This window comes from Salvia splendens, chromosome 13 (genome assembly GCF_004379255.2).
Source record: "Salvia splendens isolate huo1 chromosome 13, SspV2, whole genome shotgun sequence".
Lineage (NCBI taxonomy): Eukaryota > Viridiplantae > Streptophyta > Magnoliopsida > Lamiales > Lamiaceae > Salvia > Salvia splendens.
In genome coordinates this window covers 14173193-14414616 of record NC_056044.1, presented here as the reverse complement: position 1 = coordinate 14414616, position 241424 = coordinate 14173193, and the positions used below count along the sequence as shown (strand labels likewise).

At 39.0% G+C, this 241424-nt stretch overlaps 22 protein-coding genes, 5 long non-coding RNA genes and 10 pseudogenes across 36 annotated transcripts; 27 read left to right on the top strand and 10 right to left on the bottom strand.

The window, feature by feature from the left end:
* Window positions 1-4848: 4848 nt before the first annotated feature.
* On the top strand, window positions 4849-9082 carry LOC121760555 (annotated as a pseudogene).
* A 106-nt stretch (window positions 9083-9188) lies between these two features.
* On the top strand, window positions 9189-10383 carry LOC121760554 (annotated as a pseudogene).
* An 8498-nt stretch (window positions 10384-18881) lies between these two features.
* On the top strand, window positions 18882-19988 carry LOC121761859 (ribosome-binding factor PSRP1, chloroplastic-like). Its single transcript, XM_042157543.1, has 4 exons — window positions 18882-19031; window positions 19121-19363; window positions 19546-19654; window positions 19737-19988. Exons 1-4 carry the CDS (start codon window positions 18882-18884, stop codon window positions 19850-19852), a joined length of 618 nt encoding a protein of 205 aa, XP_042013477.1. The 3' UTR covers window positions 19853-19988.
* A 2939-nt stretch (window positions 19989-22927) lies between these two features.
* On the top strand, window positions 22928-24034 carry LOC121761858 (ribosome-binding factor PSRP1, chloroplastic-like). Its single transcript, XM_042157542.1, has 4 exons — window positions 22928-23077; window positions 23167-23460; window positions 23592-23700; window positions 23783-24034. The coding sequence occupies exons 1-4, from the start codon at window positions 22928-22930 to the stop codon at window positions 23896-23898; spliced, it is 669 nt and encodes a 222-aa protein (XP_042013476.1). The 3' UTR covers window positions 23899-24034.
* A 1508-nt stretch (window positions 24035-25542) lies between these two features.
* LOC121761860 lies at window positions 25543-26456 on the bottom strand. Its single transcript, XR_006042114.1, has 3 exons — window positions 26351-26456; window positions 26022-26139; window positions 25543-25893 (listed from the first exon to the last, which is right to left on the bottom strand). It is a non-coding gene; the product is annotated as an uncharacterized LOC121761860 (long non-coding RNA).
* Window positions 26457-26972: 516 nt separating this feature from the next.
* On the top strand, window positions 26973-28058 carry LOC121761857 (ribosome-binding factor PSRP1, chloroplastic-like). Its single transcript, XM_042157541.1, has 4 exons — window positions 26973-27122; window positions 27212-27508; window positions 27638-27746; window positions 27829-28058. Exons 1-4 carry the CDS (start codon window positions 26973-26975, stop codon window positions 27942-27944), a joined length of 672 nt encoding a protein of 223 aa, XP_042013475.1. The 3' UTR covers window positions 27945-28058.
* A 268-nt stretch (window positions 28059-28326) lies between these two features.
* LOC121760553 lies at window positions 28327-29852 on the bottom strand. Its single transcript, XM_042156202.1, has 4 exons — window positions 29750-29852; window positions 28880-28950; window positions 28757-28795; window positions 28327-28608 (listed from the first exon to the last, which is right to left on the bottom strand). The coding sequence occupies exons 1-4, from the start codon at window positions 29850-29852 to the stop codon at window positions 28327-28329; spliced, it is 495 nt and encodes a 164-aa protein (XP_042012136.1).
* An 849-nt stretch (window positions 29853-30701) lies between these two features.
* On the top strand, window positions 30702-31680 carry LOC121761856 (ribosome-binding factor PSRP1, chloroplastic-like). The gene is made up of 4 exons (XM_042157540.1): window positions 30702-30851; window positions 30941-31234; window positions 31366-31474; window positions 31557-31680. Exons 1-4 carry the CDS (start codon window positions 30702-30704, stop codon window positions 31670-31672), a joined length of 669 nt encoding a protein of 222 aa, XP_042013474.1. The 3' UTR covers window positions 31673-31680.
* A 349-nt stretch (window positions 31681-32029) lies between these two features.
* Window positions 32030-33558, bottom strand: LOC121760552. The gene is made up of 3 exons (XM_042156201.1): window positions 33456-33558; window positions 32586-32656; window positions 32030-32314 (listed from the first exon to the last, which is right to left on the bottom strand). The coding sequence occupies exons 1-3, from the start codon at window positions 33556-33558 to the stop codon at window positions 32030-32032; spliced, it is 459 nt and encodes a 152-aa protein (XP_042012135.1).
* A 332-nt stretch (window positions 33559-33890) lies between these two features.
* LOC121760551 (ribosome-binding factor PSRP1, chloroplastic-like) lies at window positions 33891-34810 on the top strand. The gene is made up of 3 exons (XM_042156199.1): window positions 33891-33905; window positions 34413-34556; window positions 34646-34810. The coding sequence occupies exons 1-3, from the start codon at window positions 33891-33893 to the stop codon at window positions 34808-34810; spliced, it is 324 nt and encodes a 107-aa protein (XP_042012133.1).
* A 510-nt stretch (window positions 34811-35320) lies between these two features.
* On the bottom strand, window positions 35321-36124 carry LOC121760550. Its single transcript, XM_042156198.1, has one exon. The coding sequence runs from the start codon at window positions 36122-36124 to the stop codon at window positions 35321-35323; it is 804 nt and encodes a 267-aa protein (XP_042012132.1).
* Window positions 36125-40570: 4446 nt separating this feature from the next.
* LOC121762433 (ribosome-binding factor PSRP1, chloroplastic-like) lies at window positions 40571-47905 on the bottom strand. 4 transcript variants are annotated; one of them, XM_042158312.1, is made up of 4 exons: window positions 47744-47905; window positions 47451-47675; window positions 46856-46964; window positions 40571-40874 (listed from the first exon to the last, which is right to left on the bottom strand). In XM_042158312.1, exons 1-4 carry the CDS (start codon window positions 47858-47860, stop codon window positions 40759-40761), a joined length of 567 nt encoding a protein of 188 aa, XP_042014246.1. In that variant the 5' UTR covers window positions 47861-47905; the 3' UTR covers window positions 40571-40758. The 4 variants fall into 4 exon arrangements, 3 of the variants coding, with proteins under 3 accessions (XP_042014246.1, XP_042014248.1, XP_042014247.1); XM_042158314.1 differs by lacking the exon at window positions 40571-40874 and adding an exon at window positions 41139-41176; XM_042158313.1 differs by lacking the exon at window positions 40571-40874 and adding an exon at window positions 45191-45248.
* A 7683-nt stretch (window positions 47906-55588) lies between these two features.
* On the top strand, window positions 55589-56779 carry LOC121760548 (annotated as a pseudogene).
* Window positions 56780-61456: 4677 nt separating this feature from the next.
* Window positions 61457-61955, bottom strand: LOC121760547. Its single transcript, XM_042156197.1, has 2 exons — window positions 61842-61955; window positions 61457-61741 (listed from the first exon to the last, which is right to left on the bottom strand). Exons 1-2 carry the CDS (start codon window positions 61953-61955, stop codon window positions 61457-61459), a joined length of 399 nt encoding a protein of 132 aa, XP_042012131.1.
* Window positions 61956-63800: 1845 nt separating this feature from the next.
* Window positions 63801-64796, top strand: LOC121762432 (annotated as a pseudogene).
* Window positions 64797-72491: 7695 nt separating this feature from the next.
* On the top strand, window positions 72492-73818 carry LOC121762428 (annotated as a pseudogene).
* LOC121762429 (arginase 1, mitochondrial-like) lies at window positions 73410-77195 on the top strand. 4 transcript variants are annotated; one of them, XM_042158306.1, is made up of 6 exons: window positions 73421-74100; window positions 74385-74552; window positions 74946-75105; window positions 75556-75689; window positions 75790-75999; window positions 76162-77195. In XM_042158306.1, the coding sequence occupies exons 2-6, from the start codon at window positions 74412-74414 to the stop codon at window positions 76393-76395; spliced, it is 879 nt and encodes a 292-aa protein (XP_042014240.1). In that variant the 5' UTR covers window positions 73421-74100; window positions 74385-74411; the 3' UTR covers window positions 76396-77195. The 4 variants fall into 4 exon arrangements, with proteins under 4 accessions (XP_042014242.1, XP_042014240.1, XP_042014239.1 ...); XM_042158307.1 differs by having other exon boundaries at window positions 73653-73789; XM_042158308.1 differs by having other exon boundaries at window positions 73410-74552; window positions 75607-75689.
* A 20-nt stretch (window positions 77196-77215) lies between these two features.
* LOC121762425 (protein NRT1/ PTR FAMILY 7.3-like) lies at window positions 77216-79521 on the bottom strand. Its single transcript, XM_042158303.1, has 4 exons — window positions 79401-79521; window positions 78970-79187; window positions 78328-78893; window positions 77216-78259 (listed from the first exon to the last, which is right to left on the bottom strand). Exons 1-4 carry the CDS (start codon window positions 79519-79521, stop codon window positions 77404-77406), a joined length of 1761 nt encoding a protein of 586 aa, XP_042014237.1. The 3' UTR covers window positions 77216-77403.
* Window positions 79063-80525, top strand: LOC121762435. 2 transcript variants are annotated; one of them, XR_006042213.1, is made up of 4 exons: window positions 79063-79204; window positions 79358-79560; window positions 80087-80170; window positions 80277-80525. It is a non-coding gene; the product is annotated as an uncharacterized LOC121762435 (long non-coding RNA). The 2 variants fall into 2 exon arrangements; XR_006042212.1 differs by having other exon boundaries at window positions 80087-80525.
* A 3941-nt stretch (window positions 80526-84466) lies between these two features.
* On the top strand, window positions 84467-85057 carry LOC121762436. Its single transcript, XR_006042214.1, has 2 exons — window positions 84467-84586; window positions 84702-85057. It is a non-coding gene; the product is annotated as an uncharacterized LOC121762436 (long non-coding RNA).
* Window positions 85058-86756: 1699 nt separating this feature from the next.
* LOC121762424 lies at window positions 86757-90252 on the top strand (annotated as a pseudogene).
* Window positions 90253-91588: 1336 nt separating this feature from the next.
* LOC121762426 lies at window positions 91589-95592 on the top strand (annotated as a pseudogene).
* A 5667-nt stretch (window positions 95593-101259) lies between these two features.
* LOC121762427 (UDP-glucuronate 4-epimerase 3-like) lies at window positions 101260-103320 on the top strand. Its single transcript, XM_042158304.1, has one exon. The coding sequence runs from the start codon at window positions 101563-101565 to the stop codon at window positions 102859-102861; it is 1299 nt and encodes a 432-aa protein (XP_042014238.1). The 5' UTR covers window positions 101260-101562; the 3' UTR covers window positions 102862-103320.
* Window positions 103321-119413: 16093 nt separating this feature from the next.
* Window positions 119414-125522, top strand: LOC121762431 (40S ribosomal protein S13-like). Of its 2 annotated transcripts, none has more exons than XM_042158310.1 (6): window positions 119414-119542; window positions 119627-119699; window positions 120553-120670; window positions 121473-121543; window positions 121628-121714; window positions 125214-125522. In XM_042158310.1, the coding sequence occupies exons 1-6, from the start codon at window positions 119520-119522 to the stop codon at window positions 125472-125474; spliced, it is 633 nt and encodes a 210-aa protein (XP_042014244.1). In that variant the 5' UTR covers window positions 119414-119519; the 3' UTR covers window positions 125475-125522. The 2 variants fall into 2 exon arrangements, with proteins under 2 accessions (XP_042014244.1, XP_042014243.1); XM_042158309.1 differs by lacking the exon at window positions 125214-125522 and adding an exon at window positions 121815-122295.
* LOC121762434 (ribosome-binding factor PSRP1, chloroplastic-like) lies at window positions 122440-123468 on the bottom strand. 2 transcript variants are annotated; one of them, XR_006042211.1, is made up of 3 exons: window positions 123264-123468; window positions 122642-123174; window positions 122548-122559 (listed from the first exon to the last, which is right to left on the bottom strand). XR_006042211.1 is itself a non-coding variant. In XM_042158315.1 (2 exons), the coding sequence occupies exons 1-2, from the start codon at window positions 123411-123413 to the stop codon at window positions 122788-122790; spliced, it is 537 nt and encodes a 178-aa protein (XP_042014249.1). In that variant the 5' UTR covers window positions 123414-123468; the 3' UTR covers window positions 122440-122787. The 2 variants fall into 2 exon arrangements, 1 of the variants encoding a protein (XP_042014249.1); XM_042158315.1 differs by having other exon boundaries at window positions 122440-123174.
* Window positions 125523-128788: 3266 nt separating the features above from the next.
* Window positions 128789-130792, bottom strand: LOC121760546. The gene is made up of 7 exons (XM_042156196.1): window positions 130722-130792; window positions 130100-130443; window positions 129853-130025; window positions 129697-129777; window positions 129267-129342; window positions 129097-129189; window positions 128789-128934 (listed from the first exon to the last, which is right to left on the bottom strand). Exons 1-7 carry the CDS (start codon window positions 130790-130792, stop codon window positions 128789-128791), a joined length of 984 nt encoding a protein of 327 aa, XP_042012130.1.
* Window positions 130793-132277: 1485 nt separating this feature from the next.
* LOC121761677 (protein BRI1-5 ENHANCED 1-like) lies at window positions 132278-132820 on the top strand. Its single transcript, XM_042157311.1, has 2 exons — window positions 132278-132420; window positions 132503-132820. The coding sequence occupies exons 1-2, from the start codon at window positions 132338-132340 to the stop codon at window positions 132645-132647; spliced, it is 228 nt and encodes a 75-aa protein (XP_042013245.1). The 5' UTR covers window positions 132278-132337; the 3' UTR covers window positions 132648-132820.
* Window positions 132821-140990: 8170 nt separating this feature from the next.
* On the top strand, window positions 140991-145837 carry LOC121762122 (annotated as a pseudogene).
* Window positions 145838-146772: 935 nt separating this feature from the next.
* On the top strand, window positions 146773-149513 carry LOC121760545 (annotated as a pseudogene).
* Window positions 149514-163442: 13929 nt separating this feature from the next.
* On the top strand, window positions 163443-173323 carry LOC121761034 (uncharacterized WD repeat-containing protein all2124-like). The gene is made up of 10 exons (XM_042156614.1): window positions 163443-163796; window positions 164578-164683; window positions 164855-164915; window positions 165008-165303; window positions 165858-165997; window positions 166815-166889; window positions 167243-167333; window positions 167522-167721; window positions 172985-173045; window positions 173142-173323. The coding sequence occupies exons 1-10, from the start codon at window positions 163581-163583 to the stop codon at window positions 173225-173227; spliced, it is 1332 nt and encodes a 443-aa protein (XP_042012548.1). The 5' UTR covers window positions 163443-163580; the 3' UTR covers window positions 173228-173323.
* A 7324-nt stretch (window positions 173324-180647) lies between these two features.
* LOC121761732 lies at window positions 180648-185538 on the top strand. The gene is made up of 13 exons (XM_042157356.1): window positions 180648-180721; window positions 180867-180940; window positions 181166-181398; window positions 181628-181773; window positions 182034-182310; window positions 182847-182912; window positions 183004-183132; window positions 183312-183839; window positions 184098-184485; window positions 184611-184698; window positions 184828-184869; window positions 184982-185030; window positions 185152-185538. Exons 1-13 carry the CDS (start codon window positions 180709-180711, stop codon window positions 185234-185236), a joined length of 2118 nt encoding a protein of 705 aa, XP_042013290.1. The 5' UTR covers window positions 180648-180708; the 3' UTR covers window positions 185237-185538.
* A 121-nt stretch (window positions 185539-185659) lies between these two features.
* LOC121761730 lies at window positions 185660-197695 on the bottom strand (annotated as a pseudogene).
* Window positions 190684-193782, top strand: LOC121761733 (protein MAIN-LIKE 1-like). Its single transcript, XM_042157357.1, has 5 exons — window positions 190684-190962; window positions 191404-192265; window positions 192333-192420; window positions 192501-192947; window positions 193028-193782. The coding sequence occupies exons 2-5, from the start codon at window positions 191409-191411 to the stop codon at window positions 193739-193741; spliced, it is 2106 nt and encodes a 701-aa protein (XP_042013291.1). The 5' UTR covers window positions 190684-190962; window positions 191404-191408; the 3' UTR covers window positions 193742-193782.
* A 2808-nt stretch (window positions 197696-200503) lies between the features above and the next one.
* Window positions 200504-201525, top strand: LOC121761444. The gene is made up of 2 exons (XR_006041987.1): window positions 200504-200977; window positions 201258-201525. It is a non-coding gene; the product is annotated as an uncharacterized LOC121761444 (long non-coding RNA).
* A 2469-nt stretch (window positions 201526-203994) lies between these two features.
* On the top strand, window positions 203995-214363 carry LOC121761148 (protein cornichon homolog 4-like). The gene is made up of 4 exons (XM_042156748.1): window positions 203995-204072; window positions 213026-213207; window positions 214022-214132; window positions 214223-214363. Exons 1-4 carry the CDS (start codon window positions 204001-204003, stop codon window positions 214248-214250), a joined length of 393 nt encoding a protein of 130 aa, XP_042012682.1. The 5' UTR covers window positions 203995-204000; the 3' UTR covers window positions 214251-214363.
* Window positions 214364-217957: 3594 nt separating this feature from the next.
* Window positions 217958-218365, top strand: LOC121761854. Its single transcript, XR_006042113.1, has 2 exons — window positions 217958-218158; window positions 218315-218365. It is a non-coding gene; the product is annotated as an uncharacterized LOC121761854 (long non-coding RNA).
* Window positions 218366-237278: 18913 nt separating this feature from the next.
* Window positions 237279-240974, top strand: LOC121761386 (protein DOWNY MILDEW RESISTANCE 6-like). The gene is made up of 6 exons (XM_042157041.1): window positions 237279-237463; window positions 237555-237632; window positions 238819-239177; window positions 239273-239520; window positions 239596-239920; window positions 240441-240974. Exons 3-6 carry the CDS (start codon window positions 238983-238985, stop codon window positions 240681-240683), a joined length of 1011 nt encoding a protein of 336 aa, XP_042012975.1. The 5' UTR covers window positions 237279-237463; window positions 237555-237632; window positions 238819-238982; the 3' UTR covers window positions 240684-240974.
* The last annotated feature ends 450 nt before the right edge of the window (window positions 240975-241424 follow it).

The following is a 241424-nucleotide window of genomic DNA, read 5'->3' as shown; positions in this document are numbered from 1 at the left end:
CTAATTTCATAAATTGAATATATTTTGTATCTGTCATTGTGACAACGACATTAAATTATCTGGGTCCATGTTACTCTCTCCGTCCCGCACTACTCGCACGTATTTCCTTTTTGGGCGTCCCAAGTTACTTGCACTCTTTCCATTTTTAGTAAAAATTTTCACCTATAGCCGTCATTTTTTACTTTTCTATACACTCATTCCTTAATCTCCGTGCCGAAAAGGAAATGAGAGAGTAGCTCGGGACAGATGGAGTACTATTTTTGGCAATCATTAAACGCTTCATAGAACTGTATCTTTAAACGCTTCATAGAACTGTATCTAGCTGTATCCACTAGCTACTCAATAGTACTACTTATTAGTTAAAAGTTAAAACTCAGTCTATAATACTTATTTATTTATGAGTCTCATTTTATTTATATCATGAGTATTTATAAAATATTAAGAAGAGTTTGTAAAAAATAGACTCCCTCCAGTTCATTAAAAATGACGCACTTAGATAATGACATAAGATTTTAGGAGATGTTGTTTTGTGTGTCAAGTGAAGAGAGAAAATAGTACTCCCTCCGTCCAGTAATAAGAGTCCCGTTTTTCCGTTTTGGGACGTCCGGGAATAGGAGTCCCGGTTCTACTTACCATATTTGGACAATCTAATTACCCTACTTATTCACTTCAATTTCAAAAATGCCATTAAAAAACCCCAAATTGATTCCCTAATTTCCACCCCAACCCCCATTCTCTACCCTCATTTGCGAGAATTCCCATTCTCTCTCATTCTCACTCTCCCATTCTCTCTCGGGAAGCCTAATCCCTCGCCGCCTCCATCGCCTCCACCGCGCCGCGGCCATTGCCCACACTGCCTCTATCACGCCGCCTCCACCGTCTCCTTATCGCCCACCGCCTCCACCGCGCCGCCTCCACCATCCCATATCAAACCCGAATCGGTCGTCTCCTTCTCTCTCTGAAATGGAATACAGTCCAAAACATTGTCCCTTATCTCTCTCTCTCAGCGAACCCTAATCCTCTTTCTCTTCTTGAAATTAATTGATGTGTTAAGTGTAATTAGGGTTTTTCGACTGGTTGTGTGTCTGATTTGGACTATGGTCCAAAACATTGTTGTATTGGAGTATTAATTTCATAAAATTTCGATTCACATCGGGTTTGAATTAAAGTTTGGATTTTGCAGTGTGTATTGACTTGAGCTGGTTCTGTTCTTGGTGTTTAAATCTTCATATTGTGATTGTGACTGCAATTAGCGTGGTTTGTTTACTTTAAATCTTTGATTGTTGGATATATAATTTGGAATAAAAAATAGTGATAAAAAAACTAAAATCAGAAAATTATAAATTAAACATTTTAAGTGGACCCAAAATTCCACTATTATACACCATTTATTACACACTCCAATGCTTTCTTAAAACCCGTACCTTTTAGAAATGAGACCACTATTGCTGGACGGAGGGAGTATTATATTTACTTTAATATGTGAGAACTTTTTCCAGAAAATTAAATATATTACTATCTTTTATGAGATAAATTAAAAAGAAAAGTGTGACATCTATTAGCGGAGGAAGTATACGGATCAAACTTGTAAATATATACTAACTACTAAATGAAATTTGAGTAAAATGTGAGTATTATTAATATTTATAATAAAAAAAGGAATTAGGATTCTTATTCGCATATAGAGGGTGGATAGAGGGTGGAGTATTTAATTTGAATTACACATGCATGCGCATACTTGAGACATCTAACTAAGTGCATATATTTTTAATACTAATATTCTTGACTTCATCCATCATCTTCACAATTTCACAATTCCAATTGGCAATTTCCATTTAGTCAACACACACAGCTAATCTTCATTTTCGTTTGCAGACTTAAGAAATGTCATGACCCTAAAAGATTTAGTTAAATTATGAGATTTTTTATACTTTCTTCGTCTTATATTACTCGCACTTTTTCTATTTAGGCCATAAATATAAGATTGATTTTTTAGTATAATTGAATTATTAGTATTTTAAGTGTAATGAGATATCAGTAATACTTAATTAACTATAATATATAAATTAAAAACTATAACTCTTATTAAAATAGAAATAGTGTAAGTAGTTTGGGACGAGCCGAAATAGAAAAATATGAGTAAAATGAGACGGAAGGAGTATATTAATTTTATTATAAAATATAAATAGAATGAGTTAAATAAAATGTGAAGCTTAATTGTGGAGTTAATATTTACTAACCCATCAAAATTAGAAAATAGAACTTTAATTGCCAGATGTTGATAGTAGTATTTCTTATGATCAGTCGCATTGATTCGCACAAAAATATTAGTAGTACTATGTACTCCATATTGTTTATTTGAGGAATATAATGAAAATAAGTCAAATATGGCTGCGAACATTTGTTGTAGGTCCACCCATTAAGAACAAAGAACAAAGAACAAGAACAATCAAAATATGATTTGCAATAAAAAAAAGAGGAGATTATACGAGTATATCTCAATGAATATTCCCTCTACCCTATTATTTAGTTAGTTATTGATTTGTATATCTTTCCCATATAATTAGTTTCTTATTCCCTAAGTTAGAGTATTTAGCATTATAAATAGGGACTTTGTTATTCATTTCCTTCATTCAAGAAATATCAAATTATCTTATTTTCCTTTTATCGTGTTTTACTTTCTTTTGCAATCCTAAATTTTGGTTTGATCGACGGGCAAAGCTCCCGCGACTACCGTTTATCGTGTTGGGAATTTCACCCTTAACAATTGGTGCTTTCATTTGGTTCTTATCCTTCGAATTACTGCCCCCATGTCACGTTATGTGAGTAATCACGAATTAGGCATGCCGGCTTTGGACACCGATCGCACGGCGGAGTTCCAACATGATTATCATCTGCAACACTCAAATTGGAATGACTATGAACGTAGTGGTCAGCCATGGTCATCTCAAATTGAGTATTATCATTGGCAGCCATGCCAACCACCCTCGCAATTGGAGTCGCACGTGTGGGAACTTCGGGCGCAGCCGCGACGTCCACCAGACCCACCCAACGGACAGCTGCCGTATGCGCCGTCATACCAGGCCCGACAACCCACTTCCTGGGACCCGCCATGGCTGCGCCAGACCACCGTATATCAGCCATCGTTGTCCTACGATCCAGATATGTACTCGCCACCACCGCCCAGGCGCCATCCTACCTGCTGGGACTTGCCTAATTACTGGGAGACACCGGGACAACGCCCCTTCCATGAGGTCTCATCGTATGATCAGCCACTGCCCTATTCCACTAGACAGCCCACCTGTTGGTAGCCTTGTCCAGCTACTACCACGGCAAATCCGATTCTCGCACAGCTTCAACAATTATTGGAAGTGTGCTACAGGATGGAATCTCGCCTTGATGCAGCCGACCGACGCATCGACAACATGCTTCCTCCCGAGCTGTCCGAACCTGCACAGCCGTACGGCTCCCAAATTTTTGGGTCTGGGGACCTCGTTCAGTACCTTCCTCCATCAGGAAATAGCAAGGCTTCGCTGGTGCCGTCGGGTTTAGTCCCCTACAACTCATTGGCTCCGCTGCAGCAGTCGAGTACAACACCACCACCCTTTGCGCTGCTTCCCGATACCGCCCTCGAGCTGCCGACGCCGTCGCCGTACATTGCGTTGCAAAATACGCGATCAGAAGTTATTCCTTGGCAAGTGGAATATCGCTCGTCGGCTTATGCTCTGTCCAAGACTTCAACTGGGGATGTTTTGGAGTGTAATAAGAAAGAGATTTTGATTCATGACTGTGATCGAGTTGAGGAAGGATTTGATGATTCTTTGGAGAATATTCTACATTCTTCTTCTCGTTTTTGTTGCGTTGAAAATGTTGATATTGATGGGAATTTGGAAGTACAGGAAGATGATGTTGCGAGAGAATCGAAATTTGTAGAGGAAGAGAAGTCAATTTTGATTATAAAAGATAAATCTGTGCATATGTGTGTTGAAGAAGATGAAGCTCCGCCTGATCATGGAGATTTGACTCCCATGTAGAATTGGCTCAAGCTACTACCTGATGGGAGTTTGCCATGCATCAACGTTCGTGCTGCAATTCTGAGGATTTCTTTGATCCTCCAATTAGTTTGGATCAGTTTGGTCAAAGGGAACAACTGAAGAAAAAATGACCTTGGAAAGGACATTATGATTTTGTCTAAGCCGGATGAGGAGACCAGGAGCAACCAGAAAAATGCTCAAGAATTGGTTAACAAATGGTGCCATCTAATTTTCAATTAGAGTCATCACTCGGTGTATTTTTATGGGAATAATGAAGGGAGACCTTCAACTATTCGGTATGCGTTTGATCCAGGAGGAGATATCTTGCCGAACTTGTTGTTTTCAACTCTCTTCGTTGTGTCGTGGTTTCCACCTTGAGGACAAGGTGGATTTCAACCGTGGGGGAGTTGATATGAGCATATCTCTATGAATATTCCCTCTACCCTATTATTTAGTTAGTTATTGATTTGCATATCTTTCCCATATAATTAGTTTCTTATTCCCTAAGTTAGGGTATTTAGCATTATAAATAGGGACTTTGTTATTCATTTCCTTCATTCAAGAAATATCAAATTATCTTATTTTCCTTTTATCATGTTTTACTTTCTTTTGCAATCCTAAATTTTGGTTTGATCGACGGGCAAAGCTCCCGCGACTACCGTTTTATCGTGTTAAGGGAACTTCACCCTTAACCGGAGATAATTCTAGAGCTTGAATTTATGTCCTCCTCCAACAAACAATAAGAAAGGTATCTAGGTAGGTAGGGGGTTGGAAACTGAATACATATACATATATATACATATGCATATGATCGATGGATGGTACAACCGGGCATGGCGGAGAAGAGCGGCCCGGCAACATCACCACCAGTGACTTCTGCTATGTCGATGCGGCTGTGCACTCCGCCGGCGTTTGGGGCTCCGCCGGAAGCAGACCCTTCCTTGGCTTTGCTCTGCCCCGCCTACAGCTTCAGCTCGCCATCATTTTCCTCATCACCCAATCTCTTCATCTATTGCTCCGTCGCTTCCATTTGCCCCGCCTCGTCTCCGAGATCCTCGTCTCTCTCTAATCCCAGTCTCCTCCATTTTCTTTTCTTTGCTTATTTTAATTAAAAGCTGTTCAATTAAGCCCACCATTTTTTTTTTGTTTCCACAAACGGAGATATATGACTAAATTGCAACATAATAATGTATTGATATATGTGATCAGGCTGGAATCATACTTGGGCCAACCATTCTAGGACGATATGCATATGTAGACGAAGCATTATTCCCACAAGAAGGAGATGTCTACTTAGACTTACTCTCCAAAATCGGCTACATCTTCTTCATCTTCCTTAGCGGCGTCAAGATGGATCCCCTAACCGTGCTCCGAACCGGCATCAAGGCGTGGACCATCGGAGTCCTTGCCGTCACCCTCCCCCTAGGCGGATCCCTAATCATGACCGTCCTCCAACAAACCGAAATCCACAAGTACCGAATCCCAGCTTACAAAACCATCATCTCCATCCAAAACCTCTTCCCCTTCCCCGTCATCGCTTCCATGCTCGTCGACCTCAAGATCATGAACACCGAGCTAGGCCGACTCTCCCTAGCCTCGGCCCTAATCAGTGACATGGTTAGCAACCTCTCTTCCACTCTCATCACCTATGGCCGGGTCGGGATCATGAGCTTTGCGAATGTCATCATGATCCACTCCACCTTCATGACAATGTGCTTGATCCTCTTCATCTTGTCCGTTGGGCGCCCGCTGAGTCTCTGGATCATCCAGAACACGCCTGAGGGGAAGCCGGCTAGTCGCTTTCATGTGGTCATCATGGCTTTCTTGGTGTTTGTGGTGGTGTTGCTTACTGATAACGTCGGGTTGAACTATCAGTACAGCCCCTTTTTGCTAGGGTTGGCTGTGCCCGAAGGGGCGACCCTGGTGGACAGGCTTGAAACCCTAGTGGATTGTTGGCGCCGTTGTTGGTTACTTTTTGTGGGATGAATGTGAATTTGGTTGAGCTTTTTGATTTGGAGTTTGTTGGGATGGTTTGGGTGGTAGTGGGGTTGTGTTTGGGGATGAAGCTGGTGTCTGTGTTCGTGCCGGCAGTGGTTTGTAAAGTGCCAAAGAAAGATGCGGTGGCGCTTTCCTTCATCATGAGTGCTCAAGGAGTTGTGCAGATGGCTTTTTACTACTACAATTATGTTAATCAGGTGCTCTTTTATCTCTCATTTAGTTGTTGCTTAGCTTTTATACTATTAGAAACTGTTTAATTTAAACTCCCTCCATCCTCGATTAATTGTCACTCTTTGACCGGGCACGAGTTTTAAGAAATATAAAGAAAAGTAGGGTGAAAAAGTTAGTGGAATGTGGAACCCACTTTTTTATATTGGTTTTATAATAAAATGTGAGTGAAGTGAGTTAGTAGAATATGGGACCTACTTACCATTTATGGTAAAAATGAAATGTGACAATTGTTGATGGACAGACCGAAATGAAAAATAGTGACAATTAATCGGGGATGGAGGGAGGAAGTAGGAACAATACCAGTCATAAACTTGAAGGGTTGCTGCTAGTTATAATTAAATAATTTCTCATTGACTAAATATTTTTTGTTGTGGTGAAGCATAGACGTATGATCGAGAGACATTCTCGATGCTTACCACATCAGTACTAATACAAGTGGCGGCATCAAGTGTAATCGTGAAATCATTATACGACTACTCAAGAATGTACACCGGCTACCAGAAAAGAGACATCCAACACACCTCCATCAACTCAGAGCTCCGCATGCTCGTCTGCACCCACCCACCGTGTCGATGACGCCGTGGCCGTCCAGAAAGTTCTCGAAGCTTCCTACCCCAGCGAGGAAAGCCCCATGGCGGTGTACGCCCTCCATCTTTTGGAGCTCACGGGCCGGGCCAACCCCCAGCTGATCGACCACCAGCTCGGCCAGAAATCCACCGGCGAAGGCCGCGCCCAGAAAATGATCGACATCCTCACCTCCTTCGAGCAGCAGTACGCCGGCGACCTCACCATCCAGCAGTTCACCGCCATATCCCTCACAAAGTTCATGCACCACGACATCTGCACGTTGGCGTTCAACAAGCTCGCGTCCATGGTCATCCTCCTGTTCCACCGGAAGTGGAACCAGCAAGGGAAGGTGAAGATTCATCACACTTATATACTCCCTCCGTCCCAACTTAAGAGTCCTAATTAGTTAGGACATGGATTTTAAGAAATGTAAAGAAAATTGGGTTGAATAAGTTAATGAAATATGAGTTTCACTTATATATATTTATTTAATAATAAAGTGTGAGTGGAACAAGTTGGTGGAATGTAGGGCCTACTTACCATTTATGGTAAAAGTGAAATACGACTTTTAAGTTGGAAAGGACGGAAATGGCAAAACAGGACTCTTAAGTTGGGACAAGGGGAAAAATGGTCCGCACTTATTTAGGCAATTTCAATTCTCGGTCGTCGTCGTCTATTCCTGCGGGGATGAAGCCGGAGCCATGGATGTGGTTTTGCAGTCCTGCGGATGCAATTTTGACTAAGCAGCTCCGCCGTTACTTCAGTTCTCCGCCATCGTGGTCTGCTGAAACCGATGGGAAATCACTCCATTGATGTGCTGAGTGTTGTTCAATTTTGTTTTATTTCTTCTGATGATACAATAAATACAGAGTTTTGTTGTTGAGTTTTCATAGAAATTGTATTTTTGCTTCATTCTTTTTACCTATATTTTCCCTTTAATACCATTAATTAATTACTATATGTTTAGATGATTGTTACAATAGCCATACTTAATTTATAGTATGTCATTCAAACTCATAATGAAACAGATTTTCAAAATCAAAATTAAACTACAGTAGTATGCAAAATTGGGGGACGACAATAGAGTTGATTAAATGTTTATAGTTTTAAATTTTGATGCAAATCCTTAATTATGGAGTATCTCTCTACAATCTATATATGATTGATTAAATAGTTAAACTCTATTAAATCACAAAAATAATAAATTTTAGGTTTATTTCATTCATTGTAAATTTTGAATAACAAATCATAAAATTTCTGCATTACATGCAATTTGCATGTAAATTTTATAATTTTCACCAATTTCTAATTTTGCATATTGACTTAAAATCCGTTTATAATAAAATAAATTTATTCTGATTTTATAGTCTGACTATTGATATATTCTTCAAATTCTTGAAATTTTTTTATTGTTAATGATGACTAGTAACTAGTCAATCGAAATGTAATTTTAATGCAAATAAATTTAAACTTACTGATTTAAATAGTTTCATTTTAATTTTTTTCTTATAATTTATATAATTTCATTGTAAATAAATGACTCTTTGATATACTCCTATAGAACTTGAAAATAATTTCAAACTTCATAATTTTTCAATAAATTTAAATTTCTTGATTAATTTTATGACAGGAAAAAATATTTGAATAATAAAAGTATTTAAATAAAATCAATTTCTTCTGTTGTGCATATGCCGCCGCCATCTTAAGTCTTCATCTCCACAAGCCCTGATTCCTGCGCAGAAATACTGAATAAGCGAAAGTAAAGCAGATTCTGCAGTTGCCATCCACAGATTGTTTCAGCCACGCGGTAATCCTTTACCCTTATTACATCTTGCGTTTTTTACTTTTTCAAATTTTCCAATGCTAACTGCAGGAACTTATAACCTAGTTATAAATTTTTGAACTATTTGTTTTTATAAGAGGAGGCAATCGTTTATCCACTGCGAAATTCAATTTATCTGGTTGGGTTTGTTTCATGTATTTTGTTGGATTGAAGATCTTGCTTGTTTTTCGGTTAGGAAAAAGGTATGACTATGAAGGGGAAAGGAACGAAAAGGGAATCTTCATCCTCCAATTTGGATTCCCAGGAACCTAGAATGGACATCAAGTCCATCCTGAAAGATATTGAATTTTTGGGTAAGATTAAGTCTCTTTACATTTACTACTATTATAATCCAATTTGTTGGATCTTTGGTTAAGTATGTCAATTTCTTGGAGCTGTTGTTGTAGGGAGAAAAATATTGACAATTTGATTCATACCTATTGCTGTCATCATTCTAGTATATTTGATCTTATTCTTTGCTGTAATATTTTTCTAGTGAAGAAGTGCATCAATGTTTTGAAATATTTCTCTGAACTATGAAGGCAAAGGAATTCGATATCTTTTTCAATGAATCCGTTCACATGGTTTATCAGAAATTGCTCCATGAAGGTTCAAGGGTTTGTTGTTGGTTGGGTAGAATAAGGTCTGGAAAAGATCACTGTCATAATAGGTTTGAGATTTTGGTTGAAGATCACTAACGTGTAATCTTTTGTTGATGCTTTGCACCCATGGCTGAATTGCTCCTTCCTCTTACTATGAACTCTTTCCTTTGTGTGTGTATGTGTGTGTTGGATTTGAAAATGAATTTGATTAACCTTTTGAATTAATCCTTTCACCGAACTAGTTGTATTCATCAGAAAGTGCTCCATGTGGGTTCGAAGGGTTTGTTGTTGGTTGTGTAGAATAATGCAGAATAAGGTTTGGAAAACATCACTGTCCAATCAGGTTGAGATTTTAGTTGAGGATCACTAACTTTGCACCCATGGCTAGAATTGCTCCTCCCTCTTACTGCGAACTCTTTCTTTTGTGTGTGTTTGTGTTTGATGAGATGAACATATGAGATATGGGTGTACTACAATATCTTGGAATGTGTATAATTTCTGGTTAATTCAGGTTCCTCACATATGACATGGAAACAGATAAAGGACTTGGAGAATAAGAAGGTAGTGTCACTCGGTGGAAAGGTGTGTTCATTTACGCCATTACTTTTGCTGCACATATTAAGCTCTCAAGTACCATGTATAAACTTTGTCTTTCTTGTTAAACAGCCTCCAAAGAAACAGAGGTTACCTCTTAGTGTTGCTAGAGTTTCAATGAAGAATCAAAATGATAGAGAAGAGAAATGACTTCCAGAAGTTACTTAACATTCTCAGCGTCATCATTTCATTCAGTCACTCTAAAGCTGTATGTCGATTAAGATTAGAAATGATGTGTAAATAATTGGTCTCTATACAGAGAGCTATACTTGGAAGGTTTGGAGCCTACAATAGCAATAGTTCCAAGAAGGTGCCAGAGAGGAAACCAGCAGAGGACAGAATTCTAAAGTCGATGCAAGGCGATTTCAGAAAGGGGGTTCTCAACGTCGGACATCTGTTGAAGCCCTCAGCCCCTGAAGCCTCTAACTACAAGGGCAGGCACCCTACGGGTAAAGGGAAGAAGAAGAAAGAAGGCAAGAAAAGTCATGGCAAGAGAAAGGGTGGTGGTGGTGGTGGTGGTAAGAGGCGTCACTAGAAATATATCTCAAAGTGACTACTCTTCTTTTAAGTTTCTTCGCCTTTCTGAACCCGGCTATAACTGTAACTGCAGAACCAAGCTTGTAGAACATACATACATTCATGCCTTGTATATGTTGGCATGCTCAGATTTGTTTTGTTGCTCAATGTAGAATGAAATTTTGTGTTGCTAATTTCTAATATATAGTTTTCAGTTTATTCTATTTGGTAGCGCAAAATTGCATAATATATCTAGCAACAAGGGAATGTTTGCAAAGGAACTGAACACCATTTACAAGAGATCTCATAATTTTCGACTCTCTACAAACTTCATTTTTTACTCATTTTCATCTCAAAACACCTTCTTGAGCAGGAATCAGCTCGATGTCGACTCAACGACCACAGGCTCCAATTTCTCTGTTTCACCGTTTTGTTTAGGGATGATGAGACCGTATCCCCCGGCTCTCCGTTTGTAGACTATGTTGATCTCACCTGCAACATGGCACTCTCTAGCGTAAGCGTCCGTGAGGAGCCCTGTCATATATAAAGATGAAAAGACGTGAAGTCAGCTTACCAGTTTCTTCGTTGCGAAAGCCATAGAAGTCATGATCGAGGTTTTCCAGTTGCTCGACTGTAACATCCCAAATTTTTGTGACTCTTCTTATATGTTATTCGAATTTTGGATTCTTGGAATTATGAAACTTTCGTTTCTATGTGATTAAGTGTTTTGCGTGAAATAAATTTTCGTGGTTAATGTGGAATGATGAGCTTGATGTTTTATATTTTCCAATGTGGGGAAATAATTAATAGGATCATGCATTTATTTTTTTCGAGCCAATTCATTGGAATTTTCGGCCCCTCCACTAAATTTTGGAGGATATTTTATTTGTTTCCTAATTTGTGGAATCCCTTTTTATTCAAATAAATTCCTATGTCTAATTAATTGGGGATGTGAATATTTTTTTCTCCTACTTTTCTCTCATATCACACGCCCCCTATGCAATATTTTCCTTGTGGGAATTTAATTAATTGTTGCCTATTTTATGGGAGCCTTTTTCCTATAAATAAATTGCCTAATTTAAATCCTATTCTTTTAATTGGGTATTTAAATAATTTCCTTGTGCAAATTCCTTATGGAAATTTTCGGCCCCCACCATTATTTTCATACTTGGAGATTTAATTTATTTTGTTCCCTTGTTTATGAAATATTCACTTTTATTTCCTAAGTTGTGAATATATTCTCTCCAAGTAAATACCAAATAAATTCCTTGCTATTCCTACATGGAATTTTCGAAAATTTCCTCCCCTTCCCACATGCTTATTTTATTCTTTTAATTGTGGGATTTATTTAATTGTATTTTTCCCCACAATTAATTAATTAATTGATTTTAAACCTAACCCTAATCCTATAAAAACACCTAAACTAAACCCTAGCCCCCATTCTCCCTCAATTTTCATGCCTCCCTCCTCCCTCTCCACATTCTCTCCAAAAAAACTTCTTCCACCATTGTTTCTTGCATCCATTGAAGTTTATTTTCAAGAATCTCCGACGAATCACCTCGTTTCTTGGTTCTACCGATTCGTTTTTTCAAAGAAGGTATATTGGCTTCACTTTTCCTCATTCTTTTCATTTGAACCATGTTCTTGAATCCTACATGCATGTAGTGGGTGTAGGAATCGTAGATCGCAAGTTTAATCGGGGAGGGAAAGTGAGTTTGCTTGAAAACCTTGATAAATATGCGTTTCAATTGAATTGTGTGAAGTTTGATTGGAATCTTTGGTGAATGATGTAAGTTTATGTGCAAACATGATTAAGAGAGTCTTATCAAGCATGATTGTGTGTTATAAGCATGAGAATTGGTGTTTGGATGATTGAGAAGGAAACCCTAATTTAGAAATTGTGTAACTGTTATCTGTGATGTTCAACCAGTAGCTTCTGATGAGTAATTGACCTATCAAACAGCCGAATTTTGATATGAAAATTTTACTGAGTAAACTTCAAGGTGTTACGTATGTCTCGTGTGAATTTCAGCCCTTTTTATTGAAAAATGAATTTTTAATAAATTTTTAAAGTTGACTGCGCAAATCTGCCAGAAACTCGTGTTCTCGCCAAGAATGTTTCGTTTTCTGTTTGACTGACCAAATGACCTCCGATTGATGTGATTCTTGAACTAGATGAAAATTTGAAGTGTCTTCTGAGACGTGTTAAATTTTCAGCCTTTTTGTTTAGGGATGGTGGGGCCCTTGAGCTTTCCCCTTCATAGTCATACCTTTTTCCTAACCGAAAAACAAGCAAGATCTTCAATCCAACAAAATACATGAAACAAACCCAACTAGATCAATTGAATTTCACAGTGGATAAACGATTGCGTCCTCTTATAATAACAAATAGTTCAAAAATTGGTCTCTCGTATGCCGAATCACTGTCTCGTGCTTTGGATGTGGAGGAAGCAATGCCACGAGAAAAGACAACAACGCCTACTACCCCAACACCACCTACACCACAACAGAATTTCCGTGAGAAGAGGAAGTGGGATGGGAACCGAGGATCCTTTGACAACAAAAGGTTCCAAGGTACCCCAAACTCTGCACGGGGCAAAGGAAAACAAGCTACTCCCTACCAAGGTGGAGAGTACCGTCAGAGAACGCCTCCCTGCACCAATTGCTAAAAGAATCGTTTGGGTGAATGCAGAATTGGGACTAATGCATGCTACAAATGTGGTGGAGTTGGACATTTTGCCAAAGAGTGCCCGAGCAACAACAATGCTGGTTATGAGGAGGCTACATGAGAACTCGAGGATAAAAAGAAAGAGAAGTACCCAGAGTTGTTTGTTAGAGTTGAGCAAATTTTGGGACGAAATTTCTATTAAGGTGGATAGAATGTAACGCCCGTACTTTTTAAGTACTAATTTTAAATTGTCGTGAATTAGTTATTAAAAAAAAAATTCGTCATGCTTTGCTTCTAGTTGTTTTTATAAAATGGCTTTGGGCCATGACAATCATAAAGGTCCAACAAATAAATAATCATACAAATTTGGGCTTACAACTAAATGAGCCCAAAACAAATTTAATTAAAGTGTGGGAGCCCAATTCAATTCCAAAAAATGTGGGAGCAAGCCCAACACGTTTTTTTTTTCTTTCTTCCCTCTTGGCCGATTCCTCCCTACATGAGGCTCCCCATCTTTCAACTTCTCCACTCTCCATCTTCTACAATAAATCGTACAAATCAAGGGTCACGCATTAATCCATAAAGCTCCTTCATGTATCCCCTCCCCTAACTCCTCACAATACACTTTACATCTTCAAACAAAAAAAATTGAGAGAGAGTGCTGAGAGAAAGAGCCGAGAGGAGAAGAAGTGGAAGAAGTTGCTACCATTCTTTTGTTTTCTCCACAACGAAGTTAAATTCATTGAGGTATAATCTCTACCCATCTCCAAAACATGAAATTTTAGCATATATCTCATCACACATCTCATACTTTACAACCCACACATAAGTCTCCCACAAGTAATTCAAACAAGTAACCCAATCATCAATCGAACACTGCCGTGGTTAATCGAAAACACGAATGAATATAACTTTGTTTTAGAACTTATCTTGCGGGTTGAATCGGGGTGGTTTGGAGTTGTTCCGGGCAGGTTCGGAGTGGTTTCGGGGAGGGGGGGGGAGAAAGTCAGCCGGTAGTGGCTGGGAACAGAACAGCAGCGGCACCGCTGACCCTGCGACGGCCAACCGGCGACGGTGGCAGCAGCCGCGGCGAACAGCAGGGACGGCGACTCCGGCGAGCAGTAGCGGTGGCCGGCGACAGCACGGAGGCAGCAACGACAGCGTGGCAACGGCTGAATCTCCTCACTCCGACGGCGTGCGACGTCGTGAGGAAGGAGGGCGCGACGGAGAGGCGACAGAAGTTGAGAGAGAGATAGAGCTTCCGGATTTTGGTGACTGATTTTGCGGCGAGAGAAAGAAAAAATGAGTGAGAAAGGAGAAAGAAGGAAAGGGGGAAGAGAAGAGAGAGAGAGACGTCGAGTATGGTGGGAGAGGAAGAATTTGGGCCACTTTTGTTTTGATTTACAATTGGGCCGGTAATTAATCGTGACGAATTATATCGGAATATTTCGAAGGATGAATAATTTTACCTAAGTCTATATAATTGCAAAGGGAACTAATTACGATAATTAACGTATGCGCTTGAATAATTTTAAGGTTCTATAATTCGATATCGTAGAGAAAATACGAGGAGCCAACGGAGGAGGTATTGGTGTAAGCGGCCGATCGGCGTCGCACGTGACGCCTTGGGCGATCGCCGAATAATCGAAATTTCATGAAAACCGAGAAAATGAACTAAAAGAATTTAATTAGAGTACATGCATTCTAAATGTTTTCTTTCTTGAGATTGATGTGTACTTTAATTTTCTCAAAAAGGTTGTTCGCACGCTCGTTAAAGTCGGATCGAGAAGTTTGTTAAGGAAACTACTAAGCTTTTGAGGTGGGCTTTATTCCTTAAACTCTTTATTTGCAATGATATTTATATGGTGAGATAAGGGTGGTTTAAATGTTATGTCATGCCGTATTTGTTTTGAATTGCCTATCTGATTGTCTACTAGGATAATATCCTACTAGACTTTGATGGTTAACGAATTCGTGTCTATCTAGGGAGTGAGTCCCTACTTAGGCTAGTGCACTGATGGGGATCGTGAGCCGTCCTTTGGGTTGGCCGGTCCAGTGATCGAGTTTGTGGTCACATTCTCGTTTCACATGATGGTTCAGATATGGTACATGATGGGGGATAATGATGATGATAGTTGCCTGCAGGCACCTTTTTATGGAAATGATTTTAGTGTTTCTCGGCATTTTTTTTAAGTAAAACCCGAGTTTCACTCAACGATGGCTTGACATAACTTTAATGATAAAATGTATTTTGGGCATGAGTTCACTGGGTGCATCAAGTACTCAGCCCCTGCATATGTTTTCACTAGTGCAGGTTGAGCGTTGACGAGGACGGAGGATGTTGAGCATTTGGACAAAGACGACATTCAATAAATGCTCCGGCTGCTATTGTGTCTTCATACATAGTAGTAGCCAACTCTCAAATGCTTCCGCTATGCCAAGTTTTACAACTCTTATGTTTTCTTAAATCTGATGGATTATTTTCCTACGAACTTGGCTGCTTTGTGTTTCAGACTACAATTTGGTAATAAAATTTCATCCTTTGATTTATATGTCACACCTTTTGATTATTTCCCCTTCTTCCCCGCTTCTTAAATCCCCCATTAGTCGCGACCGACCGTATTCTCTATCCTTAGGAAGTGCGGTCGTGACATGCATGTGAGATCAACATAGTCTACAAACGGAGAGCCGGGGGATACGGCCTCATCATCCCTAAACAAAACGGTGAAACAGAGAAATTGGAGCCTGTGGTCGTTGAGTCGACATCGAGCTGATTCCTGCTCAAGAAGGTGTTTTGAGATGAAAATGAGTAAAAAATGAAGTTTGTAGAGAGTCGAAAATTATGAGATCTCTTGTAAATGGTGTTCAGTTCCTTTGCAAACATTCCCTTGTTGCTAGATGTATTATGCAATTTTGTGCTACCAAATAGAATAAACTGAAAACTATATATCAGAAATTAGAAACACAAAATTTCATTCTACATTGAGCAACAAAACAAATCTGAGCATGCCAACAGATACAAGGCATGAATGTATAAATGTTCTACACGCTTGGTTCTGCAGTTACAGTCATAGCCGGGTTCAGAAAAGGCGAAGAAATTTAAAAGAAGAGTAGTCACTTTGAGATATGTTCCTAGTGACGCCTCTTACCACCACCACCACCACCACCCTTTCTCTTGCTATGACTTTAATTATGTACTTTTTAAATTTAGGATTTTAATTATGTACTTTTTAATTTTTATGATTTTAATTATGTAATTTTTAATTTTTTTGTAATTTGTAATATTATTTCGGATATTTTTAATGCATTTTAATTTTGTGGAAATGTTTTTATTCAAATTGAATAATAGAATGGTGGGGCCCTTGAGCTTGTCCTTGCGGAAGAGCGCGGATGTGGGTGTTGTGCTCTTGCTTAAGAGCAGGTAGAAAAAGTGGGGCCAGGCCCACAACCGTGCTCGTTGGCAAGAGCACGGTTGTGGATGCTCTTAACGATTTAGGGTAGCTCTATACTTATTTTAAATTGATATTATACTTGTCATCCATAAAATAAAGTCTAGAATTGAAATCTAGCATAACACTCTTAATTCACAATGTTTAAGATTGCTTTTGGTCCGCCTTTTAAGCTTACGATGTTTTATTACCACTGCTATATTTTAAGAGCATGTTTGATAGTTGGGGTTAGGAGCAATCTTATCTAAGAGTGTGTTTGATAATTATGATATGATAAACTAAATAAGTTAATATCATGTTACATTATTTAGTTTTAAAAGTCGCATCAAGGGTGAGCTTCACAATTGTGAGAGACGGGGTTTGCTCTATTATCATAAAGTTGAGATATTTCTTGTGGATACGTGTAAATAATGATGCTTAAATCAAACCGGACCGATGATACAAAACCATATTTCTCAAGTTAAAATTTTAGCCGGTCATCAACAGTTGAACTATGACCGCGATCTCTATTACGCTGGGCCGATTGGAACCAAAACTTATGTTGGTTTGTACCAACTATGAGCATAATCCAAGTTGTGTTGCAATATGTTAATCAACATATGCATAAGATGCATACTAATCATATGTATTCGATAAAGATCGATTTTGTAGTGAGTGAATATGAATCAAGTGTATTTCATAATCTCAATATTAGCTATGCTTTTTACATATATATTAATTCATATTGTACAAATATGGTATCTGTACTATATGAAGTATATTTTATTTCAAAAAAATTAACAGAATGCTAGGTTCATAATGAATGGTTCAATACTCATTATGTTGGCCACTCTAAAATCATTAATCTTATGGTGGCAATTTATTTGACTTATTCGTATTCAGATTCATATATTTTGAGTATCATGATTCATGAATGAGCCAAATGCGACTTATATATGTGATTTAAAAAAAATACTACTACTTGTGATTTTAATATTCTTAAGAATTTTAAATTGCACATACATCCAACACAAGGCTTAACCATTTCATTAAAGAGTGGGCCTCAAATCTTCTTAAAGAGTGGGCCTCAAATCTTCGGCCCATTACACTGCCCGCCAAAATCCAATACCACGTGTCACCCATCACTCCACTTTGGATAATCATCACACACACTCTCTCTCTCATCGTCACTGCAACTGTTTCTTTCTTGAATTCCATTTCCCTCTGCAATCTTCTAGAACAATCATCATCTGCAACAAAAAACTGAGAGAAGCTCAATCTCTAAAGCACTAGAAAAATGGCTACGCGACTTGCAGCTCCAGCGATTCAGAAGAGCTTCACCTATCAAATTCAACACCATGTTAATATTTTTCTCCCTATAACAACAGCTCTAAGAAATTGACATACTTAACCAAAGATCCAACAAATTGGATTATAATAGTAGTAAATGTAAAGAGACTTAATCTTACCCAAAAATTCAACATCTTTCAGGATTGGACTTGATGTTTATTCTGGGTTCCTGAGAATCCAAATTGGAGGATGAAGATTCCCTTTTCGTTCCTTTCCCCTTCATAGTCATACATTTTTCCTAACCGAAAAACAAGCAAGATCTTCAATCCAACAAAATACATGAAACAAACCCAACCAGATCAATTGAATTTCGCAGTGGATAAACGATTGCGTCCTCTTATAATAACAAATAGTTCAAAAATTTATAACAAGGTTATAAGTTCCCGCAGTTAGCATTGGAAAATTTGAAAAAGTAAAAAACGCAAGATGTAATAAGGGTAAAGGATTACTGCGTGGCTGAAACAATCTGTGGATGGCAATTGCGGAATCTGCTTTACTTTCCCTTATTCAGTATTTCTGCGCAAGAATCAGGGCTTGTGGAGATGAAGACTTAAGATGGCGGCGGCACAGGCACATCAGAAGAAATTGATTTTATTTAAATACATTTATTATTCAAATATTTTTCCCTGTCATAATTGTAGTGGTCATACTTGAATTAGTGTTCAATGTGTAGTTTGATGATTAGATAGTTAGTTAGTAAATTCACATTTTTTAGAATATATGATTGAACTTTCTTGATTTTAGAGGTATAATTAGTTGGAGTTTTTGTGTGGGATATAGAAAGAAATGATCTTTATTTGTTGCTAAAGAGGTAAAGCTTGAACTAGTGTTCAATATGTAGTTAGTCAGTTCTCACTTCTGATATTGAAGAGGTGTAGCGGTAATCGATTTGATGGGAGGTGAGTAAATTGGAAATTGGTGTTTCTTAAGAGAACTCTTGCATTTATGTTCTGTTGATTTTATCATACATTTACATTTGAGTAAACACACATACACACGTGTAATGTTAAGGGGAAACTGTGGTGAGCTTATTCTCTGATGCTCTTTCATTGATCTTCTCATGGATTGAAAATGCAGCTGCATCCCTCTGTGAAGAGTTACGTGGAAGAGAAGTTAGGTAAGGCAGTGCAAAAGCATAGCCATTTAGTGAGGGAAGTCGATGTCAGGTTGTCCATCCGTGGTGGAGAGGTAGGGAAAGGCCCAAAAGTGCGAAGGTGTGAGGTGCGTGTGTCTTACTACCGTGTTGTATTTATCCTACTGGGGTCGTGTTTGTTAGTATGCTATCTAATTAGTTGTGGTAATGTATGTAGGTTACTTTGTTCACCAAGAAACATGGAGTGGTTCGAGCAGAAGAAGATGCTGAGTGGCTCTATGGGAGCATAGATTTGGTTTCTTCCATTATCCAGAGAAGGTTGAGGAAGATCAAGGAGAAAAACTCGGACCATGGTCGACATATGAAGGGCTTCGACAGGCTCAAGGTTAGGTATCCCGGTGCACTCTTGGTTGCTAAGGATATTGAAGCGGTACCCGATGAAGCAGATGAGGCCGATGCAGTGGGAATTCAGGGTGAAGCAGTTGAAGAGGAAGAAATCGTCATTAATGAGGTTGTCATTCCTCATCTCTTTCTTCATTTTAATGTTTTTTTTCCACTTTCTTGTGTGCCTTGTGTGCTTTTCTGTGCATTATATTCATGCTAACTTAGCAATCTCCCGATATATACACGTTTGTTTTGCAGATTGTTCGCACAAAGTACTTCGATATGCCCCCTCTGACTGTTAGTGAGGCAGTCGAGCAGCTGAAAAACCTCGATCATGACTTCTATGGATTTCGCAACGAAGAAACTGGTAAGCTGACTTCATGTCTTTTCATCTTTATATATGACAGGGCTCCTCACGGACGCTTACGCTAGAGAGTGCCATGTTGCAGGTGAGATCAACATAGTCTACAAACGGAGAGCCGGGGGATACGGCCTCATCATCCCTAAACAAAACGGTGAAACAGAGAAATTGGAGCCTGTGGTCGTTGAGTCGACATCGAGCTGATTCCTGCTCAAGAAGGTGTTTTGAGATGAAAATGAGTAAAAAATGAAGTTTGTAGAGAGTCGAAAATTATGAGATCTCTTGTAAATGGTGTTCAGTTCCTTTGCAAACATTCCCTTGTTGCTAGATGTATTATGCAATTTTGTGCTACCAAATAGAATAAACTGAAAACTATATATCAGAAATTAGAAACACAAAATTTCATTCTACATTGAGCAACAAAACAAATCTGAGCATGCCAACAGATACAAGGCATGAATGTATAAATGTTCTACACGCTTGGTTCTGCAGTTACAGTCATAGCCGGGTTCAGAAAAGGCGAAGAAATTTAAAAGAAGAGTAGTCACTTTGAGATATGTTCCTAGTGACGCCTCTTACCACCACCACCACCACCACCCTTTCTCTTGCTATGACTTTAATTATGTACTTTTTAAATTTAGGATTTTAATTATGTACTTTTTAATTTTTATGATTTTAATTATGTAATTTTTAATTTTTTTGTAATTTGTAATATTATTTCGGATATTTTTAATGCATTTTAATTTTGTGGAAATGTTTTTATTCAAATTGAATAATAGAATGGTGGGGCCCTTGAGCTTGTCCTTGCGGAAGAGCGCGGATGTGGGTGTTGTGCTCTTGCTTAAGAGCAGGTAGAAAAAGTGGGGCCAGGCCCACAACCGTGCTCGTTGGCAAGAGCACGGTTGTGGATGCTCTTAACGATTTAGGGTAGCTCTATACTTATTTTAAATTGATATTATACTTGTCATCCATAAAATAAAGTCTAGAATTGAAATCTAGCATAACACTCTTAATTCACAATGTTTAAGATTGCTTTTGGTCCGCCTTTTAAGCTTACGATGTTTTATTACCACTGCTATATTTTAAGAGCATGTTTGATAGTTGGGGTTAGGAGCAATCTTATCTAAGAGTGTGTTTGATAATTATGATATGATAAACTAAATAAGTTAATATCATGTTACATTATTTAGTTTTAAAAGTCGCATCAAGGGTGAGCTTCACAATTGTGAGAGACGGGGTTTGCTCTATTATCATAAAGTTGAGATATTTCTTGTGGATACGTGTAAATAATGATGCTTAAATCAAACCGGACCGATGATACAAAACCATATTTCTCAAGTTAAAATTTTAGCCGGTCATCAACAGTTGAACTATGACCGCGATCTCTATTACGCTGGGCCGATTGGAACCAAAACTTATGTTGGTTTGTACCAACTATGAGCATAATCCAAGTTGTGTTGCAATATGTTAATCAACATATGCATAAGATGCATACTAATCATATGTATTCGATAAAGATCGATTTTGTAGTGAGTGAATATGAATCAAGTGTATTTCATAATCTCAATATTAGCTATGCTTTTTACATATATATTAATTCATATTGTACAAATATGGTATCTGTACTATATGAAGTATATTTTATTTCAAAAAAATTAACAGAATGCTAGGTTCATAATGAATGGTTCAATACTCATTATGTTGGCCACTCTAAAATCATTAATCTTATGGTGGCAATTTATTTGACTTATTCGTATTCAGATTCATATATTTTGAGTATCATGATTCATGAATGAGCCAAATGCGACTTATATATGTGATTTAAAAAAAATACTACTACTTGTGATTTTAATATTCTTAAGAATTTTAAATTGCACATACATCCAACACAAGGCTTAACCATTTCATTAAAGAGTGGGCCTCAAATCTTCTTAAAGAGTGGGCCTCAAATCTTCGGCCCATTACACTGCCCGCCAAAATCCAATACCACGTGTCACCCATCACTCCACTTTGGATAATCATCACACACACTCTCTCTCTCATCGTCACTGCAACTGTTTCTTTCTTGAATTCCATTTCCCTCTGCAATCTTCTAGAACAATCATCATCTGCAACAAAAAACTGAGAGAAGCTCAATCTCTAAAGCACTAGAAAAATGGCTACGCGACTTGCAGCTCCAGCGATTCAGAAGAGCTTCACCTATCAAATTCAACACCATGTTAATATTTTTCTCCCTATAACAACAGCTCTAAGAAATTGACATACTTAACCGAAGATCCAACAAATTGGATTATAATAGTAGTAAATGTAAAGAGACTTAATCTTACCCAAAAATTCAACATCTTTCAGGATTGGACTTGATGTTTATTCTGGGTTCCTGAGAATCCAAATTGGAGGATGAAGATTCCCTTTTCGTTCCTTTCCCCTTCATAGTCATACATTTTTCCTAACCGAAAAACAAGCAAGATCTTCAATCCAACAAAATACATGAAACAAACCCAACCAGATCAATTGAATTTCGCAGTGGATAAACGATTGCGTCCTCTTATAATAACAAATAGTTCAAAAATTTATAACAAGGTTATAAGTTCCCGCAGTTAGCATTGGAAAATTTGAAAAAGTAAAAAACGCAAGATGTAATAAGGGTAAAGGATTACTGCGTGGCTGAAACAATCTGTGGATGGCAATTGCGGAATCTGCTTTACTTTCCCTTATTCAGTATTTCTGCGCAAGAATCAGGGCTTGTGGAGATGAAGACTTAAGATGGCGGCGGCACAGGCACATCAGAAGAAATTGATTTTATTTAAATACATTTATTATTCAAATATTTTTCCCTGTCATAATTGTAGTGGTCATACTTGAATTAGTGTTCAATGTGTAGTTTGATGATTAGATAGTTAGTTAGTAAATTCACATTTTTTAGAATATATGATTGAACTTTCTTGATTTTAGAGGTATAATTAGTTGGAGTTTTTGTGTGGGATATAGAAAGAAATGATCTTTATTTGTTGCTAAAGAGGTAAAGCTTGAACTAGTGTTCAATATGTAGTTAGTCAGTTCTCACTTCTGATATTGAAGAGGTGTAGCGGTAATCGATTTGATGGGAGGTGAGTAAATTGGAAATTGGTGTTTCTTAAGAGAACTCTTGCATTTATGTTCTGTTGATTTTATCATACATTTACATTTGAGTAAACACACATACACACGTGTAATGTTAAGGGGAAACTGTGGTGAGCTTATTCTCTGATGCTCTTTCATTGATCTTCTCATGGATTGAAAATGCAGCTGCATCCCTCTGTGAAGAGTTACGTGGAAGAGAAGTTAGGTAAGGCAGTGCAAAAGCATAGCCATTTAGTGAGGGAAGTCGATGTCAGGTTGTCCATCCGTGGTGGAGAGGTAGGGAAAGGCCCAAAAGTGCGAAGGTGTGAGGTGCGTGTGTCTTACTACCGTGTTGTATTTATCCTACTGGGGTCGTGTTTGTTAGTATGCTATCTAATTAGTTGTGGTAATGTATGTAGGTTACTTTGTTCACCAAGAAACATGGAGTGGTTCGAGCAGAAGAAGATGCTGAGTGGCTCTATGGGAGCATAGATTTGGTTTCTTCCATTATCCAGAGAAGGTTGAGGAAGATCAAGGAGAAAAACTCGGACCATGGTCGACATATGAAGGGCTTCGACAGGCTCAAGGTTAGGTATCCCGGTGCACTCTTGGTTGCTAAGGATATTGAAGCGGTACCCGATGAAGCAGATGAGGCCGATGCAGTGGGAATTCAGGGTGAAGCAGTTGAAGAGGAAGAAATCGTCATTAATGAGGTTGTCATTCCTCATCTCTTTCTTCATTTTAATGTTTTTTTTCCACTTTCTTGTGTGCCTTGTGTGCTTTTCTGTGCATTATATTCATGCTAACTTAGCAATCTCCCGATATATACACGTTTGTTTTGCAGATTGTTCGCACAAAGTACTTCGATATGCCCCCTCTGACTGTTAGTGAGGCAGTCGAGCAGCTGAAAAACCTCGATCATGACTTCTATGGATTTCGCAACGAAGAAACTGGTAAGCTGACTTCATGTCTTTTCATCTTTATATATGACAGGGCTCCTCACGGACGCTTACGCTAGAGAGTGCCATGTTGCAGGTGAGATCAACATAGTCTACAAACGGAGAGCCGGGGGATACGGCCTCATCATCCCTAAACAAAACGGTGAAACAGAGAAATTGGAGCCTGTGGTCGTTGAGTCGACATCGAGCTGATTCCTGCTCAAGAAGGTGTTTTGAGATGAAAATGAGTAAAAAATGAAGTTTGTAGAGAGTCGAAAATTATGAGATCTCTTGTAAATGGTGTTCAGTTCCTTTGCAAACATTCCCTTGTTGCTAGATGTATTATGCAATTTTGTGCTACCAAATAGAATAAACTGAAAACTATATATCAGAAATTAGAAACACAAAATTTCATTCTACATTGAGCAACAAAACAAATCTGAGCATGCCAACAGATACAAGGCATGAATGTATAAATGTTCTACACGCTTGGTTCTGCAGTTACAGTCATAGCCGGGTTCAGAAAAGGCGAAGAAATTTAAAAGAAGAGTAGTCACTTTGAGATATGTTCCTAGTGACGCCTCTTACCACCACCACCACCACCACCCTTTCTCTTGCTATGACTTTAATTATGTACTTTTTAAATTTAGGATTTTAATTATGTACTTTTTAATTTTTATGATTTTAATTATGTAATTTTTAATTTTTTTGTAATTTGTAATATTATTTCGGATATTTTTAATGCATTTTAATTTTGTGGAAATGTTTTTATTCAAATTGAATAATAGAATGGTGGGGCCCTTGAGCTTGTCCTTGCGGAAGAGCGCGGATGTGGGTGTTGTGCTCTTGCTTAAGAGCAGGTAGAAAAAGTGGGGCCAGGCCCACAACCGTGCTCGTTGGCAAGAGCACGGTTGTGGATGCTCTTAACGATTTAGGGTAGCTCTATACTTATTTTAAATTGATATTATACTTGTCATCCATAAAATAAAGTCTAGAATTGAAATCTAGCATAACACTCTTAATTCACAATGTTTAAGATTGCTTTTGGTCCGCCTTTTAAGCTTACGATGTTTTATTACCACTGCTATATTTTAAGAGCATGTTTGATAGTTGGGGTTAGGAGCAATCTTATCTAAGAGTGTGTTTGATAATTATGATATGATAAACTAAATAAGTTAATATCATGTTACATTATTTAGTTTTAAAAGTCGCATCAAGGGTGAGCTTCACAATTGTGAGAGACGGGGTTTGCTCTATTATCATAAAGTTGAGATATTTCTTGTGGATACGTGTAAATAATGATGCTTAAATCAAACCGGACCGATGATACAAAACCATATTTCTCAAGTTAAAATTTTAGCCGGTCATCAACAGTTGAACTATGACCGCGATCTCTATTACGCTGGGCCGATTGGAACCAAAACTTATGTTGGTTTGTACCAACTATGAGCATAATCCAAGTTGTGTTGCAATATGTTAATCAACATATGCATAAGATGCATACTAATCATATGTATTCGATAAAGATCGATTTTGTAGTGAGTGAATATGAATCAAGTGTATTTCATAATCTCAATATTAGCTATGCTTTTTACATATATATTAATTCATATTGTACAAATATGGTATCTGTACTATATGAAGTATATTTTATTTCAAAAAAATTAACAGAATGCTAGGTTCATAATGAATGGTTCAATACTCATTATGTTGGCCACTCTAAAATCATTAATCTTATGGTGGCAATTTATTTGACTTATTCGTATTCAGATTCATATATTTTGAGTATCATGATTCATGAATGAGCCAAATGCGACTTATATATGTGATTTAAAAAAAATACTACTACTTGTGATTTTAATATTCTTAAGAATTTTAAATTGCACATACATCCAACACAAGGCTTAACCATTTCATTAAAGAGTGGGCCTCAAATCTTCTTAAAGAGTGGGCCTCAAATCTTCGGCCCATTACACTGCCCGCCAAAATCCAATACCACGTGTCACCCATCACTCCACTTTGGATAATCATCACACACACTCTCTCTCTCATCGTCACTGCAACTGTTTCTTTCTTGAATTCCATTTCCCTCTGCAATCTTCTAGAACAATCATCATCTGCAACAAAAAACTGAGAGAAGCTCAATCTCTAAAGCACTAGAAAAATGGCTACGCGACTTGCAGCTCCAGCGATTCAGAAGAGCTTCACCTATCAAATTCAACACCATGTTAATATTTTTCTCCCTATAACAACAGCTCTAAGAAATTGACATACTTAACCGAAGATCCAACAAATTGGATTATAATAGTAGTAAATGTAAAGAGACTTAATCTTACCCAAAAATTCAACATCTTTCAGGATGGACTTGATGTTTATTCTGGGTTCCTGAGAATCCAAATTGGAGGATGAAGATTCCCTTTTCGTTCCTTTCCCCTTCATAGTCATACATTTTTCCTAACCGAAAAACAAGCAAGATCTTCAATCCAACAAAATACATGAAACAAACCCAACCAGATCAATTGAATTTCGCAGTGGATAAACGATTGCGTCCTCTTATAATAACAAATAGTTCAAAAATTTATAACAAGGTTATAAGTTCCCGCAGTTAGCATTGGAAAATTTGAAAAAGTAAAAAACGCAAGATGTAATAAGGGTAAAGGATTACTGCGTGGCTGAAACAATCTGTGGATGGCAATTGCGGAATCTGCTTTACTTTCCCTTATTCAGTATTTCTGCGCAAGAATCAGGGCTTGTGGAGATGAAGACTTAAGATGGCGGCGGCACAGGCACATCAGAAGAAATTGATTTTATTTAAATACATTTATTATTCAAATATTTTTCCCTGTCATAATTGTAGTGGTCATACTTGAATTAGTGTTCAATGTGTAGTTTGATGATTAGATAGTTAGTTAGTAAATTCACATTTTTTAGAATATATGATTGAACTTTCTTGATTTTAGAGGTATAATTAGTTGGAGTTTTTGTGTGGGATATAGAAAGAAATGATCTTTATTTGTTGCTAAAGAGGTAAAGCTTGAACTAGTGTTCAATATGTAGTTAGTCAGTTCTCACTTCTGATATTGAAGAGGTGTAGCGGTAATCGATTTGATGGGAGGTGAGTAAATTGGAAATTGGTGTTTCTTAAGAGAACTCTTGCATTTATGTTCTGTTGATTTTATCATACATTTACATTTGAGTAAACACACATACACACGTGTAATGTTAAGGGGAAACTGTGGTGAGCTTATTCTCTGATGCTCTTTCATTGATCTTCTCATGGATTGAAAATGCAGCTGCATCCCTCTGTGAAGAGTTACGTGGAAGAGAAGTTAGGTAAGGCAGTGCAAAAGCATAGCCATTTAGTGAGGGAAGTCGATGTCAGGTTGTCCATCCGTGGTGGAGAGGTAGGGAAAGGCCCAAAAGTGCGAAGGTGTGAGGTGCGTGTGTCTTACTACCGTGTTGTATTTATCCTACTGGGGTCGTGTTTGTTAGTATGCTATCTAATTAGTTGTGGTAATGTATGTAGGTTACTTTGTTCACCAAGAAACATGGAGTGGTTCGAGCAGAAGAAGATGCTGAGTGGCTCTATGGGAGCATAGATTTGGTTTCTTCCATTATCCAGAGAAGGTTGAGGAAGATCAAGGAGAAAAACTCGGACCATGGTCGACATATGAAGGGCTTCGACAGGCTCAAGGTTAGGTATCCCGGTGCACTCTTGGTTGCTAAGGATATTGAAGCGGTACCCGATGAAGCAGATGAGGCCGATGCAGTGGGAATTCAGGGTGAAGCAGTTGAAGAGGAAGAAATCGTCATTAATGAGGCTGTCATTCCTCATCTCTTTCTTCATTTTAATGTTTTTTTTTCCACTTTCTTGTGTGCCTTGTGTGCTTTTCTGTGCATTATATTCATGTTAACTTAGCAATCTCCCGATATATACACGTTTGTTTTGCAGATTGTTCGCACAAAGTACTTCGATATGCCCCCTCTGACTGTTAGTGAGGCAGTCGAGCAGCTGGAATACCTCGATCATGACTTCTATGGCTTTCGCAACGAAGAAACTGGTAAGCTGACTTCATGTCTTTTCATCTTTATATATGACAGGGCTCCTCACGGACGCTTACGCTAGAGAGTGCCATGTTGCAGGTGAGATCAACATAGTCTACAAACGGAGAACCGGGGGATACGGTCTCATCATCCCTAAACAAAACGGTGAAACAGAGAAATTGGAGCCTGTGGTCGTTGAGTCGACATCGAGCTGATTCCTGCTCAAGAAGGTGTTTTGAGATGAAAATGAGTAAAAAATGAAGTTTGTAGAGAGTCGAAAATTATGAGATCTCTTGTAAATGGTGTTCAGTTCCTTTGCAAACATTCCCTTGTTGCTAGATGTATTATCTAATTTTGCGCTACCAAATAGAATAAACTGAAAACTATATATCAGAAATTAGCAACACAAAATTTCATTCTACATTGAGCAACAAAACAAATCTGAGCATGCCAACAGATACAAGGCATGAATGTATATATGTTCTACAAGCTTGGTTCTGCAGTTACAGTCATAGCCGGGTTCAGAAAGACGAAGAAATTTAAAAGAAGAGTAGTCACTTTGAGATATATTCCTAGTGACGCCTCTTACGACAACCACTAACGACAACCACTACCACCACCACCCTTTCTCTTGCCATGACTTTTCTTGCCATCTTTCTTCTTCTTCTTCTTCTTCTTCTTCCCTTTACCTGTAGGGTGCCTGCCCTTGTAGTTAGAGGCTTCAGGGGCTGAGGGCTTCAACAGATGCCCGACGTTGAGAACTCCCTTTCTGAAATCGTCTTGCATCGAATTTAGAATTCTGTCTTCTGCTGGTTTCCTCTCTGGCACCTTCTTGGAACTACTGCTATTGTAGGCTCCAAACCTTCCAAGTATAGCTCTCTGTATAGAGACCAATTATTTACACATCATTTCTAATCTTAATCGACATACAGCTTTAGAGTGACTGAATGAAATGATGACGCTGAGAATGTTAAGTAACTTCTGGAAGTCATTTCTCTTCTCTATCCTTTTGATTCTTCATTGAAACTCTAGCAACACTAAGAGGTAACCTCTGTTTCTTTGGAGGCTGTTTAACAAGAAAGACAAAGTTTATACATGGTACTTGAGAGCTTAATATGTGCAGCAAAAGTAATGGCGTAAATGAACACACCTTTCCACCGAGTGACACTACCTTCTTATTCTCCAAGTCCTTTATCTGTTTCCATGTCATATGTGAGGAACCTGAATTAACAAGAAATTATACACATTCCAAGATATTGTAGTACACCCATATCTCATATGTTCATCTCATCAAACACAAACACACACAAAAGAAAGAGTTCGCAGTAAGAGGGAGGAGCAATTCCAGCCATGGGTGCAAAGTTAGTGATCCTCAACTAAAATCTCAACCTGATTGGACAGTGATGTTTTCCAAACCTTATTCTGCATTATTCTACACAACCAACAACAAACCCTTCGAACCCACGTGGAGCACTTTCTGATGAATACAACTAGTTCGGTGAAAGGATTAATTCAAAAGGTTAATCAAATTCATTTTCAAATCCAACACAAACATACACACACAAATGAAAGAGTTCATAGTAAGAGGAAGGAGCAATTCAGCCATGGGTGCAAAGCATCAACAAAAGATTACACGGTAGTGATCTTCAACCAAAATCTCAAACCTATTATGACAGTGATCTTTTCCAGACCTTATTCTACACAACCAACAAAAAACCCTTGAACCTTCATGGAGCAATTTCTGATAAACCATGTGAACGGATTCATTGAAAAAGATATCGAATTCCTTTGCCTTCATAGTTCAGAGAAATATTTCAAAACATTGATGCACTTCTTCACTCGAAAAATATTACAGCAAAGAATAAGATCAAATATACTAGAATGATGACAGCAATAGGTATGAATCAAATTGTCAATATTTTTCTCCCTATAACAACAGCTCCAAGAAATTGACATACTTAACCAAAGATCTAACAAATTGGATTATAATAGTAGTAAATGTAAAGAGACTTAATCTTACCCAAAAATTCAATATCTTTCAGGATGGACTTGATGTCCATTCTAGGTTCCTGGGAATCCAAATTGGAGGATGAAGATTCCCTTTTCGTTCCTTTCCCCTTCATAGTCATACCTTTTTCCTAACCGAAAAACAAGCAAGATCTTCAATCCAACAAAATACATGAAACAAACCCAACTAGATCAATTCAATTTAACAGTGGATAAACGATTGTGTCCTCTTATAATAACAAATAGTTCAAAAATTTATAACTAGGTTATAAGTTCCCGCAGTTAGCATTGGAAAATTTGAAAAAGAAAAAAAACGCAAGATGTAATAAGGGTAAAGGATTACCGCGTAACTGAAACAATCTGTGGATGGCAACTACGGAATCTGCTTTACTTTCACTTATTCAGTATTTCTGCGCAGGAATCAGGGCTTGTGGAGATGAAGACTTAAGATGGCGGCGGCACAGGCACAACAGAAGAAATTGATTTTATTTAAATACTTTTATTATTCAAATATTTTTCCCTGTTATAATTGCGGTGGTTATACTTGAATTAGTGTTCAATGTGTAGTTTGATGATTAGATAGTTAGTTAGTAAATTCACATTTTTTATAATATGTGATTGAACTTTCTTGATTTTAGAGGTATAATTAAGTGGAGTGTTTGTCTGAGATATAGAAAGAAATGATCTTTATTTGTTGCTAAAGAGGTAAAGCTTGAACTAGTGTTCAATATGTAGTTAGTCAGTTCTCACTTCTGATATTGAAAAGGTATAGCGGTAATCGATTTGATGGGAGGTGAGTAGATTGGAAATTGGTGTTTCTTAAGAGAACTCTTGCATTTATGTTCTGTTGATTTTATCATACATTTATATTTGAGTAAACACACATACACAGGTGTAATATTGAGGGGAAACTGTGGTGAGCTTATTCTCTGATGCTCTTTCATTGATCTTCTCATGGATTGAAAATGCAGCTGCATCCCTCTGTGAAGAGTTACGTGGAAGAGAAGTTAGGTAAGGCAGTGCAAAAGCATAGCCATTTAGTGAGGGAAGTCGATGTCAGGTTGTCCATCCGTGGTGGAGAGGTAGGGAAAGGCCCAAAAGTGCGAAGGTGTGAGGTGCGTGTGTCTTACTACCGTGTTGTATTTATCCTACTGGGGTCGTGTTTTTTAGTATGCTATCTAATTAGTTGTGCTAATGTATGTAGGTTACTTTGTTCACCAAGAAACATGGAGTGGTTCGAGCAGAAGAAGATGCTGAGTGGCTCTATGGGAGCATAGATTTGGTTTCTTCCATTATCCAGAGAAGGTTGAGGAAGATCAAGGAGAAAAACTCGGACCATGGTCGACATATGAAGGGCTTCGACAGGCTCAAGGTTAGGTATCCCGGTGCACTCTTGGTTGCTAAGGATATTGAAGCGGTACCCGATGAAGCAGATGAGGCCGATGCAGTGGGAATTCAGGGTGTAGCAGTTGAAGAGGAAGAAATCGTCATTAATGAGGTTGTCATTCCTCATCTCTTTCTTCATTTTAATGTTTTTTTTCCACTTTCTTGTGTGCCTTGTGTGCTTTTCTGTGCATTATATTCATGTTAACTTAGCAATCTCCCGATATATACACGTTTATTTTGCAGATTGTTCGCACAAAGTACTTCGATATGCCCCCTCTGACTGTTAGTGAGACAGTCGAGCAGCTGGAAAACCTCGATCATGACTTCTATGGCTTTCGCAACGAAGAAACTGGTAAGCTGACTTCACGTCTTTTCATCTTTATATATGACAGGGCTCCTCACGGACGCTTACGCTAGAGAGTGCCATGTTGCAGGTGAGATCAACATAGTCTACAAACGGAGAGCCGGGGGATACGGTCTCATCATCCCTAAACAAAACGGTGAAACAGAGAAATTGGAGCATGTGGTCGTTGAGTCGACATCGAGCTGATTCCTGCTCAAGAAGGTGTTTTGAGATGAAAATGAGTAAAAACTGAAGTTTGTAGAGAGTCGAAAATTATGAGATCTCTTGTAAATGGTGTTCAGTTCCTTTGCAAACATTCCCTTGTTGCTAGATGTATTATCTAATTTTGCGCTACCAAATAGAATAAACTGAAAACTATATATCAGAAATTAGCAACACAAAATTTCATTCTACATTGAGCAACAAAACAAATCTGAGCATGCCAACAGATACAAGGCATGAATGTATATATGTTCTACAAGCTTGGTTCTGCAGTTACAGTCATAGCCGGGTTCAGAAAGACGAAGAAATTTAAAAGAAGAGTAGTCACTTTGAGATATATTCCTAGTGACGCCTCTTACGACAACCACTACCACCACCACCCTTTCTCTTGCCATGACTTTTCTTGCCATCTTTCTTCTTCTTCTTCTTCCCTTTACCTGTAGGGTGCCTGCCCTTGTAGTTAGAGGCTTCAGGGGCTGAGGGCTTCAACAGATACCCGACGTTGAGAACTCCCTTTCTGAAATCGTCTTGCATCGAATTTAGAACTCTGTCTTCTGCTGGTTTCCTCTCTGGCACCTTCTTGGAACTACTGCTACTGTAGGCTCCAAACCTTCCAAGTATAGCTCTCTGTATAGAGACCAATTATTTACACATCATTTCTAATCTTAATCGACATACAGCTTTAGAGTGACTGAATGAAATGATGACGCTGAGAATGTTAAGTAACTTCTGGAAGTCATTTCTCTTCTCTATCCTTTTGATTCTTCATTGAAACTCTAGCATCACTAAGAGGTAACCTCTGTTTCTTTGGAGGCTATTTAACAAGAAAGACAAAGTTTATACATGGTACTTGAGAGCTTAATATGTGCAGCAAAAGTAATGGCGTAAATGAACACACCTTTCCACTGAGTGACACTACCTTCTTATTCTCCAAGTCCTTTATCTGTTTCCATGTCATATGTGAGGAACCTGAATTAACAAGAAATTATACACATTCCAAGATATTGTAGTACACCCATATCTCATATGTTCATCTCATCAAACACAAACACACACAAAAGAAAGAGTTCGCAGTAAGAGGGAGGAGCAATTCCAACCATGGGTGCAAAGTTAGTGATCCTCAACTAAAATCTCAACCTGATTGGACAGTGATGTTTTCCAAACCTTATTCTGCATTATTCTACACAACCAACAACAAACCCTTCGAACCCACATGGAGCACTTTCTGATGAATACAACTAGTTCGGTGAAAGGATTAATTCAAAAGGTTAATCAAATTCATTTTCAAATCCAACACAAACATACACACACAAAGGAAAGAGTTCATAGTAAGAGGAAGGAGCAATTCAGCCATGGGTGCAAAGCATCAACAAAAGATTACACGGTAGTGATCTTCAACCAAAATCTCAAACCTATTATGACAGTGATCTTTTCCAGACCTTATTCTACACAACCAACAAAAAACCCTTGAACCTTCATGGAGCAATTTCTGATAAACCATGTGAACGGATTCATTGAAAAAGATATCGAATTCCTTTGCCTTCATAGTTCAAAGAAATATTTCAAAACATTGATGCACTTCTTCACTAGAAAAATATTACAGCAAAGAATAAGATCAAATATACTAGAATGATGACAGCAATAGGTATGAATCAAATTGTCAATATTTTTCTTCCTACAACAACAGCTCCAAGAAATTGACATACTTAACCAAAGATCCAACAAATTGGATTATAATAGTAGTAAATGTAAAGAGACTTAATCTTACCCAAAAATTCAATATCTTTCAGGATGGACTTGATGTCCATTCTAGGTTCCTGGGAATCCAAATTGGAGGATGAAGATTCCCTTTTCGTTCCTTTCCCCTTCATAGTCATACCTTTTTCCTAACCGAAAAACAAGCAAGATCTTCAATCCAATAAAATACATGAAACAAACCCAACTAGATCAATTGAATTTCACAGTGGATAAACGATTGCGTCCTCTTATAATAACAAATAGTTCAAAAATTTATAACTAGGTTATAAGTTCCCGCAGTTAGCATTGGAAAATTTGAAAAAGTAAAAAACGCAAGATGTAATAAGGGTAAAGGATTACCGCGTAGCTGAAACAATCTGTGGATGGCAACTGTGGAATCTGGTTTACTTTCACTTATTCAGTATTTTTGCGCAGGAATCAGGGCTTGTGGAGATGAAGACTTAAGATGGCGGCGGCACAGGCACAACAGAAGAAATTGATTTTATTTAAATACTTTTATTATTCAAATATTTTTCCCTGTTACAATTGCAGTGGTCATACTTGAATTAGTGTTCAATGTGTAGTTTGATGATTAGATAGTTAGTTAGTAAATTCACATTTTTTATAATATGTGATTGAACTTTCTTGATTTTAGAGGTATAATTAGTTGGAGTTTTTGTCTGAGATATAGAAAGAAATGATCTTTATTTGTTGCTAAAGAGGTAAAGCTTGAACTAGTGTTCAATATGTAGTTAGTCAGTTCTCACTTCTGATATTGAAGAGGTGTAGCGGTAATCGATTTGATGGGAGGTGAGTAGATTGGAAATTGGTGTTTCTTAAGAGAACTCTTGCATTTATGTTCTGTTGATTTTATCATACATTTACATTTGAGTAAACACACATACACAGGTGTATTGTTGAGGGGAAACTGTGGTGAGCTTATTCTCTGATGCTCTTTCATTGATCTTCTCATGGATTGAAAATGCAGCTGCATCCCTCTGTGAAGAATTACGTGGAAGAGAAGTTAGGTAAGGCAGTGCAAAAGCATAGCCATTTAGTGAGGGAAGTCGATGTCAGGTTGTCCATCCATGGTGGAGAGGTAGGGAAAGGCCCAAAAGTGCGAAGGTGTGAGGTGTGTGTGTCTTACTACCGTGTTGTATTTATCCTACTGGGGTCGTGTTTGTTAGTATGCTATCTAATTAGTTGTGCTAATGTATGTAGGTTACTTTGTTCACCAAGAAACATGGAGTGGTTAGAGCAGAAGAAGATGCTGAGTGGCTCTATGGGAGCATAGATTTGGTTTCTTCCATTATCCAGAGAAGGTTGAGGAAGATCATGGAGAAAAACTCGGACCATGGTCGACATATGAAGAGCTTCGACAGATGAGGATATTGAGGCGGTACCCGATGAAGCAGATGAGGCTGATGCAGTGGGAATTCAGGGTGAAGCAGTTGAAGAGGAAGAAATCGTCATTAATGAGATTGTCATTCCTCATCTCTTTCTTCATTTTAATGTTTTTTTTTACTTTCTTGTGTGCCTTGTGTGCTTTTCTATGCATTATATTCGTGTTAACTTAGCAATCTCCCGATATATACACTTTTGTTTGCAGATTGTTCGCACAAAGTACTTCGATATGCCCCCTCTGACTGTTAGTGAGGTAGTCGATGTCACGACCGCCCATACCAGGGGTATCACAAACGCGGCGATCGTGACCGACATGCATGGACAACAGTTTAAAAGAACAACTTAAGACTTAAAATTCACGACAATTTAAAATTAGTACTTAAAAAGTACGGGCGTTACATTCTATCCACCTTAATAGAAATTTCGTCCCAAAATTTGCTCAACTCTAACAAACAACTCTGGGTACTTCTCTTTCTTTTTATCCTCGAGTTCTCATGTAGCCTCCTTATAACCAGCATTGTTGTTGCTCGGGCACACTTTGGCAAAGTGTCCAACTCCACCACATTTGTAGCATGCATTAGTCCCAATTCTGCATTCACCCAAACGATTCTTTTGGCAATTGGTGCAGGGAGGCGCTCTCTGACGGTACTCTCCACCTTGGTAGGGAGTAGCTTGTTTTCCTTTGCCCCGTGCAAAGTTTGGGGTACCTTGGAACCTTTTGTTGTCAAAGGATCCTCGGTTCCCATCCCACTTCCTCTTCTCACGGAAATTCTGTTGTGGTGTAGGTGGTGTTGGGGTAGTAGGCGTTGTTGTCTTTTCTCGTGGCATTGCTTCCTCCACATCCAAAGCACGAGACAGTGATTCGGCATACGAGAGCCTTCCACGGGCTGCCAAAGCCATTCTTATTTCGTGCCTCAAACCAACACAAATTTTCTCCGCCATTTTCTCATCAGTATTCACTTGATCTGGTGCATAACGAGACATATCGCATAGGGCACGGTCATATTCAGTCATCTTCATCCGCCCTTGATTTAGATTATAAAATTCGGCCTCTTTAGCTTTACGGTAACTCCTCGGAATGTACTTATCATATAATTCCTCCTTGAAGGTTTCCCAAGTTAGGGCGTCCAGTTGTTCACGCGATATCGTTCGCTGCTTGGACTCCCACCAAAATTCTGCGGACCCAGTGAGCTGGTAGATCACGCAAGATAGACGCTCTTGATCGGTGCACCTTAGGAATTTAAATATGCGCTCTATGGCACGTATCCATGTTTCAGCCTTGGCCGGATCTCCCATTCCATCAAACACCGGAGGGCATTCTATTCAAAATTCCTTTTCAATGTTTCGTGCTGGTTGCGGTGGTGGTGGTGGTTGTCCCTCGGGTCCCACGCTACTCTGGGTGTCATTGCTGGCCTCGTTTTCGTTACGAACTGGTGCGCGTCTGGGAGGCATTCTGATTAACACACACGTTAGTGCAATCGCCCAAATCTTGCTCATCACCTCTCAAAATATGCTTTTGCATATTTTCCTTACACATATCAAAGTAAACATGAACACAACGATAAAACAACGACAATTTCATAACTTAAAACAAGTACGTGCTTCACAGGGTCGTTGTTGTCTTGTCGTCTCATCACCCCTGGGAATTTGCTCTTTTCTATGCCTCATTCGTTCCATCAATAAATATATTGCCTTGATAGAAAGTATAGTCCGCGCGTATACAATTAGCCTACATCTAAGGCCTTTGAAGTCTACATCTCAATCAAACTCCATTCATTATCACGTCCAATCATCAATTGCATAAACATTCCTCGTTTCAAAACATCTTACCTTCTCTTTTGTTGAGTGCGGCGAGACGGAATGTTGAGCCTTCAATGAATACTATTTTAGTCTAGCGAAACGAGTCTAGACTAGATTGAATAAAAGACTCTCGGTCCAGAGCGGAAGGATAAGTTGCTCTGATACCATTCTGTCACGACCGCACTTCCTAAGGATAGAAAGTACGATGGGTCGCGACTAATGGGGGATTTAAGAAGCGGGGAAGAAGGGGAAACAATCAAAAGGTGCGACATATAAATCAAAGGATGAAACTTTATTACCAAATTGTAGTCTGAAACACAAAGCAGCAAAGTTCGTAGGAAAATAATCCATCAGATTTAAGAAAACATAAGAGTTGTAAAACTTAGCATAGCAGAAGCATTTGAGAGTTGGCTACTACTATGTATGGAGACACAATAGCAGCCGGAGCATTTATTGAATGTCGTCTTTGTCCAAATGCTCAACATCCTCCGTCCTCGTCAACGCTCAACCTGCACTAGGGAAAACATATGCAGGGGCTGAGTACTTGATGTACCCAGTGAACTCATGCCCAAAATACATTTTATCATTAAAGTTATGTCAATCCATCGTTGAGTGAAACTCGGGTTTTACTTTAAAAAAAATGCCGAGAAACACTAAAATCATTTCCATAAAAAGGTGGCTGCAGGCAACTATCATCATCATCATCCCCCATCATGTACCATATATGAACCATCATGTGAAACGAGAATGTGACCACAAACTCGATCACTGGACCGGCTGACCCAAAGGACGGCTCACGATCCCCATCAGTGCACTAGCCTAAGTAGGGACTCACTCCCTAGATAGACCCGAATTCGTTAACCATCAAAATCTAGTAGGATATTATCCTAGTAGACAATCAGATAGGCAATTCGAAACAAATACGGCATGACATAACATTTAAACCACCCTTATCTCACCATATACATATCATTGCAAATAAAGAGTTTAAGGAATAAAGCCCACCTCAAAAGTGTTCCTTAAATAAAGAGTTTAAAGAATAAAAGTATTTAAATAAAATCAATTTCTTCTGTTGTGCCTGTGCCGCCGCCATCTTAAGTCTTCATCTCCACAAGCCCTGATTCCTGCGCAGAAATACTGAATAAGTGAAAGTAAAGCAGATTCCGCAGTTGCCATCCACAGATTGTTTCAGCTACGCGGTAATCCTTTACCCTTATTACATCTTGCGTTTTTTTACTTTTTCAAATTTTCCAATGCTAACTGCGGTAACTTATAACCTAGTTATAAATTTTTGAACTATTTGTTATTATAAGAGGACGCAATCGTTTATCCACTGTGAAATTCAATTGATCTAGTTGGGTTTGTTTCATGTATTTTGTTGGATTGAAGATCTTGCTTGTTTTTCGGTTAGGAAAAAGGTATGACTATGAAGGGGAAAGGAACGAAAAGGGAATCTTCATCCTCCAATTTGGATTCCCAGGAACCTAGAATGGACATCAAGTTCATCCTGAAAGATATTGAATTTTTGGGTAAGATTAAGTCTCTTTACATTTACTACGATTATAATCCAATTTGTTGGATCTTTGGTTAAGTATGTCAATTTCTTGGAGCTGTTCTTGTAGGAAGAAAAATATTGACAATTTGATTCATACCTATTGCTGTCATCATTCTAGTATATTTGATCTTATTCTTTGCTGTAATATTTTTCTAGTGAAGAAGTGCATCAATGTTTTGAAATATTTCTTTGAAATATTTAAATTGTCGTGAATTAGTTATTAAAAAAAATTCGTCATGCTTTGCTTCTAGTTGTTTTTATAAAATGGCTTTGGGCCATGACAATCATAAAGGTCCAACAAATAAATAATCATACAAATTTGGGCTTACAACTAAATGAGCCCAAAACAAATTTAATTACAGTGTGGGAGCCCAATTCAATTCCAAAAAATGTGGGAGCAAGCCCAACACGTTTTTTTTTTCTTTCTTCCCTCTTGGCCGATTCCTCCCTACATGAGACTCCCCATCTTTCAACTTCTCCACTCTCCATCTTCTACAATAAATCGTACAAATCAAGGGTCACGCATTAATCCTTAAAGCTCCTTCATGTATCCCCTCCCCTAACTCCTCACAATACACTTTACGTCTTCAAACAAAAAAAATTGAGAGAGACTGCTGAGAGAAAGAGCCGAGAGGAGAAGAAGTGGAAGAAGTTGCTACCATTCTTTTGTTTTCTCCACAACGAAGTTAAATTCATTGAGGTATAATCTCTACCCATCTCCAAAACATGAAATTTTAGCATATATCTCATCACACATCTCATACTTTACAACCCACACTAAGTCTCCCACAAGTAATTCAAACAAGTAACCCAATCATCAATCGAACACCGCCGTGGTTAATCGAAAACACGAATGAATATAACTTTGTTTTAGAACTTATCTTGCGGGTTGAATCGGGGTGGTTTGGAGTTGTTCCGGGCAGGTTCGGAGTGGTTTCGGGGGGGGAGAAAGTCAGCCGGCAGTGGCTGGGAACAGAACAGCAGCGGCGCCGCTGACCCCTGCGACGGCCAACCGGCGACGGTGGCAGCAGCCGCGGCGAACAGCAGGGACGGCCAAGATGTAGACTTCAAGGTGTTCCATGTCTATACAGATTGACTAATCTAAAGCAAGGGCGGATGAAAATGACTGAATATGACCGTGCCCTATGCGATATGTCTCGTTATGCACCAGATCAAGTGAATACTGATGAGAAAATGGCGGAGAAATTTTGTGTTGGTTTGAGGCACGAAATAAAAATGGCTTTGGCAGCCCGTGGAAAGCTCTCGTATGCCGAATCACTGTCTCGGGCTTTGGATGTGGAGGAAGCAATGCCACGAGAAAAGACAACAACGCCTACTACCCCAACACCACCTACACCACAACAGAATTTCCGTGAGAAGATGAAGTGGGATGGGAACCGAGGATCCTTTGGAAAACATCACTGTCCAATCAGGTTGAGATTTTAGTTGAGGATCACTAACTTTGCACCCTTGGCTGGAATTGCTCCTCCCTCTTACTGCGAACTCTTTCTTTTGTGTGTGTTTGTGTTTGATGAGATGAACATATGAGATATGGGTGTACTACAATATCTTGGAATGTGTATAATTTCTTGTTAATTCAAGTTCCTCACATATGACATGGAAACAGATAAAGGACTTGGAGAATAAGAAGGTAGTGTCACTCGGTGGAAAGGTGTGTTCATTTACGCCATTACTTTTGCTGCACATATTAAGCTCTCAAGTACCATGTATAAACTTTGTCTTTCTTGTTAAACAGCCTCCAAAGAAACAGAGGTTACCTCTTAGTGTTGCTAGAGTTTCAATGAAGAATCAAAAGGATAGAGAAGAGAAATGACTTCCAGAAGTTGCTTAACATTCTCAGCGTCATCATTTCATTCAGTCACTCTAAAGCTGTATGTCGATTAAGATTAGAAATGATGTGTAAATAATTGGTCTCTATACAGAGAGCTATACTTGGAAGGTTTGGAGCCTACAATAGCAGTAGCTCCAAGAAGGTGCCAGAGAGGAAACCAGCAGAGGACAGAATTCTAAAGTCGATGCAAGGCGGTTTCAGAAAGGGGGTTCTCAACGTCGGACATCTGTTGAAGCCCTCAGCCCCTGAAGCCTCTAACTACAAGGGCAGGCACCCTACGGGTAAAGGGAAGAAGAAGAAAGAAGGTAAGAAAAGTCATGGCAAGAGAAAGGGTGGTGGTGGTGGTGGTGGTAAGAGGCGTCACTAGGAATATATCTCAAAGTGACTACTCTTCTTTTAAGTTTCTTCGCCTTTCTGAACCCGGCTATAACTGTAACTGCAGAACCAAGCTTGTAGAACATACATACATTCATGCCTTGTATATGTTGGCATGCTCAGATTTGTTTTGTTGCTCAATGTAGAATGAAATTTTGTGTTGCTAATTTCTGATATATAGTTTTCAGTTTATTCTATTTGGTAGCCAAAATTGCATAATACATCTAGCAACAAGGGAATGTTTGCAAAGGAACTGAACACCATTTACAAGAGATCTCATAATTTTCGACTCTCTACAAACTTCATTTTTTACTCATTTTCATCTCAAAACACCTTCTTGAGCAGGAATCAGCTCGATGTCGACTCAACGACCACAGGCTCCAATTTCTCTGTTTCACCGTTTTGTTTAGGGATGATGAGACCGTATCCCCCGGCTCTCTGTTTGTAGACTATGTTGATCTCACCTGCAACATGGCACTCTCTAGCGTAAGCGTCCGTGAGGAGACGACAAGACAACAACGAACATTTAACTTAAATCTCGGAAAACACCATTTTTAGAAAGACAACGTAAACACTCGTTTAAACCTAACACCGCCATACATGTTCAAACACAACACGAAAAGATTAAGGTCTTAAGACATAATTTAAAACATAGCAGCTGATAAATATGGTTCAGGGAGAGTCAAGGATCACTCCTATGTATGATGACACAACGTATCCTAGGGTCTTTAGCCAGCCCAACATCCACCGCAACATCCCGCTCAACCTGCACATAAGAAAAAAAATATGCAGAGCTGAGTACTTGTTGTACTCAATGGGCTCATGCCGAAAACATTTTAATAAGTTATGTCATCCATACCAGTAATCTCGAGTTTTATATAGTAAGAAATATCACGAGAACACAAAAAATCCAAGTCTGGCCAGACAATTTATCTCCTCATTTTTCACATCAATCAATCAATCACATTCTCTTACCATAGTGCGACGAAAGTGTGGCCACACTATTCGCCCACGAGACCGGCCGACTAGCAAGGACGGCTCACGATCCCCTCTGTGTACACAGCCTGATAGGGTTTGCGGCCCTACTCAGACCCGAATTCGTTTATCATAGCCCTATAGCCTAATGGAGCGAACTCACAAACTAGGCATCAAGCACAATCTCAACATAGCCCTATAGCCTAACGGAGCAAGCTCAAACGAACTAGACATCAAGCAAAAATCTCAACATCAAAACAATCACGGCATGACATAACACTTTAAACCACCCTTATAACACCACATCATATTTTTGGAAAAATAAAGAGGTTTGAAAAGAAAGCCCACCTCGATCGCTTAGCAAATTCACAACCCAACTTATAGCAACTCACGATCCTCGAGTTCACGAGTACACAACACCCTTGTCAATGACAACACAAGTCAGCCTTCCACATCAACATTTTACTATTCATGTCCTATCGTTTTCTCTCTCATCGTTTTTCTCACATTCCCCAACCCAACATACGTCAAAAGGGTGTAAAGACACACGTAACACATTCCAACTTATCACAAGTGATTTCAACATTTAAACACGTTCCTTGGACATACATGCATCATATAATACTTTGAAACTTGAAACTAGGTGTCATTTTAACAAGGCAGAAAACTGGCAGAACTGCGCGATCGTTTTGTAAAAATCACTATAAATTCACCCGACCTCATATAAAGCTAAATTTTGGTCACAATACAGAGGGCACATTCAAGTTCATCCATGAATATTTTCACACCGAAATCACGTCATTTAGTCAGTCATATCACATATTAAACTCTCTGGTCGGAACATACAATTTCTGACAGCACTGCGCAGTTCATTTGAAAAATTTACCATAAATTCATCCAATGCCCAAAAAGGCTGAAAGTTTAACACGTCTCAGAAGACACTTCAAATTTCATCTAGTTCAAGAATCACATCAATCGGAGGTCATTTGGTCAGTCAAACTGAAAACGAAACATTCTTGGCGAGAATACGAGTTTCTGGCAGATTTGCGCAGTTAACTTAAAAATTTATTAAAAATTCATTTTTCAATAAAAAGGGCTGAAATTCACACGAGACATACGTAACACCTTGAAGTTTACTCAGTAAAATTTTCATATCAAAATTCGGCTGTTTGATAGGTCAATTACTCATCAGAAGCTACTGGTCGAACATCACAGATAACAGTTACACAATTTCTAAATTAGGGTTTCCTTCTCAATCATCCAAACACCAATTCTCATGCTTATAACATCCAATCATGCTTGATAAGACTCTCTTAATCATGTTTGCACATAAACTTACATCATTCACCAAAGATTCCAATCAAACTTCACACAATTCAATTGAAACGCATATTTATCAAGGTTTTCAAGCAAACTCACTTTCCCTCCCCGATTAAACTTGCGATCTACGATTCCTACACCCACTACATGCATGTAGGATTCAAGAACACGGTTCAAATGAAAAGAATGAGGAAAAGTGAAGCCAATATACCTTCTTTGACAAAATGAATCGGTAGAACCAAGAAACGAGGTGATTCGTCGGAGATTCTTGAAAATAAACTTCAATGGATGCAAGAAACAATGGTGGAAGAAGTTTTTTTGGAGAGAATGTGGAGAGGGAGGAGGGAGGCACGAAAATTGAGGCGTCAGAGTTTGGGGTACCTTGGAACCTTTTGTTGTCAAAGGATCCTCGGTTCCCATCCCACTTCCTCTTCTCACGGAAATTCTGTTGTGGTGTAGGTGGTGTTGGGGTAGTAGGCGTTGTTGTCTTTTCTCGTGGCATTGCTTCCTCCACATCCAAAGCACGAGACAGTGATTCGGCATACGAGAGCCTTCCACGGGCTGCCAAAGCCATTTTTATTTCGTGCCTCAAACCAACACAAAATTTCTCCGCCATTTTCTCATCAGTATTCACTTGATCTGGTGCATAACGAGACATATCGCATAGGGCACGGTCATATTTAGTCATTTTCATCCGCCCTTGCTTTAGATTATAAAATTCGGCCTCTTTAGCTTTACGGTAACTCCTCGGAATGTACTTATCATATAATTCCTCCTTGAAGGTTTCCCAAGTTAGGGCGTCCAGTTGTTCACGCGATATCGTTCGCTGCTTGGTCTCCCACCAAAATTCTGCGGACCCAGTGAGCTGGTAGATCACGCAAGATAGGCGCTCCTGATCGGTGCACCTTAGGAATTTAAATATGCGCTCTATGGCACGTATCCATGTTTCAGCCTTGGCCGGATCTCCCATTCCATCAAACACCGGAGGGCATTCTATTCGAAATTCCTTTTCAATGTTTCGTGCTGGTTGCGGTGGTGGTGGTGGTTGTCCCTCGGGTCCCACGCTACTCTGGGTGTCATTGCTGGCCTCGTTTTCGTTACGAACTGGTGCGCGTCTGGGAGGCATTCTGATTAACACACACGTTAGTGCAATCGCCCAAATCTTGCTCATCACCTCTCAAAATATGCTTTTGCATATTTTCCTTACACATATCAAAGTAAACATGAACACAACGATAAAACAACGACAATTTCATAACTTAAAACAAGTACGTGCTTCACAGGGTCGTTGTTGTCTTGTCGTCTCATCACCCCTGGGAATTTGCTCTTTTCTATGCCTCATTCGTTCCATCAATAAATATATTGCCTTGATAGAAAGTATAGTCCGCGCGTATACAATTAGCCTACATCTAAGGCCTTTGAAGTCTACATCTCAATCAAACTCCATTCATTATCACGTCCAATCATCAATTGCATAAACATTCCTCGTTTCAAAACATCTTACCTTCTCTTTTGTTGAGCGCGGCGAGACGGAATGTTGAGCCTTCAATGAATACTATTTTAGTCTAGCGAAACGAGTCTAGACTAGATTGAATAAAAGACTCTCGGTCCAGAGCGGAAGGATAAGTTGCTCTGATACCATTCTGTCACGACCGCACTTCCTAAGGATAGAAAGTACGTTGGGTCGCGACTAATGGGGGATTTAAGAAGCGGGGAAGAAGGAGAAACAATCAAAAGGTGCGACATATAAATCAAAGGATGAAACTTTATTACCAAATTGTAGTCTGAAGCACAAAGCAGCAAAGTTCGTAGGAAAATACTCCATCAGATTTAAGAAAACATAAGAGTTGTAAAACTTAGCATAGCGGAAGCATTTGAGAGTTGGCTACTACTATGTATGAAGACACAATAGCAGCCGGAGCATTTATTGAATGTCGTCTTTGTCCAAATGCTCAACATCCTCCGTCCTCGTCAACGCTCAACCTGCACTAGGGAAAACATATGCAGGGGCTGAGTACTTGATGCACCCAGTGAACTCATGCCCAAAATACATTTTATCATTAAAGTTATGTCAAGCCATCGTTGAGTGAAACTCGGGTTTTACTTTTAAAAAAATGCCGAGAAACACTAAAATCATTTCCATAAAAAGGTGGCTGCAGGCAACTATCATCATCATCATCCCCCATCATGTACCATATCTGAACCATCATGTGAAACGAGAATGTGACCACAAACTCGATCACTGGACCGGCCGACCCAAAGGACGGCTCACGATCCCAATCAGTGCACTAGCCTAAGTAGGGACTCACTCCCTAGATAGACCCGAATTCGTTAACCATCAAAGTCTAGTAGGATATTATCCTAGTAGACAATCAGATAGGCAATTCGAAACAAATACGGCATGACATAACATTTAAACCACCTTTATCTCACCATATACATATCATTGCAAATAAAGAGTTTAAGGAATAAAGCCCACCTCAAAAGCTTAGTAGTTTCCTTAACAAACTTCTCGATCCGACTTTAACGAGCGTGCGAACAACCTTTTTGAGAAAAAATTAAAGTACACATCAATCTCAAGAAAGAAAACATTTAGAATGCATGCACTCTAATTAAAGTCTTTTAGTTCGTTTTCTCGGTTTTCGTGAAATTTCGATTATTCTGCGGTCGCCCAAGGCGTCGCGTGCGACGCCGGTCGGCCGCTTACACCAATACCTCCTCCGTTGGCTCCTTGTATTTTCTCCACGATATCGAATTATAGAACCTTAAAATTATTCAAGCGCATACGTTAATTATCTTAATTAGTTCCCTTTGCAATTATACGGACTTAGGTAAAATTATTCATCCTTCGAAATATTCCGATATAATTCGTCAGGATTAATTACCGGCCCAATTGTATATCAAAACAAAAGTGGCCCAAATTCTTCCTCTCCCATCATACTCCACGTCTCTCTCTCTCTCCTCTTCCCCTTTCCTTCTTTCTCTTTTCTTCGTCCATTTTTCTTTCTCTCGCCGCAAAATCAGTCACCAAAATCCGGAAGCTCTCTCTCTCTCTCAACTTTCGTCGCCTCTTCGTCGCGCCCTCCTTCCTCACGACGTCGCACGCCGTCGGAGTGAGGAGATTCAACCGTCGTTACGCTGTCGCTGCTGCCTCCGTGCTATCGCCGGCCACCGCTGCTGCTCGCCGGAGTCGCCGTCCTGCTGTTCGCCGTGGCTGCTGCCACCGTCGCCGGTTGGCCGTCGCAGGGTCGGTGGCGACGCTGCTGTTCTGTTCCCAGCCACTGCCGGCTGACTTCCCCCCCCCCCCGAAACCACTCCGAACCAGCCCGGAACAACTCCAAACCACCCCGATTCAACCCGCAAGATAAGTTCTAAAACAAAGTTATATTCTTTCATGTTTTCGATTAACCACGACGGCGTTCGATTGATGATTGGGTTACTTGTTTGAATTACTTGTGGGAGACTTATGTGTGGGTTGTAAAGTATGAGATATATGCTAAAATTTCATGCTTTGGAGATGGGTAGAGATTATACCTCAATGAATTTAACTTGGTTGTGGAGAAAACAAAAGAATGGTAGCAACTTCTTCTACTTCTTCTCCTCTCGGCTCTTTCTCTCAGCACTCTCTCTCTCTCAATTTTTTTTGTTTGAAGATGTAAAGTGTATTGTGAGGAGTTAGGGGAGGGGATACATGAAGGAGCTTTATGGATTAATGCGTGACCCTTGATTTGTACGATTTATTGTAGAAGATGGAGAGTTGAGAAGTTGAAAGATGGGGAGTCTCATGGAGGGAGGAATCGGCCAAGAGGGAAGAAAGAAAAAAAAAACGTGTTGGGCTTGCTCCCACATTTTTTGGAATTGAATTGGGCTCCCACACTTTAATTAAATTTGTTTTGGGCTCATTTAGTTGTAAGCCCAAATTTGTATGATTATTTATTTGTTGGACCTTTATGATTGTCATGGCCCAAAGCCATTTTATAAAAACAAATAGAAGCAAAGCATGACGAATTTTTTTTTAACTAATTCACGACAATTTAAAATTAGTACTTAAAAAGTACGGGCGTTACAATGCAACATGGCACTCTCTAGCGTAAGCGTCCGTGAGGAGCCCTGTCATATATAAAGATGAAAAGACGTGAAGTCAGCTTACCAGTTTCTTCGTTGCGAAAGCCATAGAAGTCATGATCGAGGTTTTCCAGCTGCTCAACTGCCTCACTAATAGTCAGAGGGGGCATATCGAAGTACTTTGTGCGAACAATCTGCAAACAAAAGTGTATATATCGAGAGATTGCTAAGTTAACACGAATATAATGCACAGGTTTAATGTCTAAGATAAAATTAGGTATTTTATTTGTTTATGAGAAGGTTTATAGTTTGTCTTTTCCACACAATATTGTTACGCACTCCAGATAACATTCATTATCCAAACACGAAATTTTACAAAGGAGGATGAGATCAGAATATTCTTTAATACAAAAATTAGATTTTAATTCAATTACAAATCCAACCCAAATTTCTAATAGCATTAAATTCAAGTGATATAAAAGTCATAAGTATACTAGTAATTATTTTTTCAGGGAATAGAGAGAATTGATTAAAAGTATTCAAGGATGCAATTCGAAATAAAAGACCAAAATATAAAAGGAAAATAGATAAAAGAGTTATGCGCTAGAACGTATGCTACTAACATTTATAAAAATGAATGAAATTTAGAAATATCAAAGAAAAATGGAAATTATTATTACCAGGTATCCTCTGAAGATTCTCTGAATGAGAATCGCCGCCTTGTCTTCTCTCACCAAAACATTCTCCTCCGCCGCCGCCGCAAAAGGACGCTTCTGTTCCTCCATTTTGGGCTGCTTCCTCCTGATCTCTTCTCCGCCGCAAATCCTCACTGCCGAAGAATTCGCACATTTCGCCGTCTCAATGCTTAGATTCTTCCGAAAAATCCATCTCTTCTTCCCGTTTTTCTGAATCAAAAACACACACACATTTAGTTATAGTAATCAAAAGAGATAAAGAGAGAGAGAATATATACTTTTTCTTCATCTTTTTGGTGGTTTTCTTCATCTCTTGTTGTGGTGATCTTCTTCTCATCATTGGTGGGAGATCTGAAGGCCTTCTTCACAGCATTCAGCCATGAATTCTTCCCCATCACAAGATGAAATGTTCAAGACTGGATTTATGCTTTATATAGAGGGAAACAGTATCTATCTCACTATTTACCAGATGGAGACGTTTTCTTATATTCTGCCTTTTTATAGCAAAAAATACCACTGTAATAAAGTTATTTTAAAGTGTCTACACATTAAATTTTGTTTGTAGCACAATGTTGGTGAATAACGATAAATTATAAGGTGAATAGTAGTAATGTTTTATGGGCGATATACTCGAGATAAAGTCAAATAAAAAAGTACTATTGATTTTAATTATACTAGTGTATATACTATTAATTGAAATAGATAACAAAATGGAATATCAGATTATCGAGAGACATTATTTTGTATGCAAAAGATACAACTATGATAAATTGAAATTTGCTGATTTAGTATTTCATTTTCAAATTTCTCTAATTTGACTAAAATTTGTGATTTATCTCTAATTGAATAAACATGTAGTAGTGTGATAGTTAGGCATATAAAAAAGTGAAAATAATTAGAGGTGAGGGAGTTGGAGACAAGCATGAGGGAATATGTTTTTCTCGAGAGATGTGAAAGCTGAAAATACTAATATGAGATGCATTTTCTTTTTGCTACTTTATTTTTCTATAAGCTAAAATGAGAGGCAATTTCTTTTTCTTACTTTATTTTTTTGTAGTATAAGCTTTTATCCTTTTATTTGGGTATAGTTGAAGAAACTCCACATGGTAGATGATGATTTATGGCAGAGAAAGCGTAGGAATTAGGGAACACTGTTGTTTATGGGGATTGCTATTTGCAGAGATGAACAAGCAATGGATCTCCATTTTTGGTTTTCTTTATATACTTTTAAAAAAAATCTTATTAATCCAAGGAGTGTGGTCGAGTGGCATGAGACTCGTCCATCCTTAATCAAATGGTTAGGGGATCGATCTTTGCCTTTTGGTATGGAGCAGTTTTAAATCCTTGGGCCAACTGTCCCACACTCACCCTAAAATAAAACTTTTGGAATTCCATGAATTAGATATAGCAACTTTAAGTGATGATTTATCTAATTTCAATAATGATATGGTGGCGAGTCCATTTTATTTCCCTTAAAACGCCGGTCCTAACTCCAATTGTCTTTTCATTTTTCGGCCTAAACGAAGTGAATGACACTTTTCTAATGGTTTTATTTATCTGTATTATTATATATACAAAAGAATTTACCAGTTGCTTCTTCTTTAAGAGTGTAATGAATGTACACGTTTTTAGTATACATGATATCTTCATTACAAATTTCTACGACAAGTTTGTTATTTGACTATTTTATAGCAATATCGCCTTAATGCTCTTTTTAAGTTTTTTTTTGTGACAAATAGTAGTACGTAGGAAAAATAAGATGATAAGGCTAATATAATAGTGGGCTAAAATCTTCTTAGGCTTTGATCCAAGGCCGCAGAGCTATTTTACTTTGTTAGCTACTTCAAAACCAATCCTTTATAATTCACTCTACATCTTGATCTCATTTTAACGACAAAATCTTGTATTGTGTCCATTCGAAAACATCAAATGTTGAGATCTTCTATCTTGTAATAGAGATATTTAAAAATCAAATCCGATTGTGGTCTTGAGTCTTGCAATAGAGAGGTTTAAGGATCAAATCCCGTTGCTTCACGACTCGTCCATCAAAAAGAATGACACAACCATGTATTTTGAATAGACAAAAGAATCCGAGAACGATTTCTTACATACGTTGTTGACATGGTGCCACAATTATCTTTTCACGTCCAAAACTTCTTATCGGATCCACATAATCCGTCCACTAAGTAAAATCACGGATCCAATTCAAAATCGGCAATTTAATTTTTATACCGATTCTTAACTTTTTTCTGATTTTCTATGAGTTCGCTAGTTTTCTAGTTATGGCTCCGAAAACTTTGAAACCAAAACCGAACTGCTATAACTGATATGCTGGTTTTGATTCAACCCGTGATCGGAACCAGAACTTCCTATACACGAGAGAGACTACTGGCCCATGACATCATATGGCCCTCAAACTTCAGTAAGGCCCAAAAAATAACGTGGCCCAATCACAAAACTAGATGATTCGCGAATCCAGCAAATTTCGAAAGAATATTCAGGAAAAACACACAATCATCTCTCAATCAGTCGAGATGAATCCACACTCTTCTTCCATCACTCTATCTATACACAATTCCATTCCATCGTCACCAATCAGATTTAGTTCAACAAAATTGATTTCATTACTCCTCTGTTTTCTTCTAGAGTTTGCGTTTGCTTCATTCTAAAATGGCACCCGGAATTCTGAGTTTTTCTCCGCTTTCATCAAACGCCGTCGTTCCACCGACAAACAGAGCTTCCACCGCACTCTTTCCTAGAGCAAGAGCGTCGCCATCTATTAGAGCTCAGGCCGCCGGAGAAAACAAAGACTCCGCCGTCGACGTTCATGTTTCCAGCGGCCAAGGCGGCGGAGACCAGCGCACCGCCGTCTGATGTGATTTCAGCTCAATCTTAGCTCAAAACACCACAACGACAACCAAAATCAACACCGATTCAACATAACACGAGAAATCAACACAAGTAATGGGGGAAACGAAAATGATGGATTGATTAAAACGAACAATACAAGCTACGGAAAGTGAAATGACGAAAGGAACAACTGAACGAGAGGAAATGCTTCGGATCTACGATCCTTGGCCCAACGAACAATCACACAATTGACGTGCATGAAAAGATGGTGGCCCCATCCTTTTATACTCCCTCATCTCACGCATGCCACCTCACTCTAAACCACCTCACCCGTACCACCTTGCCAGCTCATCAATTCGGATGTCACATTCTCCTTATTCAATTCCTTCAACTCATTTATTATGCACTTAGGCGTCCTACTCTTACGTCGCATGTACGCATCGACCCCTCCACGATCGTGCATGCAACATTACAAGCTACGGAAAGTGAAATGACGAAAGGAACAACTGAACGAGAGGAAATGCTTCGGATCTACGATCCTTGGCCCAACGAACAATCACACAATTGACGTGCATGAAAAGATGGTGGCCCCATCCTTTTATACTCCCTCATCTCACGCATGCCACCTCACTCTAAACCACCTCACCCGTACCACCTTGCCAGCTCATCAATTCGGATGTCACATTCTCCTTATTCAATTCCTTCAACTCATTTATTATGCACTTAGGCGTCCTACTCTTACGTCGCATGTACGCATCGACCCCTCCACGATCGTGCATGCAACATTACCCTCTCCTTAAGGTTCCTTGTCCTCAAGGAACCAAGGAAAACGTTCTTTAATCACGTCGGCAAACTCCCATGAAGCATCGGCCGGAGATTGTCCCACCCAATGAATCAGCCATTGGGTAACAGCTTGGTTACGTCGTTTGATCATCTTCCGCTCGAGTATTGCCTGAGGAATGGCATCATTAATATGGGATATAACAGGAAGATCTGGTACTGGACCGTTAGGAGGTGATGCGGCCTTCAGTAAGGACACATGGAAGACATCATGTATCGCAGCAGTAGTAGGCAATCTCAGTTTATACGCCACTTTTCCAATCCGGTCTTGAATCTGATATGGCCCATAGTATTTAGGCTCAAACTTTTGATGGTGTCCTCGTATGGATTTCTGCCTGTAAGCCTGCAGCCTTAACCATACCCAATCTCCAATAGAATATTCTTTATCCCCCCTGTGCTTATCGGCTTGCTTCCTCATCCTTGCTGCAGATTTCTCCAAGTTTTGCTTCAAGATTTGAATCATTTCCTCTCTATCCCTCAATGCAATGTCCACTGCCTCAACTTGAGAATCTCCTGGTAGATAAGGGACATGAAGAGGAGGAGCATACCCATACAATGCCTCAAAGGGTGTCATCTTAATACTGGTATGAAATGAAGTATTATACCAATACTCTGCAAGGCCTAGCCAATGTGCCCACGAATGAGGTTTCTCCCCTACCGAGCACCTTAGATAGCTCTGCAAACAACGGTTCACCACCTCTGATTGCCCATCGGTTTCAGGGTGATAGGCTGTAGAATATAACAGCTCCACACCTAGCAATCCAAAGAATTCCTTCCAGAAAACCCCCACAAAGATAGCTCCGCGATCACTGACTATTTTAACTGGCATACCATGTAATTTGAAGACAGAGTTCAAGAATACATCAGCTACTTGTTTGGCTGTGAAAGGGTGAGACAACGCCATGAAATGAGCATATTTGCTCAACCTATCCACCACCACCATTATAGCATTTCTTCCTTGAGAATTTGGAAGAGCCTCAATGAAGTCCATAGTTAAATCAGTGAACAAGGCAGTAGGTACTGGAAGTGGTTGCAATAGTCCAGCTTTTGCGGAGTTACCCGGTTTATATCTTTGACACACCACACAAACTCTAACAAACTCCCTCACTTCCTTCAACAACTTAGGCCAATACAACAAGGCTGAGATCCTTTTATAAGTCACCAACACTCCAGAATGTCCAGCCAAGGCAGAATTGTGAAAAAGAGATAGAATCTGAGCCTTTAAATGCAAATCATTACCCACTACAAGCTTACCATACCTCCTTAGCTCTTCCTTATGCCAGCTGAATTTTGGATGAGAGTCACGGTTCTTCTTTTTGTCTGCAATAATCTGTTGGATCTGTGAATCCTTAGCCCAAGATGCCTTAATCTTAGTAATAAGCTCAATAGGAATAATATAAGATGTAAGGGCATAAACCATAGTTTCTGGTACTCTGGAGAGTGCGTCAGCAGCAGAGTTTTCAACCCCTTTCTTGTACCGAATTTCATAGTCAAAATGCATAAGCTTGGCCATCCAAGCTTGTTGTGTTGGAGTAGTGAGTTTCTGCTCCAACAAATACTTCAAACTTTGATGATCCGTCATTATAATAAACTTTCTGCATTGCAAATAGTGATACCACTTTTTTACTGCCATTAAAATGGCCAGCAGCTCCTTTTCATAGACTGATAAGGCTTGGTATCTCACTGATAAGGCCTTGCTGATAAAGGCTACGGGATGTTTCTCTTGCATCAAGACAGCCCCTATTCCAACTCCAGAAGCATCAGTTTCTACTACAAAGTCTTTGGTGAAGTCAGGCAGGGCTAATACAGGAGCTGAAACCATGGCCAATTTCAGCTGCTCGAAAGCTTTTTGAGCTTCTTCCGTCCAACAAAACGTGGTTTTCTTGGTCATTTCCACTAGTGGTCGAGCTATTACACCATATCCTGACACAAATCTTCGATAATACCCCGTTAATCCCAAGAAACTCCGGATATGCTTAATAGTCTTTGGTTGAGGCCATTCTCTGACTGCTTCAGTTTTGCTGCTGTCAGTTGCTACGCCCTCCTTTGATATAACATGGCCCAAATACTCCACTTTTCTGCAGCCAAATGCACACTTGGACCTCTTGGCCAATAAGTTTTGTTGCTTCATCAGACCCAACACCACAGACAAATGTTTCTCATGATCTTCCTTGTTGCTGCTGTAGATGAGTATATCATCAAAAAATACCAGTACAAACTTCCTTAGATGGGCTCTAAACACCGTATTCATAAGGTTTTGAAATGTGGCTGGTGCATTTGTGAGGCCGAAAGGCATCACTAAAAACTCATAGTGCCCGGCATGAGTTTTAAATGCTGTTTTAAACACATCTTCAGGAGCCATTCTTACCTGCCAGTAACCCGATCTCAGATCGATCTTAGAAAACCATTTAGCTCTTCCTAGTTCATCAAGCAATTCCTCAATTACCGGAATAGGGTATTTATCCTTGATTGTAATAGCATTGAGTGATCGGTAGTCAACACACATCCTCCACGAAGAGTCTTTCTTCTTCACCAAGACTATAGGACTAGCAAATGGACTCTGACTTTCCCTGATCACTCCCGATTCTAGCATTTCTTTAATCATGTTTTCAATCACATCTTTCTGTTGAGCTGCATATTTGTAGGGTCTAATATTCACTGCTTCGGCCCCTTCTTTCAATACAATCTTATGATCCTGAGCTCTCAATGGAGGCAATCCTCTTGGCTCTTCAAACATATCAACATAAGTTGTCAGTATAGCATCCAATTCTGGCCAAATTTCTTCCTCATGCATTCCATAGCAACTTCCAAACTCTCCTTCCGCAGTAGGCATCAACAAACTCATCTTATGCTCATGATCATCTGTATCATTTTGCTTACACACATGCAACTGATGCAGCTGCTCACTCTTAACAGGCCAATCCTCTCCTAGCAACTTAACCTCTTCCCCATTCAACAGAAACACCATACTGAGCTTACTAAAGTCCCATTTAATTTCTCCCAAGGTAGATAACCATTGGCCACCCAAAATAAGATCGTAAGTTTCCAGCTGAATTACATAAACTTCAGTGGTGAATTTGAAACTCTGCATTTCCCACTGGAAGGTGCTACTCTTTTGAGTACACTGCAGCAATTGCCCATTTGCTACTTCCACGGCTCTAGGTGGAACCTGCACAAATTGGCCCTTAATTTTTCCAGCCACTCGACTACTAAGGAAGTTGTGAGTACTCCCCGTATCAATCAGTATTTTGAGCACCTTTTTCTGACATAATCCTTTCATTCTCATAATTTGAGGACCCTCTCTTCCCCATACTGCGTGTAGAGATAACTGCAGATTAAGTTCATCTTCAGATTCTTCCTCTACCTGCTCCCCTTCCTCATCTTCTTTCACTTCGGTCTCGTCCCCCAGCATTTGCATAACATAAGAGCGTCGCTTAGTGCAATGGTGATTCGGTGTGAACCTCTCCTTACACCAGAAACACTCATTTCTTGCCCTCTTCTCATCCATTTCCTCGGGTGTAAGGTTATGGTGGTTTCTAGCTCCGCCAGCTCTGCCATTATCCCGACCGCCACCCGCATTAACATTTCCACTAGGCTTGTAATTAGTAGATGTTACCACCAATGGTTTGGATTGAGAATAGTAGCTGCTTGCACCCTGCCCTACGTTATGATTTGCTTTCGACTTTCCTCCTAGAGCTCTCACCGTCAGCTCCTGTAATTTAGCCAACGAATAAGCCTCAGCCAAACACTTTGGTCTGAACATTCTCACCGGCATTTGGAGTTCATCAACCAGCCCAGATAAGAAGAAACTAAGTGCCTGATCCTCTCTAATTCCCGTTCGCGGGTAGATCTCATCAAACTGATCCATGTATAATTGCAGAGTACCCTTCTGCTTCAAATTCCTAAGATCTGCTAGTGGATCTTCGTAAGCATGCGCGCCAAATCTCGCTCCCAACGCTGCAATATAGCAATTCCAATCGGCATAAGCCGCTTCACCTTGCAAGCTTGCAAAACCCCGATGCCATTGTAAGGCTTTCCCTTCGAAGTGGATCGCCGCCACTCTTACTCGATCCTTGAACGGCACCTTTGCCACCTCAAAGAAAAATTCAGATCGCATAACCCAGCCTTCAAATCCCTCCCCATCGAACTTAGGAAACTCATATCGAGTTGATCTTCCCAGATCCTCTCTCACATCATTCAGGTCTACCGCGATTTCCTTCTTCTTCCCACTACCTTCACCTACTTCCGAATTCTGCATGTACTGTTGATTTTGCAGGCTGATGGTTGCAATAGCTTTCATAATACCCTCCAATTTCCCTTCAATTTTCCCTTCCTGCTTCTTCGCAAACTGCTCAATCATCTCACCCATTCTCCTCTCCATCGCCTCCATCAACATCTTCCTCTCCGACTCGGCACCGCGCGTCGCCGAACTCATGTCCGGAGATCGAGAGCTCTGGATACCACTTGATGTGATTTCAGCTCAATCTTAGCTCAAAACACCACAACGACAACCAAAATCAACACCGATTCAACATAACACGAGAAATCAACACAAGTAATGGGGGAAACGAAAATGATGGATTGATTAAAACGAACAATACAAGCTACGGAAAGTGAAATGACGAAAGGAACAACTGAACGAGAGGAAATGCTTCGGATCTACGATCCTTGGCCCAACGAACAATCACACAATTGACGTGCATGAAAAGATGGTGGCCCCATCCTTTTATACTCCCTCATCTCACGCATGCCACCTCACTCTAAACCACCTCACCCGTACCACCTTGCCAGCTCATCAATTCGGATGTCACATTCTCCTTATTCAATTCCTTCAACTCATTTATTATGCACTTAGGCGTCCTACTCTTACGTCGCATGTACGCATCGACCCCTCCACGATCGTGCATGCAACACCGTCGAACGTCGCCCCCGGCCACTCTCCGCCGACATATCTCCTTTCGGTAAGTCGATTTCCCCTAATTCAGTTTCAATTTCAATTTAGGGCGAAATTCACGATTTAACCTTGCCATCCACGAGATTCAGTCCAATCGCGAGTCGAATCAAATTAGGGCAAAAAAAATCCCCAATTATTGATGACTCAATTGCTCGATCTCCTCACACAATTGCAGGATTGCTGGACAGAGCGTCGCCGATGCGGTCGATGCGGAGAATGCTGGACACAATGGACAGGCTGTTCGGCGACGTGATGGCGTACCCCGGCGCGTCGGCGGCGGAGGACGTGCGATTGCCGTGGGAGATGAGCGAGGACGAGAATGAGGTGAGGATGAGATTCGACATGCCTGGATTGTCGAGGACGTGAAGGTGAGCGTGGAGGATGACGTGCTGGTGATCAAGGGAGAGAGGAAGGTGGACGGCGAGTGGTCGAGCGGGAGCAGCTACAGCTCCTACGGCACGCGGCTGAGGCTGCCGGAAAACTGCGAGAAGGAGAAGGTGAAGTCGGAGATGAAGAACGGAGTTCTCTGCATCTCTGTGCCGAAGACGAAAGTGGAGAGGAAAATCGTTGATGTGGAGATTCATGGTTGAACAAATTCATGGTGTTTCAAATAAATTGGTGTAAATAAAAAATTACTTCTCTTTAATAAATTGGTGTAAATTACGCATAACTCGAAGGTCTCCTTATTTAGTGATATTGAATTGAATTTTTCGTAATTTTTGACAAATTTAATTATAGAAATTCAATGGGTAGAAATATGGATAATCTTAGTATCAATACGTTACACGCCTCATAAAGTCAATGATAATTACAAATAACTGAAAGATTAAATATCTCAAAGGATAAAACGCTAAATGTCATACCATCAAATTGTCTCATAAAAACGATGATAATTACGACAAACAAATGATCAAAGGCTTCATTGCTTCAATAACTGAAAGAACAAAGATTATGCTAGTTAAATTTCAACACATGTGTGCCATGTATGTGTACATAGATAGCATTATTAACATGGCACTACCTTTTTCTTACTTAGCTAGTTTAATTTCTTACATGTTTTTTAGGATTGAGGAGATTGTTGAAAATATTAAATCAAGATATGGGAAAACATTATATCAAAGTTTAGAACTTAGAATAAGAGTTTGCATTGCTAAATTAGCATCACAATTACTATAGTATTTATAGGAATAATTCATATTGATAAAACAATTATTTTACTATAAATTTTGATTTGAATAGGCTCTAATTATGCGAACAAACTTCACATTACTACAATTCATTTTCTTCTGGAATGGGAAGGAGACCAGGCTTCCAGCTCGTTTGATTGGACAGCAGCTCCTTCAGCTGCTTCTTTGTTATCACAATCTTTATTCTCTTCGCCGCCGCCTCCGTGGAGCCTCCGTCCGCCGCCGCAACTGAAAGTTTCCAAGGGAAAAGATAGTAGTCTTCCCCAACTGTAGCTCAAAGCTTGGCGCCAAAAACTTGCCACATTTTCTTGATTGTGTCACTCCAACCCCTTCAAAATTCAGTAGCAATTCATTCACAAAAACTGCTGATTTCAACTCCATGACTTTGCCATCATCCACTTTCACTGTTGGAAATAGAATATGAGAGTCTCAAGATTATGGGAAAGAGTAACTTTAGGGTCTCAAGGGAATATATCATTATTATGGTAGAGTCCCAAGTTCATAAGTCCTACGTACATTTAGTTCTCTAGTTCTATAAATATGAATGTACAATGTATCTCAAACAATCCAAATCAATAAAAATGTAGTCTTCAAGAGTTCTTGAGTTTTATTTTCCGCATTTTACTTTTCAACACGGTATCAGAGCAGGTTCGATTCCTTGCATGGATAGATCTCTGTCTCTATATCCAAAAAAAAAAAGAAAAAAAAACCAAAAAATCCTATCGGAATAAACATCAAGGAAGGGGAGGCTCTGCAGTTAGCATGAGGCTGAAACTCTGCCCAACAGGAAGCTCATCACCAACAAAGTGATAGCATAGCAAGATCCGACGGAAACAGCGTCACGATGGCAATGGCAGGGACCGCGTCTGAGGCTGGCGGTGGCGGCGCTGTAAACGATGGTGGTGCTTGGCTGGACCGAGATGACGACAGTGAGTTCTCGGCGGTAAAATTTCGAATGGGCATCAAAAGGCAAAGCCCGACCACGGCGAGGCAATAGCAAGATTAAGCAACAGCAGCGTCGTGGTAGGAATAGAGACGGCGAGAGGTAGTGCAAGGCGATGGCAACGGCTGCAGAACCCCGACAGCGATGAACGTCGGCGATAACGACTCCTACTTTACGAACGACCGAACTGCGGTGGAGATGGCAGCGGCGAGAAGCAAGGTTGGCAGCTAAACATCACTGGCAGCGGCGGTGAATCGTTTGCCCGCTGAGTAAAAAAGCAGCGGCGCTAGAGGCCCAAAGCGAACCACGCACGACGATGTTGTGTCACTGCAAAATCGAGGAGAGAAGAAGTGACTGGATGTGTTGCAACAACAACTGTGTTCAAGAACCATCCGGCCGAGGGGGGGAGGACTTCCACTGCCGAATAGTTCCACCCACAGCCGGGAAAGGAATAACTGTGGAAGAAGAACTCGAAAGCCTCCACGAAAAAACCAGAAGGATGTGGCCAGTGGAAGAGCGAGCCAGCGACCGAACAATACAATTGTCGGGTGATTTCACCCATTGCCGAAGAAGGCAAGTGGAAGAGCGAAGCAGCGATCGAGCAGATGTCGTCGAGAAAGCCAGACGTCGCTCCGGCCGATGAAGAAGCAGCTGGCCGAAGTTTACACACACCTATGAGTTGGCGCAGGAGCCGCCATAGACGGAGAAGAAGGCTGCAGAGGAGCAGCCATGGAAGAAATCGAGTTTCCACCTCCGAAAGAGAAGAAAACATAGAGGCGGAGCAGCCAACGTCTGTGCGGCGAGGGGGAGAGAGATTGTGTCACCACACAGCCGCTGTGAAGGTCATGGTGCCAGAGAAGATCGATATGATGACCGCAGGAATGGCAGTGAATACTCTATAGCATCAAGTTGCTTCGACCGAAGAGAGTCTTCGAAGAAAGGAAATTATTGATGGCATCGGGAAGTAAGGCCATAATAGCTGCTAGAAGAATGTCGAGAAGAGGCTGAAAGGTGAGCAACGGCACTGTCCGGCAGAGGGGAAGAAATAGACTGCTGGGCGATTCCAGCATTGATGGAGAAGGCGGCAGCAGTGAATAGGTCGCTGGTGGTTGTTGATGGTGCAGCATCGCATTGCCACAGTCAAGAGAAGAAAACAGAGGAGTAGTCCTCGGTTTGTCCGACCGAGGGGGAGAGGACTACCACAGCTGGAGAAACCAGAAGGAGGCGGCCTCGTCGGAAGGAGGAGAGATGACTGAAGTTTACGCCTTCAACTAGGCTGTAAACTTGGGTATCCGATAAGTGTTTCCGCTGAACAGATTGTCTCAAAAAAGAGAAGATTCAGAAAAGGCATGGCCATCGTCAATTGTAGAAGAGAAGGAGAAAGGAGGCGGGTGTTGACGTCTTCTCAATTGTGTTTCAAGAAAAAGAAAAAATTGGGCCTAGCATTATTGGGCTCAAGAAGGGAAACAATGAAAATAATATGGGCTCATTGTATATGAGCGAAATGGGCCAAGAATGGCCTTCCAAAATTAAGCTTTGGGCTGCAATTTAAATTCAGTCCAAAGATGAGTGGCTCCTAGATACGAGCAAAAACTGTCTAGATAAGCTCCTCAAAAAGAGTCAAAACTGTCAGAATTAGCTCCTCGACAAGAGTCAAAACTGTCTGAATGAGCTCCTCGACACGAGTAAAAACTGCCAGTCAGAAAAAAAATGAAGTAGCTCCTAGATATGAGCTAAAACTGTCTAAGATGGCTCCTGGATACGAGTTAAAACTATCTAAGATGGCTCCCGGACATGAGTAAAAACTGTCTAGATTAGCTCCTCGACAAGAGTCAAAACTGTCTGAATGAACTCCTCGACACGAGTAAAAACTATCGGTCAAAAAAAAATGAAGTGGCTCCTAAACACGAGTTAAAACTATCTAAGATGGCTCCCGGATATGAGTAAAAACTATCTAGACTAGCTCCTTGGCATGAGTTAAAAATGTCAATGAAGAGCTCTATGACACGAGTTAAAATTGTCAACAGAAAATTGAAGAAACTCCTTGAAATGAGTCTAAACTTTCAATGAAAAAAAAAACTCTTTGATACGAGTATAAACTATCAATGATGAATTGAAGAAGCTCTATGATACGAGCATAAACTATCAATGAAACGTGAATGACTCCTTAATATGAGTATAAACTATTCATCAAAGTGAAGATCGTGCAAGTTAAGTGTCGAAAAAACTCGATACTTAACTTGAGGGGGAGTGTTGGAAATAGAATATGAGAGTCTCAAGATTATGAGAAAGAGTAACTTTAGGGTCTCAAGGGAATATATCATTATTATGGTAGAGTCCCAAGTTCATAAGTCCCTAGGTACATTAAGTTCTCTAGTTCTACAAATATGAATGTACAATATATCTCAAACAATCCAAATCAATAAAAATGTAGCCTTCTAGAGTTCTTGAGTTTTATTTTCCGCATTTTACTTTTCAACATTCACTACCTTCAAAACTTCCCCTCTTCTTCGAATTGATAATTGTAGGCATCCCATAATTTTAGACAAGCTAATTTTGCGCTAGAGAGTGCCATGTTTTTTTTTTTTTTTTTAAATTAACTTCATATATTTATATCATATATATGAAGGAGGAAAGACAAATTACGCCACCCAGGGTTCGAACTCAAGACCTCCAGGATGGACGCGGTATCCAACACCCTTTACCGCTAGGCCAAGGGGCTTGGATAGAGTGCCATGTTGCAGGTGAGATCAACATAGTCTACAAACGGAGAGCCGGAGGATACGGTCTCATCATCCCTAAACAAAACGGTGAAACAGAGAAACTGGAGCCTGTGGTCGTTGAGTCGACATCGAGCTGATTCCTGCTCAAGAAGGTGTTTAGAGATTAAAATGAGTAAAAATTGAAGTTTGTAGAGAGTCGAAAATTATGAGATCTCTTGTAAATGGTGTTCAATTCCTTTGCAAACATTCCCTTGTTGCTAGATGTATTATGCAATTTTGCGCTACCAAATAGAATAAATTGAAAACTATATATCAGAAATTAGCAACACAAAATTTCATTCTACATTGAGCAACAAAACAAATGTGAGCATGCCTACAGATACAAGGCATGAATGTATATATGTTCTACAAGCTTGGTTCTGCAGTTACAATCATAGTCGGGTTCAGAAAGGCGAAGAAATTTAAAAGAAGAGTAGTCACTTTGAGATATATTCCTAGTGACGCCTCTTACCACCACCACCACCTCTACCACCACCACCCTTTCTCTTGCCATGACTTTTCTTGCCATCTTTCTTCTTCTTCCCTTTACCTGTAGGGTGTCTGCCCTTGTAGTTAGAGGCTTCAGGGGCTGAGGGCTTCAACAGATACCCGATGTTGAGAACCCCCTTTCTGAAATCGCCTTGCATCGACTTCAGAATTCTGTCCTCTGCTGGTTTCCTCTCTGGCACCTTCTTGGAACTACTGCTACTGTAGGATCCAAACCTTCCAAGTATAGCTCTCTGTATAGAGACCAATTATTTACACATCATTTCTAATCTTAATCAACATACAGCTTTAGAGTGACTGAATGAAATGATGACGCTGAGAATGTTAAGTAACCTCTTGAAGCAGTTTCTCTTCTCTATCCTTTTGATTTTTCATTGAAACTCTAGCAACACTAAGAGGTAACCTCTGTTTCTTTGGAGGCTGTTTAACAAGAAACACAAAGTTCATACATGGTACTTGAGAGCTTAATATGTGCAGCAATAGTAATGGCGTAAATGAACACACCTTTCCACCGATTGACACTACCTTCTTATTCTCCAAGTCCTTTTTCTGTTACAATGCCATGTGTGAGGAACCTAAATTAACAAGAAATTATACACATTCCAAGATATTGTAGTACACCCATATCTCATATGTTCATCTCATCAAACACAAACACACACAAAAGAAAGAGTTCGCAGTAATAGGGAGGAGCAATTCCAGCCATGGGTGTAAAGTTAGTGATCCTCAACTAAAATCTCAACCTGATTGGACAGTGTTGTTTTCCAAACCTTATTCTGCATTATTCTACACTACCAAAAACAAACCCTTCGAACCCACATGGAGCACTTTATGATGAATACAACTAGTTCGGTGAAAGGATTAATTCAACAGGTTAATCAAATTCATTTGCCAAATCCAACACAAACATACACACACAAAGGAAAGAGTTCATAGTAAGAGGAAGGAACAATTCAGCCATTGGTGCAAAGCATCAACAAAAGATTACACGTTAGTGATCTTCAACCAAAATCTCAAACCTATTATGACAGTGATATTTTCCAGACCTTATTCTACACAACCAACAACAAACCCCTGAGCCTTCATGGAGCAATTTCTGATAAACCATGTGAACGGATTCATTGAAAAAGATATCAAATTCCTTTGCCTTCATAGTTCAGAGAAATATTTCAAAACATTGATGCACTTCTTCACTAGAAAAATATTGCAGCAAAGAATAAGATCAAATATAGTAGAATGATGACAGCAATAGGTATGAATCAAATTGTCAATATTTTTCTCCCTACAACAACAACTCCAAGAAATTGACATACTTAACCAAAGATCCAACAAATTGGATTATAATAGTAGTAAATGTAAAAAGACTTAATCTTACCCAAAAATTCAATATCTTTCAGGATGGACTTGATGTCCATTCTAGGTTCCTGGGAATCCAAATTGGAGGATGAAGATTCCCTTTTCGTTCCTTTCCCCTTCATAGTCATACCTTTTTCCTAACTGAAAAACAAGCAAGATCTTCAATCCAACAAAATACATGAAACAAACCCAACCAGATCAATTGAATTTCGCAGTGGATAAACGATTGCCTCCTCTTATAATAACAAATAGTTCAAAAATTTATAACTAGGTTATAAGTTCCCGTAGTTAGCATTGGAAAATTTGAAAAAGTAAAAAACGCAAGATGTAATAAGGGTAAAGGATTACCGCGTGGCTGAAACAATCTGTGGATGGCAACGGCGGAATCTGCTTTACTTTTACTTATTCAGTATTTCTGCGCAGGAATCAGGGCTTGTGGAGATGAAGACTTAAGATGGCGGTGGCACAGGCACGTCAGAAGAAATTGATTTTTCCCTGTCATAATTGCAGTGGTCATACTTGAATTAGTGTTCAATGTGTAGTATGATGATTAGATAGTTAGTTAGTAAATTCACATTTTTTATAATATGTGATTGAACTTTATTGATTTTAGAGGTATAATTAGTTGGAGTTTTTGTCTGAGATATTGAAAGAAATGATCTTTATTTGTTGCTAAAGAGGTAAAGCTTGAACTAGTGTTCAATATGTAGTTAGTCAGCTCTCACTTCTGATATTGAAGAGGTGTAGCGGTAATCGATTTGATGGGAGGTGAGTAGATTGGGAATTGGTGTTTCTTAAGAGAACCCTTGCATTTATGTTCTGTTGATTTTATCATACATTTACATTTGAGTAAACACACATACACAGGTGTAATGTTGAGGAGAAACTGTGGTGAGCTTATTCTCCGATGCTCTTTCATTGATCTTCTCATGGATTGAAAATGCAGCTGCATCCCTCTGTGAAGAGTTATGTGGAAGAGAAGTTAGGTAAGGCAGTGCAAAAGCATAGCCATTTAGTGAGGGAAGTTGATGTCAGGTTGTCCATCCGTGGTGGAGAGGTAGGGAAAGGCCCAAAAGTGCGAAGGTGTGAGGTGTGTGTGTCTTACTACCGTGTTGTATTTATCCTACTGGGGTCGTGTTTGTTAGTATGCTATCTAAGTAGTTGTGGTAATGTATGTAGGTTACTTTGTTCACTAAGAAACATGGAGTGGTTCGAGCAGAAGAAGATGTTGAGTCGCTATATGGGAGCATATATTTGGTTTCTTCCATTATCTAGAGAAAGTTGAGAAAGATCAAGGAGAAAGACTAGGACCATGGTCGCCATATGAAGGGCTTCGACACGCTCAAGGTTAGGTATCCCGGTGCACTCTTGGTTACTGAGGATATTGAGGCGGTACCCGATGAAGTAGATGAGGCTGATGCAGTGGGAATTCAGGGTGAAGGAGTTGAAGAGGAATAAATCGTCATTATTGAGGTTGTCATTCCTCATTTCTTTCTTCTTTTTAATGTTTTTTTTTCACTTTCTTGTGTGCCTTGTGTGATTTTATGTGCATTATATTCGTGTTAACTTAGCAATCTCCCGGTATATACACTTTTGTTTGCAGATTGTTCGCACAATGTACTTCGATATGCCCCCTCTGACTGTTAGTGAGGCAGTCGAGCAGCTGGAAAACCTCGATCATGACTTCTATGGCTTTCGCTACGAAGAAACTGGTAAGCTGACTTCACGTCTTTTCATCTTTATATATGACAGGGCTCCTCACGGACGCTTACGCTAGAGAGTGCCATGTTGCAGGTGAGATCAACATAGTCTACAAACGGAGAGCCGGGAGATACGGTCTCATCATCCCTAAACAAAACGGTGAAACAGAGAAACTGGAGCCTGTGGTCGTTGAGTCGACATCGAGCTGATTCCTGCTCAAGAAGGTGTTTTGAGATGAAAATGAGTAAAAAATGAAGTTTGTAGAGAGTCGAAAATTAAGAGATCTCTTGTAAATGGTGTTCAGTTCCTTTGCAAACATTCCCATGTTGCTAGATGTATTATGCAATTTTGCGCTACCAAATAGAATAAACTGAAAACTATATATCAGAAATTAGCAACACAAAATTTCATTCTACATTGAGCAACAAAACAAATCTGAGCATGCCTACAGATACAAGGCATGAATGTATATATGTTCTACAAGCTTGGTTCTGCAGTTACAGTCATAGCCGGGTTCAGAAAGGCGAAGAAATTTAAAAGAAGATTAGTCACTTTGAGATATATTCCTTCTGCCTAGTTAGCTTAGATCTAGAGTTTGTTTTGAGTATCGAATCGTGTGTTTCCAGTTAGTAGTTTATTTCTTCGAGTTAGCATAATCTGTTTACTTTTATGTCATAGAGGTTTGTTTCATGCAAGGTGCAGTTATGTGTTTCTTGTCTTCTTCCATGCTGATCAGTAGGCGGGATTTCAGTTTCGACGTTTAATTTTCGATTTGGAATTTTTTATTGTAGATCTGTGTTCGTGAGTTATTAATCTGTGTTTTTATGGTGCTGAATCTGGTTTGTTTTTCTAATTTCAGTTTGTGTTTGTTGAAGAAGATGATGTCCATATCCAAGTTTGGGACCACTTTTGCTTTTTAGATGCCTTTTGCTTTTTGTCCTTCACTTTTAGTACACCCTGCAGATCTGTCAGCCTAGTCACCACAACTACCACTTATTCTCTGCTTTTCTGTTTAGCCTTTTATAGAAACCTAGTACTTTCCGCATATTTTCTGTTACACCGCATCCACCATAATTCCACGTACACCACTACATGTCGACCACCATTCACCCTTCCTAGTCAGTAGGACACTATCTTAATTTCCCGTCTAGGTAGAGACTCAACCCAAGCGTGGTAGCTAACCAAACCATCCAGAATATCACCACAATAGTTTTAACGCACCATCTCTGTGGGATTCGACCCCTACCTTCACTATACTACCCAGTAGAAGAGGGTTGAGGAATCTTTGAAACCAGGGTCTAGGCTTAGTTAGGATCTCTATCCTGACCAGTAGGATATATCCTTGCTTGAACGACACCTACGCACCCTGCTGCATCTTTCAAACACACGTTACATGCGTAGTCGAAATTAAAAAGAAATAAAAACAATATGAATATACATTAAGACATAATTGGTAATTGGTAGAGCCATAATATAATCATATAACGATAAAGACAGCGCGTGATTAATTAAAAATATATATGATTCAACTTTCAGATATTAAATATTTATAGGTTATGCAATCATATATATGTATGACGAAAAAATATTTAATCTCAACTGGGAATTAATTATGATACTGTTAATCGTATTTAATTGCCTAGTTTAAATTTCATTTCTTAAAATGACTGCACATGTCAACTCCCGAATTTTTTTTACCAACGCATACTTTCAACTTTGTTTATAAAAAAAATAAAAAACTCATTTGCTGATATTTGTTAATTATTGTTCAAGATTGATGCCTAACAAATAGAAACTTGCAAGTTAAAAAAATTGAGGCATTTCATTATTATTTTTTGTGTGCTATCAGAAGAGGAGTTCACGTTCACGGTTCACCAATTTAAATACTCCTATTTGTCACGAACTCCAATTGTCAATCATCAGTACGACTAGTATTATAAAACAAACAAGGAATTCCTGAGAAATTGAGGATGTAGATATGATACTATTTTATATACATACTATGTAGTAGTATATAATATTACTGGAGAATGAATTTATTGATATAATTAGCGCAATTTGATAAGTACTATACTATTTAATTTTCTAATTGTGAGCCAATTATCTTATTTTGTGTGTGTGTTCAACTTATTGGTGGTTGTCTCCTGTCGTTTACCGACAAACCAAGAATTGAAATGAATGATTGAATTTGTAATTATAATTATTAACACGATGTCACAATCCTATGTTGTTCATTCTAGCTAATTCAATTCTCAATAATTTATGGAAATAAGTAATTAATTCATATAAATATATGATTGCATTATACATGGTGAAAAATAAGATTACATGCAAAAACACATACAGTTATTAATGAATAAACAAAAATAATATGCACAATCACATAAATTCATGAACTTGAGGTTATTAAATAAATGCAACACATATACAGCCACTAACTACTGTAATTAATATGGCTGTTCGTATATTTTACCATGTTCACTAGTCATTAGTTTCCTTTCTCTAAACTTTTAATTTATACACAACTTTTTAGTCGAAACATATCGATCAATTTAGTCTGAATTTTGGATTCCTATGCTCACCCTTTTTTTTTTACTTTTATGGTGATAGCGAAGTGAATGTACGTTGATTTCATGATTGCGAATTACTATAAATTTGAATGTCACGAACACTTTAATTAGAGTTAGGTGGATACAATTTTTAGAAAAGTGCATGACACTAATTAATCATATATTACAACTTAAGATTGTTAGAGCACTTTAAAACCAAAATGATTGCACACTATATATAAATAAGCTAGTAAGACATAATCTCAGTAATATCATATCCAATTAAATATAATGAAGAATGCATGGTTCATAAATAAAGAAATAGGTTGATGGATTGGTACCGGGAATTTGGCTATACTGACAGCACTTAGATGATTCTAAATTTTTATGGGTCTATTAAATATGCCCACTTACATAAACTTAACATTGACTAATTATAATTTTATTTTCATTTCAGGTTCATGAAATCAAATGGTTTGTGGGTGCCGTATTGCACATATAATTAGCGAGTTAGTAGTATTAATTAACAAAGCAAAGTCCATTGTATTATACTCTCTCCCTCTCTAAAAGGATGAACATTTAGATCGACACAAGTTTTAATTTATAATTGATAAAGTAAGAGAGATAGATAAATGGTAGTGTATGTAGTGTTAATGGAAAGTGAACTTCACATCATTAGTAGTGAATTGTACTGATATAAGTGGTAAATAAAATGATATTTATGGTTAATGTGTTAATTTAACTATTTCAAAATTTAAAAAAAATCATACATTCAAGGGATGACTAATAAAGAAACAATTCATACTTTTTCTGGGATGGAGGGAGTACTAAACAACACATAAAAATTAAAGTACAAACAAAAGCAAAATGTTAAAAACTTCGTCACGCCAAATTACTTGTGTTGATATGCGGATGGTTCGCATCATTCTAGTTTCTTAATGCTGCTTATTGATTAAATGGATAGTCAAAATTGATTTTCATTTAGAAACTAATGCATTCTTATATTACTAACAATAATGCTTACTTATATAACCTATTGCGTATTTTATAATCATTCTTTCAATATACTCTTCGTAACAGAAGAATGCTTCAAATTATTTGGGAGGAGGGACAGTGAAATATGTATTATCATTTGAACCTCTTTCGTATTCATATTTATATTATTTATGATATATTCCCTCCGTTCCCAAAGAATATGCATTTTGGGGTCGGCACGAGTTCAATGTAAAATTGGTAAAGTAAGAGAGAGGTAATGAGAAAAAATAATAAAAGTATTGTTAGCGGAGAATGGGTCCCACCTCATTAGAAAAAGAGAGTTTCTAAAATCGGAAAGTGTATACTCTTGTGGGACGGACTAAAAAGGAAAGAGTGCATATTCTTGTGGGACGGATGGAGTAGTAAATTTTTTCATTTCCATTTCATTTCATTTCAAATGAATGAATCGGGCCCAACACACTAGATGAGCTAAGGCCCAAGAAGTTGCCATATATTTTACTGGGCTTTACTTTGAGGGTGGTGGGCTTGAATGCTAATGAATCGGGCTCTATCAATTCGACAAAGATCCATAATAGTCAAAAGATTCCCAACGAATACAGATCACTTAAAAAAGGTCACGAGGGAAACATGAGTAAACAACAATATAAAGATGAAAAAATCAACAAATTTGACTCCGTGATAAGAGCATCTCCAGTAAGACTGGACGTCAAATAGCCCTCACATAGCCTTCACACTGCCACATTGTAACACCCGTACCTTAAGTTTGAAATTTACTTTTATGTAACGGAATAATTGATAAAATTATTTCGAAATGCTATGCTTCTCGATAAATGTGATATGGGAAAAATTTTGGTTTATGGGTTTGATGGGAAAAGGAATGTGTTTTCTTTTTAAAAATGAACGTTGGGAGACACGTTTAAAGTCTCGTTGAAAGGTCGATGATGAAATTGCTATTCTTTAGCAAGACGAATGAATTAAATGGAAAGAAATATATGTTTTATGGATAACGACGCGCGTAAAGCAAGGAACGGTTGAATGAATATTATATTTGGAACAACACCAAATATAAATTATGTACGATTTCTCGTACTTTAATTTTTTTGGTTATGAAGAACGAGATAACAAAATTTAATAAGGGACCGTGAATTTTAATTGATGAAGGAAAATACGAAAAATATATAAATGTATGAATTTATTTTGGACTTTCCAAAAATAAATTTGAAGTCCAATTAAATATGAAATAACTTGAATTTTAATAACTCTTTAAATCCATTCTAGCTTGGGCTTGTAATTTAATTGTTGATTTTAGCCCAATTGGAAATTAAATCATGGGAGCCCAAGTATGGATTTATTTTAGCTAAGCCCAAATTAATTCTTCTTCCCCCCACCACGTCCGACGGTTCTTTCTTTCCCCCCCCATGATGTTCACGGTTTTCACCTCCCCACTTCCCCATCAATATCTACACCCCAAAAGCCACCCCCACCTTCATAGTACACAACAAAAAAAAAAGAGAGAGAGAGAGGCGGCGAGAGGAAGTGCCGAGGAGAAGGAGGAAGCTTTGAGCCATCCATCTTGTGTTTTCTTCCATCTTTTTCAATCTTCTTGGAGGTATAATCCATTCCTATCATAAAGCATGTGTTGTTTTAAGCTTTACATGCATATAGCTTTGATTATCCTCCATAACCAATTCAAGTAAGAAACCAACTAAGAATCAACCGAACGATCGCCGCGCGTAACCGAAACTTAGAAAGAACTTAGCTTTATGTTCATAACACGTGTTGCGAGCCTTTGCGGAGTGTTTCCGGGCGGGTTCGGAGTGGTTCGGAGGGGGAGAAGCCGCCGCCGGCGACGGGCAGCGGCGGACAGCCGCGCTCGACGTTCTCGGTGCGGATGACGGCGGCCGGTGACGCGACGGTGAGGCAGCAACCCCGGCGTGGCGAGGCAGCAGCCCCAGCCGCACGGCAGCGGCGACGTGGACTCTCCTCCGCGGCAGCAGCTCCCGCCGGCGAGCAGCGAAGACAGCAGCTTCCTCGGCGGCTCCAGCCGCGACGGTGGCAAGCCGGAGGGAGAACGACGACGACGGCAGTGGTGGCAGTCGGCTGCTGTGTGATTGCCGAGAGAGAGAGAGAGGACGACGGGGAGAGAGAAAGAGGGAAGAGAGAGAGAGTGTGTTGGAGAGGGAGATGATTTTGGGCCAACATTTTATTAAGTTTGGGCCATGTACTTCTTTTAATTTGATGGGATTCCTAATTAAATTTTTGGAGGAATAAGGTGGGCTAAGCTTAATCTTATGGGCCGGAAATTAAAATTTAATCGGAAAAAATATTTAATTAATTTCCGGAAGACTTTTTAAAGAATGAACAATTTACCTAAGTATGAAATGATACCTTTTTTTTCAATGGTAAATAATTATGAAAATTTAAAGTATACGCTTGAATAATTTTTAGAAATTATTTTCGACGTTATGGAAAATACGAGGAGCCAACGAAGGAAAGAACGAGCGTAAGCGGCCGACCGGCTTCGGACGCGACGACTTGGGCGGCGGCCGAATAACCGAAAATGCACGGAAATCGAGAAAGAGAATTAAAAAATTTGAATTAGAGTGCATGCATTCCAATTATCGTCGTTACCGAGAATTGATATGAATTTTATGTATTTTCCGAGAAGGTGGTCCGCACGCACTCTAATAGTCGGAACGAGGAATTCTTACGGAAATCATAAGCTTTTGAGGTGGGCTTTATTCTTTAGCGTTTATTTTAAATCAATATGTTTACGGTGTTATAAGGATGTTTCTATAAGTATGTCATGTCGTGTTTATGTTTTGAAACTGCCTATCTGTTTGTCTACTAGAATAAAACTCTACTAGACTTTGATAGTTAACGAATTCAGGTCTAACTAGGGTCTACGCCCTACTTAGACTAGTGCACTGATGGGGATCGTGAGCCGTCCCCTAGGTCGGCCGGTCCAGTGATCGAGATTGTGGCCACAGTCTCGTTTCACATGATGGTTCAGATATGGTATATGATGGAGGATGATGTTGGTCCGCGCGGACACTTTTTAAGGAAATGAACTTTAGTGTCTCTCGGCCTTTTTAAAGTAAAACCCGGGATTCACACGATGATGGCTTGACATATCTTAACGGTGAATGTTTTTGGGCATGAGTTCACTGGGTGCACCAAGTACTCAGCCCCTGCATATGTTTTCCCTATGTGCAGGTTGAGCGGGGTCGGGAAGCGGAGGATGTTGAGCGATGATCCAAGAACGTATTAAATCACTGTTCCGGTTACTATTATGTCTTCATACATAGTAGTAGCTAAACTCTCAAAATTGCTTCCGCTACTCAATGTTTTCAGAATTTCTGTTATTTTCTTTGAACTGTTGAACTCTGTTACTTCCTTTATGGTTGAACTCTGTTATCTTTCATTATGAGACTTGGGTTTTGAAACGTTGATCGATTTAAATGGAATTACCTCTTTGATTGTTAAGTTGTATTGCCTTGAATTGATTACCCCTTCTTCCCCGCTTCTTAGTTCCCCCACTAGTCACTATTTTTCCCGTGCTTCCTATCCTTAGGAAGTGCGGTCGTGACACACATCATCAGCACTACAATTCTCCTGCCACATCAGCTTGCCACATCAACTGGACATCAAATAGCCCTCACATAGCCTTCACACTACATATCCACATCACTAATAACAATTATATAATTTAATTTACAATCGTATCAACATACGGAATTTAATTTACGAGACAAATATATTTAAATTGAATAATACTATTAAAATTTCAAAAAGTACAATAATTTAAAAAAAATACATTTAAAAAAATTACATTTAAAAAAATTACATAAATTTACATAAAAACTAACGCCTTGCAATCCTCCGCGCCCACAACTCTTCAACTAAATGACGTTCAAAGCGCGTATATATAGTGTTTTCAAAAGAAAAAAAAATAAAATAAAATCTGACGCCGATCCGGGACCCACAATGGCACCGTGAGGATCGGCGTCGGAACCGGCGTCATCGCGCGAATCGGCATGGCCACGCCGATTTTGACGCCGATTTCGCCGACGCCGGTTCCAATGGTTCGGCGTCAGAACCGGCGTCGGCGAAAAATCGGCGTCGCGATTTTGACGCCGGCATTGGAGATGCTCTAAAAAGAGCAAAACAATTTAGCGAAAAATAAAATGCCTTGCTTCTCCACCACCTTTGCTCTTCTTCTAATCATTGCTGCCGCTGCAAAATCTGGACCGATCCAGAAACATGTGGAGGCGGTGGAAGCCACGAGAGAAGGCATGCGCCAAGCAATCGCTTGGGCTAATGGCTTCAAATTTGTTACCGGGCCGGGCTTCCATCCCGGGCCCGCCTCGACTGTGCGGTTATGTACGAAGATGCGGAGTCGAGGCTGGCCAGGTTGGTCTCCTGTGAGAGGGAGGAGTGGAGCCGTGACGACGCCGTCACATGGCTGAGTGCCGCCTTGGCTGCCCACAACGCTTGTTTGGATGGGCTGGGAGATATGAGGGTTTCCTTTGAAGCCCATAATTTGACTGAGGTGATTAGGGAGGCTTTGGGCTTATACCGGGCCGAGACTGCTAATCCAATGGGAAAACGTAAGGGTAAGGCAGTGTTGCAGAGAAAGCCCGGCCCGGTACAGGGAAGAGGGAGTTTAGCGGCGTGGAATGCGGCAACCTCGAATGCGGACTATGTGGTGGCCCAAGATGGGTCCGGGAATTATAAAACAATTAACGAGGCCGTGGCCGCGATATCTCGATCGGGCTGAAACCGGCAAGAGCGAGTGATAGTACACGTAAAATCAGGCGTGTATAGAGAAAATGTAGAAATTGGAAGAAAATTGACGAACCTCATGTTCGTTGGCGATGGCATCGACAAAATAATCGTCACCGAAAATCAAAATGTACAAGACGGCGCCGGGGTTGGATCCCCTGTTGTGGCTCCAAGCACAGCAGGGGATGCTGCCACAAACAGTCATTTTTTAAAATAAAAAAATTATTATTTTATATATTATTTTAATATTATAATTTATTATTAAAAAATTAATTGTGTGAGGCAGCATCCCCTGCTGTGCTCGGAGCCACAGCAGGGGATCCAACCTCGACGGCGCCACCACTTTCAGTTCTGCCACATTCGGTATATTTTTAAAATTTTATTTAAAAACATATTTTTAGTTATTTGGATTATTGATAGTACTATGATTTTTGTAACTTTATTTACTTACTATGCTACTACATGTTGAGTTTACGTATTTATACTTAGGTGTCTCGGGGGATGGTTTTTGGGCCCGGGACATGACGTTTGAGAACACGGCCAGGCCCGGGAAGCACCAGGCCGTGGCGCTGAGGGTGGGGTCGGACCGGTCGGTTTTCTACCGGTGCAGCTTCAAGGGCTACCAAGACACGCTCTACACCCTCTCGCTCCGGCAGTTCTATCGGAGCTGCCACGTGTACGGCACAGTGGACTTCATATTCGGCGACGCGGTGGCGGTGCTGGAGGACTGCGACATCCTCGTGCGTCGGCCGATGGACCACCAGTCCAACTTCATCACGGCGCACCGGGATCTCGGTCGTCGGCTGCCGCGTGCGGGCGGCGCCGGATCTCCGAGGCGCGGAGGGGAGGTTCGAGACCTTTCTGGGGCGCCTTGGAAGAAATTCTCAACTAAAAGTTGGGTAGAATCGATGAGATTATTTTAATTTGTATTGGCTTGATGATTACGTGTTGAGATAATCCACTACTCTCACTCTCGGCATTTTTGGATTATAAAAATAAAGCCGCTGCATGTCATTTCTGCTCCTTAATCATTCTCGCATCACCGCCAAAAAGGTGGTACCAGAAACCTCTCCCCTTCACTCACAACACACACTGATCTGCCGCCATTTCTCGCCCTCGATCGATTCAATTTCTATCTGTCGATCCTGGATTTTACGATTTCTGTGTTTAATTCACTCCATTGGGTGTCTAATTCTGGTACTAAGGTTTGTTTTGGGTTTTGATTTGACCTCGCTTTTTAAGTAGAATTTGATTGCTTTAATATGTGTGTTTTGTGATGGTTGAAGTGAATAAATAAAGCTAGAGCGATTAAAGGAATCGCATATGTGGAATTAGAGTTACTGATTCGTGTAAAAGGTTGCATTCATCTGAGGCACTCTAATGTTTTAGCTGTACTCTTCGGGTGGATTACTCTCCGATTTGAAGGATCTTAGTAAAAATATTTGAACTGAGCATATTTTTTATGTTATGTGGTTGTTTGTTTGGACAGAAATTGTGAAATCCATTACCTGGAAAGATGAAAAACGTTGGAAGGATGGGAATCCATTACCTGCAGAGGCTGAATGCCGAAAATGTTCCAAAGGACTTGATAGAGAAAGCCCAGGTTCGTGTTATTGAGGCATCCCTGACACTCATCCGCGAGAGGGCGAAGCTCAAGGTATATTCTGATTACCTAACATATATTTATCCATCTTCAATAACCTCATGGATTAATGTCTGGTCTTTCGTAGTTGGAATTCATTGCATTCCTGTCAATGGTGTATAAATGTTCATGTTTATGCTACTTGGTCTCTGAATATGATGGTGAACTTGGAACATCATGATAAATTACGATAAGATTGTTTCTGTGATTTCTGAATTGTAGTTCCTTGTGGGATACTTCTATTTGGTTATCCGTTACCTTGAGGTATCCAAAAGCAATATCTGGATTGATTTTCTGGGGAATAAATTTTAGAATGGTGTCTGGGAGAAGTTAAACTACATGGCCTAAATTTCCCAAATTGTTGTATCTACAGCATCTTCACCTAGTTTTAGTTTATGTTTGCAACAGGGGGAACTTCTACAAGCTTTGGGAGGTGTGGCGGCTTCAGCATCTCTTCTCGGAGTTCCCTTAGGACACAACTCTTCCTTTCTCCAGGGTCCTGCATTTGCACCACCACGTATAAGAGAAGCCATTTGGTGTGGGAGCACAAATTCCACCACAGAAGAAGGTAGTGCGTATCCATCTCTAGTCATACCATTTTGGTTGGGCATGAGCATATCAATGTTGAATTTATTCAGGGATCAAGAATTTGTTTTTCGTGTATCAGGAATCTATTGAGCAATAAATTGGATTTGTTAAAGAGATGTAAATTTATTTACTTCTTGATTTCATTTATCGTTATAATTTGCTTGAGAAAAATGCTCTTCTTGATTGATGATTGTGATTATTTATGAGACTCTTTAACATTCTTTATCATAACTTTTTAGACTTTAAGGTTGGTTTATTCACAATGAGTCATGAAGATAATTAAGTAGTCCTAATAGTTAATTTAGCTATTTCACTGGCATACATGAACCATACACTTGTGTTACTTTATTCTTACAATAATATGATCTCTTTTTTTCTCTGCCCCCCTTCCTATATCTGAATTTGTTTCATGAGGAATCTGGTTATGCAGGTAAAGATCTTAATGATCCAAGGGTCCTGACAGATGTTGGTGATGTTCCAGTTCAGGAGTTACGAGATTGTGGAGTTGATGATGATAGATTGATGAATATAATAAGTGAATCTGTGAAGTTAGTGATGGAAGAAGTAAGCTCCCCTTTCCAAAGATATCTTTTTTTGTAGGGATTATCTTTCAAATTTTCCTCATACATGACTCCTTTTCCTTTTTTTTTTCTGCACTTTTTAGGACCCATTGCGGCCTTTGGTGCTAGGAGGTGATCACTCTATTTCATTTCCTTCTGTGAGAGCCGTATCTGAGAAGCTTGGAGGGCCTGTTGATATTCTTCACCTGGATGCTCATCCTGATATTTATGATGCTTTCGAGGGGAATAAATATTCTCACGCATCTTCTTTTGCTAGAATCATGGAGGGTGGTTATGCTCGGCGATTGTTGCAGGTGACCTAAGATTTTGTCAGTGATGGTTGTTTATGTCCATTGATCCAAAATTTCACCGGAGAGCCATGCAAAATTATGACAAAACCTAGTATGCTTTACTTTTCCCAACCAAATATAATCAGAAAAAGGGGTTGATTGAAATTCTTATAATGCTTGATGCAGGTTGGAATCAGATCAATTACAAAGGAGGGCCGGGAACAGGGGAAGCATTTTGGTGTAGAGCAATATGAAATGCGGACATTTTCAAGGGATCGGAACCTACTCGAGAATCTGGTCTATCTTTCTCCCCCCCCCCCTCCCACCCAACACCCACCTTACAGTCTTTTGTGTTACTCTGTTTTCCTCTCGCTGTCAATATCTCAAAATTTGAGGATTATCAATCTGAAACGAGTGTGAACAATAAATGAGTACATGTCAATCATTGTGTACAATATGCAGTTTTTCAATGTCTTTTGAACTTTTGAATTTATTTCTGAGGCTTGAGCTCTGATTACCATGTTAGGTATAGTACTACCAGTAATCAAGTTTTGATTATTAATCTGTCGCAAAAATGAGAGTTATAAACAATATCAAAGAATCAAATTTGTTCTTGCCAGCAATTGTGTATATTTCTGTCGATTTGGACTGTATGGATCCAGCATTTGCACCAGGAGTTTCTCACATTGAGCCAGGAGGCCTCTCTTTTCGGGATGTTCTCAACATTCTTCAAAACCTTAAAGGTGATGTGGTTGCTGCTGATGTTGTGGAGTTCAATCCACAGCGAGACACTGTTGATGGGATGACTGCGATGGTTGCTGCAAAGCTAGTACGAGAACTGACTGCAAGGATATCAAAATGACCGGGATATTGGATCAGCCTGAATAAGCACATCGTATGCGATGTTGGTTGTGGTGCTACAGCACTTGGCCAAAAAATTAGTTCTCCCGGTCAAGCCTGAACTATATCGAGGTGCATAGGCTCCATGGCTACATGGTCATGCCTTGTACTGACTGCGTCTTTTTAGACAGACTTTTAGTTGCGAAATGGAGAATAGAGTAACAGTTGAGACTTCCATTAAAATATATGTATGCACTGTTTGAATGCAACTGTTGATTTGTTGAACGTGGTAGTGTTTTGGATTATGATCGGATCTTTAGAATTGAAACATTGGTGATTTGTTTCCATGTTATTGAATTGAAACACTGATGATTTGTTTACATGATTTTACTTCATCATATTTTGAGTAACTGTGGTGTTAAGATTCTTGTTTATTTCCAGAAGCCTTACATTACATCCTCTATAGCATAGACTACACGTTTACCCTTCTACAGTTCTTGCTTTTCTTCATGTTTTCCTAGTGCAGATGCTACAGATAAAGGTAAGGTGAGTCGTCGTCTTCATCATGTCAAGGCAGAACAGCAGAGGTCAAGGCAGAGCAGCCGCCGCTTCCTTCCCTTCATGTCGTTTCTCTAGTTTGATGCACTTAAACCGGCTTGCGCAGGTGATGAACAGTGCGAGATTGAAAGTGATGAGAGCAGCTGACAAGAAGAAAAACCTGTCCATGTGGCCTTGGTTCAGATTTGGAGGTATCCAACCGGGTTTCCCATGCTTTGCTGTAGTTTTCATAACCACTGTCACAATTATGGTGCAGAGATAGCTACCTAGAGCTGATGAAGACATTGATAATCCCAGCCCCAAGCTCTTCAATCTGTCAGGGATCTGCGATGCGAAGAATTCCCATTGAGCGACGTAGATGAATGCTTCGGAAACTCCCACAAGCACATACTGTGGGATTTGCCAGAAAATACTGAGAGAACTCGTTTCGCCTTCGTCTGCATACTTGAGTCTCCATTGCTCGACCAGGCCTGCAATGATCATTGCAACAATTGATATCACCATCCCGATTCCCATCCTCTGCAGCTCACTTGGAGTCTTAAGCTTTCTCTTGGTCAGTCTGGTGTATAATGGTACAAGCAACCTCTCATAGCAGATGATGAAAGTTGAAGTGCTTATGATGTCGAAGGAAGTCATGCTGGCCGGGGGGACGTGGAAGCTGTTTATCGCCGTGTCCATGGATGCTCCCTGCTCCACAAAGAGAGAGAGGACCTGCACAAATACTACAGATGCTACTATTGTGCAGAACCATATTGGAAGCAATCTCAGCACACATTTCACTTCCTCAACTTGTGTTACTGTACAAAGATGCCATGGATTTGGAGTTTGCCCCTTGTTTAGAAATATCTCGTCCGATTCAGTCATAACCGCCGCCCTGTCAAGAAACCTGTTGCACTGCAAATATCAGTATTCCGATGTTCTCAATTCAGACGAACAGCTGTGATAGAGACTTACTTGAAATCATCGGTATGTGATATTCTCCGACCAAATTCCTTGTCATCCTTGTCTCGAACTTCATAGAGCCTATCTTCTCCATTTGAGGACACGCCGAGCTTTAACTTTCTTACAGATGCAGAGATCACCTGAGAGAATCTGGAGATGGGGTTACCAGAGGGCGGCTTCATGTGTATGTACCGAGACGTCCCACTCAGCAGGAAAGCCAAAGCCAACAAGCCACAAGAGGTTGAGATCCAAAAGGCCAGCACCCATCGCCCTAGATTTTCTATGTACACCAAAACTGTCTCGGCGATTAATGATCCAAGATTAAGAGCTACATAATAGTAGCTGAAGAATGCCGTTTTCGATTTGTTCTCCTCTGCATCTTCCTCGTCGAACTGATCTGCACCCAGTGTGGCCATTGCCGGTTCTATAGCCCCACTCCCCAAAGCTAGCAAGTATATAGATATGTAGAAGCAAGCAACTTTAGCTGGTGATGGTTGGTGGCATACATCTCCAATCTTTCCACAACCCTTTGGTTCAAGCATGAATTCTTGAGTTGACAGAGACAATGTCACTAATCCCTATCAAAGAAATGCCAGCTCAAAATCAGTAAAAAGAAAAGCTCATCCAAAGCAAAGAACAACGAGAGTGGCTTACAATGACTAAGACAGCTTGAAATACAACACAAGTTAGATATCTTCCCAAGTATGAGTCACTGAGAAAAGCCCCCAGCAGAGTGCAGATGTTGAGAGTTCCCATCCATGTACTGAATGTTTTCGCTGCATCCGCGTTCGTCTGCCTCAACACGGATTTGGAGAAAAGCACCATGTTTACTTCTGTTCCAGTAAACGCAAGAGCAGCAAGTCCTTCACTTACTGAAACAATAATGCTGGTCAGTCAAAAACACTTTGGTTTTTCGCGACAATATATCAAATAAAAATGGGATTATGTCGTTTTATATTCTGTAACAGCAATCAAGTTTGATTTGGATATAGAAAATGATGCCATCTTATCTATTGCTACATTGCTGTTTGCTGTCATTCAGGAAAATTAATATGGATTATATCAGAGTTGGTCAGTGAATGTACCAAGAACCAGTGATCCTGCTCTCCATCCACCTGTTCTGTCTCTTGCTCCTGGCTCCCCATACATGTCGACTGTCCCATCTTTCGTGCATTCATCGAGAAGCCCTGTCCCTCGTTCCTGCATGCCGTAGATCAAGCTTAATGAGATCTGAGTCTAGAGAAGGTAAAATCTCAACTCTAAAAGCATTCAAGTTTTTTTTCTGGATAAACTCACCATGACAGATGCTAGTCCTATATATTAAAAAACAGATAGTTACAATGACTCCAATGAACAGTTATTTAACTCGTGATTGGTCCAAGAAAATGACTAAACAATTCCGTGTAAAAAAGCTAGAAATAGTCACAAATATTACTGATGAAACAATATCATAACAAAGATTAAGATAAGGCCTTTTCCTAAGTATGCTAATCATTGAAAGCTAGAAGAAAGCCTCCATCTAGACTATTGTACTTTTATGATCACCTGCTGCATTATTAAATCACCACTAGGGGGCACATTAGGTCCACCTAGTTCATACTTAAATCTCCTTTTCAGCTTCAGCTTGATATACAAAAATTAAATAATTTTGACTACTTATATGTTCTTGACATGCCATCGATCTACTTATATTGGTTTCCACAAAACTTATAGCTATCCCACATTTTCCTCCGTCATTCATGATGATTGCTAATGATTCTTTTTAACACAGGCGCAGCTGTTAGAATAAGATACAAGGATGTTGAGTGGATTAGGGTCGGTCTCATGGGCTATTCATTTCGTGTTATTTTTTCGGGTTAGAAATTTTCGAACCACAACCCTTATTCATTTTACCACTCTTTCTATATTCAGGCTGAATTGACATTCCTATGTATTGTTTCTTGACGAACAACGACGTAAAGTATGTAGAGACAGAAAGGCGCGGCCTTTAGTTGTGTTGGTAAGGGAGTGAACAGGGAGTGCAAAATCTTCAATCATGGCTCTAACAGCTTCTTCAACAACATGCGAGAGATCAAAGATTTGTAAAGTGGAAAAAGAGATCGGCTCAAAAGAGATTTTCTCAATCATTGTGTTTTGTATTTATTAACGTGGAAAACATGGAAACGACAAACAAACAAACATGGCAATGAAATGAATTATACTCGAGAATATGTGAAGACAGAAGAAGAAATATTATGGCTGCTTGACAAACTGCATTTTTCATCATTCAAATTTTTAATTTGAAAAAGAAGAAAAGGAGGTAAAAGCATTATCTTTCGTCATAACTTAATTTCATTTATCAATTAGATTTTGCTTGCTTGCAAAATTGATTAAAACATAATGATGTTCGATCAATATGTTTCTTATCAATTCAATTATAATAACTTGATAACATAATTGTATCAAAATATTGAGATGCATATAGTTCTTATTTACATTTGAATAAGATGCACAACTATTAGTGTCTTTTTTCCCTCGCAAAAAGTATTCTACTTACCATTTTCCACTCTCTTACTTTTCTTCTTTTTTATTTCATATTTATCCACATTCAGCTAATAATATTCTAATATTTTTTTCTCTCATATCTTATTAATTTTACATAAAAACTCATGACGTACTACTAAGATACTGCGATGTGACGATGTGTTTTCCCTTTTTCTCTTTGGGGAAAACGACCAAATAACACTTTATGGGTTTGGTGATCTTTTCAAATGAACAATTAAAATCGTTTCTTTTTTATAATGTCGGCGTGATGGTAGTAGGTTCGGGTACAATGGCAAAGTCCTTAGCCAAGTTGTGGTATAAATTAGTGGTGAGCAAAAAAACCGAAAACCGAAAACCGAATATCCGAACCGAATCAAACCGAAATTTTAAAATTCGGTTCGGTTCGGTTTAAAAACTAAAAAAATTCGGTTTTTCGGTTCGGTTCGGGAGGGAAAAAAATGAAAAACCGAATTATATTTTAAATATAATACTATTATTTATATTTATTCTATTAATTTAATATATTATATCATATATATAATATATATTCTTTTAATATATTTTATATGATATGCATTATATATAGTCTATTAATTTTATATTATATATATTATAGTATGTTAGTATATATAAAATAAAATATTATATATAATAATGTATACTCCATATTTTTTCGGTTTTTAGGTTTTGTTCGGTTTTTGAAGTTCGGTTTTCAGTTTTTCGGTTTTTTAGTTCGGTTCGGTTTGGGCAGAAAACCGAACCGAAACCCGAATGCTCACCCTTAGTATAAATTAATGAGTACAAGCTATAGCATGCGTGGTTCATTGAACTATTTAATTAAATTCTATTTATTTCCCCCCTTTGCTTGTGTTGCTATTGATTTGTGGGAACCACAGTGCTTTCCTTGGTGTATTTGGTTGTTGTATTATTTTGGTAGCAACAGGCGTGGAATACTTTTACCTTTTATTGCATATATTTTAACATAGTATGTCTTGCATGAATCCATGATGACTGTGATTATGACACATCTTCATGTCTGAGTTTTCTTTAGCAGAGGCACTGAAATATTGCTGATTTTCTTTCTCATCCATGGTTTTTTGGAGCTTGAATGCTCTGTTGATAATGATACTCGATGTGAAGCTTGTTTTGAAGTAGAACACGTCATGAAACTGATAGGGACCTGATATTCTATTTTATTTCGGAAGGGAGCTGATATTCTATCCGTATATTTATTTAGTTTATTTATGTTTTAGTATTATTTAGTTATTATGATTTTATTTACTTTCCCTAGTAGTTAGGATTTGAATTAAATTAATATTTATCATTCTCTCCTACGGGTTCTCCTTCTTGGAGAAACCGATTTCTCTCTAATCTTTGTCAATTCCCGCCTCTTTCTCTCAAATACCTCTTTTGATAGGTGAAAGCCTATCAAATTGGTGCTTTCATTAGGTTCCCATCCTCCTACTGATTCATACCACCATGTCTGTCTTGCTGTCAAACTCTCCTCCAGACACTCCTCGGTTTTCTGGTGTTAACCCTGTGAGATGGATTTTGGATATTCAGGAATATTTTGATTACCACTTGTTCTCTGATGCTGACCGTCTGTTTTTTGTGAGGTTATTTTTTGACCATCCAGCATCCGTATGCCTCCACGAGTATCGACGCTCGAATCTTGATTGCTCATGGCAAGAATTTCTAGGTGTTGTTTATCGTAATTTTGATGAGGATGTCATTTATTTCGCCGAGACGAATAAACTTCTCAACAAAATATTGGACGCAGTTGCATATTTAGCAAAAAAAGAGGCCATGGCTAAAAAGGAGGCCATATCTGATTCTACTGTCGAGACTGTTGCAACAAACGACGATGAGACAACGACAAATGTCAGGTCTGATCCCATCATCAAAGAGATGGTAAAAATTGATGATGAATCGCCTCAAAAGCTGGATGAGCCAATGGTTTTGGTAGAAACCAAACTTCCTCCAAAATCCCATAGTCAAAAATCATTGTTGTCATCATTGGTTATGTCGTTGAAGTCCCGAAAGAGATCTCATGTCCAAAGACGGTTTCTCCATCACTCGTTGCGGGTCCCAAACGATACAATTTGGTTTGCAGACGAAGATCCAAATAAACACATCGACAACGAGATGGAAGATTATTTTTCTGACTTTTACCTTGAGGGCAAGTTGGTTTTTAATGGTGGGGGAGTTGATAGGGACCTGATATTCTATTTTATTCCGGAAGGGAGCTGATATTCTATCCGTATATTTATTTAGTTTATTTATGTTTTAGTATTATTTAGTTATTATGATTTTATTTACTTTCCCGAGTAGTTAGGATTTGATTTGCTTTGATTTACTTTCATAGGAGATCTTTTTGTACCACACGTATTATAAATATGTGTGGAGTCTTTCAATATTATTAAGCAAAATGAATTAAATTAATATTTATCATTCTCTCCCTACGGTTCTCCTTCTTGGAGAAACCGATTTCTCTCTAATCTCTGTCAATTCACGCCTCTTTCTCTCAACTACCTCTTTTGATAGGTGAAAAGCCTACCATAAACATAGTCATGTCATGTTGGTTTTGTGGGAGATGTTGTTCATGTCTTTTACTGATGTACTAACATGTTTGTTGCTATTCCAACAATCTATCCAACACTATCATAATAATGAGCTTATGTCAGCACTATTAATGGTCTGGTCATTCATGAAAGTAAAAGAAGTTTTGAAAGATTTATAAGGGAAAAAGAGTGTGAGAATGGGGGGAAAAGTAAGAAAGGATTAGCTGCAGCATATTGACTTAATTATGAGATCAACACATCATTTCTCATAGTCCATAGAGCTGTTTGATCATAGGTTTTTTAAGGATCAACTTGGTTGATGCCAAACATTCTCATGCAGATTATGATATTGATGGTTTAGTAGCAAAATAGAGAGTAGTAGTCATTTAAATAATAAAGTTTGGTCAAATCCAAGTCTATCCCATGAGCTTCGAAATCGGAATATTAAATCACGAAGTTTTAGTTTTTCTCAGTTGTCTCATCCATACACAAAATTTCATCTTTTAATGATATTCAAACAACGTGTTTCAATAAAATAAGAAGAGAAATGAGAAAATAAAGGAATACAAAGAAAAAAAATTCCAATTTCAAAGTTCATTGACAATCCATAATTTGACCAAACTCCGTGACATAAATACTACTCCCCCTTTTTGTCTCTTGGTTTAATATACAAAATAAATCACATGCTGAAAAAAATGAGGACATGATCAGGGGACTGAAGGAGCATATGTTGTTTACTGTTGTTTATTACTACTAGTAAATTTCATTCGGTAAAGAATTTTGTTATTAGGGAGTCTTGGTGATAAGTTTATTAATATAGTTTGAGTACATGTGAAAAATCTAAAAGTTGATACTCCATGAACTAAAATGATGTCTTCGAATAAATATTGTAGAGCATCTTAAACATATAGTATTTCCCATTTCAATATTTTTGTAAAATTATACAAATATTGGGCTGAATTTACTGGGCCGCAGCCAATTATTGCAGCCCGTCTGCAGTTGATAGGCCCGTCACCAAAATTGGGCAAAAACGAAGCGCGCGAAACCACATCAGAAACACACGCACAACACACACTGATTCTTCAAATGGACGTTTCGAGTCTCCCAATTTCTCCATCGCACTGGGGAAAGTTGATATCGGCCGGCTACTCTTCTCTATCCTCTCTCTCCTCCCCGTTTAGCCCTAGGTTTTCGCGATTATACTGTGTTATTTTTTACTAGAATTTCCGTTTCAGTGATGCTTTCTGAGTGCTTGTCTGTTGTCACTAACTTCAACTGTATTATATGTATGTAATTGAACAGATTTGAAGATTTCGGAAAATGAGGCGGTGGAGATTTTGAAAGTAGCATCTGGAAGGAGTGGGCAACACAAAATTGAGAGCGGAAGTCGTGCTATTGTGAATGGTAAAATTAGTTTCCAGGCTGAATTACTGAATTGGCTTGTTTTATTTTTTTTTTCCGTGAATTATATAGCTTTTCTTTGATATTAGTGGAAGATTCATTTTCTTGTTCTGCTAATTCAAGGCTGACATATTTGCATTTTTGCGTTATGATCATTTGTGAGTAATGTTGGTTTAAGCTCAATGTCAGTTCATTCATATCACACTTGTGAAGTACTAATATAGAATAAGAGAAGGAACAATATTCCTTTTGGATTTTCTCTTTCTGTTTTCTTTTCTTGGTGCAACATAAATAACTGCTTGAGAGTTATATTCCGTTTGAGATGCAGAATGTTGTATTCCTGTTTTCCTTCTCCACTCCTTGAGAAGTCAGCCATAGCATTATTGTTGCTTAATTATCTATAAGTTTTCACATTTATTCTGTATAGGAGCACAGACGGCATGGGATATGCTGCATGATTCCAAATGCACACTGAATAATATCATTTTAGGTACTTGAAGTTGCATAATATCATTTTAGGTACTTAAACTATAAGAAAATATCATATTTAGTACTAGATAAAGAAAATATCAAATTCAGTACCTATATATGAAAGTCCCAAAATGCCATTCATGCCTTGGGGGCATTTTGGGTGTAAAATTGTGATGAATAGTGAAAAGGTACCATAAATGTGATTACACCTTAGTTCAGGGACTACTCACGATATTTTTAAAGTTCAGCGATCATTGGTGTGCAAAAGGCATAGTTCAGGGACTATTTACGTAGTTCACTCAGTAAGATTTCCTTTTTTTGAGATGCAATGTGCAAGTGTTTCAATACTTCAATAAGTGCGGTGAAGTATACAGGATATGCCGCAAAACAGCGGTCTATTTCACCATGCTATCATTATTTATTTCTGATATATTATTATTCATGCCTAAGAATCTACGAGATTACTATAGCTTATCCTATAGTTGACTTCTAATTAGAATCGTGATAACAAACAGAGATTTTGATGTAATTTGATAGCTTGATTAAAATTATCAAAAAGTGATTTGCTATATAAAATAAATTTATTTTATATTGAGGAAATCTATACCTTTTGCAGTTGGATGTGCTGAACTATTATAACCATTATTTTAGATTAATCATGTAAAATAATTATATTATTTATAAAATATAAAAATAAATAGAAGTATACCATTCCATGGATTTTATTGCTGTTTAAAGCTATAGGAGGAGTACTATTTTTAACTAAAGCGCACACTAAATTCGATCCAGTATTTCAAGATTGGTTGAAGGGTAATCATCATTTAAAAATTAATCCCTTTAAAAATTCAAAGATTAATGCCTCGTTAAAGTAATACTACTAGTAATTTATATTAATTCTAACCATACAAAGCATAAAGAGATCTTTACTTCATGCTTATAATATTCTTCCTCCCTTTTTTTGTATTTTTTTGGAGAACATGATTTATATTATTGTTTTATTTTAGAAATTTGTACCTATTAATTAGAGAACAAATATACTCCGTATCATTTTTTTATACTAGTATTGTAAGCTAAAAATCTGTAACTCCTTTCCTTACAAACCAATATGCAATATTTCCCCATTTGCACATGTAAACATTCACTACATGACAAATTCTCCTATACAGTTATATAGCTCATGAAATTAATTAGGAGTATTCCCTATGTTTTAATGTAAATAAATTATTCTTACTGGTGCTTAGCTATAAACATAGGTTGTGCTGATAAATCATAATTGTACTGTCTAAATTCCTCTCAGCGTACAAATAATTACTCGCACTTAATTTAAATAAAACCATGCTACTACTAAAATAAAATCGATCTCAATAATAGTATTATATAAATAAAATTAAAATATGTGATAGACGTGAAATATCATACAACAATAATCAAAGATTTTAGCAAATTTCTTATCCAGCAACCCAAAAAACCATTGAAAACTCCCCCACACCTCATATTTCTCCATTTATCTATCTTCACCAATCCTCTCTCACTCATTTCGACAAACACAAAGCAAGCAGCACTGAGCCATGGCTTCCTCCTCCTCTCTCACTCTCTCTCAAGCCATCCCCCGCCATGGCTCCTCCCACCAGCTCCACCCCGCCTCCATCCCCTCCTTCTCCGGCCTCAAATCCATCTCCTCCTCCTCCGCCGCCGTGGTCCGCCACCGGTGATCGCCTCCGCCGCTGTGGAGACCCTCGAAAAGACCACCGAGACCGAGCTCGTGGAGAAGTCCGTCAACACCATCCGGTTCCTCTCAATCGACGCCGTGGAGAAGGCCAATTCCGGCCACCCCGGTTTGCCGATGGGATGCGCTCCGATGGGCCACATATTGTACGATGAGGTGATGAGGTACAACCCCAAGAACCCTTACTTGTTCAACCGCGACCGCTTCGTTCTCTCCGCGGCCACGGATGCATGCTGCAGTACGCCCTTCTTCACCTCGCCGGTTACGATTCCGTCCAGGTCGAATCTCTTTTCCTGTGATTACTCTGTGTATTCCATTTACCACTCGTTTTGATCACCAAATGCTTGATTTTCTATCTGTTTTCTGTTGTTGGAATTCTAGTTCTTTTGGTTTGAAGATGTGATTCTGAATTATGGATCTGAGCGTCTGGAAAAATTGAGATAATTTCGAGTTGTTTCTCGAGGTCAACCGACTGTTATTTTGATTTACTATTGTGGGTCAATGATGAATTAGTTTTGGATTGTTTAAGAATGCTTGTTCTTATTCCCTTTTGGTGTATGAAGCTAATCATTTAAATTGCCAAAGGTTGTTATGTTTGATACTTATTTCATTAGTTTCATGAGCATTTGTGTATTCTTATGCACGTTTCAGGAAGACGATTTGAAGAATTTCAGGCAATGGGAAAGCAGGACACCTGGTCACCCTGAGAACTTTGAGACACCCGGTGTTGAAGTCACCACTGGTTCGTACCCAAATACATGAATTTCTTCTCATATGATAGCAGACAACTGAACTTTGTTCTGTGAATCTGACTGCTGTTTTCTTACAAATATGTGCAGGGCCACTTGGTCAAGGTATTGCCAATGCTGTTGGTCTGGCACTTGCAGAGAAGCACTTGGCTGCGCGATACAACAAGCCGGATAACAAGATAGTTGATCACTACACGTAATGAGCTAGTTTCTTCTCATCTTTTTATGTGGTTCTTTGGTCGAGGATTATATCCCTTATTGATAATTTTTCGATTTGGATTGAACTCAGATATGTTATCCTTGGTGATGGGTGTCAAATGGAGGGTATGTCGAATGAAGCCGCCTCCCTTGCTGGTCTGGGCTTGGGAAGTTGATTGCTTTCTATGACAACAATCACATCTCTATTGATGGTGACACTGAGATTGCTTTCACTGAGAGCGTTGACACTCGCTTTGAGGGTCTTGGCTGGCATATAATCTGGGTGAAGAATGGTAACACCGGATATGATGAAATCCGTGCTGCCATCAAGGAAGCCAAGACTGTGACGGACAAACCCACTCTGATTAAGGTAAGATATTTTTCAATGGGGTGGTGAAAGTGGCGATTAGAAATATCCATGTAGCATTCTTTATTCATAAAAGAGTTATTAATGTTGACTCTTTTTTTTGTTCGAGAAGGTTACCACAACCATTGGCTTTGGCTCCCCCAACAAAGCCAATTCGTACAGTGTTCATGGAAGTGCATTGGGTGCTAAGGAAGTCGAGGCCACAAGACAGAATCTCGGATGGCCATATGAGCCTTTCCATGTGCCCGAAGATGTGAAAAGGTAAGGATGTGTCGCCTTAATTCTCAGGTTGAGGCTTATTATGTATCTTGGCAGATGAACGCCTAGTTACTTTTAATATTCTTTGTATCAGTCATTGGAGCCGACACACTCACGAAGGAGCTGCTTTTGAAGCTGAATGGAATGCCATGTTTGCCGAATATGAGAAGAAGTACCCAGAGGAATCAGCTGAGCTGAAATCTATCATCACCGGTGCCTTACCAGCTGGCTGGGAGAAGGCTCTTCCTGTAAGTTATATTTACCAATATTATTGCTATTAATTGGTAATTAAGTTATTGAGAAGATCAAGTGTTCCATTTTGAATAGATAGGCTGATAGCAGCATCAGTACTCTTTAAGAGTAGTGAGGCAAACCCTGCTCTTTGCTAGCAAGTATATATTTTTCCTTGTTGATTTGACGTTTAGACACTGCTTGTTTCAGACATACACTCCCGAGAGCCCAGCTGATGCCACAAGAAATCTGTCTCAGACAAATCTCAATGCTCTTGCAAAGGTTCTCCCTGGTCTGATTGGTGGCAGTGCTGATCTCGCCTCGTCCAACATGACCCTTCTTAAAATGTTCGGAGACTTCCAGAAGAACACACCAGAAGAACCCGTAACGTGAGGTTTGGTGTCCGTGAACATGGTATGGGAGCCATCTGCAACGGAATTGCCCTTCACAGCCCGGGTTTCATCCCCTACTGTGCAACTTTCTTTGTGTTCACTGATTACATGAGAGCATCCATGAGGATCTCTGCCTTGTCTGAAGCTGGAGTCATCTACGTCATGACCCACGATTCTATCGGGCTGGGAGAAGATGGACCCACCCATCAGCCAATCGAGCATTTGGCTAGCTTCCGTGCCATGCCCAACATTCTGATGTTCCGTCCAGCTGATGGGAACGAGACAGCAGGAGCCTACAAGGTGGCCGTTCTCAACAGGAAGAGACCCTCTGTTCTGGCCCTTTCTCGCCAGAAGCTCCCCCAGCTCCCAGGCACCTCAATTGAGGGAGTGGAAAAGGGAGGGTACACCATCTCAGACAACTCGTCTGGCAACAAGCCCGATGTCATTCTGATTGGAACCGGCTCAGAGCTGGAAATCGCAGCCGAGGCTGCTGATGAGCTCAGAAAGGAAGGCAAGGCAGTGAGAGTCGTCTCCTTCGTTTCTTGGGAGCTCTTTGACGAGCAATCTGCTGAGTACAAGGAAAGCGTGCTGCCTGCCGCAGTGACTGCTAGGGTTAGCATTGAGGCTGGATCAACTTTCGGGTGGGGCAAGATTGTTGGCTCCAGTGGAAAGTCCATTGGAATTGATTGGTTTGGGGCTAGTGCACCTGCTGGGAAGATATACAAGGAGTTCGGCATCACAGCAGAAGCTGTTGTAGCCGCAGCCAAAGAGTTGATCTAAGCTTTTTTCTTTCCATTCGGATGTCATTTGTGGTTTGATTGAAGCACATAAAGAGAAAAAGGGGCTCGATTTGGAGCAGCAGAGCTGAGAATTCCTAATAAAGAATACACTATTCTCTTGTTTTCGGTTTTTGTTCCATCAAGCTTGAGCTTTTGTAGTCTAAAATGTGATCGAGTTATATATATTGGGCAGAAGAATCTCTTGAATATGTAAACACGAACATCTTCCTGATTTTGTACCTTATTGTTTATCAGCAATCAAAAGGCTCTTGTTCCCCAAACCAGTAAAACCATCACCATTTTATTATCACCTCTTAATTTGATGGATATAAAATAATGGATTGAAGCCATTGAATTCATAGAAAGTGACTGGTTGTATCCTATCTACTGAGGAAAAATGAGGCCATAAATGGTGATGACATCAAGTATTGTGTGGTAGATCAAATATAAGTGGTGTGACTATCCACATTGTCTCAATTTTGGCTTTTCATATTAGTGATCAACAGCAATATGTTAAATTGTTTGCTTTTATTATTTTTGGACTTTTTTCCCTTTAGATGTTGAAGGGTAGGTATTCAATTATGTGGTGGGACCATCATCACTTAGCATAAGCCTTCAGCATATTCTCTCTCTCAATAAGTGGCAAGAGCAATACTTTTATCTTTAAATGTGTGATAAGTTAGACTTGTTTCAATAGATTTTCATGCTATTTGAATCTTACAAAGAAGATTGTGCATTTAACTGAAGTTGATAAATTTATCAGGACTGACATTGGACGCATGTAGCATGCCCAAGCACATATTTTATGACTATTGTATGAAATGAAATGAAATGATATTTTATTTGATTCAATGCAAGAATGAGAGACCCAATCTGGCTCTTTCCAGATCTATGACATATAGTAGTACTCCAATATAAAATGAGCTCACCAACCATACCAATCTAGTGGTTGGTGATTGTGTTTGGTGGATGCAGTTCTATCAATTACAGTATAATGCTTAATTCTCTATCTCACACACACACACACTTGTGTTTTGTGCCAACAAGGCTGGCGCAGCCTCAAGCACTATACCAATTACCAACCCAGAAAGCTATTTTCCATTTATATTTATCTGACTTGTAATAATATGTTCCTACCAAATCTTAGTCTTAGACTCTTATATTTTAATTTTTTTATGCCAAGTACCCTTTTACTTATATTAGCATAATAATAATGGTCGATTTTACAGCCTAATGAAGCAAATATCTACATTTATTCACCATATCATGTGTAGTGTTTATCGAATAAGAAGCATCGACACGAAATGACTAATTTGTATAGTACCTCATTTCCTTACTATTTGACGTTTTGATGAGGATATGCATTTACCAAATTTTGTCAGCTAAAATCATTTTCCCTTCAAATTGTCATTCAAATTTAAATATTTACATAATTTAAAAAAAGTAAAAGAGGAGTATATTGTCAACAAACATTTTGCTCTACAAGATAGTACTGTTCTTCTCTTTATTTAATATAATCACAAAGGAATTAAAGATAAAAACGAATTTATGTCGAATGTAAAGAATAAAATGATGGCAAAATAATAAAAAAGCGAAAGACACCAAATTTCGAAGTGGTTGGTGAAGCGAAATTGATCTTTACCGATGCTGACCAAATTCTAACTCGCCAACCTCCTTCTACTCCAACCCAACCCCCCATTTCACAACTACAAACAATTCTCCATACCTCAATCCTCATTTCTCAGTTTCTGCAAAAGGGAATTCAATCCCATCAATTATACTAATCAATTGCATATCTCAATTTGTTGAAAAACTCCAGCTCATAATTAATGGCTCACGTCGCGAATATGGCGCACAATCTCGCCTCGCCCAAATTCACAACCCATAATGCTAAATCCCCGGCTTCGACTTCGTCCTCCTTGTTTTTCGCCTCCAAGAGTTTGAATAAATCGTCGAAAAGATCGTGGGGCTTGGGTAAAAGTTCGATCTTGACGGTTAAAAAGACGAATCAATTGAGAGTTGTGGCCTCGGTCGCGACGACGGAGAAGCCGTCAACGGTGCCGGAGATCGTGCTCCAACCCATTAGAGAAATCTCGGGTACTGTTAAGTTGCCGGCCTCTAAATCACTCTCCAACCGAATTTTACTTCTTGCTTCTCTGTCTGAGGTAGAACTTACATTTTGCTTATCGATTTGCAATGCTGAAATAGTATACTATTTTTTAATTGCTTAAATGCATGTTTAAGGGTTCATTTTCTTTGGTATAAAGTATAAATGCAATGCTTATGTTTGTATTCTGCACACTTGTTTTAAAGCTGAATTTGACTGAGATAATCAAATTGATGTTGAGTAGTATTTTTTTTCCTAGGCCAAAAATATTTGTGATATCTTTTACACAGAACATTCGGTTACATGCTGTCCTTGACCTATTTCAATGCAATATGGCAGTTAATGCCTCACTTACTAGTGGTTAGTATTTTCATCTAGTGGAGCTTCCTAGACATCTCTCCCTTTGGCTATGTAGTTGGCTTGGAGAAGATGGATTCTTATCTGACATGAAAAATGTCGTTTTGATTGAGCGTGTAGTTTTAGTTTATAGCATGTACTTAGTTGTTGAGCAGTTGGAGAATCTATGTCCAATACTTGTGCTGGAATATCTTTCTTTATTTGATTTAGGATTACATGTTTGAAACACTTGTCCATCTGTAGCTGAAGATTGAGAGTATGAGAAGACAAGTAGTATCACATAATTTTTCTGTTCTTTTATGTGTAGTATCGCATTTTGAACCTTTCACACCTCAAATTTTCATTTGACTAGTACTAGAAATACTTTATGAGTCCCTAATCTCTTTTCATAGATTATTTCTTGCATATTTTATCTTTCCTTGTATATTTATAAGTTAACCAGTCACAAGATGCAACAAACTTCTGGTGGATGTTGGATGTGCTCCACAGTTATCTACTAGTTCTTGGGTCTATGTCTACTTTTAACTAGTTCCTGAAATAACCCTTACATGTTTTCTAGGGAACGACTGTTGTGGACAACTTGCTAAGCAGTGATGATATTCACTATATGCTTGGTGCCTTGAGGACTCTAGGGTTAGATGTCGAAGAAGACAAAGCTAATCAACGCGCAATTGTGGGAGGCTCTGGCGGCCTATTTCCAGCTTCTAAAGAAGCCAAGGAAGAAATTCAACTTTTCTTAGGAAATGCAGGAACACCGATGCGTCCATTGACTGCTGCAGTTGTTGCGGCTGGTGGGAACACAAGGTGTATTATTTACACACTCCTCCACCAGTGTTATTATTTACATTTTTGCCTGATCCTTGAGAAATTTTAGATAAATGTCATTGTATCTGCAAAGGGCACTTCTTATAATTTAATAACCTTGATTGATTTGTTTGTATAGTAAGTTTCTATGAATCCCTACTGTGGTCGAGTTTCTTACTGTGACATTTATACTCTGTTATGGTTTTCAGCTATGTGCTGGATGGAGTCCCTCGCATGAGAGAGAGACCTATTGGTGATTTAGTCACTGGGCTTAAGCAGCTCGGTGCTGAAGTTGATTGTTTCCTGGGCACTGATTGTCCCCCTGTTCGTGTCGTTGGGGAAGGAGGTCTTCCTGGCGGGAAGGTGGGTCTTCCCCTCACTTGAAATTTAGTTCTGCCATTTTTTTCAATTATTCGGACAGGCCTGCATGTTACCATTTCACATACAGTACCGTAGTACCCAAGCTTCAACTGATACCTACCATGTTCATTTCTGTCATCTAGGATTAAATATTCGACTTTTCTGCTAATATGTTAAACTTGGGAGATTGTGATTTTTCTGCCGTATCCCTCTTCTTATAATATGTGAACTGAATAGATGACTACATTTAAAGCACAGAGCATGATATCGTGAGTGTTGTTTTCGGCACCAAGATACTTTACTACTTAATTTGGAAAGGCAAACAAAACAACACTTTTCTGTTAGAACGTCGCCTAGAATCTATGATTTATCTTCTCTCTGTTTGGCCTTATGTGTGCAGGTGAAGCTATCTTGATCCATAAGCAGTCAATACCTGACTGCTCTGCTCATGGCTGCACCCCTGGCTTTAGGAGACGTTGAGATTGAAATAATTGACAAACTCATTTCCGTGCCTTATGTGGAGATGACACTTAAATTGATGGAACGCTTTGGCGTCTCAGTAGAGCACAGTGACAGCTGGGACCGGTTCTTTGTCCGAGGAGGTCAAAAGTATAAGTAAGTTCCTCCCCACGAATTTGTAAGCAGCTTTGATGAACTCGATTTGTTGAAGCTTTAACTTGATGCGATTATCAGGTCTCCTGGGAAAGCCTATGTGGAAGGTGATGCCTCAAGCGCCAGTTACTTCTTGGCTGGTGCAGCTGTTACTGGTGGAACTGTTACTGTTGAAGGGTGTGGAACGAGCAGTTTGCAGGTATTTCGGCTTCATTTGATGTTGTGATCTTTCTGATCCTTTCAGATGACGGGATTTCTAATATCTTCTGCTCATGTATTTCGTTTTGAAGGGTGATGTTAAATTTGCCGAGGTTCTTGAAAAAATGGGTGCTGAGGTAACCTGGACCGAGAACAGTGTGACTGTTAAGGGACCTCCTCGTGATGCATTTGGAAGGAAACATTTGCGACCCGTTGACATAAACATGAACAAAATGCCCGATGTGGCAATGACTCTCGCTGTGGTGGCACTTTTCGCTGATGGGCCAACTGCTATAAGAGATGGTACGGCTGCCTCTTATAACACGATCATATGTTTCTCTTCGTTAGTGAATAATAAATGAAGTAGTTGACACAAGTCAGCTAAAAGGTCGCTATCTGCTTCCGTAGTTATAGATGAAAACGAAAGCAACATGGATGTTGATTTAAAGAATCTATAATACTCTTTACCTTTGATCCTTTACCAAAATCTTATCCTATCTTCAATCAATGGGCCTAAGGAGAATCTATTCTCAATGCCTTTGATCAACTTTTTCTCAGAATCTTCTGCTTTCAATACTACTTTTCTCGTCTGCGAAACTGACCCGTTATCTCCCATTTGTTTGCAGTGGCTAGCTGGAGGGTTAAAGAAACCGAAAGAATGATTGCCATTTGCACAGAGCTTAGGAAGGTATGTTGCATTTTATGCGCGTTTCCTCCATCTTTGGATATCTATCGTGTGATCATCTTTCTACTTGTATCTATGTTTTCAGTTGGGAGCAACGGTTGAGAAAGGGCCGGATTACTGCGTGATCACCCCACCGGAGAAAATGAATGTGACGGAGATTGACACGTACGACGACCATAGGATGGCGATGGCGTTCTCTCTGGCTGCATGTGCCGAGGTTCCAGTGACCATCAAGGACCCCGGGTGCACCCGTAAGACCTTCCCCAACTATTTCGACGTGCTTGCTACGTTTTCGAAGCACTGAAAGAACTATTGCCATCACTGATGAAGAAACGAAAGTGAAAGATCACCAAATTTTGGAATGCAGTGAGATGTTGAAATTGTTTGTAACTGTAAAATAAGACATGTTTAATATTGGGAATTATTTTGGTTGTAGACATAGATTGAATGTATTGTTGTGACCATTTCTTGAGTAATAAATTAATGTTTTGAATATTATATTAATGTTTTTTGTAATGCGTTCTTGTCAGCTTGGCCTGCATTGTAAGTAAGAGTTGGCAATTTCCAAACTCCATCGGGCTGGATCTAAAATCGGTCGGGCCTTCAATCCGTCGGATCTAAAAAAGAATGCAGTTTTTGCAATGCATTCTTTTTTTTTTTACTTATTTTTCTTTAGTTATTATACTATCAATTTAAAAAGGGATATTTAATTAGCACTAATTAATTTCTACACAAGAATGTGCTAGGGATGGGGCAAAAATAAGAATCAGACTGAAATTTAAAATTTAGTTCGGTTTTTCAGTTCGATTCGATTTAAACTTTTGGCTAGTTTTGATTTTTCGATTCATATTTTTAGATTATATACACAATATAAGTAATAAATTTTAGATTTTATAGGATTGTAGATTTTTTTTATATGTTAATTGGTTGATACGATATAATTTTTGTGTCAATTATAGAAAATTAGTAGTAATTTTTTGATTTTTTGTTTTTTTTTTTTTACTTTTTGGATGTATTGTCTATCTACAACTTTTTGGGTTCGATTTGTATAATTTGATTTTCATTTTTTAGGATTTTTCGACTTGAATCGATTTTTTATAGTTCGGATTTCAATTTTTTGGATTTGATTTTTCGGATAATTCAATTTGGCTAAAAATCGATCCTGAATTCTCAGCCTAAAATATGCAAATCAAATAGCTAGTAACGAATTTGCATTTATATGTGGACTAAGTCTATTGGTAGAGTATTAAATTATACTCCCTCCGTCCCGCACTACTCGCACTTATTTCCTTTTTGGGCGTCCCAAGTTACTTGCACTCTTTCCATTTTTAGTAAAAAATTTCACCTACAACCGTCATTTTTTACTTTTCTATACACTCATTCCTTAATCTCCGTGCTAAAAAGGAAAGGAGCGAGTAGCCCGGGACGGGGGAGTATTATCGATTTGCTAACATCACTTCTGAAAAATTATTGAATCAAACAAAGTATTGACAGTTACATTTAATTTACCGTTTCATAGTCACACAAATGGAAGCATATGATTCATGAACACACCACACGCACTACAAACCTATATATATATATATATATATATATATATATATATATTATGTTGCCGACTGTAATAACTGTAAAGGCAGTGGAACATGAGAGAGACTGTCACCTTATAACATATCACATGGTTGAGATTGAGGTGTGACAGACAGTGATGGAGGAGAAGGTGTAAATAATTCATTTATGCTATATGTAAACTATTTTATCATCCCCTTATTCTTGATTTCCTCGTTACATTTGTTTTCTTATTCTCCCTCAATTATTGATTTCCACATCTCATCAAATCAGAGATTAACTCTTGATTTTGGCATTTAACACTACCTCAATTCAACCTTTGATTTGTCATTTTCATTATTATAAATTTTGCCTTTATAGAGAGGATATTAGTTGGGAACAACAATCTCATCTTCTCCATAAAGTTGCACATGTATTCACTAAAATTAGATGCAAAAGGAAAGAGGATCACATTCCTTCCTATCAAGTTTTGGTGGATATTTTTATTTCATTTGTGTGTATTATTAATTCATGAATGGCATTTTCCCCATTTTTCGTAATACATTGTACTAGTTATTAGTTTGAAAATTTGGTTAAAATGAAGAAGAACCTTATTATTTGTTGTGATTTTTGGGGTATTTTGTTGGCATCTTTCCTCAGTTTCTTCAATTTGACTTCTAATTTTTGTTATAGCAAAGTCACAAAAATCTTTCTGTTGAAGCAACTTCTAGTTAGGTAGAGTGATTTGATGATGACGATAATAATAATAATAATTATAATAATTATTATAATAGTACTATAAGATAATCTATAACCTAATAAATAAATAGTAACAACAATGAAATTGAGGCATAAAGTTGTTGAATAAAATGGGCTTTGCCTACACCACGAAATCACTGCACATATAAATTTGACTGCTACTAACTATACTTATACTCCACTTTTCATTTAAATCACAAAATTATTATAAACCCAATTATTGAAAAAAAATATAAAGTTTAACAAATAAAATTTGAAAAAAGAAAAAGAAAAAGAAAAATGAATCAAAGCAATTTATATGAGCTTCCAAAGTGTACAAATTAATGTTGGTGTACATCGCAATAATGCGAAGGGTGTGGCCCACCAACATGGAGATGAAAATGGTGTTCAGTGTGCTTGATTGCCATCAGATTTGGGGTCCTCTCTTATGCTAAAGGACGAACCCCCCCCCCCCCCCCACATCTTTCTTCACAACAGTAGGTAGAGCCCCCTTGTCACCTCCCCAGCCGTAGGAACCAGTAACCACAAACTTCTCCTCCCCGCCGCTCTCCGGCGACACATCCATCAGCCCTCTCCCGCCGCCTTGTACGACGCAAAATGTACTGCCGTGAAAAAAGCCCCAATCCCGTCCTCCCTCGCCACCCTCCCCACGCAGTACTAGACGTTGCAATACGGGCTGCCCCTCAGCTAGAGGAGGAGCTGCTTCACCACATCCGTCGGTGTCAGCACCGTTCGCTGGCCACGGTGGTGGCCAGCGAGCCCGGTAATGGCGGCCACTCCTCCAAAAATGTTTGGGGTAAAAATGTAATCTTGCTTCATTTCTGGATGTCCCAGATACAAAAACCACCAATTCACTGAGATTTCATTTTGCCGAATTCCTTGATGAATAGTGTGGGCCTTGCTGTTTTCTAGGGCTTGCGAGAAATAATTCTTTACACTAAACAACAGCAAATGCCCAAAATTGGGCTCAATTCTTACTATAACCTGAAAACTGAACACGTCCTCAGTGTAGTGGAATTCTATGTAAAAATATACTCAATGAGAATTTTATTTTACAATATTTTATTAAATAACATATAAGTATAAAAAAAATATCAGATGTGTATTTAAAATCACCTACTCCATATTAAATTTATCCAGTAGCAAGTGAATCTTAAATCAAACGTTTATTGACTTTGCAACTTGATTTAAAATGTATGGCTTTTAACGTAATAAAAGCAAAAGTTTGCTTTTTAAATATAAATAAGCAATAAATGCGTTGGCTCCATAAACTTAATATCAATGTAACATGAGTAAATCGCGAATTGCTTTCGGCGAAATTTAAAGCAACTGAAGAAACAGACATGTATGTATAATTCTTATCTCTTGTAAAATATTTTTAAATTAGAGAATTAGGATTGAGGCATTCTAATACTATTCCTTAAGTGATTATCAACTAGCTTGAAATAATAAAATAAATATGAATGTGGTATTTTCGAGAAAATCCATATCCCCACCGTCTAATGAAGTAAGGATTGGGAAAGTCAAGCCTAAAGTTTACCAAAAAGTTTATACTACTAGTTTCATCGAATAATAATATAGTAGTACTAATATTTTAAATAGTACTACTATATGCCTTCGCACAAATTTATGCTCCATTGATTGAATTGAAGGAATTCCTTGAGAAAAAATAACAAGTAGGAGTACTTCATAACTTAAAATATAAAATTGTGTGAATAATGATCCCTCATAAAATTTTATATTGATAGAGAAGTAAATTTACAAATTTTGATTAGTGGGGCTATTCGCAAGTATATAATTTATGATTAAATATGTATTATGTTTAATTTATAAGATTGAATCGCATAACTTAATCATAAATGAATAATCATTTGATAATTAGTCACAAGACTCACGACCAGCTCCTTCATCTAAAATAATATATTAACTCAATCCTAAATTATATCTTTATGAATTATTATTTTATATTTACACATGGATAGAATCATTAATCAATCAACCAATCTCCCTTTGTCCATCTAAATTCTAAACACATAAAATTTCACTAAAATGATTCATGAACACAAACAAATACTACTTCTTAATTATTCACAAATGTCAAAAACTCAGTACTCTAAAACTCACATTCCTTCAAGGTAGGCATATGCTACTAATACTTTTTGTCTTGTAACAAACCCATGCCATGTGATAATCAAGCCATGAACTTCAAGCCACTTTACAACAAATCAAAAAGTAAAAACCCCTCAATACTCAAACCACCACAGCACCTTTTTCTCTATTTATCTTAACAATTAATCAAGACAAGAACTTAATAAATAAACATAACAAAATAGAGGATCTGTTTAGCCAGATAAAGCCCAACTATAATATCATAATGAGGACATATTCTGCCCGCACGAGCAGCGTAGTTGGCAATGAAGGGCAGATTTTGCTGCAATGAGCCTGAGTTTAAATTCCACTGCTGATATGTAGTTGCTTCCATCTCTCAGTCACAGGTGTGAGGCCTTGGGAGATGGGCTTCTAATCTCACTACTGTCGTGTAGTTGCTTTCATCTCTCAGACACAAGTGTGAGGCATTGGGAGATGGGCTTATGACAGCCAGTGGGTTAAGGCCTCCCCCTTAACAGGCTACTGCGTACCCTGATTGAACCCCCTCACATGATGTCGGGTCAGAGTGTGGGGGCCGCCAAGACGACGAAATCGCCTTTTTTGCCTCAATAATGAGGACATATTCTATTTATATAGTGCATCATTTCAATTTATACACATATAATCTTCTGTACACTCGTACATTTAGAAATGTACTACATATTCTATAAATATACATAATATGACCAAATAACCAACCAAATATACAGATAAAAAATCCTAAATAAGCACTAATTACAATTAAACTCTCGCTAAATCTCATGGATATTGACGTTAATCTTTGCCATTAATGACAGTCTGTGTTTGACTCTATTGTTACTTACCAATAAAAATTTAATTCTTTTTGAAACTATTGCTTTAATCCTCTCTCTCTTCCCCAATCATTCCATTAATCAATCATCAAATCCTTCCCATTTTATTTCACCAGTGAAGCAATGTAAGAAAAGTAAAAAAAAAAAAAGACAACCCAACGCAAAAGCAAAAAAGAAAAAAGAAAAAAGAAAAAAAGAAAAAAAGAGAAAAAAGAAAAATACAACAGCATCGCCACCACCACCAACCCCCACCTCCATTAATAACCAGAAGAGAAAAAGAACACTATTTTGAGATACCATTTTGCTTGAGGAAATCGCGTATATAGGCCACTTGGCCTTTAAAATAACGCAAATGTACCCATTTTGTTATCAATTCCATCTATGGAAAAAACGCCGATGAAGTTGGCGTGTTTATAAGTAAAAACGCCATTGAGATTGGCGTGTCTATACTGTAAAACGCCAACATAGTTGGCGTTTTACAATGTCACCGTATTCTGCTCGTATTTTTAACCAAAATACTTAAATTTTAAGACGCCAATCGTGATGGCGTATTCACTTAATAAAACGCCAACTTCATTGGCGTGTTTGACGTTAATAAATCGTTGTTGAGTAATTGACGAATACTCAACATACAATTCAATTTGACCTCCTGTAGTCATACTCTCACTAAACATTAGTGGCATGTATACTTCTTCTAGTAAAATACCTATATACGTGATTGAAGATCCATAGAATATATGACGTTTCCATACTATTTGAAGTTTGTTTTCAAATATGTTTCCATACGCCATCACGATTGGCGTCTTAAAATTTAAGTATTTTGGTTAAAAATACGAGCAGAATACGGTGCCATTGTAAAACGCCAACTATGTTGGCGTTTTACAGTATAGACACGCCAATCTCAATGGCGTTTTTACTTATAAACACGCCAACTTCATCGGCGTTTTTCCCATAAATGGAATTGATAACAAAATGGGTACATTTGCGTTATTTTAAAGGCCAAGTGGCCTATATACGCGATTTCCTCCATTTTGCTTCTTCTCTCCAATCTTGAACACCGCATCCGCCAATTTCGCAAAGCCAAGAAGTAATTGCAAAATCCCCAACCAAAACCCTAGCATTTTCAAACTAAAATCAGCATCGAATTTCCAAGTGGGGCAGCTCTCAAATCTATCAACAAATTCAGTGGATTTCGCCACAGATGAAGCACATTGACTGCGCCCCATCAACCCCGGGAAAGTTCAAGATCGAGAAATCACCCTACAATAGGCTGCGGCTGCATTCGTATCTAGCTAAGCTCACTTTCTGGTCGCTTGTGTTTCTCGGATTGGTCTATCTCTTCTTTTACAGATCACCATCTTCATCACCCCACACTACCTCAGATCCTTCTAGAAGGTCGCTTAGGTCCAGTTTCTATCGAGATGCTAACTTTGAGAAAAGAGTCAGGGCCTCAGCTAAGATTAGGTCCAGAAATGGGATTTCTGTTTTAGTAACCGGCGCCGCCGGTTTTGTCGGCACACACGTCTCCGCCGCCCTCAAGCGGCGGGGCGATGGCGTCGTTGGCCTTGATAATTTCAATCATTACTATGATCCCTCGCTCAAGAAGGCGAGGCAGGCTCTGTTGGAGCGCACAGGGGTGTATATTGTTGAGGGAGATATCAATGATGCTTCTCTGTTGAAGAAGCTTTTTGAAATCGTGCCTTTTACTCATGTTATGCATCTGGCAGCGCAGGCCGGAGTTCGTTATGCTATGGAGAATCCGAGCTCTTATGTTCATAGCAACATTGCTGGATTAGTCAGCTTGCTTGAGGTTTGCAAGGAATCAAACCCTCAGCCTTCGATTATGTGGGCTTCGAGTAGCTCTGTGTATGGATTGAACACCAAGGTGCCGTTTTCGGAGAGGGATAGGACTGATCAGCCTGCGAGTTTGTATGCTGCAACTAAGAAGGCTGGTGAGGAGATTGCACATACTTACAATCACATCTACGGGCTTTCCCTCACCGGATTGAGGTTCTTCACGGTTTATGGGCCGTGGGGGAGGCCTGATATGGCGTATTTCTTCTTCACTAGGGATATGTTGAAAGGGAAGTCGATTCCCATCTTTGAGGGTGCTAATCATGGGACTGTGGCTAGGGATTTCACCTACATTGATGATATAGTAAAGGGGTGTTTGGCTGCATTGGATACTGCTGAGAAGAGCACTGGCAGTGGTGGGAAGAAGAAGAGGCCGGCTCAGCTGCGGGTGTACAATCTGGGGAACACTTCGCCTGTGCCTGTATCAGATCTTGTGAGCATCTTGGAGAGATTGCTCAAGGTGAAAGCGAAGAGGTTGGTTATGAAGCTGCCTAGGAATGGGGATGTGCAGTTTACACATGCCAATATAAGTTTGGCGCAGAGGGAGCTCGGGTATAAGCCCACGACAGATCTGCAGACAGGGCTGAAGAAGTTTGCGCGGTGGTACCTCAGTTACTATGGGAGTGGCAAGAAGAGCGCGCAATGATAGTGGATACAAAAAGTTTTGGATTTGTGCGGTAGAACCCATTCTATTCTTTTCCATTCCTATTCTTATAATTGTTTCTTAATCTATATCTGTGTTTTGTTGGCACAATTGTTCTTGCTTTCGAGTATCATGATTTCATCGTATAAGGATGAGATTCCTGATCCCACGATTGAAGTTCTTGTGGCCTGTGGGCATTGATTGATTTCACCTGGTGTTTGTGATCTGCATCAAAGGCCACACAAGATATTTTCATTCATGGGATTGATTGTATTTGTTGTAGTTTACTTGTTGTAGAATTCATAAACTGGTGGAACAACTTGCTGATTTTGATGGACGTGTTGATCCAAATCCGATTCAAATATAGCACTCGCTTTGCTGTTGTGTATCAATAAATGAACTTTGTTTCATGTTTCTGCACATTTTGAACTCATTAAGATGAAAAATGACAGTATTTCTGTTGATGGTGTGTACAATTTTCTTCCTTTTCTTGCTGCTTTGGACATGCTTACGACGAGCTTAACTGTTTTTGCTTTGATACAAGATGTTTTACTGACTTGGTACTGATTTTGGTAAAGTCTTTGTGGGATCTTCTAGAATCTTGTCAGTTGTTAGGGGTTTTTGTTTTCATGTCTTGGCATTAAGTGGATCTTGATTTAATGTGATCCCTTCTTTAACCAAATTCAGTTTAGATTCATAGATCAAGTCATATAGGAATTTACCTGCACAGTTAGTGTAAGAAACAAAACATAGTTATATATTGATTGGAGGTGGTAATGAGGGATTGTAGCATATGGCTAAAGAATTGAAAGAGTGAAGCAACACAAAAAAAGCCCTAGTGATTTTTCTTTGGAAAACTTAGGTTTCTGACCTAGGATGGAAATACTGATACAGATGCCAAGAAATTAGGGGAATACTACAAATCAAGAAATATGCTTTTGCTTTTGCTTTTCCGTTAAAGAAAGAAAGTGGGGATTAATCCTACTTCGCAATTCTTCTTCATTTTTTCGATTTATTAATTGACAAGTCTTGACTTGGAAGTGAAGAGCGTTGCAACTTGGTCGAATTGCCGTTTAAAGGAAGTGACATGTAGCAATTGATTGCCTAAAAAGGCCAACGTTTTTCTTTCTTTTTTGCATCATTTGACAATATTTCAAATACTGAACTCGACATAATAGTAACTGGACTGGACCACTCTTTTTTTGCCTCTTCAAGAAAAAAAAATATCAGTAACGAATTCATAGTCACATTGAGATCCATACTGAAAAGTAAAAACTTGAGTTTATAGGTAATCTGTCGCTATTCAATCGAACTGTTTTACGCCTTTGAAGCTGAGAAAGGAAAGACAAGGTAGAGTTAGTGCCAGAGAAGTGAGACGTGTTGGCGAACGTGGATTTCTTCTTGTTCTCGTGTTGGGCAGTAGCAGATACTAACTTCTTGAAACCAACAACCACCGGTTAAGGAGCTCTGTTGGAACATGGTTTCATGTGACATGACAGTGAGTGAAGGACTTGATGAAGCATCGAAACACCTTCAAATTGAAGGGATCAAATCATGCAACTTGATAATGATAATGATGGTTGCTACCGAAAAAGAAGCCCATACAGAGTTCAGAAGTCATATTTTGCTCTTCCACTTCTCAAGATGAGGCATAGCATATCAGGGAGGTTATGACGAGACGACAGGTAGCAGTTCCAGGCCTCGAGCATCAGTCGTTTTCTTGACCCACCCTTTAAAATGGACTACCTACATATTTTGGTCTATTTTGGATGATTCCATAAAAAATTTAACGGTCAACGCCAATTAACTTAATTTTGACTGGATTAACAATTTTAACACAATAATTTATTCTACCTATTTGGTCCTAAACATATTGTCTTTGTTCATCCATCATCTCATCCCCTCCATCCCCAAAAAAGCCCCAATCCACAGTGACGTTCGGCAGCAAGACTGGGGAAGTGGGTGGCGGAGATCCGTGAGCCGCAAAAGCAAACGCGGCGCTGGCTCAACACCTTTTCCACTGCCGAGTATGCAGCCCGCCCCTACAACCTCGTCGCCTACATTCTCGTCGTCGTGGAGCAGACGAATCTGATGTGGTGGCGGCATTTGTGGAACGAATTGATAGAATTTGGTGACGGCTTGGGTTTGTTGGAGACTAGGGAAGAAGTCGGCGTCAGAGGTGGCGGCTGTGAGGGCGAGTTCAGCGGCGGCAGGTATGGCGGAGGGGGTAAAGGGGAAAGATGATGTTGGCCTCTAGGGCTCGCTGCCTCCCTCCCTCGGAAAGCTCACATCTCTCCAAACTTTGGAGGTCCAAAACAACCAGCTCTCCGGTGCCCTCCCGAGTCTCGTCGGGTTGAACTCGCTGAAAACGCTCTCCGTCAACAACAACAAGTTCACCTCCGTCCCTCCCGACTTTTCGACGGTATGACCTCTCTGCAAGAGGTCTCCATGGATTACAATCACTTAGCTTTGGGTTAATTAGATATTAGATATTAATAAAATATATTTATTAACTTAATTCGGTTAAAATGTAATTAAAATTCGTTGACCGTCAAATTTTTGACGGAACCGTCCAAAATGGGCTAAATGTGATCCATTTTTATTTGAAAGGGACCGAATAATTCAAAAGATAATGTTTTGGACCAAAATTACGAAATCGCAATATGTTAAGGACCAAAATGGGTCTTTAGTAAAAAATTTATAACAAAGATATTCAGTGATATGATATCTAAAGAGCTCTTAAGTTATGTGAAAATGCCGGAAGAGAGGGAGGAGGACACAACACAAGAGTGCGCACTTCCGATTACATCTTTCTTAGATGACAAATTACCATTCCGGTGAATAAAATCCAAATAATTCAAAAACTCAGAAGGTAGAACTGTGGATATCCTATCCCTATGCACACTAATATTGCTGCATAGGATTGGGTCATAACTACACACAAAATCAAAATCATTTCAATAATATAATGGTAGTTTTGAAAATCATAATAACAAACTTTAAGAAAACATCCACTTTGTTATATGACATGTTCCCAACAGTAACCAGCTCAGTTGGTCTACTGTGAATAATACGGTGACTAAAGTTACAATTGGGAGACAGTTCTTACTAGGGAAGCTCCCAAATTGTGTTTTGTTAAGAACCCTTGTTCCTGAAAATGTTGTAGGTTGAGCACTAAGGTAACTAATGATAAGTTTAACATAGTCATGCGTTTGAAATGAAATATAGCAAACAGCACAAAATGTGATAAATGGCTCATATAGCAAATGCTCAGAAAAATCAATAAAGGAAGTTGACTGAATACTTAGTTATCGGCTGACAACATATTTATCTATATAGTGATTAAGATAATGTGCAGTTCCAGGTACAGCGAAAATGGAAGTACCTTATCTTCAAAACGTGGATTAGAGTGCACAATTTAGTTGTAACTAAAGTAATTCAAATCTCATGAAGATAGAAGCTAAAACATTTCCACAGAGAAGACGGAATTTATCCAACAATTTAGGCACATCCTGAAAATCCCTTCCTTTGTTGATGGAGCTCCTTGACTGAAAGAAGAGCATCCTTATTTCCATTTCATACGCATAAAAACAGAATGAAATCATAAAGAAACACTGAAATGATCTACCTGATAGCAAGCGGGACGGGTGGGTGATTAAAATAACCACCCAAAGAAGTCAAAGCAACCGATTCCATCTCTTTCCCAGCAGCATACTGGAATCCCTCACACAGCTTAAATGAAATGAAAAATACTAATAATGTATGCAGCTTCCGTTGTTGTATGCACAAATTAGCAAACACACATCCCCTGTAAAAAACGACATATAACACACTCCAATTTGTTTCAGATTATCCCAAAATCTTAGGGTTTAAACATCGATTCGTTCCATGCTTACAACTTAGCAAAACACACATGCAATCCCATAATAAGAATAGAACGACAATTTGCTTCATTCTATCGCAAAAGTTGTCCATGAAAGTATTTGAAGATGAGACCATAGTAACCAACTTTAAGCAGAAGCTCAGGATCCACAAAATCAAATTCCAGTCACGTTTATCTGATTCTAGAGAGAGATCAAGCATCACTCGGGTCGGGCTTTCATAATATATGAAAGCCCGTGTAAATAGGATCGGTAGGAGTATTATTTTTGTACGTCAATATAATTTATTTCTTTTTCAGTACTACAGTAATATATTTTAAATTAACACTAATATTTATGTAATATGAGGTATATTTGTTTTCACTAATATTTTAAATTTTAATCGCTTTTAATACTTGCCGTTGCCCTTTTTAGCCTATCTATACTATATGGACATCCGCAATGGGACGGACGATAGGCCGCCCGATGCCTCGGGGGTGCCATCGTCTGCCATTGTGGGTATGCGGACGATGCCCGATGCATCGTCCGGGCCCTATAGATCGTCCGCGGACGATACGCGGACTATAGGGCATCGTCCGCGCCATCGTCCGCCCCACTGTGGGCGATGCGGACGATGGCGCGGACGATGCAACGCGTTTTCGTTTTTTTATTTTTTTAATTCAAATTTTTTTAATATAAATACCTCATACCCCACATTCATTTTTAACATTTTCATTCACATTTCCACTCTCAAATTTACACTATAAAATGGATTCCGGTGAATACCCAAGTCCGAATAGTCCGATGTTTAGGGGTGGTGCACGTTGGCCGGGTACAGACCCTGGCGAATATCGGCCCTTCGACTCCAACACCCAGTACGATCCCGAATTCATTACGGATTCGTACGGACTGTCCGACATGGAGCCGTCTCCAACCCGCCCGGCCACCGCGCTCCCCGCCGCCCCCGCCAGAAAGAAGCAGAACCGACAACGGGCCTACAAGTTGCCACCTTCAGAAACGAATGAAGAGTACGCCCCCGGGAGGACAAACTACCAACCGGATGAAACCCTCGTCTTGGAGAGGTGTTGGGTGGATATTTCAGAGGAACTGATATTCGCCAACAACCAAAAGCAGGTTGCGTACTGGGAGCGCATCGTCGATCGCTATAATGATGCGAAGCCGCTGAGCGCGTACAAGCGCCATAGGGAGCAGCTCCGCAAGCACTGAGATCAAGCGAAGAAACAAGTCAACTTGTTCTCGGCGGAGTACGAGAAGTGCTTGCGGGAGCAGGGAAGCGGCGAGAGTTTGAGCGATGTGCGCGATAGAGCGCTTTTGTCGTACCAGTCATTTTACGGTGACTTCAAGCATTTCAACATCTGGGTACTCTTGAAGGACACGCAGAAGTTCCAAGGTGTGATTCTGCCATCGGTTGCGACAAAGAGGACGAAGACCACCGAAGCCGGTGCTTACACGAGCAGCGAAAGCGGCGCATATCCGGTGGACCTCAACCTGACGATGTACGAGGAGGAAGAGAGTTCCGGCACACCGGTGTCCTCCCGGCGTCCCGTTGGCGTCAAGGCTGTGAAGAACAAGGGCAAGGCGAAGGCGACATCCTCCTCACAACCCGCGGCCGCCGCCTTGACCCCGACCCCGGCGTCACTTGCCTACGCGGAGTTGGCAGCGGCCGCCAACCGGAGGACGTTGTTGGACATGCACAACGCCCTCATGCAGTGCCAGGACCCGACCAAAGCCGAATACTTCTATGGGATGATCGATGAGCTGCGCCGCAAGTTGGGACTTTTGTAGAGTAGTCAACTTTTTTTTCCATTTCTAACTCATGTAATTTTTTAATCAATGTAGGATTTGCCGTTTTTAATTAATCGTGGTGCTTTTTTAATTATTTTGCATTGACATATTTGAAAACATTTAAATTAATTAACAAAATAATAGTGAAACCTATGGGACTGCCTTTAGGCCGGCCTATAGGGCGCCCGAGTGCAGGTGAAACGGTAGGAGGATAAAATGATGTTGTGACGGTGCATAGGGCGCCCTATAGGGCGCTCCATTGTGGATGCCCTAAAAGGGGAGTTTTAGAGAAATTTACAGAATTACCATTTAATTTAAAAAATTATATTAAATTAAAAATGTATAAAGCTAAAAACGTGTGATTAAGTGGAGTGAGTGAGAGGTTTTACTATGTCATTTAAATTTGGAGAAATTTATAAGATTAATTATATTAAATTAAAAATGTATAATTAAAGGCCAATTAAGCGTTTGATTAGAATTCCAAATAAAAATATAGGAAATCTCCATAACTTTATTTTTATAGTATAGATAAAAATATATTTTCTTAGTTTAGATATTGCTGGCAAAAATATCTATGAATGCACCGCTTGTATTTAGAATTCCAAATAAAAATATAGGGAATCTCCGCAACTTTATTTTTATACAAAAATAAAAAATATATTTTCTTAGTTTACTCTTGTAATTTGGATTTCGCTTCATCCAAGTTTCATTAATTAACTTAATAAATGGTAATCACACAATTAATATAAAGTGGAGCCTCTAAATTAATTGAAGTGACTGGGAGGTCTTACAAAAGATAGTAAAGATTTCTGAATTAGGAGTTCTAGTGTAGAACATCATTGATTGTCAAGTCTAGCTTGTCAATATCAAAATGATGGAGATTTTGTGACTTTGTTTCATGATGAGATATTTTCCTTAGATTGCATTTTTAGCAATAACTATTTTTGGATGATTTATGCAACTCTTTCTTTCATCCAAATAAGCAAGAATACTATTTCTACATAAAACCCTATTGATGGGTATATCCGTATATGAATCAGTGTACTTGGTATGATGATTTAAGAGAGAACAAAATGTGTAACATATTTCCAAGAAAGTCTACAAAAAAGGGATTAGTGTATGCGAGTTGTTACAGCATTAATGTTACAAACTATTTCCAAGAAAGTCTAAAACAACTAGCTACGCAGCGCGATACATAATCGCCATACTTCTTCGGTCGCTTGGTTTGACATCGCGGCTGAGAGTTAGGCACCTCTACGGCCGATGTCGTCTCAAATACCAATGGAGCCTCCTCTTCATGTTGTTCTTCTGCTATCCGACCTGGCATCGGTTCAGCCTCTTTGGCGTTAGTCGAAGATACGGAGATATCCATATCACAAACCTTAGCAAATTCTTTGACAACTAATTGAACACCTAGTATGCAATGTTTTTTTATCGTAATTGTATAACAAAGTCCAATGTCGAGAGATTGTGTCAGACAATTGAGTAATAATAATGAATAAATGGCATACGAATGTAGTGGAATATGAAAGAAATTGAGATGATTGACTTTGCATTTGAATGCATAAATACTAAATACTATATAAGTCAATAAACTATAAAGAAGACTGAGTTACTATTTCGTTACAAAAATTTGACATATGAATGCATAAAAATTGTCAACTCATTAATTGACACAATAGTGGATTGAGTAACGCAAAATATTATCGGCATAATGATCCTTTTTAAATAATGCAGACTATCAATGGCGCAACTGATCAACCGAAGTCGAAATTGTTTCAGAGCTTTGTTGGAATGAATTCGACATCTGAATATTGATAAATTCGATAGTGTATGTTTGGACCAATATTACAAGGACACGGGTCCAAAGGAGATGCATCTATCATTATGTTTCTCATTTTCTGTCCGTGGAACACACTGCTCGATCCAAAGCTCCAGATAAGAAAATACATAAATGATTAAATATAACGTATTGACCGGTATATATTACCAAATATAATGAATATTATGAAAATATTACCGGTATAATGATATTACCGGTATATGTTGAGATTACCGGTGTACCGATAGTCTAAAATATGTATCGAAATCAATACATATCGAATCAAAGGTATATATCACATATACCGATTAAATATCAATGTAATGTAATATTTTGGATTAAAACGATAAATATATCAATTAATAATTTATAAATCATTTATATATTTTTCGGTATATAAAGTTATACGAAACAATATGGTCTAACGGTATATTGTACCGAAGTTAGGTATACCATCCCGGTAAGATATATCAAGGTTTGGTACAATATACTGAAATTTTGATACGGTGAGGGTAGTGATATCATCCATACCGAAAGTTCAATATATTGTAATTCGGTATACCGAAACTTTCGACATGGTATACGAAGCCATTCTATCGTACTTAAGGATGATTTTGATAAACTTACATATGAGGAACATGAAAGGCAAAACAATGAAATGAGTGAACTTCAGATGAAGAATTTGATTCAAATATTCTTATTAAGCGTATTGAATTGTTAGAATTTCAGTATGTCTGACCTATATAACTAATTCTATTTTCATTATAGATGTTTACAATATACAAGAAAGAAATCTTGGAGTATTGGCCCGATGTGACCTACCTAGCTGATGATGAAGAAACAAGATTGCACGGTGGTTATGAAGAAGCAAGATTGAACGTCAGCATTGAAGTTTGTTGTATTAGAGTGCAAAAACACGGGATTCGGGTAGGATTGACAGGGCCAATGTAATTGTTCTATGATCCCGCGATTAGAGCAACGATATTAAAGAGTAAGTGACACGAATCCACATCAGTTTCACATAAATTAGTGATTTACCATTTACTTATATCAATATTTGTCCAGACTTCAATATTACTGTAGGAATCCCTTTTGAGGCTAAAGATGTGTCTCAGTGTGCACGGAATGTTATGAAAAACTTAGTAGTTTTTGGAGAGAACATCGGAGAAGATGTATCTCCTGAGATAAATACCATAGCTTCCAAAGTTCTTAACGCATTCAAAATAGATGAAATAAGACCACAATTTGAGAGGGTTTATATAGATGGGAAAGCTAAACTGACAGTTGCTAAAATATAGTCAAAACCGTATTTAGGAGTAGCCCGTAACCCATCTGATTTATTGATTGTGCCTACTTAAGATCAGATACGTACATGTGCAAACGTGTTGATACATACCATAGAAAAATATTACTCCCTCCGTCCACAAGAATATGCACTATTTTCTTTTTAATCCGTCCCACAAGATATGCATTTTCTAAGGCCAATTCTCCACTAACAATACTTTAATTACTTTTTCTTTATACCTCTCTCTTACTTTACCAATTGTGCATTAAACCTTGTGCCCAACCAAAAATGCATCTTCTTTTGGAGCGGATAGAGTATCAACTAATATTTGACATATGTCTTAAATCAGGTTCTGCAAATACACCCACCTCTTGTGACTCGAAAAAAAATGAAAGGCTTCAGTGGCTTTAAAGCATGCAGTGATAAATGTCATGGAGAAGAATTTTGATGATGCAAACATTCAAATGAATGAGGATGTAGGTGATTATATGTTCTGCCAGTATAATTTGTTTTAAAGACGTTAGCCCCTCCTCAGATGAGTTTTTTTACTGTAATTTGATATTAGGATTCAACATTGATATCTTCCTAATCAATTGGAGTTGCTTTCTAATTGTTCATCATTGAATTATATTGTTAGATTTGCTCTGTTTCTCCTTTTGTGATTTGATATTAGCATGGGTGGTATCACTATATTGCATAGTCTAATTTGGTCTAATAAGGTAGAGGTATCATCTAATGTTACTTCATTCCTCATATAGGAAATACTTTGGATAATAATCTTACTGAAGGTACTAGTCGAACATGTCGGCTGCTCCTCCATAAGCCAACCGTCTAATTGCAACAGTGCACTTTTGTATCAGCGATAGCCCGAGTCTGCCGCTCGCATCGCATCTGAATCGGAAATTCTTGTACCGGGCCTCTAACGTCGGAATGATATGCAGAAAGAGTGGTTGGTGCATTCTAAAACACTGACAGAAAAACGACTCCCCCCCACCGCGGCTCCTTAGCGAAGTAGTCGTCAAACAACCGTTGGTGGAAATCAGTGTGGTCCCAAACCGCCGGCTGGGTATCCACACATACATATTTACCTTATAGAACTCAAGCATACCATTTTTGCTCTTACCATAGGAGGAAAGCTTGACGCCATGGAACCATTCCACACCATGCTCAATGAGCTCGAGGCTTCCTCAATTTCTTTAGTTGTCAAAGTACGTTGCATTCGTGTTTTTGACACAACCACTGTTGGAGACAAAACCATTGTGATCAACAAACAATGTGTTTTATAAGATCGTGTGGTACGTTATTTTGTTATGGTCGGGAAGCCTTGGCAAGAGATCATTTAATCTTTGTCTTGAAGTTCACTGATGAACAACGCCATGTGTATGGTACGATAATGTCTGTTGTCAACTCTAATCATGGTGGATTATTTTTTGTTTATGGGTATGGAGACACTGGAAAAACTTTCATTTGAAAGACATTGTTAGCGGCTATTCGTTCAAAAGGTGATACTGTTTTGAACGTGGCTTCCAGTGGTATTGCTTCGTTATTGTTACCTAGTGGGAGAAAAACTCTTTCACGGTTTAAGATTCCTATAAATCCTAATAAAAATTAAGTCTTCAATATAAAATAAAGTAGTGCATTAGCTGAGTTGATTGTGAGAGCGAAACTTATTATATGGGACGAAGCTCCTATGGTTCACAAACATTGTTTGGAAGCTTGATCGGAGTTTGCGTGACCTTATGAGAGTATGCAATGAGTTGAGCATGGAGATACCATTTGGTGGGAAAACAGTTGTTTTGGGGGCTGATTTTAGATAGATTTTACTAGTTGTGGCTAAGGGTAGTCGATAAGATATTGTGAATGCTACTATTAACTCACATATCTTTGGAGTAGTTGCAAAGTTTTGAGATTGACTAACAATATGAGACTTCTTAGTATTAAATCTGGTAAGGAAGCTTAGAAATTGAAGGACTTTTCTGAGTGGGTTGCATCGATTGGAGATGAGATTATTGGGGGTCCTAATGATGGTGAAGTCAATATTGATCTTCCTACTGATATTGGCCGAGAGTGGTAATCTTCTACAAAACACTGTTAAATCTATGTATCATTCGTATATGGACAACCAAGATTTGAGCTGCCATTTGCATGATCGAGCTATACTTGCTCCAACGTTGGATGTGGTTGACTAGGTTAATCAATATATGATTTATTTGGATCGATCGGATGGTCGTGTTTATTTGAGCTCAGATAACATATTTAAGTCTGGTCAAACCTCTAATGGTTTTGCAGAGATACATTAAGTGGAATTTTTTTAAATAATCTTGAGTGCTCCGGTACACCAAATCATGAGTTATTGTTGATGGTTGGTACTCCTATTATGTTGTTAAGAAACATAGATCTTGTTAACGGATTGTGTAATGGAACACGATTGATCATTAAGCATCTAGGTGATCATGTTTTGAAAGACAACGTCTTGAGTGCTGGTAATCAAGGTCATAAAGTGTTGATTCCTCGGATATCAGTAACACCTTCTTATACTAGGTTCCCATTCAAATTTCAACGTCGACAATTTCCTTTATCGGTGTCATATGCTATGAAAATTAACAAGAGGCAAGGTTAATCTCTTGCGCATGTGGGGTTATTTTAGTTTGGAATGGTGAACTTAATAGTAATGTGTCTTCTACTGTAAATGTTGTTTACAAAGAAGTTTTTCAAAACATATGAATTATTGTTTTGTAATTTAATCTACAGTAATATATTTATATTTACCAATTTTGTTTTACTATTGAACCATATATGACTAAACATGCCCACCGGTTCCGAACCGGAACCGTGGCCTTTTTCCCGAACCGGAACCATCAGAATTCGGGTTGCGGTCCGGTTCCGGTTCAAGATATTTTGAACCGGAACCGTGACCGAACCGGCGGTTAACCGGCCGAACCGCCGGTTCGGGTGCTAATTTCAAGGCATGTGGATGGGGCAACCGGCGGCAGCTTTTCAGCTGAAAAACCGACCGGTTCCGGCGGTTTTTGGGCGGTTAACCGTGAAAACCGGCGGTTAACCGCCGGTTCAGGGGTTCCGGATGCGGCGCGAGAAACGAGGCGACATGACGCAGCTTTTGCAGACGGTTTCGTTGACCGAACCGGCGGTTCCGGCCCGGAAAACCGGCAGTTTTGGCTGGAAAACCGGCGGTTCCGGCGGTTTTCCGCCAAAACCGCCGGTTTTTGCGAAAATTCAATTTTTTTTTTTCAAATTTCAAATTCGAATTCTTCCATTTCCCCCCCCCCCCATTTTTATCTATAAATACCCCCCTCTATCCTCATTTACATTCACCCCACTCTTGTGTTAATAAGAGTTTCTCTCTTCAATCTCCCAATTCTCTCTCTTTGTCTCCAATTTCTCATTTGTGCTATTGTGCTTCCATTTAATTACGCAAGTGCTACTCTTATTACGCATTGTTATACACTTATACTTGTTCCCATAGTTCTATAAGTTGTCTTCCTTTCTCAATTGCTAAAACAAAAAAAAAATATTATTCCATATTTCTACATTTCTACATAGCAATATGTCTTCATCCCGAGAAGGTCGTGTTGATAAGGGAAAGGGAAAGGCCGAGAGGCCATCTCGGAGATCCGTTATTGATGAAATTTCTCAAATGAACATGGATGAGTGGCAGGTTAATATATATTATCTACTAATTTAATTAATTTTGAATTACATTACATTATTGTTCATAATTTTATTTTGTATTTACAATACAAATATTATTTTGTAGGCTCGAGAAGAGCAAGATGTGGCACATGCTATTGCTCTCTCTCGCTCTCAATACCAAGGCGATGCTTATGTTGGTACCGGTAGTGGTGCTCCCGGTCGCGGTGCCTATTCCCAACAAAGTCCAACCCCTGTGAATGTTGATGAAGATGATGATGATGATGATGATGACGACGAGGAGGAGGGGGAGGAGGTAGAAGAGGTTCAAGAAATGCCACCCCCACCACCACCAAGGAGTCGGCGTGGTCGTGGACAACCTCCTCAACCTCCTAGACCAGCTGAAAGGTCTTTAACCTCCAACATCATGGTGAAACATTTCAAGAAGGTACAAGATAGTAACGATCCTAACACTTATAATGTGTATTGCAACTATTGCGAAAACGTATACACATTCCGAAGGGGTGGAGGATACGGTACATTTACCCGTCACATGGAGAAAGCGCATCCGGTCGAGTTTGGCATCGCTCCAACCCAAACTCAACTCAACTTTCAACATGGAGTCGGGACCGGGAGTGGGACGGGTTCATCCCAAACATCAGGTACGTGTAGCAATACTCTTTTGAAATATGATCACAAAAATGCTCTTAATGTGATGTCTAGATTTGCCGTTATGAAACATTTTCCATTCAATGCTTTTGATAACGATGCTTTTGAGTCGAGTATGCGGCAAGTTTATAATGCCGCTGCAAGAAAATTGAGTCGAACTTCAATGACTCGGGCCGTTGTTCGACAATGCATGGAAAAGAAGGCGCAATTAGGTACGTTTATTATTAACTTAGGGCATAAAGTTTCTATTTGTTCTGATGTGTGGACTGATTGTTTTTGTAAAAATTCGTATATGGGCATCACTGTGCATTTCGTTGATCACAGTTGGACTTTAAACAAACGTTTGATTGCATTTCGGGAATTTACCGCACCACACACTGCACAAGCAATTGCTCAATTGATCATTCAAGTTTTGAATGAATTTCAATTGATCAATAAAATTTTTTCTATTGGTTTTGACAATGCTAGCGCTAACACTGCTAGCATAGATGAACTAATGAGTGCATGTTCTCCTGTTATTGATGGTAAATATTTTCATGTGCGATGTATTGCCCATATTTTGAATTTGTGTGTTCAAGATGCGATCGATTTGTGGCAAAAGTATGTTGATCCTATTAGAACTGCTGTGAAGTTGATTCATAACAAAGCTCCTATTGGTAGAGCTTGGAAGAGATACTGTCATGGTAAGCAATGCAGGTACACCAACTTTCGTTTGGATGTTTCAACTCGTTGGAACTCGACATATGATATGTTGGAGTCGACTTTGAACCACATTGAGTATTTATGTGATTTTTTTAGAAGTTGTCCTCATGTTCCTTCTGATTTGATTTTGATACCCGCTTGTTGGGACCACAGCATGGATTTATTTCGATTATTCCGCGCTTTCAAAAATGCCACTGTTGAGTTATCCAGTGTTTATTATCCTACTTCTGTGCGCGTTTTGGAGCATTGCATGTATGTGGCAATTGGTTTTAAAACTTGTGTGAAAAATACTCAATTCATTGAGTTGAAGGCTATTTTGTTTTACATGGTTGAAAAATGGTTAAAATATTTTTCACGTATTCCAAATGTGTTTTTGATTGCAAAATGCTTGGATCTAAAGTGGAAGTTGCATGGTGTTTATAAAATTTTAGACATGTACTATGGTTGTTTGCACGCTTTGGATTTTTCCCAACTTCGCGAAATGGGCTTGACAAGAGGAGAATGCTTCGAACTAAGTATTCCGGATGTTGATGAAATCAAACTAAGGTTAGATAGTGCACTTCGTTCTCTCTACGCGGAATATGAAATGCGGTATAAGACCGCTCACCAGGTACGTGCTCCTCCTAGTCCGTCTACATTTGATTTTGGTGGAGGGGATTTTACCAATATCATGATTGATCCCGACGTAGTATCACAATTGCAAGATCTATACGGTACTACAACCAATAGGACTAGAGCGACTAGTGAATTAGATATATATTTGGAATCGCGCTCTATTTTTCAAGATGCAGGTCCTCCTACTCAACAAATTGACGTCCTTAATTGGTGGGGAACACATGACAAAGAGTTTCCGATACTCTCCATCATGGCTAAGGAGATATTCGCCGTTCCCGCTTCCACCGTCGCCGTTGAACAAGCTTTTAGTGTCGGCGGTTGTGTCCTAGACGACAGAAGGAGCAATCTCTCCGCCAAGAACATGGAAGCCACTATGTTACTTGACGATTGGGCAAAGGCGGACATGAGAGCACAAGAGCCGGATTTCGACTTCCGTGTAGAGAATGATGGTGAAGAATTTTCTTCCGATGGCGATGACGAGGTCAGAAGCGAGAGCACTCAACATTAGCAATGAGTCGACGGGGGGCGGTGAACGGCGAGCACAGCCGACCAAAAAGGTAAGCAAGGTAAGAGAACTACGTGGGCTTTGATTCCTCAATAAAATTGTGGATACGTAGGCACCTCAACTTAAATTTGAAAAGTTTAACTTCGAAAGTTTAAGTTGAGCTCAAGCCCTTTTCAATTATTTTTTCCCCCCCATCATGTTTTTTTATTTGTAATTGTAATGTATCGTTGTTGCTGCTAAGTTGTACTTGAAGATCATTAAAATATATTCCCCATTTGATAAGTATCTTATTGGTGAAAAAGTGGATATCTTTGGGGCAAATGGTACTGGATCACAAATTTATATATGATCTTGAAGTATCATCCAGATTCCATATTTCCATATATAAATTTGTGTTCCAGTACCATCTGCCTCAAAGATACCCACTTTTTCACCAATAAGATATTTATCAAATGGGGAATATATTTTAATGATCTTCAAGTACAATTCTTCTCGGAATCAACCATTTTTTCTTGCAAAATGTTGCCCATTTTCTAAGCAAACACGTATCAGCACGCCATATACACATTGCTGCATTTCTAATAGGGGCAATTTGATCTTCCAAAGCAATCAATGCATCTCGAACACACATGGTCAGAACATTATTCAAGCATCTATCATGGAAAAAATCAGAACAAACTATCTATTAGTGCTAATTTTTTCCATGCTTGAATAATATTCTGACTATGTGTGTTCGAGATGCATTGATTGCTTTGGAAGATCAAATTGCCCCTATTAGAAATGCAGCAATGTGTATATGGCGTGCTGATATGTGTTTGCTTAGAAAATGGGCAACATTTTGCAAGAAAAAATGGTTGATCCTAAGGTAAGAGAACTACGTGGGCTTTGATTCCTCAATAAAATTGTGGATACGTAGGCAACTCAACTTAAATTTGAAAAGTTTAACTTTGAAAGTTTAAGTTGATCCCAAGCCCTTTTCAATTTTTCCTTTTTCCCCCCCATTTCATGTTTTTTTTATTTACCTTCCGAGTCCCACGAGGCGACGACACTTGTAAATTATATTATATTGTTGTATGTTGTTGTATTGTATTGTATACTTATGTATTGTAAATTGTAATGTATCGTTGTCCGTTACAACTCAAAATCAATAAAATTTATTTCATTTCCTCCTTATTCGTCTTATTTGTGCTTGAATTATGCATTGTCTTGTTCCAATTTATTGTATAAAGCCAAATTTCAAAATTTAAAAAAATAATAATAATTGAACCGCCGGTTTCGCCGGTTCGAAAACCGGAACCGCCAAAACCGCCGGAAAACCGGCGGTTCCGAACCGGAACCGGAACCGCCGGTTTTCGAACCGGAACCGGAACCGTGAAATAGCCTCACGGTTCGGTTCCGGTTCCGAAGACGACCGAACCGGAACCGGCGGTCCGAACCGGAACTGCCGGTTCGTGAACCGTGGGCATGTTTAATGACACATTTGAGACCATTGAACCAACAACTATTGACAATTTATTTGGAAATGAAAATTGTTTGTTCATGGAATTTATTTATCAGAAAAATTAATGTGGAAATTAACTGATATGCTATATGCAAAATATATAAACGTCGAGGACTGAATTGCAAATCTGCTTGCACCACATATAAAAGTTCTTTCACTTCCGATTTTACCTTCGTTGCTCTAGGGTTTTGTACACCATCTCGCCACAGCAGCTGATCAGCTAGCCGCCGCGAACTTCAGCCGCCACCATGGGTCGTATGCACAGCAGAGGGTAGCTTTTTTGGTCCTCGATTTCGCTCGATTGTCCGTGTTTATGGTTCTAATCATTGAAACTGCATTTTATCGATTGTTTCAGTAAGGGTATTTCAGCTTCGGCACTTCCGTACAAGAGGACGCCCCCGAGCTGGCTCAATATCTCATCCCAGGATGTACGTGATTACGGTGCCTTTTTCCCGTTTTTCTGATCAGAAGATTTTCTCATTAGCAATTCATTAGATTGATATTAATATGCAATGCCTGTTGTGTTTATTTGAACTTTAAAATGAAATGTTGTACGATTTGATGCTTTATTGTTATATGCTCTGTGATAACATGTTATTTTCGTTTTTGTGTGATCTTTCTCATCGGTATTTCAGTGGGTATTCATGTACTGCATAATTAGGTAATCCTGTACTTTTGTTAGCTAATTTGGCTTGTGGTGAACTATTTCCTCTGGATGGGTTTTGTCTAGACATACAAGAAGGTTTTCATGTTATATTGTAGGATATGTCACAATCTTAATAATCTCTGCTACTTTCATTGGAGGGCTGATGGTGAAAAAGTGGATAAAAGATTAAGGCTTAATAAGCATAACTGTCATAATTTTGAAGTTATGAATTTCAAGGGTTTACAGTTTATATCTTTCTCATAGCCATTTTTGTTAAGTTCATAATTCTCGTCCTCTATTGTTTGTTATAGTAATTATCGTCCACAATGTTCTGCATTTTGTATGATTGTCATTTAACCATGATTCTGTATACTTTGAGTATTGCTTTGATTATAGGATGATTATGTACTATATTTGTTTTGTTAGCCCCCAGTCCTCAAAAAGGAATTTGCGTTTTTTACTTTTTCAAATTTTCCAATGCTAACTGCGGGAACTTATAACCTAGTTATAAATTTTTGAACTATTTGTTATTATAAGAGGACGCAATCGTTTATCCACTGCGAAATTCAATTGATCTGGTTGGGTTTGTTTCATGTATTTTGTTGGATTGAAGATCTTGCTTGTTTTTCGGTTAGGAAAAAGGTATGACTATGAAGGGGAAAGGAACGAAAAGGGAATCTTCATCCTCCAATTTGGATTCCCAGGAACCTAGAATGGACATCAAGTCCATCATGAAAGATATTGAATTTTTGGGTAAGATTAAGTCTCTTTACATTTACTACTATTATAATCCAATTTGTTGGATCTTTGGTTAAGTATGTCAATATCTTGGAGCTATTGTTGTAGGGAGAAAAATATTGACAATTTGATTCATACCTATTGCTGTCATCATTCTAGTATTATTTGATCTTATTCTTTGTTGTAATATTTTTCTAGTGAAGAAGTGCATCAATGTTTTGAAATATTTCTCTGAACTATGAAGGCAAAGGAATTCGATATCTTTTTCAATGAATCCGTTCACATGGTTTATCAGAAATTGCTCCATGAAGGTTCAAGGGTTTGTTGTTGGTTGGGTAGAATAAGGTCTGGAAAAGATCACTGTCATAATAGGTTTGAGATTTTGGTTGAAGATCACTAACGTGTAATCTTTTGTTGATGCTTTGCACCCATGGCTGAATTGCTCCTTCCTCTTACTATGAACTCTTTCCTTTTGTGTGTGTATGTTTGTGTTGGATTTGGCAAATGAATTTGATTAACCTTTTGAATTAATCCTTTCACCGAACTAGTTGTATTCATCAGAAAGTGCTCCATGTGGGTTCGAAGGGTTTGTTGTTGGTTGTGTAGAATAATGCAGAATAAGGTTTGGAAAACATCTCTGTCCAATCAGGTTGAGATTTTAGTTGAGGATCACTAACTTTGCACCCATGGCTGGAATTGCTCCTCCCTCTTACTGCAAACTCTTTCTTTTGTGTGTGTTTGTGTTTGATGAGACGAACATATGAGATATGGGTGTACTACAATATCTTGGAATGTGATTAATTTCTTGTTAATTCAGGTTCCTCACACATGACATGGAAACAGAAAAAGGACTTGGAGAATAAGAAGGTAGTGTCACTCGGTGGAAAGGTGTGTTCATTTACGCCATTACTATTGCTGCACATATTAAGCTCTCAAATACCATGTATGAACTTTGTGTTTCTTGTTAAACAGCCTCCAAAGAAACAGAGGTTACCTCTTAGTGTTGCTAGAGTTTCAATGAAGAATCAAAAGGATAGAGAAGAGAAACTGATTCAAGAGGTTACTTAACATTCTCAGAGTCATCATTTCATTCAGTCACTCTAAAGCTGTATGTCGATTAAGATTAGAAATGATGTGTAAATAATTGGTCTCTATACAGAGAGCTATACTTGGAAGGTTTGGAGCATACAGTAGCAGTAGTTCCAAGAAGGTGCTAGAGAGGAAACCAGCAGAGGACAGAATTCTGAAGTCGATGCAAGGCGATTTCAAAAAGGGGGTTCTCAATGTCGGGCATCTGTTGAAGCCCTCAGCCCCTGAAGCCTCTAACTACAAGGGCAGGCACCCTACAAGTAAAGGGAAGAAAAAGAAAGATAGCAAGAAAAGTCATGGCAAGAGAAAGGGTGGTGGTGGTGGTGGTGGTAAGAGGCGTCACTAGGAATATATCTCAAAGTGACTACTCTTCTTTTAAATTTCTTCGCATTTCTGAACCCGGCTATGACTGTAACTGCAGAACCAAGCTTGTAGAACATATATACATTCATGCCTTGTATCTGTTGGTATGCTCAGATTTGTTTTGTTGCTCAATGTAGAATGAAATTTTGTGTTGCTAATTTCTGATATATAGTTTTCAGTTTATTCTATTTGGTAGCGCAAAATTGCATAATACATCTAGCAATAAGGGAATGTTTGCAAAGGAACTGATCACCATTTACAAGAGATCTCATAATTTTCGACTCTACAAACTTTATTTTTTACTCATTTTCATCTCAAAACACCTTCTTGAGCAGGAATCAGCTCGATGTCGACTCAACGACCACAGGCTCCAGTTTCCCTGTTTCACCGTTTTGTTTAGGGATGATGAGACCGTATCCCCCGGCTCTCCGTTTGTAGACCGTTGATCTCACCTGCAACATGACACTCTCTAGCGTAAGCGTCTGTGAGGAGCCCTGTCATATATAAAGATGAAAAGACGTGAAGTCAGCTTACCAGTTTCTTCGTTGCGAAAGCCATATAAGTCATGATCGAGGTTTTCCAGCTGCTCGACTGCCTCACTAACAGTCAGAGGGGGCATATCGAAGTACTTTGTGCGAACAATATGCAAACAAAAGTGTATATATCGGGAGATTGCTAAGTTAACACGAATCTAATGCACAGAAAAGCACACAAGGCACACAAGAAAGTGAAAAAAAAACATTAAAAGGAAGAAGGAGATGAGGAATGACAACCTCATTAATGACGATTTCTTCCTCTTCAACTCCTTCATCCTGAATTTCCACTGCATCAGCCTCATCTGCTTCATCGGGTACAGCCTCAATATCCTCAGCAACCAAGAGTGCACCGGGATACCTAACCTTGAGCCTGTCGAAGCCCTTCATATGGCGACCATGGTCCGAGTTTTTCTCCTTAATCTTCCTCAACTTTCTCTGGATAATGGAAGAAACCAAATCTATGCTCCCATAGAGCCACTCAGCATCTTCTTCTGCTCGAACCACTCCATGTTTCTTGGTGAACAAAGTAACCTACATACATTACCACAACTAATTAGATAGCATACTAACAAACACGACCCCAGTAGGATAAATACAACACGGTAGTAAGACACACGCACCTCACACCTTCGCACTTTTGGGCCTTTCCCTACCTCTCCACCACGGATGGACAACCTGACATCGACTTCCCTCACTAAATGGCTATGCTTTTGCACTGCCTTACCTAACTTCTCTTCCACGTAACTCTTCACAGAGGGATGCAACTGCATTTTCAATCCATGAGAAGATCAATGAAAGAGCATCAGAGAATAAGCTCACCACAGTTTCCCCTCAACATTACACCTATGTATGTGTGTTTACTCAAATGTAAATGTATGATAAAATCAACAGAACATAAATGCAAGAGTTCTCTTAAGAAACACCAATTTCCAATCTACTCACCTCCCATCAAATCGATTACCGCTACACCTCTTCAATATCAGAAGTGAGAACTGACTAACTACATATTGAACACTAGTTCAAGCTTTACCTCTTTAGCAACAAATAAAGATCATTTCTTTCTATATCTCAGACAAAAACTCCAACTAATTATACCTCTAAAATCAAGAAAGTTCAATCACATATTATAAAAAATGTGAATTTACTAACTAACTATCTAATCATCAAACTACACATTGAACACTAATTCAAGTATGACCACTGCAATTATGACAGGGAAAAATATTTGAATAATAAAAGTATTTAAATGAAATCAATTTCTTCTGTTGTGCCTGTGCCGCCGCCATCTTAAGTCTTCATCTCCACAAGCCCTGATTCCTGCGCAGAAATACTGAATAAGTGAAAGTAAAGCAGATTCAGCAGTTGCCATCCACAGATTGTTTCAGCCACGCGGTAATCCTTTACCCTTATTACATCTTGCGTTTTTTACCTTTTCAAATTTTCCAATGCTAACTGTGGGAACTTATAACCTTGTTATAAATTTTTGAACTATTTGTTATATAAGAGGACGCAATCGTTTATCCACTGCGAAATTCAATTGATCTGGTTGGGTTTGTTTCATGTATTTTGTTGGATTGAAGATCTTGCTTGTTTTTCGGTTAGGAAAAAGGTATGACTATGAAGGGGAAAGGAACGAAAAGGGAATCTTCATCCTCCAATTTGGATTCCCGGGAACCTAGAATGGACATCAAGTCCATCCTGAAAGATATTGAATTTTTGGGTAAGATTAAGTCTCTTTGCATTTACTACTATTATAATCCAATTTGTTAGATCTTTGGTTAAGTATGTCAATTTCTTGGAGCTGTTGTTGTAGGGAGAAAAATATTGACAATTTGATTCATACCTATTGCTGTCATCATTCTAGTATATTTGATCTTATTCTTTGCTGTAATATTTTTCTAGTGAAGAAGGGCATCAATGTTTTGAAATATTTCTCTGAACTATGAAGGCAAAGGAATTCGATATATTTTTCAATGAATCCGTTCACATGGTTTATCAGAAATTGCTCCATGAAGGTTCAAGGGTTTGTTGTTGGTTGTGTAGAATAAGGTCTGGAAAATATCACTGTCATAATAGGTTTGAGATTTTGGTTGAAGATCACTAACGTGTAATCTTTTGTTGATGCTTTGCACCCATGGCTGAATTGTTCCTTCCTCTTACTATGAACTCTTTCCTTTGTGTGTGTATGTTTGTGTTGGATTTGGCAAATGAATTTGATTAACCTTTTGAATTAATCCTTTCACCGAACTAGTTGTATTCATCAGAAAGTGCTCCATGTGGGTTCGAAGGGTTTGTTGTTGGTTGTGTAGAATAATGCAGAATAAGGTTTGGAAAACATCACTGTCCAATCAGGTTGAGATTTTAGTTGAGGATCACTAACTTTGCACCCATGGCTGGAATTGCTCCTCCCTCTTACTGCGAACTCTTTCTTTTGTGTGTGTTTGCGTTTGAAGAGAAACTGCTTCAAGAGGTTACTTAACATTCTCAGCGTCATCATTTCATTCAGTCACTCTAAAGCTGTATGTCGATTAAGATTAGAAATGATGTGTAAATAATTGGTCTCTATATAGAGAGCTATACTTGGAAGGTTTGGAGCCTACAGTAGCAGTAGTTCCAAGAAGGTGCCAGAGAGGAAACCAGCAGAAGACAGAATTCTGAAGTCGATGCAAGGCGATTTCAGAAAGGGGGTTCTCAACGTCGGGCATCTGTTACAAGCCTCTAACTACAAGGGCAGGCACCCTACAGGTAAAGGGAAGAAGAAGAAAGATGGCAAGAAAAGTCATGGCAAGAGAAAGGGTGGTGGTGGTGGTGGTGGTAAGAGGCGTCACTAGGAATATATCTCAAAGTGACTACTCTTCTTTTAAATTTCTTCGCCTTTCTGAACCCGGCTATGACTGTAACTGCAGAACCAAGCTTGTAGAACATATAAACATTCATGCCTTGTATCTGTTGGCATGCTCAGATTTGTTTTGTTGCTCAATGTAGAATGAAATTTTGTGTTGCTGATTTCTGATATGTAGTTTTCCGTTTATTCTATTTGGTAGAGCAAAATTGCATAATACACTTGCAATAAGGGAATGTTTGCAAAGGAACTGAACACCATTTACAAGAGATCTCATAATTTTCGACTCTCTACAAACTTCATTTTTTACTCATTTTCATCTCAAAACACCTTCTTGAGCAGGAATCAGCTCGATGTCGACTCAACAACCACAGGCTCCAGTTTCTTTGTTTCACCATTTTGTTTAGGGATGATGAGACCGTATCCCCCGGCTCTTCGTTTGTAGACTATGTTGATCTCACCTGCAACATGGCACTCTCTAGCATAAGCGTCCATGAGGAGCCCTTTCATATATAAAGATGAAAAGACGTGAAGTCAGCTTACCAGTTTCTTCGTTGCGAAAGCCATAGAAGTCATGATCGTGGTTTTCCAGCGGCTCGACTGCCTCACTAACAGTCAGAGGGGGCATATCGAAGTACTTTGTGCGAACAATCTGCAAACAAAAATGTATATATCGGGAGATTGCTAAGTTAACACGAATATAATGCACAGAAAAGCACACAAGGCACACAAGAAAGTGAAAAAAAAATTAAAAAGAAGAAATAGATGAGGAATGACAACCTCATTAATGACGATTTCTTCCTCTTCAACTCCTTCACCCTGAATTCCCACTGCATGAGCCTCATCTGCTTCATCGGGTACCGCCTCAATATCCTCAGCAACCAAGAGTGCACCGGGATACCTAACCTTGAGCCTGTCGAAGCCCTTCATATGGCGACCATGGCCCGAGTCTTTGTCCTTGATCTTTTAGGGTGTGTTTGGGTAGACCTACCCAAGGTTTACTGAACCGGCGGTTAAAACCAAAACCGTAACAGTCGGTTAGGGTTCCAAACCGAAACAGTGAGAATTTATCCAAACCGAAACCGTCGATTTTTGAACAGTGGTTCGGTTCAGGTTCAAAATTTTTCGAATCGAAACCGTGCTGGAACAGCGAAAAACCGCAGAAAAACCGTGAAACCAAGCTGGAACCGCAAAAAACCTGTGGTTCAAAACCTTGAAAAACCGTCGGTTCATAACCGAAACCGAAACTGGTGGTTTTGGAACCGGAACCGGAACCGTGAAACACCCTCGCGGTTCGGTTCCGGTTCGGCAATTTCTAAAACCGGAACGGCGGTTCCGGAACCGTGGGCACCTCTATGTTTTGGAACATGGAATTGGAGCTATGAAATTGGAATTGGAGGCTCCAATTCCAATTCCATTCCTTTGAATCACAAGAATTGGAATTGAATTATAATTCCAAATTTTTCAATTCCATGATTGGAATTCCAAATAGTCATAAAATTTGATAGCTTCACTACCCACTACACACATTTCACATACACTACACACACTTCACGCACTACACACACCACACACACACACATTTCACACACTACACAAATTTCACACATTACACACATTTCACATACTACACAAATTTCACACACTACACACATTTCACACACTTCACACATTACACAAATTTCACACATTTCCCGCATTACACACACTTCACACACTACAGAAATTTTACACATTTCTCGCACTAAACATATTTCACACACTACACACATTTCATACACTTCACACACTACACAAATTTCACACACTACACACATTTTTTCACACACTACACACATTTCACACACTACATATATTTCACACACTTCTCACATTTCACTCACTTCACACATCACACTACATACATTTCACACACTACACCCTTCACACATTTCACACACTACACACAGTTCACAAATTTCACACACTACACAAATTTCACACATTTCCCGCACTACACACATTTCACACGCTAAACAAATTTCACACACTACACAAATTTCACACATTTCCCGCATTACACACATTTCACACACTACACACATTTCACACATTCCACACACTAAACAAATTTCACACAGTACACAAATTTCACACACTACACAAATTTTACACACTACACATTGCACACACTATACACACTAAACAAATTTCACACACTACACACACCAAACACATTTCACACACTACACGAATTTCACTCATTTCACACTATACACACACTACACAAAATACACACGCTACACGCACTATACATAAAATACACAACTGCACACATTACACACAAAATACACATACGACACAAATTTTACACAAAATACACACTACGCACACCCAAAATACACACACTATTCCCAAACCAAAATTTCAAATTTGGTTCATTTTAACATTTTGGAAAATTTCAATTTTGTGATTCAGGTCGAAAAAAATCTAAAACTGAAAAAAAATCTAAAAATCGGATGTGTAAAGTGTGAGTGTGTGAAATGTGTGAAGTGTGTGAAATATGTGTAGTGTGTGGAATGTGTAGTGTGTGAAATATGTGTAGTGCAGAAATGTGTAAAATTTGTGTAGTGTGTGTAATGTGTGAAATGTGTGTAGTGTTTGAAATGTGTGAAATTTGTGCAGTGTGTGAAGTGTATGAAATATGTGTAATGTGTGAAATGTGTGTGAAGTGTGTGTATTATGTTTGTATAGTATGTGTATTTTGTGTGAAGTGCGTGAGTGTGTATTTTGTGTATACTGCATGTATGTGTGCACAAATTATTCAAATTCAATTTCATATCAATCACTTCACTTTACTAAACATAGGATTTGGAATTGAATTAGAATTCAATTTCTTCCAATTCAATTCCATAGAATTCAATTCCAATTCAATTCCAATTCCAAGTACCAAATGGAGGCTTAAAGTTTTGAAATTTTTAGGTTTTATTTTTGTTTTTGTTTTTATCTTTTTTTAATATTTATGTTATGTTGATATTTTTTAATTAGGATATTAGGTGGAATACATTTAAATATTTAATATATGATATGTTATTTTATAACAGAAAAATTAACGATTCCGTTAAATAAGGATTGAAATATATCGAATATAAAAGTACAAGGACTTACTAAAACGAAAAATTTGTACAAGGATCTATTGAAATAAACAATCAAAGTACAAGGACTTAAGGATGTATTTTGCGTAGATTCTAAGAAAACACTCGAGATATCCATACAGGCCACTTAAAAACTGATACTATATGGGTGCAGCTGTTGCTGGTTTGTTTATTCGATGTTTATGGTAACCACCTTTTTCGGTCTTCCTCTCGTGGATTGCTCCTGGTTGAAGCTCCTGATTCTGTTTGTGTCTCGCAATGGATCGGATAAGCTTCCCCAGGCTGCCAATGAACCAAGCCTATTGCTTTGCATCCCTGTCACACACGGAATATCTTAGCATGCCTAAAAGCTGGGTTATAGTTCTTGATATCACCATCATGTGAGGATCAGCTTTTAGTTTACAGCCATTTTAAACTTTATAGCCTTAATAGGCATGCAAACACAAACCCCCTGATAATTAGAACAACTTATATTACCTGAGATATTAGGAAAATCAAATGAATCATTCCTACCACGGAAGTGATTGTCTGCAATGCCTCCCCAAGCTTTTTCAAAGCTGTCAAGTTCATCTGCAATAAAGTATTGCATCAGCAACCTGCTACTGAGCAGAAACGGGTGCACCATCTCTCTTTTGTACACAACTAACCTTCATTTAGGTTTTGTAGAGTCTGCACACTTTCCACTTTACCATCCGAACCAAGCTTCCTTGTGACTGAATGCCCCTGCAAAACCATATGCAATGGTCAACGGATCCCAACTCACCCATCACCTCTCTGTACAATTACTTCATGTTAATGTTAGAAGAGACAGCTAGAATAGAATCACGTTGTATGTTAGGCATATTAGCTTCAGCTCTAAATCATGCATGAACTTGATATGAAAATTTGAGAAGAAAAACCAACTAAACTTCACAGGGTCGAGCTCCACTATATTGCCCAATTTTGAGAAAGTAACCTAATGTCAAAGATTTAAATACAAAGAAATTTCTGCCTCGTCTCAAAAGAGTAACAGTGCAGGCAAACTAACCCTATCATGCAAGTGTTGTAAAATTTCTGTGTATACTATTGTCTGCTCACCTTATCATGAATTCCTCTGGAGACCTTGTTAGCTGCTTGACCTGTCGTTCGATCAGCCTGCTTGCTCTCTTCCCACGTCACCTGAAGAGGAAATATTGTATTAGAAATAAACAAACAACATGGAAAACCCAGACTTAGCAAATGTTATAGACATACTCCATCGCTTCCCGCCCTACGAGAAGTTGTTGCTGTATAATATGATCCGTTGATCCCACCATATGTCACCTTCTGGAAGCTTACACTGTGAGACCGTGGTTTCTCTGGTTCCACTTTGATCTGATTTGCACTGGAAGACACGTCCCTTTGTTTTCTGGGACTCTTTCCATAATCTGTCATTTAGATCTAAACATCAGCACATTAACTTCATTCTGGAGGATTCAAAAACCAAGGCACATCTATTTACCATCATCCTGATCATCCGGATGCTCAACAAGTGGATTGTTATTTGCCCAAGAGGGACGACGAACATCATTCTCCACATCTTCAGCATCACTATCCAGCTTTTCTATCACTAGTCCTTTTGATCTGCTCATAGGCTGCACGTTACCAGGATTACCGGAGCTTATCTTGTGCGAGCCAAACAAGGCCCCATGGGGACGAGAAAAGAAAGGATCATCGAAAGGATCCTTCCCTCCAAATATGCTGGGAAACATGCTTCCATGGAAACCAATGTTATCAAAAGTGTCGAGCTGCCTACCAGCAGCTCTGGACTCCTCTCTCACTTTTTCTCTGTCACTTTGCACTTCCCTATAAGTTTCAAGTAAATGTTTCAAAAACGGATGAGCAAACTATATTTCTCATACTATGACAACTAATGGAAATAAATTTCATATGCATAGAGAATGACTTTAGCCCAAAGTGTTTGCAGTATTTCCAGAAACAAGATCACAAATATGTTCTCTTACTTGGAACGGAATCATAAACAAACCGGTTTGAGCTCCAAATGCATCGGTACAGAGACTGCAAAATTAAAGACATAAACCTAGCAATCCCACACATAGCAACCCTGTGCAAGAGCCATCAACCATTCAACAAAGCAAATAAGCATGCGCATCACAGAAATCTCGAAATTAAAGGTAGATCCAATCTTCCACATTCTCTAGGAAAAAACAATTCAACTCAAAATTGCGAGCTCATCTCAGTTATTAATCGTCTTCTCTCATAAAAGAAGTTGTGATATAGCAACATCATCCGGAAACAACAAGCGCAGAAGCTCTTATCTATTTATTCAACACACTCAACCTCCCTTTCTTAAACTTTGTGCCGAAAAGTTTCGCCTCAATTATAGTGAAACGGAGGGAGTAGTATGATAAGTTGGTCTTTGACTTTTATAAAATTAGTTACTAGTAATATATAGAAATGAGATTTGTTTGGCATTATTATTTTCTAAAAAAAAATTAATGTTGATTTCAAAATAAACAGGTAGTGAAAAAAGATTAACAATATTTTAATCACTTTTGTTGTTACAGCTGATAAGACCATCCACGATAGGCGCCCAGCGACCGCCCAGCTGAGCGCCGGCGCTGGGCGGTCTATTGCAGCCGCCCAGCGGCTGAGTGGAGAGAGAAATCGCGCAGCGCTGGGCGGTTATGTGGCGCTGGGCGGTCCGTTCGGCGCTATTGCAGCTCCCGGATCGCCCAGCGCACCGCCTAGCGCGAAAAAATAAATTTTTTTTTCGAAACACTATATATACGCGCTTTGTTCGTCATTTTCATTCGCACGACTTGTTTTAACAAGTACTCTCTCTATCTTAATTTCTGTTCAAGATCAACAACGCAAAATGAGTAATGCTGGTGGTAGTAGTGGTGGTAGCGGAGGGGATGCTGAGGAGTACGAACGTCGAATGGCCGAGGCGTTGGACGCCTATACGACCAACGCGATAAACCAATGGATGGAAAGGGCCTTGCAGCCGGCGATACCTCGACCTCCCCCAGTGGTCCACCTCGACCAATGGATGGATGTCCAATGCATTGCTGATATCATGTACGCATGTATTATCATGCACAACATGATTGTCGAAGATGAAGGTGGCGAACTGACCAATTGGGTCAACGACGATAATGAAGCCGGTCCAAGCCACGGCGTGGCCGCCCCCAACGTACGGAGTGGGGTACCTCACGATGAAGCCGGCCTCTTACAAGCACACGCCGACATGCGCCAAACGGCGGCTCATATTCGACTCAAAAAGGATTTAATTGAAGAGTTATGGGCACGGAGGATTGACCGCCATTAGTTTTTTTTAATTATGTAATTTTTTTTAATTAATGTACTTTTTATATTTTATTAATATTAGTGAATTTTCTCGTTTTTGTGTCGTAAATTTAATTCCGTATATTGTGTGATTTTTAATTATTTCATTTTGTATATATTTGTTAATAATGATGTGGATAGTATGTGGCTGGGCTATGGTTGGGCTATTGCTGGGCTATTTGCTTGTTTTGATGATGTGGCAGGAGGATTTTTAGTGCTGATGATGTGGCAGTGGCTAGGCTATGGCTGGGCTATTGCTGGGCTATTCCTATTGTGGATTGCTAAGGGACACTATCAGCACTTAAAAGAATCGAGTTTAGTCCACGTGGACGACGTTGCTCGAGCACATATCCACTTATTCGAGTATCCCGAGGCAAAAGGGCAATACATCATGGCGGCGGAGCAGTTCGAGATAGGAGAGCTTTCCGATTTCCTCTCCGTTAAATATCCACAATATAAGATGCCTTCTCCAGAGTAATTCAATTTAATGACTTAATTTAATTTTTATTTATAAAATTAAATGATTGGTTAATTATAATTTGTTTTTTTGGGGCAGCTCGTGGAAAGATGTGGCGGCGGTGAAATTTTCTGGGCTGTCGACGAAGAAGCTTGAGGCGACTGGATTCAAGTACGAGAATGGATTGGGTGAAATGTTTGACGGCGCGATTAAATCCTGCAAAGAAAGGGGGTTTATCAATTAGTTGGTTGAATTAAAATTTCATATATGTTGTTGTTGTTTTAGTATATTAATGGTGAAGTTGTGTTTGTTTAGCTTTGGTTTAATGTTGTTATGGCGTTGTTACTTGTTAATGTCGTTTATGTACTGTGACTTGTGAATTGAAATACAATTAAAAAATATTATTTAAATCACAAATTTTCTGGACAATTTTATAATTTATAAAAATAGCTAGTAAATAATTTTTGAACGTTTCTCAATTGTCTCATACATTTAAAATTTTGATGAAATTTTTTATATTTCAGTCATACTTTTTTATTAACTTCTGAATAAATTTAGCATTGTTATAGTATATTATAATGATTCATTGTAGATGATTATTATGGAGTAATTGGAGAAGATATAATGATAAAAAAGTATAAAAATCACAATAGATTTTATTAAAACTTTAATCGAATATAATGGGATGATTGAAAATTGAAGTATAAAATTGTGATTTAATTATTTACTTTTATAAGGCATGTGATTAATTAAAAGATAATAAAAAATTGTGATCTAATGACAATTTCCCTAAAATAAATAGTCACATAATAATAAATAATTTAAACAATCCAAAGTTTCGTTTTTTTACGTTCCACTTTATAATCATTTTGTATACTTTTTACTATATTAACTTCTATTTTGTTTACTTTACTTATATTTTGTACATATTATTAAAATGAAATTTATTACACCGAATTGCTTTATTTAAATTTTATACCAATTCTTATTAATTAAGAATTTATTGCACCCAATTAGGGCGTGTACTTATTTTATTACTATTTGTTATAGTCACTTTTATTGTTTAAAATTGATGATAAGAGTTGATAAATTTAAAATACATCACATTTTTTAAAAATAACAGTTTTCAAATAAATACTCTATTAATTATTATTTATTTTATTATAATAACAAACATATTAAATTAAGTCCTCCTTTTTAAGAAAATTCACGCCGCTTGTCGTTCGATCCAAATTAACTATGGTAACATGAATTTTGCAATCATATATGGGCTTAATAGTCCGGTGACATTAGATAAATTTAGCATTTTTTAGAATTATTGACGTGTTAAATACATATTTTTAATGGAAGCATGCATTGACAACTAAATTTTGAATTATTCGGCATGGGACATGCGTCGGTGTTTTACTTGAATTTGTAATATTAATTATATAGTCATGTACTAGATAACACATGTATAAAACTATATACGTCGATTGAAGACCTAATCTCCATTCTTTATTATAGTCAAGTAGTTTTAGTGTCGATTGAATTGTCGACAAATATGTAGTGTGTGATAAATATACAAGGTAGATGTGCCTAGTGTCCACACACATAAGAGTGATAATTTTAATTAAATATTCAACATTAACTAATCGATGATAGTGTCGTGTTAAAATTATATGTTTATTATCGAATATTTGAGCATGAATCATAGTTTAACTATGTAATATTAATATCCGTTCATATTAAAGTCAAAGGGATTGATGTGATAGTTTTTCGTATTCATTGCAATCAAAGGAAAATATTATATACGTGCTAAATTTAATAGCATTAGTTTAATTGTTCTCCCTTCTAACAAAACTTATTTATTTTATCTTCGCAATTATTTAAACTATTGACAAATTAGTTGCAGGGAAATATTTTAATAGCTAGATTATGGAGTACTTCATTATCACAGTTAAAATTGAGATTGTTTTAAAGGTTATATCTAATAGTAATATACTAGAAAACATCATTCTGTGGGTAATACTAGTACTAGCTTCCCGGTATATCAACTTATTAATATATGACCTACTATCTTCTTCGTCCACAAAATATTTTTATTTTTAAATATAGTTATTTATCTATTCATATTGTTCATTCATTATGGATTAGTACTATTTTTTAGTTGCATCTTTGACCCCATACAGACAGTATTTACAATAATGATGAATATAATCTATATTTACATTTGTTGTTCATTTTATTTTATAGCTGAGTTAAAATTTAGCCAGCCTTCTCTGATAATGAATAATGAATAAAGTGATAGGTGGGTACCTAAACAGTCCGATATTTTCGAATTACAAAATACAACCAACATGATCAAATATACATTCATCATAAGTATTTATTACTCCTATAATCTCGTTTTTTTTCAAAAACAAATCTGGAAAATAATTACAAGTAACTTATATATATATATATATATATAGGATTATATATATATATATATCAATTTACCGAGACATCGATTATTGTTATGTCATCTTCCATAAAAGGGACGAAATTATGATTAAAACATTATAATTAGTTTTTGGAGGAACATGAAGTTAAAGTGAACTGCTGATCGATTCAGTATTCTCTAAATTGACCTCGATTGATTTATTTAGTAATTAATTTGGCACAATATATTATATTTAAATACGATATACATATCTATATTGATAATTATAAACAGTAACACTCATTATCACAAAACAATACAAACCGCAACCTAATGAGAGTACATAAATTCATGATTAAAAAAAGAGTACATGAGTTCATGATATCAAATTTTAAATTCATATACATATCAAATAAGTAATACTACTATATGAATTTATAAGCGAATTAATATTTACTAATTATTTATAAGTGGATAGTTATTAAGATGAAAACTCAGAAAATAAGCTATGGGCTAACTATATTAATTACTGTTGGGCCTTTATAGCCCAAAACCAAATAAGTCCACCTTAGTCCCTACGATCACGCATTTTGCTTCTCCATCCGCCATTGAAGCAAGGAAAAATTGAAGTAGGAGAAAGTTGTCTTTGAATTTAGCTAGCGCGCCGACTTCTTTATTCCCGGTAAATTTTCCCAAAATTATACTCCCAACAACTGCTCACTCACTCACTCATCCCCCCTCTTCGTCTTCATCTCCATCTCGAAGGGAAACTGTTACAGGAAACCTCCATTCTACGACAACATGCCTGTTGGAAGGAAAAGATCACAAAAAATCAATGGGCTGATTTTCCTACAATCACAATTAATAGAAAGATTAGCTTTTGATATTTACCATGTATATGGAATTAGGTTTAGGGTAATGAAACTTACCTTAATTGTATTATGCTTGTAAAGCCTATAAAAGTGCGTGTATAGCTGCTCCTTATGAAATAAGATCAAATGAAATTCTTCCCCAAAACCTTGTCTTAAACCTATTTTATCATGACTTCAGAGCAGTGTTAGAACTAGGGCTCAGATTGTTACTTCATCATTGCCCATACCAATCCCGGCCAAATCAACAAAATCAGTGAGCAACCAATTCAAATCATACCAAAAACATGTCAGACGACAACACAAAACCAGCAACAGAGACAGAGTCATCAAGCAACAAGATACGAGCGAGTAAGAACGTGACAGTAGCGTTCAAACTCAATGGGGGAAATTACCCTTTATGGTCGCGGCTGATGAAAGTCGCGATTGGGAGCAGGGGAGGCTACTCCCATATAACCGGAAAGCCAACTCCACCATTGCCAGGGAGCAAGGAGTACGACGATTGGGAGGAGACGGACTTGATCGTTTTCTCCTGGATTGTGGATAACATCGAGAACGATATTATTGCTGACTTCGCTCATCACCAATCGGCCAAGGCGATTTGGGACAGCCTAGCCACCACTTACGAGAGTGAGGCCGACCTCTACCTTGTTTACGACCTGGAAGATAAGGCAAATACAATCAAATAGGGGAATATGGATTTAGAGACATATTACCGCAAAATCCACGGAATGTGGATCAATATTGATCGGTGCCAAAAGCAACCGGTCGATTGCTGTGAGAAAGGCGTGAACCAGTTCAGAGTCTACACCAACACCAAGAGGTTACTCAGATTTCTCGCGGGACTAAACGATGAACACGAGGGAGTCCGGCGAGACATCCTCAAAGAAGTATCGCCCCCTCCTCTAGAAACTGCCTATGGGTGGGTTAAAAAGGAGGCTGCCCGACGACGGCTAGGGCCACCGGAATCCCCAAACCAGGTCACCCACGGTCACGGAGGAGGAGATGCGCAGGGGATCGGACATGGACTGGCGACTCAAGGACATCGACCAGGTGGTCACCGAAATGGACCCCCGAGGCAAACCACCACCGCTCACCGCCCGGGGAACAAACCGGTGGAAAAATCAAGATTATGGTGTTCCCACTGTGGAATGCAAAAACACACGCGTGAAACGTGCTTCCAATTGCACAGATATCCCGAGTGGTGGGAAGAGAGACAAACGGCTAAAGCAAGAATGGTGGTCGGAATATCCGCCGGTGAAGAAATGGTTAAACCTGCTGGAAATCGTGACATAGTCGGACGGGGGAAACAAAGGGATGAACCAGAAGCTCCCAGCGGAGGCGGGAGCGGTGGAGGAGTAATCGGCGCCGGCAATTTCGCCGGCAAATCAAGGAGCAGGCAAGGGGAAGACGGCGCAGCTTTCGGAGGTAACGGGTTAGGGGTTGAGAACCCTAACCCATATTTCATGCTTATACCCCAAAACACCACAATTCACATAAACCTCCCCTAGACTGTTCTAAATTACGCCCAGTACCCCATGTCTTGCATGCAAGCCCTCAAACATATTTTAAATTGCAAAATGGACCCCAGAAATATGATATGTTACATCATTGCCCCCAGATTATAGATTATTGTGAAAAACCCCCTGATTGTTCAAAAACTGTGCAAATTAGTCCTATCCCATTGAAAAATCGATTTGAGCCTTTGGACCATATTTCCGCTGCATTTACAGTAAAACGGGATAATGGGGATGAGAAAAAGGGATGGATATTTGATTGTGGAGCAACCGACACCATGACACCAAATAAGAGTGATTTTGTTAGTTTCAGTAATATCACTAAAACATACATACAGACTGCTAGTGGTGAATTGATTACCGTAGCTGGGGCAGGCACGATTGAAATATCCCCGACTTTGAGATTATCAAATTGTCTCTATGTTCCTACTTTGTCTCAGAGATTGATGTCCATTAGCCATGTAACTAAAGAATTGAACTGTACATTGCTGATGCACCCCGACTTCTGTATTTTGCAGGATATTCGGACGAGGAAGATACTTGGGCGTGGCACTGAGAGCCAAGGACTCTACTACGTGGATGAGATAGCTCAACAAGGCAGTGCGATGCTGGCTCACGGGTCCACGAAAAGAGAGATTTGGCTTTGGCACCAACGACTGGGACACCCTTCCCCTGGTTATTTTAGTTTACTTTTCCCTAAACTCTCTATTCCAAAAGATTTTAATTGTGAGACTTGTGTTTTGGCCAAGAGCCACAGACAATCGTTTAAACCTTCAAATACTCATATGAATTCTGTTTTTTCCCTTGTTCATGCTGATGTGTGGGGTCCTGCACCTATTGTTGGGGGGAATGGTTTGCGATATTTTGTGATTTTTGTAGATGATTGCACTAGGATGACATGGATATATTTCCTAAAACACAAGTCTGACGTAGTCGATAAATTCATTCTGTTTTTTAACCTTATCCAAACCCAATTCCAAACCACGATAAAAACTCTTCGATCCGATAATGGGAGAGAATTTGTGAACCAAAAAATGACAGATTTCTTCACTGAAAAAGGCCTTATCCACCAAACCTCATGCCCCTATACTCCAGAACAAAATGGGGTAGCAGAAAGGAAAAACAGAACCATTCTCGAGATAACCCGAGCCTTGATGTCTGAATCCGAAGTCCCCACACACTTCTGGCCCGAAGCAATTGCCAACTTCCCACGAAAATCCTAAACAAAAAAACCCCTCTTGACATTCTCTCCAAACTCACCAAAATACCTCCACACCTTAGCCTTCAACCAAAAGTTTTTGGGTGTACCGTTTATGTCCATATTCCCAAACATGAGAGAACAAAATTGTCACCATGTGCTACCAAATGCGTTTTTGTGGGCTACGGGGTTAACCAAAAGGGATATAGATGCTATGACCCCACTACAAAACGAGTGGTCACCACAATGAATTGCAACTTCTTGGAAACCGAGTTTTATTACCAAAACCACCTTAGTAGTCAGGGGGAGAGTGAGTCATACAACACAGTAGACTACCTAAGTTGGTTTGTGCCCGAGTCAAATTACTCCAACGAGGATCCAACAGAACCAGTTAGCACTGCCGCCGAGCAGGTCTCGATCACTACAGAGTCCTCTCAACCGCGTTCCAATATCTTGCCTCAACCGATATCCGAGGCATCCGAGGTAATTTCTGATCCACCTCAAGAGAATAGCACTACTGATCATGTTGTTACAGAAACTGTTGATGAAAGCACTACTCTCGATGAGAGTAGTACAGGTCGATACATCCTCCCACCACGAAGCAATCGTGGAATTCCACCAAAGAGATTCTCACCCGAAAGAACGGGCAGAAGAAGCCAGTACTGATCATGTTGTTACAGAAACTGTAACAACATGAGAATAGCACTACTGATCATGTTGTTACAGAAACTGTTGATGAAAGCACTACTCTCGATGAGAGTACAGGTCGATACATCCTCCCACCACGAAGCAATCGTGGAATTCCACCAAAGAGATTCTCACCCGAAAGAACGGGCAGAAGAAGCCAGTATGCTGTGGCTAATTTTGTGAAAGGGAACCTGGCCAAGATGGCTAGAGCATTTGAAGCAGCACTCTATGAGGAAGAGGAGATCCCCTATACAGCCGAGGAAGCATGGAAAGTTAAACATTGGAGAGATGCCATGTTTGTAGAGATGGATGCTTTGTTAAAGAACAAGACTTGGGAAGTTAGCAAGTTACCAAAAGGGGCTACTACAGTAGGATGTAGATGGGTATTTACAATCAAAAGAAGACCCGACGGATCCATTGACCGATATAAGGCAAGACTCGTAGCAAAAGGGTACACACAATCCTATGGTGTCGACTATGCAGAGACTTTCTCACCAGTTGCGAAGATCAATACAGTGAGGGTGTTGTTTTCGATAGCGGCTAACCGGGACTGGCCGTTACACCAGTTCGATGTGACGAATGCATTTCTGCATGGAGAATTAACCAAACCAGTTTATATGGTTCCCCCACCTGGATTTACGGGAGACTTTCAAAACGGGGACGTTTGCAAGCTCAAGAAGACATTGTATGGTCTCAAACAGTCTCCGAGAGCGTGGTTCGGGAGGTTCACTGAAGTAATGAAGAAATATGAGTACTGCCAAAGCAACTCAGATCACACATTGTTCCTTAAGAAGAAGAATGGTAAGATTACATGTCTTATTATTTATGTTGATGATATGATTATCACTGGTGATGACGAAGAAGAAATAAAGCAGCTAAGGAAGAACCTGTCCAAGGAATTTGAGATGAAAGATCTTGGTCACCTAAAGTATTTTTTGGGGATAGAAGTACTTAGATCAAAGCAAGGGATCTTTATCAACCAGAGGAAATATGTGCTTGATATCTTGGCAGAAACCGGAATGATCGATTGCAAACCAGTGGACACTCCAATAGTCCAGAATCATGGACTACAGATCCGTGAAGGAGCTAAACTCGCTGATCGAGGGAGGTATCAGCGGTTAGTTGGGAAACTTATATATTTATCCCACACCAGACCAGACCTTGCGTATGCAGTTGGAGTAGTTAGCCAGTTCATGCATGCTCCACAAGAAGAACATTGGGAAGCAGTGTTGAGAATAATACGATACTTGAAGGGCACCCGGGGCCATGGAGTGCTGTTCAAGAAGCATGGGCATTTGGAAATACATGGTTATACTGATGCAGATTGGGCAGGAAATCCGAATGACAGAAAGTCGACAGCAGGATACTTCACCTTTGTAGGGGGTAACTTGGTGACGTGGAGAAGTAAAAAGCAAAAGGTAGTGGCATTATCAAGTGCCGAGGCAGAATTCCGAGGAATCAAGAGTGGATTGACAGAAGTACTATGGCTCAGAAGATTGATGACAGAGCTCGAACTCAAATCCACGCAACCATGTCGACTGTTGTGTGATAACAAGGCTGCCATTAGTATCTCGGAAAATCCAGTTCAACATGACCGAACTAAACATGTGGAGGTAGACCGACACTTCATAAAGGATACAATTGATGCAAAGATAGTGGAATTGCCTTATGTCAAGTCAGAGGATCAATTGGCAGACATCTTGACAAAGGCAGTAAATTCGAACTCTTTTCGAGGTGTATTGGACAAGTTAAGTATTGGTGATCTCATCACTTAACTTGAGAGGGAGTGTTGGAAGGAAAAGATCACAAAGAATCAATGGGCTGATTTTCCTACAATCACAATTAATAGAAAGATTAGCTTTTGATATTTACCATGTATATGGAATTAGGTTTAGGGTAACGAAACTTACCTTAATTGTATTATGCTTGTAAAGCCTATAAAAGGGCGTGTATAGCTGCTCCTTATGAAATAAGATCGAATGAAATTCTTCCCCAAAACCTTGTCTTAAACCTATTTTATCAATGCCGACCATGAAGAACTCGAAAACACCTTCAAAAACCTCAAATTCCGTCCAAAGCAACGTGCTCTCCTCGCCTTATTCTTTACCGTCGTCGCCATTCGCTCCGACGCACGAACAATTGCTCCACTCTCTCGATGAAGCTGCAGCTCAGTTCCCATCTCTCATCTCCACAACGGCCTTCGTCGGCACAGTTGTCCACGACGCCGTTTTGAACTCCAGAGAATACAAAATTTGGCTGTCTGAAACAGCCATGCTTTCTTCCTCGATTCCCCTAGGCTCCCTTGTATCGGTAATAGTAGCTCTTTTTTTTTTCTTTTTTTTTTCAATTTGCAGTTCTATTTGTTCGTTTCCTTTTCAATTCACAATATTGTTATCTAATACTGTTAGTATATGTATTTGGGGTTTCGTTTGATTTTGGTGTTGTTTCCCTACCTAAGCCCTTAGATTTTTTATTTACATATATGCTGGACAGCTATTTCTTTCACTTAGTTATGTACTAGTTGCGATTCATTGATTTACAGCTGATGTGCACTTAATTTATAAAAGGTGTCTCTGTCTATGATATGGTTTATGACAGGTCTCTTTGTCTTCTTCGGACAAAGGTATGAGCGGATATCCCCTGTGTAAGCTATCAGATGAGTGTGCTCAGTGCTTTGGGTTTGATGTTACCGACAATTTGGCTGATGAACCTGGAACATCTTTGCTCTTGCGACCGTATTCCCATCAACTAAGGTTTGGATATTACTCTAGCTGTTCAGTACTTGTGCTGTGATCTCTTTTAGTGTGTAGGTTTGTTTCTCCACGTGCCAGGGGTTTATACACTTTATAATCCAGTTTTCAAAAAGACTAGATCCTTCTCCAGCATCGGCATTTAAGTACATTAATTACAATTTAGGTACACTACACTCTACAATCATAACTCCAAAATATGGTATACAGAACTCCCAGCTATGGCATCAGTAGGGAACAAACAAACATTAGGAAAGAACCATATCTATGTGAAGCAATGCTACTTTAAGTTAACTAATGGTTGTGGTAACTAATCTTACAAGATTTATCTTCTGTTGCTAATCATAATTAAACATCTCTTACTTCTCTGTAGTTATTGGATCTCTTCTCTGCATGCAGGTTTCTAAAAATGAAGTGCGCTTGTCTTTGAACCTTTCGCGCACTATGGGTAGTCCATGTTCAGGCAGGGTAGTTTTTGTTTATCCTGTTAAGCGTCATAGCTTGACTGGGAATGGAAATGGTGCCCGCTGTGGCCCTGCAGCTAGTTATATATCAGTAGACAGCCAAATGGAGATTTATCTATCTCCAGTATATTTGAAGGGTAACAAAAATAAAACTGGGATGCAGACATCTTCTCATCTCGAGTCTTTTAATGAACTAGCATACAGACAAGCTGAAAACAGTAAAATTTCATCCCCAAAGACACCATCTGTATCACAGTCTAAAATTAGCTCTCCTTGCTCAGCAGAGTCTCACATGTCGAATTATGACAAGTCAACATTAGAGATGACTTACTCTAGTGCAGCATTTAACATATATGGCATGGATGAAATTTTAAGGGATGATTCCTCAAGGAAACTGTTAGAGACATGCGTTGGATCATGGTTATGTTCACGGATTTTACTCTCTGGCAACTTTGTTGCGGTCCCTGTACTTTCAGAGCTATGTGTTTTCCAGGTTATGGGTCCCGAAAGATTGTCTTCAAATGGTGAAATTCGGAATAGTAATAGTGAATTTCTTGCGCGGGGTTTGGACAATGGAAAATATGTCTTATCTGCTTTCTCTATTGATGGTGGTACAAAGATTAATTTTCTATCTGCAGGTGATGTGGTTGTTGAATCTTCAATGAGAGGCTATATGGAAGATCCAGATGCGGGGCATGGCCCCATCAGAAAAAATCTGGAAGCCAACCTTTTGATGTTGGGAGGCCTTACTAAAGAATATTCTGTTTTAAAAGATATCATAGTTTCATCAGCTGTGCAGATGACAGTTGCAAGCTTGGGCTTACGGCCTACAAAGGGAGTCCTTCTTCATGCCCCCCCCCCCCCCGGAACTGGAAAGACTACATTGGCTCAAGTATGTGCCCGTGATGCTGGTGTAAACATGTTTTCTGTGAATGGACCAGAAATTATTAGTCAACACCATGGAGAAACTGAAAAAAGCATTGCATGAAGTATTTGAGACTGCCATCAAAGCCTCACCTGCTGTGGTAAGTTTCTTGTCTTCATTTTCTTTGGCAGAATGAATGTGGAAAATGTATCATCATATCGAAAATAAATAAATAAATGTATGGCATAAATTCATACAAGAAAATCAACTGCAGGTTACTTAGACTGATTATGAATCTTTGATATAAAATGCTCACTTCTATAAATAATGGGTATCACTGTAATGCTTTTACCATCTTGGATGCATGAATTCTATGCAATATTTGAGCCCAAATAGTACCGTACCTTCTCTCTTCAATATGGATGGAAGTTTTAGATGAATAAGCATTTCGTTATTGAAGAGGCAGATTGGTAGAATGCTGTATCAAATTATCAATTTGGGTTAATTGCCTTTTAAATCATGAAGAATGGGCCATTTCTGGTTTTTCCAGAACCTTTCAAAATTCTCAATTTGAATAGACCATTTCTACTTTGTCTCCCACCTTTCTGGTTATTCTATTTTACTTTTTTATTATTATATTAGTTTCTCAGGCTCAAAACGACACCGTTTAGTTATCCAAATCGTCACAGTAATACATGTATTTGGTACTATTCATCCACATCATCAAAATTTTACATGTGTGCACCAACTCAATGAATTTTTAGAACTTCGTGATTTGTCATTCAAATTTTGAAAGGTGTGTGACAGATCAAAAAAGACCAGTCTTTGTGATTTTACACCAATTATCATCTGTACTCTTAATGCAGTTAGGTGCTAAATGCTTGATGATCATTATTTTAGGTATTCATAGATGAGTTGGATGCCATTGCACCTGCACGTAAAGATGGAGGAGATGAGCTATCCCAAAGAATGGTTGCCACTCTCTTAAATTTAATGGATGGGATTAGTAGAAGTGATGGAGTTCTAGTTATTGCTGCTACAAACCGTCCTGACAGTATTGAGCCCGCACTTAGACGGCCAGGGCTAATGCTCCTTCGATTATATTCTTTGACGAAATTGATGGTCTTGCTATCACTCGCGGAAAAGAAAGCGATGGACTATCAGTCGGTGATCGGGTTATCAGTCAGCTACTTGTTGAATTGGATGGTAACTACCTAGAATCATCTTGCCATAAGTTACAATTTGTCTAGATTCCTTTATTCATGAGCTAGCATCTCTAACCAAGCGACAATAATTTCTATTTGCAACTTTTTTCTTTTTCATTTGAATTAAATATAAAGTTTGTTTGGGAACAGAAATAGTTTGCTATACATCTCAACATAAATTTATTGATGACAGGCTTGCAGCAAAGAGGCAGTGTAACTGTCATTGCAGATACAAATAGGCCAGATAAGATCGATTCTGCCCTCCTCAGACCAGGTAACTTTCCATCTATTCCTGTTGTTCGGGTGTTCCTTTATGGTTGTTAATCTTTCCTCAAATGTGTTGTTTTCTTTTTGCTTGGCGTCTACAAGAACCTGTGTAATTGCTTCTTAACTTGTTAGGACGATTTGATAGACTTCTTTATGTGGGCCCACCAAGCAAAAAAGATCGTGAGGATATCTTTCGTGTTCATTTGCACCGGATGCCATGCAATTCTGATGTATGCATCAGTGAGCTCTCTTGTCTCACGGAAGGCTATACAGGGGCGATATATCACTCATCTGCCGCGAAGCAGCCATTAGAGCAATGGAAGTATGTAAAACATCGCGAATATCAATTACCTTTCTTTTTCGATGTAGTTTTTACCAAAAGTATCTCTCTTTTACCCAACCAGGAGAACCTAGATGCCTCAGAGATCAAAATGGAGCACTTGAAAACCGGAGTTCAACATGTACAACCGTCTAACGTTGATATGTATGAGAACCTCTCATCTCCAAGTTCCAAAGACTGGTTCATTCATCTGCTAAGGAAGAAAGTTTGGAATCCGAAACTTGCCCAGTTAAACCGAGTCATATTACTTTTTGGTATGTGATGCATCACGTCATCTACAGATAGCTTATCTTTATAATAGGCAATATTCATATCTATATTGCCTCACTTGGAAGTATTTTCTTCATCGACCAACTAAAACAGACCATGATTTAACTGTCATTGCAGGAGCAGGCTCAGAGCTGCTATGCTATTCATTTCTCAAAGTCTAGGCTCCATTTTGCATCAAAATTCTTCTGAAGCAGATAAATGTGTGTAGCTTCTTCTCTTGCCCGATTATGTGCTGCAACGGTTTTCTTTCAATCTGTGCCAGAAAGGAAGCATACCCAGAAAATCACAGCTACAAGAATGTCTGCAACTAATGGAATATCTTAAAAACCCAAAACATCGTACAGCTGTAAGATAGAGCCCTTCTACTACAGTTTTCATATAGCTGCCACCGGATATCTTTCTCGTCGTTCATCCCTCCATGGCTATGGGAGATTTTTGTAGTTCTTTTTTTGTTGTGGTAAATCCGAAATTTCTTCGGATATGCATGTACATTATTTTGATAGCTGAGGTAAATCGGTTTTTTTTTTGTTATAAGCTCTATTTGAGCATTGCATAGGCAACATGATTTTGCATATGAAAATTGCATGGACTTTGAGATTGTTTGTGTTGTAAACTGAAGAAAAAAAGACTGAAAAAATGTAAAGGAAGGGGGCCCACATATGAGTCATGGGTAGCGAGACGACTGCCAAAAGTAGCCACCTGAAACCCGATTCTTTACCGGATTTAAAGTTGCATCACAACGCATAATTTAAATATTTTAGACGTGAATCATGACTATCCAAACAGTTTTGCTCCCGATACAATTTTAGCATCGCTTGCCCATCTTGTGGACGGGGACTACAACACTAAACCTAAGAGCATCTACATCCATGCTCTTGCGCAAGAGGCCCGGACCCACTTTTACTTCCTGCTCTATAACAAAAGCACAACACCCACATTCATGCTCTTCTGCAAGAGCATGTTCAAGGGTCCCACCATTCTATTATTCAATTTAAATAAAAATATTTTCACAATATTAAAATGCATTAAAAATACCTGAAATACTATTACAAATTACTAAAAAATTAAACATTACATAATTAAATTCATAAAAAAATAAAGTATAAATGAGAGATAATTTGATGTAAATAATGGATGATGGATGTGGGTATTTATATATTTTTCGACTATTTCCGATTTTTTATGAATTAAAAAAATTAACGGTAGAAAAACGAGCCAATCAGGAGGCGACGTGCTCTTCGGCACGGCGGTGCCCTTGCTATCGAGCAGGGGCGTGCCGTCGACAAGAGCACAACAGCTCACCACGGACGTGCTCTTGCCGTGGGCTAGAGCAATGACACGAAGATGAAAAGAGTCATAGGGGCTCTTAGGCATTTGGAGTATATATAGATGACGAGATGAGTGTTCTCCAAATCGAATCCATGTATGGTACTATGATTCATAAATATGTTTATGTGTCGAACAAATTAAAATTAAAATGTGAATAAGTGATAGTGGAGTAAATTAGTCTGATTCCTTTAGGCGCAAATATATATGGTGTTCACCTCAAAGACCTTCCGCAAGAAAGCTTTACGAGAACTTTTTTTGGCTGGTATCTCACACTACAATATTCGTATGTTGTTTTCACCTTCTGCAGTGGTGGAAGAACTGTTTAAAAGGAGAGAGCCCATGCCTTCAATGGATGTAGTATACTTCATACAGCCTGCCAGGGAGAAACAAGTATTGTCATTCCAAATTATTTTCAATTATTTTATAAATACCTTGCCGGGGTCTCATCCTTAAATAATAATGACTGTTTGAAGTGAAGCAGTTTAAGCAATAATATTGGAACTGATTACTTATTAATTTTCTATCCTTGTCTGACATGTCAGGGAGAGAACCATTGTACAGGAAGTACGTGTCCAAGAATTTTTATAAAGTCCTTTTGTATTCGATATTGTTTTATGAACTGTGACAGCATCCCTTCTTATCTATGGTTGCAGGGCATCATATATACTTTAGTACACCTGGTGTCTCACATCAAGAAAGAGTGATAGTAGTGTTATGCCACGTATTGGTGCCCTAAGAGAGGTAGTAACTAGCATCCTCAGTATTAGGATGTTTTTTTTGGTTGCCTTTGACGAATTGCAGATGAATTTGGAGTACTTTCCCATAGATACTCAGGTAGCTGAATGCTTTATGGATTTCTATTAAGGTCTTTTGGCATCATGGAATGTAAAGAGAAACTTTCACAACTGATCAAGAAAATGCACTGTATGAACTCTTTGGTGGTGAGAATACTCGCAAAGGTGATGCATGTTTGAATCTAATGGCCTTGCTAGTGTTTTTGCTTCATTAAAGGTAATGGAGTAATCAATACTTTTGTTATTGTTTATTTAATTGTCTCATTACAGAGGAATGTGTCAGCACCAATGAATTTGAGTTGAACAGAAGTTTCCATATATTCACCATATGCCGCATAAAATATTTATGTTCCAAATCCCATATCAACATGATTGTGCTCATGTCATTTGTTATCATCATTTTTTTGCCTAAACTCTCTAGATTTAAATTTCAGGAATTTCCTTTTGTGAGGTATAAAAAAGCTTCCAAGGAAGGGGATGCTGAGAGTAAAAATAGTCGAGATTTGATTCCTAAGAAGCAGTTTGGAAGCACATCACAACTTATAAAACTTCCATTCCCAAGTTCCCAACAACAGAAACTTGTGAATTACTTACTTATAGTGGATAGATCAATTGATCAGGTGCCAAAAAGCTCTTTATCTACTCAAGAATAACTTATTCTTATCTTTTTGTTTTTTTGTTGGACATTTCCAGATCGCTCCCATCATTCATGAATGGACGTACGATGATGCTATGTGTCATGATTTACTTGAGCTGGAAGGAAATAAATATGTACACGAGGTAAATGTCTTTGTCTAAGCAGCCTAATTGGAGACTTTCAAGATTCCTAGCCTGAACAAAAAGAAGTCCTCTTGGAAGATAATGATGTTCTCTGGGTTGAGCTCAGACATGCTCATATCGCTGAGGTGTTTTCTCATTCATGCATATTTTTCCCTTCAAAGACTCTTTTCCTAGGATCTCTATTAATTACTCATATCTGCCACCTTACCTAAAATTTTAGGCTAGTGAGCGGTTGAGTGAGAAGATGACCAACTTTGTTTCCAAAAACAAAGCAGCTCAATTACAACAGAGGTTTGTGTTTATATACTTCATCTGTTCTGAAATATAACTATGATATCTTGCATTTCTGCTCATGAAATCAGAATATGCTTCAGTGTTGCTAAATAATGGAACATGTGCTCAACTCCTATTCTCATTAACTTGAGTCCATTATATTCAACTGGAGAAAGGGAAACTGCATTGCACATTTGTACTTATCCTATAGACAACATCCATGTTTCTTTTCCATTGTAATTTCTAACGATTTAGCTATATTTGTCATTAAGATGGCAGGATAAATCATTTTCTTTACCCTTCAGGACGGATCAACTGAGAATAAGTTGATGATATATTGTTGTGTCAGCCCAGAAAAGTTTAGTACAAGGCAGGAAAACTCATGCAGGTTGTGTATCTCCCCACTCCATTTGTGTGTGTTGAGTAAATAGGATCTGACACACACATTGACGGTTCATATTTGCATATTGAGCATGAAAAAACTCATTTCTCTAGCTGACGTTATGCTTATCCTGATACTATATTATACCATGGCTATTTGGCTATATCTAGCTGACTAACCATACTAATGACGCTACTTTCTCTAGTTGGCAAAATTAACAGAAGAGGACATGCAAAGTGTCACAAATATGAAATTAATTGAAGCAGCAGATTCCAGAAAGACTTCAAAGGGTGCCTTCTCTCTTAAATTTGATTCAGCAAAGGTAAACATTAATTCAAAAGTAAAGCTTGCAACAATGAGTGTAGTACTGAGGCCTGAATGTAACTAATTCCTTGCTCACCAGAAAACAAATGCAGAAAGAAAGGATATATCCCAAGTTAGAGGTTTGTTTGTTCTTATAAATTAAAAGCATTACACTGTCATCATATAGGAAGGTGGATCTGGGGCATCCTAGACCTTGTTTTACATATTTAATCTGGTTTGTTTCTCAGGAGCAGTTGGCCAAAGGAGGTTTGCCAAAAGACGAGTACGGATGCATGAACTCTGCCAACAAATCAATTAGCTCAAAAATTCCACCAACTACTACAGCTCCCCATTCGATGAGATCAAGACGGACTGCACAGTGGGCCAAATCTCGTACTTCTGATGATGGATAGATATTCAAGGTATTGACTTAGGAACTACTGTTCATGAATTTTAGCAGTTTTATCTCAATGCCACCATTATTTTAGTTTTATATATATCATCTCTATCTTCTATGATTTCCAGTGATTCAGTCTTGAAAACTGCCTGCCAATACTGATTACAAAAAGATGGGACAGCGGATCTTTTTATTCGTAATTGGTGGAGCAACAAGATCCGAGGTAAATATTCTGGTTGTTACACTTTCCATTGAAAGATAAAGAGTGCTGCTATGTTTGTGCTCAAGCTGAGACATTACGCTGTGTCGTCACTTACAACCAAATTCAGGAGGGAAGTAGTCCTACTCTTGATGATCCACCTCAATATATTAAGGTAAAATTCAGATTTTCTGTCTTTCAATAATTCAGATGATCAAAATATCTGCTTCAGCATCATCCATTCATCGGTATCATGTTGTTTTGCAGAAACTTAAGCTATTGTCGGAAAAGGGGCTTCCAGTGGATAACAATATGTTTTTCTGAAAAACGAAACCCTCGATTGAAGGTTAGTCTATTTCATGCAAAACACGTGAAAATCCCCTCTCACATCCTTCATGTACTAGTTAATACTACTATCAATCTGGTTTGTGGTTTAGTGTCTAATTTGCACATTTTTTTTAGTATGAAGCAGAAAAACCAAAGCTGGAATTCCTGTTGGCCGAATCCTGAGTGAAGGAATTTTCTTCAAGGAGCCAATTGTGATATGGAACTTAAATTTGAAGGCGTTGAAGCACATAATTTCAACTTAGTGGTGATGTGATCTCAACATTTTGTCTGAAACCACACATAGTTTATAAACTATGTAGAAGCTTTTCAAACATCTCAGAAGATTCTAAGTTTAGTAACTTAAGATGTATCTGAGATCGTTAGTTTTGTATTCATACTATCCACTGTTTTATCGTAAGTACATTTATAAGAAGAATCACTTGCTGCAGTTGATTAGATGATGCTGAAGTGTATGTAATTGGCTAGTATTGATAATGTGTTAGTTTATTGGCCAGTACTTATACTACAAGTAGTTCAATATATTTAACTTGATTATATTATACTCATAAAACTGTTGGTTTCTGGAATTACAAGAGATACAACCGGGCGTAATACAACCCAAAAGAAGTAATACAAATAAGGAGAAACTGCACTAAAAGAAATTACAATCGGAAAAACGAAACAGTAACCGTGAACAGTTGTTTAGCCGAGTCGAGGAGGCCTCTCTCGGTTTGGCGAGTCGTCCCAAAAGATAAAACGGCTTACGTCTCTGATGAGGCAGCACCGCAATCAACAGAGCTCTGGCGAACTGGATGGAGGAGAGGGCAGAACTTTCGACAGAAAAACAATGCAAAGAGGGAGAGAGCTATGATGCAAATGCTTGTGAATGTTAGTGTGTAGAATGCAATGGGATGGCTAGCCTATTTATAGGCCAAGCCACCATGCAGGATCAACCAAGCCATGAAGGCTCATCATGGTAGATTCGTAACCGTCGTCGGTTACAAGCGTGTGGCAGGAGTGTGCCTTTCGCGTGTGGAGTGTGTGCATTTCTCACATGGCAGCTCTGACTGTGCCACGCTTGACGATGTGTCAAGCCACTTGGATTGCTGACTCAGCGGTGGTCTAAAAAAGATTAAGTTTGGGCAAGCCAGGGACAAGCCCAAGCACCAAGCCCGAAGACCAATTGCCAAGATCCAAGTCCAAGACCAAGACCAAGACCAAGTCCAAAATCAAGATCGAGATCGAGATCGAGATCGGGATCGGGCCTGGGCCCGGGCACGAGGCCCGAGGCCCGCGGCGCGCGACCACAAGCACGAGCACGTGCACGGGCTCGGGCGGGCGGGCAGCAGCGGCGGCGCGCGCGTGTACGCGCGTGTGGGCTCTTTCACCCATCTTGGTCCACTATAATTATTAAGTAACATAAAGTCACTTAATTTAAACACATTAAAAGATGTGTCACTTCTCCTATGTGGGATAATTAATACTAGTTAATTATTCCCTAAGCACAAACTCCAATGCTTTAATTAAAAACTAATTATGCCCAACTTTAATCCACTATTTCTCACTCACCGGAAATCGGATTTGAGAAAGTGAATATACTACATTTATCTACGTAAAATGTAGATCGACGCTATATCATTTAATTTCACAAAATTAAATATCTCGTCACATTTATTATTTGGTCAAAGTCCATTGACCGGGCATATTGAACCATGATTTCTACAATCCCCCACATGAGTGGAAATAGCCCAATGCATATGCATAAAGACACAAGCTCAACCCTCAAGAGGTATATAAGCATAAGGATAGGTAGTTGTTGGCTTTGAACCTTCCATAGTTGACACCATCGGATACACAGGCGGCTTAGTAGCGCGATGCTTTGAACTAACCCCCCACGGCGTGCACCGAGACAATGGTGTTAACGCTTAACACCTTAACCTCATCCGTTCTCACGTTTTGTGTCCATTGCGGTCTTGGACACCACTTTGGATTCATAAGGGCGTTTTATGAAGCGACCACACTTCGCACTTACATAGGTGATTCTTAGTCAAGTACCTTGCCATACTTGGTCTCTTTGAGAACTCAATCTCTTTGAGATCCTTAAGAACCATTAAAAGTCATAGACTTAGCCTTTACCACAAGGCAAGTTCTCCAACACTCTATTGCTCTCTAGGGAATAGATATAGTTGAGTGTTTCTCATGAACTCTCATAGCTTAGTTGTCCCTTTGAACCAAGTTCTTGGGATCTCCAGTCATCATGGTTGGGTTACCACTATGACAATTCTTTAGTTTGTGGATTTCAAACCCATTCCCTCTAGCAACTTATTCATTTGATCACGGTTTAACCCTTTGGTTAGCGGATCCGCTAGATTATCTATTGACTTCACATAGTCGATTGTAATCACGCCAGTTGTGATCAAATGTCTCACGGTGTTATGTCGTAGACGTATATGTCGAGACTTACCGTTATAGAAGCCATTGTTTGCCCTTCCAGTAGCCGCTTGGCTATAGCAGTGGATTAGCACTGGTGGCACAGGCTTAGACCAACATGGAATATCTTCAAGGAAGTTCTTAAGCCACTCGGCTTCCTCACCAGCCTTATCTAAGGCAATGAACTCCGATTCCATTGTTGATTGGGCTATACATGTCTGTTTTGTGGATTTCCATGATACAGCACCACCCCCAATAGTAAAGACGTATCCACTTGTTGAAAGTGAGTCTCTATTGTCGGATATCTAATTTGCATCACAGTACCCTTCAAGTACCGGGGGATATCTCGTATAGTGTAGCCCATGATTTTGAGTATGTTTTAAATATCTCAAATCCCTCACAAGAGCTCTCCAATGCTCTTTGCTTGGATTACTCGTGTAACGACTCAACTTGTTCACGGCACAAGCAATGTCAGGTCGAGTGCAATTAGTCAAGTACATAATGCATCCGATCACCCGTGCATACTCTTCTTGTGCAACGGGCTCGCCTTTGTTCTTGCTCAAGTGAACGTCGAGTTCAATTGGAGTCTTAACCGGTGCGCCATCATAGGCTTTGAATTTATTCAATATCTTCTCAACATAATGTGATTGTGTTAAGATGATTCCATTAGAAGTTCTTAGAATCTTCATTCCAAGAATTACATCGGCTATACCCATGTCTTTAATGTCAAAGTTTCTCTTTAACATGGCATTTGTATCGTTAATTACTTGAGCGTTGCTACCCAAGATTAACATATCATCAACGTATAGACACACTATAACATGGCCGTTGTTAGTGCTCTTGATGTAGACACATTTGTCGCACTCGTTGATTTTAAACCCATTTGATAACATCACATTATCAAACTTCAAGTGCCATTGCAATGACGCTTGTTTCAATCCTTATAGAGACTTTACGAGCTTGCATACCTTTTTCTCTTGTCCAGGTACTACAAACCCTTCGGGTTGTTCCATATAGATTTCATCTTCTAGTTCACCATTTAGAAACGCGGTCTTTACATCCATTTGATGAATCTCAAGATTGTGCAATGCAGCAATAACGAGAAGCACTCAGATAGATGTAATCCTTGTTACAGGTGAATAGGTATCGAAGAAGTCATGTCCTTCCTTTTGTTTAAAACCCTTTACTACTAGTCGGGCTTTATACTTATCCACTGTTCCATCAGCCTTAAATTTCCTTTTAAGCACCCATTTGCAACCTAGAGGTTTCGCACCTTCAGGCAGATCTACCAACACCCAAGTATGGTTTAGCAAAATTGAATCAATTTCGCTTTGAACAGCTTCTTTCCAATGAATGCTACTTTTATAGATGTTGGTTCTTCATCTAACATAAAAAGCAATGTAGTCAGGACCAAATATTTTTGGTGTTCTGACCCTACTACCACGTCTTAGTTCTGTATCCTTTGGATCGGGCCTTGCACGCTTGCGCGATTCGGGTACCTTATCCGCTGATTTCGAACTCGTGGCTTCATTCTCCACTGGTTTAGAACTAGTGGCTTCTTCTTCAATTCTTGTCTCAGAATTGCTTAAGACTTTTTCGTTGTCTTTGCAAGGGAATATATTTTCGAGCAATACGACATTCCTTGACTCAATTGTTGTTCCTACCGTTATAGTCGATATTTCAGACTTGTGAACAACAAATCGATATGCACTACTATTAAGTGCATATCCAATGAAGATGCAATCAACCGTTTTAGGTCCGATTGTAACTTCTTTGGGCGGAGGAACCATCACCTTTGCCAAACACCCCCACACTTTGAGGTATTTGTAGGATGACTTCCTTCCCTTCCACAACTCATAAGGTGTAACATCTTTTCCTTTGAGAGGGATTTTATTCAAGATATAGTTGGCTGTCAAAACAGCTTCCCCCCACATGTTATGTGGTAATCCTAAAGTCAGAAGCAGTGCATTCATCATCTCTTTTAGAGTTCGATTTTTGCGTTCTGCAACACCATTAGATTGTGGTGAATATGGTGCAGTCGTTTGATGGATTATACCACTTGCGTTGCATAATTTCTCAAACGGGGCTACATATTCGCCTCCTCTATCACTTCGAATCGTTTTGATTTTACAACCAAGTTGATTCTCAACTTCGTTCTTATAATTTTTGAACGCTTCTATTGCTTCATCTTTACTTCTTAAAAGATATATGTAGCAATACCTTGTGCAATCATCTATGAAAGTGATAAAGTACTTCTTACCACCTCTAGTTTGCACCATCTTTAAATCACATACGTCCGTGTGAATTAATTCAAGGGGTTTTGCTGCTTCGTTCAACCGATTGAAACGACAACTTAGTCATTTTTGCTTCAAGACAAATTTCACATTTATCTTGGGTATCCACTTCATTAGCCTTTAGTAAATCTAAATTCACTAATCTTTTAATGGCTTTTGAATTTACATGTCCCAATCTACAATGCCACAAATTTTAACACTCAGTCAAGTAAGGGGAAGTAGATGCTTTATTATTATTAGCCAAAGGCTTAGCAACACTGCGAGTCGTCACACTAAGTTTGAAAAGCCCATCGGTTACATAACCTTTTCCGAGGGATTTTCCAAACTTATACAAAGCAAACCTATCAGACCCAAATACAAGTTTAAACCACTTATTAACTAGTATTGATCCTGAAACTAGGTTCTTGCGGATGTCCGGGACATGCAGCACATCCTTCAAAGTGAGAGTGACGCCAGACGTCATCATGAAAATCACGTTGCCGATGCCGAGGATTTCGGACGATGCTTGATTCCCCATGTTGATCTTCCTCCCTTCAACAGCAGTGTAGGAGGCAAACTTGCTCCTATCTGAGCAGACGTGAGCAGTAGCGCCGGTGTCGATGTACCAGCCACCCTTGTTATCCACAAGGTTAACTTCTTCAGTGACCACAGCAATGAGGTCATTTTCATCCCAGTCCTTGAACTTCTTCTCAACGACGTGGGCTGCCGGCTTCTTCTTCTTGCTGCGGAAGTCTTTGGCAAAGTGGCCAGTTTTGCCACACTTGTAGCATTCGCCTTCAAATTTCTTTGCAGGCTGCTTTCCCTTCCCTTTATCCTTTTGATTTGGGCGAGGGCGTTTGTTGGAGGGACCGCCCCACTCCAACAGGTTGGCTTTGGCTTCAAGTGGGCTAAAGCCCTTAGCCTTCTGGTCACTCTTGCGCACATCAGCCTCAATGCGCAACTTTACGATCAAGTCTTCAAGGGTCATCTGCTTTCGTTTGTGCTTGAGATAGCTCTTGAAGTCCTTCCAACTAGGAGGAAGCTTATCAATGATCGTGCACCTTAGGAATTTGTCGGGCAAGGTCATCCCTTCAGCCACTAATGCGTGGATGATCATTTGGAGCTCTTGAACTTGCTCCATGATAGGTCGAGAATCGAACATTTTGTAGTCATTGAATTTGGCTACTATGATGTTCTCGGTACCTGCAGCATTATCTATGCTATACTTCTTCTCTAGGCTTTCCCACATTTGCCTAGAGGTGTTTACAACCAAGTATACATTGTACAAACTATCATCTAAAGCATTTAGAATAAAGTTTTTACAAAGGTAATCTCCTCTGCGCCATGCATCATAGTGGGCCATGATCTCGATGTTCGTCTCTTGGCGCGGGCGGCTCGTTTTCTGTGAGGAAGTTCACGACGCCCGATGTTGTCAAGTAGAACAACATCTTTTGGTGCCACCTCTTGAAGTCCGAACCTCCAAACTTTGGCGGCTTCTCGGTGGGTGGCATCATTCTTGGTGCCATTGGTCCCGGATTGACCCCATGGAAGGAGCCTATCCCGCTGCCCCCGTAGGAGCCAACAGTTGGGTTGGGCATAGAGCCCCCCAAGTTCGTGTTGGGCATAGTGCCCCCACATTCGTGTTGGGCATAGTGCCCTCCACATTCGTGTTGGGCATAGTGCCCCTCACATTCGTGTTGATCCCGAAAGATCCAACACCAGTATTGAGCCCGAAGGCACCAACACTCGATCCATTAAATGATCCGAAGGAACCACTAAAAGTGGAACCAACCGAACCACCAAAGGTGGAACCAGTGGACGCCCCAAAAGGGTTGTCCCAAACTCATGGGACAGTTGATGAGGCGGCTTGAAAGCCAGGGGTCGGCATCATCGAGATGGTGGATGCATTGGCAGATGCACCGGTTGATGGAGTGGGGAAAGTGACGGCGGCGTTGGTGGCCGGAACAGTGGAGGCGGAGGTGGCCGAAGTGGTAGCAGCGGTGGTGTTGACGTTGGTCGACATTTCCAGCAAAGGTTTTAGTTTCGAAGGTTTTGAAGTTCAGTTGATAGGTCCAAATTCCTTCAAAAACAAGTTATATCTCGTCTTGCGATTGTTGGTTTCTGGAATTACAAGAGATACAACCGGGCGTAATACAACCCAAAAGAAGGAATACAAATAAGGAGAAACTGAACTAAAAAAAATTACAATCGGAAAAACGAAACAGTAACCGTGAACAGTTGTTTAGTCGAGTCGAGGAGGCCTCTTTCCGCAAGACGAGATACGCCCCGGTAGTGCTCTCGGTTTGGCGTGTCGTCCCCAAAGATAAAACGGCTTACGTCTCTGATGAGGCAGCACCGCAATCAACAGAGCTCCGGTGAACTGGATGGAGGAGAGGGCAGAGCATTCGACAGAAAAACAATGCAGAGAGGGAGAGAGCTATGATGCAAATGCTTGTGAATGTTAGTGTGTAGAATGCAATGGGATGGCTAGCCTATTTATAGGCCAAGCCATGAAGGCTCATCATGGCAGATTCGTAACCGTCGTCGGTTACAAGCGTGTGGCAGGAGTGTGTCTTTCGCGTGTGGAGTGTGTGCATTTCTCACATGGCAGCTCTGACTGTGCCATGCTTGACGATGTGTCAAGCCACTTGGATTGCTGACTCAGCGGTGGTCTAAAAAAGATTAAGTTTGGGCCAGGGACAAGCCCAAAGACCACCCAAAGACCAAGATCCAAGTCCAAGTCCGAGATCGAGATCGGGCCCGGGCCCGAGGCCCGAGGCCCGCGACCACGGGCTCGGGCTCGGGCGGGCGTCGGCGGCGGCGGCGCGCGCGTGTGGGCTCTTTCACCCATCTTGGTCCACTATAATTATTAAGTAACATAAAGTCACTTAATTTAAACACATTAAAAGATGTGTCACTTCTCCTGTGTGGGATAATTAACACTAGTTAATTATTCCCTAAGCACAAACTCCAATGCTTTAATTAAAAGCTAATTATGCCTAACTTTAATCCACTATTTCTCACTCACCAGAAATCGGATTTGAGAAAGTGAATATACTACATTTATCTACGTAAAATGTAGATCGACGCTATATCATTTAATTTCACAAAATTAAATGTCTCGTCACATTTATTATTTGGTCAAAGTCCATTGACCGGCATATTGAACCATGATTTCTACAAAAACTAGCTTGATTGGATCAATCAGCAACATAGATTTTTAACCTGGTTAATCACACTACAGTATTTTTCTGTATTTCTTTCCATTTCGTTACAATTGAGTAAAAAATCTACTAAGCGAGATCAATAAAAAATCATTCTCTACAGTTTTGTTGGTATTTCATATTTGATCACTGTACAGCTTTGATTAATTTATGATTGATTAAATTTACGAAATAAACAAGTAACTAATTATCTAAAACATGCATATTTAGTTATACTACTCCATATAAAAGAAATCTATTGAAGTTGTAAATGCAGAATTAAGGAGTGGAGAAGAGATTAGTGAAGGAAAGAAGAAGAAGACCGTTTGAATAAACTAGCCGTTAGTGACGGTTATTCTGTTATTTCTTAGCTAGACAGCTGTCATGTTAGTTGCTTTTTCTGTTACGAGCTTGAGCTTGAGCTAAGATATTTTGCAGCTCATTGGTCTAGATTTTAGTCATATAAATAGGAGAATAACCTCTCTTTGTAAGCTGTAATTTTCAGTTCATAATCAATAAGAATTCTCTCGGTTTTCCACCGAGTTTACATCTCTGGTTTGGTTTCCCTTTGTGTATTGTTCAGTCTCTGTCGCATATGGATTCTACATTCACCATTTCTACATGGTATCAGAAGTAAATCTCTCTCTTCCGCTTCAATCTCTACATTAATCTCCTTTCTATCGTCTCTTCACAATGGTTAACCGTGGCAATCGCGGCAATCGCGATGGAGATGTCATTATTCCAGCTGATGATCATGCAAGTCCATATTACTTGCATCCTAGTGATAATCCCAGCCTTCAGCTGGTTCCTCACGTTCTCATCGGATCCAATTACATTAATTGGAGCAGATCAATTATCACTGCTCTAATTGCCAAAAACAAACTGCAGTTTGTGGACGGATCATTGCTGCGACCAAACGACGATGATCTCTTATTTTCAGCTTGGATCCGGTGTAACAGTATGGTTGTTTCTTGGTTGCGTAACTCTGTCTCTCCTCAGATCTGCTCTAGTGTTATGTATCTCGATAATGCACATGAAATTTGGTCAGATCTCAGAGATCGGTTCTCTCAAAGTGATTCAGCAAGGTTTTATCAGCTTAAGCAGCAACTCATGGCTCTTGTGCAAGGTCACTCAGATGTTAGCACCTACTTCACAAATCTTCGTATTGTTTGGGATGAGTATAAACATTCACAACCTATTACCTGGTGTACATGCGGCAATTGCAGATGCAATAGTGCCACAAGATGGCATACTCACCAAGAAGAAGAGTGTACAATTCAGTTTCTAATTGGTTTGAATACTTCTTACTCTCAGATTCGATCTACTATTCTATCCATGGTTCCTCTACCCTCTCTGTCAAAGACTTTCTCTCTTGTCATTCAAGAGGAAAGGCAACGATCTATTGATGGTAATCAAAACATTTCTCCAGTCTCCTCCAGTGAGCAACCATTCAATGTGAATGCAGCTTCTTCAAATTTTGGCAGAGGAAGACTACTATGTACTCACTGTGGCCGTAATAACCACACCATTGATAGATGTTTTTCTCTTCATGGTTTTCCCCAAAGTTATGGCAGAGGCAGGGGCAAACCATACACCAAGGATTTTTCAAACTCTAAAATGGTGAATTATGTTGAAGATTCTGTCACAGAAACTGATGAAAAAGCTACTGCTACATCTTCATCTCAACCAGTGAACTTGACTTCCTCTGATCAGCTCCAACAGTTAATTTCTCTTCTGCAATGTCAACTTGCTGCCACGTCTTCATCTACCTCAAATCCTCTTCCCTCTTCTCAACCAAATAATCCTCCTCAATCCAGTTTCTTCACGGGTACTACTCTCTTCTCACCTTTTATTGCTATTTCTTCTTTATCATCTTCATTATGGCTGCTTGATACTGGTGCTACTCACCATGTTTGTGATATCAATCTCTTCACTGATTCTACCTCAGTTTCTGATGCTTTTGTTAACTTACCAAATGGTGCAAAGGCAGAGGTTACTCATATGGGGACCATACACTTATCTTCCACCATCACTCTCCAATCTGTTCTTTGTGTTCCATCTTTTTCCTTCAATCTGATTTCCATTAGTTCCCTCACCTCTTCCCTACAATGTTCTGTTTCCTTTACTCATGATTCTCTTATCATCCAGGGAGCTTCTCTGGGGACTGTGATTGGGAAGGGTAGCAGGCTTGGTAACCTCTATGCTCTTGATGTCTCTACTGACACTACTAAGTCTGATTGTGTTCCTTGTGTAAACTCCCTTGTTGCTATTGATCTATGGCATAGAAGGCTAGGCCATTTGTCTTTCAATAAGCTCAAATCCATGAGTGTTGTAATATCTTTCTCCAAAACTACTCATTCCATATGTGAAATCTGCCCATTAGCTAAACAAAATCACCTTCCATTTCACATATCTGATTCTGTTGCTGCTGATACATTTGATCTTATACATTGTGACATATGGGGTCCTTTTTCTCCATGCACCACACAAGGATATGCCTATTTTTTAACCATTGTTGATGACAAATCTAGGTTTGTGTGGACCTTTCTTATGCAACATAAATCTGATGTTAAAACCATACTCACTCAGTTTTTTCACTCCATATCCACTCAATTCTCCAAAAAGATCAAGGTCATACGTTCTGATAATGGACCTGAGTTCAATATACCTTCATTATACACAGCCTTCGGTACTTTAACTCACCACTCTTGTGTAGAAACTCCACAACAAAACGCTAGAGTGGAGAGAAAACATCAACACCTTCTCAATGTGGCTAGAGGCCTTCTTTTTCAATCTCATTTACCTATCACATTTTGGGGGGATTGTATCCTTGCTGCTTCTTATATCATCAATCGTATCCCATCTTCAGTCTTACCAGACAATAATACACCATTCCAGATCCTCTTCAACAAACCACCCTCTTACACTCATATGAGAGTTTTTGGCTGTCTATGTTTTGCCTCCACTCTTCACAGAGATAGAAACAAATTCTCTCCGAGGGCATCTCGATGTGTTTTTCTGGGATACCCCTCTGGCTATAAAGGCTATAGAGTCTTACATCTTGACTCTATGCAAGAACTTATAACAAGAAATGTGGTGTTCCATGAAGACACTTTCCCTTTTTCACACTTAAATCCTTCCACTTTTCCTTCTGCCACACATATTTATTCTGCCTCACCAAATAATTCTTCTTCATCCAATAATCCTTCTGCCTCACTAAATAACTCTGCTCCACGAAATAACTCAGCTGCACCACACACTTCATCTCCCATTTCCGATAATCCTTCCATTTCTCAGCCCATTAATACAGAACATCAGTCTACCATCCCAGTAAATCAGACTACCAGAGCTGGCAGAATAACCAAACCACCATCACATTTAACTGATTATCTCTGCAACTCCGTTTCCTCTTCCACTCCTTACCCCATATCTTCATATTTCTCTCTATCAAAATTATCCCCTCAACACCTCAAGTATATAGTCCTCATGACTGCTGTGTTTGAACCTAAATCCTATTCCCAAGCCTCTTCTTCTCCTGACTGGCAGCAAGCCATGCAAGAAGAACTAACTGCTCTCGAAAAGACTCAAACTTGGAAGATCATGCCACTGCCACCTGGAAAGGTACCCATTGATTGCAAATGGGTATATAAAGTGAAATTCAGAGCTGATGTTTCAGTAGAAAGGTTCAAAGCCCGCCTTGTTGCTAAGGGTTTTACACAGCTTGAGGGGGTAGACTTCCTTGATACGTTTTCTCCCGTAGCTAAGCTCTCAACCGTGAAATTTCTACTTGCTTTAGCTGCTATTCATGGATGGTCTTTATCACATTTAGACATCAACAATGCCTTCCTCTATGGTGACTTAGAGGAAGAGATCTATATGAATCTTCCACCCGGGCTCATTGTTGAGGGGGGCAATACTGATCAAAAATTGGTATGCAAGCTAAATAAATCCCTCTATGGTCTCAAGCAAGCCTCAAGACAGTGGTATCTCAAGCTCTCGGAGGTTTTGGCTAAGTTTGGACTCCAACAATCAGCCTCGGATCATTCCTTTTTCTTCAAGAAAGATGACTCAATATTCTTTGGAGTTGTTGTTTACGTTGATGACATGATGATTGCAACAAATAGACCAGATTTGATAGAAAATTTCAAGAACTTCCTGTCTGAATTCTTCAAGTTCAAGGACTTAGGAGTGCCAAAGTACTTTCTTGGACTTGAGATAGCAAGAAACAAAGAAGGAATATTGATATCTCAAAGAAAGTACGCCATGGATCTTATTAGAGATGCGGGATTATTAGGATGCAAGCCATCATCTGTTCCTATGGATCCAACAAATCATCTCAAGCAAGACACTGGAAATTTTATGAAAGAACCATCAAAATATAGAAGACAAATTGGAAGGCTGCTCTATCTTTGCATAACTAGGCCGGATATAACATTTGCGGTTCATAAGCTTAGTCAGTATGTTTCTAAGCCGTGTGATGAGCATTGGGAAGCCGCTGAAAAGGTGCTTAGATATTTGAAGAAAACTCCGGGGCATGGTCTGTTTTACTCTGCTCAGAATAGCCCCACACTTAGTATTTTCTCGGATGCAGATTGGGCTGCATGCCCTGATACAAGAAGATCCATGACCGGGTATTGCTTATTCCTTGGATCGTCTCTAGTATCTTGGAAAGCAAAGAAGCAGCACACCGTGTCTAGATCGTCGGCAGAGGCTGAATACAGATCCATGGCGCATGCTACATGTGAGGTAGTGTGGGCAAGAGCCTTGTTAAAAGATTTTGGCATCAAGGTTGAAAAGGCAGTTCCATTGTTTTGTGATAATCAAGCCGCGGTTCACATTAGCTCTAATCCGGTGTTTCATGAGCGCACGAAGCATATTGAAATTGATTGCCACACTGTAAGAGAGAAATATTTGGAAGGAGTAGTTAAACCTATGCCCATACGAAGTGCATTACAATTGGCTGACATTTTGACCAAACCGTTGGGAGTTTCAAGCTTTGAAGGTATCCTTAGCAAGATGAACTTCCATAGCTTATATTGTCCATCTTGAAGGGGGTATTGAAGTTGTAAATGCAGAATTAAGGAGTGGAGAAGAGATTAGTGAAGGAAAGAAGAAGAAGACCGTTTGAATAAACTAGCCGTTAGTGACGGTTATTCTGTTATTTCTTAGCTAGACAGCTGTCATGTTAGTTGCTTTTTCTGTTACGAGCTTGAGCTTGAGCTAAGATATTTTGCAGCTCATTGGTCTAGATTTTAGTCATATAAATAGGAGAATAACCTCTCTTTGTAAGCTGTAATTTTCAGTTCATAATCAATAAGAATTCTCTCGGTTTTCCACCGAGTTTACATCTCTGGTTTGGTTTCCCTTTGTGTATTGTTCAGTCTCTGTCGCATATGGATTCTACATTCACCATTTCTACAAAATCAATATTTATTTCCCCTAAAATAAAAAAATCGAAGTTTATTAGTGGGTTTTTAGAAATCGCGTTGTTTCAAACGCGACACCAACCGAAATGGAGTAGCATGATTTGCACGTTTTTCTAGATTACAGGCGGCGACTTCTCCGCCGCTGCAATTTTTGAACAACATTTACAGAAGCTTTTTCGTTGCAGCAAATCCCCAGAATCGGAAAGGATAACCCACAAACACTAAATGGACGCAATTCTCCCGATTATCGCGTTCTCGGTGATCGCTGGCGCCTTGATTGCTTTCGTGGTATTCGGTGCTTATTCCCGGAAGAGAAAATCGGAAATTAAATCCATCACCCGACCCGAGAACCTCAATCCAAACCCAAAACCCGCTTCGAAGCCCTCGGCTGCGAAGAAGCCTCAACACAAATCTCATTCTCATTCTCATGCAGCCGATAAAGTAAAGATCGGATCTTTTTCTGTGTATTTGATAGCTTAACTGTTCTCTTGGGTTTTTTCTATTTTTGTTCTAGACTAGAGTTATCATTCCTCGTTTGTACTGAAGTTTTTTTTGTTCCGGATTTGGGAGAGACGCATGACCCTCATGCGTCTCCTTTTAATGAGACGCATGACGATTATGCGTCTTTATGGGGCTAAACAAAATATGCACATTAACAATAAATGACCCTCATGCGTCTCCTTCGTCTCCAGCTCCTAAACAAAATATGCACATTAACAATAAATGAGGCTACTGCCTGGGGCTGTCGAATTTTAGCAAGATAGAGACGCATGAGCCTCATGCGTCTCTCCCTAAGACGCATGACGCTCATGCGTCGTCCGTAAAATTTTAAAAAAATAAGAGACGCATGAGCCACATGCAGCTCTCCCTAAGACGCATGACGCTCATGCGTCGTCCGTAAAATTTAAAAATAATAAGAGACGCATGAGGACCATGCGTCTCTCCCTAAGACGCATGACCCTCATGCGTCGTTAAAAAAATTTCGAAAAAACATAGAGACGCATGACCCTCATGCGTCTCCCATAAAGACGTCTAATCGTCATGCGTCTCATTAAAAGGAGACGCATGTGGGTCATGAGTCTCTCCCAAATCCGGAACAAAAAAAAATCCAGTACAAACGAGGAATGATAACTCTAGTCTAGAACAAAAATAGAAAAAACCCATGTTCTCTTTCTCTGCCTTAGGGTTGCAAGTAATTCGATCTGCAATTCTCTTATTTTAGGATGCCAATAAGAAGCATCATCACTTGAATTTGAATACTTTGAAAGGGCACGGCGATGCTGTCACCGGTCTTAGTTTTTCGCCTGATGGCCGTAGTTTAGCTACCGGTAAGTTTATGTCTTACCATTTTTGTGGAAGTTCACACACACATTTGTATGTTTTGCATATTGCTATGCATATGTTGAGTGTAAATCTGAGATTTGATCAAAATATGCTGCTCATTTCCTAGTGTTTTCATATCAATTCTGAAGTTCTGTACAAAATGTAATTCTCTACAGCTTGTGGAGATGGTGTTGTTAGGATTTTCCGGCTGGACGATGCTTCAAGCAAAAGTTTCAAGTACCATTTATCTATACTCATTACTCATAGTTCCTTTAGATCAATGCAACTGTATAATTTTTTTTGGAATCTTGTCTATGTGATCTATGCAGGTTCCTGCGAATTAACTTACCTGCTGGGGGCCATCCGAATGCAGTTGCTTTTGCTGGTGATGCATCTTCAATTGTAGTGGCTTCCCAGGCACTCTCAGGATCATCTCTTTACATGTATGAAGAAGAAAAACCCAAACAACTGGAGACCAGAAGCAAACAGAGCAAGCTCCCACTCCCTGAAATCAAATGGGAACATCATAAAGTTCATGATAAGAGAGCCATCATCACATTAGTTGGGGCCAAGACAACTTATGGCAGCGCTGATGGAAGTACTATCATTTTGTCATGCTCAGAAGGTACTTTACGGTCTCTCTTATCAATCGGTCTTTGCATGAAGATGCGTTTGCTAAGGAACCCTGTGAGGCTATTTCCTTAACAGCTCTGCTTAGAGCTTTAAGGCCTGTTCTGTAGCAGACAGCTTTGACTTTGATACCATTTAATGTTACACTCATGACTTATGAGTACGATATTAGCTTAAAGTTTATTTCCAATTTTTATTTCATGAGGATTTTAGTTGCATGTTAAATCTATGAAGAGTTCATTTCTCAGTGACTTTTCATGCCCATGGTTTTGTCCGTGTATTCATCACTATGCAACTTATTTATATAGTTTTTGGTTTTATAGAACATTCAAGCATACTGCATTTTGCATATCTGGATTCATAGTATCTGTATGAGCTCCATGGGAACACTAAAAGTATATCTACAGCTATTACTACATATTTTCATGTACAAATTGTAATGACAAACTACTCTATCTGAAATTATTTTTTGCCTTGTAGACTTGTAGTTGAGAAAATTGGAAGGTTGAGGTGATCTATAATATATTTTGTTTTCATTTTCCTTGTCATGCACTGATATAACACTCTGGCATCGGAAAACTGGGAAACCATTAGGTAACGTTGATACAAATCAGCTTAAAAATACAATGGCTACTATATCACCAAATGGACATTTTATTGCAGCAGCTGCCTTTACAGCTGATGTGAAGGTTATATTTCTTTTCTCTATAAGTTTCTAATTCTCTTTTGATGGGCAATCATGTCTCTATTTATAGATCTAGTTCTTGTGATACAATCTTTCATTCACAGATCATGGAGATCCATTCCTACTTGCGTTGTTAAATGTGTTTCATAATACTTAATAAACACTCAGATTCATATAGAAAATGTTGGGGTTCTATTACGGGAAATGCCACAATAATGCTGAGTACTCTCATCCTTAGAGCTACCCATTAAGGAATTGAAGCTACTTTATAGTAATGGTGCTGCCCTCAGTGATAGTCATGCCTTTTTAGTTTAGGATGACCTAAACCATTATTATGCATGAAAAAATAAAGGCTGGTTTGGTTTCACATCCTTCATAATTCTAATGTCCATTGCAATGTATGAAGCTATATGGATTAGTCTGAAATTGGAAATATGAAGAATGATTCTCACCTCTTAGAGTTATAGGTTTGTAAATGAAATTTATTACTATTAAAACTAAATTCTTAGTATCCACATTCTTACAATTTAAAAAGATTACTACCGGCATACTTTTTGCTAGACAGGTAATATTCATGCTTCAAAAAATTTCAAATGTGTCTGATAGATAGTTGGTCTGTTGGCTGTATGTATGCTTCCCATGCCTACATATCTGGCCATGAGCCATATGAAAGACTGCTCTGGCCCTATGAATCATTTTCGTAGATACTCCCACGCTAGCAGCTTAAACTGGCCCCTGTCTTTATATATCTCTTGATCCTTATATGAATCATGACCAGTGGAAACCATCACTTATTTAATCTTGTTAGCTTTGGTTTCTAGGTTTGGGAAGTCATGTATTCAAAAGATGGCTCAGTGAAGGAGGTTTTGAAAGCTATGCAACTTAAAGGTCATAAGGTAATGGTTCGGTGTGTACTCTGTAATTCTTTGCATAGTTTATCAGCATTTTATCCCAATGTATCATTAATTATACATTTAGGACTCATTTGAAGCTTTAACTGCTGGTTTTGTTGGTTATGCAATATGAGGCTTGTGGTGCACTCCCTTCGTCCCATACTAACCAAAATTGGAGTCTGACATATATTTTTGAAGTTGAACTTATTCTGTGTGAATGCTTCCTTATCTTGCTTGAAGTACTTAACTGTAGATATTATTTCTGTATATTAGAAAAATAACTACATTGATATCAGTAGTGATTGATATTATTTTTTATTACTTACTAATCTTTTGCTTCTGTACTGTTATGTCAGAGTGCAGTAACATGGTTATGCTTTTGTCCTAACTCAGAACAAATCATCACCGCCTCCAAGGATGGTACTATAAGAATATGGAACATCAATGGTATGAAAAGTTTCTTAACTTCTTTGCTTTCCTTTGGTTTGCATTCTGTTAACTTTGTAAATCGTGTGAAGCTAAACTTTGAGCTTAATGAGAATGCTAGTATATCGGAGCGTTTTCACTGCGCTTCACATTCAGATGCTATTGTTATCAATTACTGGGTCTCTGCTGACTTTTGTTGTCTTATGAAGTTCGATATCATATGGATGAAGACCCCAAAACTCTGAAGGTGTTGCCTATTCCACTTCATGATGAAAATGACACTACTCTACACTATGATCTTCTCAGTTTATCACCCGATGGCAAGATACTGGCAGAAACCCATGGTTCAACGCTGTTGTGGCTGTGCGCTGAGACGGGACAGGTTTTGGACGTTGCTGAAAAAGCCCATGTTGAAATGTTTGGTGACTGATGATAGCAAGCTAACGAGCAAAGAAGTGAGGAAGAGACAACCGTAGCTAGAAGGAAGATGAGCTGGCATTTATAGCCGTTGGAGTTAGTTACAAGATATTTTCAGTCGGTTAGGTTCTTAGTTAGCATGCTTGTAACGTAGTGTTTGCTTTGATGCTGTTTTAGCTTCGGGTATAAATAGATCAGCTTAGTTTGTAAAGTGACAAGTTTGAGTATCAATAAAATTCTCTTTTCTCAATTTTCCTCTGTTTATATCTCTGCATGAAGTTCATGCGTATTGTGTGTAGTTTTCTATAGTCTCTCTCGATTTGAATGTGTTGCTTGTTGTTTCTCATCTTCATATCTTCATCTTCTACATGGTATCAGAGCCAAACTCCTAATTCCGCTGCATTTCTTCTGGTTTCTTCTGGTTTTCCGTCACTATGAATCGTCGTGGAAATCGTGGTGGTGAAGCTCTTGTTCCAATTGAAGACAACACCAGTCCTTACTATCTACATGCTAGCGATAATCCGAGCCTACAACTCGTTCCTCAGCTGTTAACTGGCTCCAATTACATCAATTGGAGCAGATATGTCGTTACAGCTTTAATCGCCAAAAACAAACTCTCATTTGTGAATGGATCATTGCCTCGTCCACCAATTGATGATCTTATCTCCTTCATGGATCCGATGCAACATTATGGTAATCTCATGGCTTCGAAATTCTGTATCTCCTCAGATTTGCTCAAGTATAATGTATATTGATGATGCTCATGAGTTATGGTTGGATCTACGTGATCGATTCTCTCAAATTGATTCAGCACGATCATATCAACTGAAGCAGAAACTCATGTTCCTTACACAAGGTAATTTTGATGTCAACACCTACTTCACAAATCTGAGGATTGTTTGGGATGAGTTTAAGCATGCACAACCGCTTGCTTGGTGCACTTGCACCACATGTCGTTGTGATAGCACTTTGAAGTGGCATAAATATCAAGAGGATGACTGCACAATGCAGTTCCTCATAGGTTTGAATTCCTCCTTTTCTCAAATCAGATCTAGCATTTTAGCTACTGTTCCACTTCCCTCTCTATCGAAGGTGTTTTCTATGGTTGTTCAAGAGGAAAGGCAGAAGAGTATTGAAGGTTATATGCCTTCTCCTACTGTTACATCAAGTGAACAACCTTATGCCAATGCAACCTCAACCAATTTTGGCAGAGGAAGGCTGTTATGTTCTCATTGTGGTAGAAACAACCACACTGTTGATAGGTGCTACTCATTGCATGGTTTTCCACAAAGACTATAACAACTCCAAATCTGTGAATTTTGTTGATGATCATATATCTGATCAAACTGATAAAGCAGCTTCTTCTTTCTCAGGATCCATGGCTATTCCTTCATCTGATCAATGTCAGCAACTCATTTCTCTGTTGCAATCTCAGCTTGCTGCTATATCATCTTCATCACCAACAACTCCATCAACTTCAGCCGCACAAATCAATTCAGCCGCACATACAAGTTCAGCCGCACAAATTCCTTCCACCTCTACTCCATCTCACTTCCCATTCACTGGTACAACTCTTTTTCCTCCTTTTATTGCTTCTATTTCAGTTTCTTCTCCTCTATGGATCCTTGATACAGGTGCTACTCACCATGTATGTTGTGATATTACTCTTTTTTCATCATCATCACCTGTTGATAATGCCTCTGTGAACCTACCAAATGGTGCTAAGGCAACTGTTACACATATTGGATCTGTCTATCTTACCTCTGCTATCACACTTCATTCTGTCCTATGTGTTCCTACTTTCACTTTCAACCTCATATCTATCAGTTCCCTCACCTCTTCTTTATCATGTGCTGTTAATTTCACTCATGATTCCATAACCATTTAGGGAACTTCTCAGGGGATTCAGATTGGGAAGGGTAGCAGAGTTGGAAACCTCTACATTCTTGATGTAAAGTCTGATCCTATCTCAGGTTCAACTCACTCTGCTTGTATCAATTCTGCTGTATCTGTTGATCTTTGGCATTGTAGACTTGGACACTTATCTTTCAATAAACTCAAGTCTATGTCCTCTTACATTCCTTTCTCTAATAAATCTCATTCCCTCTGTGAAATCTGCCCTTTAGCCAAACAGAATCACTTACCATTCTCCATTTCAGATTCTGTGGCTAATGATATTTTTGATCTCATTCATTGTGATATATGGGGTCCTTTTTCACCTTGTACCTCACAAGGATACTCTTATTTCTTAACCATTGTTAATGATAATTCATGGTTTGTGTGGACCTTTTTGATGCAACACAAATCTGATGTGAAGAATGTGTTAACTCAGTTTTTTAACACCATTCATACTCAATTTTCAAAGAAGATTAAGGCCATCAGATCTGATAACGGCCCTGAGTTTAACCTACCACATTTATACTCTTCTTTTGGTACCATTACTCAACACTCTTGTGTGGACCACAGCAAAATGCTAGGGTTGAGAGGAAACACCAGCATTTGCTAAATGTAGGCCGAAGTCTCCTATTTCAATCCCATTTGCCTAACACTTTCTGGGGGATTGTATACTCACAGCTTCTTATCTCATTAATAGAACTCCTTCCTCAGTTCTACCTGATAATATATCTCCTTTTGAAGCTCTTTATCACAAATCACCATCCTACTCTCATCTCAGAGTGTTTGGCTCATTATGCTATGCTTCAACATTGAATAGACACAGAGATAAGTTTTCTCCTAGAGCTTCTAGATGTGTCTTTCTGGGGTATCCTTCGGGTTATAAAGGGTATAAACTCCTTGAGCTTGATTCTATGCAAGAGATTATTACCAGAAATGTAGTTTTTCATGAAGATAAATTTCCCTTCGACCACCTAACACCTTCCGAATTTCCAGTTCAAACTGCCTCTCACCTTGCTGACACTTCTGATTTCATCCAGCTCCCTCCATCCTCTTCTGATCCTCCAGATAATCATCCTACATCCCCTAATCTTCCAGATAATCAGTCCTCACCAAGTATCCCTCACATTCAGAATCCCACTCAAATCACTCGAACTGGCAGAATCACCAAAACTCCAGCTCATCTCACTGACTATATCTGCAATTCAGTGTCATCTTCCACTCCATATCCCATCTCAGCCTATTTTTTCCTCTCCAAACTTTCTCCATCACACCTCAAATACATCATCCTAATGACTGCTATATCTGAGCCAAAATCATACAAAGAAGCTGCTCAGTTTCCTGAATGGCAGAAAGCCATTCAAGAAGAGCTTTCTGCTCTTATTCAAACTGGTACTTGGAAAATCCTTCCTCTACCAGAAGGCAAGATCCCTATTGATTGCAAGTGGGTCTTCAAAGTGAAATTCAAGCCAGATGCCAGTGTAGAAAGATATAAAGCTCGTTTGGTAGCTAAAGGATTCACACAACGTGAATGCATTGACTTTCTTGACACTTTCTCACCAGTGGCTAAACTCACTACTGTCAAGTTCATTCTTGCTTTGGCTGCCATTCATGGCTGGTTTTTGTATCATCTTGACATCAACAATGCTTTCTTATATGGTGACTTAAAAGAAGAAATTTGCATGACTATACCACCTGGGCTTCTTGTTGAGGGGGGCATCCAGAAGGCTCTAAGATGGTATGCAAATTGAATAAGTCCTTATATGGCTTGAAACAAGCATCGAGGCAATGGTATTTGAAACTCACTGAAGTGTTAGCCAAGTTTGGACTCCAACAATCAGCCTCAGATCACTCATTATTCTTCAAACATGATGATACAACATTCTTTGGTATTGTGGTGTATGTAGATGATCTAATGGCAGCAACAAATAAGCCTGAGTTAATGGAAAAGTTTAAGACTTTTCTGAGTCAGTTTTTCAAATTTAAAGACTTGGGATCTCCAAAATACTTTCTTGGATTGGAGATAGCCAGAAGTGAAAAGGGAATCATGGTCTCCCAAAGAAAGTATGCCATGGATTTGATAAGGGATGCAAGCTTACTCGGTTGTAAACCATCTCAGGTTCCCATGGATCCTTCAAAACAGCTTCACCAAGATGCAGGAGATATAATGGAAGACTCCTCCAAGTATAGAAGACAAATTGGTAGACTCCTATACCTCTGTATTACTAGGCCTGACACTACTTTCGCGGTGCACAAGTTAAGTCAATATGTCTCCAAACCATGCACTGAACATTGGGAAGCAAGTGAAAGAGTGCTGAGATATCTGAAGTCCACCCCAGGTCACGGTCTGTTTTACTCAAGCAAAGCCTCACCTACACTAAGTATCTTCTCGGATGCTGACTGGGCAGCCTGTCCAGACACTAGAAAATCAATCACTGGATATTGTTTGTTTCTCAGATCATCTTTGGTGTCATGGAAATCCAAGAAACAACAGACTATATCAAGATCTTCAGCAGAGGCTGAATACCGAGCAATGGCTCAGGCGACATGTGAAGTGGTGTGGGCTATTGCATTGCTAAAGGACTTTGGTGTCAAGATAGAGAAGGCTGTCCCTCTCTTCTGTGATAATCAAGCCGCGGTGCATATCAGTGTGAATCCGGTTTTTCATGAGAGAACGAAGCATATCGAGATTGATTGTCACACAGTCAGGGAAAAATATTTGGAAGGGATCATTAATCCGATGCACATCAAGAATGAATGGCAATTGGCAGACATTTTCACAAAACCACTTGGCACTACAGCTTTTGAAAAGATTTTGAGTAAAATGGATTTTTGCAGTCTATATGCTCCAGCTTGAGGGGGGGTGTTGAAATGTTTGGTGACTGATGATAGCAAGCTAACGAGCAAAGAAGTGAGGAAGAGACAACCGCAGCTAGAAGGAAGATGAGCTGGCATTTATAGCCGTTGGAGTTAGTTACAAGATATTTTCAGTCGGTTAGGTTTTTAGTTAGCATGCTGGTAACGTAGTGTTTGCTTTGATGCTGTTTTAGCTTCGAGTATAAATAGATCAGCTTAGTTTGTAAAGTGACAAGTTTGAGTATCAATAAAATTCTCTTTTCTCAATTTCCTCTGTTTATATCTCTGCATGAAGTTTATGCGTATTGTGTGTAGTTTTCTATAGTCTCTCTCGATTTGAATGTGTTGCTTGTTGTTTCTCATCTTCATATCTTCATCTTCTACAGCCCATGATGGTAAACCTAAATTTTTTATTTTTTGTATCAAATCCGGATACGTGCTCTGTGTACACATGTGCCACACTGCCACTTGCTTAATGAACCTCAGATCAGACCACTTACCTAAAGAAATACTATGATGCAGGTGATATCACAGATATGGCTTGGGCACCTTCCACTATTCTAATGGGTAATTTTCTTTTTTTTGTTTTCGATATCATATTTATTCACTTCAAGGCATTTTCACGCACACTAACAATCATACAAACCCGTCCATTTCTTGCAGATAATAAACAAACAGTTGTTCTAGCTACTGCCAGCAATGACAAGAAAGTGAAGCTGTGGCAAGCTCCCCTCCTCAAACCCTCGTAAAAATTGTTAAGAGTATGTTTTAAACGACCTTCACATCTCCTGGGTGGAAACTACGACGAGCTTATACCTCACCGATGACTAGACTTTCGTAGACAAGGATGACACTTGCAATAGAGGCGAATTTTGTCCTTGTTAATTATGGAGCCTAATTTATCTCCTACCATGTTTAGGATTTGTTTCCTTGGAGTATCTTTTCCTTGTGATATATGTTTCCTAGTTTGACTAGAATTAGGGCTCTCTAGTTGCTTATAAATAGAGGTGCTCCCTCATTGTTAAATCATCCTGAAATTATATAGTGAAATCTCTGGCTTGGCATCGCCCCCAGACGTAGATACACATTGTATCGAACTGGGTAAACAATTTCTTGTGTTCATTCTCTTTCATATTCGTGATTGCCTGTGTTTATTTCCCAACAACTGGTATCAGAGCCTAGGGTTTAAGAGGCAGAAATCACGATGGGGATCGACGGAAAAATTGCTGTAGAGAAGTTCGACGGATCTGATTTCGGATTTTGGAAGATGCAGATTGAGGATTACCTATACGGTAAAGATCTCTGGAAGCCTTTAAAAACCAAACCCGAAAAGATGGAACATGAGGAGTGGGAGCTGCTGGACAGAAAAGCGATGAGCACGATTAGGCTATCGTTGTCTAAAGATGTGGCTTATCACACGACTGCAGCAAAGTCAACGAAGGAGATGATGGAGATCTTGGAGGACATGTACCAGAAACCATCAACGGCAAACAAGGTACATCTGATTAGACGATTGTTTAATTTTAGAATGCAAGAGGGAAAGTTGGTGCAACAACATCTCAACGAGTTCAACATGATTACTTCGCAATTGAACTCGGTTGATATAAAATTCGATGATGAAATTCGTGCCCTGATTTTGCTATCGTCTCTGCCTGAGAGTTGGGCTGGCACAGTGACAGCAGTTACTGCTGCAGAGACAAACCTAACAGTTGACAGAGTAAGAGATCTGATGATTGGTGAGGAAGTTCGCCGGAGAGAATCAGGATCTTCTACTTCAGGATCAGCACTGAGTACAGAACAAAGAGGCAGATCGAAGGGAAAGCAAAATCGTGGAAGATCAAATTCCAGAAGAAGGAGCCAAACCAAGAAGGATTTGGATAAAGTTAAATGCTGGAATTGTGATGAGTTTGGGCATTTTAGAAATCAGTGTGAGGCACCGAAGAAGTATAAGAATAAGGATCAGAAGGACAAGAAGACAGCAAACTCTACCATATCTGATGACAATGGCGAGGCGTTGGTCTTGAGTGTCAGTAGTCCGATGGAATCGTGGGTATTGGATTATGGAGCGTCGTTCCACTCCTGCAGCAATGTGGAGATAATGGAAGACTACGTTTCTGGCGGTTTTGGGAAGGTACATCTGGCTGATGACGAGCCCATAGATATCGTGGGAAAGGGAAACGTGAAGGTAGTGACGTCCAATGGATCTGTGATAAAACTGAATGGAGTCAGACACATTCCTGGATTGCAGAGAAGTTTGATTTCGATTGGGCAGCTTGATGCAGAAGGTTACACCGTGACGTTTGGCTGCAACAATTGGAAGATTACCAAGGGAGCCATGATAGTAGCTCGAGGTAAGAAGGAGGGTACGTTGTATACCACAACTAACTCCAAAGATTGCATTGATCTTGCAAGTGAGGCAAATAATGCAGATTTGTGGCACTGTCGTCTTGGCCACATGAGCGAGAAAGGGATGAAGATAATGTGCTCAAGAGGTTTACTGCCTGGCCTGAAAACTGTTGAAGTTGGCATGTGTGAGGATTGCGTGTTTGGGAAACAGAAAAGGGTGAGTTTCTCAAGAGGAGGCAAAAAATTGAAGACACAGAAGTTGGAGTTGGTCCACAGTGATCTATGGGGACCAGCACCTGTGAAGTCCCTAGGAGGCTCTGAATATTATATGACTTTCATCGACGACTCTACTCGAAAGCTATGGGTTTATTTTCTGAAGAGTAAATCCGATGCGTTTGATGCTTTCAGGAAGTGGAAAGCCATTGTTGAAACTGAAACCGGGCTGAAGGTGAAGTGTTTAAAATCCGATAATGGAGGAGAATATGAACTTGCAAAGTTCAAGGAGTTTTGCGCCGAGAATGGAATCCGCTTGGAGAAAACTGTGAAAGGAACTCCACAGCAGAATGGAATCGCAGAGCGCATGAACAGAACGTTGAATGAGCGAGCAAGATGCTTGAGGTTGAAAAGTGGATTGCCAAAGAGTTTTTGGGCAGATGCAGTCAACACAGCTGCATTCCTAATTAATAGAGGTCCATCAATTCCCTTGGAGTTTCGGATACCCGAGGAGGTTTTGACAGGAAAAGAGGTAAATCTATCTTTCCTACGCATCTTTGGTTGTGTTGCTTATGCTCATGTTAGTTCCGTTGAGAGAAGTAAGTTGGATGCTAAATCTATTAAGTTTACATTAATTGGTTATGGAGGCGATGAGTTCGGTTATAGACTCTGGTATGAGCAAAACCGTACGGTTATTCGCAGTAGAGATGTCATTTTCAATGAACAGGCATTGTACAAGGATAGATTGGAGGCGTCGAGTCCCAGCAGTTCTGAGCCCCAAGTGGTCGAGCTAGACATCTCAAACTCGAGTGGGAGCAAGGAGAGTCAAAATGCTGAAGAGGTGCTTGAAGAAGAACCAAACACTCCACCACCGACTATTCCGCTGCCTAAATCGACTAGAGAGCGACGTGCACCTGATAGGTACTCGCCCTCTAATTTCTATTTGTTACTTACTGATGGTGGTGAGCCTGAGTGTTATGCAGAGGCAGGAGAAGGCCCTGATAAACGAAGGTGGAAAATTGCCATGGATGACGAGTTTGCCTCTCTTCTCCTGAATGGCACATGGGAGCTTGTGGAACTTCCTAAAGGGAAAAAGGCATTGCATTGCAAGTGGGTCTATCAAATCAAAGGTGAAGCTGATGGTAGCAAGCGCTACAAGGCTAGGCTGGTTGTCAAGAGATTTGAGCAACGATACGGTATTGATTATACAGATGTGTTCACTCCTATTGTGAACCTAACTACTATTCGTTTAGTGTTGAGTATGGTAGTTGCAGAAAATCTATTGTTACATCAGATGGATGTAAAGACGGCATTCCTTCATGGTGATTTGGAGGATGAGTTGTACATGACACAGCCTGAAGGATTCGTAGTAAAAGGCATGGAAAACCTTGTGTGCAAGTTGAAGAAGAGCTTGTATGGTTTAAAGCAAGCTCCAAAGCAGTGGTACAAGAAGTTTGATGGATTCATGATGGAGATTGGCTATAAAAGATGCTACGCTGACCATTGTTGTTACTACAAGAGGTTTGACAAGAGCTATCTTATCCTGTTATTATATGTTGATGATATGTTGATCGCAGGAGGTGATCAAAAGGAGATGGATAAGTTGAAAAGGCAATTGTCTGAACGATTCTCCATGAAAGATCTTGGAGAGGCTAATCAAATTTTGGGCATGAGAATCGAGCGTGACAAGGCGGCAGGAAAATTGTATCTTTCGCAAGCTGCTTACATTGGTAAGGTTTTGGAAAGATTCAACATGGATAATTCGAAGCCAGTAAGTGTGCCTTTAGGCAGTCACTTTAAGCTGTCGAAGAAGGAGTCGCCGAGTACAAAAGAAGAACGTGCTGAAATGAAGAAAATTCCTTATGCTTCAGCAATTGGCAGTATTATGTATGCAATGGTGTGTACGAGGCCAGATATTGCACAAGCAGTGGGAGTAGTGAGCCGGTTCATGGGTGATCCGGGAAAGCAACATTGGGAAGCAGTTAAATGGATCATTCGATACTTGAGAGGTACTACAGAAAGTGTCTTATGTTTCAATGGCAAGAATGTCGAGCTGGCAGGTTATGTGGATGCAGACTTGGCGTCCAATGATCTTGATGGGAGAAGAAGCACAACCGGGTATGTATTTACTTATGGTGGTACTGCTATTTCATGGACTTCTAAGTTGCAGAAGACCGTTGCTTTGTCTACTACGGAGGCTGAATATGTAGCTGCTACAGAGGCAAGCAAGGAGATGGTGTGGTTGCAGAGTTTCTTAGATGAACTTGGGAAGGAGAACAAGAGTAGCATACTCTACAGTGATAGTCAGAGTGCTATTTTCTTGGCGAAGAATCCAGCATTTCACTCTAGGACAAAGCATGTGGAGTTGAAGTATCATTACATCCGACACCAAGTGGAGATGAAAATCATGCAACTTGTGAAGATACTTGGAAGTGAGAATCCAGGAGACATGTTTACTAAGGTGGTGACCTTAGAGAAATTGAAGCTATGCATAGCTTCAATTGGCCTTGGAACTTGAAGAGAATGTTAGGCGATGCTAAGCGGATGAAGGGATGAGATCACGAGGAAATGGTTGTTTAGGAGTTGTTAGTCTCCAATTGGGATATTGTTAATTATGGAGCCTAATTTATCTCCTACCATGTTTAGGATTTGTTTCCTTGGAGTATTTTTTTCCTTGTGATATATGTTTCCTAGTTTGACTAGAATTAGGGCTCTCTAGTTGCTTATAAATAGAGGTGCTCCCTCATTGTTAAATCATCCTGAAATTATATAGTGAAATCCCTGGCTTGGCATCGTCTGGCACATTGTATCGAACTGGGTAAACAATTTCTTGTGTTCATTCTCTTTCATATTCGTAATTGCATGTGTTTATTTCCCAACAGTCCTGTTGTGAATTTTTTCTAACACAAACAGCAGAGCTGGCTGGTGATCTTATAGAGTTGTCTTTAAAAATGTTGCTACCAAAAATCAACTTTTTTTCAAGTTATCATTCCCAGTGATATTTAGACTAAAGTCTCAATTTGGTCCTTAACATATTATGTTTTTTTTTATTTTGGTCCAAAGCATTATCTTTTGAATTATTAGGTCCCTCACATTTGAAATCGGATCACATTTGGTCCATTTTGGACGGTTCCGTCAAATTTTTGACGGTTTTAATTATCGGGTCACAAATCCATCACTAATCTGTCACTAATTGGGAGAAACTGATCCTTCACTAATCCGAAGCCATGGATTCTCCATATCTTTTGAAGTTAGAACTACGTGCAACAAGATAATTTAATTTTTCATTTTTTAATTTTTTTAAATATTTATAATTATGAACATGCCATTTATAATAACTTAATCTAAAACAATCACGAATAGTTGTCTAGACTATTTAATTAATCTCTCTTCAATTTTTTAATATTTCTCCAACTCAATCATATTATATTTTTGATAATTTATCGATGACCACTCAACCATGCCAATATACCATAATAGAATTATATATTTTTATTTATTAATTGTATTAAATGTTTTATTGTTATAAAATTATGAAAAACACAAATGTCAAACTACAAAATATGAAACAAACAAACTAAAAGCATAAATTATTGTGTCAAATGATACAACCTGCATGCATTAAGAATTACTACTACTACTATGTAGTATGGTTTTTAAAAATAATAATTAACATAGGAATATGACACGAATCTATACGAAAATATGGAAAAATGGCAACGCAAAATGTTAGCTTCACATAATCCGAAACAAGATGTTTACTTAGAAATCTGAATCGAGGGACAAAGAGAGTGAAATATTTCGAGCTTGAACTCAGATCTTTTGAATTTTGACAACTCAAAATGATTAATATCAATCCAAACAAGAACAGATATGAAGGAAAGTTAATCTATATGCATCAATAGTAAACTAGTAGTAGAAGCCATAGATCAATGGCCTATGCCAATACCTGCACAAACAAAACCAAACCTAACCTAAACGACATGGGTCTAAACGTCAACGAGGGAGAGTGCCTTAGCAACAGCAAAGCCAGCTCTTCTCTCCTCATACGAGTACTCCACTTGTTCAGTTGCACGAACGCTCGGCGTGAATGGGGTCCTAGCTGTCCGCATTGCGCTACACGCTGTTGGAGGAGTGGCTGCCACTGGGATTGGCATTCTCTTTGGTGTTCTGTTCTCATCATTTGCAGTATACCTCTTCGTTGGCGTTGCTGCCGCCGGAGTTTTGTAACCACCACTATCAGAATCTTGGACCGCCCCATTCTTCGCGTTTTTATCCTCCTGCTGAATAATCACATTGGAACATAGTGAAGACAAGGGAGAGAGGGCGTTCCTCGTCCAGCATTATAACAATTGTCATCCTATGAAGTATATACCGTAAGAGACACACTTAGAGGGGCCAGATTTATGTAGTGAAATGTCAACATTATAACTAACGGATTAGTGACGGATTAGTGACGGATCAGTTAGTGACGGATTGGTGACGAATTAGTGACGGGGTAATTAAAAAGTCAAAAATTTGACGGAACCGTCCAAAATGGACCAAATGTGATCCGATTTCAAATGTGAGGGACCGAATAATTTAAAAGATAATGTTTTGGACCAAAATAAAAAAAACAATATGTTAAGGACCAAATTGAGACTTTAGTTTGATATTTAATTTCAGGTTTAGTTATATAAAAACCCTTCCTCAGTTCTCTGCAACGCTAAGTATGACCCCGATTAAAGCCATTGTGCGGACAATGTTGGCACGTAAATGGATCACTCGCCTGAAAGGCTTCCGTCTGCAGGATAGCCAGAAGGTGACCATGTGTCTGGGAAAAATCCTAACCCTCACAGTGATAGAGCTGTCAAAAATGGTCTGGCTCGATTTTAAATATTTAGTCATAACTCAAAAAAATTGTCGAGAAAGTTTAAATTCTTTCCTATTAGTAGTATTTCATAGTCGTTCCATAGATTGTACGATTTACAAAAAAGTTGATAGTTTGAATACAAATAAACAAAAATTTAATTTGTACTGACGTTGGCAGAAAATGGCAATGTGAATTATGAAGAACAATTTAGCGCTGTAAATAACATTAAAAATAAAATAAAAAATCATTTATTTCATGCGCGGTTTAAAGACAAAACCTTATTCATTTGCATTTGCACTAATATGTGGGAGAGAAAAAGCTGTAATACTAATCAACATGTAATAATGTGTTGATATTTTATGATATCTCCCCTTTATTATGTAACGTATTAAATTTATATTTTGATGACACAAATAAGTTATATTTGGATATTTTGGACAAGAGTCATTTGCTTGTGATTTCACCCATTTTTATTGCAATTATTTCCTTTTCCTAAGCCTTCAAAGTAAATGGCACTATTTAATGGAGTAGTATTTTCATCAATTGTATCAATCTCGGGAGATCTGAAATCCTAATTCTATCAATTCATAACAATAAATAGATTTAATTAAGGAATTATACTTAAGTATTTTTGTTAGCTGCATTAGAAGTTAAAATATTTAATTTATATTTTATAATAGTAATAAAAAATGGAAGGGAAAAAGAAAGAATATATTCTCCCGCCATACATACCTTAATCTGTATAGCATAACAAAATTTATCGAGCTCAGGTTAGGGTTTAAAAGGGGGAGAAATCCCAACACCAACACTCAACTGATCATGGCCTTCTGGGGTAAGCCTCTCTCTCTTTCTGAGTGATCAGCATTTTCAATCTATTTATTCTCAGATATTTTTGAAATGGAAGAACAAATCCGTCGCGCGCATTTTTCTTCCTTTTTTTTCGGTGATTTATGTGTGGATTGGTTTTTACGTTGCAGGCGTGGAGGTAAAGCCGGGGAAACCGATAACGCATTCCTGTGAGAAGGCAGCAGGAAGGCTTCGCATTTCACAGGTACGTTGTTTTTTAAGAAGCTAAAATCTGATCAGAGTTCATGCATTTGGTGAAAGTGCTTTGAATGTATCCGGCTGTCCTTCGTTTGCTTCTATGTAATGTATATTGGTTGTGATGAAAATTGAATTTGCTTCAGAAGCTGCTAGAAACCTTATTTGAGATTGTGCTGTTGTGTTGTTTTTCAATGAATTTTGTTGATGTTGTCTATGTGCTATGACTGGTCAGGCGACCTTGGGATTTGGTGAGTCTTCAAAGAGCTCCGTGGTACAGTGTAATGTGGGTAATAGAAGCCCGGTTCTTCTCTGCGTGCTGCTACCAGGCCGAATGGAGTCATCCCATATTGAATTGGAATTTGAGGAGGCGGATGATGTGGTTTTTTCTGTAGTTGGTCCACGAAGTGTCTACCTTACTGGCTATTATGTCCGTCAGAGTGGGCATTCAAATGGTCGTAGTGATACGTATCCTTGTTCATGTTTGTGGCTTCTAATTATAAAGTTAGTTTAGTGCCTCAAGGTTTACTACATTTTTGTGCTTACTCATTGCTATCTTGCTTGGTATGAAGTTTTGGGAAAAGATTCCTTGCATAGCCCCACAACATAAACTCAACAGTGTCATTTCTTGTTTTTCTATCGCATATGTTTTATTTGGTGTGTGTTTCTTGGCCTTCCTTTACTATGATTTAATCAGAGAGTCATATGGCGTCGATATTGAACACTCCCCTACAGATCGATCTAATTACAATAGTGAGGGTGATGAAGGATACGATGTCAGTTTCATTAACGATGATGAATGTCAAGTTTCTTCTCCAGGGTCCCCTGTTTTTTATAGCAAAGGTATGTTTAGACAAATCAATGTTCATCCATTTGGTGCTCGTGTACCTTAATTTATTAAAGCTCCAGATGCACAACTCCTGTTCTTATAGATGTAAGTGGGATCTTATCCTAGAAGTTCTCATATTGCAAGAACATATATTCACCTGTACAAATTGGCCTTTATAGTTTTGAATGGTTATTGTGATTTTCAATTTTTCATCATCTACTTTAATGCTGTCAAGAAGTATCGGCCTTATGGTTTGAGCTTTCTATTATCAAAGGAATGGATGAGGTTATGCCAGAAAAGGATAAGCCGAAGAGCAAAAAGGGTCGAAATAAACTAGGTAGGAAAAGACAATGGGTGAGTGGGTCAGATAATGATGCAAGTTCACCCAAAAAGGAAGAGGAGGCTGGTGAAATGGATGTTGAGTGTCAAAAAGATGCGAAGACAACTACATGTGGTGATGATGGAGAAATGGAAGATGAAGCAAAAGATGCTGATATATGTGGTAGTCAATCAAAGCAACAGACCGATGATATCAGTGACAAAATACAAAGGTAATACAGCAGTTTATTACGGGGTAATTACACCATGCATACAAAATGTTTCATCAACGTTACAAATTAGTACAAAAGGTTTTAAGTTAGCATATATCATACAAAAAGTTTGAATAGTGTTTCAAATTAGTACATTCCGTCAAATAACACTAACACCGTTAATTTTTTTTCTTATTTTTCATCCTTCACTCCACTAAGAAATAATTTGGAGTGGAGTGAAGGATGAAAAATAAGAAAAAGTTAACGGTGTTAGTGTTATTTGACAGAATGTACTAATTTGAAACACCAATCAAACTTTTTGTATGATATATGTTAACTTAAAACTTTTTGTACTAATTTGAAACATTGGTGAAACATTTTGTATGTATGGTGTATTTACCCCGTTTATTACTGACGATTTTGAAGCTTTTAAGGCATATTGTTGCTTCTAATCTCCCCACTTTCTTTGTTCAGTATTGAATGTTCAGCATCAATTATCAAGTAATATGTGATCAAGATTAGAGATTGTATATATATATTATGGTTTCATTTTGTAGGGTGACACAACTGCCATCGCTGGATGAAGAAGGGATAGAGATTAATAAGATGAAATCTCATCATCAGTGAGTATCATCTATCAATATGAGTGTCTATATTTATATTGCTTTTACTCGCAATGTGCTTAATTTCTTCCTTACCGTGATCCCCAATAAGGGAAAAACCCAGAAAGAAAAGAAAGCAATGCCCTGTTACAAAGAGAACCAATGAAGTTCAGACCGATAATGAGGACCCTGGTGTCCCCAGAGTGTGTAAAGAGCATGGAGCTGAGGCCTCGGCTGATCTGTGAGATTTTTTTTCTTTTTCCTATTTGGGTGTGTTTGATGTATTTTTAGAGGTCAGTTGAGTCACTTGAGTGGTGCAAATTTATGATTATTTAGTGATAAGTGGTAGTCCTAAATCTTTCATTGGAAGTTCTTATTAGTACCCTTGATGAGTATTTGTTCTATTGGTACATGCTCTAGCATGGGAGTTGGTGGAGATCATTTGATGACAGCTCTAGAATCGGACTCTGCAAATGGCCCAAAATCAAAAGGGAGATGCAATGAACTGTTGGAAGGAGAACTTACAGAAGGAACTGATGAAAAATTTCAGAATATTACTGAAGATTTAGTTGGGCCAGTTTCACTACATACTGATAATTTGACAGAGAATCTGCCAGCTGAAAATGGAGAATGTCAACAGCAACAAACACCTGAAGAAACCAGTATGGAAGAATGCGGTCCTGAATGTCACAATGTACAGAGTAATGGTGAAGTCATGCAAGAAGTACATATTGATGGAAAAACAGATGATCTGCCAGCTGAAATCATGCAAGAAGTGTGTGATAAAAGAAAAACAGATGATTTGCCAGCTCAAGTCATGCAAATAGAACACACTTACAGAGAAACAGATGATCTTCAAGCTGAAGTCATGCAAGAAGAGCATGCAGAAAGAAAAATAGATGATCTTCCGGCAGAAAATGGAGACAATAAAGAGGGCCAGATCGATAGGTAAGTGGCACATGCCTTTTTTCCCTTTTAGTGGTCAACGTCATATTCAATTCAATAACTCTTGGAGAGTCTTAATCTGAGTATCTATACAACACACTTATTACAAAGGTAATTCAGAGATTACAAATTAACCTATTTCAACACGACGGCTCTTCCTAATACACTTTCCACTTCTGATAAATCAGTTGTAAAGCACTTTTCCAAGTTCCAGCTCATAATCTCTTGTGCTGTGGTTTTATCATAAATTTTTTTATGCAGCAATATGACCGACACCAAAGTAACTGAGTTACTAGCTAATGACAGTCAAGCTGATAAAATCAAGAAAAAGAGAAAGAAAAAGCAGAGTAAAGGCAAGGGAGACTTGGACGTGAGTGCAATTCAGATCACCGACACCAAAGTAACTGAGTTACTAGCTAATGACAGTCAAGCTGATAAAATCAAGAAAAAGAGAAAGAAAAAGGAGAGTAAAGGCAAGGGAGACTTGGATGTGAGTGCAATTCAGATGTTAGATAATCAAGAGACTGAAACTGAGACTGAGAGCACTAAAATAGTGCCATTTGATACGAGGACCTTATCAAATGGATTGACTATTAAAGATTTGAGCAGTGGACCACCAGGTGGGAGAGTGGCTGTTCCTGGCAAAAAGGTATGTTTTATTTGCTGGCTTGGTCAGAGATAAGTAGCTTTATATCTGAATGCCATGTTTCATGTTTGACCTGATATATGTGCTCTATTCTGTCACATACTGTGGATCTACGAAATATGGATCAGATCAAGATCCACTACAATGGCATGTTGAAGGAGAGTGGACTTGTTTATGATTCAAATGTTGGTGGTCCTGCCTTCAAGTTTCTGCTAGGTAAGAATATCCGTATGCTTAACAGACCACCATCCATCCCAGTTGACTTTTGACTTCTGTGAAGAGAGAAGAAGCCAAAATGACATTTTTTTGAGATCTTATCATCATTTTCGTTCTATCTACATTCAGGTGATAAAGCATATATCGACGGATGGAATGTTGGTATTGATGGTATGTTCTTCTGAAGCTGATTATTACTAGTGTATTAGCTTTTCTTGTCAATCAAATATCAATGTCCTTAGCCTTCATTTATAACCTTGATCTCAAAATATGATTTCTTCAGGTATGCGTGTTGGTGATAAGAGGAGGTTAATCATTCCACCTTCCATGGGGTATGTATTGAATCTAAGAGATACTTTGAAACTACCACCACAATCTTACATCCCATTAGCCCATTGAAGTTAATTTATTTATTTTTAAAATCTGCACAATTTTGTTATGATTGTGCTGCAGTTATGGAGATGTTCAAGTAGGAGCCGATATTCCGCCAAACTCATGGCTAATCTACGACATTGAGTTAGTGAAAGTGTATCACTAACTTCTGTTTTGTTTAGCTTCATTTCCCTTCCTTTCTGGCTCGACACTCTTGAAGTTGTGGAAGAAACGAGGGGATCAAAGCAGATAGGATTTTTGTAATGGGGTTTGAAACTAGGAAACCAGAGTTGAAAATATATTTTTAAAGGGTAAAACCGTTGCTTCGTTTTGGTCTTGCCTGCAAAATAAACTGATCTACGCAAACAATGGTTGATAAGATTTGGCAAGTTTTTGTAAAATCTCAGTATCAGACTCCATCTGGTCTTAAGATGGCCTCTTTTGCATCTCAAGTATATTCCTGTACAATTATGTGTATGTGATTGTTTTGATTTTCTTCAAGAATAAACAGTGACAGACCAGAACATGAATTTTGTCTTTCGAGTTAAGAGTATATGGTTTGCACCTTGAAGTAAATGAACATGGGAAAGACTAAACAGTTACAGACCAAAACAAATTTGTTTACATTCAAATGCACAATGCAACCACCTTCACTAGAGTGTATCGATTCTCAAATACAGTTCACCTTGATTACAATTAGAATGGATAGGGTTTAGGTTTCATAAATTAACTGAATTGTGTCTCAGAAATGTGAGTGACCCACTTGACCACAACAACCTTTCCTCACATCCATTAAAAGATTTCAGGCATCAGACAACATCACTCTCATTGCTTCAGTTCTTTGGCTACTTCAACATAAATGGTAAAAACCGTCCATCTTTTTCATGTCAAAATATGCACTCATGGGTATCGCCTCAAAGATCATTCCTCAGCTTATGGCTCTGATACGGATGTTTGTTGGAGGGGAGAGGTTTGGCCAAAATAATAGGGAAGTGGTTAGAGGGGAAATCCCAATATTATCTCGCCTGATTAGTTAGTTCAATTTCAGAGATTTTATTGTTATTTTGAATTATTGTAGATTTGTTTAGCCGCCTATATAAGGGGGTCAGTAGGAGTAGCTGATGATCTTAGAGAGATCATTTGTATTGGACGACTTGGTCATAGGCCTCTGCGGAGGATTGTTATTTCTTTACATTCTATTCAATCAAGTGATTATTCCTCTATTCTCTGCATTTACACATTGTTGCTTTGATTAAGGAGCATAACTCGTGCTCTCTGTTCCCCTCACGCCTTTCACTCCTAACAGGCTCACTCTTCAGTCGAAGAACACGTGCTTCAGTTTCTGGAACGTTGCTGCGTGGAGATAATGTTACATCAATAGGAATTCATTTTGTACAGAGTTGAAAAGAAAGGACTCAGCAAGATGGAGATTATAAGAGCAAACCTCTCAGGTTATTCACTCTTGCTTATTAGTATCACATTGTTTGATGCTAAAAAATCAGATAAGCTGTCCAGGTGTCTCTCATGGCAGAATTTGTTGAGATGGCGCAGAAAATCATTTAACTGTTCTGGTTCCTGTAAAAAAATGGAGTGATTCCAAATTTAACTCGTGTTTACCAGTTCTATGTGGTTCTAGGGAGCGTAGGAGAGAGGGAAAAGCAGTCTCAGGCAGTATACCTGCTTACAAATGCAACCTCTGCGGAGAGCAACTAAGCACTCGAGAATTTTCTGATATGTCTCCTTCAAAGGAGTCCTCTACTAGAGTATATATCTTATCCTTCATACTCTGGAAAGCTTTACGAACCCAGTCTGGACTATCTCGACGAGACATCATGGCTTCAAATTCTTGAACAGTATTTGAATCTCCCAGTTGCTCGACTTTGACTTGAGACGTGTATTCAGCAGCGTCCATTGCTTGGCCAGCAGCAGCAACTCCTTCCCCTTCTTCACTTGATCCAGTTGGTTTTTCTCTTATTCTTCTAGATGATTTTTTCAGCTGCAAAATAGACCAACTTTCAATATGAAAATGTCAAGGGATGTTGTGACAAAGAACTATGTTGTGCAATGAGATAAACATAACCTTTGGGTTTTCTTTGAGTTCAAAGGACCTACAAAATTCCTCAATCACGGCTGTATTTTGATGAAGAAGTTCAGGATTAGGCTCTGTTATCCTTTTGAGGGTCTCATCAATTTGGGGGATATTAGCACTTGGGTGGGTCCTTAGATCTCAACTCAAGAGAGCGATAAAAGCGCTGGAGTTGTCATGTGGGACCACGCATGTCATTTTTTAAATAATAACAGGAACTTTTATCTTCGCAAGATCTTTTATTGTAAACACAACGGACAGGCCATATGTTCCATAACCGAAAAACTAGTATAGGAAATTTAGTGATGCCAGTAAAAAAAAAGTGTTATTCAAATTTTAATCAGCAAAGATAGTACCTCAAGAGCAGGATTAGGTGTGAGATCGGGTGGCAAAGCTTCCTCTCCGTCAGCTGGAGCAAGATCGAGCATTTGTACCAATTTATCTGCAGCCTCTTGCTGCTGTTCATTTGGCTGCATTGATGAAGGGAGATTGCTAAATGATGGAAACTGGAACTCTCTCACATCCTCTGCAAAAGGCAGCACATTGAAGTAAAATGAATCTGGCTACAAGTTTAGAAGGCATAATGTTAATGTCATGTTCAAGATAGGTTTCTTTGCAATTCTCCTTGCAGCTACTTACAACGTTATCTTTCGCCGACACATTAGGAGTTAGAACCCCTATAACAACATTCGTCTGCCCCTGTCTCCACACACAGCGGACTATAGCTACTTTGTTCATTTCCTTCATTGCTCTTGCTAATGCAGAAATTGCAAGAATGGCCTTTGTATTCCCAGGTTCAGCAATGAAGAGGTTTACGTCTTTCATATAATAATGTCTTTGAGCACATGATGATTGAAATAACAAGCTCTTAAGCAACTCCATGAGGATTATTAAATCATGAAAAATTACGAGGGTTGGCAAGAGGCACTCAGATCTTACCTCATGATATTTGAAGCATCCGTAAAGCCTAAAAGTTTCAAACCCTTCTCTGGTTTGAACTTCACAGCCTCCCATTCAGCAGATGATATAGGGACAACTTGAGGACCGTAGCGGTAGCCCTTGATCCTTTGTTCTGGTGGAACAACTCTGTTGGGATCTCCAATACTTCGGTATTCATAATCAACCTTAATTTCATGTGAGGCAAATTTATCTGTTGGAGGCGCCTTATCAGAATACTTTTTCAATGTGGGAAATTTCTCTTCACATGTTTTCTTGTAGACCCAGACCTAATAGTAAATCAAGACAAACCGAAATGTTTAACATTGGAGAAGTAGAGATGTATCTGATGAAAACTGTCAATAGTATATGCAACTGCATATATTAGAAAAAAGCTCAGAAGCAAGCACAGTAGACAGCTACTGAACCAAGGGTAACTAAACACGTAAAGTGCAGTTCTAGGCTTCTAGCCTACAGTGTAGTTCATCAAAGATATATCATTTGGCTAAGCATTAAAACATTAGATATCAAAAGGTATCTGATGTCTGACAACTTAAGCTTCTTATTAGTTGGTCATTTCATATTGACATCGAAGAGCCAAAACTATGGGTTTAAGTCTACTTGTCTCCTCTCTCTGGGACAACCTTGCATCCTCAGTGTGAAAGCAAAGAGTCAAGCAAATGGCCATATATGGTCTTCAACCGACTGAGGTTGTATAACCCAAAATTATTTCAAGAAACATTTCCGTAACTCAAATTACAGATTCCAAATATATATGCTATTTATCCTTAACACAGTTATGTCAAATCAACCATTGTCTATGATTGAACACATATCTAAACATACACATCTGATGATGTTACATGTATGAAAAGATTCGGCACTTCATTATCAATTCTCAAAAAGTCAAAAATTAGGAAAGATGATAATGAAACTGTAGAAGGTGAAAGCAGGCATTCGAAATATCATCATATTGAAAAGACTAAACAAGTGAAAAATAAGAAAAATTGATCCAGAGCGACACTAGGACATGAAAATACACAGCTCATTCATGGATGATATTAATATGCCAACTGATTCGATAAAAATGGAGCGAGAAGGTCCACAGTATGTTGATACATGAAAGCTACCTCCAACTATGTTGTATCCAACCAACAACTAAGTGAGCTAGTATTTCAACAAAGTAATAACAACTGGGTTTATTATCATAAGCAGTAGCAAAATCATGGGATACAGGAGTCTCACCTTGATCTTCATTATAGAACTCAGCTCAAATTCACCCCTGTATGTAGTAACTGGTGTTATATTACGAGTCCTTAGTGCACCTAATAAGGAAGTTGCATTCCCGACATACACCTTTGAAGAAGATTTGTGGGAAAGCAGACCTAAAAGGAAGTCATTCTCTTCCACAATCTTCTTGTCCACATCCCAATCTTTTTGTGCTCTAACAACAACACAATCCATCTTCATGCCATGTGCCATCATCTGTGCTGCAACTGTTTTTACTTGATCCTCCTTTGTTCCCTCATATGGGAGTCTGGTTGGAGTAACTGCATTAGTTATGAGGCATAAACGCTTCTTTCCCTTGTTAGTTTCCTTATACTTCTTTATCATCATATCCATCCCAACAACAACAGCATCAAGAACTTCAGCAAAGTTAAGGTAATGGATTCCATCATTTGAAAAACATCAAAACAGACTCTGCTTACCATGAAATCATTTCAGCAAGCAACTATATCATATGAAAAAATCATTTTCAACAATAAACCTGATCAATACCTGGGATAGATGAAACATTAAACTCAATTAGAAAAATGCAACCAACTACTTCCCTGCACCTTGCTTATGGGAATTTTCTTCCTTCATACTGATAAGTTTGTTTCCTTAATTATTGAGGGAACACAAAGGTAGATTTATTGGCAATATAACAAACAACCCATATCAAAGTAAAAAGCTATAGTAAATCATCTAGAAGCCAATCTAAGAGAATAGTTAGCTGAACACCAAACTTTAGCACATAAATTGGATACAATCTCCACATGCACTTCCTCGAGGAAGTTGATGTAGAACATCCACAAGAGCCCCATTCCCTCAAAACAGTCACATTCTCGTACCCGCCCACTTCCGCTGTCAAGTCATTTTTAGTATCTGAAATTTCAACTCAGCACATTCAGTCTCCAGCTATCAAAATGACAAATATAAGACAGCATTGCTAAATCACCGCGCCAACCAAAAATCATGCGAAATACCTGCAGTACCAAAGGCCACAACTCCCACTTCATCATACTTTCCGTAAATCAGCTGCGTCAATTGAATGTAGGCAGTTAAAAAAATCAGAGAAATTGCAGACGCACGTCGGCCATGGAGAGATTCTATTTAATGCAAACGCATTGAATTTGGGCGATTTCACACAATTATCGGGTTTTTTCTATTTTTGTTCTAAAATAGAACTTAGATTCCTCGTTTGTTCTAGCGTTTTTTTTTGTTCCGGATTTGGGAGAGACGCATGACCCTCATGCGTCTCTTTTTAATGAGACGCATGATCGTCATGCGTCTTTCATAGAGACGCATGAGGGTCATGCGTCTCTATTTTTTTTTCGTTTTTTTTTAACGACGCATGAAGGTCATGCTTCTTAGGTATAGACGCATCTCTCTCATGCGTCTGTTGTTTTTTAAAATATAATAGACGACGCATGAGCGTCATGCGTCTTAGGTAGAGACGCATGAGGCTCATGCGTCTCTATGTCGAATTAAATCAGTTCCGCGAGAGGCAGAAGGCAGAATACACGCGAGAGAGAATTCTGATAGGCGACTTCCGGCGATTCCTTGGCGATTTCTTAGCGAATCCGACGATTTCCTCTCTTTTTCCGGTAAGTTTCATTCAATCCTTCAACATTCCTTCCTTATTTGTTGTTAATTTGCATAGTTTGTTTAGATTTCCCCTAATTTTTGTAAATTAGGGTTTATAACAAATTGCTCAATTTTGTCCGATTTTTTGGTGTTTAGTTAATTATAATGGATTTTAGTGGCTAAATTCATTCTATTGTATAGTTATTCATATATTAGAGATGCTTGGTGTTGTGATTTTGGTTGATATTGAAGAATAAAGTATAGGTTGAATTGCATATTTTAATTTAACCTTCTAATTTAGTAGCTATATGTAAATTAGGCCTTATAAAGCATGAATGGTGTTGAATTGGAGTGAATCAATCATTTGATTTATGATTTGTTGTTATTTTGAAGATGAATTTGAATGGATATGTAATTTGTGTTGTAATTTGTAATTGTTGTTTTGTGAATTTGTACTTTAGATTAGATGGAGACTTCAAGTTCTAGTGAGCAATTATTATATGGACCCGAAGACCCGTCCTTGCTAAATTTACAGAAACATCACATTTCACATAAACTCATGAAAGAGGGCACAACCCAAGTATTTAAAGTCCGAAGGACAGAAAGCAAGACTTGGGACGTCGAAATTCACGAGAATGTTAGATATTGGCTTGACGTCTTTGGTTTCAAAGGCGTGATCGATTGTGGGAAGCCCATGAAGGTGGACAACGAGCTGATCACGGCGTTGATTGAGCGTTGGAGACCGGAGACGCACACTTTCCATCTACCGATCGGTGAGGCGACGATCACCTTGGAAGATGTGCAAGCCATTTGGGGCTTGAGGGCGGATGGTCGCGTTTTCACAGGGCGTGACTATCATGACAACTTTTTAGACTGGACCAGCAAGTGCCGCGATCTGTTGGGATGGATACCAGATACTTCCACAGAGACAAAGCAAGGCGGTTTGCTGATGACCGCACTGATCAACCAGACAAGGATGCCTCTGGGTGATGACCTACCTATGTACGTATACATCCAAAGGGCACGTATCCATGCCCTAATTTTATTAGGAGGTCTCATTCTACCGGACACCACGGGGTGTAAGGTGCCATTTATGTGGTTGAATGGGCTTGGGGATCCAGAAGAGGTGAAGAATATTAGTTGGGGAAGTGCGGCATTGGCCTACCTTTATCATTATCTGTGCGAGGCTTCCATGGATAAGAGAAAAGAGTTGGGCGGGCCTATGATGCTTCTGCAGCTATGGGCGTGGGAAAGAATGCCCACATTGAGGCCTGCGTTCATTGGACCAGTTGTACACGAGCCATATACACCATGTGGCGCCAGGTATATATCTAAATATTTATTTATTAATTTATATTGGATTATTTGCTTACATCAAATATATGTACAGGTGGAAAGGAACAACGCAGATAGGAAATGCTCCTAGACATTCGGTTGAGCATTATCGTGACCAAATATCTCTGATTAGACCTGGCCAGGTGAGTATTATTTCGGTTTAGACTTCATTTATGAACTTATTACGGAATTATTCAGTGGCATTTGCATTGCTGTTTTGTAGTTTATCTGGACGCCATACGCACATTGCATACTGCCTGACTACTGCAATGATGTGACTGGATGCTCTCTGTGCGAGACCTACTTGGTATGTTGGGCCTATGTCGAGGCCCATGAGCCTGGACGAGTGCGACGACAGTTCAATCGGTACCAGGATATACCGCAGAATGTAGACAGGATGCTAAGGAACGCCGATCATTTAGGCAAAAATGATCGGCGTGGTAAGAAGGGCAACAACTGGGCAACCACGCATCAGTTCTACATTGGGGAGTGGGACATGAGGTACGAAAGGTTCCAAGCTGCCGAATACGCCGCACCAATGTCTTTGGATATTCCCATGAGCCCGAGTTATATGGCGTGGTATAACAGAATTACAGTGACGTACATGACTCGGCCTGGGGCACGGGCCACTGCTGGGATGAATGAGTCGGCTGCTTCGATGCGACTATTTGTAAGTTTGTTATATTAAACTATATGCTTTCATGTGATATAGATTGTTTCTTATTGATATTGGTATCATTTTTTGTCTAGGTTGAGGCTTTTCAGAGGGTTTTCCATTTAACTACGGAAGACGAAATGGACCCCCGAGTGCGCCAGATTCGAGAAATTGTTAGGACTACCCTCGAAGATACGAACAACGGTGATGTCATGGAGTACCCCGCTTCTCAACATCAGGATGTGGTCATGCCGTACCAAGAAGAAGTAGTTCCACGGCGTCGTGGAGCGCGTGGTGTTCGGACTGGGGGACACGGCTACACAAAGCAGTTTAGGATGTCTCAGGCGCCTCCCGATTATGTAGCACCAGAGGCGCAGTATCAAGAGCATGACCCACCCCAGTGGTATTCACACCCGACGCATGAGTCTCAGTCGCAGTGGGACCGTCCACTGCATTCTCCAAGCCAGCCTGAGCCCGATTGGAATCGTCGCCCATATTCACAAAGCCAAGACATGTCGCAATGGAGTGGGGCCCGAGCGTCGGTCGATTCATTCTTCCAGAATTATCAGGTCATGCCTCCTGTACAAGCTGAAGAAGAAGACGATGATGAAGAAGAAGATGACAATATTGTCGAGGCACATGAGGAAGAAGACGTTGTTCATAGCATCCATGGCCAACCTCGTCCAGCTGCGGAGGGTTCATCACGCAGCGGGGTTGGGAAGCTCGTGAGCAAAGTGTACAAGAGACTATCTTCGAGGAAGAACAAGGGGATTGAACCGGCTAAGTACACTCCGTCGTCGTATAAGTAGCATGAAGAATGATGGTAGAATTGCTCGGATTGATTGAACTGATTGCAACATTGTTGCATATGATATGATATTTGGATATCTATGTTATTGTTTGGTGCTCAAATTCATGTTAATGTTTCTATGTTGATGAATTAATCATGTTTCTATTCTATTGAAAAGTCTTAATTGAATATTAATATATTACTATTAATGAATAACTAAATAGTTTATTAATTATGTGTTATAAATATAATTAAAGTAGGTAAATGTGAAAATAATCCGAAAACGCCCGATCGGGCGAAATTAGTAAAATAGAATCGCCCGATCGGGCGAACTCTCTGTATTCTGCATTCTGCAAGTTAGAGACGCATGAGGCTCATGCGTCTCTCCCTAAGACGCATGAGCTTCATGCGTCTTAGGAAGAGACGCATGATCCTCATGCGTCTCTAACTTGCAGGCTGGCAGAATACAGAGAGTTCGCCCGCTCGGGGTCAACCGACCTCCTTGTTCTGCCTCGTCCACGCTTTCGCGGAAGCAACTGCTCTGGTGTGATACGTAATTTCCATCCAGGATTTGCCCAATAGTCTTCGTGTCTTGGTGCTTGAAATGAGACACCATAGTACTGTGCTTCCCACGTAGCTTTGTGGTTGTGTTTATCAATGAGTTCAAACATAGAGTTACCTCGATCTCTGGCAACAGTGCACGCATGGGAACAAGGAACTCTCCACATCTGCCACTTCCCACAACTGCACTTTGAATCCATAAACTCGACGTCTTGTCTGTTATTGCCCTTTGCCTGTCCCTTTTCAACACGGGGACGACTTCGAACTTGGTAATGACCTTTTTCTCGGTCAAGTACTGAACAGTAATGCATTTGCCCCTTTGCATCATACGCAGCAAGTTTGTCCCTCGCCCACGGGGTCAACCGACCTTCGGTATGTTGTATTTCTGTCTTTCTCTCTGCCCACCATTCCACTGTTCTCCAAAATGTCAGATCAACCAAAGCTCTAATAGGTAGCTCTCTTATACCTCTCAACACGTTGTTGTAGCTCTCTGACATGTTTGTTGAGGGCACCCCCCATCTCAGTTCATCATCGTAACAAAGAGACCAGTTCTCTTGTTTGGCTTTGTTGAGCTCGTGTATCGCAACAAGACTTTCCTCCCGTAGTGCACGTCGCCGTCGCACGTACTTGCGTACTTGAGTTGTGACACCCAATGCCCATATCATGCCTTTCGCTTTACCTCCCTTACCCTTAAGTTTAGTCAAGATATTTTTCCTCACATGGATCAAACAAAATTTGTGGTGACATATCGGCGGCTTTTTCCATTCATCAGAACGCATAGCCTTTAGGATTCCTTTATGCCTATCCGAAATGATGCACACCTCCCTTTCGTACTTCACCACATGGATTCTGACATGATCCAAAAACCACTCACAGCTGTCGCCAGTTTCTTCATCGACAACAGCATATGCAACAGGCAGACATCTCTTGTTAGCATCAACACCACAAGCAACAAGAAGCTTACCTTTAAATCTTCCTCGAAGGTGAGTCCCGTCTATTGTTAAAACGGGTTGGCACTCCTGGAAAGCATGTATAGCAGGCCCAAGTGCCCAGAACACATAATAGAAGACTTTAGTACGGCCCTGGCTCAACAACTCGTTGTGCCTCCACTCAACGATTGTGCCTGGATTCCTATACTGCAGTTCAAGCATGTAGCCTGGCAAATCCCTAAATGACTCCTCCCATCCACCAAATACAATCTCTAAAGCCCTTCTCCGTGCATACCATGCCTTCTTATAACTGATTACCACATGAAATTTGTCATGAACAAAATTTCTTACGGCTGCGGCACTGAACTCGGCATTTTTAAGCAACTGATGTCGAATACACAAAGCAATCATTGGTGATGAAAAGTTAGCATGTCCTCTATCATTACGATGGCCTTCACAACTATGTCGTCCACACCACTTCCTAATCTCCCACATATCATCATGGGCCATGTGTGTAACAGAAACTTTCCACCGACATTCATTCGCTTTATCAGCGTCGGTCTCGCTGATAATAGCTGTCCCATCTTCTGTCCTCCCTGCCGGATATTTGCACACGGCATGCCACCTTCTTACTTTGCTCTCAACCACCCTAAATTGCCGATGTTGCCTCAAACTCCACATAGTAATAGCAGTCTTCACATGCAGTTTGCTATCAAATTTTGTTCCCGCATTAATCCGATATGGGTGTTCTTCATCCCAGTACATGGTACTGCGTTCATTACCAACTTCAGGTACCTCAGAAGGACCACTAGGCAGTCTGCGAAAATATTTCAACCCGGTGTGAACGTATTCTGGAAGTGGTTGTTCACCTTGCACGACGGGTTTATACACTACCTCCTCATCACTAGAGTCAGCACCAGAATCATCACTTAAAATCTCATCAGACGAGGATGACGACAATTCTGGATCATCAAGGTCTCTTCGTACAACATGAACATCATCATGCTCTTCTACATTCTCTTGAGTATTCAATCCAACATCAGCAGCATCTGCAACATCTGTTTGCTCATTCATACCGCAATCCATGCTCAAAGGTTCAAACCTCGTAGATGATCCAACACCATGATCAACAATTGGTGGGATGAAGGCATTTCCAACATACGAATACTCAACAAATAATTCAATATGTCGAGTAGAATTTAGAGCCGCATTGAATATATAAAACACACTTTGATCACTGTCAACCGCAGTACATACATAACTCGTACCGGTACCCAAGAAACAATGCCTCCAAGATATTTCGATGAAGTGTTGGTTTGAATCTATTCTTATCTTAACACATATCATTGCAACTAATTCAGATAATGAGACACATGAATCCAATACGATGGAAGCTCTCGCACGAGGAGGATCATAACAAATACCCACTTGAGGAAGTTGATATATTCTACCACCCCAATATAAACTCACGTATACTTGCATGATTTCTGCAAAAATATATATACAAACCAACAACAATTAAAGACAATTTTTTTCATTAAACCCTAATATAGTAAGTATACAAAAGATTTATCAAAACCCTAATAATATGCAAATAAACAACAAATACGAGAACAATGTTGAAAAATTGAAGGAAACTTACCGAAATATGAAGGGAATCGCCAAGAAATCGCCAAGGAAATCGCCAAGGAAATCGCACGGGTTGTCTTCCTCTCTTTCTCTCGCGTATTCTGCCTATTCTGCCGTGGGAACTGATTTAAGCAAGTTAGAGACGCATGAGCCTCATGCGTCTCTACCTAAGACGCATGACGCTCATGCGTCGTCTATTATATTTTAAAAACAACAGACGCATGAGAGAGATGCGTCTATACCTAAGACGCATGACCTTCATGCGTCGTTAAAAAAAAACGAAAAAAAATAGAGACGCATGACCCTCATGCGTCTCTATGAAAGACGCATGACGATCATGCGTCTCATTAAAAAGAGACGCATGAGGGTCATGCGTCTCTCCCAAATCCGGAACAAAAAAAAACGCTAGAACAAACGAGGAATCTAAGTTCTATTTTAGAACAAAAATAGAAAAAACCCCACAATTATCAGAAAACACCCAAATTACAAGGCAGCGATCACTAATTGAGTTTGAAAAGAGAATTATGCTGAACGCAACAACAGCAGCAACAAAAAATGTTTGAATGTACCTTCTTCTCTGCAAGTAGGCAACAAACTTTTTCAACTTCCGGCAGCACACCATGCATCGACGGACCGACTTCAATCAGCAGCACCAGACTTTCCTGTCATCCATTTTTTTTATTTAATAAAAAGAAGTGGCTAGTTTTCCTATAAATTTCATTACTGCAACAGAGAAATCTATGTCCATAACCCACAGAAGATAAGGAGAAAATGAAAAACAAAATCATTAATGAAAAATGGAGAAAATTACCTTATTTCGAGCCATGTTTACAGCTTAAAAACGGAGAGAGAGGGAAAGAGCAAGACAATAAAAGGTCAGCGATGGCGTTAGGTCTCTCTCTTCTTCTACTTATTCCCGCGCAGAGCAGGAAAGCTTCTCCGATAATTTTCTTCACCTTTGTTTTCAACAAAACTAGTTTTACCACCCGTGCTATGCACGGGCCATAAAACTTTCAGAGAATTTTAAGATAAATGAACAAAAAAGAATTAGATGATAAAAATTGTATAATTATGCTTGTGACAAAGAATAAATGTCTAATAAAAAATATTATAAAAAAGGTTTACATGATGTCTAGAACTAAAGACTGAAGTTGTAAACTAACAGAAAAATGTATTAATAATGAGCATCCCTCAATACTTATAACTATTTTACATGTGCTCAATGTACATATAATCATAAACTACTATTTCAAAGAATGTTATACATAAAAATTTTAAAAAAAAATTAATACTCCCTTTGTCCACAGAAAATAGTACTATTATTTGTGGATGACACAAGTTCTAATGAGAAATTGATAAGGTAAGAGAGATGGAGAGAATAAGTAGGTAAATTATGAAGAGGGGAGAAAAAGTGAAAAAGTATGTGAGAGAAACTTTCCATTTTACGAAATGAGACTATTTTTTATGGACATCCCAAAATAGCAAAATGAGACTATTTTTCATGGACATATGGAGTATACGTTTCAAGTACACTACATGAACTAAAAAGAACTGAACCTCAATCAAAGCAACTTTGGAACGATGGAACAAACAAATAAACAACTAAACAAATACATACAAAGAATATATGAGTACTAAATTTTAAAATATAAATTTAACGTACAATATAATAATCAAAAGCTATACAAAACTCTACAATTTCTCACGAAAGAGGGCACCGCCTTCTTCACCAAATTCACTTGTACATTCTAAACTCTTCAATTTCTGTATTTTTCTTCCAAATTTTTCGTCAAAGCTTTTCTCCTCCGTCTTTCTCTATCACGCGCTAAATTAAATTGCAAATATGATGTGCTTCTTATTTACTAATGAATTAATGTATCTCAAAATAACAAAAAATTTCCAATTAATAACATAATGTCATTGTAACTTATGTAAAATTAATTTGTAAAAATAATGCGTTTCTTAATTAATAAAGGATCAACATTTATAAAAATAACACCCAAAAAATTTGTTATATTCAATTCATTTGATATGAATGTAATTTTAAATGTAATAAGTATTACCTTTATAAAATATTTAAATTTTCTAACTATTGATTTAATAATATCCAAAAAAATATTACGCAAAGCATCACCAATATTCTGAAATTCTGCAAAATAATATACATAGACTATATTAATACAACAGGAATCTGCCCTACGGTATTTTCCATTTTCTCAAGATATGAATCTATAACACTTTCTCATAGTGGACAAATAAAACTATATAATGCCTGCAACCAAAGTAACTTAAAAAATTATATTAAACAGAAAATATAAACAAAATGATGATTCAATACTCATTGTGAATCAACAATTTTAATATCGATGAACAGAGAATTAGATTGTGAGATAACCTTGTCGAGGTCGACGACAACGCCAATTATATCTACAAAAATAAACACCGAGACAATGTTAATAAGCAAATAATATTAATAACAATAGTAATAGTAGAAATAATAATAATTATAATAGTAGTAATAATAATAATAATATTAAAAATTTACCATAAAGTGCCTATCAAGCAACATTTTCGATCTACATTTGATAACATATAATGGTTTTAGACAAATTAACAAAAAAACGTAATAAGATTAGAAGCAGCATCATACATACGTTCAATTATAACAAATAAACAAAAATCAACTCAATTATAACAAATACAACTCAAAGTCATAAAAAACATTAACTTATATAGTAAAAATAAATCAAAATCAACTCAATTATAACAAATACAAATGGTAAACATTTAAAAATATCATTAGACATACTTTATAAAAAAATGATCCCTAGTACTATTAGTTTTGATACCTAAACTTGGTTAATAGTATCTTATTTAATACAAACATTTTAGTTATGTAATTTTTTATCATGCCTTTATCAATCTTTTAATGTATCGTATAATTTTTATTATTTTATAAGTATTATTGTTTTAAAAAAATTTCAACCGTAATAAAACTTACAATAAATGCATGTCAATAAATTATAGGTACCAATCAACAATTTTTAAAAACATTTTATCAAAATAAACAATAAGTGAAAGTAATTTAAACATATGATTAAATTAGATCATTGAAGTTTAAAACTTATTTGAGAAGCGAAGATAGAAATTTTGGATTACCAAATAGTCACATCTTAGTTCAGTACTTTATTCTTAAGAATTTATACGAACTTCATAAGTTTAGATTCATTTAAAATATCTATAATTTCATCAAATTCCATAATTTATTATATAAACTTATTAGTATTATTTAATTAGTTGGAGCCTAATTAAAATATTAAATTGAAGACTATATAAAATATTTTAATTGAGTAAATGTAGGATGAAAATGGAAAAGATTAAATATTTGTGTTGTCGTTTACCTTATAAAGTAATTCAGAGAAAAAAGATTGCAATAATGAATAAATTTTAGTTTTAATCAAAATAGAATGACAAATTAAATTCTCTAGCATAATTCCAACTTTTATATAAATAAAAGGAAATTAATATATAAATATAATTACTTTATTATAAAAAATTATTTAAAAATTTTACTATATTAAAATTTAATAAATAGTCAAATTAAACCTAAATAATATATACTCCTCCCTACAAACCCTACATGATACAAAACCCGTCTCTCTCTCCCTCCCTGCCCCCTTTCCGCCTCACCCTGTTTTCCCCTCTCAATCGGCGGGAATCGCTTTTCGCCCCGCCGCGCCCACCAGCCTGCTTCGCTGCCGCTACTTCCGCCCTGTCGCGTCGCTCCTCCACCGCTACTCCCTCGCCACTCCTCCGTGCTGCCTCGCCGCTCCACCACGCTTCCTCGCCAGATTTCTCTTTTCCTATTCTTTTTCTTATTCTTCGACGGGTAAAGATCGGATCTGTGAATGAATCCTCCGCCGCCACACTTCTCCCTCTCCTTCCTCTTCTTCTCCGTCCGTCGGCTCGCTCTCACGACGGTAGGTATACGTCCGTCGATCATCAGTGCCATGCGCCCACTGTCCGTCGTCTCCTCTCTTCACTCCACGGCGACCCGGCGCCGCCAGCCTTGGTGTCGCCGTCGTCCAGCAGACGCCTCCATCCTCTTCTTCATGCTTCATCTTTTGAAATTTCTGGTAAGTCCTCCATATTCTCCGGTGTAGCGTCCATATTCATTGTCTTCAAGCAATGCTCTATGGAATTTTCGCTCTCGGATCTTCGGGAATTTTTGTCTGAGAATGAATAGGCTGCCGAGGGAATTGAAGGTTCAATTTTGGATTGGATTATATATAAAAATGGATTGGGTTATATATAAAAATGACCTTTTGAATGAAGGTTCAATTTCTCTTCCTCATTTCCCCACTCCTGACACTTTTCTGTTTTTCTCTCCTTTTTCTTATTCTCCCACGGCTAAAGATCAAATCTTTGAATGAATCCGCCAGCCGCCGCCTTGCTGCCACTGCCCCATCTCCCTCATCCTGTCGCCCTCTTGTCTGAGCTGTCGCCGGATTCCAAGCACCCTGCTATGCTACAATCAAAATTCAGAAAATCAGTCCATAAAAATTCCAGATTCAATTAATGTTGTGTCTATATAAATGTCATAAACTTCTCGTTGAAGCCAATATTTTCTGCATCTCATTGGACCAATTTTTATCCAATAATATTTGCCTTTTTATTTGTCCAATAGATAGTTTTCCCGCTCAAAAGTGTGCCACATGGGCTCCCAAAAAATTGTCACTTTAGATATTGATAGATATGAACTCTTTTTTATACTACTAGTACATCAAAATTATTAGGGATGTCAATCGGTCCAGCCCACCGGATTTCGGGCCAATTGGGTGCGGGCTAATCGGGTTGTGATTTTTCCGGGTTATAAAAGTTCAACCCTAACCCTAAAAGCTCGGGTTTCGGGCTAGCCCATCGGGTTAATCGGGTTGCTACCGATAAAATTAACATGCGATCAATCCAATAAATAATGGTGAAAATAAAATCATGATCAAAGACTAATATTTGAGATTTATGCAAAATAAAATCTAAACATCAAGAAATTTTAAAGCATGTTTAGAAATTTAAATATATTTTTTTAGTGAATTGGAAGTTTCTAATTCATTTATCTATTATTATATTAATAAAAACTTAATATATAATTTATATATTTAATATATAAAATGGAAAGTTATTTTTCAGTATACTATATTATAAAATAATCAATGAAATGTCGAATTAGAGTCAAATAAATAGAACAATAGAAATTTTATCGGGTTTTAGGGCCAGCCCATCGGGTTTTCGGGTCTGGCCCTAATCGATTGCGGGCTAATCGGGCTGTAATTTTATCGGGCTGGAAATTTTCAGCCCTAACCCTATAAATTTGGCGGGCTATTCGGGCCAGCCCACGGGTTGCGGGCTAAATTGACATCCCTAAAAATTATACTCTTTCGTTCGCTGTTTCACTAAATTATTAATTACACTTTATTCCATAAAAGACTCGTTTTAGTAATTTCTCACTTATTTTTTCTGTAATTTTAAACGTTAAATTAAAATGAGATATTTATTTATAAACAGATAAAGGTGTGTGACAATATTTTTATTTTTTTATATTTATTAAACTTTGAAAAAGTGAAAAATATCATCACATGTCATTTTACCTATTTTACCCTTAACACCAATAAGAACACATAGAATCTTTTTATTCTCTAATTATTTTAGGCTGAAAGTGTTAATAAAGTTTGTTTTTCAATTATGAATAAATAAATTTAATTTATTCTATAAATAATTATTTTATAATTATGAAAAGTACTTGAGTAATTATTATGACTCTTACTCCCTGTATCCCAAAAAAATCTTCTTTTTCTATTTGAGTTTGTTCCACGAAATTAATTCACTTCCATTTTTGGTAAGTTTTTCTTACTTATGTGGTGTGCTTCATTTTATACTAGCAACATTTCAATGACTTTTTCTTTTGATCTATCACCAATTTCGTATTAAAATCCGTGTAGTCTCAATATCTCTATTTTTAGGGGTGGAATGAAGTATTACTTCAAATTTGAATAACATGGTAGGTGTGCAAGGAAGGGCGGTGAGCTTTGTTGGCGTGCGCCACCACCTCCTTGACCCCGACAATAACTTTACAGTGGACGTCTGATGTCTTGCTCATTGGAGATAGACAAGTGCTGGAAATGGAGAATGTCTTTTAGGAGTGAAGGTGTCAACCACATCGGGAAAAATGGAGATGTTTCTTGAGGCGGTGATAAGTAAGATTAAAGCAAATACTCTTAGGGTTGAGTTGATCTACCTCAACACCACAACAATGTTTTAGGCCGCCCTCCAGAAAGAGGATGGGCGAAATCATTCTAAAACCAAAATGAAAGATGATAAGTAAATTGCTACGAAGATTGATTTCTTGTTTCATTTGTTTAATACACTCTTTATAACTTTATTTCTAACTCCACAACTTAGTTGTAGATCGACATAGCCATAAAATTTTATTTTATAATATTAGTTGTTACTCTCTTTAGTTGACACATTTCTTTTCAGTACGGGATTTAAGAAAGTTGTGTTTAGTAAGTTAAATAAAGTAGATGAAATAATAAAGTATGTGTGATTAAATGTTTTGTTTTAGCCAAAAAACAAAATGACTCAAGTAACTTTGAACAACAAAAAATGGAATACGATTCAAGTAACTTGGAACGGAGGGAGTATAATATTATTAGTTGGTCATCGGTACAAAATCGAAACCGTAAATTTACTAGTGAAATTAATTAGTATCAACGATTCTTTAACCGGCCACATCGCTAATAATGGTATTCGATTAGCATTGGTGCAATGTTAGGCTTGTGTGTAATTATAAAATAGTACACCCTCAATTTCCTCATAGTTGAGGCAAAATATTTTAGCACGGAATTTAAGAAAAAAATGTTAAGTGTGTTAAATAAATAGATAAAAAAAGTAAGAAAGAGAAAAAACAGAGAGAATAAATTTAAAAGTAAATAAAGTAAGAGAAAGTAAAGTAAGAAAGAAAAAAATTACTATATAAGAAAATGATTGTGCGGAGCAAAACACGCTTTTTGGTCTATGTCGTTTCTTCGAGTATGACCTATTTATGAGCAGAGAGAGAGAGAGAGAGTTACAGAGAGAGAGAGGGTGCTCATCAGAGGAAGCGATGGCGGATTTATTTGCATGGCTAGCTTCCTTCTTTCTCGTCATAGGTATAATCGGTGCTGTACTTTTCCAGGTAATTTTCAGTGTACCCTATACTTTTCTGTATGCTAATTTCAATTTATTTACTTCACTCCACCTCTTTAACCATTTTATTATGGGGAAAATCGGGTTTATGGGGGAGTTCACACTAAAGATTACGTAAATGTACCCATTTTGTTATCTATTCCATAAATGGGAAAAACGCCAACCACAAAATACAGCCATTTAAAAACGCCAACTTAATTGGCGTGTTTTAGGATAAAACGCCAATATAGTTGGCGTGTTTACTTATTAAAACGCCATTGAAGTTGGCGTATTTACTATAGAAACGCCAATAAGGATGGCGTGTTAAACTTAAAAACGCCATTCCGGTCGGCGTGTTTCTGTTGAACCATATACTTATCAGATCTCCCCCAACATCGCGACCCTAAACACTTTCCCTCCCCAAAACGTGAAAACCCTTCCCAAGGCAGAAAAACCTTTCTCTCGGGTCGACCCGGTGGTGGATTTAAGCGTGGATATTTTGAATTTTTGTAATTCTTCCAAACATTAGTCCTTCTAATCGGTTAGTATATCAAATTTTAGACTCATTCTTCTAAACATTAGTCTTCCAATATTTGATTGATTGTTGTGATAATATATATTGTAGTGTAATTAATATAATAGTTTGACCAATTGTTATGGGCACACTAATATTTTGATGGATTATTATGATAGTATATATTTTAATAGAAATATTTTGATGGATTGTTGTGACCTAATTTTGTTACCAATATTTAATGGATTGTTATGATAATATATATTGTAGTGTATTTAATAGAATTATTTTGTCAAGTGTTTGGCTGACTCTACATAATGATGAATGTAAAAATAATACATATTTATTTGTGTTTTACATTATTGCAGATAGTATGACGTGGTGTGTCAATTTATATTGGGGTGGAAAGATAATTCCCGGAGCAGTTATTTCGTATGATCCTCCTTTTGCTAAAGGATTCATTATGTTGGATGAAACAATTTCGTACGATGAGCTTGTGGAAAAAATTTGTGAAAGGATGGGGATAAGCATATATGAAAACAATATTCAAATAATATGGAAACGTACTATATGCTTTGGATCCGGAGTCACGTTTATAGGTGTTCAACTAGAAGAAGTATGCATGCAACTAATGTTTAGTGAGAGTATGGTTATTGGAGGTGTAATTGAATTATATGTTGAGTATTCGGCAATTACTCAACATCATAGTCATCATGTCATAAGTTATGATGCTGGTACATCTACGAGAGCCCAAGAACCATATTTTGCTGCAACACAAGATTTTGATGTTGGTACGTCTACGAGAGCCCAAGAACCATATTTTGCTGCAACACAAGATTTTGATGTTGGTACGTCTACAAGAGCCCAAGAACCATATTTAGCTGCAACACAAGATTTTGAAGCTGGAGGCGTGCATTTAGGGGAACGTGACAATTGTGATGTGGTTGAGGACATAATAGGTCCTGATAAAGCCGACTTTCTTGATCCACAATCACCTTATTATTCTGAAGATTCCGACACGGTTAGTACAGACTCAGATGGTGATCCATCGGATGATGAACAATTTGTTGCTTCAAGACCATCCATTCCACTTGGAGAAACAGCAGTTGGAGAAACATCAGTTGGTGGAAGGGCAGTTGGAGGAAGAGTAGTTCCACAGTTCCCACAGCCTGGAATCAACTACTTTCGCACCTTACCAGGTCCATATGATAGTTTTGATCCCAAAAACTTTGAGCGTGATGATCCCAGTGTGCATTATTGGAGTGAAAAAGATCCTACCAATGTCGGTTTGCATACTAAATTTAGAACGAAGTTGGAATTGAAGGCAGCTGTGACTCATTGGCATTTGGAAAAAATCCGACAATATACAGTTGTTGAAAGTAAAGGAAAGAGATGGCATGCAGTTTGTAAGTGGCCACAAGGAAATCCGAAAGATACGTCCTTACCTAAATGTTTGTGGGAGTGCCGAGCAACACTGAGGAAGCATGATGAACACTGGCAAATTAGAGTGTTCAGCACTGCTCATACTTGCATGGGGGATCGTAACTATAATGGCCACGCTAATCTTTCGTCGGGTATGATAGCGTTGAGTGTTCGCCATCAGATAGAAAACGATCCTTGCTACAAGGTAAAAGCAATTGTGGCGGATATTGAAAATAGATTTCATGTCAAAGTTAGTTACAAGAAAGCATGGTATGCTCGGAGGACAGCGATTGAGCTTGTATACGGTGGATGGGAGTGGTCGTTCAAAGTTTTACCAGCTTATTTGAATGAAGTGCAAAGACAAAATCCTGGCACAATTGTGGAATGGATGCACGATGACATATTAAGCAATGGTATGAACAAGGTATTCAAGTACGTATTCTGGGCTTTTGGACCAGCTGTGGAGGCTTTTCAACTATGCAAACCAGTTTTAACGGTTGATGGAACTCATCTACGTGGACGATGTCGAGGTAAAATTCTTATTGCCGTTGGATTTGATGCTAATAAGAAATGTTTGCCTGTTGCATATGCCATTGTTGATGAGGAAACCAAAGAAAGTTGGAATTGGTTTATGGAACGCATTAGACTTCATGTAGCAAAGCATGAAATATGTGTCATATCTGATAGGCATGTGGGAATCATAGATGCAATGAATTCTCCCATATGGAAAGAAGAACCCAATGTGGGTCATCACAGATTTTGCTTGGTACATGTTAGAAAGAATGTTTTGCAGAATCACAAAGGTATCATGGTCAAAAGACTTGTTTGGAAAATTGGTATTGCTACCAAGAAGCGCAAGTTTAAGATCAGACGTCGTTTACTTCGAAACGTCAACAACGAGGCTTTGCAGTACCTTGATGCCGTGGAGTTAGAAAAATGGAATCTGGCGTATGACAAACACAAAAGATGGGGTGAGGTTTCCACTAATATGGTGGAATCTTACAACAATGTGTTGAGAGGCGCAAGACAACTCCCAATTAAAGCTTGCATTGATATGATATTCTGGAGGACAATAGAATGGTTCAATGACCGGTCAATTGCATCAACACAGTGTGCCACACCACTTACCCCGTGGGCGCATGAAAAGGTGTGCAAAAATGATGCAAAAGGTCAATTACATAATGTGAGAGCACCGAACACAATTGCAGGGCATTATGTGGTTCGAACAAAGCGTCGAATTGGTGGAAAGGGCGCTAATAAGTGGAAGGTAAAGTACTTGGAGTCGCACTGCAAATGTCAAAAGTGGCAGATGTAGAGACTTCCATGTTCACATGCAGCGGCAGTTGCGCGTTTTAGAAACGACAACATGCTGTCGCGTGTTGATCCCGTATACCGCACAAGTGTTTGGGTACACCAATATTCTACGGTGTTCAATCCACCCAGACACCAAGATTATTGGGCCGTGCCTGAATGGACTTTGCAATGTTCACGAGCTCAGTTAATGCCTAAAAGTCGCGGTCGATACCGTACTACTAGGATTCCTAATCAGATGGATGTCCGTGAAGCTGACCAGCCACGAGCCCGACGCCGATGTAAACATTGCCGTCAACCAGGTCACGACAGGCGCAACTGCCCGAATGCTCATTCAAGGATGGATACTCAGTTGGTAGATGATGCCGCTGACGATTTTATGCATCCACCTCCACCAAGGATGGATACTCAGTTGATAGATGATGCCGCTGACGATTCTTTGCCTCCACCTCCACCAAGATATGCAGTTCGAGGTCGTCATTCTGTCAGTCACACTGATGATGTCGATCACGATTTTATGCCTCCACCTCCACCAAGATCTGCAGTTCGAGGTCGTCACTCTGTCAGCCACACTGGTGGTACAGGCGAACACATCGGTCTCAGTGATGTCCCACATTCTCCACCTCGGTCTTCTGTGCGAGACGAATATTTTGGGGTTGATTTAGAGAATGTCATTTTGCGAGAGACTCCTCCGTCTAGACTCTCAACCGCCAGAATCGGGAAGGGGATCCGTAGCTTTTTTACGCGGAAAAGGCGAGACAATTGAACGTATGCATTGTGTAATATTGGATTTCTGTATTTAGCAAGATTTGGACTAATGTATAGGGTAATATTTGTATGTACTTATATATTGAATAATGATGAAATGATTAAAAACTCTAACTGTGGGAGCGTTTTTTATAGGACACGCCGATGTGAGTGGCGTGTTTAAAGAGACGCCTACTTAATTGGCGTCTTTTCACTTTAAAACGCCAACGTGAATGGCGTGTTATTGCTAAAACACGCCAACGGGACTGGCGTGTTTGTTCAGAATGTCCGCTTTCGGCGTAGAAAAAACGAGCAAAGAAAAAACTAACTTAAAAACGCCAATGGCGTTGGCGTTTTTAAATAACACGCCAACGGGAATGGCGTCTTAATTAAAAACGCCAACGGGAATGGCGTGTTTGTTCAGAATGTCCGCATTCGTTGTAGAAAAAACGGGCAAAATATAAACTAACTTAAAAACGCCATTCCTATTGGCGTTTTTAATGAACACGCCAACTGGACTGGCGTGTTTGTTCAGAACCGTCGTGAAAAAAACTAGCAAAATTTCTTCTAACTTATAAACGCCAATAGCATTGGCGTTTTTCACAAAGACTTACATTCACAAAAACGCCAATATCTCTTTATTTGCCTGTTTTCATTTTCATTTCTACTAGGAAATAATAATTCAGACATCCAAAGACTTAATCATAAAGACTTAAAATCAATGAGTTCAAATCAAATGAAAAAACATCAATATCAAATTACACTAATATCAAGAGTTCAAATTAGTTCAATCGTCACGATGTTTCCGCATAAACAGACGTCGTATCCTCTTCCCAATATTGGATGTAGATCTAGGGATCCTTGAGGGAGGAGTATCTTCAACAACAGCGTTCTCAAGATCCTCCTGCACAGACGACCGCGGTGGAGAAGCGGGGACATCACTGAGGCCAATATCTTCTCCGGTACCACCGGTATGGCTAATAGAATGACGGCCTCGAAGTGCAGAGCTCGGTGGAGGTGGGTCCTCAAAATCGTCATCGGAGTTGTGTACGAACTGAGATGACGACTCTCCGCGGACGGTTTTCTGCTTGGTTCGTCGTTTTGCCTTTTGCCTTATGGGTACGTCCACGTCCATTGCAGAGCGCTGCGAAGGAGGGTAGTCCATCAGCTGAGGCTCCCCGGATATCTGCAGTCCTTCTTCAACCATCCTCGAAATGGTTTCCATATCCGGACAGAAATGTCCTGTCGCAGCTCGGCCACTTAGAAAGTGGCGTATTTTGTGAAGCGTCTCCACCTACAATTTTTCAAAGTTAAGTATATATCATAATATGAATTTGAATAAGTAATCAGGGTTTAGTTAAGTATAAATAATGTACCGTAAAGTTATGAGAAGATGCCGTTTCGTGGAATCCCTCTTCAGCATGCACGCCGGGTTTGGTTAAATACACCACAGTGATCTGGCGAAACCAATTCATATATTCTTCCGTTGCAACAGGCTCAGTACTGTCCTCCAGATCAGTCCATATCGTAAAGTGCCTGTTGTCCCACTCCTGTATATAATTGGCGTGCCATTGAACCCAATTCCGACCAGCTTTTCCACGACGATCTTGTTTCAAAAAATCAGAACCGTGGAACCGGGGGAGATCCGGGATATACGGTTGGACAATCCCGAATTGGCGCAACACTCGGTGTGGCAGGTGTGGCTCAGCCAGATTCCAACAAATAAGCGTTGTTATCGACATCCATATAGGACGACCGGCATCACAACTTTCCGGCAACTCCCGGTGGAGATAAGGCATCCAAATAAACTACATGTGATACAAATTTTTCAAAATAATTTCCATAAAAACAAAAATCAAAAAACCAAAAACATTTTATAAATATATGAAGTACCTGATTAGGATGCATCATGGAGAACTGATCTCGGAAATTTTCAATACAATGTCCGGGTGCTTTTACATATGACGCCGGGCCATTCCATCTAAAAAATTTTCAATACAATTATGAGCGAAGAACACAAAAATTGATGAACATTAAGTTTCAAAAATGAATAAATGAACAACTTACGCGCTTGCGCATGGTAGATAGTCTGTATGCACGGGATCTAGCATCCTAGGTCTAATATTTGGGATTCTCTCCCAAGCCCAAAGTTGTAATAGAGTTAAGGCTCCCCCTACATCCGTCCTCTTAGCAACGGACGCTTCACACAAATTGTGGTACAAGCAAGCAAGCGTCGCCCCACCCCAGCTATATGTAGAACACCGTTCTATATCCATGAAAAAGTGTAGGTAGAAGAACGGAATTTTATTTCCGGAGGCGTTGGGGATCATCAGACCACCAAGTAATAGCAGACAATATATACGAGCCCGCTGAGTATATATGTACTGTTCGTGGTCACCAGACAGCTCAATCCTCAATTGGCGCGATAAGCTCGTCTGCTTAAAAGCCATTTCCTTCAACTCAGATGCGTCCGGTATGAATCCTAGAAAATCCAAACACCTGTCCATCCAATGTCCCGCTTCCGTCGGGGGGATGTAAGCTGTCAGAGCCTCTCCATCAACTTTCAGGCCCCATAAGACCTCGACGTCTTCCAGTGTCACAGTCGCTTCACCGACTGGAAAGTGAAACGTGTGAGTCTCTGGCCTCCAACGTTCAATCAGAGCTGTGATAAGATGGTGGTCAATGTCTTTTGGTTTACCACACCTTAATATACCCCCAAACCCCATCTGGTCCACTATTGCCAAGACATATTGATTGATGGGAACATCCCAAATTATTCCTTCATATCGTCGGCAACGTACATATTCGGATTGAACTCCTGCCCATATATTGTTAGAGGCGTGTTGTCTCTGAAAATATAATACAGATGGATCCACAGGACCACATGCAAGCCGACGACGAGAGGTTGAAGATGATGCCATAATTTACCTACATAATCCAAATTCAACAATAACCAACCATAACATTTAATCCAAATTCATAATCCAAATTCAACAATAACCAACCATAAACCATTTCAATAATTAGATACAATTTAATCCAATATCACAAAATTGAACACCAACATCAAATAATTCACTTACACAACATTGCACATTCAAAATCATAAACCAATTCACCTACACAAAATTAACAATTTCAATTAACAATTCGCCCAACCTACCAATTTCAATTTTGCCTAACCTAACATTTTCAATTTGTCCAATTTCAATTTGACAAACCTAACAATATAAACAAATTTAACAATCTAAACTAATCAACATACATCAACCAAAACCCACATAAACCAAAACAATTTGCCCAATTTTTTAGCTATAACAACCCTAGGGTTTAGGTTTATAATCAAATTTATACACAAATTAACTTAAACCCAAACAATCCAACATAATAATCAACAATAATATCATTCAACCAATCTAAAATGCATAATATTTCTACTCAATTCACAACCCATTACAAACCCTAGCTATCCACCAATTATTCTAATAATGTAAAAGGTAAGCATACTAACCGAATAAAATAGATGAATTTGGGGGAGAATAGCACCGATTGATGAATGTAGGCCGAAATCGCGGAGAGGATGCGCGCCGCTGGAGAAATCGCGAAGGGTGTGTATGGTGAGATTTTCGCGATTTGGGGGAGGAACGCCTGCTATATGACCCTGAGTAAACACGCCACTCAGGTTGGCGTTTCTAATGATTTAGTAAATACGCCAATCATGTTGGCGTCTTTTAGGAAAACGCCAATATGTTCGTCGTTTCAACAACGATAACACGCCAATTACAAAGGCGTTTTTTTATTTATACACGCCAACCAAGTTGGCGTATTTTATCGTAATTGCAATCGGAGAGAATACGCCCAAAATACGACACAAGTAGAAAACGCCAACTTCGTTGGCGTTTTTTCCTTAAAACACGCCATTACTATTGGCGTTTTTACTTAAACACACGCCAATGTGGTTGGCGTTTTTCCCATTTATGGAATAGATAACAAAATGGGTACATTTACGTAATCTTTAGTGTAAACACCCCCATAAACCCGATTTTCCCTTTTATTATGACTAGCTTATGTTTCACGTTCATATCCCTTTGCAATTTTTTTGATCGGAAATAGTAGTAATCTTTTAACTTGACATGAAATTGAAGCAAGATAGAATTGATAGGACTGAGATGCCAATTTAACTGTCAGTGGGGAAAAGTGATGCATTGGGGAAAGAATGTAGTGTTTGTTAATGAACGATGGAGTGAGATTATTTGGGCATATGGAAAATTGAAAATTTCAAGAATATGGAATCTTTCATAGCGATTAGCGAGGTTTATTGAATTACTATTTGGTTTTAATTTCTAGTTGTGAACAAAAATGTGTTCTGGTAGCTGTATTTGTTGTAAATTACTATAAAAGTTGAAACTTTGAGGATGGCTATGGACAGAGTTATTGATGTTCATGGTTCCATGGAGGAATTAACAGATGATGGACAAATGCAGCTAGGAAAGATGATAAACAAATTGTGGTACAGTTGATGCATTGGTGTTTTTTGGATGATCCATAACGTTTGGTGAAGTTCCGTAAGTGAGCAGTGTGATCTTGCATAAAACAGAGATTAGACAATGTTAGTTTTAGAGCCTCATGGTGTGTGTGCTGAGTTTGGTTCTGAAAATAAAATCTTTGTACAAGCCCCATTTCTTTTTTATGCATAAGCTGCTGTGTAAGATACATACTATTTTCTATGTGAAAATCGTGTACAGAGAGTGACTATTTTTACATTTTAGTACCCGATATATATGGGGCTGCTGTAGTGAAGTGTTCATGTCCTGAGCAGAATCTATGATGTCAATGGGAGAAGCTGAGAATTGATGCTATCTTATATATCTGCCTTGCTCTAGAACTTCCAGTTTTCTTGTTAATGTGGTCTATCTATTCCTTTCCTTTGCATTATTGGGAAAATGAGGCCTAAAATGTTGTATTGCAGCTAATGTGCTTGGCCGACCTTGAGTTTGATTATATCAACCCATATGATACAGCATCCCGAGTAAATAAGGCTGTTTTGCCAGAGTTTATTGCAGAAGGAGTTTTGTGCCTTCTCCTTCTTATTACAGGGCATTGGGCAATGTGTTTGCTTGGCCTTCCATATGCATATTACAATGTAACGATGTAAGTTTCTGTTCCAGTCACATTGTCTACAATGGTGAACGTTTCTCTATCACATGGTCAATGTAAGCTGACAAGTCTTGGGCCGATTTAGCTTCTGCACTGTTGATAAGAGTAAAAATTTTGCTCAGATGTATGAAGTGGTGGAGATCCAGAGAACTCATTTTAAAACTCACTTCTCTGAGAATATCCTCATATTTCGCTTATATAGAAACTGATACATGGAATCAAACACTGTGTAGGTAGATTCAGAAAAGTCCTCCTTGCAACGGGATAGTTAAAACTGGGAATGAATTGATAAAAAAGGTGTATCCACAATGGTTTCATCAAACAATCTGGTACTACTAATTTTCTGTTAGGTACTTCAAAACTATTTAGTGTAGATAAGTATCTACCGAGAATGCAGTGTGTATCAGCAGTATGGTTTAATTTCTTAAAAGTTGACATAATTTGGATCTTTTCGAAATGACATCATACTTCTACTTATACAACATCTGGGTTACTGGACTTAACAAATTGCTGATTAATTCGGCAATGAGATTTCAATGGTTAAAGATTGTCTCCTACAGCATGAACGGAGAGCCAGTTCCCTCCTTCGTGGTAAGGGCATGAGTTTTCCTGTTAGTAAGTGGACTTGACACTGATTCATTTACATATTACCTTGAAAAACATCTTTCGTTAGCACTATATTAATGGGGTCAACAAGAAGTTCATGTCCATTAATATCTTTTACCCTTTGTATCTTCAATTGAATGTGCATTACTTGCAACTAATTTAACTGCTTGTTTGTTAGCTTTTCATATTTCTGGAAAGTTAGATACACTCGGCGGCAACACTTTCTGGATGTAACTGAGATTTTTAACCAGCTTCATTGGGAGAAGAAGGTGAGATTTATCCTGATCATCTTTCTGGCATTGACGATATTCTGGTAAGCATATATGACATTTTGCTAAAATGATGTGCTAGTTCTGGGCACCTCTTCCTTTTCTGGCTTCTAAAAAGTGGCGTTTCGTTTTAGGATGATTTGGAGCATTGTGGATGAATGATCAATGTGAATTTGATGCTGCCATTAATTACACATTCTGTAAGCTTCCGTTTATTTTTATTCTTTGATGTTTTACTTTATTTAGTCAACCCATTGAACGCTGAGAAATATCACAATCTTTGAGGTCGAAGTAGAAGACACAACAATCTTATACACTGTTCTTATTCAGAGAACTTAGTCACTCCAATTTTATTTGGTCATGATTTAAGGCAATATCACATGGGACTGCAAAGGAATTAGGAGAAAGACTAGGAAGTGAGTAGTTGCAGATCTGATTTTAATGTTGAACATTTGCTCTTGTGCAATAGGGATCAGAAAGAAATTTTGTTACTTTTACAAAACGGTAAAATGTGCCTGCTGCATGCATGAAGATTGTGTACAAGATTTATTCAAGTGTAGAAGAAGAGTAAAACAGTGATATTTGTGCTCCATAACCTACGTGAACTTTCTTATGGAACAGCTACTTAAGAAGTAAATTTTTTTGCAGGCGTTTTAGATTCCATGTGTAACACCCGTACTTTTAAGTACGAATCTAATTTATGAAACGAAATAATTGATAAAATTATTTTGAATACTATACTTCTCGATAAATGTGATTTGGAAAATCGTATGGGTTATGTGTTTCATGTGAAAAAAAAGAAACGTGCTTATTTTAGTTATTTATGAACGATGGGAGACATGTTGAAGGTCTCGTTAAAAGAATGACGACGAAATTGCTATTTTTAGCAAGACGACTGAAATACGCGGAAAGGAATATATTTTTCTATCTATGGATAACGGCGCGCGTAAATCGAGGAATGGTTGAAGGGATAATATATTTGGAACAATACCAAATATAAACTATGCCGTTAAACGTACTTTAATTTTGGTTGTGAAGAACGAGATAACCAAAAATTATATAAAGACTCGTGAATTTTAATTAATGAAGGAAAGTACGAAAAATATAAAGTATGAATTTATTTTGGGCTTTTCAAATGTAAATTTAAGTCCAATTATTTATAAAATAGCTTGGAATCTAATTATTCTTTTGATCCACCAAATAATAATAGTATTACTAATTTGGGCTTTTAATGAAATAAGCCCAACATCAATTTATTTTGGAGCCCAAGCAGGGTCAAACCCAAAACCCCTTTTTTTTTTCTTCTTCTTCTTCTCTTTTTCCTTCCCCATGACCGACGGTTTCTCTCATCAAGGAAGAGACCCTCCATTCCCTCCACCTCTCCATCTTCCCCATCAATACCTATAAACCCAAAAGTCACCACCACTTATTCATGTAATACTTCCACAACTCTTCACAGTTTGCAAAAAAAAAAAGAGAGAAAGTTGAGAGAGGGCCGAGAGATCGAAGGGAAGAAGAGGAAGCTTGTTCACAATTTTCTTTGTTCAACCACCACTAAGTTTAAGCTCTTGAGGTAGAATCTCTCTTCCATCCTCAAAGCATGAGTTTGTTATGGCTATGCATATATGTTTTTTTTACACATCCTTACCATAACCAAATCAAATAGCAATCAACTAAGAATAAATCAAACGATCGCCGTACATAACCAAAACTACGAAAGAACTTAACCGTATAATCATAACGTGTATTGCGGGACGTTTCGGAGTGGTTTCCGGGGAAGAGGAAGCTGCCGGTGGGGGCGAACGGCCGGTGACAGCAGCGGCTCCTCCCCGTGGCAGCAGCAACGCGGTGACAGCAGCGGCTCCTCCCCGTGGCAGCAGCAACGCAGCGGACAGCAGCGCTCCCCGGCGACTCCAGCAGCGACGCGACGACTTCCGCAGCGACCCGGCGACCCCAGCGAGCAGCACGGGACAGCAGCAGCGACAGCGGGAGTATAATGACACTGAGCGATGCTCGGTGCAGCGGCTACTGGCGGCTCCGACACGAAAGGAGAGGGGAGCGGCGGAAATTGTAAGAAGAAGAGAGAAAGAGAAGAAGAAGGAAGAGACGTGGAGTAGAGAGAGAGAGAGATGAGATGGTGATAAAAGAATGGGGCTTTTGTTTTAAAAGAGTTTGGGCCTCTACTTTTTTTTGTGTGGGCCAATTAATTAAGGGGATGATTTAATTTAGGTTGGGCCTTTCATTTTGGGGGCTTTTAAAATTTAATTGGAAGAAGGAGGTGAGGAAGATAATTAAGGTGTGGGCCGAAAAACTTAATAGTAAAGAATAATTCAAATTAATTGTGGGGAATTATTTAATTAAATCCCGGAATATTTTGAAGGATGAATAATTTTATTCCAAGACCGAAATAATATATTTTCAACGATAAATAATTGCGATATACGCTTAAATAATTTTTTTAGAAATTATTTTCGACGTCATGGAAAACGATGAGCCAACGGAGGAAAGAACGAGCGTAAGCGGCCGACCGGCGTCGCACGCGACGCCTTGAGTGGCCGCCGAATAATCGAAAATGCACGAAAACCGAGGAAACGAATTAAAGGATTTTAATTAGAGTGCATGCATTCTAAATACCTTCGTTACTGAGTTTTGATGTGAACTTTATGTATTTTCCGAAAAGGTGGTTCGCACGCACGCTAAAAGTCGGAACGAGGAACTATTTACGGAAATCCTAAGCTTTTGAGGTGGGCTTTATTACTTAAACTCTTTATTTGCAATGATATGTATATGGTGAGATAAGGGTGGTTTGAATGTTATGTCATGCCGTATTTTATGTTTTGAATTGCCTATCTGATTGTCTACTAGGATAATGTCCTACTAGACTTTGATGGTTAACGAATTCGGGTCTGGCTAGGGAGTGAGTCCCTACTCGGACTAGTGCACTGATGGGGATCGTGAGCCGTCTTCTAGGTCGGCCGGTCCAGTGATCGAGTTTGTGGCCACATTCTCGTTTCACATGATGGTTCAGATATGGTATATGATGGAGGATGATGATTGCCTGCAGGCATAACACTATTTTAAGGAATGATTTTAGTGTTTCTCGGCCTTTTAAAGTAAAACCTGAGTTTCACTCAATGATGGCTTGACATAACTTAAACGATAAATGTATTTCGGGCATGAGTTCACTGGGTGCATCAAGTACTCAGCCCCTGCATATGTTTTCCCTATGTGCAGGTTGAGCGAGGACGGGAGGCGGAGGATGTTGAGCAATGATTCCAGAATTGTATTCAATAACTGTTCCGGTTACTATTGTGTCTTCATACATAGTAGTAGTCAAACTCTCAATTGCTTCCGCTACTCTACGTTTTAAGAATTTCTTTTATTTCCTTTGGATTGCCAAACTATGTCATTCATGTTATGTACTTTCGGGATTTGAAACTTTGAATTGATAATGGAATTTCGCCTTTTGATCTACATGTTGTACCCCTTGATTGTTTTCCCTATTCTTCCCCGCTTCTTAATTCCCCCACTAGTCGCGATCCACCGTGCTTTCTATCCTTAGGAAGTGCGGTCGTAACACCATGTTACTCCAGTAATAGGTGAATAGGAATCCTAAACTATATGTGTGTGTATTGGCTTTATCAGCTTGACATTCTAAAGTATTCCGATCCAAGCAAAATCATTTGTTATTTATTTGTGAAGCTGGTTATATTGCTTAATTGATTGAAGTGTATGAATCATCATGCTATGACATATGTATGACCTTAAGAGGCTAAGCAGATGTAGTTTTTTCATGTTGAGCCATTTCATAATATCCAGTAAGTGCTGAAGCTGGGAAATAGTCAATATAATCAGCTAAAAGCCTAAAATTAGTGAATACCTCGCACCGCAAGTATTGAATAACTGCCTGCTTTCTAGTCGAATTGTTTTAATTGTCATAATTATCACCCTACAGAAGTCATGCTTGCTCTTGCTCTTGCTCTTGCTCTTTCTAACTTGATATCGCTTTTTTATTTTTCTGATTGTTTCAGCAAAAGAAGGCGATCGAGGTGGCATGAAGATGGCATCCGGTATACACTTGAATTCGTTCGTATTATTCATAAACTCCAAACTTTCCCTGTACTAAGCTTCTAGTCGCATTAGCTGCTCAATGACAACATTGATCTCGTGTCGATACTAATTTAAAATCTTGGTTTTGTTGGGACATGAATGTCATGACTTTGCAGGTTTGCAAATTTGTCTCCAAAATCGACATCAATGGAGTTATTATACTCACATAGGGTTGCTCCATGCCATTCAAGTTATAGTAATGTAAGTTTGACATTTAAAAAATATTTTCTAAAAGTCTTCCTTGTTGAATTTTGGTGTCTTTGGTTGAGTAAAATATGTCCTTCATTGATCTGATGCATCTGTAGTAATATTTTTATGGTACATTATTATGATGTTACATTAGAAAATTTAGTACTACTAATTTGTTTAAAATATAATAGATTTGAGTATGGAGTAAGAGTCAACAGCTGACGGCAGAATCATAATTTCAGTTTCACATTTAAGCAATAATATAGTTTGAAGGAGTTCATCTGTCCAATTAATACTCTCTATGTCCCAACATATGAGTCTCGATTTGAGTATTGAGTTAGTAGAATATGAGATTATTAAAAAAATAAAAAAAGTAGACCGAAACTTTTAAGTTGGGAAAGAGAGTTTTCAGTTACGTGTTAATGAAGATGGTAGTTTCTAAATAGTCATATTAAAAACATAGTATATTTAATTTGGGTCATCTATTGCGTAATAGTATTACATCACTTAACATATGTGTTAATAATGTGACTAGTGTACACGTAGTATACACGTCGTTTAATTATACTAGTAAGTATTAAACAAAAAGAAGCCATGAAATTTTTTTTCCAACTTGATGAAACTTGGTTGTCGTTGCTACATTCTTCTTTCTATTTTGATTGTCTTTTTTGAAACGTCAATAAATAGCACTATAATCGTATAAACATGAGATAAGGTAGAAACGTCTATCTATCAATTTACCTATGAAGAAAATTGCAAGCGACCAAAATAATAATTTCGAAACTTATTTAGACTAATTCATGGTTATATGACTGAACTTGTAGGGCTATGAGCTCAATTTACTACTTTAAAATAATGATTTTATCATATTAGCATGATTGTGATCAATCGCGGATCCAAATGAAGTCAGGGGTCGATCGACCTCACTGTCGGCCTATAAAAGACGGAAAACTCCATTAAATTCGGCATTTGGAGTTGTCGCTGATGCCATAGGACAACAACTCCTTCCAGACCTTTGGGTTGAGGTTCATTTCCTTTCTTCGTCTGCCATCCATTGTCAGCGACGGTCGACGCAATGCCTCTGCCTTCCTACACTGGCGACTACCTTTTTCATTATGTCATACTCACAAGTTTCCTTTATTAAATACACCTTCGAAAATATGATAAAAAAAAATTCTACTCTAACTCATTTAGCTTCCTGTTGTAATATTTTGACAGAGCATTCTTGAATTTTAGGTTTCTAGACATTGTCAAACTACTTTAGAAGGAAGACGATTCCTTGACTTAAACCTACCTGAAGTTTTTATTAATCTCTATTTGAAATGGTCTTAAGTTAGAATTTTCATCGACAATTTGTTCATCTTATTCTGCAAATAAAATAAACATCTGTTTATTATTCTAGAACCGTCACGTGCAAGCTTGTTTTAGGTTATTTTTAAGTGCTATTTTCAGCATAAAATTGATTTAGAGTTTAGGGTATATAATTGAAAATTAATTAGTGTATGTATAGCAAATGATTTGTTAACAGTTTAATTTCCAAGCTAAATTGTAATGCGTTCAAACTTTAAACTTAGGGCGTGTTCGGTCTTCCTTAATTAGTTTGGAAGGAAACAAATCTTAAAAGAAATGAAACGTGTGGACCCTACCAAATCTGATTAATAACTCACTGTTCAGTGTTTAATATTTTGTTGGCTGAAAGTAGCAACACATCACGTTTTGGTGCGGGTTTGACAAAAATGTCCTCACCAAATTTTCATAATTCCACCTACTAGCCCCCTTCCTCTCCCCATTCTCCGCCCAGATCTCCACCGCATTTCGCAACAATAGGCTGAAATAAGGCATATACAAACCCCATTCTCAGCAGTTGCATATAGATGTCTGGTGACTGGTGTGAGATGAAGCAAAAGAATCGCTGCATTTCGTGGAGCGGTGTCGCGCTGTTGCTGCCGCTAGCTCTTTTCTTCTCCTCCTGCTCCTCCGCTGAATCGTTGATGCTTCCACGGCTCACATCGGCAGCAACAGCGGTCCGCTCAACAACGCTCAAGTCAGCTACATCACGAAGCGGTAGCTGGTCTATTACTTACATGAGTTCGGCGACAGAGGCAGTCATCGTCGATCCGTCGGTTGTCTTCAAAAACCCTCACCTCTGTGATGCCTACATAGCGTTGCAAGCGTGGAAGAAGGCCATTCTCTCAGATCCCTACAAATCTCACAGCAACTACAGATACCTTCGAGTGTGCATCGGCGAGAGCATAGAGAGAGAGAATGCTTCAGCTTGATGCAAATGATTTTTCGTTTTTGGGATTTGGGGGTGAGTCCATTCACAAGGGCAGCGAAGTCATTTTGCATTCATTTCTTGGTGTGCTGTGTGAACACAGAATTAAAAACCACGTCGGAGAAGATAATTAAAACGGTGCGTTACAGTGCGAGCCCTCTGTCAAATCGTGGGCGGTGCATATATATATTTAGTCAACACCAAACCGCCATAAATGCCCATATTTCACCTTATATATGGCCAATTAGCTATCAGCGAACGTGCCCTTAGTTTCTAATGGTTCTAGTATATACCTGAATAATCAATTAGTGTATAGCACTAAACAATAAAAAATGAAAAAAAATAATAAAAACCACGAAATTTGGTAGGAGTATAAATCTATATGAAATTAGATAAAACAACTACCACAATTGGTTGTAAGTAATAGGCCAGTGATAGGCCTGCTATGGGCCATACATCATGACACTTTTTTTCTCTACTTATTTTCATTATTTGAGACATGGTCTGTCACAAAAATTTCAAATGAATTATTTTACTAAAATGTACTACTACTACTATTTTATTTATACCCGAAAAATAATCTTAAATCCATTCAAATGTAAAATTTAAAAATTAAATAGATATACAAAAGAAAAATGTTAAATCATTCTTAATGAAAAATAAATTAATTTCATCGGGAAATAAAATTATTATAAAAACTAATTGAGTCATTTTCTCAAGATTTTAATAGGAGTAATAATTAAATAAATTATATATTTAGCAAAAAAATAATGCTCTATCTTCCTCTATTTTGTTTAATTCTTTTTTTAATTTAGATACTCTTATTTTATTTACTTTTAATTTAATTTAATATTAAGTACTTTTGTGTGCACTATTAGGAATCCCAATTTATTATTTTAGTCTTCCATACTTAAGACTTAAGAGTCCTAACTCGTTTTAATATAAATGATATATAGGTCCTACGATCCATTAATTTATTATATTCACATTTTATAAAAGTTAATTTACAAATATGTGGAGTATTATATTTCACAATTTTTTTACCTACTATCCTTTATATTTTTAATATTAGTGCTGAACTCAAAAAAAAAATCCTAAATGCTAATTGGAGAGAGTACTGTATAACTTTTTCATAATGGATCCACCGAAAGAAAAGAAAAAATGAAAAAAAGAAAAGAAGATGGGTTAAACAGTAAAAGAGAGATAAAAAAGAAAAGGAAAAAAAGAAGTGAAGGAGGACCAGGTCTTCCGGCATGGGCGGCGGAATGAGATAAAAAAAAATGGTGGCGGGAGCAGCGGTGGCGGAAGCAGATCCACTCAGAAAAGGGGCACGTGCACCGCCACCACCTACACGTTTTGTGGAAATGACCAAGTCAATTTGTCCCCACGACCCCACCTCCCTATTTCACCCTTTCTTTCTTCGGTTATCACACTTGGATTGTCTATTGTAGACTTGTAGTACTAAAGCCATTAGCAATGGGGCGTCTTAGCGTGCCCTATGGCACACCACGTCATTAGTTTTATCCTCCTACCCTCCACCTATAATGGGGCACCCTAAGGTGCGCCCTAAGACGCGCCCTATGAATTTTCATTTTATTTGAAAATTTAAATAACACACAAAATTGGGAAAAAACTTCATTTCATTTATAGAAATTAATACATTACAATACGAATTAAAAAAATACGCAAACTCAACGACGGCGGTTACGGGCCCACACTTCTTCAATCATGTCGTTCATGAGCTGAACATGGTCTTGTTGGTTGCGCATTGAGACCTGACTAGCTAGAATCTCATTGAAGCCCGGCGGTAATCCTCTAGTGGGGGGCTCGGTCACCGTGCTGGACGAGCTAGATGCATCGTCATCATCGTTCCAGTCGGTGATGCTCCCACCCTCATGCTCGACTATCATGTTGTGCATGATTATGCACGCGTACATAACATCGGCGATGACTTTCTTGAACCAGAGACGAGCCGGCCCTTTCACAATTGCCCACCGTGCTTGGAGCACACCAAATGCCCGCTCGACATCCTTCCGCACCGACTCCTGCTTTTGGGCAAATAAAGTCCTCTTCTTGACAATGTGATTGATACTCTATTAAATAAACACACAAAATTAAACTATCAAATTATAAGGACAAAATTATTTATATTAATTTATTATTTTAAAAGGTCGAGACCGATTCAAATAAAAATAGTACTACTAAGGCCATCCACAACGCTGTTGCTATACCGTTCCTAAACTGTTCCTTAAACTACTATTTGCGGGCTCCACTGTACTTTTTAACTCCATTTCTTAACTAAGGAACGGAACCTGCAACCCTCCGTTCCTTAACCGTTCCTTAAATTACTATTCATTCAATTTTATTTTTTATTTTTATTTTCAACCCAATTCAATTAAAACAAACACACTTCATTAAAAAACACACAACATAAAAAAAATTACAACATAAAATTTAAAAAAATAAAAAACACACAATTAAAATCCTAAAAAATTAAACGTTGCATAATTTAAAACACAAATTTAAAGAAAATAAAAAAACTACTCCGCCGGCGAATCATCCCCCGAATGCGGTGGAGGTGCAATAGGAGGCGGAAGGCCAAGTTGTGCTGCCATATGCACAATTCCGTTCCACCAGCCTTGGTATTGGGCGGGCGAGAAGCGGGAGCTGTCCGCCATAAGGGAGTTCGAGCCTTCCCCCGAGCCTGATCCCGAGTCCGTCTGGCTTGATTATCCTCGACCCTTCCTCGCTCTAGCCGCCTTCGCCGCCTTGGTCCCTTGCGGCCGACGGCGCTCACGGCTAGATACCGCGACATCGCTGGCCGTGCTCGCAAACTCCTGCGGTGCACCCTCACCGGTGTCACCAGACGAGTACTGGCCACTCGCCGTGTGCTTCGTGTGCTTTGAGGTTGAGCCCGAGCTAAGCGGACACCACCGGCCCACCTTTCCTCGTCCTTGACGACCTGCCAAATATCAACATATTTGAATTGTTTACCGGTGTCCTGGTTGTAGACGCGCAAAGCCCACCCTCAGAATGTCGGCTCCCGAAGCTCTGCTTTGGTAGTGCGCCGCTTCGGTCGAGTAGATGCCGCAGAATTTTTTGACCTGTTTGTCGACTCGGCCAAAGTGAGAGCGAAGCATCTTATATGTGCGCTTCCGGGACCCTTTCGGCTTAATCTGGTGGTAGATCTCGGTGACCTTTTCCCAGAAGCACTTGTTGGGTTGTTGATTCCCGACGACGGGATAGTACGAGACGGTGATCCAGGCTTTGTACACCGCCATCGTTTCGTTGTTGCTGTACGGATGCCGGCCTAGATCCTCCTCTTCCTCCTCCTCCTCGCCCACCTCCGACTCCGTCCTGGAGCTTCGCCCGCCTCGGCCTCCTCCCCCGCCTCGGCCTACTCCCAGAGTGGGTTCAACGGGGGAATCCTCCCGAATCTGGGATAATCCCTGCGAATACCGCGGGGCGGAGGGACGAGCGTATGCATCCACGTCAAAAGTGGGTGGTTGGTACCCACCCGGCGTCGCCGAACCCTGGGTGCCCGGCGTCGACGAACCTGAACCACCCAGTGTGTTGTACATGGTCTCCCAATCGTTAAACGTGTTGAGATCCCACCTACGTGCCCGGGCTCCTGGGTGCCCGCCGCGGCTTTCTCCTGCGTGCAATAGACGCCGCGGCTCTGCCACCACCTACGCCTCCATCGCCCCGTCCACACCGCAAATGCGGCTGAGCCCTCCCCTCCGCGGCTCGCCCTTGTCCAGCAGTAGACCGCCACAGCTCACCTATTGTGGGCACTCTAAGAGATTGATAAAATAAAGAGTAAATTTTTTATTTTTAAAAATGTAGTACTCCCTCCGTTTCTTCATAGTTGAGGCGAAACTTTTCGGCATGAAATTTTAGAAAGGAATGTTGGGTGTGTTAAATAAATAGATAAAAAAGTAAGAGAAAGGAAAAAGTAGAGAGAATAAAATATAAAGTGAATAAAGTAGATAGAATAAAGTAAGAGGGAGTAAAGTAAGAGAGAAGAAAAAGTTATCATATATGAAAATGACTCAATTATGAAAAAACTTTTCAAAATAAAAAAAATGACTCAATTATAAGAGAATTGATGGAATATTATTTAAAGTGAGACATTTCAAAATGAAAAATATACTTTAAATGGAAAGGAGGGAGTACTTGACACTAATTTATTATACCCCCATTGGATATAAAAACCAAAACGTAGCTATTATCCCCAATAGTCATGTCACAACTCAACTATTGAGCCAACGCTCAATGACAATATTGATATAAATTCAAAAAATAGTAGAGATATAAATGATAAATTGAAAATTATAGTAATTGAAGTAAAACAATTACTACAAATTATTATTAAATTGATAGAATTTAAAGATGGAACAAAATTAATAAAATCACTAAAATTAAAATATATTCAATTATTAACTCTATATCATGCAAAGTCTAGGTCTTCGCAATCCCTTCCGCTACGTCAAGAACACTTTACCACACATTAAATTTATCCTTATCTCTCTGTTTAATGTACTAAGTTTATATATATATAAACTCATTTTTTTCATGCAAAAATATCTATCAAATTTAGAATTCTTATTATTTTTATTCTCTCCGTCGTCAATCAAACTTAATTTTATTACTTCGAGGTTTCGAGAATATGTTCTATAAGCATATACATATTTAATACTCTAACAATAACAATAAACAATTTTTTATAAGTAAATATATTATAAATCGCTTCCTAATAGACTCAAATTTGAAAATTGTAACCTTAAACATTAACTATACTCATTAAACTACCTCACACACGTTGTATTTTCTTCTTATGTCGATTCAAGAGAAAAAGAGATAATAATAATAATATTATAATAATAAATAAATAAATATAGAAAGTAATAGTAGTAGTTTGAACACATGTTCGAGTAATACATGCTTCATTTTTATCCTCAACCTAGAAATCATGGTTTAATATGCCCGGTCAATGGACTTTGACCAAATAATAAATGTGACGAGACATTTAATTTTGTGAAATTAAATGATATAGCGTCGATCTACATTTTACGTAGATAAATATAGTATATTCACTTTCTCAAATCCGATTTCCGGTTAGTGAGAAATAGTGGATTAAAGTTGGGCATAATTAACTTTTAATTAAAGCATTGGAGTTTGTGCTTAGGGAATAATTAACTAGTGTTAATTATCCCACATAGGAGAAGTGACACATCTTTTAATGTGTTTAAATTAAGTGACTTTATGTTACTTAATAATTATAGTGGATCAAGATGGGTGAAAGAGCCCACACGCGCGCGCCGCCGCCGCCCGCCCGAGCCCGTGGTCGCGTGCCCGAGCCCGACCCCGATCTTGATCTCGATCTTGGACTTGGATCTTGGCAATTGGTCTTTGGGCTTGGTGCTTGGCCCAAACTTAATCTTTTTGGACCACCGCTGAGTCAGCAATCCAAGTGGCTTGACACATCGTCCCGTGGCACAGTCAGAGCTGCCACGTGAGAAATGCACACGCTCCACACGCGAAAGGCACACTCCTGCCACACGCCTTGTAACCGCCGACGGTTACGAATCTGCCATGATGAGGCTTCATGACTTGGTTGACCCTGCATGGTGGCTTGGCCTATAAATAGGCTAGCCATCAAATTGCATTCAAAACACTAGACACAACACAAGCATATTGTTACATAGCTCTCTCACTCTCTCTGCATTGTCTTCCCGTCGAAGCTCTGCCCTCGCCATCATCTAGTTCGCCGGAGCTTGTTCTGTTTGCGGTGCTGCAACGAACAAGACGAAGCCGTTTTATCTTTGGGGACGACACGCCAAACCGAGAGCACTACCGGGGCGTATCTCGTCTTGCGGAAAGAGGACTCCTCGACTCGGCTTACATCTTTATGGTTTATAGTTTCGATTACATTTTGTTATTTCAATTCAGTTTATTGTACTTTTATCTTCGTTCTTCATTTGAGTTGTATTACGCCCGGCTAGTGTTTATCTTGTTTTCCAGAAAACCAACAATCGCAAGACGAGATATACTTGCCGTTGAAAAAATGAGATTGGACTTTAAATTGAATCTAAAGCTTTCGAAACTAATACCTTAGCGTGGAGATGAATCTCGTCGCTGCGTTCCCCGCCGTGCCCACTGTTGCTCCGCTGGGTCCCCGCTGTGACCGCGACTCCCGTCGGGTCCCCGCCATGACCACGACTCCCGTCGAGTCGACATCATTACCCTTGATTACCTAAGCGCCTTGAGCGCTTAATAACCCATTTGGGTCGACTGGTGCGTCCACCTTGAGTGGCACTGATGGTTCCACCTATGTGGTTCCGAGGATCCTTGATTGGATCGGGTGTTGGGCCCTTTGGGGTCAACACGGTGTTGGGGCCTTCAGGGCCAACACGCAAAGTGACGGTTCCACTGTTAGTGGTTCCGCAAGATCCTTCAATGGATCGTGTGTCGAGTCCTTCGGGATCAACACGGGTGTTGGGACCTCCGGGTCCAACACGTAAATGACGGTTCCACTGTTAGTGGTTCTATGAGATCCTCCAACGGATTAGGTGTTGAGGCCTTCGGGGTCAACACGTGTGTTGGGGCTTTAAAGGCCAACACGAGAACTAGTGGTTCCACGTTAAGTGGCTCCATAGAATCCTCTAATGGATTGAGTGTTGAGACCGTCCGGTCCAACACGAGAGTTTATGCCTTTGGGATCAATACGACTGACTCCAATGTGGAGGAGAGACCTCGTGAATGGTCAACGATAGGGAAGTCCTATGGGACGTCTCCCGTCATCCCCACGGATGGGGTCATTGGGCGTGTCCCATTGGTCTCAAGGGACGTCTCCCGTTCGTCGGGAGACATGGGAGACATTTTACTCCCGTTCGTGCCTTAGAAGACATTGGAAGATATTTGGCACACGTTGGTCCCAATGGACGTCACCCGTTCTTCGGGAGACATGAGGGACATTCAACTCCCGTCCGTGGCATGGGAAACATCGGGAGACATTTCTCACCCATCCATCGTCGGGAAACATGGGGAGGCATTTCGCTCCCGTTAGTGCCTTAGAATGTGTCAGGAGACATTTGGCACAGGCTAGTCCCTGAGAAAATGTCGGGAGACGTATGACACACATTAGTGTCGTGGGAAATGTTGGGAGAAATTCGTACCCGTTCGTCTTCTAGGAGATGTCGGGAGACATTTGGCACCCGTCCAAATGTCGGGAGAAAGATGACTCCAAGAATGAAGCCAACAACCAAGAAGTTTGGTGGAGCTAACTTCATCAAACATGACGACGACGACATAGCCGCTGTGGTAAACGAGGAAGTCAATCACGTCGAGAACAAAGGTGGTTGGTATATCGACAAGTGCGTCACTGCCCACGTGTGTGCCGGTAGAAGTAAGTTCTATACTTACAAGACTGTTGAGGAGAGGAAGCTCAACATGGGGAACCAAGCCTGGTCGGAAGATGTCGGCGTTGGAGATATGGTCCTCAAGATGACGTTCGAAATGACAATCACTCCGAAGGAAGAGCTATATGTTCGGACATACGCAATAACATAGCTTCTGGATCAATACTTGTAAATATGGGTTTTAAACTTGTATTTGAGTCCGATAAGTTCTTTGTATATGAGTTTGGAAAACCCGTCGGAAAAGGTTATGTAACCGAGGGTCTTTTTAAACAAAGTGTATCGGCTATTCGCCGTGTTGAAAAGCCAATGGCTAATAATGAAAATGCTACTACTTCCTCTTATTTGACTTAGTGTTCAAACTTGTAGCATATAGATTAGGACATGTGAGTCCTAATGCTAAAAATCGGTTAGTAAACTTGGATTTACTAAAGACAAATGAAGTCAATACCTAAAACAAATGTGAGATTTGTCTTGAGGCGAAAATGACTGAGTTACCGCTTCATTATGTTGAACGGAACATGAAACCCCTTGAAAATTCACATTGATGTATGTGATTTAAAATTTGTGCAAACTAGAAATGATATAAAGTACTTTATCACGTTCATAGATGATTGCACAAGATGTTGCTATCTTTATCTTTTAAGAAGTAAAGATGAAGCAATTGAAGCGTTCAAAAATTATAAGAACGAAGTCGAGAATCAACTTGGATGTAAAATCAAAATGATTCGAAGTGATAGATGAGGCGAATACGTAGCCCCGTTTGAGGAATTATGCAACGCATATGGTATAATTCATCAAACGACTGCTCCATATTCACCACGATCTAATCATGTTGCGGAACGCAAGAGATGATGAATGCGTTACTGATCAGTTTAGGGATGCCCCAGAAAATGTGGGGGAAACTGGTTTTACAGCCAAATACATCCTAAACAAAATCCCACTCAAATTAAGGATGTCACTCCTTATGAGTTGTGGAAGGAAAGGAAGTCATCCTACAAATACCTCAAAGTGTGGGGGTGTTTGGTGAAGGTGATGGTTCTAAAGATGTTACAATCGGTCCTAAGACGGTTGATTGCATCTTTATTGGGTATGCTCTTAATAGTAGTGCATATCGATTTATTGTCTACAAGTCTAAAATATCGACTATGACAGTAGGAACAACAATCGAGTCAAGAAATGTTATATTTCCTGAAAATACATTTTTCCCGCAAAGACAGGGAAAATGTTGCATCTAATTCTGAGACGAGAATTGAGAATGAAGCCACTAGTTCTAAATCAATGGATAAAGAGCCAGAACCGCGCAAGCGAACAAGGTCCGATCCAAATGATACAGTACTAAGATGTGGTAGTAAGGTCAGAACACCAAAAACATTTGGTCATGACTACATTGCGTTTATGTTGGATAAAGAGCCAACATCGATAAACGTAGTCTTTGCTGGTCCAGATGGGCTGCATTAAAGAGATACTGTTCAAAGCGAAATTGATTCAATTTTGCTAAACCACACTTGGGTGTTGGTTGATCTACCTGAAGGTGCTAATCCTTTAGGATACAAATAGGTCCTTAAAAGGAAGTTTAAGGACGATGGAACAGTTGATGAGTATAGAGTCTGACTGGTAGTCAAAGGCTTTAAAGAAGGGTACGATTTGTTCGATACCTATTCACCTGTAACGAGTATTACATCAATTCGAGTGCTACTCGAATTTGCTGTTAAAACTGCGTTTCTAAATGGTGATTTAAGATGAAATCTATATGGAACAACATAAAGGTTGTAGTACCTGGACAAGAGAAAAAGGTATGCAAGCTCGAAAAGTCTCTATATGGATTGAAACAAGCGCCATTGCAATGGCACTTGAAGTTTGATAATGTGATGTTATCAAATGGGTTTAAAATCAACGAGTGCGACAAATGTGTCTACATCAAGAGCACTAATAACGGCCATGTTATAGTGTGTCTATACGTTGATGATATGTTAATCTTGGGTAGCAACACTCAAGTAATTAACGATACAAAGGCCATGTTAAAGAGAAACTTTGACATGAAAGACATGGGTCTAGCCGATGTAATTCTTGGAATGAATATTCTAAGAACGTCTGATGGAATCATCTTAACACAATCACATTATGTTGAGAAGATATTGAATAAATTCAAAGCCTATGATGGCGCGCCGGTTAAGACTCTAATTGAACTCGACGTTCACTTGAGCAAGAACAAAGGCGAGCCCGTTGCACAAGAAGAGTATGCACGGGTGATCGGATGCATTATGTACTTGACTAATTGCACTCGACCTGACATTGCTTGTGCCGTGAACAAGTTGAGTCGTTACACGAGTGATAAGTCGTATTCTAGGCCTTGGTTACTGGTCAGTATAATGCGCATATTTGATTATATTTGCAAAACAGTTGCTCAAAGTGTGCATGTTAAGTGTTCTAGCCAGTAGGAGAGTTTCGGAATGTTTCAGGTGAAAAGGGCGTCAGAATGAGTCCATACTGATCAGAACGCATGATAATCGGCTCGAGATGGAGAAGAAGGATAGCTGAGACTGAGCAACCTCAATTAAGGGCAAAGAAGTCATATTGCGATGAGGATTTACCCTAAAATCAAGGGTGAGCCTCCCTATAAAAGAAAGCCAATTTGGAGAGGAAAAAAGGAGGAATCAACATCATCACTCATTCACCATCATCCTTAGGTAGAAATTCTCTCGGTAGTTTCAGTCTTCACCAGTCCAGAAATCTCGCCTCGCCGAAGCCATGATCACCTGAGCACAGCAGTTCCCGGAGTTCCAGTGGTCCTATTTCAGTCAGCAGATTGTAGTTAGAAGTTTCACCGCCCGGCGTGGCAAAACACTTTTATTTCGCTTTCGCAGTTTAAATTTCTTACTTTCTTTACGTTGGATCCTTGTTGCTTTTGGATATTTTCTGTTTTGAAATACTTGGTTGAAGATCCGAACGTGTTTGACATTATGGAGTTGTTTTCTGTTCAGTTTATTTCGCCGGTTTCTTTTCATTCTGCCTAGTTAGCTTTAGATCTAATATTTCAGGATGTTTTGAGTGCTGAATTTCTTGTTTCTGTTCTAGTCGTAATTTTCTCTAAGTTAGTATAATCTGCTTACTGTTTGATTCAGTAGTGGATCGTTACATGCAAAGCTTAGTTTTGAGTTTAAAATCGTTTTCCATGTTGACCAGTATGCAAAGTTTCAGTTTCGGTGTTTGATTTCAGATTTGAGTTCTTAAGTTGTAAATCTGTGTTCTTGAGTTGATAATCTGGGTTTTACGTGTTGAATCTGAAGTTGTTATCTGATTTTAGGTTGTGTTTGTTGGAGAAGATGATGTCTATATCAATTAGAGGGGACCACTTACTTTTTAAATGCTTTATGTTTTTGTCCTTCACTTTTAGTTAAACCTTGTCAGCCTAGTCACCAAACTTCCGCTACCCTCTGAATATTCCGTTTAGCCCAAAATAAAAACCCGCACCTTCCGAATATTTTCTGTTACACCATGCTCACCTATTTCCACGTACACAGCTGCACCTCTACACTTCTTCCCCATTCTAGTCAGTAGGATACCACTTTTAAATTCTTGCCTAGGTAGAGACTCAACCCAAGCGTGGTAGCTAACCAACTATTCCAAAATATCACCACAAGAGTTTAGCGCACCATCTCCGTGGGATTCGACCCTTACCACCACCATACTGCTCAGTAGAAGTTGGTTGAGGATTCTTTGAAAGCCAGGGTTTAGGCTAGCTGGGATTAGCATCCTGATCAGTAGGATCTTTCCTTGCTTGAACGAAACCTACGCAAACCTGCACATTGCTTTCAACGAGCAATCCAAGCAAAGAGCATTGGAGAGTTCTTGTGAGGGTTTTGAGATATTTAAAACATACTCAAAATCATGGGCTACACTTCTCGAGATACCCCCCGGTACTTGAAGGGTACTGTGATGCAAATTGGATATCCGACAATAGAGACTCACTTTCAACAAGTGGATATGTCTTTACAATTGGAGGTGGTGTTGTCTCGTGGAAGTCCACGAAACAGACGTGTATAGCCCGATCAACAATGGAATCGGAATTCATTGCCTTAGATAAGGCTGGTGAGGAAGCCGAGTGGCTTAAGAACTTCCTTGAAGATATTCCATGTTGGTCTAAGCCAGTGCCACCAGTGCTGATCCACTGCGACAGCCAAGCGGCTATTGGAAGGGCAAACAATGGCTTCTATAACGGTAAGTCTCGACATATACGTCGACGACATAACACCGTGAGACATTTGATCACAACAGGAGTGATTACAATTGACTATGTAAAGTCAATAGATAATCTAGCGGATCCGCTAACCAAAGGGTTAAACCGTGATCAAATGAATAAGTTGCTAGAGGGAATGGGTTTGAAATCCACAAACTAAAGAATTGTCATAGTGATAACCCAACCATGATGACTAGAGATCCCAAGAACTTGGTTCAAAGGGACAACTAAGCTATGAGAGTTCATGAGAAACACTCAACTATATCTATTCCCTAGAGAGCAATAGAGTGTTGGAGAACTTGCCTTGTGGTAAAGGCTAAGTCTATGACTTTTAATGGTTCTTAAGGATCTCAAAGAGATTGAGTTCTCAAAGAGACCAAGTATGGCAAGGTACTTGACTAAGAATCACCTATGTAAGTGCGAAGTGTGGTCGCTTCATAAAACGCACTTATGAATCTAAAGTGGTGTCCAAGACCGCAATGGACACAAAACGTGAGAACGGATGAGGTTGAGGTGTTAAGCGTTAACACCATTGTCTCGGTGCACGCCGTGGGGGGTTAGTTCAAAGCATCGCGCTACTAAGCCGCCTGTGTATCCGATGGTGTCGACTATGGAAGGTTCAAAGCCAACAACTACCTATCCTTATGCTTATATACCTCTCGAGGGTTGAGCTTGTGTCGCATGCATATGCATTTGGCTATTTCTACTCATGTGGGGGATTGTAGAAATCATGGTTTAATATGCCCGGTCAATGGACTTTGACCAAATAATAAATGTGACGAGACATTTAATTTTGTGAAATTAAATTATATAGCGTCGATCTACATTTTACGTAGATAAATGTAGTATATTCACTTTCTCAAATCCGATTTCCGGTGAGTGAGAAATAGTGGATTAAAGTTGGGCATAATTAGCTTTTAATTAAAGCATTGGAGTTTGTGCTTAGAGAATAATTAACTAGTGTTAATTATCCCACATAGGAGAAGTGACACATCTTTTAATGTGTTTAAATTAAGTGACTTTATGTTACTTAATAATTATAATGGATCAAGATGGGTGAAAGAGCCCACACGCGCGCACACGCGCGCGCCGCCGCCGCCGCCCACCCGCCTGAGCCCGAGCCCGTGCCCGTGCACGTGGTCGCGGTCGCGGTCGCGGGCCTCGGGCCCGGGCCCGAGCCCAATCTCGATCTTGAGCTTGGGCTTGGTCTTTGGGTGGTCTTTGGGCTTGGCGCTTGGGCTTGGTGCTTGACCCAAACTTAATCTTTTTGGACCACCGCTAAGTCAGCAATCCAAGTGGCTTGACACATCGTCAAGTGTGGCACAGTCAGAGCTGCCACGTGAGAAATGCATTCAGAACACTAGACACAACACAAGCATATTGTTGCATAGCTCTCTCCCTCTCTCTGCATTGTCTTCCCGTCGAAGCTCTGCCCTCGCCATCATCTAGTTCGCCGGAGCTTGTTCTGTTTGCGGTGCTGCAACGAACAAGACGAAGCCGTTTTATCTTTGGGGACGGCATGCCAAACCGAGAGCACTACCGGGGCGTATCTCGTCTTGCGGAAAGAGGATTCCTCGACTCGGCTTACATCTTTATTGTTTATAGTTTCGATTACATTTTGTTATTTCAATTCAGTTTATTGTACTTTTATCTTCGTTCTTCATTTGGGTTGTATTACGTCCGGCTAGTGTTTATCTTGTTTTCCAGAAAACCAACAATCTACATTCTTTGCATGTATAGGAAAAGCACAAAAATTGGATAATTTACAATTTAGGGGGTATTTTCCAATTCAATATATTAACTAGCTACTACTCCATTTGTTTATTGTATACATTGCGCGCCCGTTCTATTTGTAAAATTATATTTCGTGATTGAATATGCGCTATGTTTAGTTTATAAAATTGAATCTCATAAACGAAATTTAGATAGATAATCATATGATAATGAATTATATTATTTCACTCTAACTAAAATAATTTCACAATTTAATTATAGATAGAATAATCTTATGAGTCATAGTAATCAAACGACAAGTACATGGATTGAGAAACACAAGAACTGGTTAATTTCCAATTCAATACCTTAAATCTATCAATTTTAGATGAAATTTTAAAAGATAAATGTTTTGTCGATTAAACTGTGCTTCATAATCAATTTTACCAATTTCAACATGAACTCCTTTCAAATAGAACTAATAGTACTGAATAAATCTAGCTAATTAATCGGATATCAAATTGGGAGTTAACTTTAATAAATTCGTAAATTAAAATTCGCTTCTCTCTGATAGTAATAAAAATGTGTTGATTTTTCTAAGAAAAAAAAAACCGGAACAATATTTTGCTTTTAATTTGAGACAAAGTATAAGGGCACCCGCAACACGGGCCGTGGCCGTCGCGGGTTCCGTTCCGGCGGAACGGTTCGCCGGCGTGACGCGTTGCGGCTCGCCATCGTGTTCCCAAGCAGTCACCATTCCGTGTCGTGCACCGTGCCTGCGAGACGCGGCACGGTTTGTTCCTCCACGCGCGCCGCCGCCGCCTGCGAGACGTGGCAGCTCCTGAGTCAACGCGTGACGCCCACTCGCCGCGAGTGGGCGTCGTTAATTACGACGCAATAAATCGTTTTTTTTTAATTCGAATTTTGTAAAAAAAAATTTAAAAATGTGTAAACGGTCATATGACCGTTTTATATCCGGTAAACATTTTTTTAATTTTTTTTATTTTCTTATTCTATAAATACACATAATTTCATCTTCATTTCACACAACTACACATCTATACTTCCTAAATCAACTACATTTCCTCTCCAATTTTCATCTAACATCTCATCAAAAAATGTCCGGCGACGGCAACTCCGGTGGTGGCGGCTCCGGCGGGTGGGATCTCAACACGTTTAACGATTGGGAGACCATGTACAACACACTGGGTGGTTCTAGTTCGTCGACGCCGGGCACCCAGGGTTCGGCGACGCCGGGTGGGTACCAACCACCCACTTTCGACGTGGATGCATACACTCGACCCTCCGCCCCGCGGTATTCGCAGGGATTATCCCAGATTCGGGAGGATTTCCCCGTTGAACCCACTCTGGGAGGAGGCCGAGGCGGGCGAGGAGGAGGGGGAAGAGGTCGCCACAATGGCGGATACTTCCCGCTTCTCGCCCTCCCAATTCGCGGCCTGGTGGAACAGAATCGTGCATATGGCGGGCGTTCTTGGCCTTCCGACTCCCCCTCAACCTCGACCTCCTTCGGGGGGTGATTCGCCGGCGGAGTAGTTTTTTTATTTTCCCACGTTTAATTATGTGTTTTTTATTGTGTGTTTTTTTTATTTTTTTAGGATTTTAATTGTGTGCTTTTTATTTTTTTTAAGTTTAAGTTGTAACTTTGTTTTAATGTTGTGTGTTTTTAATAAAGTGTGTTTGTTTTAATTGAATTGGGTTAGAAATAAAAATAAAAAATGAAATTGAATGAATAGTAATTTAAGGAACGGTTAAGGAACGGATAAAGAATGGAGGGTTGCAGGTTCTGTTCCTTAGTTAAGGAATGGAGTAAAAAAGTACAGTGGGGCCCGCAAATAGTAGTTTAAGAAAGGGTTAAGGAACGGTATAGGAACAGCGTTGTGGATGGTCTAAAGTTATATAAAATCCAAATTATCCCTTTAGTTTTGGGGGTTGGAACCACGGGTAAGGATCCCCTGCTGTGTTTAAAAACACAACAGGTTGTGCGGTGGTTAAAACGCGTCAATTTACATATAAAACGCATCAAATCTTAGTGAGGAAGATTGCAAATGAAATAATATTAAAATATAAAATATACGTACCCTTCCCATTCTTTTGTTCTTTCATTTTTACCCCCATTTCTTTGATCAAGTCATTTCAAGTGGCCCACGACCGCTTTTATATTTTACATGCAATACTTTTTTATTTTATTTTACAATCATGATATAAAAAATTTATTAAATACAATACACATACACTTGTTGTAGTTGTCATTATTTTCCAGTAGATCATACTCCATTTTCACAAGCTATTATAAAACACTATGCAATTATTTTATATTGCAATGTTTCTCTTATTTAAAAAAAAGTAAAGATATTGAAACTTTTAAAAATTTATTTTTTACAATAAACTTTTAATTTGACAAATAATATCTCGAACTTTATTCGTGTCGTTATTTCCCACCACGACGGATTCAGGCTACATCAAAATGACATGGATGTTAAGTTGGGTTCGCGATTTAGGGTTGCGATTCAGAATTCATGATTTCGTTATTATAGGTGTATACGAACTCAACATCCATATCATTTATGGAGTCAGAATCTGTCGCGGTGGGAAATAACAACCACAAATAAAGTTCATCATATTATTTGACAAGTTGAAAGTTCATGAGAAAGAACAAATTCTTTGAAAGTTCCGTAGCAAAAAAAATAGTATTACTACTGTAAAATTCAATTTTAAACTTTAAATTAAAACACCTATGAAATTTCAACCATGGTAAAATAAATTTTTGCCATAAATTTATAAATTGTACTATCATTCATTCTGTTTATATTTATATTATATGTTTTAAACTTTTTCTGTAATATTCAAAGTTTATATCGTGGAAAATATACATACTACTATCATTTTGTGTTATTGTCAGATTAGTTCAATAAAATTATAACAAGTGTATGTGTATTGTATTTAATAAATAATTTTTTATATCATGATTGTAAAATAAAAAAAAAAGTATTGCATGTAAAATATAAAAGCGGCCGTGGGCCACGTGAAGAAATGACTTGATCAAAGAAATGGGGTAAAAATGAAAGAACAAGAGAATGGGAAGGGTACGTATATTTTATATTTTAATAATATTTCATTTGCAATCTTCGTCACTAAGATTTGATGCGTTTTATATGTAAATTGACGCGTTTTAACCACTGCATGGCCTGCTGTGTTTTTAAACACAGTAGGGGATCCTCCCCCTGGAACCACGAGCCGGCGCCGCCGCAACTGGACTATTCCAGCATTTACTTCCAGTTACCGTTTACACGTCACGTGACTTGTAAGTATGACGTCATCGTGTTTCCCCGTGTTGACGTCAGCTGGGCTCCGGTGGCATCAATCGACGGTAATTGCCTGCAATTCATCATCTGTCACCACCTGCAAACAGGTATTTAATACTACTACAGTTATTTATTTATTTTTCCCATTATTTTTTAAAATTGAAACTTACTAATATTTTCGTTTATTTAAACTCAAAGGGCATTGCCTTCCTTTTTCACTTGTGAAATGAAGGTGAAGCTTGGGTTGCTCATTGGGAGTGGAAGACAGTGCTTGAGGTGCCATTCTTTCTCTTCCCTCCTTCTCAATTTTTCAATATTTACCATTTTTTACTATTGTTTTTGTAAATTTTCTCTTGTTATTCTTTTCTTGCATGTCTGGAACGTTGATTAATGATGGCTGATACCTTTATAACATTAGAATAGTAGAATACAGTAATTAACTGAAAAGGTTTTAAGGCTTTTTTTAGTACTTAAAAATCGAGTCTTTGCATTTTATTCCAATTTTGGGTCCACTTCATCATTGAGTTAGCATTACATGAACTGATATCTTGATTTTTTAGGAGATTGGAATATTTGTATCTCTGTTGAAAATGGTGTTTTTTTTTTTCTGGGCTAAATCTATAAAAAAAACCAGAAGTTTTGCATGCCTTCTTCAACTAACAAGAGATTGAAATAACCGAAAGGCAATCCACAGTTTTGTATTTTGTGAATACAGTGTGAAACTTGATAAACTCTTATTTTGAGGGAGCTGCAAATTTCTTTGGAGTCGTGGCCTTGCAAGAACTGTTGCAAGGAGCATGTAGAAGTAAATAAAGTCTTGTTAATAGATTAGTACTACTAATCAATACCAACTCAGAATTTGATGAATGAATTCAACATCTCTATTTGTTGTGTTTTGTTACCGCAATGACCTTACCTGACACAAGGTGAATTTGGTCAGAATCTTGAAGTCGGAGTTTATTCAATTTTATTACACCTTTCTCCCACCATTGTTTCCAGCATCTTCCATCTCTGTCAGATATGGCTCTTGACATGTTTTCAATATGAGCCATGTACTACTGGGCAGGCATGTGGTGTGAATATGTAAATTGACAAACAGTGATTGTGCTTGCTTTGTTTTCTTGTGTTTGGGCACATGCATTTCATTTTTAAATAAATGGGATCTCATTTTGTCTTGCCTTGATACACCTTAGAGCATTGTCTTTCACATTTTGAAAAGGAGTTGAATGTTGGATTTCCATTATTAAGCAAATATGCCTGATTGGACTCATTTTGCAAATTAATGTTAATGATACATGGCTGCTTTTCTGCAGTGACAGTTTCTTTATTGGTTGTATTGATTTGAGAAATGGTCTAAGATATGAGAGCTGACTTCAATACTTTTTGGAATTGTATTGATTTATCATTTGGCAGAGAAGAAACTGAATAGCTAAATTTGATCATGTACCATTGAATTGTTCAGGCACTCAGCATCAATCTGTGAATACAAAGGGAATTTTTGAAAGATCCATCCCTCAATCTGGCTCTTATCCACCTTGCCCTCTCTGTAAGCTTCCTAAGCCTCAAACTGGGGACGTTTTTCGACGGTTATCTAGAGCTTGTTCAACCATAGTAAAGCTCGGTGCCATGGAAACAAAGGTCATTAGTGGAGTCGAGTTCTCAAGCCTCCCTAGTAGCTACATCCGCCCTGAATCCGATAGACCCAGACTATCTGAAGTTTCAGAGTGCAATGATGTTCCCGTCATTGATTTGGGATGTAAAGATCGTGGCTTGTTAGTGAAACAGATCGGTGATGCATGTCGAGAATACGGTTTCTTTCAGGTTTTCTAATAATATTCAACTAAACTACAAGTCTACATGTCTAAATCACCAATTTGTTGCACAATATATATTTATTTTACAAAATTTATGTATAGGTGATCAATCATGGTTTATCGAAAGAATTAGCGGATAGTATGGTGAAGGTGGCTCACGAATTCTTCAGTTTATCCGTGGAGGAGAAGATGAAGTTGTACTCAGACGACCCTTCCAAGACTATGCGACTCTCAACGAGTTTCAACGTGAGGAAGGAGACTGTTCACAATTGGAGGGACTATCTCCGGCTCCATTGTTATCCCTTGGAAAAATACGCGCCCGAATGGCCTTCTAATCCCTCTTCTTTTACGTAAGCCAAATTCCTTATCATATTATGCACTATTGCAAGAATTGAAAGTGATGATTCTATATTTGTTATGTGTAGGGATATTGTAAGTGCGTACTGCATAGAAGCTCGAGCGCTCGGGTTCAGACTGCAAGAAGCCATATCTGAGAGCCTAGGCTTGCAGAAAGACATTCTAAAGGATGTATTGGGAGAACAAGGGCAACATATGGCCATCAACTATTATCCTGCTTGCCCGGAACCTGATCTCACGTACGGACTACCTGCACATACGGATCCGAACGCTCTCACCATTCTGCTCCAAGATCTTCAAGTGTCTGGCCTTCAAGTTCTTAAGGATGGTAAATGGTTAGCAATAAAACCCCAGCCTGATGCCTTCGTCATTAATCTTGGTGACCAAATTCAGGTATACCGGAATTTCATTATGGATGTCCCTTACAGGAAGAAACTGCATTATGGATCAAATCTTAGCATGTTCGATTTTGCTGAGTTAGTTGTATAACAGTGTCAATTTGAACTTCTCATTTCGAGCTCCTCCGTGGTTCCAAATTTCATAACGCCCCGAACGCTCTCTGCTTGCCAAAATGGTTTTCCAAGTTGCAAGAAAGTTCATTGAGTCGATACTTATGCAGCTTAGATTTCTGTTAACCACTCAATTTGTGATATTACAATTTTACGAGATTATAAACTTGACCTTACATCTGAAATGAACATTGGAAGAACTATGCCTCCACGGCAAGGATGAGTCCTGAATTATTAGATACGCATTTTGGTTTATAATCCCTGAACGGAACGTTTACTTTGACTAATACTCCACATTAGATCGACATATAAACATAATCAAACATGCTCAAAATTGTTTATCTGTTTATGTAGTGGATTCTATACATCGTTTTTTATCTGTGCAACTTCATTTCTGTGTGTAGGCTTTAAGCAATGGGAAGTATAGAAGTGTTTGGCACCGAGCTGTTGTAAATGCAAATAGAGCTAGACTGTCAGTTGCTTCGTTCCTCTGCCCGTGTGACTCAGCCAACATAAGCGCTCCAAAGGAACTGACAACAGGAAATGATCAAGCTGTCTACACAGATTTCACATATGCTGAGTATTACAAGAAGTTCTGGAGCCGGAACCTGGACCAGGAGCACTGCTTGGAACTATTCAAGAATTAGTATTGTGTTTTCGATTTGCATCTCCTCTTCGAATTCTCTCCCTTGAAAACTTGATTTTAGCAGTATTTTGCATCCGTTGGCTCGTAGTTTTTTCCTGTTTGTGTCAATGGCATTCTGTTGTTTTAGCATAAAGCAGAAGAGCTGCAGATTTAGAGTCTCATGTGTCTTAAATATTCAATGATAGTGTGGCAAGTGTAGTTTTAGTATGACCAAGTGTGGTGCCTTATTGTGTAGCTATTTTGTTCACTATACATACATATTGGCAAGATCAATAAATTTATATTCCAGTAATTGCAGCTTTATTATTTTTTCTGTTATTTTTCCATAGTGTGTGCCTTATCTGTCAATGCAACTAAAATAATGGGGTTAAATTTGGACTAAAATGTTGTTACTAAATCAAAGTTCATGCTATAATATAAGTATAATTCTGAAAATAAACGATGCAAAATGCTCTTAGACATGTAATAGTAAAAACCTAACACCTTAATTTACAAACAAAAACATCAAAACAGAATGTGCAGAAAACAAGAATCTCAAAAACTATCTGCTGGCTTAAAGGCGCAGGAACCTTTCTCTGACAATCTCTTCCCTCCATTCCCTCTTCCTCCCAGCTATAAATTCTTCTATCTTGTCGCTCAAACTATCTTCTTCATCCTCTCCGTCATCTTCGTCGTCGCCCTCGTACCCACATCCATCACTATCACCATCAAACTCATCGGTTTTCTTGCACTTAAACTCATG

Coding starts and splice junctions, on each gene's coding strand:
- LOC121761732 (XM_042157356.1), top strand. Junction 183,133..183,311: donor GCTGAGGCCTCGGCTGATCT/GTGAGATTTTTT, acceptor TACATGCTCTAG/CATGGGAGTTGGTGGAGATC. Junction 185,031..185,151: donor ATCATTCCACCTTCCATGGG/GTATGTATTGAA, acceptor ATTGTGCTGCAG/TTATGGAGATGTTCAAGTAG.
- LOC121762425 (XM_042158303.1), bottom strand. CDS start 79,521: ATGCAGGAACGAGGGACAGGGCTTCTCGATGAATGCACGAAAGATGGG. Junction 78,894..78,969: donor TTCAAGCTGTCTTAGTCATT/GTAAGCCACTCT, acceptor TTTCTTTGATAG/GGATTAGTGACATTGTCTCT. Junction 78,260..78,327: donor TCACATACCGATGATTTCAA/GTAAGTCTCTAT, acceptor GCAGTGCAACAG/GTTTCTTGACAGGGCGGCGG.
- LOC121760551 (XM_042156199.1), top strand. Junction 34,557..34,645: donor CAAAAGTGCGAAGGTGTGAG/GTGTGTGTGTCT, acceptor TAATGTATGTAG/GTTACTTTGTTCACCAAGAA.
- LOC121762431 (XM_042158309.1), top strand. CDS start 119,520: ATGGGTCGTATGCACAGCAGAGG. Junction 119,700..120,552: donor TCAATATCTCATCCCAGGAT/GTACGTGATTAC, acceptor TTTTTCGGTTAG/GAAAAAGGTATGACTATGAA. Junction 121,544..121,627: donor TAGTGTCACTCGGTGGAAAG/GTGTGTTCATTT, acceptor CTTGTTAAACAG/CCTCCAAAGAAACAGAGGTT.
- LOC121760550 (XM_042156198.1), bottom strand. CDS start 36,124: ATGGGAGATCCGGCCAAGGCTGAAACATGGATACGTGCCATAGAGCGC.
- LOC121761856 (XM_042157540.1), top strand. CDS start 30,702: ATGCAGCTGCATCCCTCTGTGAAGAGTTACGTGGAAGAGAAGTTAGGT. Junction 31,235..31,365: donor AAGAAATCGTCATTAATGAG/GTTGTCATTCCT, acceptor TTTATTTTGCAG/ATTGTTCGCACAAAGTACTT. Junction 31,475..31,556: donor CTTTCGCAACGAAGAAACTG/GTAAGCTGACTT, acceptor GCCATGTTGCAG/GTGAGATCAACATAGTCTAC.
- LOC121761733 (XM_042157357.1), top strand. CDS start 191,409: ATGGAGACTTCAAGTTCTAGTGAGCAATTATTATATGGACCCGAAGAC. Junction 192,421..192,500: donor CTCTGATTAGACCTGGCCAG/GTGAGTATTATT, acceptor GCTGTTTTGTAG/TTTATCTGGACGCCATACGC. Junction 192,948..193,027: donor CTGCTTCGATGCGACTATTT/GTAAGTTTGTTA, acceptor TTTTTTGTCTAG/GTTGAGGCTTTTCAGAGGGT.
- LOC121762429 (XM_042158306.1), top strand. CDS start 74,412: ATGAAAAACGTTGGAAGGATGGGAATCCATTACCTGCAGAGGCTGAAT. Junction 74,553..74,945: donor GCGAGAGGGCGAAGCTCAAG/GTATATTCTGAT, acceptor TGTTTGCAACAG/GGGGAACTTCTACAAGCTTT. Junction 75,106..75,555: donor AAATTCCACCACAGAAGAAG/GTAGTGCGTATC, acceptor CTGGTTATGCAG/GTAAAGATCTTAATGATCCA.
- LOC121760552 (XM_042156201.1), bottom strand. CDS start 33,558: ATGAAGGGGAAAGGAACGAAAAGGGAATCTTCATCCTCCAATTTGGAT. Junction 32,657..33,455: donor GAAAGATATTGAATTTTTGG/GTAAGATTAAGT, acceptor TTGTTAATTCAG/GTTCCTCACATATGACATGG. Junction 32,315..32,585: donor TAGTGTCACTCAGTGGAAAG/GTGTGTTCATTT, acceptor GTCTCTATACAG/AGAGCTATACTTGGAAGGTT.
- LOC121761386 (XM_042157041.1), top strand. CDS start 238,983: ATGGAAACAAAGGTCATTAGTGGAGTCGAGTTCTCAAGCCTCCCTAGT. Junction 239,178..239,272: donor GAGAATACGGTTTCTTTCAG/GTTTTCTAATAA, acceptor ATTTATGTATAG/GTGATCAATCATGGTTTATC. Junction 239,521..239,595: donor TCTAATCCCTCTTCTTTTAC/GTAAGCCAAATT, acceptor TGTTATGTGTAG/GGATATTGTAAGTGCGTACT.
- LOC121761034 (XM_042156614.1), top strand. CDS start 163,581: ATGGACGCAATTCTCCCGATTATCGCGTTCTCGGTGATCGCTGGCGCC. Junction 163,797..164,577: donor ATTCTCATGCAGCCGATAAA/GTAAAGATCGGA, acceptor CTCTTATTTTAG/GATGCCAATAAGAAGCATCA. Junction 167,722..172,984: donor ACGTTGCTGAAAAAGCCCAT/GTTGAAATGTTT, acceptor ACTTACCTAAAG/AAATACTATGATGCAGGTGA.
- LOC121761677 (XM_042157311.1), top strand. CDS start 132,338: ATGGCGGCGGAGCAGTTCGAGATAGGAGAGCTTTCCGATTTCCTCTCC. Junction 132,421..132,502: donor TATAAGATGCCTTCTCCAGA/GTAATTCAATTT, acceptor TTTTTGGGGCAG/CTCGTGGAAAGATGTGGCGG.
- LOC121760547 (XM_042156197.1), bottom strand. CDS start 61,955: ATGAACTTTGTGTTTCTTGTTAAACAGCCTCCAAAGAAACAGAGGTTA. Junction 61,742..61,841: donor AAGAGAAACTGCTTCAAGAG/GTTACTTAACAT, acceptor GTCTCTATACAG/AGAGCTATACTTGGAAGGTT.
- LOC121762434 (XM_042158315.1), bottom strand. CDS start 123,413: ATGCAGTTGCATCCCTCTGTGAAGAGTTACGTGGAAGAGAAGTTAGGT. Junction 123,175..123,263: donor CAAAAGTGCGAAGGTGTGAG/GTGCGTGTGTCT, acceptor TAATGTATGTAG/GTTACTTTGTTCACCAAGAA.
- LOC121761857 (XM_042157541.1), top strand. CDS start 26,973: ATGCAGCTGCATCCCTCTGTGAAGAGTTACGTGGAAGAGAAGTTAGGT. Junction 27,123..27,211: donor CAAAAGTGCGAAGGTGTGAG/GTGCGTGTGTCT, acceptor TAATGTATGTAG/GTTACTTTGTTCACCAAGAA. Junction 27,747..27,828: donor CTTTCGCAACGAAGAAACTG/GTAAGCTGACTT, acceptor GCCATGTTGCAG/GTGAGATCAACATAGTCTAC.
- LOC121762427 (XM_042158304.1), top strand. CDS start 101,563: ATGAAGCACATTGACTGCGCCCCATCAACCCCGGGAAAGTTCAAGATC.
- LOC121761858 (XM_042157542.1), top strand. CDS start 22,928: ATGCAGCTGCATCCCTCTGTGAAGAGTTACGTGGAAGAGAAGTTAGGT. Junction 23,078..23,166: donor CAAAAGTGCGAAGGTGTGAG/GTGCGTGTGTCT, acceptor TAATGTATGTAG/GTTACTTTGTTCACCAAGAA. Junction 23,461..23,591: donor AAGAAATCGTCATTAATGAG/GTTGTCATTCCT, acceptor TTTGTTTTGCAG/ATTGTTCGCACAAAGTACTT.
- LOC121762433 (XM_042158312.1), bottom strand. CDS start 47,860: ATGGGGAAGAATTCATGGCTGAATGCTGTGAAGAAGGCCTTCAGATCT. Junction 47,676..47,743: donor ACCAAAAAGATGAAGAAAAA/GTATATATTCTC, acceptor TTTTTGATTCAG/AAAAACGGGAAGAAGAGATG. Junction 46,965..47,450: donor GAATCTTCAGAGGATACCTG/GTAATAATAATT, acceptor TTTTGTTTGCAG/ATTGTTCGCACAAAGTACTT.
- LOC121761148 (XM_042156748.1), top strand. CDS start 204,001: ATGGCGGATTTATTTGCATGGCTAGCTTCCTTCTTTCTCGTCATAGGT. Junction 213,208..214,021: donor GCATATTACAATGTAACGAT/GTAAGTTTCTGT, acceptor CTGGAAAGTTAG/ATACACTCGGCGGCAACACT. Junction 214,133..214,222: donor CTGGCATTGACGATATTCTG/GTAAGCATATAT, acceptor GTTTCGTTTTAG/GATGATTTGGAGCATTGTGG.
- LOC121760553 (XM_042156202.1), bottom strand. CDS start 29,852: ATGAAGGGGAAAGGAACGAAAAGGGAATCTTCATCCTCCAATTTGGAT. Junction 28,951..29,749: donor GAAAGATATTGAATTTTTGG/GTAAGATTAAGT, acceptor TTGTTAATTCAG/GTTCCTCACATATGACATGG. Junction 28,796..28,879: donor TAGTGTCACTCGGTGGAAAG/GTGTGTTCATTT, acceptor CTTGTTAAACAG/CCTCCAAAGAAACAGAGGTT.
- LOC121760546 (XM_042156196.1), bottom strand. CDS start 130,792: ATGTGGAAGATTGGATCTACCTTTAATTTCGAGATTTCTGTGATGCGC. Junction 130,444..130,721: donor CTTATTTGCTTTGTTGAATG/GTTGATGGCTCT, acceptor TGAAACTTATAG/GGAAGTGCAAAGTGACAGAG. Junction 128,935..129,096: donor TGATTTTCCTAATATCTCAG/GTAATATAAGTT, acceptor CGTGTGTGACAG/GGATGCAAAGCAATAGGCTT.
- LOC121761859 (XM_042157543.1), top strand. CDS start 18,882: ATGCAGCTGCATCCCTCTGTGAAGAGTTACGTGGAAGAGAAGTTAGGT. Junction 19,032..19,120: donor CAAAAGTGCGAAGGTGTGAG/GTGCGTGTGTCT, acceptor TAATGTATGTAG/GTTACTTTGTTCACCAAGAA. Junction 19,364..19,545: donor AAGCAGATGAGGCCGATGCA/GTGGGAATTCAG, acceptor TTTGTTTTGCAG/ATTGTTCGCACAAAGTACTT.